At 39.4% G+C, this 288,358-nt stretch overlaps 7 protein-coding genes across 23 annotated transcripts in view; 3 read left to right on the top strand and 4 right to left on the bottom strand.

Annotated features, from left to right (window-relative positions):
* Nucleotides 1-2,904: 2,904 nt before the first annotated feature.
* Nucleotides 2,905-39,518, bottom strand: CFAP97 (cilia and flagella associated protein 97). 4 transcript variants are annotated; one of them, XM_014839511.3, is made up of 5 exons: nt 39,387-39,518; nt 30,883-31,931; nt 14,492-14,760; nt 7,164-7,314; nt 2,905-6,018 (listed from the first exon to the last, which is right to left on the bottom strand). In XM_014839511.3, exons 2-5 carry the CDS (start codon nt 31,913-31,915, stop codon nt 5,891-5,893), a joined length of 1,581 nt encoding a protein of 526 aa, XP_014694997.1. In that variant the 5' UTR covers nt 31,916-31,931; nt 39,387-39,518; the 3' UTR covers nt 2,905-5,890. The 4 variants fall into 4 exon arrangements, with proteins under 4 accessions (XP_014694997.1, XP_014694999.1, XP_014695000.1 ...); XM_014839513.3 differs by having other exon boundaries at nt 39,286-39,510; XM_014839514.3 differs by having other exon boundaries at nt 30,883-31,927; nt 39,387-39,493.
* An 11,502-nt stretch (nt 39,519-51,020) lies between these two features.
* Nucleotides 51,021-178,579, top strand: SNX25 (sorting nexin 25). Of its 5 annotated transcripts, none has more exons than XR_011498886.1 (19): nt 51,021-51,528; nt 76,220-76,304; nt 88,117-88,333; nt 93,803-93,975; nt 95,394-95,580; nt 117,498-117,568; nt 136,754-136,935; nt 142,545-142,676; nt 150,577-150,849; nt 153,077-153,192; nt 156,130-156,261; nt 158,880-159,020; nt 161,867-161,980; nt 166,507-166,671; nt 168,917-169,034; nt 172,801-172,867; nt 175,655-175,836; nt 176,620-176,720; nt 177,963-178,579. XR_011498886.1 is itself a non-coding variant. In XM_014839520.3 (19 exons), the coding sequence occupies exons 1-19, from the start codon at nt 51,169-51,171 to the stop codon at nt 178,041-178,043; spliced, it is 2,943 nt and encodes a 980-aa protein (XP_014695006.2). In that variant the 5' UTR covers nt 51,021-51,168; the 3' UTR covers nt 178,044-178,579. The 5 variants fall into 5 exon arrangements, 3 of the variants coding, with proteins under 3 accessions (XP_014695006.2, XP_044616634.2, XP_044616635.2); XR_011498885.1 differs by having other exon boundaries at nt 153,077-153,238; nt 156,096-156,261; XM_014839520.3 differs by having other exon boundaries at nt 153,077-153,238.
* A 3,417-nt stretch (nt 178,580-181,996) lies between these two features.
* Nucleotides 181,997-203,888, bottom strand: LRP2BP (LRP2 binding protein). 2 transcript variants are annotated; one of them, XM_014839525.3, is made up of 8 exons: nt 203,536-203,888; nt 202,691-202,803; nt 200,775-200,888; nt 189,806-189,948; nt 189,621-189,726; nt 188,114-188,337; nt 186,493-186,667; nt 181,997-182,193 (listed from the first exon to the last, which is right to left on the bottom strand). In XM_014839525.3, the coding sequence occupies exons 1-8, from the start codon at nt 203,747-203,749 to the stop codon at nt 182,128-182,130; spliced, it is 1,155 nt and encodes a 384-aa protein (XP_014695011.2). In that variant the 5' UTR covers nt 203,750-203,888; the 3' UTR covers nt 181,997-182,127. The 2 variants fall into 2 exon arrangements, with proteins under 2 accessions (XP_014695011.2, XP_070356191.1); XM_070500090.1 differs by lacking the exon at nt 181,997-182,193 and having other exon boundaries at nt 186,268-186,667.
* Nucleotides 203,889-216,502: 12,614 nt separating this feature from the next.
* Nucleotides 216,503-228,344, top strand: ANKRD37 (ankyrin repeat domain 37). 4 transcript variants are annotated; one of them, XM_070500093.1, is made up of 6 exons: nt 216,503-216,965; nt 217,678-217,789; nt 218,001-218,153; nt 219,030-219,121; nt 219,676-219,879; nt 227,999-228,344. In XM_070500093.1, the coding sequence occupies exons 2-6, from the start codon at nt 217,763-217,765 to the stop codon at nt 228,006-228,008; spliced, it is 486 nt and encodes a 161-aa protein (XP_070356194.1). In that variant the 5' UTR covers nt 216,503-216,965; nt 217,678-217,762; the 3' UTR covers nt 228,009-228,344. The 4 variants fall into 4 exon arrangements, with proteins under 4 accessions (XP_070356194.1, XP_070356193.1, XP_070356192.1 ...); XM_070500092.1 differs by lacking the exon at nt 227,999-228,344 and adding an exon at nt 220,124-220,349 and having other exon boundaries at nt 216,665-217,070; XM_070500091.1 differs by lacking the exon at nt 216,503-216,965 and adding an exon at nt 217,052-217,070.
* UFSP2 (UFM1 specific peptidase 2) lies at nt 220,418-242,367 on the bottom strand. 4 transcript variants are annotated; one of them, XM_070500088.1, is made up of 13 exons: nt 242,156-242,367; nt 241,430-241,525; nt 239,482-239,560; nt 236,133-236,316; nt 235,963-236,029; nt 233,343-233,500; nt 232,758-232,950; nt 231,286-231,432; nt 226,709-226,873; nt 226,405-226,529; nt 224,917-224,993; nt 223,881-224,005; nt 220,418-220,581 (listed from the first exon to the last, which is right to left on the bottom strand). In XM_070500088.1, exons 3-13 carry the CDS (start codon nt 239,543-239,545, stop codon nt 220,495-220,497), a joined length of 1,392 nt encoding a protein of 463 aa, XP_070356189.1. In that variant the 5' UTR covers nt 239,546-239,560; nt 241,430-241,525; nt 242,156-242,367; the 3' UTR covers nt 220,418-220,494. The 4 variants fall into 4 exon arrangements, with proteins under 4 accessions (XP_070356189.1, XP_070356190.1, XP_070356188.1 ...); XM_070500089.1 differs by having other exon boundaries at nt 226,709-226,828; XM_070500087.1 differs by having other exon boundaries at nt 241,430-241,608; nt 242,156-242,189.
* Nucleotides 242,287-258,286, top strand: CFAP96 (cilia and flagella associated protein 96). Of its 3 annotated transcripts, none has more exons than XM_044760467.2 (8): nt 242,287-242,360; nt 244,175-244,369; nt 244,712-244,931; nt 247,241-247,378; nt 247,487-247,562; nt 251,497-251,676; nt 254,794-254,963; nt 256,809-258,279. In XM_044760467.2, the coding sequence occupies exons 2-8, from the start codon at nt 244,270-244,272 to the stop codon at nt 256,855-256,857; spliced, it is 933 nt and encodes a 310-aa protein (XP_044616402.2). In that variant the 5' UTR covers nt 242,287-242,360; nt 244,175-244,269; the 3' UTR covers nt 256,858-258,279. The 3 variants fall into 3 exon arrangements, with proteins under 3 accessions (XP_044616402.2, XP_014695016.2, XP_014695015.2); XM_014839530.3 differs by lacking the exon at nt 242,287-242,360 and adding an exon at nt 242,510-242,646; XM_014839529.3 differs by lacking the exon at nt 242,287-242,360 and adding an exon at nt 242,536-242,674 and having other exon boundaries at nt 256,809-258,286.
* An 18,590-nt stretch (nt 258,287-276,876) lies between these two features.
* The window catches only part of CCDC110 (coiled-coil domain containing 110), a 14,671-nt gene continuing 3,189 nt past the window's right edge, over nt 276,877-288,358 (bottom strand). Inside the window, exons 3-6 of the mRNA XM_070499725.1 lie at nt 281,945-282,000; nt 281,619-281,684; nt 280,013-280,123; nt 276,877-279,150 (exon numbers count right to left, since the gene is read on the bottom strand). Of these exons, the coding sequence (XP_070355826.1) occupies nt 277,015-279,150; nt 280,013-280,123; nt 281,619-281,684; nt 281,945-282,000 (2,369 nt within the window). The 3' untranslated portion in view covers nt 276,877-277,014. The remainder of the gene's footprint in view (nt 279,151-280,012; nt 280,124-281,618; nt 281,685-281,944; nt 282,001-288,358) is intronic.

Here is a 288,358-nt window from a genome sequence, read left to right as displayed (position 1 = left end):
ATACTGAGATGTGAATTTCATATAATATTCATATGTCACAAAATATTCTTTTGATTTTAAAAAACCATTTAATAAAAACGGTAAAAGCCACAAAAAACGGGCTCTTGGGCTGCTGAGTTTGGCCCATGGGCTATAACTTGCTGACCCCTGACCTAGAGCTTCAAGTTTTTCCTACAATTTTTCATATAAACCAAAAATACAAATTAACTTTAAAATATCCTATTAGAAATATATTCTAAAGAGTCTATGGATTAAAAAGTGGAAATCACAATGGAAACTCAAAAATATTTTGAACTTAATGAAAATAAAAATACCATGTTATTAAACTGTGGAAAACAGCTAAAGTTATGCTCAGAAGAAATTTATAGCCTTCAGTGCATCTATTAGAAAAGAAGAAAGGCTGGAAATCAGTGAACCACACATCCATTTCAAGAAGTTAGAAAAATAACAGCAAATTAAACCCAAAGAATAAAGCTGGAAGTAAAGAATTAAGGTAACAGTAGAATTAGTGAAAAATAGACAATCAACAATGCCAGTGAACTGCATATCTAAGTGTGAAAGGCAAAACTGCCAGAAGATAGTGTAGCAGAGTCTTCATGCTCTTGGGTAAATGAAAATTTCATAAAATGCAACATTTAATAAAGTGCTAACCATAAAAGAAAAGACCAATAGACTGGACTAAAGTAAAACTAAGAACTTCTGTTCAGAGACACCATTAACAGTGAAAAGGTAAGCCAGACTGGGAGAAAATATTTGTAACACGACTCACACCGGGATTGTATCATATCCAGAACATACAACTGCTCCTATAAACCAACAGGAAAAAGACATTCAACCAATAGAAAAATAGGCAAAAAGCTAGAAAAGGCACTTCGATAGATACTCCAATGGCCAACAAACATGAAAAAGTGTTCAATGTGATTATCAGTCGGAGTAATGCAATTAAAATCATGAGATATCATTACATACTCACCCAAATGGTTAAACTTAAACAATGACACTAAATCTTAGTGAGGATGAGGAGCAACAGGAGCTAACACCCTTCTGCGGGAGAGTAAATTGGTACACTCACTTGGAAAACTCTGGCATTATCTGCTAAATATGTAGACTCTTTGAACCAGCAACTCCACTCCCGAGTATATGCCCAATCAAAAGGGATGCACAGGTAATCAAGACACATCTACAGACATATCAGCATTATTTGTAATAGTCAAAAACCTAGAAACCACCTCAAATGTCCATCAACCACAAAATGGATAAATAAATCACGACACAGTCATACACTAGAGTATCAGACAGAAATGAGAACGAATTACAGCTATATGCGACAACAGGGAAGAATCTCACAAACATAAATACGTTCAGCAAAAGCAGCCGGACACAAAAGAATGTATTATAATCCCATTTGGAGGACACTCAAATACAGGCCGAACTACACCATGGTGTTAAAAGTGAAGATGGTAGCGTCCTTTTGGTAGGCGAGGAGTAACGACAGGAGGGAGCCCCGGGGGACCTTGTGAGCTCGGGGGAGGCTCCAGCGCTTGATCTGGGAAGCGGTGACCCAGGGTTTGCTTTGCGACTACAGACTAGGGGAACAGTTACATTTTGTGCCCCCTTCTGTATTCCTGTAATCCTTAAACAGTTAACAACAAAATTTATGGAATGTCATCTTTTTGTGGACATAAACCTAAAAGACCACGTCCCTCTCACATTCCCCAAATACACTTTAAAATGCAATCTTCTCGAATTAATGGGGGAGTTAGGTTATTGTAGTTAGGATACACAACTGGATGGGAAACATATATTTGCTTAAATCTGGGTATTTTCTTCATGAAATACAAAGATTCTCGGAATGAAATAAAGAAAACAAAGCATACTCCAAATGTGGGAGATCAGCTGCAATCCCCAAATCCATGAAATAAATGTGATGTGTGATTTTGGTTAAGATTATCATTGTAACATACACTGTAAGCATTTGGAACCAGTTTTTAACTGTTTGTTGGTGACTACCAAAATTTTTTTGCTATCCTATCATAGCAGATGTGAAATTAGGTTCACAGGGAAAAATCCTGTCTCATTATAGTAAAAATATGTTACCTCATCAGTTCCACTTTATAAATCAGTAAAACCTTAAGAATGTCATCTAGAATAGTGCAACTTACGTGAACTTACAAAGCAGATTTTGAAATAGAGGCACAGAACATTCATTCTGTATTACGGTGACTCCAGAAACATCTCTAAGTGGATTAAAAACAGTCACCAGAATTCTAAAATCAAGTAAAATTTTCTGCTATAATGTAATCTTACTTGCCAGAGGCACTCTTTAACTCCGTAGCTGAGACCTCAAATACACTACTGCAGGAGCTATTCAGTGATTTACTCCAATGGCAGTGTAGTTATTAAACTCTCATCAAAAAATTCCAAAACTGATGTTTTAGCAGCAAGTTTGGAAAAAAGTCTTTCTTATCACTCATAATACATATAATACATATGAAACACTGATGTGGGTAGACACTTTCAAAAATATACATCTTCAAGCTATGAAAAGAGTGTCCATTGTAGCATCATAACAATTTTACAGAACAAATTCGATGATGTGGTTTAATGAGATGTTGATCAAGAACATAATTATAAGCTAACTCTTTCCCACATAAATGTCATACTTTCAAAGATATAACAAATACCCTCCTTCCAACTTCATCCTCACTAATTCTTAGTCTTGTAAGGCACATAAAAGTTATTATTCTAATTTTTAAAATGGGAACAAGGCAATGCATTTGAGAGACACACATAGGATCAACACTCAGTTACCTTTCACTCTTCTTTCTTTCTTCACTGGGCCAAGCTAGTTCTTCACGCCTAAAACACATTACAATGGACTGAGAAATTAAAAAAGGATCTTGATTTTTAAGTTTCTTACTAATCTTTATTCGTGGAAATAAAGTAGCCATTAGCATTAAGCATGTTTTCTAGGATGGTATACAATCATTTGTAGATTAAGGCTTTGGCATTTAAGATATTAAACATTTTATGAATTTAATTATTAAAATATAATAAACTTGTGTCTCCAACTTTATATTGGTCATAATACGTTTCACAGTGTGCAGTGTTTGAATCTGAAGATGAGAAGCACACAGTCATATCCATCACAATGACCTTTTTTAGAGTTTGCCTAGATATCCATTTTGGACATTTGGATTAATGGGTTGAAAACTGCATTACACTATATTTATAAGCAAACCAGAACATTTTATTTGGAGTAGTAGCTAAGAAAGCGGCTTCCAAGCAATAGGGGAAGCATGAGATTATAGCTATCCCTTAGGAAATAATTTTTATAGTTCAAAATCTTTCATAGAATCTTATTAAAAAGGAGGTAACATTAACATTTGACAGATAAGACAATAACTCTCAATAAGAATCTTGCCTAATAATTTTAGACTTCGGACTGGTGTAATTTCTAACTGCCGACATAAATCTTCAACGTGTATATATTAGGTACAAGTGAACCAAATATAAAGTAGTGCTAGATGATTCTTCACTTTTTTAGGTTCTTGAAAATGAAAATAGTATCCTTATGATTCCTTCATAAAAATGCCCTTTAAACCATAACAACTTCAAAGTATCTTGACTTATATCAGAGATTATCACACTTTCCAACTCCTATCCTTCTATTTATCATATGAAGTAATCATGACAACGGAATTGTAAATTCTGCCTTGACAAGATGAATATTGTTGCTCTTCCTGACTTTTACTTCAAGTTGAAAGCCTGTTATCAGTAACACTTAGATGAACCTCCCCTGTCAAAGTAGTAAAATCTAAAGGCACAAAATCACTATCTAAATCAAAGTACAGCTTTATCTATGGAATTATGTGTTGTATCCTGATATACGGCAGCAAAGACCATGACCATACACAATGCACTCAGAAACTAATGCCATTATGAACATTAAAGGTTTCATATATATTTTTTCCCTAACAACTTAAAAATCAATTTAAAAAACTGGCTAACTTACCATGGGGCACATGTTCAAATGCTGAGTTTTAAATTCAGCATTATTTTATCTTTCCTTCAAGATAGGTTGTTATACAAACACTAAAAGTGCAATAAGTTAAAAAACAAAACAAAACCTTGGTTTAGTGTAGCTAAAGTTTAAATATAAAGCAGAGCATTAAATGATGCAAAAACTTCTTCACCAGAACAGAGCATCAAATGACAATGAACACTATAGCATAAAAATCTCATCATCAGGTTGTGTTTACATGAATTTTTTAACCCCGCTGTTCCTGGCTTAACGTGCCCTATCCTAAATAAAACCTATTGATACAAATGAAGACCAAGAAATTGTGAATTGTGTTTATAGTAAAATGCAGTTTGGCTTTCTGCCAAAGGTGTTAAGAAAGTAAGTTCAGCATACATGTTACAGAGCTTGAATTAACCCCCAAAATAAAAAACAAATCTTCCTATTGTGGCTACAAATAAATAATTCATGTTAAAAAAGGAAAGGTTTGGCGCTTAATATAGAAACTTTCCAATACATTCTAAGGGTGTACTGAAAGGCCATTAATGAACAACAGTGAGAACTAGGACAGCGGACACAAACAGGACTGAAATATACTCTGTTGTATGAAATAAGAGCCTATAGATTGACAGAAAAATATTCTAATTTCCAAAGTCAACTATATTACATGCTATTTGCCATTGCTAATTCCATTAAGTTTACTAGGCCTTTAAAAGCAGGACCAGCAAAAATGATACTTCCAGGATTCAATCCGAAAGCCCAAACCCAAACAAAACAAGAAATGAGCTGACATTGAAAGTAGCCTCAACAAATAGGTGATTTTTTTCCTTTATCATTCATATTTTAGTTTTCTTTTTAAGCCCTTAAAACACTAGCTAGAATTTCTAAAGCTATGAGACAATGCATTTCTTTTTTATCGTCTCTCTTAATACAGTAAATAGTAAATATACCAACTTGTTAACAGCAACACTTAAAACACTGTTCTGACACAATTCAAGATCTGCTTCTTGGCTCTTCGAACTGGTGGTGCTATTTTGCTGATTCAACAAATACTAGCTTTTGCTTATGATGATCTGGTCCTTGGACAAACTCCTGACAATGCAGCAGACCGGAGCTCTAAAGCCGACCTCATTTCTCAAAGTCATTAATGGCACTTTGCCTGAACGTGTTACAAACACGAACGAGGAGCTTCTGAGCTGAACTTTCTAATGTTTAGTTTGCAATCATTTGGAATGACTGATCAAGTTTTTAAGATGTACCTCAGCGCACTTCTACAGAGGTAGTGGATACCTCTGGTGCATCACAAGGACTGCCCCCGTACGAGTTTCGCTCAATCTGCTCACCAGATCTAAATCAGCTCCACCAATAAAAATAAATTTCAAGACGTTTCATAAGAAAGTGTGACTGTCTTACATCAAGTTATGAGTCACACCACCTGAGTTCTAAAGCAAAGATAAAACCAAGTCAAATTTGGGAGCTATGCTCATGGTTTAACTCTTACAAGAAATGAAAAAAAAATCAAATGACAACTAGTTTACATCCTGGGTCCAATGTGCGGTGATACCATCACAACTGTTCTGTCAGTGGGACAGCTGAATCTATTTCTACATAGAGAAAACATATGCATACTACCATTTCTCTATTAATACACATACATCTCATATAAATACATCCTCATAGGAAACACTGATTTTACATTAAATTGTCTTTTTGAAAACAATTTTGCATTGAATTATAATAAATTACAAGTTGCTGTTGTACACCTTCAATTGCTTAAAACAGTATACAGATGTTTACACAGAGAATTATAGTAATATACAAGAGCACTTCAGTAAGAATTGGATGAACAATGTTTAAGGTAAAGAGTTTTTATAACCAAGCTGTACGGACATTAGGGGGCTTAGGTCTTAGCAACAGGCCGCTGGATGTGTCAAAAACTGGTCGCTCACTCTTACAACTGAGCCCACTGGTGGCACTGGATGTCCTGGAAGCTCCTCCTGAAAATTTATGAAGAACAAGAAATAATTTGAATTCTTTAAACTAAACACATAAATCATCATCTGATAAACTTCCTTTCCTAATTTTAAGTCCAGACTATATTCTTTTCCCTGTCTCATGAGTGTTTTTAATAGTCTAATATGATTTTCAACCAGAAATGCAGTTCAGAATCCCTGTGGAACTTCAAAATATAATAACAAACATACCCAGAGTCTACACTAGGGGATTCTGATTCAATAGTTTTGGGGTGGGAATAAATGTTTTAAACAGCTTCTCAAATGATTCAAGCGAAAAGAAAAAAAGCAAAAATCTTTGTATAACCATTTATACACCTATTCAACAAATAATTTACCACATTCAAGGCAGAATACCAAGTATGAGTTATTGGAACAAGACCTACATTAGTCACTACGCCAATGAAGTAATGCTTGGCGAATGAATGAATGGAATTAAGAGTCATTTGACTGTTTAAGACTCACACGAACACCAGGAAGCTGTGGCATTATAAGTGGTTCCAACTTTCTTTTAGTATCAGCTCCTACTTTTTATAGTTTAGAATGCATACATGACAGACTTCTGTAAAGGGAAATTCCTGGCCTTTCTATGTGTCGCGTAGCCTAGCACTAAGCGGTTACTCTATGCCTACATTCTCTGGGCTACACCACCAGCTAGGTGTGTGACTGATCCTATAACAGGCAGTAAGAGGGATTATAACTGATGACTCTACAGATTGCTAATTTGTGTTTTAGTTAGCTAATGAGGAAGATAAAGCACATATAAGGGCTGGAAGATATTACTAATAATTCTTAACCGGGTAGGGGGAATGTTTCAACAACCCGTAAACCTCATATCTATTCATTTCTTCTTTTAATAAATGTATTGAAATTCAAAGTCTCTCCATTATCTAAGAAACTATTGATATTTTCAACTGCTTCACCCTAGTTTCTTTCCTATGTTGCCATTACATGCTGTAAATGAAATCTGAAATTAAGTGAACACAAATAAAACAAAGCATAACAGTGAAAAATAACAGAATGCATTCCAGAAGTCAGCATTTTAAAACTCTTTCCTAAGAATGTAAGTTATATTTTTTAAAAAGGGTAAAAGATACCAACAAGTACAAAGTAATTGTGAATGCGCTTACTTAGTGGGCTATACTGGCCGAGGGTCGATGGCACTCGTCTTGAGGATGGTGATGAGCTGAGATAACCCATGTTGCGATGATAGTCCATCAGCTGTTCCGAGCGTTTCATCCCCACTGTTGGCTTCACAGCCTCAAGCCTTTTCAATAAAGCCTTCATTTAAAGAGAATCAATTTGAAAGTCAACATTAGATAAGTAACCATAGTTTTTAAAATGGCAAAGACAAATAAGTACTTTTTAGCACCTGAAATTCATGAAATAAAGCAGAAAAGACTTACATCACAGCTGACATACCATTTAAAAAAGTATTTCAAATAATAAACTTTTAGGAAAATCTAAGGGTTTTCTCCTTTCCTACAGCTAATTAAAACCTGTATTATTACGATTTTAACAACTGATTACAGGCACATCTCTCTTCTTTTACGTCAGGTTACAATCTTAGATACGGTGCTCTAAGTTAAAATACATTAAACTGGACTTTCTCATAGAAATGACGTAAGGGAAGGAATAATGTTAAGAGTCTAGTGTTCAACCCTGGAAATGACATGAACTTATCTAAGCTACATAAATTCAACATATGAGCACAGAGCCGCAACCTTCAACCTGGCTGCTTTCCAGCAGTGCCTCAGGGCTACCAGGACAGGGCGGGAAGGCCCAGTGGGCAGCGCCCTCAGGCTTCCCTCTCTTAATTTCTACCAGCCCAGCTGTGCTTTCTGGATTGTCTGTTTTATATACTAAATATTCAGCATAAAATTTAGTTTGAAAAAAGCCTTTTTTTGCTGTTAAGAAGTCTGAAAATGAACTACTAAAGGATATATACACCAACTAGCTGAGGCAACACAGTATCCAATATCGTGATTGTTTCTTTAATACAATTCAGTATGGCTCTAATGCGTAATGTTCCTAATTTTATTTTCTTTCTTCCCAAAGCAGAAGGTGAAAGTTTCTTTGGATTTTCACCGAGAAAGGAATATTTAAGTAGACCAAATGGATTTGGAATTGATCCATGGTTGTGTTTTATTATTTTCTTTATTGATTTAAACTTTCTCTGTGGCAAGTTGATCTTTATTTGAAAAAAAAAATGCTGTTCTGCCCTAAGAGTCACATTAAAAAATCAGCCTCATGAATTCAGTCAGAGGACAAGTTTTCTCTGTGCAACCTTTTTTCTTTCTTCCCCAGCTTAGTTTCCTTTTTATTGCAGTAAAATATACATAACCTAAAATTTACAATTTTAACCATTTGTAAGCACACAGTTCCGTGCATTTGGCACATTCACGTCATTGTGAACCATCACCACCAACTATCTCCAGAATTTTTTCTCCACCGTTTTTCTCTTATCAGTTTCGCCCCTGCCCTTCTATTCTGAGGTTCCATTATCAGTGTTCCTGAGCGATTCCAGAGAAGGGCGAGATGGCAGAACAAGTCAAAATATTCAGGGGAAGAGCCGTTTAGAAAAGGGAGAGAGGGAAGGTGTTGGAGAAATAAACTGAGCCTGGAGACAAGTGGCAGAGGTGCAGAACACACAAAGAAGCAGACAGACCAGCGGAGAGAAGCCAGCCCACTCACCACTCTTTTGGCATGAAATGCCCTCCCTCCGTTTTTAGCTATCAAAGGCTAGAAAAGAGCCAACTCCTCAGTGAAGGCTTCTCCAACTAGAGTTGGTGGTTCTCTGATATGATTTATACATGGTTCCACCTGTAAAGTCTAGGTTTTTCCATCATAACATATTGTCTTTCTCTTTTTGTAGACAGAGAAGCTGTATAATTTAGGTGGTAAAACCTCTTAAGACTCTATCTTCTCTACCTACATTTATAGCTACTATGAGCCACTGGAAGGAATAGAAGAAAAAATATAAAATACCATCCTGTCATGTAATTCATAACTTCCTGGGCAGACACTACTACTGCATGTCTGACTAAGACATTCATAACCGAGTAGGAAACTTCCTGTGTATCACACTGTCAATGGATTTTACTGGGCAGAGCAACATTCGCTGTTTTATCTGATTATCCTATTAACTACCCATTGGGCTGTGCAGGGTGGAATGGACAGGACAGAAAACTCGATAGTTTCAATTAACGACTGATTTTGCTTTTTTGCTGGCAGAAGTCTCAATTTACTTTTTATTTTTTTGCTGAGGAAGATTCGCACTGAGCTAACATCTGCTGCCAACCTTCCTCTTTTCGTATATGCGCTGCCACCACAGCATGGCCACTGACATAAGTGTGGTGTAGGTCCATGCCCAGGACCCAAACCTGGGATGCTGAAGCAGAGCGCACCACACTTAACCACTAGGCCACCAGGGCTGGCTCATCAGTATTTCTTAGATAAAATCCTAATTCCCTAAACTTATTTATTTGGTTGGATGTGTATTTTTCTCTTTTAAATTATAAGAAAATTGCAATGCTTATTCATCAGATGTAAAATACATAAATATAATTGAAATCAATTTTGAAACAATTTGACAATAAGCCAAAAAGTAAACCCATTCCATAGCCCTCATACATCACTTACCAAGTTTACAAGTAGAAACTTGGGGAAGTGAGAGAGAAATGATTTGGCTCAGCTACCCAAATCACATGGAACATGTGTGTCATATGAACATAACAAGTCAAGCAAAACCTAAGGAATGATTTCATATAGAAATTGCTCTTGCTTGTACAAACAATATCAAAAGATGAAGTACTGATTACATTATAAACCCTAAAATAAAAAGTTTGTGCATTTCAATCTAGTCAGCAATTTATAACTCCTGGGTAAAACTTAAAAATGATAGTTCAAAACATTTTACCACTTGTAATAGAGTGATAAAAAGCGAAGCTATCTAGTCAAAGACCTGGATTTAAATCTTGGCTCTGCCACTGATGGTGAGACCTTGGTCAAATGACTTAATAGGAATATTAACAATATGACCTCGAAGAGTCAGTTTTGAGTAATATGTGAGGTAATGCATATAAAGTGCTCGGAACAGTGCCTGGCATATAGTAAGGAGGTATTAAATATTACTGCTGTCATTAATATTTCTTCGTATTATTTTCTAGTTGTTTGACATGCAATAGTATTATTTTCCTAGCTAAGTTATAAATTACATGACTTCCAGTATCTTACATAGCTCATAGCAGACATTAAACAAATATCTATTTAATGAATTGAAAAATAAGAATGGTTACTTATCATCCAATTTATGGTTTACAAAATCTTAAAACGGCTACTCAAATGAGATTCTAATAATGAATCCCAAAATAGTTTGTCCAAATATTCTTTTCTATCTAGGAAGTATCATTCTTTTGGAAAGAAAATTAACCCAGCCTGAATCCTATCCATCTTCTGAGGTAGAAAGGCTGAAACAAATGAAGGAGCAAATAACATGTTACTGATTTCTGCAGCTGTCAGCAGAGGAGGGGTGCTTTATTGCTTGCGAAGTGATAAAGCAAAGACCCTGGAGGTCATTAACGAGTAACAAGCGTCCTGTGGTCAGGGGAATTCAGGACTGTTCCTCATATTGTTCTATAGCTGGAGTCACACTTAGTTATCCTTGGCCTTCTTTCTTCTGGAAGGAGAGAATAGACAAGAACCAGAGAAGAAGGAAAACCATACTGAGTGAATTATAACTTATGTCAAGATCTTAGAACAAAGGTACCGACGGATGAACACTCATGCCAGGTCTGAGGTTTGCTATGACAACACATCAGTCTCCCTTGGTCGTTTTCACATTCTATCTGGGAGCTCTAAAATTACTCCCCTAGAGCAGCAGACAAAGAACAGAAGAGGACGGGAGGATTTTATGTTTCGTTTAATATTTTTACGAATGGTCTGAATTTTCTAAACTTATACATGCAGTACTTTTATTTTAAAAATAATATTTTAACAATGCGGATGGACCTCGAGGGTATTATGTTAAGTGAAATAAGCCAGTCAGAGAAAGACGAACTCTATATGACTCCACTCATAGGTGGAAGTTAACATATTGACAAGGAGATCTGATCCGTGGTTACCAGGGAAAAGGGGGGGTTGGGGGGAGGGCACAAAGGGGGAAGAGGTGTACCCACAACATGACTAACAATAATGTACAACTGAAATCTCACAAGGTTGTAATCTATCATAACATTAATAAAAAAAAATAATAATAATATTTTAACATAGGAACTCCTAAGTATAAAGAGTGTATTCTACTTTTATTGTTTACTTATTTGTACTTCTCTGGATTTAAAATTGAATAACTACATATTTTTTTTTCTCTTAGAAAGTAAAAAAAAAAAGTAATAATAAGTTAACTCCATCTGAAGTCTAGGCTGTAATCCTGATACATTCCCTCAGGAATCTAACTTATTGCCTAATTTTGCTTCAATTACTGTTGCCTCTCCCACTTCTTTCACAGCTCAGGAAACTGCATACATTTAAAAGAAGGAAATAATCTTATTTCTTTCAGAGGGTAAAGTGAAGTATAAACTAAGTTTCCTTACTGACCCCCTCTTCTTCTGCTAAGACTATTCTCGTGCTCATAAAAATAAGATTCATATTATGTTCAAATGAGGATAAGGAGATATGACTTAAGAATATTTCAAAACTGATGAATTAAAAAATTAGTCTCCTGTTTGGAAATATTACAGTTCTAATATAATTCAGTCTATATGTAGCAAGGATGCCCTCTACTGGATAAAATTATTTTTTCTTCATTATTCCTTTATTTCGCTTCTGAATGAGACAGAAAGGTAATATTTGCTTATTGAAACAAATTACAAAGATCTCAAACTTCACCAGAAAGACAAATTAACAATATCTTTTTAAGTCTAAAGACAGGACTCAATTTTATACAACATCTTTGCTCTCCTTTTCTACCTTCTCTGCACAGAACTACTTCTTGTCTTGAAGTATGTCAGTCTAAAGAGATTCTGGATTGCTAACAAGCTAATGTAAGAGTCCTGGAACAGAACTGCTTTAGTCATCATGCTTGTTAGCTATCTGAATTGGTATCTATCACTGGAGACGGAGCAAAGGAAGGGGTACAAATCATAAAAATTATGAAGTAACAGACGCTGTTGTGCAGTACATCTGACACAGAAATAACTACAAAAGTGTGTAAATGTGTGTGTGCACATATGTAGGCAAGTGTGCTATATAGATATAATGGAATATTATTCAGCCATTAAAAAGAAATGAAGTTCTGATACAGGGAACAACATGGATGAATCTTGAAAACATGCTAAATGAAATACCAGAAACAAAATGACAAATATTGTATTATTCCACGTATATAAAATATCTAAAATACACAAATTCATAGAGACAGAAAGTAAATTAGGAGTTACCAAGGGCTGAGGAGAAGGGAAGGAATGGAGAGTAACTGTTTTATCAGTAAAAACTGAAATGAGAAAAGTTTTGGAAATAGATAATAATGATGGTTGCACAACACTGTAAATACAATTAATGCTTCTGAATTGAATACTTACAAATAGTTAAAATGGCAAATATTATGTGTTATATATATGTATATATATATATTGGGTATGTGTGTGTGAGGAAGACTTGCCCTGAGCTAACATCCATTGCCAATCCTCCACTTTTTTTTGCTTGAGGAAGATTAGCTCTGAGCTAACATCTGTGCCAATCCCCCTGTACTTTGTATGCGGGATGCCTCCACAACATGGCTGCTAAGTGGAGTAGGTCCGCAGCCAAGCTCCAAACCCGTGAACCTGGGCTGCCAAAGCAGAGTGCATGGAACTTTAACCACTCAGCCATGGGGCTGGTCCCTATGTAGTTTAAAACAACTTAAAAATTGATAATACAATATACCAGAACCCACTGAATTGTATGCTTTAAATGAATATAGTATGTGAATTATACCTCAAAAAAGCCATTAAAGAAAAAAAAAAGTAACTCCAAAGGTAGGTAACCTGGACATGATTCTGCTGCCTGCTAGTTATCTGCCCTTGAGGAAGTCCCTGTGTCCCACTCAATGTCTCATTTTTTCCCCCATGACAATAGTAACTATGTCATAAGGTTGCTATGAAGATTAAATGAACTCAAATTTATAAAATCGTATGCAATTTCTTGTTTAAATAAATAAAATAGGCTCCAGGGCCATGTGGGAGAGTGAAAACAAACAAAACAGGTAAACCCAAAGGACATACAGTAATTTCAGATTTTCATAAATCCTGAGCGACTCTTGAATACTGCTATGGGCTGCTCAGAAAGCTATCACATAGCTAACTACCACCGACCTCATTTCAACTTGCTTTGTTGTTATCTATTCCTTGCCACAGGCAGGGTAGCCCTCCTGAAGGGTTTAAGACTTTACTACTTTTTGTGGATATACCACCCCAGCTCCCCAACTCCTGGTGTTAGTGATGGCAAAAAAAAGAAATTTACAAGAGTTGTTACAAGTTCAGGTAAGTACATAGTGAAATAAGGCTATATTGGTGATGAAACACAATGATGATGAATTGTGGAAAGTGTTTTAGTAATTCAGTAACAGCTTTATAAATTATTTTAGTTCTGAATTTGTGTGCTCATTAAGCGTCTAATTTTAGTGTAAGACACTACCTGGGTTTAAAATTTTGGCTCAGCCACTTACATACTAGCTCTGTGTCCTTGGGCTAATTATTTAACCCCTCTAGGCCTCATTTATTTCATCTGTAAGATGTGTACCTACCTGAAAGAATTATTGTCAGGATTCAATAAGCTAATACTTTGAAAATACTTAGAACACTGCCTGGCATTTAGTAAGAGCTCAGTAAATATGGGCAAATACTATGAACCGAATTTTATTAAGAAATTGCTATGAATAGTTTTTAATATGAAGATTTTCAACAGTTTCCATATATATTCTTTAGAACATCAAAGTGTTACTACACAATTTTTAAAAATCAATATCTTTCATACATTTAAGTGGCAGACCATCAAAATTGACCTAAGAATGTCTTTATCCTTTAAAATAAATGATATATAAACTATTTTAGCTTTCAAGGATACAATAAAGTGAAACAGATTTAGCTAGTGACTGAATACTTCACAGAAGATATATGTATCTGACCCTTGGACACCATTTCCTGTATTACTGTAGCAATTTAATAGATCTAGTCAAATAAATAATGGAGCCTTTAGTACTTTCATTTCTATTCCTTTAAAATATGGTTTATTGGATTAAAAAAACACATACTGTAACTCTCAGACTCACAGCTCATTATGGATTTCATGCCATACATATCTATACCTACCTTTTATATAATTAAGTTTGAAAATGTGGCTGTATTTGGGTTTCCTATAAATTGGACTTACAAAACAGTAAAAATGCATTTTCTTTAATGACTAAAAAATTTCAGTCACTTACCAAATTTTCTCTTTCAATCCTTTGTTGTTCCCTCTGTCTGTTGACAGCACTATGATATAACTTAGGGGGATGACCAATCGATCTTCTAGGAATCATACTTTTGCTTCCTGGTTTTTCAGCCTGCCTCGAGAGTTCTTTCAAAAGCCTCTGATTTTCCCGATCAATCTGTCTCACCTCCTCTCTTGTGAATGAGTAGTTCTTCCTAGGTGCTACTGAAGGCTGATCAAAGTGATGTTTTTGTGGTCCTTTTTTATCTAATTGCAGAAAAGCTACAGAAATGAATACAAAAAGAAAAAATGGCTAAACAAAGTGGCACAGCAATATGATAGTACAGGCTTTAACTCTGAAAAGTGGAAACTATATTTGTTCATGAAAAGATATGTAGGAAATAACATTAATGACATCCAGACTACAATTATGTAGGAAAAAATTCAGAGGCAGCTAGAGTTCTATGCTCACGGGGTTCTTTGGCAATAAACACTATACACAAAACAACAAAACTATTTTAACAAGAAACGTACATGGCACTGCCTCTACAGCAGGTATAATTTATGAAAATGCCTTTGTCATGTCCATTTTATATTTCCCTACAGCAGCCTAATAGTAGGAGAGGTTAGAAACTTCTGGCTGAGGTTACTGATACAATACTTAATTTAGACAGTTTTTGTTAGTTGGAGGGCAAACTTCAAAAAATAAAACATTCTCAGCAATGACTGATGGAAACAATGGCTAGAAAATGGCAAAAACAAACCCAGAATATTTTTAAACTTTCAACTTAATTGGAAAATATTTTTACTACAAAAGATTTATGGTCTTAATATTGGCATTGAAACAAATACTTCTACTGTAAAAGTCAAACATTTTACTCCTGACTATACATAAGTCAAAATGAATATATTATATAAAAGGAGTTTTTAACCAAGAAAAGTATTTTGCATACCATGACTCTCAAATGAAATTTTTATCAACATGCTTAATTCTTACATTTCCATATTATAACAATTTTCAGTAAGTCACAATTATTACTAAACATTTGTTAGAAGTTCCTAAAAGTATTAAGCTTGCTGAATGTTTCGGCTTAAAAGTACAGTGCTGTTAAGGGGAAAAGGCATTTTTCACCTCCATTTAAAAATGTGACTGATGCAGAAAAACTAAATCATTTGAGCAGGGTCACAAAAACTGTAAGTCCACCTCCCTATGTCTAAACTGAAGACTATCAAAGATTATAGACACACACACACACCCACAAAAGATTAAGAGTGGCTTCTTGATAGGAAAAATGAGGAAATTAATTATTAGTAATTTTGTTGAAAACCACAGCAAGTTAATGACAAAACCTGAATGAGAGCACATTTAGAAAGATATGGATGTGCTGCACATAATTAAATTATCTTGCTTCCAAGAAGTATGCATTTTGCAGAATTTATTGGTTTCTAGATTAGCCATATAGGAAAGCCTTTAAAATTAAATTCTAAAGAGAATTAAAAGTAAGCTATTTTCCTAATGGCATTTAAGAAAAGTTTTTAAAAGTAAAATAAGGCAATAGCAAGAAAAAATAAAATAAAATAAAGGAGGAAGTTCAAATTAATTCATTTAAAAAAACTACATTCTAACTCTCCCTGATGGAAAAAGTATACATGGAATTTTTAGGTACTGATACCAGGTATTACTATTATATTTTTCTAAAGTGGCTATATACTTTAGTATGAGGCAACCTCAAATATACGATCCATTGTTTTTCCAATTAAGATCTAAAAATATTTTTAACTTGAATAAACTTTCAGAGATACAAACATATTTATACAAATATGTACATATTTAAACTCACATTTATTGCTTTTCCCTACTTTTCTTTAATGAAACAATTTTGTTCAACGCTTTACAATATTTCAATATTACATCCATCATCACTAGAGCCACTTCTCGAGCCATCTAATGCCACTTACTAGAAGAATCAGCTTTACTTTCACCTAAGCTCACTGAGATACTGACAGCATTGATAAAATTTGCATGTAATGCTATCATTGGAAATTCTATCTCAAGCCATATTAAATCCTTATTCATATAACATTAGTTCTTTTAAAAAAAAATCCATCTTGTAGGCATATTCATGATCCCTATTAAAAATAAATGATGTTTGCTATTTAGAGTTATTTTTTTTAAGTTAAAAAAAAATCCAACACTTGTAACCGAGAGGTCACAATTCAAGGAATAACAGCTAAATTTACTAAATTTCTTTGTCTTCTTCATGAGCAACCTGTCAGATGAGAAATTCTGTGACATTCTTCCCATCTCCTTCCTGTGAATCTGGGCAGACTTGTGATTGCGTGAACCAATACAATACAGCCAAAGTGTGACTTTCAAGGCTCAGCAATAAAAGGAGATGCAGCCTGTCACCACCGCCTGACTGTGTTTGCTGGAATACTTGTGCTTGGTGCTCTGGGCCACCATGGGTGTCTGACTACCTGAGGCTGCCATGCTCTGAGGAAATCAAACCACATACAGGGGCCATGTGTAGGCATTATGATCCTAGTCTTTAGTCATCCTAGGTTGTTGCTTTACACATCTAAGTTTTGCAATTTGTTATCAGAGCAATATTAACTAATACAAAATGTGGTACCAGGAACTGGGGTACTACTGCAACAAAAACCTAAAATACATAGCACTACCTTTGAAACCAGGTGGCAGGTAGAGCTGGAAGGGCCTAGAGGAGACTGTTGATGAAGAAGATGAAGTGGCAGAATTTTACCAATACTGTTGGCTGCAGTGACAAGGAAAATGGAAAAAATACCTACTGCCACTGGTAGATTTTGGCTAAGCAGATCTCCATGGAGAATGTTAAAAGTATCAATGTTTTATTTTATCCACAATAATATGACAGGATATAGAGATGAGCTAAAAAGGAACTGGTCAGTTTTCAAGCAAAATGTAGAGACAATATAAAAGAGTCAGTTGTATGAGGTTCAAAAATAAAACTACTGACTGGAATGACATCAGCATCATGGTGGAGTGAGCTCTTCCCTTAGTCTCTCCCTGCTAAGATAACAATGAAAACAACATTCATAAAACAACAGAGAACACTCACACAACACAAAAGATGTCTGAGAGATCCACATAGCCATACGTCTGAAGGTGGGGATGCTGGATGCCCCCAGGAAGCAGTGGAAGAAGGTAAGGGGATTGCCTCTCCTTCCTGTGCAGCAGTGATCCAGGGGCAGAATGGCATGGCCACTGGCATGTGACCCTGAGAGAAGAAGGGAGAGAAGGCAGCTCTCCATGGGAAGAGGTGCACTCTTGGAGTTGTCTCCCAGTCCACAGCAACACCCTACACTGAGGGGACTAAGGAATCATGAGGGTGTCCACACCAAGCCAGGCAGACAGTGAGTGCAGAATTGGGGCATGGGGTCATGCACACAAAAGAAAGTGCCTCTCCCTTCTCCACCTGGTGCACCAGCTCAGCCCAACAGCCTGAGCAGGGGATCTCCACCAGAGCACCAGTGCACATGCTTGTAAAGCAGCAGTGGCGAGTAGGCAAGCACAAACAGGCCCTGTCAGCATAGCTTCCAAAGGACAGGCACAGCTGCCAGAGATCATGGTGGGCTCAGAATACACAGCTCCTGCCCACCCCCTATGAGTGGCAGCAGGCGGAATCTGTGACCAGAGAAAAGGCACAAATCCACCCCATCAAATAGTATGAAGAGGTATATTAATACTCCAGACCAAAAGGAAAATGACAAGCACCCAGAAATCAATCCTGAAGACACAGAAATTTACAACTTAAATGAGAGAGAATTCAAAATAGTTATCATAAAAAACTCAACGAGTTACAAGAAAATTCAGAAAGACAGTTCAACAAAATCAGGAAACAAATTAATGAACAGAGGGAATTCTTCAGAAAAGAGATTGAAACTATAAAGAAAAACCAACCAGACATGTTGGAGATGAAAAACACAGTGAGATAAAGAAAAATCTGGAGTCCTTAAATAACAGAGCTGATATCATGGAGGGCAGAATTAGAAATTTAGAGGACAGAAATACAGAAATGCTTCAGATGGAGAAGGAGAGAGAGAACTAAGAATAAAAAGAAATGAAGAAATTCTCCAAGAAGTATCCGACTCAGTCAGGAAATGCAGCATAAGGACTTTACATATTCCAGAGGGAGAAGTGAAGGAGAAAGTAACAGAGAACTTGTTCAAAGAAATAATAGTTGAGAACTTCTCAAACCTGGGGAAGAAGCTGGAATTACAAGTAAAAGAAGCTAACAGAACTCCTAACTAAATCAATGTAAACAGACCTTCTCCAAGGCATACATTAGCAAAACTAGCAAAGGTCAATGACAAAGAAAGAATATTAAGGGAAGCAAGGCACAAGAAAATAACCTACAAAAGGAAACCCTATCAGGCTTTCAGCGGATTTCTCAGCAGAAACCTTACAGGCTAGGAGAGACTGGAATGATATATTCGAAATTTTGAAAGACAAAAAGTTTCAGCCAAGAACGCTCTATTCAGCGAAAACATCCTTCAGATATGATGGAGAAATAAAATCTTTCCTAGATAAACAAAAGCTGAGGGAATTCATCACCACAAGGACCCCCCCCTCGCCCCCAAGAAATGATGAAGGCAGCCCTCATACTTGAAAAAAAAAAAAAGGGTTTACAAAGCCTTGAGAGCAAAGAGATAAATAGGGAGACAAAACCAGAAAACTGCAGCTGTCTATCAGCATAGGTTATTAAACAATTATAACTTTAAAGATAAAAGGAAAGTATAAAAACTAAACCTAATCACTTCATTTTAACCACAAATTGACAAAACAGAATGAGTTGTGACAACAATAACTTAGTTGGGGAAGAGGACAGGGATGGAAACTGTTTAGACTAAGGAAATAAGAGGCTATCAGAAAATGAACTATCTCATCTATAAGATCTTTTATACAAACCTCACAGTAACCACTAAACAAAAAATCAGGACAGACACACAAATGATAAATAAAGAGAAAACTGAGAAAACCATCAAACTGAATTGGCAGTCAGAAACACATGGGACGAGAAACCAGGGAAACATAGAACAACCAGAAAACAAGTGATAAGATGGCAGCATTAAGCCCTCATATACCAAGAATCACTCTAAATGTAAATGGATTGAATTCTCCAATCAAAAGATACAGAATGGCAGGATGCATTAAAAAATAAAACCCAACCATACACTGCCTCCAGGAAATACATCTCAGCTCCAAAGACAAACACAGGCTCACAGCAAAGGGATGGAAGATGATACTCCAGGCTAATGGCAAACAAAAGAAAGCAACTTGCCATACTTCTATCAGGCAAAGCAGACTTCAAGATAAAAAAGGCAATGAGTGACAAAAAGGGGCAGTATATAATGATAAAAGGGACACTCTACCAAGAGAACATAACACTTGTAAATATATATGAATCTAAAACAGGGGCACCAAAGTACATAAAGCAACTATTAACAGACCTAAAAGCAGATATTAACAGCAACACAATCATAGTAGGGGACCTAAACACCCCACTTACATCAATGGATACATCATCCAGTCAGCAAGTCAACAAGGAAATACGGAAATAAAATGAAAAACCAGACCAGATGGATTTACTAGACATATATAGAACACTCCATCGCAAAACAGCAGAATATACATTCTTCTCAAATGCACATGCAACATTCTCAAAGACAGACCATATGTTGGGAAACAAGGCAAGCCTCAATAAATTTAAGAAGACTGAGACCAAATCAAGCATCTTTTTGGACCATAATGCTATGAAACTAGAAATCAACTACAAGAAAAAAGCTAGGAAAGGGACAAAGATGTGGAGACTAAACAACAAGGTATCAAACAACCAATGGATCATTGAAGAAATTAAAGGAGAAATCAAATATATCTGGAGACAAAAGACAACGAAAACACACCATAGCAACTCATATGGGATACAGCAAAGGGAGTTCTAAGAGGGAAAGTCACAGCAATACAGGCCCACCTTAGCAAACAAGAAAAAAGTCAAATAAGCAATCTTAAACTACATGTAACAGAACTAGAAAAAGAAGAACAAAGCCCAAAGTCAGCAGATGGAGGGAAATAACAAAAATTGGTGCAGAAATAAATGAAATTGAAATGAAAAAACAGTAGAAAGAACCAATGAAACTAAGAACTGGTTCCTTGAGAAGATAAATGAAACTGACAAACCTTTAGCCAGGCTCACTAAGAAAAAAGAGAGAAGGCTCAAATAAATAAAATTAGAAATGAAAGAGGAGAAATTGCAATAGATACGGCAGAAATAAAAGGATTATAAGAGAATACTATGAAAAACTATATGCCAACAAACTGGACAATGCAGAAGAAATGGATAAATTCTTAGACCCATACAACCTCCCAAAACTGAATCAAAAAGAAATAGAGAATATGAATCACAAGTAAAGATATTGACAAAGTAATAAAACAGCTCCCCCAAAATAAAAGTCCAGGACCAGATGGCTTCTCTGGAGAATTCTACCAAACATTCAAAGAAGATTTAATACCCATCCTTCTCAAAATATTCCAAAAAGATGAAGAAGATGGAACACTTCCTAACACATTTTACAAGGTCAACATCACCCTGATCCCAAGCCAGACAAGGACAACACAGAAGGAAAGTTACAGGCCAATATTGTTGATGAACATACATGGAAAAATCCTCAGCAAAATATCGGCAAACTGAATACAGCAATACATTAAAGGATCATACACCATGATCAAGTGGGATTTACAGCAGTGATGCAGGAGTGGTTCAACATCAAAAAATCAATCAATGTGATACACCACATTAACAAAATGAGGAATAAAAACCACACGATCATCTCAATAGATGCAGTGAAAGCATTTGACAAGATCCAACATCCATTTATGATAAAAACTCTGAATAAAACGGGTATAGAAGGAAAATACCTCAACATAATAAAGACCATATATGACAAATCCACGTCATTATTATACTCAATGAGGAAAAACTGAGAGCCATCCCTCTAAGAACAGGAACAAGACAAAGGTGCCCAGTCTCACCACTCTTATTCAACATAGTACTGGAGGTTTTGACCAGAGCAATTAGGTAAGAAAAAGAAGTAAAAATTATCCAAGTTGGCAAGGAAGAAGTAAAACTCTCATTGTTTGCAGACAACATGTTTTTACATATAGAAAACACTAAAGCATCCACTGGAAAACTATTAGAAATAATCAACAACTACAGCAGAGTTGCAGGGCACAAATCAACTTACAAAAATCAGCTGTATTTCTATACTCTAATAACTAACAGAAAGAGAACTCAAGAATATAATCCCATTTACAATCACAACAAAAAGAATAAAATATCTAGGAATAAATTTAACCAAGGAGGTGAAAGACCTATACAATGAAAAGTATAAGACATTACTGAAAGAAATCAATGATGACATAAAGAAATGGATAGATAGTCCATGCACATGGATTGGAAGAATAAACATAGTTAAAATGTCTGTACTACATCAAGCAATCTATAGATTCAACGCAATCCCAATCAGAACCCCAATGACAGGGGCCAGACTGGTGGTGTGGCAGTTAAGTTCACAGGTTCTGCTTCGGTGGCCCAGAGTTTGCTGGTTCAGATCCTGGGTGTGGACCTAGCATCACTTGGCAAGCCATGCCATGGCAGGCATCCCACATATAATTTAGAGGAAGATGGGAACAGATGTTAGCTCAGGAACAGTCTTCCTTAGCAAAAAAGAGGAGGATAGGCAGCAGATGTTAGGTGATGGCTAATCTTCCTCAAAAAAAAAAAAGAAAAGAATCCCAATGACATTCTCCACGGAAATAGAAAAAAGATTCCTAAAATTCATACGGGGCAACAAAAGACCCCAAATAGCTAAAGCAATCCTGAGAAAAAAAGAACAAAGCTGGAGGCATCACAATCACTGACTTCAAAATAAAGTAATCGAAACAGCATGGTCCTGGCACAAAAACAGACACACAGATCAATGGAACAGAATTGAAAGCCCAGAAATAAAACTACACATCTATGGACAGCTAATCTTCGACAAGGGAGCTAAGAACACACAACGGAAAAAGTAAAATCTCTTCAATAAATGCTGTTGGGAAAACGAGACAGCCACAGGCAAAAGAATGAAAGTAGACCATTAGCTTTCACCATGCACAAAAATTAACACAAAATGGATCAAAGATTTGAGGATAAGACCTGAAACCATAAAACTCCTAGAAGAAAATATAGGCAATACACTCTTTGACATCGGTCTTAGAAGGATCTTTTCAAATACTATGTCTACTTGGGCAAGGGAAACAAAAGAAAAAATAAACAAGTGGATCAAAAAGATTATTCACCATGATCAAGTGGGATTTATACCAGGGACACCAGGATGGTTCAACATCCGCAAGTCAATCAACATGATTCACTACATTAACAAAATGAGAAACAAAAACCACATGATCATCTCAATAGATGCAGAGAAAGCATTTGACAAGACCCAACATCCACTTATAAAAACTCTCAATAAAATAGGTAGAGAAGGACAGTACCTCAACATAATAAAAGCCATATATGACAAACCCACAGCCAACATCATACTCAACAGACAAAAACTGAAACCCATCCCTCTCAGAACAAGAACAAGACAAGGGTGCCCACTTTCACCACTCTTATTCAACATAGTACTGGAGGTTTTGGCCAGAGCAATTCGGCAGGAAAAAGAAATAAAAGGAATCCAAATAGGCAATGAAGAAGTAAAACTCTCGCTGTTTGCAGATGACATGATCTTATATATATAAAACCCCAAAGAATCCATAGAAAAACTATTAGAAACAATCAACAGCTACAGCAAACTTGCAGGGTATAAAATCAACATACATAAATCAGTAGCATTTCTATACACTAACAATGAACTAACAGAAAAAGATCACAAGAACTCAATCCCATTCACGATCGCAACAAAAAGAATAAAATACCTTGGGATAAATTTAACCAAGGAAGTGAAAGATCTATACAACGAAAACTGCAAGACTTTCGTGAAAGAAATTGACGATGACATAAAGAGATGGAAAGACATTCCATGTACATGGATTGGAAGAATAAACATAGTTAAAATGTCCATACTACCTAAAGCAATCTACAGATTCAATGCTATCCCAATCAGAATCCCAATGACATTCTTTACAGAAATTGAACAAGGAATCCTAAAATTCCTATGGGGCAACAAAAGACCCCGAATTGCTAAAGCAATCTTGAGAAAGAACAACAAAGCTGGAGGCGTCACAATCCCTGACTTCAAAACATACTACAAAGCTACAGTGATCAAAGCAGCATGGTACTGGTACAAAAACAGATGCACAGATCAATGGATCAGAATTGAAACCCCAGAAATAAAACCACATAGCTATGGTCAGCTAATCTTTGACAAAGGAGAGAAAGTCTCTTCAACAAATGGTGCTGAGAAAACTGGACAGCCACATGTAAAAGAATGAAAATCAACCATTCTTTTTCACCATTCACTAAAATAAACTCAAAATGGATCAAAGACCTAAAGTTAGGCCTGAAACAATAAGTCTTCTAGAAGAGAATTTCGGCAGTACACTCTTTGACATCAGCTTCAAAAGAATCTTTTTGGACACCATAACCCCTCAGATGAGGGAAACAATAGACAGAATAAACAAATGGGACTTCATCAGACTAAAGAGCTTCTTCAAGGCAAATGAAAACAGGATTGAAACAAAAAAAACAGCCCACTAATTGGGAAAAAATATTTACAAGTTATTTATCTGACAAAGGGTTAATCTCCATAATATATAAAGAACTCACACAACTCAACAATAAAAGATCAAACCACCCAATTACAAAATGGGCAGGGGACATGAACAGACATTTCTCCAAAGAAGATATACGGATGGCCAATAGACACATGAAAAGATGCTCATCATCACTAATCATCAGGGAAATGCAAATCAAAACTACACTAAGATATCACCTTACACCTGTCAGAATGGCAAAAATATCCAAAACCAAGAGTGACAAATGTTGGAGAGGCTGTGGAGAAAAAGGAACCCTCATACACTGTTGGTGGGATTGCAAACTGGTGCAGCCACTATGGAAAACAGTATGGAGATTCCTCAAAAAGTTAAAAATAGAAATACCTTATGACCCAGCCATCCCACTACTGGGTATCTATCCTAAGAACCTGAAAATCAGCAATTCCAAAAGTCCCATGCACACCTATGTTCATTGCAGCATTATTCACAATAGCCAGGTCATGGAACCAAACTAAGTGCCCAGCAACTGATGATTGGATAAAGAAGATATGGTATATATGTACAATGGAATACTACTCAGCTATAAAAAAGGACAAAGTCGTCCCATTCACAACAACATAGATAGACCTTGAGGGTATTATGTTGAGTGAAATAAGCCAGACAGAGAAAGACGAACTCTGTATGACTCCACTCATAGGTGGTGGTTAACATATGGACAAAGAGAACTGATTGGTGGTTATCAGGGGAAAGGGTGGTGGTGGGAGGGCACTAGGGGTGAGGTGGTGTACCTACAACAGGACTAATAATCATGTACAACTGTAATTTCACAAGGTTGTTAACTATCATAATCTTAATAAAAAAATAAATAAATAAAAATAAACACGTGGGCCTTCAACACACTTAACAGTTTCTGCAAGGCAAAGGAAACGAGGAACAAAACGCAAAGAAACCCAACAACTGGGAGAAAATATTTGCAAATCATACATCCGACAAGGGGTTAATCTCCAAAATACATAGAGGACTCAGACAACTCCACAACAAAAGAACAAAACAACTCGATCAAAAAAGGGGCAGAGGATATGAACAGACATTTTCCCAAAGATATAGATGGTCAATAGGCACATGAAAAGATGTTCAACATCACTAATCATTAGGGAAAGGCAAATCAAAACTAGAATGAGATATATTACACCTGTTAGAATGGCTATAATTACCCAGACAAAAAAACAACAAATGTTGGAGAGGATGTGGAGAAAAAGGAACCCTCATATACTGCTGGTGGGAATGCAAACTGGTGCAGCCACTATGGAAAACAATATGGAGATGTCTCAAAACATTAAAAATAGAAATACCATACAATCCAGCTATCCCACTGTTGGATATTTAGGCAAAGAACTTGAAATCAAGAATTCAGAGAGACTTATGCACCCCTATGTTCACTGCAGCATTATTCACAATAGCCAGGACATGGAAGCAACCCAAGTACCCATTGATTGATGAATGTATAAAGAAGATAAAAATGTGGTGTATACACACACACACACACACACACACACACACACAATGGAATACTACTCAGCCATATAAAAGGACAAAATCATCCCATTTGTAACACAGATGGACCTTGAGGCTACTATGTTAAGCGGAATAAGCCAGAGACAAAGACAAACACCGTATGATTTCACTCATATGTGGAAGACAAACACATGCACAAAGAGATCAGACCAGTGGTTACCAGAGAAGGGGATGGGTGGGGGGGCCTAAGGGGTAAAGGGGCACATTTATATGGTGACTGACAAATAATAATGTACAACTGAATTTCACAATGTTACAAAGTATTATGACCTCAATTAAAAAGCAAACAAAAACAACCTACTTCTCCTTCCTAGTCTTTCCTGGCAAAAGATTCTCAAAATACTCAAGGAGCTATAACTGAGGAAGCATACCCGAGGAGCCTCAGCTGCCTTTGGACCTGATTTAGATCCTGGATCTCGAGGTGTGGGGGATCTCAGGCAAGGGGGAATGTATTTTTGCGTTTGAGAGGAATATAAATCAATGTGTGGCCAGAGGTTGGCCTGAAGAGGTTTCAAAACACGTCCATAATTACCTGACATTCCTCCCAATAAGAGGGAGGGTATCTATGCCCCTCCTCTTAAATCTGGGAAGAAAGTGGTAACTGTTGAAACCAACAGAATAAGGAAGAAATGATGCTATGTGACTTCTGAGGCTAGGTCATAAAAGGCAGTGAGGTTTCTGCCTTGTTTCCTGGAACACTGTACTTGAGCCCTGAGCCACTGTGTCAGAAGTCCGACTACCCTGAGGCTGCCATATGTGAAGAAGCCAGGCCACATGCCAGTACTCCGCTCAGCAGTTCTGGTCTTCAAGTCATCCCAAGCCCAGACCGCCTGCCATGTGAGTAAATCAGCACTCAAGACGATTCCACACCTCAGCAGGGAAGTCATCCCTGCCTTTCAGTCTCCCAAGTGTTGGGGTAATGTGTTATGTGGCAAATAGTAACTTTAAAAAGAATACCGTGTGATAGACAAAATACCTGTGGACCAAGTGCAGCCCACAAGCAGACAATTAATGCTTGTTTGGTTTTTGGGGGGGGGGGTCTAATTGATCAATCAATCTTTATAGTGATAGGGCTTTGTCAATTTCACTGTCTAGTTCTGTTTTACTTTTATCACATATTTCAAATCAATGGCTCTTATATCTTTTTGGTTTATTTGGTCAGTTTATTAACGTAAAACACTCTTCTTTGCCCCTTTCACTGCTTTTCACATCTTCCATTTTGTATACTAATAGGACTGATACTTCTATATTCTCCTTGTTAAGCCCCACCTGGCAGGGGTTTTTCAAGCCTTTATTTTCATTCTTCTAATACTATTTTAATTACGTTTTTAGGTTGGATTTGATTTAAATTTTTTAACCCCTTGTGATATTGTCTTCTGATAAATTGAAACCATCCACTTATATTGTTTGATTTCTCTTCCTAGAATCTTTTTTTTTTTTTTTGATGAGGAAGATTGTCACTGAGCTAACATGTGTGCCCATCTTCCTCTGTTGTGTATGTGGGTCGCAGCCTCAGCATGGCTGATGAAGGCAGGTCTGCGCCTGGGATCTGAACCTGCGAATCCAGCCCACTGAAGCAGAGCACACCGAACTTAAGCACTACACCACTGGGTCAGCCCCCTTAATTTTTTTTTTTATAAATGTTTTTGGGGCCAGCCCTGTGGCACAGTGGTTAAGTTCCCACACTCTGTTTCAGCAGCCTGGGGTTCACAGGTTTGGATCCCAGGCACAGACCTACACACCACTTATCAAGCCATGCTGTGGAGGCATCCCTACAAAATAAAGGAAGACTGGCACACATGTTAGCTCAGCGACAATCTTCCTCCAGCAAAAAGAGGGAGATTGGCAACAAATGTTAGCTTAGGGCCAATCTTCCTTACTAAAAAATAAATAAGTGCTTTGTGATATCTTTTTTCCCCCCATTTTGGAAGACGGACTATGTTAAAAAAAATTTTTCTCTAACAGACTAAAAATCATATATTCTAATTCCATTCTTCTAGAAGTTATTAAACCTTTTTGTCTCAGGATTCTTTTACACACCTAGATTACTGAGGACCCCAAAATTGCTTATGTGGGTTACATCTATCATTATCATATAATTCACCTGAAAATAAAAATAAACCAATGCTATATTAACATCAAATTTTTGTAAAAAACAAAAAACATCAGTGAGAAGCGTGGCAGAATTTAACATTTTTGTAAGCCTTTTAATGCCTGCCTTAATAGAAGACAGGTGGATTCTCATAGCTGCATCAGCATTCACTGTTGTCCTGTCATTGTCATGTAGCCCCTGGAAAACTCCACCATTTACATGTGGCAGGAGAACGTCAAAAGCAAAGCATGTCTTAGTTTTCTTAGCGAAAATAGTTTTGTCTTTGAAGAGTCTCTCTAAAATCACTGAGCTTGCTCTTTTAACTCTGTTTTAAGTATCACGTTCTTCATCTATGAGCCTGGGGCCTCTCTGGTGATTTTGGCTTTTCTCCAACGTTGGGCAACACCTGGTACTGTGCTGCAGATCCCTGGAATTTCCTGCTCGCCCATCTGAACCCTGTCTGCCGCAGCTGCCAGTGAAAGGGTGAGACGTGCTGCCAGCTCTGATATGCTAGTAGCTAACCTTCTCAGTACTGGCATCCTCTTCCTTATGGAGTGTAACAGGGTCTACATCTTCCCCTTGAATAAGGCACTTTGATTCATTCTCCCGTATATGGTATCAGTTTAGCAACAAGTTCAACCAGTTTCCTTGCTTATCAATGCTTCCTCAATCCCATTTCTTTCTCTTATGTTAGTTTTTCATCTCAGAACACATCCTGTAAATGATGTATCTAATTATTTCTTACACAGTCTAGGCAGTAAAATTTGAGGTGGTGCATTTTTAAAGTGGCTCTAATTTGCCCTCTCAGATTCTTCCCAAACTGACCTAATTTTACCTATAGAAAGTATGAAACATACCTTCAAATCTAGTCATGTCAACTTCTTCACTGCTCTCCAAATATGAGATTCATGCCATAACCTAGTACCTATACTTTTGTTTACTACTCCCTTTTTTAATGCCCTCTCTGCTTATTCAACAATTTACAGCTCAAGGTCAAAGAACTAATTCCAACCACCTCCATTCAACATTTACATAGCAAAGGCAGACTTGGGGTGGGGGTAGGAAGTCCCCCAAATCAGTCACCTAATTGAGCTAAAACAGGCCGAATAGTCAGAAATTCTACTAAATTTTCAAAGTCTACTTTAAAGTCAGATGTCTAATGAAGCTAGTCTACCCTGATCTTGCCTTCTAATAGTTCCCTCAGAACTCCAGAAGTCTGAATTTAGAATGGTCCTTAGCAACCTATATCAACTACCTCATCCTACAAATGAAAAACTGCGGCACAGAATAGTTACTGCTTGTCTATGGTCAAATGGATGACATGCAGAAGCCTAAAATTTTCTGATTCCACTTCCAGAATTTTGTTCACCTCGCTACGTTAAGCATCCAAGTTCAACACTCTACCATTATTTCATGTACTTGTTTTAACAGTTTGTTTTAATCATTTGTTTTAATAGTTCTCCAGGTGACATTAATATCCTACCTGGGCTCAGAATCACTGATATTGAGTCTCTCAGGCTATAAGGAATTTGGATTTTATTTGTAATCTAAGAATGAAACTAGTAGGACTGATGTACTTGTTGTTAGGGGAAGAAGCAGAGGGGCAAGAACAGAAAATCCTCCATCCTGGAAGTTTTAAGAGATTGAATGAGCATTTATCAGCAAAGCTACATTAAGTGGAAGCTTAACCATGAGACGGTGATGGCCAAAGCCAGGAGTCTGATTGTTAAGACACACTAAACAATCAATAGGTACTGTCAGGTTGAAGGGAAAAGAAAATCTACAAAAGAGGGAACATTTGAAGTGTAAACTGCTCCAAAATAGACTTTATTAATCTATGAGTTATTCGACTAAATGGGGACTTATTTATGCCCTTATATTGCCATCGTATGTAAATTATGTAAAGATTTAGTCTTTCAATTAACATTTCAAAGACAGAGAGCCTACTTACAAAGTAAAAATGTTGTCTTCAACTGACTTAAAACCTAAACTACAAGCCCCATATTTTGACAGTTATATTAATTAATCCAAAGGAAAGTTTGAAGTTGCTTTTATTTCACCTGGAATATATTTTTCCTTTCAAACTAAATATGGATAATAATAAATTGATATAGGAATACAACAATAAAGATTATTCTAACTCAAAAATATTTATATCTTAAAGCAACTGAAATTTGAAATATATACTGTTTCATCAACTAGGTAATTTTCAAGTAATGCTCTTTTGCCTTTAATTTAAACTCTGAATACACCAGTCGCTTATTCTGAGTTCTCTCATTTGCCTGCATTCTTGCCATTTTCCCTATATGATGATGACAGGTCAGGTTATTTTAACCTTAGTGCTGTGGGAAAACATCCGGCTCCACTTCTCTCATTTATCGTATCCATCTGGTGCCTCTAGGCATTTCGATTTTATAAGGCACAAAAACAAACTCAGTGCGAAGTTGTTTCTAGTCCTCTTCGGTTAGCTTTGCAATATAAATGATATTTTTATGGTAAAATGGAGTATTTGATAAAGTCACGATAAAATCAATTATCCCAAACAATAAAACATATCTATGGCCGGCCCCATGGCCTAGTGGTTAAGTTCGCACGCTCCGCTTCAGCGGCCCAGAGTTTTACTAGTTCAGATCCTGAGCACGGACACGGACATGGCACTGCTCATCAGGCCATGCTGAGGTGGCGTCCCACATGCCACAACTAGAAGGACCCACAACTAAAATATGCAACTATGTACTGGAGGGATTTGGGGAGAAAAAGCAGCAAAAAAAAAAAGAAGATTGGCAACAGTTGTTAGCTCAGGTGCCAATCTTTAAAAAAAATAAATAAAACATATCTAATTGAAAAATCAATGCAAATTCATAGCATTTAATATTTAAGCTCAATATTTCATTAAGTTGAATATTTAAATTCAAAATACAGTTTTAAACAAGAAAATTACCTTTCAAAAGATGATTCAGGTCCATTGTGTCATGTAAGACTTTTTCTTTATATCTGTGGTCTACACTGGACTCTAACACTGAAGACTTGGAGGTGAGACTGGCCTCATGTTTTTCCTTCCCTTTTTTGGCCGATTTCAAAGATTTTGAATTATTTTTTAAGTCCTCAACATTTTCATATACTTCTTGACTCACGTTTTCTTGCCTTTTAACTTTTACTTTCTGATCATTTGACACACCCAGTTCAAAAGACTGAACAGGGCTGATGTCTGGAGTCGACAGAGGAGTTACATCTGTGACAGTATCTTCAGATTCCTCAGGGTATTCCCCGACTTTTGGGTTACGACTTGAAGGTTGTGTTCCTGTTGATTTTCTTCCTGGTTTATACTTCTGTTTTGGTGACAAGCGGGTTACACCAGATAGACGTTGCTTTAATGAGGGAGATGAATCAGATGTGCAGCTACCAGACCCTGCATCCGAACAATCTGTACCTGAACTTGAAGACGAGGAGGACAACGAGGAAGAGGAGGAAGACGAACTACTTCTGGAATGCGTTTTACTTGCGCCTTTTTTAAAGTTATTAGTTGTTTTAGCTGATTTGGACCTGACATGATGTTTTCTTCCATCGTCACTGCTCTCCTCTCCATCTGTATAGTAATCATCTTCACCTTCTTTCGCAATTTTGGGAATTCTATTTGGAACAGGCAAGTGTATTTTATGTCCTACTGCAGCATCACACAGTGTTTTTGATCTTGAAGAAGTGGCCAGTGATAAAGAATTTCTGATTTGTATATTATCATTATTAGAGTGTTCTTCCAAAGGAATTTTCTCTTTTCTTTCATTTCCTTTCTCAGTAAGATAATTTCTTTGTATTCCAAATTTCAAGTTTTCTGCATCTTCATCTATTCTCTCTTTAGGGTCATCATTTTGCTTATCAAAAACTAAGCTACTTTCACACTTCTCTGCTTCTTCAAAGTCACTGTCAAAGAAAGAATGGTCCACTTCACCTTCTGATATATCTCCAAACCGATCCATGATGGTAAAAATCTATCTGAAAAAGAGGAAAGTTTAACCATCAGACTAAAGGGTAATTTCCAAATGCTTTTCATTTTTATACAGTAATTGCATAATTTTCCCAAACTGAGAAGTTTGGTTAATATATAAAGAGAAACATGACCCAAAAAACCACAAAAACCAATAACTCAGTGAAGTGATAATGGGGCTACAGGGGTAATATCAAGTTGTACTAATGATTTGAAAAAATAAGTCTTAATAGTTCAGTTCAAAGAAAATAACAGATCATCAAGGCAGGCATATTACAAATATGGATACCAAGGCGAACCCTAAGGAAAATCTGCCTTCTGTAAATTACGTACAGTTAGAGTTCAGAACAAGAAAGGATGGTGTTAAAACCTCCTAAGATCAGCTAAGAAAGCCCAAACACACAGTATGTTAGTGGAAGCAGTTGAAGGAAGGTTGACAGACTTCCCGTGTCAGGACCTATCTTTGTCCTGTTCTCCTCCTTCACTGCAGTCAGTGGGGAAGAAGCAGGACACAACCCGTTAAAAATGAAAGTTCCCCTCTCTCTTCTTAAAGAGGAACAAAAACTGTACGGCACACATGCAGGCTGTACAGGTAGCTCAGAGTCAAACCTCTGAAAATTTAATCACCTGTGACATAACCACATACAGAGGATGACAGGGGAAGAGTCTCACTATGTTAAAGGAGTCTGGGATAAGAGATATTTCATCATAGACAAGCTACCCAAAATGGAAAAATTAAAGCATATTATTTAGACACATGGAGTTAAACATTAGAAGAAATGGATAAAAATGTTCAAAGTAGTTGCCTCGTGCACGGTGCAGGGACCTCTGTTTTAGATACAGACCTTAAATTACTAGCTGAGCTGTAAATTTATGTATGTACTACTAAGATAAAAATTAAAATTGATTTGAAAATATTTTAATACTGCATACAGCTGGAATTAAATTGGAAATGTCACTACAAAGTCGTAGCCTCTAAAAGTACTTTTCTTTCTTATTGGTGTTAGCAGCAGTGTCATACTATTACTAATAATCTTAATTCAGAGCGTGACTTCTAATGTTATTCTCCACCAAAAAAAAAAACAAGGATTCCTTGGAAGGCAGCTGATTCCATTTCTAGAGGCAAAGAAAAACAAGAAAGGCCTGGAGTATCTCATTGTTGCCAGAAAGCACAGTATTCAAATATGCCTGGGATAGTAGTAATAAAACAAAGAATCCAGTTTAAAGGGGCTTCCACTAAGGCAGACAATTTAGCACTGAAAAACAGAGAACACAAAATATACATAAAAATGAAAAAGGAATTCTGTGGCAAGTCATGAGTCCATAATGACCTTGAAAGCAGGCAAAGGAGTTATGTTAAAGGAAAGGAATATGTAAATTTCTCATAATAACATATAGTTAACAATCCAATTACATGCTCACTATACTCAAATTATGATTAATCCCATTATATCAAATCAAGCACTAAAAGATTATGTAATCTGTATCCTAAATCAGCCATGATACTCTGCAGCCTTTATTTAAATGACTCTGCGACCTACAAAAACAAGCATAGATGTGATTTTAAAATCAATCAAATTCATACATACTATTAATACTTATGTGATAAATATGATAGGTTAAAGTATGTGTGAAATACATTTTATCATTGGATAATTTTGTCTGCCTTTAAGATTTTAAAGAAGTGAAGAGATTCTGATGGATTAAACTTATGAAATTTTAACTGTCCTCAACTTTTAAATGCTTAAGGGAACCCAACTGATTAAATCAGTAAGTTTAGACTTATTAGGTTTATAAACAACAGCTTAGTGCTTAGAAAAATTTCTGTCATTAGATCTATAAGTGTGCCTTGTTGGGTGTTTGGGTACTTAAGTTTTCCTTTTTGATTTTTCTTAAGAAAATCAAATACACTACAATTGTAATTGTGCTGTCAATTAAGCAAGTTTGCAAATGGTTCACAATGTTCAGGGAAATTTAAGCTAGGTGAAAATTAAAGTACAAGTGAGTTCTGAAATTCTAACACACTATTAGATTTAAACTGAAATAAGATGTGTTAAGTAGATCTTAAAGATTTAATAAAAATTAGATTATAAAACTTAGACCTAATAAATATTAAAATACAAGAAATATTACTTCCCATAACATATGCCTTTTTTACATTTTAAAATTCAAATTGACAGAAGGGAGCCTCTTCCCCAAATCCTCAAAAAAAAAGATGTTTAATAAGGTTTTAGATGTCATATTTATCCACATTGAAATCAAAATTTACTCTTTAAGGAATTTATAAAAACTGAAACATCTCTTTTAAAGGCATTTGACAATTAATTTTCAGAACCACAAAAAAGCCATAAACCTTTCAAATCAGTTACCTTCATTTCTGGAAATTTATCCTAAGAATATAATATTAAAAAGAGGGAATGGTATTGATTACAGCATTCGTTGTAATACTGAATAAAACTTAAATAGAAAAATATTATGATTCCATCAAAATAATTATTTAAATCGGGAGTCAGCAAACTACTGTGCGTGGGCCAAATCTGGCCTGACATTTGTATCTGTAAAGAAAGTTTCACAGGCACACAGCCCCACTCATGGGTTTTGGTATCATCTCTGAGAGCTTTTTGCACTACAACTGCAGAGTTAAGAAGCTGTGACAGAGACTATACGGCCCACAAAGGCTAAAATATTGACCAACTGACCCTTTACTGAAAAAGTCTGTGGACTCCTGAGTTAGGTGACATATCACATGAAAAACATGGAATACAAAACTGTTAACCATACTGGATTAATAATACAATTTACACATTTAAACAAAAACTATAGAAAAAAAGGGCAAAATTAAGAGTTGACCTGTTAAAAGAAAAATCAACAATTCCACTGCATTTTTTTATATTTCCATTACTATTACCTAATAGTATCCATGCAATAAATTAAGCAAATAAGTGATGACTGGGAGTGTGCGCAGTGAAAAAGAATAAACTGAGTCAGACAAACCCAGGCTCAAACTTGGTTCTGCCACTTCCTGGTTGTGTGTTCCTGGGCACATGCACAAGAATGTTCATCAGAGTACTGTTTCTAATAGCAATGAGTTAGAAAAAAACTCAACGTCTAGTAAGAGGAAAATGGATACGCAAAACGTTGCATATGATATGCCATATATCAGTCAAAAAGGATGAGCTGAGATCTGCACAAATAACGTTTACTAAAAGAGCAGAATTAAATGAACAATACGATTATGTAAAACTTAAAAACATAATACCAAATTCCTCACAGTCACGAACATATAAATAAAGTTATACAGTAAACATCTAGGAGTATGAACCTATGAGAGGAGGGGAGGAATGAGGTTGGAAAGCGGGATAAAGGAGAAAAATAAAGAACCTGGGCTTTACTTAAATAGTACGATTGATCATTATCAATCCAATTCTGCCCACCTCTGAGAAAAATGAGAAATCAAAACAGTCCATGAATGGTGGATAGCTTTTATAAACAGTCATCAAATTCCAAAAAAAGTTACACTTTTTTGTAAGACAATTCACTCTTTAAGCCAAAATGCCAGGGGCTGGAATAAAAAAGCGTTGTAGTCATTGTTTTTTCCTTTCCCACTTTGTTACATGGTTAAGAATACTTTTGCGATTAAAGAAAATTTTTTAAGTTTCTTCAAATTTTAAAAACAAATGGCTTCATAGCATAGCCCAGAGCATAAATTTTCCTACTCAGTTTAAAAAAACAAATCATCCAAATCATTCCAAATTCCATCCCCAGAAAAACTTGTTCACATTTTTAAGGAAATAAAATTCCTCACATAACTAAGTCTCACTTGTGTTAGTGCTGTGCTTCTACTGCTGCTGACAGCTAAAATGTACTGAGTACTCATGTTAGTTAGCACTGTTCTAAGCACATTCTAAGTGTTAACTCATTTAATCTTTATAACAACTTTAAGAGGTTTTACCATTCCCACCGGCCGACGAGGAAAATGAGGGAGAGCAAGAACTTGCCCAAAGTCACCCAGCTGGTAGGTGGCTTTGGCCAGACTCTAAAGCAGGCAAGCTTTAAGGATCACGGTATCAACCACTGTTCTAATCTGCTTCGAAGGACAGTCCTTCCATAGGCTAGGATCTGAGATTTGGGGGTTTTTCTGACCTTTAAAACATACTGCTTCAATATCTATCATTTATTTGATGGTAAACAGTAGGCAAGTCCTCTCGTCACTGGGATTTTTAAAGGGAAACAGGACCTGTTTAGCAGTTGATTTTAGGAAGAGTTCTTTGTGAAAAAGGATGGTCTGTACAGTTAAAATTAGATACACATGTCAGCGTTTGCCACACATTTTGCTGGACTTATTTGCCATGCAGCAGTTTTCCTCTAATAAAGTAAACTGCAACAAATCTCACTGGCCCACAAATTCAATCACCCAGTAGCCTTTGGTAAATTAAGAAGTGTTAATCTAAGTAACCAGAACTTAGAACTCTGAATTAATTGTGGTTCCCCCTATCCCAATCTGAGCTTGTGACCAAACCCCCTTTCCAAAGAAAGTAGGGAATTCCAAGGCTATTTCTGGAAAGGAGAGGGACAATTCTGGAAGTCACTAAACTAGAAATGTTTCCAGCACGCCTGCTTTTTCTGTGTGGCGTATCAGAAGAACTTCTGTTAGTGACCCCCGACGAGCTTCGTGAGACCATGTAAAGTCCCTCATGCCCATGCAGGCACATAATCAACCTCTGGGCCAACAACTCTCCCTACCCTCCCAGCTCCCCAACGGTCCTGAAAGGAAAAGACTCTACCCTACACATTAGGAAGGAAGGAACCAAGGCCTAGCAAATTCAAATGACTTGGTCACTTTAAATCATTAGTTTGTGGCAAGTATGCCTCTACGACATCAAGCTTTATCAAACTTGTGAATAAAACTGAAAGATTCTGGATAAACGGAAAAGAAGCTAATACTCATACAGACTCTATTACATGCCAAGCACTGTTCTAAGCACTTATTCACTGCACAACTCATTTAATACCGGTAAAAACTCTGAAGTCAGAGATGAGGAAACTGAGGCACAGAGAGGTTAACTAACACGCTCAAGATCACACAGCTAGAAAGCAGTAGCGAGGATGTGAATCCAGGCAGCCTGGCCAGAGTCAACACTCTTAATGACGAGGCTATACTGAAACAAGCAGAGGAAAATGAGTAAGCCAAAACCTAGTGGGGAGGGATAGTCTAAAACAGCCAAATAACAGCAGCACAGATAGAGAATGGGAGAAAGTGAGAAGGGAAGGTGCACTGAGGACCCCAGGTTAAAAGCAGGTTCATCGAAAAAAGACTTGGAGCTCACAAGTGGCAAAAGCATGACTTGGAAACCAAAAGACTAGAATGTTCATCAGTCACACTGGGATAGCAATATACAGTCTATGACAACCTGCATTATATTCTGCTGGGTCAAACCACTTCTTGAACGAAGAATTTAGTTCCGGGTATTATGGCAAAGAGTCTAGAATCGAAGTCACGATAAATGGTTCACAGAACGAGGAGCTCATAGCTGGTAAAGGCAATGACTAAGCGGAAGGGTGTATTTAGATACTCGAAGGACTGTGAAAGGAAAAAAGGATTTTAGGGGCCGGCTGGTGGCACAGCAATTAAGTGCGCACATTCCACTTCAGACGCCTGAGGTTCACCAGTTCGGATCCCGGGTGCGGAAATGGCACTGCTTGGCGTGCCATGCTGTGGTAGGCGTTCCACATAGAAAGTGGAGGAAGATGGGCACGGATGTTAGCTCAGGGCCAGTCTTCCTCAAAAAAAAAAGGGAGGAAAAAGAAAAAAAGATGTTAGAGATGGTGTTTGTAGTTCCAGAGGTGGAACTCGCATCAACACATAGAGTGCATAAGAGAGCTGCTCTGAGATGAACATAAGAACTGCTCAAGAATGGAATGGGCAACTTTCTAAGATTATGAGCCATAAGTCACTAGGTAATGCTGGAGCAAAGATGAATGTCCACTTGCTGGGATGCTGCAGAGGGAATTCACGCATTAAGAGGACGTGATCTTTCCCAACCCTAATATTTTATGACAGAGGTCTAAATCCCAAAGTCTATCGGTAAGCCAAATGATTACAGATACTCCTTTGAAATCCCTGTTTTTTACAGCTAACAGTTTCCTGCCTTGCTTGTCTCCTTACCAGACTGGCAACTCCTAATATCTTGTTCATCTTTATATCCCCAGTACCTAAAGTAGGACCTGACAAATTACGCATTCAAAGAGTATTTATCCCATGAAAGAGTTTGGAGTTGAGAGACTTAAAACTGAGCCCTAGTTCTGATCTTTGCAGCTATGTAAGCAGAAAAATCACCTCCTTTTCCTTGGTAGTTTCCCACAATGGTCCCTCACCTGTCCCAACACACATCAGAATTAACTATCCTCTTATCTGTTTACATGGTTCATGCAGTCCCCAATAGCTGTAAACATCGCCTTCTTAAGTGGTCACGATTCATGAGAGATGGTCGACAGTCCAGTGCCTGGGACTTTTCAGGTTTAAATTTAGGTTCCTAATATCCAACCGATAGGGTTATTGTAAGGATTTAAACATTCCGGTGATTTAACTTGATTTACGGAAAAGTCATTCAACGATCCCGTCCACTGCGCAATCCTTTCGATAATACTCCAAGGCGAGATTCAATTTACGTTAGAGAGTCATAAAAATAAGGAGTTAATAAGACAGTAAAGATTCTCTTTACTACAACATATTGGGAAAGGGTAAAAGTTAAAAGACAGTTCATCAGACCACAGGAACCCTTGTGATGCTCAAGGAAGACAAGTATTTGCCAAAGCTGCCTGGGCACCTACCCATTCGTAAAGCTCCTGCCGAGCCAGCAACAGAAACACTAACGCTTTCACGATACATCAGGAAAACACACAAGAACCTGGCGTTTCTTAAACTGTCACTTTGCTCCGTGACACTACATTTCTGTAGTTAGACACATCATTTCGTTCAAAGAAGGTCACCGATTGGGTACCCGAAAATCTCGACCCAAAGTTAAACACCTGTTTCCCAAAACCTAGAGGCTCCGTTCACCAACCCATCGTGACCCCGCGAGGTAGCGGAAGATAAGTGACAGCCCCGCGGGGCTCAGGTTCAAGTCCGCCGAGGCGGGCGGTCCGCTGAGCCCGGATCCTGGGCGCGACCACTTCTTAAGTCAGGGCCGACCCCGACCCACGCCACCCTCGAGGGCGTCCTGAGGGCAGGCCGGGCCCTACCCACCGTACCCCACGGAACCCCAGGCCCGACGCCTTTGCTGCGGTTACACCCGCGGCCCGAGGGGCTGGCCGGGTCGGAGAGGCGGCGGAGCGAAGGGCTGGGGGCTTCCTCCTACCTACCCCGAGTTCCCGCCGCGGCCTGGGCTCCAGAGAGGGGAAACGGATGCCGAACCGAGGCGAGGAGGGGGACGGGAAGAAGGGGTCGCCCACGCGCCGCTCACCTGGGCGCCGCCCGCGGCGTCCGAGGCTCGCGCGCACGCGCCGGCGCGCTCCCGCAGCTGCGCCGCACCGGCTTCCGGAAGCGGGAGAGCGGAAAGGGAAAGGAGGCGGCAGGCGAAGAGCCGCGTTGCCGCGGAAACGGGGCGTGGCCAAACGTGCGGGAGGGGCGTGGCCAAACGCGCGGCTTCTCGCGGCTCCTCGGGAAGGGTGGGCGTCATAGAGCGCGGCCCGGCGAAGGCTAGAGAGGGTCGAGCAGTCCCGCCCGGCCGCAAGAGGTCGGACTGACGACTCAGCTCTGGGCTGGGGAGGGACGGGTGAAGAAATGAGTCGTCTGGCCCCTCAGTTGCCCCGTGCACGATCAAGATGTTGCTGCTGTTAACGGCAGTCTGGGTGCGCCTAGTTGTTATAGTGGTGTAGGGGAGGAAGACATTTCCGCTTCCCAAATGTGGGTTCGTCTGGCCGGAGAATGAATTAAACTCACATGAGACAGAATAGCAAGAGAAAATTAAACAAAGCTTTATGAGGAACCATGGCCCGGGGTCTTTCTTCCCGAAGGAAGAAAGGGCACCGGAGAAGTGGGGTGCACAGAGTGGTTATATACCCCCAAACAGGGTGTTTCACATGTGATTGAAGTGTCCCTCCCACAATAGTCACAAGATTGCCCTGTCAGCACAGGGCTTGATGGACACAGCAGGTAGTGGTCTGCTATCTTGGTGGGTGTAGCAGGAGGCAAGTCTATTGTCTTGAGCTGGGTGGTCACAGGTGAGCTCAGCAATCAGTTCCTAGCCTAAGGAAAGATGCATAATCCTTAAAGAAATGCCAGCGTTGAGAGGGGGAGGGAAGTTAGTTACAGGAGGTTACCAGACTAGCACAATAAAATGCAGATTTAAGTCCTTGCCTTTGGCATTGATTAAGAGTTTCTAGAGAGAAGGTCATCTCCTTTCTTGTTCCTGGTACAGAGAGGGAGGCACCTTTTACAGGTAGAGATTTACCTTACAAATGTAAATGTGTCCTAACAAAGGGCAAGTTCCACTCCTCAGAGCCTCCTTCCCTGTCCCAGTTTATCAAAAGCAATCAGCCTCAAATATTCCTGATGCCAAAGAGACATATCTTGGGGTGGCCAATTCCAGACCCCCACGGTGGCTAATTTAATATGGAAAGCTGCTTTAATTGTTTTGTAATTCCTTACCCAAACAGCAACGACAATAATAAAAATGGGAGTGATGTTGACGCGGGGTCGAGTCGTCGAAGGAAAGATTTCTTGGACTCTCAAGATCTGGTAGTAGTGCTCTTTTATTTAGAGTATAGTGTGGAATAGCATGGGGACAGGACCTATGGGCAGTCAGGCTACTGTGTGGGGACAGGGCCCACGGGCAGGAGGAGCCACTGCTGCCGCCCTGAGTTGAGGGTTAGGGTTAATTTTATAAGGCATGGGTATATGAGTCATCTCTTTACAAGACAAAGGAAAGAACATGAAAAAAGTTAAAATGGTATCAGTGCAGATGGGGTCTGGTCATTGGGTGATCCCATGACTTTTAGACAAGAATCAAATCGGATTAAGTAAAGGTCAGAAGCCACCACCCTAAATCAGTTACATGAGATTGCCAGACAGCAACCAACCCAAGTTCTGACCTTCCCCATTAAGAGTTTCTAGAGACAAGGTCATCTCCCTTCCTTCACAAATGCAAATGTCTCTCAAAAGGGCAAGCAAATTCCAGTCCTCGGAGCCTGCTTCTCATCTGCAGTTTTAAAATTAACCAGCCTAAAATCCTCATCAATGTGTCTTTGTGGTTGTTTATATTAGCAAAGTTCAGTTAGACAACTAGTTAGTTCCATGGGCCAGGGGCTGGTAACACATTAGAAAGTTCTCTATGACTGATAAATGAGATGGGTAGTTAAAACAAGATAAGAGAAAAATGATCTGTGTAAGAGATAGTGAATGCCACAGTTTTTCAGTTTTGAACTCACAGGCACATATAGTAGGTGTGGCAGAATAATGATGCCCAAAGGTCCACATCCTATACCCCAGAACAAGCAGTGAATGTGCTGCTTTACTTGGCAAAAGAGATTTTGCCGATGTGATTAAGGAGCTTGAGATGGGAAAATGGACCTGGATTATCCAGGTGAGCTCAGTGTAATTACAAGGGTCTTAAGAGGAGAGGCAGGAAGTTCGAAGTCAGTAATAGGAGACATGGCCAGAGAATCAAGAGATTGTAATGTGTCGACAAAAATAATCCATAACCAATCTATAAATGAAAATTTGGGTGAGTTTATTCTGAGCTGTAATCTGAGGACCATGGCCTGGGGCCTTTCTTCCAAAAGGAAGAAAGGGCACCAAAGTAGTGAGGTGTACAGAGTGGTTATATACGCCCAAGCAGGACGTTTCACATATGATTGAAATGTCCCTCCCACAATAGTCACAAGATTGCCCTGTCAGCACAGCGCTTGATGGACACAGCAGGTAGTGGGTCTGCTATCTCAGAGGACATAGCAGGAGGCAAGTCTATTGTCTTGAGCTGGGTGGTCACAGGTGAGCTCAGCAATCAGTTTCTAGCCTAAGGAAAGATGCTTAATCCTTAAAGAAATGCCAACGTTGGGAGGGGGAGGGAAGTTGCACCTTCATCTCAAGGGCCTTTGTTCTTGCCATAGGGAATGTCTAAAGCAGATATACAATGCATGCTCAACAGCCACAGTCAGGCCCTTTTGGGAAGACAAGGTCAGGCCGAATTAGGTTTATACCAAATGGCTTCCTCATACTCTCCAATATATCCTATTGCTTGACATTTTTATTTGTCAAATGTACACCTTGATGACTATAGTTAGCAATACTGTATTGTATATTTGAAAGTTGCTAAGAGAGTAGGTCTTAAAAGTTCTCATCACAAGGAAAAAAAGTGTAATTGTGAGGTGATGGATGTTAACTAAACTTGTAATCATTTCATAATATGTACACATATTGTTATGTTGTACACCTTAAACTTATATGATGTTATATGTTGATTATATCCAAATAAAACTGGAAAAAAATTTTTACTCTTAATTAAAATAAAACAGCAAGAGGTCGGAGTGACGTGAGGAAGGGACTGTGAGCCAAGGAAAGCAGGCACCTCTGGAAACTGACAAAGGGAAGAAAAGGGATTCTCTCCTGAAGCCTCCAGAAGGAATGCAGCCCTGCCAGTACCTCGATTTTAGACTTTTGGCCTCTGGAACAGTAAGAGAATAAATTTGTGTTGTTTTAAACTATTCAGTTTGTAGTAATTTGTAATAGCAGCAAACAGAAACTAATACAATAGGTACCGAATAAATATTTTTTTACATGAAAATATAAAGTTAGTAAGTATGGGTTCCATAGCCTAGGGAGGCTCACTAAGGAATTGGCTCTATTTTAGTTCTTCATAATGCATTTTGTTCTTGTTGGTTGTAACTACCAGCAAGTACAGAGAATCACTTCTCTGTTCTTTTTGTACGCAAAAAGGAAGGATTTCACTTAATTCTGCTGGGTGAAACTATACTGGCACCATTTCCCAGGGATGATTGCCTCCTCTTTGGTCCAAAGTTTATGGGGCCAGCCCAAAGCATAGTGGTTAAGTTCACATGCTTAGCTTTGGTGGCCCAGCAGCAGGTTCAGATCCTGGGTGCAGACCTACACCACTGTCAGCCATGCTGTGGTGGTGACCCACATATAAAGTGGCAGAAGATTGGCACAGACATTAGCTCAGGGCTAATCTTCCTCAGCAAAATAAAAGTTTATTGTATAGAGGAGTTGAATAGACATTTTTCCAAAGAAGGTATACAAATGGCCACTAAGCACATGAAAAGCTGCTTAACATCACTAATTATTAGAGAAATGCAAATTAAAACCACGAGATCCCACTTTGCATGCATAAGGATAGTTATAAAAATTAAACATTAAAAACAGAGGGGCAAGCCCTGTGGCCAAGTGGTTAATTTTGCACGATCTGCTTCGACAGCCCAGGGTTTAGCAAGTTTGGATCCTGGGCACAGTCCTAGCACCACTCATCAAGCCATGCTGAGGCGATGTCCCACATGGCACAACTAGAAGGACCCACAGCTAAAAATATATACAACTATGTACCTTTGGGCTTTAGGAGAAGAAGAAAAAGTAAAATCTTTAAAAAAAATTAAAAACAGAAAATAACAAAGGTTAGCAAGAATGTGGAGAGATTGAACCCTTGTGCGTTACTGGTGGAAATGGAAAATGGTACAGTCACTACAAAACTACGGCAGTTCCTCAAAATATTGAACGTAGAATTACCAAATGACCCAGCAATTTCACTTCTGGGTATGTACCCAAAAGAACTGAAAGCAGAGTCTTGAAAAGGTATTTGTACAACCATGTTTATACAGTGTTATTCATCACAGCAACAATGTGAATGTACTTATTGCCGCTGAACTGCACACCTAAACATGCTTAAAATAGGTGCCGGCCCCAGGCCGAGTGGTTAAGTTTGAGTGCCGGTTCAAATCCTCAGCATGGACCTCGCCCACTCATCAGGCCATGCTGAGACGGCGTCCCACATAGCAGAGCCAGAAGGACCTACAACTAGAATATACAACTATGTACGGGGAGGCTTTGGAGAGAAAAAGAAAAAAAAAAACGATTGGCAACAGATGTTAGCTCAGGTGCCGATCTTTTTTAAAAAAAAGATGTTAAAAATGGTTAAAATAGTAAATTTTGTGTATATTTTACCATGATAAAATATAAAAACCAAAAGAGATGATTCTATCTCAACTTTAATTTTGGCTCTTTTTCTGGCCTAAGAATGTGTAAAGTTTTGCCTTTGTCCTGGTTTTCTTTTCCTGCAAAGAGCACTTCCTCGGTCATCTATATTGAATGAATGAACCAATGAATGTGTGAACTAGATTGTAAATAAGCTACTTCAGGATGGAGATTTTATTTGCTTTGTGCCTCTTTACAGTTCTGGTCATAGAAGGTCATCAATTCATAGGTGAAGAAAGGCCCCTCCCCCAATTCACTGAATCTGGACTCTTGTCAGAAAAGATGTAAATAATATCCTCTCTCCGCATTTGGAAAATTCCTTCTCACTTATTTGTAAGCGTCTTGAAACAGAATATAAGTTTAAACATTTTTATAGAGAGCTATTAAAAGACCTTTCCATACTATCTGGCAGTTTTTCATTTATGCCAAACTTTCTTTATGATATAAGCAAGTGTACGCCCAGTGGAAAGCTTTTCTCTTTTTTAGTTGAGGAATCAAATTTTGAAGAATGATGTCTTTACTGGCTTAAAGTTTATAAACCAACTTGAAATTAAGTGCAGTTAAGTTTCATATTTTTTGAGGATCTAAAGGGGTAGTTCAAACTATCTAAATGCTATAAAAAATAGAGGAAACTGAGAGAACAAAATGACAAATTTGCAAACATGATAACATCTGAATTTTTCTTAATTCCCACAAAGCAGAATTAGTAGGTCTCTTCTTGTCACCATAGAACTTTGTAATACCTTTATTATACTGTGTATTACATTGCTTTATGCTTTTCCACCGTCTTCTTACTCCCCCACCCCAATTAGAATGTGGGCTCTTCAAGGACAGAGACCATATTTTTTTATACTTTTTGTTTATTTATTTATTTATTTTTGCTGAGGAAGATTATCTTCCCCTTTTTTTGCTTGAGGAAGATTTGCCCTGAGCTAACATCTGTGCCAATCTGCCTCTATTTTCTATGTGGGTCGCAGCTACAGCATGGCTGCCAATGAGTGGTGTAAGTCGTTCCTGGATCTGAACCTGTGAACCTGGGCCACCAGAGCAGAGCAGGCGGAACTCAACCACTGCTCCATGGGGCTAGCCTGTATACTATTTTCTAACAAAGCACCTGGCTAACGTTTTTGGACTGAATGAAAGAATGAATAGAAGTCACAAACTACCTTCCAGAAGTTTATGCTCTATTTAAAAGTCAGGCGAATGCAATTGTTATTGTGTTGGTTTTGTAAGGACATTATTTGTATAATGTAAAAAGCAGTTTTTTTTGTCCTTTGACATTACATTACCTTTAACTATTATATTTGAAGGATAGCAAATGCAGGAGAATACTATAATTTAGGTCCCACTATCAACTGACTGTGTGATTTTGGGTCAGTCATTTAACTTCCCTGAGCCTATTTCCTCGTCCGCAAAATGGGATTATAATAATTATCTTTTTGCCTTTATAGAGTTGTAGTGAGGAACATGTGTTTTAAAAAGGTCTTCCAAAAATTAAAGTTTCCATTCAAATATGAAGTACTATTTTTATTAGCTTTTTTGTCTACCCAATTATTCTAGATATATTAGTATAGAAGAATATCAGACTTATTCATTCAAATATATTTGTTAAGGGTCTACTCTGTGCCAACACCTGTTCTGGACTCTGATTAATTCTCTAATATTAATTTTTACTTTCAAGAAGTATGTTGTCTTTCCTATAGTGGATAAATGACAGAGACATTGACTTCTTTTAAGTAGCATATAAAAGCTTTCTACAATATTAAACACATAGTGTTAATCCTAAAATATTCAAAATCCTTTCCTAATTTATGTGAGTAATCAATAATTGTGCACTGCCTATTTTATATTTTACTCTGCTTGTGACAAATATCATGAAACAGCATATACATCAGTTCAAAAAGTTTTTCAGGGCCGGCCTGGTGGTGCAGCAGTTAAGCATGCACGTTCCACTTTGGCAGCCTGGGGTGCGCCGGTTCAGATCCTCGGTGCAGACATGGCACCGTTCATCAAGCCATGCTGTGGCAGGCGTCCCACATATAAAAAAGTAGAGGAAGATGGGCACGGATGTTAGCTCAGGGCTAGTCTTCCTCAGCGAAAAGAGGAGGATTGGCAGATGTTAGCTCAGGGCTGATCTTCCTCAAAAAAAACAAAACAAAACAAAAGTTTTTCAGCCCGCGTGTGTTTTGGAGGAATTAGGTAAGTACAAACACTTTATTTTCTTTCTTTATAATCTGCTGGACAATAATACGGGATATCAAAATCTAAGTGAGCTAGCTTAGAATTTTTTTTTTTTTTTTTTTTTGCTTTTCATAACTTGAAAATATTGCAATAAAATAAAGCTAAATGATATGGCTGTATTACCAAACCCTCAGCTGGCAAACGGTTGTACATTGCCTCCCTTGCTGCATCCTTACGCAGGCTCTTTTCTCTATCTCATAGGCAGATGGGAGTAGCTTATGAATAATTATCAATTCCAGGAACAAGAAAAGTGAACTTTAACATATTTTGAGTGACAAGTCACTAGATGCTACTGATTTTGGTGAGCAGCCAGAAGATCTACCAGAAACTGATTAGTGTATTCTAACAAAGTAAATTGGGTAGGTTGTTAAAGTAACAGCACTAACGAATTATGCCTCCCTATGTTTAAGCCCGTGTGTAGGCCCGTCCCTTATTTAACTCCTGGTTGGGCCATAAGATATGCTTTGGCCAATGGGAAATTAGCAAATGTAAGATGAACAAAGCTTGTACATTGCATCCCTGAGATTGTCCTGTGAAGAAGCCCAGGCTCACTTCTTGGAGGATAAGAACACAGGGAGCAGGGATGACCCATCTCAGCAGAGGCTCCATAGACCAAGTGGCTCCAGCCTATACCCCAGGAGACCACAGCTTTATTAGTGACCCCAGGCAAGACGAGCAGAACCGCCCAGCTGACCCCAGCCCGAACTGCTGACCCATAAAATCATAAGCAAATAAAATGGTTATTTGGTGGTAGTATGTTATGCAACAATAGATAATTGACACACCACGTTTCCCTGAACTTCAGGTCAAAACTTAGATAAATTAAAATTATCCCTTTTTTGGGTTCTACCTTTGTTAATTCTTTATCTTGTCACTCGCTAATTTAATTTACAGTACTTTCCTTTGTAATTCCTTTTCTCTTCGAAGATTAATACGAAGACATTTCTGCCTGAAATTTTCCCAATCTGAGTATTTTTACTTACGAATATGGAACCCCACCCAGCATAATTTATATATATACGTTCTAAAATTTTGTTCAGAGATTCATCTTCTTCTTAGAAATGCGGCTTTCACATTCTACTATTTGTTTTTAAGGTATTTTATCATTTCTTACTTTTCAAAGTTTGACCACACTTATGTCTATATCTGTATTTTCTGTAAACCACGCTCTGTTTGAAAGTTTACAAGAAAGAGAGATAGAGTGGTTAACTGATCTGTTAGGGTCTTACAGTGAATCATTAGAAGAAACTAGAAGGGTATCTAGGTCTTTTGATGCATGTTAACATCTTTACTCACAATTTTCCCCAAAGTAGTCAAGGGCAAACACTGTGTATTTCTCTCTAATCCTGTGACTACCTCCAAGATGGGACAGGGGGGTTAAGGTGAAATATGCTTAATCGTGAAGAGGAAGATGCGTTACATATTTTGACAGGGATCAGGTATTGCCTACCAATTTACACTAATATTTTAAATGTCAATTTTTGTCTCTTAATTTATTCTTATCTCTGTGAGTTAAGGCAGATGTCATTCCCATCTTACATAAGAGAATAACTAAGATAGCATTCAATTATAACCTGCCAGGATGTACTGACTATAAGGAATACAAATAAGGCATCCCTACTTAGCTTGCCCTTTAATGCTTAGACCTGGTAGGACTCAACACCGACTTGCGGGATGGAACACCTGCATCCTAATTTTACACCTGACTTAGAGCCTCTTCTCCCTCAGCACCTCCTGATCCCAGTCTCTCCCTTGGACCTCCTCACCTTACCTCACCTCTCAGTGTTCCTCAAACTTTGCACAGGATAGAGTCCCAACTACTACTTGTTAAGTAAATGCACGAAGTGTCCATGCTGACTTAGCAGCCATATGGCGTATGCTTTAAGGAAGTTTTCTGATCACAAGTGTACATTTCTCCAGATCTGCATTATTCTTGGGGACAATATACAGATGTGTTGGAAAGATCATGGTCTTATGAGTTATAGATCAGGGCTCTCAATAAAAGTCAGATCAGTTTCCGCTTTCACTGATTCATGTTAAGATCACTTAGCACTTGTTGGGGCTGGCTGAGATACCAGCTATACGTACAAAGCAACAAAACTAAACATTTTTTTTTTTAAGATTTTATTTTTTCCTTTTTCTCCCCAAAGCCCCCCAGTACATAGTTGTATATTTCTCATTGTGTGTTCTTCTAGTTGTGGTATGTGGGACGCTGCCTCAGCGTGGTTTGATGAGCAGTGCCATGTCCGCGCCCAGGATTCGAACCAACGAAACACTGGGACGCCTGCAGCGGAGCGCGCGAACTTAACCACTCGGCCACGGGGCCAGCCCCAAAACTAAACATTTTTAAGTTCATGAATTTAAATCCTGTTTTTTCTCCTCTGTAATATGGGATGACTAAATGACAAAATTTTTAGGAAGCACGATGGCATAGTGGTTAAATGCACAAGCTCTAAAGCCGGACCACATGGGGTGATAACCAAATCCTAGCTCTGATATTTATCAGCTTTGATAAATATCAAATATGTTTATCAGCTTTGATACGTTGAGCAAGTTATTTTACCTTCTGTGCTTGTTTCCTCTTGTGTGGATGGAGATAACATTATCAGGGTTGTTGTGAAGATTAAATGAAGCATCTCTACTGCTTAGAACAGTATCTGGCACACAGTCAGTGCTCAATTAGTTACCATTATTGTCAGCTATGGGTTTAAATCCGAAAATGGATATAAGGCCCTCAGCACAGAGTCCCTGGCCTGTAAATGATCAAAAGATATAGTTGTGATGGTTGGGAAGAACAAGCCACCATGCTTTACTTGAAATAATTTGGATTTGTAGGGTATACTTTGAGGAGCCCCGTGGGATGACAATTAACTATTTTTATTAAAAAAAAAAAGAAGGCAAGAACAGGAAGACAGTAACTTCCTTTGAGGTCATCACCTAGGCATGGCAGAGTCACATCTGGCATAAGGCACACATTATCTCCCTCTCTTGGACTCACAAACATGTGAGAATAAAGTGTCCCATGAATACTAATTAATATGAAAAACAACTTTTTAAAATGACAAATGTGAATACATTTATTTTTGTACAGATACATAAAATAATTCATTTCTATGCTGTTTTGTTAGAGCTAAATGTTAGGGATAATTTTTTTAGACCTCTTACTTCATCTCCTACTTGAAATCCATGCCATTCCAGGGAAATTTATTATGAAGACATGAATACACAGGTGGGCCGTGTCTTTCTATGGACACCAGCATTTCTTCTTTTGAATAATAACCTCTTGGATAATACTGTGTTTTAAAAGAAAAAATATCCACTAAATATTTTAGTTTATACTGTATGAATGTTGAATTTTTTTCTTGTTGAAATGACACAGATGATTCTTTATAGAAAAACAGTATAGTCATAGTATTTGAAAATATATTTTAATGCTTATTTTTCTTAACTGTGCTTCCTTCGAAGCAAGATATGACTCAATTTATCAGAAAACAATAGCGTTTTAAACTGTTGAAATTCTTCATGATTGCTGCATGGGTCCTGGGCTTTTGCTTTTAAATTTTTCCCGTATTCTTATCTTTATTTGTTACTGCTTCTCTCATCTACTTACTTCTCCTTCCCTTTTTTCCCCTATTCTTGATTTGCCCTCTCTACTCATCACCCCCCTTTTAAATAATCATTAATCTCTTTAGAATTCCTTTATTTATCCATTAAAGATACATCTGCTGCTTTATTGGTCCTAGCAGTAATTACCAGTATTCATCTAGCACATTGGCATCTTCTCAGCAAGCATTATCTGTATATTAATGCTGGAACCATGACAGAAGAGGAAAATACGTCTTCTAAAAATTATCAGGACCACTTTCACTCGCATGAGTAATAGCATTTGTACTGAATTGTTGGCAACGAAAATACCGGGACTTGGAGCCAAAGTGATGATGGCAGCTGTGTATACCCTCTGGCACCAGGCGGACTTCTCCGGGTCTCTCCAGACTAGAGATTGCAAGCTTCATTTACTCCTCCACTTTTGTCTGACTCCTTCCCTGAGGGGGCTGGGTAGGAGAAGGAAGGTTGTTAGGGGAACTGTGTTAAAGTGAGGATCTGAAATGGTTGCCTATTTAATCTAAGTGGCAAGTGAAAACGAGGCAGAAATCTGGGGGGCTGTAAGCACGCGAGGAGGTTACTCGTCAGTACCGAGCGAGGATTAAGGGATCACCTGAGCTCGGGAATTACCAATGCTCCTGACACCTGCAGCAAAATTTTCCATCGACAGACGGTACCCTGGGGGCGGGGCGGGGGAGCGCAGGACGGAGCAGTGTCCGCCGGGATTGGTCGCGCCCCCTCCCCGCGGGGCAGCAGCGGGGCGGACCCCGCCCCCCGCCGCGGGGGGCGGCCGGGCAGGGCGGGGCGGGGCGGCCCCGGCTGTCACTCAGCTGGCCGCGCAGGCTCTCCGCCCCACGGCTGACGCGCGCTCCGGGGCCGCCCCCGCTGCCGCTCCGCCTCGGGCTTCGCTGGCTGAAGTCACAACACGGGCCGGCTACCTGGGCGCGCCCGGCGGGCAGCTGCGGGCCGGGCGCCGGGTGGCGGCGCGGAGGGGTCGCCGAGAGGAGCCCGGCGGCGTCTGTTGGAGCCGTTCCCCCGGGGGGCCGCCGGCGAGGGCATGAGCGCGGACTGCCTCTGCCTCCGGAGCGGCGGCGGGAGCGGCGAGGGCAGGAGGCGCCGCGCGGAGGCCACCGTCCAGGGCAGCGCAGGGGCACAGCAGGGCAGGAGATGTGCCTGTCCTTAGCGGCACAGGAAGCAGCATGCACCCCGATGCCACCCACAGCAGCGGCGCCGGCCTCAGCCCTGCCCCGGGCGAGCGGCCGGAGTCCCGGGAGGACGCGGCCGCCCCGGGGGGCCCCGGCGGCGGGAGCTGGCGGGTGGCCGTGGCCGTGGCCGCACTCGCCGCCGTGTCCCTCTCCTGCCTGGGGCCCGGCTGCTGGCCGGCGGCGGGAGGCGCGGGGCTGTGCACCGTCCTGCTCAGGCTCAGCCTGTACCTGGGCTGCGCCGCCGCCGCCTTCCTGCTGGGGACCCTGTGCTCCCTCGTCTGCCGGAGCCCGCGAGCCCCGCCGCCCGACTTCGCCGCCGCCTGGAGACGGATGGCCGCCCGCCGCGGGCCGGCGGTAAGTACCGGTCTCCCTGCCGCCTCGCGCCCCCGCGGCCCACCCGCTTCCGGGGCCGGCGCCCGCTCCCGAGTCCCGGGGGTCGCCGCGTGGCCGGTCCTCCCCGGCCCCGCTCCCCGCCTCGAAGCTGGAAGCCCGAGAGACACGGGCTGGGGTTGGGCGGCCCGGCGGGTGGATGCGAGCGCTCCGTCGGCCTCCCGTGGGCGGCGGGCTCGTGGGGCCGGCCGAGATGCTCCTTAAGAGCTCTGTAGCTGCTCCTCCACCGTTCTCGGTCACAACCTTGATAGTTGAATACTCGTGCCACAGCTTCGATGTTGCTCTGCAGCTGGTGAGTGGAACGAAGGAGAACCCAGCATTCCCGATACGCAGGCGCTGCACCCTATACTGGTCCTTATATTTGGTTCTTTTCGCCGTTCTCCGTGGGAGGTAACTTTGTGACCATTTACAGATGAGGAAACTTAACTCGCGGAGGCTAAGTTGGCTTAGGTCACCCCACCCCTCTCCAATACCCAAGCCTGTGTACACTTTTTACCACGCCATCCTGAATTCCACCATGTTAAGTAATGCAGTCCCAGCTAGTTTGTGTGATTTGGAAAGGGGATGCCAAAAGTCCCTCTCCTGTAGTTTGCAACAAAAGGAAAGCTATCCCCAGTGAGATATGGGACAGTAGGGCGGAGGTTAGGGAATACTGGAAATATTCCAAATGGGCTCTTCTCTTCCTTACTGCCAAACTACTACTTTCTCTACCTCCCAGCTTCCGTCTCGTAACCCTTTAGATGAAACTTGATTCTATCGTAGCTTGACACTCACTGCTTGACTGAATGATACCATCCTTAAACTGAAATTGCCCAAGCACTTTGTAGGAAGGCAAATGGCAGTGGCTTAACTTAATGAGAATATTTGTTAGAGAGGCCATTACGCCCTGGATTTTGTGTTTGCTTATGATGTGACCTGCTACTCCTTTGTAAAAATCATCACTCTCTTCACCAAAATCACCGTTTCCTGGGTCTGTCTATTCGGAATGCAGTGCTGAGATAATGGCTGAAGAGTGTAAGTTAACGAGTCAGGTATCCCCACTCAGGCACGTTGGTCTGCAATTCAGTATATTAAGCAACAGGAACTTCTGTTTTCATAAGTAGTCTCAAAAATTAGTAATGTTTATTTCTCTTAAAAACCTCCACTTAATTGTCTTTTTTCATGTCTAATTTAGCAAGAGTTGGTGAGCAGGTGTACTTTACCTCTTGCTTTTTTCCTACCATAATAAAAAATGAGGACCCCAAGATTTTACTAGTTGGTTTATTGGTCTGTAAAAAACGTTCCAGTTCTTTAGAGTATCGTAAGAAGTTATAGTTCAGTCCGTGCGATTTATCCGGTATTTTGAGTAAGCCAGGTACTATTCTGGAAGCGGCGGTTGAATCAACAAGATGCACAAAAGTCCTGCTCTCTCGGGATTGTATTCTTCTGGGGGATCAGACAATAAGTGAGATACTTTTGCACAGTAATAAATGCTTATGAAACAAAAAAATGACTGAGAGTTAAGTGACTGAGAGTGCCTGGTAAGTGGGGAGAGGAAGTTTAGATGGTGAGGTCACGGTCAAAGCCATAGTATTGCAGTCCACGTTGGAAGCCTGGAAGTTTCATGTTGTGGGTTACCATTCTGTTCCCTGGAAAACATTCCCCAAACCGCCAAGCTCACTTGCACCCCTGGGCAGGTAAAACTTGAATTATCATTCAGAAAGGTGGTTGAGTAGAGGAATTAGAGGAAATAGTACTTTCAAGGTGACAGAACATGAAGCAGCTTACGTAATTTCTCGTATATGTTACCTGAAGATTTCAGGTAATAGAAGAGTTGAAGTACAGTCTAAGGAAAGTAGACTATTGGTCGTTCTTCTTGAACTTGGATTCTTATAATAGCCTTAAATAAGAAAACAAGTTAGGAACCTTACTTTCTAAGTTAAATGTTACTTAGAATTGAGATGTGTGTTATTTGCATAAAATTCTCTCTATATATTTTTTACAGTACTGATGCCTTTAGTTGTGCTGTATTTCCAATGTATTTGTGTGAAAGGTTTTTTTTTTTTTAAAGTTTTCTTCTTTATGAGTGGAAGCATAAGCATGTGGTATAGTATAAAATACCTGTCAGTTCCGTGGGGGTAGGGTAGGAGTTGGACCACAAGGGTCATCTAACATATGTGGAGGGGAGGCTGTTTAGTAGTGAGCCAAATGGTGCCTTTTAAAATACAGTGACTACTGCACCACAGAAATTTTGATTCAGCATGAAGAAAAGAATCCTCATTCTTCTACATTTTGGATTCTTCTAGTGTTAGCTAGACGTATCAGATAGACACTGCAACTTATCCTTCTATCTGTCCATCCTTCCTTCCTTCCTCTTTTTTTCTTTTTGGATTTACTCTCTAGAAGGAAAACGCATACGTTGTTAAAAGTAGGCAACTAGAGTAGCCTAAACTAAGAGGGAAAAGGTGTTTTTATGTCTCGGAGTGTTCAAATGCTTCTACATGCTTCACAGTGCACTTAGCAGCTACAGACTCCATGTGGTTAGGACCCATGATTGACACCTTCTGTTATCCCCTGCACCTTGTAGGAGCTCGAGAAGTGTCTGCTGAAGATAACGAAGAAGATTATGTCCATTTGTGGTCACTAACTTAGTGCTTTCCACCTCCAGTTAGAATACTAATTATTCTAGCATCTATTGGGTATTTCCTACGCACAAGGATTTTCATTTTGCTTGGGTGGGATCACTCTTGATTAAAGTAGTAAAAATAATTTTCATCTCAAGTAGAAATAATATCCAGTGGTATTTTCAGGTACTAAGGAAGCTTTTGTGTAAGGTCAGGAAGGTTGACGCTCAAGTCTTGACAGTTGATAGCTGAGTCCCACTTTAGAAAAACTCCGACTTTGTTCAGGCCAGCAGAACTGGAGCTGTGATGTTCTAGGCCTGGCCTGCTCCTGGTGTAACTCTTGTTAGTCCAGCTTTGCTGAATAGGCTGGCATAGTTGGTGATTTGGGTCTTGTGCTAAGCCAGTTAACTCACCTGGACCGAGCGCCTCAGATTCTCTAGCTGCAGTCACTCGACTGTAGCACGCGATCCAAGCAAGGCAACACAGCAAGAGAAATATGGCAAAAGGGAATCAATAGTCTAGAAAACTTAATTTCATTACTGGGTCAGTACTACAGAGTTCATCTTCTTATGGAAAAAAGGAAAATTTTTTCTGACATTTTGATGATAGGAAGGTGAGAGGGAAGAGCTTCTTTAACTGTCAATTATCTTATAGGCTATGGATTTTCTCTTTTCTTTTACACTGTAGTTTATTGGATACTGCTTGATTTACGTCCCGTAAGTTCAAAAATAAAGAAGTAATTCATTCATGAGCCTTGGAGGGCTGAAACAAGACAGTCCACAAAAGTCAGGTGCTTGGTAGTTTATGGGAAACCAACGTCCACTGCCGTGAAGAAAACGTTAGTGAAAGACTTTTCAAAGTTTAAGCAGATAGAAAAGTTCCAGAAGTTCATCAAATCTCATAAGCATTGACTGAATGTCTGCTACAAATCTGCTATTCTGATCTCCTTAGATAATTTTTTGCCTCCTTAGTTGCTGAGCACCGGTGCCAGGCACACAGTAGGTGCTCAGTAGATGGTTTTTTGCCAGAATGAATGGATTATTGTTTGAGGTGAGAACACATTTAAGTCTCCAACTGACGTTTTTAGAGTTGAAGTTTCAACCGCAGTTTCCTGGAGAAGGGTCACAGCCTTGCAATAGGTGTCACTAAGAGCTTGGATAATTGCTTTCTGGAAGTGCTTGGCGCTGTTTTTAGTGTTGGGGAGGATTCAGAGGTGAACACAATACCCGCTGTCCAAGCCCCCTCAGACTGAGTACATTGGGTTGATAGAGAGGACTGGATGGGAGGGCAGATGTTTATAGAGACAGTAAAAACATTCACACTGGCAATCCATGGCGCCAGTTGGCTTGGGCAAGACTTCTAGAATTCCTAAATGAGGTCTTTTACTAATACAAAGGTTCTTTGAGTAAAACAAACTTAATTTAGTTACTTGAAGGAAAAACAAAAGAAACAGGAATTAGGGGGCCTATATACAGCCTCTTTGTGACTTTCTTTTATTATGCTAATGTGATAAACTAAGCTTCAGTAATTTGATCATGGATAATGGCAAAATACACTTACTACCTTCAGAATATTTGTTTGCATTTTAACTAGGGGGTTTAAGTCCTGGTGGCTAGTGGGGAAAATATTTTTGAGAAAGGTGGCTTTTTGAGAATGCCTTAAAATCATAGGATCCTATCTCATTCTCACTGTGTTGTAAGGGTTGTTTTACTTTAAGTTCATACTATTCCTAATTTTTAAATGTAATTTTTTACATGGGTTATACAATCATATTTTTTTTTGAAAGAATCAAAGCATGTGAAAGAGTATACAGGGAAAAAAAAATCCCCCTTCCCTGTAGGCAACCACTATTAATAGTTTTTTCTTCCAGATATATATTTTATATATATATATAGAATCAAATAAAAATATGTATTCAAAAAGAAGTTTTCGATACCTATGATCGATCTCTTGATATATAAACAGTGATTACACATAAAAGAAAATTATTTATTTTCTGTGCTTATATTAGGAAGGAACTATTCTTTAAGGTTGGTGAGCATCAGATGACGCTGTATATGAACAGTGATAACTTCAAAATAGGAAGACAATACGTGGTTAAATGTAGACCATAAGAAATGCTCATCAGAGCCAGCACATGTGTCCTAAGGAATGAAGAAAGTATGTATCTGAATTTAACAAAACTGTCTAAAGGAAGCAATATATATTTTCATAATTTGTACAAAACCAAAACCAAATAAACCAAGCAAACTGTTTTACAGACAGAGTACATGTACCATTTGGGATTCGAGTTGCCGGTGAGTTTCTGAGATGAGTCATAGGCACTAGGATGGGAAAGTGGCTTTGGTCAGCTTGTAGAAGTACTCAACTGAGAGAGGAGAATTGGATTTTAGTGTGTAGGCGTGGCAGCTATTGACGTTTCCTGAGCACAGCCTCAGAGCTGGGCTTTAGAAAGGTTAAATGGAAATATGATCGGGATGGACTGAAGGGGAGAAATACTGTGCAGTTATAGTGATAAAAAGTGAGAGTTAATGAAGCTGTGTGAATTCAAGAGTGAGTGTGGTTTTCCTTTGATATTCATTATCGTTAGTTATCATTGCAGGTAGGTTCAAGAATCTTTTCAAGAGTGTTCTAGTCCTAAAATTCTCTTTAAACAGTGAATTCAGCCCCAAACCAAAAGGTCCCACTGTTTATTCACAAACGTGAAGACTGAAGTCTCCGTACTCGAACATTTTACTTGGAGCCTAAATTCTGGTCATTCCCAGGAGGTTTATTTCTAACTCTTTTGAATCTGAAGCTACTTTTGTTTTGGGAGCATGCTGTGATGTCACCTTACTAATTGAATGTTGCCTTCTTAAAAACGTCTTAGGATTTGTTTCCCACCCTTGTCGTTTTGGAGGTAGGGAGTGCCCTCCATTCCTTAAAATGGATGAGTCTTGTAGTCAGAATGGTGCACACAATTGTACGGAAACGATGACTCAGCAGGTTTGGTGCTGAGATTTCAGGTTTTAGAAAATGAATGGTGGCTGTGGAAGTCTGTTAGTATTAAAATGATGGCATGCAAACTTGCTTTTTTGCAAAAAAAAATTGCAACTTTGCTTTTGAAAGAAAAAAGTTTGCAAACATGGAACTTGTGTCTTTACCTTTCACTGCAAGGTCACTTTCCAAACTAGGGTTGGTTGGTTGTGTGGTGATGACAGGGTTAGATAGCAGCCCTGGGGTCCCCTGGATACCATGAGAGCCAGGGCTTCAGTTCACTTACTCATTTCTACATCCTACTTTAGTCCTGAGGTATGTGCTTATGCAGTTTCTCGAAACACAGTGGAGTTTCTGGAAAACCCAGTGGGTTTGGTTGTATTTTGGTGGGCTTCTCAGCTCAGGTGCTGCTTTGGGAGCATGGCATGTGAGGTGTGCCTGCTCTGTCCCTGGGGCTGGCCCGTGCTTACCAGTTACTCTTGGCACTGGCCAGTCCTGGTGCACTTCTCAGCCAGCCTGAGGATTCCATGTGTGAATTAGCCACGAGCTGGATGTAAAGAAAAATGACTACGATAACCCCAAGTAAAATGCCTCTGAGGCCAACTGGGTAAAGGAATGAACTGTGCGTTTTTTTTTTGTTTTTGGTGAGGAAGACTCTGCCTGAGCTAACATCTGCTGCCAATCTTCCCCCTTTTTTTTTTCCTTGAGGAAGATTAGCCCTGACATAACATCTGTGCCAATCCTCCTCTATTTTTGGTGCATGGACCACCTCCACAGTGTGGTTGGTGAGTGGAGTAGGTCTGTGCCCAGGATCCAAACGTGGGCCGCCGAAGCAGAGGGGGCAGAACTTTAACCACTTGGCCAAGGTGCCGGCCCTGAATTGTGCATTTTTAGGATAAGACGATGAACTTGTTTAGGCCACTAGGACCTATCTAATAAGCTTTCAATGTTAGTGTAGAATACACCTCTTGGAGAATTAGGTAAGTTTTTGCAAATACTCATTTCTAAAGTAACCTGAATTTCTGTAGTTCTCACCCACCTGTAAGTATGAGTTTACATTAAAAGTAGTAACTAGGGGCTGGCCCGTGGCGCAGTGGTTAAGTGCACACATTCCACTTTGCTGGTTCGGATCCCAGGTGCAGACATGCTGTGGTAGGCGTCCCACATATAAAGTAGAGGAAGATGGGCATGGATGTTAACTCAGGGTCAGCCTTCCTCAGCAAAAAGAGGAGGATTGGTGGCAGATGTTAGATCAGGGCTAATCTTCCTCAAAAAAAAAACAAACAAAAAAGAAGTAGTAACTAAAATTTTATGGGTGTTTGCCCCTGTCTGCTCATGCAGGGCCATCACCCTCCACCTCCTCATTCCTGTGAGTCCACAGGCAGGGTCTCCTGTATTTGTGAGTAAGCTCACTTAGGTTCTTCCATTCCTGGTGCCTGCAAAACATTTGAGAGGCTCCTCCGCTGTCACCACTGCCAGCCTGTGAAAAAGTGCATTTCTTGTTGGGCTGCTACTCTCTCAGTCCCCCAAAGCTGGATATCCAGGAATGCTCGGTCATTGTGTTTGTTCTGAGCCAAAGCCGTATTACGTGCTTTATAGAATCCAAGAGTGTAGCCCCTTTTCTCTCACTTGCACGTGCTTTTTAAAAATGGTTTCACTTTGTTGTAGAAGCTGGGGAACTTCTGCCCCTGGTTGCATCTCCTGTGAAGACAGCCCCTTCCCTTCTGTCTGTGGCTTCTCTCTCCACCTGGCTCCTTGCAGCCCCTGGGGTCAAGCTAGGGCTTTTTCTCTGAGCTCCAAAACTTTCTCTAGTCTCCAACTTTGAACACACAAGCCACCTCCCAAAGGCCTCTTCCCCCTGTGCAGGTCAGCCCATGCAAATATACACCTGAGGGTTGCGTACGGGCTCTGTCAACTTGATAGATGTGAAATTAACATCTTAAATATTTCAGAAATTTCAGTGCGTTTTTCCTGAGGCAGACTTGTGAATCTCTTATTTTCCCTTCTGATTTTTGTCTTGTTTTACTAAAGCTTTCTCAGCTTTTGACCCTTAGAAGCTCAAGAAGTTGGTTCATTCTCCGGATTTGAATTTTGGTCATTTTTGAGGTCTCATTTTTTTATCATCTCACTCTTAGGCGGTCTCACCCTTGAGCTGCTAGAATAACCATCTCTTCACTGAGGATTCGAAATGCATTACTCAGGCTCACGGCTCTTTTTGGGCCTCAGACTCGTTTATTCAGCTGCTTAACTTGACGTTTCCACTTGGCAATCTGAGTGGTGCTGGGAACACTAGTTCAAGTGTCCCCATCCTTCTTCCATTGTTCCTTATGCCTGTGACTAGCATCTCTGAAAGTCAAGTCCCCAGCTGGAATCCTAAGAGTCCTTCTTGACATTTCCTTCAAATCCTGTCTTTTACCTTTTTTTTTTTTTTTTTAAAGATTGGCCCTGAGCTAACATCTGTTGCCAGTCTTCTGCTCCCCAAAGCCCCCCAGTACATAGTTGTATATTCTAGTTGTAGGTCCTTCTGGTTGTGCTGTGTGGGAAGCCGCCTCAGCATGGCCTGATGAATGGTGCTAGGTCTGTGCCCAGGATCTGAACCGGCGAAACCCTGGGCCACCAAAGCGGAGCGCACGAACTTAACCACTCAGCCACGGGGCCGGCCCCCATGTCTTTTACCTTTTGAGTGTCTTGCATGCATCTGCTTTGTTCCCTGTCTCCCACCTGGTCCCAGCTACCATCGTGTCTGATCTAGGTGACTACAATGGTCTCTGGTCCAGTCACCCTGCCTCCTGGTTGGCTCCTCCTTCAGTTCATGCTTTAATAAATGCAAACCCAATCAGATCCAAACCAGCAAAACCCTGGGCCACCGAAGCAGAGTGCACAAACTTGACCACTCAGCCATGGGGCCGGCCCCCCACTTTTACTGTTTTAAAAATTAAAAGTAAAAAAATTCAGATTCAGAAAATCACACCAAATAAGCTCATTCTAGGTGTTAGAGAGGATCATTCCTATTGGTTTGGTTGTTGTTTCTTGGCCTTTTCTACAGAGAGGTCTGGAAAAAATACATATGAGATCTTTTACTGAGAAGGATCGCACCCAGAACTGACGTATGTATACTCTATATGTCGTCTTAAAGGCAAGTAACACTTATTCGGAACAGCGCTTGTAATTGCCTTTGCCATTTGCTCATCATCACCTGTATTGACATTGTTCACAGGTTCAGGGAAGTGGTTTCTGTGGCCTCAGTTTGAGTCATCTTACTCTAATCCACGGCTGTTAATACAGTGGACAGAGACATGTACTACAGCCGTCATAATGTGAATGTCATAAAGCGAACGCCTTAATAATTGTTATAGCTAAACCTAATATGTATTGCACTTACTCTATGCAGGTGCATATATGCATTACCCAATTTAATTTTTATATCTATCATATGAGTAGGGGCTGTTAATCTCATTTTACAGCTGGGAAAACTGAGGTTTAGAGAGGCTAAATAATGTGCCCAGGCTACACAGCAAGTGGAAGGACGAAAAATTAAACCCAGGTCTCTTCCTCTGGATCGTCCTATGCACTTAACCACTGTATTACCCTTTTAATGATTAAAGATTATTCTGGCCTGGTTCAGGTTTAAGAAAACTTGAGTCTTTGGGATGGTTCTAAGATCTGTTTAGGAATTAGTGTCACTTTAGAGGTCTCAGAATGAACTAAAATGATGTCACAACTGCCCCTTCTATGCTCATGACAATCATTACTAATCAAGTCAAGCTGTTTTTTTTCTTGCTGAATCTGGATGAGGCCTCAGAATCCCTTTCAACAAGACATTCCAGGCAGCCACTAAACTTTTACTAGAGTTGGCACATAATGTGAAACCCATCTGCCCTTCTGAGTAAGAACCTCATAGAAGGACAGTGATCCCTTTGGAGTCTTACAACACTTTTTCTGTGCCTGTATTACTCTGTCATTGCTATGCCGTACCATAGCAGTCAGTCATACACTCTGTTCATCTCTTCTGATAAAAATCAGAGTTTTCTAAACTCTCATCCATAAACACTTAATTCTGGGAGATGCTTTTAGGTCCCCTGCAAGAACAAAGAGGCAAGATGAGAGGCTTGGTGGTCATGTAACTTTGAAAAACTGAGTTCTTGACACTTTACTCATGTGTGTTATTATATTAACATTCTGAGAAATCCTACAGTAAAGGAACCTGTTTCAACTGTTTTTAGCTCAGGTTTTCTAAACATGAATGATCCTTGTAGCCTCCTCCTTTTTAAAATATTTATTTATTTATTTTTGATGAGGAAGATTGGTCCTGAGCTAACATCTGTGCCCATCTTCCTCTATTTTGTATGTGGGATGCTGCCACAGCATGGCTTGATGAGCAGTGTATAGGTCCACACCTGGGATCCGAATCGGTGAACCCTAGGCTGCTGCAGAGGAGCGTGTGAGCTTAACCACTATACCACTGGGCCGGCCCCTCCTCCTCCTTTTTTTTTTTTTTTAAACAATAAGGAGATTTCTCATCTTAATAATACGTAATCCAGAGGTAGGACAGGCCCAGCGGTGGGGCAGGCTCCATGTGGGAAATGTCAAGCCTCGAGCGCCATTTCTCTGTATTTTTCTTAGCTCTGCCCTCCCCATGAGTGGGGTTAACTCTCAGGCTCTTGGCCAGATGAGTGCGGCCTTCTCAGGCGCCACAGCCACACAGCATGATGTCCAGAGGAAGACAGTCCCTTTTTAGAACAAGGAGAACATTCTTAGAAATGCCTCTGGCAGTGTTCCCCTCCCATCTTACTGGCCAGGTTTGGACAGGTACCCATTCCTAATGAATTGTTGGCAAGGGGGACAGGATTTCTGTATTTAGAGAGGAAGGAAGTAGTGGAGTCAAAACAATGACCATTTCACGTCACAGCACAGGTCTTCGTGACTAGGGCTAACCTCTCGTTTTAGCCTATCTTTCGCACCTCCTGTCACTCTGCACTTCAAGGAACCTACCTGCCGTTCCTGAGTTTACCTTCGTGTGGTGGACGTGTGCGCCTGTGTGCACACATGGGAGGGCCTTTACCCCCGTTTCCACATATTCAGTTCTGCTTGTTGTTGAAGGTACACTTCAGTTACCCTTCCATCCAGTCAGGTTTACCATGCTCTTCAGTTCTGCTTAGGAAACGGTTAGGGAGGGAGAAACGGTTAGGGAGGGAAGGGAAGAGAAAGAAGAGTCTAGGGTTTGGGCTGGCGGAAGATAATGAGGTCAGTTTTGGCCATGGAGATTTTGAGATGCCTCTGGATATGTTCAGCCTGCAGGTAGGTTTGCAGGTCTACAGTTTGAGAGAGAGAGATCTGGGGGAAACAGGCAGGTGTAGTGGTGGCCAGTGTCCAGGTGGTAGATAAATCATAAGGTCAGTGAGACTGCCGAGGATAGCCTGTGTTGGTTGAAAAGCAGCGAGCCACAGGGCAGGCCATGGAGGAGGCTCCTACTGGGATGTGAGAGAAAGCATTCAGAGACGGTGAACAGGAGAGAGAAGCCGGGAGTAAATGGCCAGTAGTGTCAGGTGTTGCACAGAGACCCAGAAGGAAACCAACAAGTGTCCACCAGAATTGACATCTTGGAGGTCTTTGGAGACCCATGCCCAGAGGTGTTTGGGAGGCCAGTGTGGACGTAGGGGCAGAACAGATGTTCTTCTTAGGTGAAGAGTGAGTGGGAGGTGAGAAAGCAGAGACAGCTTGTGGACTCTCTAGAAGCTTCTCTGAGAAGCAAAGAAGAGAAGGCAACGTTTACAGGATAGTGTGGTATGTATGTTTTGGGAATTATTTGTTGTTGTCGAGGGGCAAGATTTAACCATGTTTTTGGGTAAAAGGGAAATCTTGAAAAGTAGAGAGGAAGGGCCTGAAAATCTCAGAGCCAGAGGATGACTGATGGAGCAGTGTCCAGGCAGACAGGCTCACAGCACAGGTGGAGGGCTAGCAGGCTTTACACGAGTGGGAAAGAGGAAAAAATGGGAGCACAGGGAGAGCCTCGTAAGAGGTGGGCAGGGAGTGAAGATATTTCAAGCCGGTAGCCTCAACTTCCTTGATAAGTGGGAGGCACCATTAATTGCTGATGGTGAGGAGGATGACATGTAGAGGGTAATTTTAAGGGAGGTGGTAAAAGGTTTGGAAAAAAAATTATTGGAGAGAATAACAGCGAAAACATTTATTGAGTCCTTACCAGGCCCTATCCTAAGTATGTTACAGTCTCATTCAATCCTCACAGTGACCCCATGAGATGGTTACTATTATCTCCATTTTAGGGATCAGGAAATAGTTGTAAAGAGGTTAAGTGTCTTGTCGAAGGTGACAGACGCAGTAAACGAGAGATCCAGGCTTTTTCTTTTTTTAAAGATTTTATTGTTCCTTTTTCTCCCCAAAGCCCCCTGGTACATAGTTGTATATTTTTAGTTGTGGGTCCTTCTAGTTGTGGCATGTGGGACGCCACCTCAGCATGGCCTGATGAGCGGTGCCATGTCCACGCCTAGGATCCGAACCAGCGAAACCCTGGGCCGCTGAAGCAGAGCACGAGAACTTAACCACTCGGCCATGGGGCCGGCCCCCAGGCTTTTTCTGATGCTGGAGCCAGCTCCCTTAATCTTTGAGCTCTACTGCCACACGAGGGACAGGTGGCCTAGGAAGATATGTGGGTGGATTGTTTTAGAGTTAAGGGTGGGATGTGGGGTGGAGGCTGGGAAAATGTGGTGACAGCCGTTTGTGTGGCTGTGGTGTTTTTGTAAGAGGAGTGCTCAGCTCCCGGGGTGAAGCCAAGGAGACAGGCTGTGGTGTGTGGAATGATAAGGACAGGGCACAGGAATGCTTGATGAGAGTTGCCCAGATGTCAGCCTAGCTAAGGAGGGAACTGAGGGCTTATAGAAAAGGGAAGGGTCACCGGGGTTGGAGGTCTCCTCACCGTGATGCCAAAGCATGCGGTGTGGCGGCGAGAATGGGAGGCTGGAGTGGAGTGGAGTTGAGGAGGTCAAGGCGCTCTGTGGATGGGATCTGCCCTGACGGTCCACATTGTTCATCTTCTTATTTCTCTTTGACTGAGCGAATTGCTTCTAGAACTTCTCTGGTAAAACGTCTGAGAAGAAAGATGGTATTATACATTATGAAATGGGAGAAGCTAGGGGTCGGTAGAGTGGGGGTTGCTGTCCCTTGACTCTTCTGCCCAAGGCCAGCTTTGTCATTCAGGCATGGGCACTTTTCCTGATTAAATACAGTAGAAGCGAGGTATCAGGAAATAGAGTTGTTTTTCTTCTTTAGAGGAGTATGTTTTAGCCAAGTTAAATTTCCAAGAATGGTTTATTCCTACACACAGTGTAGACCATTCCAGGAATACAAATAACTTTGGATTCAAGCACTATATTTGAAACTACCTCATTAATTTAACTAATTTTCTTTGCCTTTTAAAGTGACGAATGGTTTGTTAATATCATTGTGGAATAAAACTCTATAAAGAGTTCATGCTACCTCCTTTGTTTGTGAGAATACAAATGAAGTATTGTAATGATCATTTCAGTTAACTAAGCAAAGTCTAAGGAGGGAGTCTTTTGTGACTCTGCTCCCAATTTATGTAAAATTGATGCGGGATCGGTGAGCCGAGGAGTCGAAAGAAAGATCTCTTAGACTCTCAAGATCTGGCAGTAGTGCTCTTTTATTTAGAGAATAGTGTGGAATAGCATGGGGACAGGACCCATGGGCAGGCAGAGCTTCTGCTGCTGCCGCTTCTGCTGCCCCCGCTGGCATGGGGACAGGTCCCATGGGCAGGCAGAGCTGGTGCGTGGGGACAGGACCCACGGGCAGGCAGAGCTCCTGCTGCTGCCCTGAGTTGAGGGTTAGGGCTAATTTTATAAGGCATGGGTACGTGACTTATTTTTACTGGAAAAAAAGAAAAAGAAAAAGATGATGTAAAAAGTCATTAAATGATTTCAGTGCAGATGGGGTCTGGTTATTGTGCAGTCATATAACTTTAGATACGAATCTGGCCATATAGATCGGCATGCAGGTGAGGATGCCCCGGGCTTCTCTCCCTGGGGCGGTCCTAATTCATACCATAAAAAAAAGTCCACTGGGTCGTATAGTTTGGCATGTAGGCCAGGTCACCTTGGGCTTCTCTAGCTGGGGCAGCCTTATTCCACATCAAAATGGTTGCTATATTTTTACATAAAAATAAATCTTCCTAGTAATAGAACACTTCTCAATTTTTTGGGCGGGGTCATAATTTTTGTCATCATGACCATTTATCAGTATTTCTTAAAGTGTGGTCTAAGTGTTGCATAAATAATTTAAGAATTCTTGTTAAAAATACTGTATTCCACATGTTAGCTCAGCAACAATCTTCCTCAAGCAAAACGAGGAAGATTGGCAAGAGATGTTAGCTCAGGGCCAATCTTCCTCACCAAAACTAAATAAATAAATAAAAAAAATTAAAAAATACTGTATTCCAAAGACACACCTTAAACGTTCTGAATGAAGAATCTTGGGGGACAGGATCTCCAAATCTGCATTAGAACAAATTCCCCAAGTGATTCTTGAAAACGGGTTTAGTGTGCTTTCAAGCAGGGGGTAGGGCCTTCCTGGTGTCAGCAAGAACCAAGGAAATTCAGAGCCACATTTGATATTCACACAGATTTATGTACTTACACACACGAGTGTGCAGTTCTCCGGCCTCTCTGCTTGGAGATGGAGTGGCTGCTGCACAAAGGCTTACCTTTAATACTATGTTTCTTTTAAAAGGAGGTTTTTTTCCCTTTGAATTTCAACACTTTTATTTTAGATAGAAACAGAAGAAATAACTTTTATGATCTAGGCTGGGGCAGATAACTTTTACTCACCAGTTAGAAGGGATCTGAAAGTCAGCCTCTTTGGGTAGAGTCGTTTGAATTGTGTTTGCACTTTTATGCAACTGGTATTTTTATGGCCGTAATTCATCTCATACATCTCATTATCTTGCATGTGTGTGTTCTCTGGGCCGCGCTGCCTGGAGCTCAGCTTGTCACTGCAAGGGAACTATGGAAATAGGGATCCCAGTGAGTCAAATTACCAATGTAATATTTTTCTAACCCGGTACTAAATATTTTATCACCAGTTTTTTATTTAGAAGCCGGTTAACAAATTAATTAAGAATGGTATTATGGTATTCTAGGACAGTAATGGAGTAAAAAAAAACAACCCCCAAAACAGTGATTGCTTTCATTACTAAAGATCGCTGTGAAAAAAGCAATTCCGTGTGACTCATCTAGTTGCTGAGTTCTGTGATAGCTCTGAAGTAAGGGCAACGACTCTGGCTCTTTCGTCATTTATATTCAGTGGTTTCACTGATAACTCTAATGAAATGAAAATAATTTTTATAATAGACTTCAATACGTGTGAACTTGAGAATTCTTCTGAAACGATCTCATGGGTTGATTGTACAGTTGAATAACTTTTCTTCTGTGACCTGGGCTGGAGATTGAAATTTTCTAGAAGATACCAGAATAGGAAGAATATTAGCATTCCTCAGCACAGCCTCCGCACGGTGCTGTAGCTCGTTAGTTACTTGATTATGAGCTTCTGTCAAGAATAGATTAAGCCCCATGAGCACAGAGAAGGTAATTTATTTACCTTTGTCTCTCTGGTACCCAACTAAGTGGCAGACAGAACTGAATGAATTGATGGAAATGTCATTCATGTCATGGGAACCTGTGATTTCCCCGTATGAACTCAAAATTACATTGGAAGCCCGTGATAAAATGGTTACAGAATTTTTCTTACACCTTTTCAGGAATGCAAAAAGCTAATGTCATTTTCCAATTACCCTTCCTAAGCCAGTTTGCTTTTCTTCATTCTTTTCTTCCAGCCCTAGTATCTGTTTTAAACTTGCTAATTTAGGCAAACTGCTGTCTGCTGTCCTTTAGAGTGCATGTTATAATTTCAGTTTCCAAATCTGTGTCTAATTTGAAATATACTTAAATTTATCTTGTAATCAAGTGGAGTGTGTTTTCTAAGGATCTTCAGATTTGAGTCCTTGACATTAGAAATGAAATACGTTTTTCTTCCCAAGAGTCTAATTCTTCCAACTGAATGGAAAAACTATCCTAAGTGTATTAACCTACCTCAAAATCTACCTCTATTGATAAGCTAATAGAGATTTTTCCCTTTGTGTTAATATTCATTTTTCTTTTAGAAATCAGATTAATAACCAAGAAACATTAATAAAGGCATCTGTGGCAGTAAAATCTGAAAGCATGAAAGGTCATAATAGTAATCACTTGTAATATAACTCTAATCATTCTTTGGGAAGGAAATTAACACTGTAAAAAAATTTAGACTATGACTTTTAGAACCATTACGACAACCTATATTTGTAATTGCTTTATAATTTTTAAAGCACTTTTATATGCATTATCCTTCTTGAAATGCATAATAATCCTTTAATATAAATAGGGCAGACATTATTTAAATTGGACCAAATCTCAGAGGTGGACATGTTTATTATAATGCAGCAGGATAGTGGGAATCAAGTACAGCCCACTTTTTTGGGGGTCTTAATTGACTGCTCTTTCCACTATAATGTGATAGCATATGCTTTTGCCATAGTAATAATGGGGGGATTGTGCCCCAGCAGAAAGCATATTTGAATTTCATATTTGTTCAGAGAAAAGATCTAACTGGTTTTGTACCCCTTCATAGGATCTAGGCTCAGGATCTGTCTTAATTGATGATTGCCTTTCATTATAGAAATATAAACAGAACCTTAGGGGCCGGCCCAGTGGCGCAGTGGTTAAGTTCGCATGTTCCACTTTGGCGGCCCGGAGTTCACCAGTTCTGATCCTGGGTGTGGACATGACACTGCTTGGCAAGCCATGCTGTGGTAGGCGTCCCACATATAAAGTAGAGGAAGATGAGCACAGATGTTAGCTCAGGGCCAGTCTTCCTCAGCAAAAAGAGGAGGATTGGCAGTAGATGTTAGCTCAGGGCTAATCTTCCTCAAAAAGAAAAAAAGAAATATGAGCAGAATCTTGATTCCTACATTTGATACATGCAGGCAGGGTTGGCCTTTAGCCTGAGCACAACAGTACTTTGATAGGTGGTATGATATGCTGCAGAAGCTATGCATGATCTAATCAACTGCTCATCTCTTGCCAGGTTCATTTCATGTAAAATCCTGATAGGGCTTTTCCTTCTGGAGGTCAAGTTGGCTTTACTTTACTGCCTAAGTATCCCTCAGGGTCAAGAAGGCCCTGACCTGCCCCTGCCTCTTGTGTCTGTTACTCATTTTCCTGTCTGGAAATACCCTGCAGCATTGGACTTTCAAGGTACTTAGTTTACAGTTGGTCGAAGAGGCCAGAAAGGGATTTTTCCAGTTCACCTTTGCATCGTTGTGCTTCAGAGCATCCCCTACCCCCTGCACCCTGCACAGTGCTCTGTTCCTTCAGTTTCTTCTCAGCTGGTAGAAGACTCTCCTTGAAGCACAAGAAAATTCTTGAGGCATGCAGTCTTTTGAGTGAAATTGGAGTCCAAATCCAACTATATTTCATAGACATTTTTAGTATTTTTCACAACATTTTTGGTGGTACTACACTTAGACCAATATCATAGAAATGAAAATATTTTTTATTTAAAATAGGAAATAAAGGTAGAGACAAAGTAAATGTACGGTAATAAGAGAATAAATTATGGTATAAGTCATTCAAAATGATATATTCCAAATTTTTTATTATATAAGAGATTCTCATGATGTAATATTGAGTGCAGAAAGCCAGTTGCAGAACTGTGTGACTACTGTGACCCTGGTTCCTTTTAAAAAGTATGACAATGGGGGGCTGGCCCCGTGGCCGAGTGGTTAAGTTCGCGCGCTCCGCTGCAGGCGGCCCAGTGTTTCGTTGGTTCAAATTCTGGGCGCAGACATAGCACTGCTCATCAAACCACGCTGTGGCAGCATCCCACATACCACAACTAGAAGAACCCACAACGAAGAATATACAACTATGTACCTGGGGGCTTTGGGGAGAAAAAGGAAAAAATAAAATCTTTAAAAAAAAAAAAGTATGACAATGAAAAAAGTACCAATAATAATTTATAACGATTAATGTGTTGCTAGGCATTGTTCTAAGTACTTCATATGTATTAACTCAATTAATGCTCCTATCAAGTCTACGAGGTAGGTACTATTGTTATCTTTATTTTACAGATGAGGAAATTGAGGTACAGAAAAGTAAATTGCCCAAAGTTATATGCCAAGTGTTGGAGTCACCGACTAGGAGGAAATACACCACCATGTCAGTAGTGATTATCTCTGGATGATGGTCCTGTAGGTCGATTTAATTGTTTTTTTTTTTTAAAGATTTTATTTTTTCTTTTTTCTCCCCAAAGCCCCCCGGTACATAGTTGTATATTCTTCGTTGTGGGTTCTTCTAGTTGTGGCATGTGGGACGCTGCCTCAGTGTGGTTTGATGAGCAGTGCTATGTCCGCGCCCAGGATTCGAACCAACGAAACACTGGGCCTCCTGCAGTGGAGCGCGCAAACTTAACCACTCGGCCACGGGGCCAGCCCCAAATTCTTTACATCTATAGTATAGACTGTCTCTCTGCTCTTTATATAATTGGAAGTAGCGTTTTAAAAAGAAATTAAACCTCCAGCTCCAGTGGCTTAGTGGTTAAGGTTAGCATGCTCTCCTTCCGCAGCCTGGGTTCAGTTCCGAGGCATGAACCTACACCACTCATCTGTCAGTGACCATGCTGTGCTGGTGGCCCATATACTAAAAAGTACAGGAAGATTGGCACAGATGTTGGCTCAGAGCAAATCTTCCTCAGCCCCCAAAAATAAATAAATAAAAAATAAAAAGAAATTAAGCATGTTTGGAATCTAAAAAGCAACAATATGTAGAATATTCTTTGTATTTCAAAGAATAAGTTCTCTTTCTTATATCTAAAATAGAAATTGTACTTAAGAGGGGGGAAAAAGACACAAATACCACTACTTTCTATCAGTACAATCTCCCTAAATGGTAAACTCTCTGTATATGTGTCTGACAATTTTCTTTTATCGCTAATGAAAACAAGACCTTTTTTTAGTTCATGATTAAACATTATAAAGCACAATCCAGGAAACTGGGTTCTGATCAAGCCAGGTTTTGTTTGAATACTTAAATACTTCACCAGCAGTAGAAGTGTAACGGCACATGCACAGTGGAACATGTCCAGGAAGAGTACCCCTTCCTCTCTGTAAAGTATAGCCTCAAAGGCAAAAATATTTCAAGAACAAGATGTTCTATTATGTTGTATCCTACTCTGGTTGCTTAACTTTTCAATCCTCCTCTCTTGCTTTCATATCCACCTTTCCATAGCCTTTCCTTTAGAAAACCAACTAATCAGCCATCCAACCAACCAGCCAGCCAACCAACCAACCAATGGATTAGATGCAACTGGTTGAAAGTTGGTAGCATTTGAGTTTTATTAGCGATAATAGCTATACTTTGCTACTGTGTGTCAGGCGTTCGGCTCAGTGCTTTCTGTGAGCCAGCGGTTACGGACTAGCCACCCATGGTTTGAGTGTGGCTCACGGTTTGGCCCAAATGGTGTAAGCCCACAGTGCTTGGAATAAAATTCAGTTACTTGGGGACATCTTCTGAAATTCTTGATTTCCATTTTTCGTTGAAAAGAATTGGAACACCCAGCAGGATAGCAGTAGTAACCCCCTTAACTCATTTATATTCCTTACCAGCCTCCTGTTGTCTGTTTTTCTTTATTGGACCCCTGATATTAGTTATTTTATTTAACCTTTTGAGGTATTATAAACCTACTTTAGCTAGAGAGGGGAGTGACTGGGTCAAGGATCTACCATTAGTAAAAAGTCCGGTTGGCTTGGGAGCCCGTACTCTTTCCCTCCTGCTCTGCCACCCTCACAGCTCTATAGTATGGTTACTCAGCTTCCTTGTTGGGCATGGGTTTTTTTTGTTTTTTTTTTTTTTGCTGAGGAAGATTTACCCTGAACTAACATCTGTTGCCAGTCTTCCTCTTTTTGCTTGAGGAAGATTCGGCCTGAGCTAACATCTGTACCAATGTCCCAGTCTTTCTCTAATTTGTATGTGGCCATAGCATGGCCACTGATGAGTGGTGTAGATCGGCGCCCAGAAACTGAACTGGGCCGCTGAAGTGGAGCATGCTGAACTTAACCACTAGACCACAGGACCTGCCCCATGGGCATGACTTTTACTGCTCATGTCACAATCTTTGGTCAGGGTCTTAGTCAAATGAGACAACCTTTGAAGTTTCTTAGTCCCTTCCTCTCTTCCTGAGGAGGAATGTGCATGGTTCCTTCATTTCTTTGGTTTTGAATAAGTTATTTTTTGAGGCTGAGGCAGAATATGGTTGATTTGAAAGGAGCCATGGTTTTGAGAATAAGATAGTTTAAGAATGAGAGTATTAGTCATGGGATCCCAGTGGGTTGTCTGATGCTGAGAGTACTTTGACAGACTCAGCCATGTGACAGCTCCGTGTGGTCAGTGATGACGTTTGGGGGTTTGTGTTTGTTTTCCTAAGATAAATAACTATTTCAGTAGCTTTACAGGAAATCACACCCATCAATCCTTTAACTCTGTACAACCTTTTCTTTTTAAAATAACCCAAAGTACATTAAATTTTTTAAAAAATGTGTATGATGAAGGAGAGAGGCACTTGCTTATTTGAGTAGTCTAGGTAATAGGCATGAAACGAACGACGAGTCATGGCCTGGCTGTTCTAGCCACATCTGTGCTCCCACAGCAAGCGACACCGTAAACAATGTCATCCTTATAGACGACAGACAATGAGGTGTGTGCCTTGGCTGGATTCCACATAGCTCCTGGTTGTTCAGTTGCTGATGGTGTCAGAGTACCCCGGGGAGAGGGCGTCTTTAGCTCCCACACAAAGGTGATTTGAGTGTGTTAGGGCTGTAGACCGGAAGCTGATATTCAGGAGTAAACAGAAAGCTGAGATGTCTTTGGGAAACCATCCATTGATATGGCATCTACTTCTTGATGCCGAGGGTCTAGTTACATATATTAGAGAAAAGCTTTCAATGCTTTGCCCCGTCTTTGGAAAACATTTTTAGAATGCGTAATTATGTGTTGAGACCTCTGTTTTTCTCTTGCCAGAGAACGAGCTCACTGAGTGATGAAAAATAATCTCCACAAGTTGGTTTTAAGCTAGGTTTAAATCTTACAATGAAGACAAGCTTAATTTATTTTAATTAAATAAAAAACAAGGTGTATTTTTAGAGGATGGGGTACTAGGAAGGTTTAAGGAGTTAATAGCGTGGTGTGGATACTGAACATTTAAAATAGGAGGTGAGTGGTCAAACTACATTCGAAGTCCTAATTTCTGGATTAGGATATTGAAAGACAGTGGGAAAAGTACACACATTTTTGTTCTATCTTTCCTAGAACTGGCATTTTAGGAAAGTGATTATCAAGAAGAGGTAGGCTTTACCTGGGGAATGAGGCCTGTGCCAGTACAGATGGGGGAAGTTAGAATTTGCCTTCAAGAATAAGTCTTTGGGGAAGTACGTGCCATGCGGAGTTTCTTTTTTTCCACAAACCTATAAATAGAAGGAAGATGAAGACAATTTTAGCTAACTAGCTTTCTCCTCTTCCCTTTTCGCTTCCCTGCTTCTCCCCTCCCGTTTGCCCTCCCCTCCCCCTCCGTTCATTCCTCCCTCCCTTCCTCTCCTCGTTCCTTTCTTTCTGCACTTTGGGATAATGATTTCCATGTCTGTGTTCCGAAAGAGAGTTTGTGGTGATTAACTTATACTCCTGTAGTAATTTAGATATGAGGAAATTCTGGTTCTGTACATATTAAATCCTTGAAAAAGAAACTTCTGTGCATAGTTACCCAGTTATTTTTGGCCCATGATGTTTTCTTTCTTTCTTTTTCTTTAAATCTTCCTGTTCTCCTTACTTACAGACTCTCCATTGGGCTGTGGGGATCGGATAGGGATGAAGAACTTTTTTCTTTCTAATAAGGGCCAGTGACACTTGGGCGGTGGGGCGGGGGAAATCCAGAGGCAGACTGGAAAATCAGATTGAAAAATAACAGAGCTTTTACTTAAAGAGCCAAAATAGAAAATGTTATTCTCATAAGCTTCTTAAATTAAAGAGACCAAAGGCCTTATTCAGATGCAGTCAGTAGTGACAGACATGTCTATATATATGTATTACGTGTAAGCATGAAACAGAGAGAAGTACGCAGACGCGGCCAGAAGTAGTAGGGCCATAATTAGGGAGACAAAAAAGTAAAAAAGAATGAAACAAACAAATTTTGAAGGCAGTTGTGAAGATAGACACATAAATGCAGAATACATTTAAATATGCACGTGCCGCCTGCCAGTCGCATTTGTACCTGCTTCTCTCCCAGCCGTTACAAACAGGTTCCATTTTAAGAACCCAAATTGAGGAACTTCTCAAATAAGTGCTGTTTGGCTTTGGTTTTATCATCCGAGTAGTATTGTGTACAAAAACCACCGTACCTGTATTTGGGAAACTATACCAGACTATTTGCCAAAGGCTTTAGAAGTTGAGATTAAAATTATTTATCAATATAGCAGTCTAAAAGTATTAACTCAATTAATAAATTTTCAAAAAAACTATAAGTTGTTTAAACATCTGCCTAAGGTTCTAAAATTCACCAGAATTTTAAAATTCCTCTTGTTCCCTCATTTTTTGTCTTTCACAAAGTAAATTAAAAATTTATTTACCATAAAATATACTGACCATTTAATTTTATAGCAACCTACTCAGAGACTAGAAAATAACTTTAAAGGATTGAAAATGTATTTCTTTTATGCATTAAATGGCTTTTGTCTATAGGATTATGATTATTTAAGGTTTTTAAAAAATTATTCCCTGAGAAGGTGTTGAATGTTATGTTAATTTGCAGCATAGAGGAATTCTTTGCTTTCATGAGTGCAACACGTACATACATATCTTAAGGCTTTTATTTCGAGGAATCTTAAAACTGTGGCTTTTTGTTTGTTTTTGAAAACATCATGAACACAGATGACACTCTTGGACTTGACCCATGGATAGCGTGAAACTAAGTCATGGACTGGAAGTTCTCCACTCCCAATTGGGTGGCCCAGGGCAATGGGGTTGATGGCAGCTCTGTTGGGGTGGCCTGCCCGAGAACAAAGTGACTTCCTCATGCTTGTTTGTTGTTTGTTGGATGTGGTAATGCTAGTCAGGCACTTGTTTCCCACGCACAAAAAAGAACTGTGCATTTTTTTTTTTTAAGTGAGGAAGATTGTCACTGAGCTAACACCTGTGGCCAATCTTCCTCTTTTTTGGTTGAGAAAGATTGTTGCTGAGTTGACGTCTGTGCCAGTCTTCCTCTATTTTGTATGTGGGATGCGGCCACTGCATGGCTTGATGAGTAGTGTGTAGATCCGCACCTGGGATCTGAACCTGTGAACCCTGGTGGCGGAGGTGGCGCGTGCACGCATCTAACCACTACACCACCAGGCTGGCCCCTCTATGTTTTGTTAATACTAGTTTCTTTTTATCTGCCAAAACCGTTAAGTAGGCCCAGTTACATTATACATGCATTTGATCATTTTGGTATGTGATCCATTAAAAAAAATTTTGTCTTTAGTGTAGTCTTACTAGCCAGATAGTGGGATTTTAATTCTGTACATTCTCTCTCCTATTTTTTTTTGCCAAGCAGTATCTTTTTACAATTAACTTTTTTTTAAAAACTTGCTATTACACGGACATGTTTGGAGTTTGAAATCCTATGCCCTTGCCTAGCGAAAACCACATTTAATAGAGTGGTGTATGTGTCCCCAAACATTTTCTTATTGTGGAAAACTTTCTGTGAAGATATATCCCTAATTCCTTCTTTTTAATGGCTGCATTATATTCTAAAGTGTGCGTGTACCAGGATTTGTCTAACTCTTTGACTATTGATATACACGTGGGTTGTTTCCCAGTTTTCTGCCCTTGTGATCAATATAGCAGTGAAATTCCTGATGTATATACTTTTTTGCGTATGTGCAAGTATTTCTGTGGGCATAGTCTTAGGAGTGGGATTGCTGAACGAAAAGATAGTGCATTTAAAATTTTGATATCTGTGGCTCAGCTGCTTCCTTAAAAGCTTGTAGAAATAGACATTTCCCCCAACAATTTATGAAGATGACTATTCCACATATCCTTGCCAACGTTACATATTCTCCGTCTTTCCCCCTGCTGTGGCAGTCTGATGGTATCTCATTGCTCTGATTTGCATTTCTCTAATTAAAAAGGAAGTTGCACCTTTTTTTCTTGGTTTATCTTTTGTGATTGCCCTTTCAGTTTCTTTGCTTGGTTTTCTCTTGAGTTGTTTCTCTTAGCTCTATGTAAAATAATAGTCCTTTGTTATTTATGTTGCAGATATTGTCTCCTAGTCTGTCATTTATATTTTATAATATCTTTTGTCAAACAGGAATTTTCTCTTTTGTACAGTCACATTTGTCAGGTTTTTTTCCCTTTATAACTTTTGGATTTTGTGTCTTATTTTAGGGAGCCCCTTCGCATCCCAAGATTGTATACAGCTTCTCCCTTATTTCCTTTGAATGCTTTTTTAGTTTAGAAATATTTAGCTTTTTAATTTATTTGGAGTTATTTATTTATATGTAAAGTGTGAGGTAAGATTAACCTTTTTTCCCACATGAATATCAAATTGTCCCACCACTGTTTATTGAGTAGTCTGTTTTCTCCATTGATTTCAAATTCTTTTTTATTGTGTTCTGAATTCTCATATATAGATGCATCTGTTTTTGTACTTTCTACATTCTGTTGATTTGTTTATTCCTACACAGGCTTCATACTGTTTTGATATCTAGAAGGAAAAGAAATCTTTCTTTAATCCTTTTTTTTTTTTCAAAAATTTCTTAACTAATCTTAAATATTTATTTACTCTTCCAGAAGAACTTTATAATCTGTAAAGCAATATCTTATTGCTTGTTCAGATGGTGTTTCATGCCTTCGGTTTTATTTTTATATGTGATTTATTCATTCAGTAATCTGTATCCTTTTCTTTTTCTTTTTCTTTCATTTTAGAGTCCTGTGTATGAAAACTCACGTGAGACAGTGCAGTCTAGAAGGGTAGTCATTTCTCATAATATGGACAAAGCTCTGAAAGAAGGTAAGGATTAAATGAGAGTGAGTAATTACCATGTAATGCAGTTCATTATATTCTAAAGGGGAAATAGTAATCTCTGGCAAACTTATCTCTCCTTCTTGTATGTGTGTAGCATTAGGAATTTTTCTTCGTGAATTTTTATTTGATGACTAACTAAATACATCTATGTTTTTGTTGAGTGGACGGAATTTCAGCATTTATTAAGTAGGAATTTCCGGGTCTCGTGAACCTAGCCAGCCATGTGGAGGTAGTTCCACCATTTGAAGCAAGGATTTGTTCTCTGTTACCTAAAATAGGTATCGAGAAGTATTTTTTTCTTTTAGATGTAACTAGAGAAGGTGTGTTGCGGGTAAATACACTTGGAGTCACTCATGGACAAACCAGCGAACCAAATTAAGGGATATGGGTCAACCTTACAAAAGAGTGAAGGACAATTAGGTGAAACTTGTGCTGAGGAAGGCTGAAGGGGGCCTGTGGAGGGTGCAGTATTGTATGTCTAGAAATGGGAATAAGCGTAATGACAGATATTAAACTTTCAAAAAGAATATATTTTGATGATCAACTTAAAGTTTAAAAAGATGTTTTTAAAATAAGATTTCTAAAAACACTGGCAGTTTCAGTTATATATACAGAAAAAGAAGTCCAAGTTTTTTCAGGTTGCAAGTACGTGGTGTTAGATATGAAGTTAAGAGAGAACTGAGTATTACTTACATAAACAAGTGTGTTTTACTTGTCCTAGTTCCAGAAACCACCATATTAAAATTTGAGGATGAAGACTGTGTAAGCACAGTGACAATTGGAAATCGTGTGGATTCGGAGGATTTTAGAACTTTCGGGACTCTAAACTTTTAAAATATTTCTATTATATTAGTAGTTAAAGTCCAATCACTTTGATAAAACTTAGTGGATTTAAAATTTAACTTGTTATTCATAATCTCAAAATCATGGTTTAAAAAGTAATTCTTAACTGCTGTTATTGAGGTAAAATTTACATACTTTGAAATGCACAGATCTTAAGTGTACAATTCAGTGGCTTTCGATGTTAACCATGTAATCATCAAGCCAGTCAAAATAAAGAACATTTCCATCCTCACAGAAGGTTTGCCCCGTGTCCCCACCCTCCGTTCATCCTAATTTCTATCACTGTAGATTAGTTTTCCCTGTTCTTAAACTTCATGGAAATTGAGTCATACAGTTTATAGTCTTTTATGCTTGGCTTCTTTTGCTCAGCATAATGTTTTTGGGATTTATCCATGTTGTGTGTATTAATTCATTCTTTGTTATTACGGAGTAGTATTCCATTATACTAACATGGTTATGTCACACTATATTTTTCCTTTCTCCTTTGGGACATTGGGCTTGCTTCTGATTTTTTGAAGCACAGTGAATAAAGTTGCTATAAACAGATATTTTTGTGGGCCTATGTTTTCGTTTCTCTTCAACTAATTCCTAGGAGTAGAATAGCTGGGTCATAGGTTAGTTATGTGTTTAACTTTCTGAGAAATTGCCAAATAGTATTCCAAAGTGATTGTGTCTTTGTAGACTCCTGCCAACAATGTATGAGAGTTCCATTTGTTTTACATTATCACCAGCATTTGCTGTTGTCTGTCTTTCTATTGTAACCATTTGGATGGGTGTAAAATGGAATGTTACTGTGGCCTTAAATTGCATATCCCTGATGACTAATAGTGTTGAGCATGTTTCCATATGCTTATTGACCATTTCCAGATTCTCATTTGTGATGTGTCTGTTCAGGTCTTTTCTTTCTTTCTATTTCTTTTTTGTGAGGAAGACTGGCCTTGAGCTAATATCTGTGCCAGTCTTCCTCTATTTTTTGTGTATGTGCGTTGCTCCCACAGCATGGCTTGTTGAGCGGAGTGTAGGTCTGCACCCAGGATCTGAACCTGCAAACCCCAGGCCGCTGAAGCGGAGTGTACAAACTTAACCACTACACCACCGGGCCAGCCCCTCAAGTCTTTCCTTTTTTAACTTATTATTTAACCTGTAGTTTATTTGTAGGAGTATTTTTGAAAATATACTCTGGATTCACATCCTTTGTTAGAAATAGATATAGTGAATATTTTCTCCCAGTTTGTAAATTGCCTCTTATTTTCTTAATGTCTTAGAGCTGAAGTTTTTAGTTTTGAAGTCTAATTTACCCACCTTTTTTTCTCTCTGTTCTTTAGATGGGATAATTTTTATTCATCTGTCTTCAAGTTCACCAGCCCTTTTTTCTGTCATTTCCAATCTGTACTTAAGTGCATCTAGTGAATTTTTTATTTCAAATATTGTACTTTTCATGACTAGAATTTCTATTTGGTTCTTTTTTGCAGTTTTTGATTCCTTGCTGAGATTTCCATGTCACTTGTTATGACCACCTTTATCTTTAATTCCTTGAACATATTTATAGTAGCTGCTTTAAAGTCCCTGTAAGCTAATCCCAACATCTGGGCCATCTAGGTCTTGGTTTGTATTGATTGTTTTTTCTCTTACCTATATGTTACTTTTTTGGGGTTCTTCTCAGGTCTAGTTATTTTTGATTGTATACGGAACAAGTGGATGATACTTTCTAGACATTCTAGATTCTATTATCTTCCTCTCATGAGTGTAGGCTTTTGTTCTGGTACACAGTTTAATTTCTGACTGTCATCTTGAGGCTATTTGGTTTAATGCATTTTTTTAGGATGGGTCTATTTGGATTTTGTTCCTAGTCTAAGGTGAATCCCTCAGTCCTGGGACATAGGCTTAACTCATCTAGTTCATGATCCTTCCACAGTTTCAATGGAAAGCCATGGTCACACCTCTAACTTGGGAAGATTCTAGCTCCAAACTCTGCCTCCCTGTGATTGACAGCAGTTGAGGTATCTGCTGAGCTCTTTCAGCCTTCCAGCTGCTGCTTTCCACTGGTCTTTTTGTAGTCTTACCATGCAATTGTAGTCAGCAATGCATTTGAGAGTTTGTACTCAGGTTTTGTGGCTCCATCCTTTTTCGGTATTTCCTGTCTTTATTTCCAGCTGCTTTGGCAGTTCCTGTTTTCTGATATCTTAAGTTCAAAAACCAAACAGATGTTCAGTCTGAGTTCAAACTGCCTTGTACCTCTGAGACCACTGAGTGCCTTCAGGGGAGAGTTGTATAAACATGAATCATACCCAGTGCAAGTCCCTTCTTTCAAGGATAGATCCCCCTTCACTTGCTACCAACTTTGGTTGGTCTCCGGTGCCTTTAAATAATTCTTGAATATTTGTTCCTGATTGTTTTCTGTAGGAAGGTTAGTCTGATTTAAGCTATACTACCATCCCTGGAATTGGAACTCTTTCCTTACTGTTTTTATTATTATTTTAAATTGTGGTAAAATACACATAATGTAAAACTTACCACGTTAGTCATTTTAAATGTACAGTGCAGTAGTGGTAAGTACATTTTCACTGTTGTGCTGAGTTTCTAGAATTCTTTTCCTTTTGCAGCACTGATTATCTATACCTGTTAAACAATTGTCTCCACTCCCCACTTCCTCCAGTCCGTGGTAACCACTGTTCTACTTTGTCTGTGAATTTAACTCTAGACACCTCATGGAAGTGGAATCATAGAGTATTTGTCCATTTGTGTTTAGCTTATTTACTTAGCATAATGTCCTCAAGGTTCATCCATGTTGTAGCATGTGTCAGAATTTCCTTTCTTTTTAAGGCTGATTAATATTCTGTTTTCTGTGTATACCGCATTTTGTTTATCCGTTCATCTATCAGTGGACACTTGGGTTGCTTCCGCCTTTTGGATATTGTGAATAATGCTGCTATGTATGTAGATGTCTTGTTAATTTTCAAGATTTAGACGTTTCTCTGCACTTAGATATAACATATTTATCTAGCATGGACTTATTTGTTTCAGAAATATTTATTTAAAAAAAAAAGGATAAGGCCTGAGGCCTAGTTGACAAAAAAGAAAAACCCCATATTTTCCTCAGGCTGATTTCTGTGCAGTGATTTATTTTAAAAGGAAAATATTATCTAAAGCCTTTGTGTGAGAGCTTTAGTTAATTATACTTTGGTACTTTTTTTTTTAACCATATTCTTAATGTTTACAATTTCCCGTTCTTTATTTTAAGCAAAGTGATTACCAAGGAAGTTGAGCATTATATCATCTACAAAAGGAGAGCTATAGATTGCTATAAAGTTGCTTATTGGGAGTGAAATTATGCATTTGACAGTAGTTAAAAAAACCCCAACAAACTAAAACCAAAGTCGCCTTCTAAAAAATTTGGACATTTAATGAAGAATTGTAATCTAGAAATGCATGTTGAGAAGGCTAAGAGGTTTCATAAGCATTTAGAAAATCCATAGTGATTAAAATTTGCATCTCTGGAGTATTTTAATTTACATTTCTTAACCCTGGCACCAGTATATTTAATTGAAATTCCGAACATCATTGGCTAGCTGTAGTAGACTTGTATTGATAAAATTAGGGGTCTTGGGCTGGCCCAGTGGCATAGTGGTTAAGTTCACATGCTCTGCTTTGGTGGCCTGGGATTCGCAGGTTTGAATCCCGGCATGGACCTAGCACCGCTCATCAAGCCACGCTGTGGCAGCATCCCACATAAAAAAAGAGGAAGATTGGCACAGATGTTAGCTCAGCAACAATTGTCCTGAAGCAAAAAGAGGAAGATTAGCAACAGATGTTAGCTCAGGGCCAATTTTCCTCACAAAATAAATAAATAAATAAAAATTGAGAGTCTCTTGGTATGCTTGCAAAATTTATTAACAGGGACACTTGTTAAGGCTACAATAATGTGAACTCAGTTGATATGAAATGCTTATGAACCAATTATTTAAACATTTCCCCCTGAAGTTAAACTAGGTAACATCACTGTACCATTTTATCTTTATATATCTATTTTCCTCCTCTTAGAATGTGTAATTTAGAGACAGATTTATTCAAAGAGTTGAGTAAAATACAAGACATATGTGTATGTCTATGCATGTGCAAATGTTCATGTGTGGATTTTTTTGTTGTTACTAAAGTGTGCTTGTGTTGTAGCTCAATGTAAATTAGGATTTGTCCTGAGTCTTTAGAGATTGAATGACAAGAAAGAAAGAGGTAATATTCACAAATGTAGGGCAAAATAATACAGTTAGGCTTTCTGTGGAGCAATAAGAGTTATTAAAGCTACAAATGCTGGAGGTCGAATGGCATTACCCGGGGAAGATGATTAAGGTATATTGTTATTGTGTTTTGTTAGCCAATTTCAAATGTAAAAAAATATATTTTAGCAGTTTAGATATAGTATGAATGAGCTATATGTCTGTCTGAGAAGTCAGAACAGCCACCCTTCTATATCAGATACCTTCAAAAATTTCTCCTAAAGTTACATTTCCTGGAAAGCTGACAGGAGATAAAGAAAGAGACTTTTAAAAATCTTTTTGACTTACTAGTAAATCTCAGGCCTCTAGCCTAATTTTCATTAGGCTACCCTGAATTACCTCACTAAAGTGGACGAGAGAATTTAGTTCAGTAATTACTGAGTACATGCTGTTTGCTCAGAACTTTCAATTTAAATTCTTGAATTGAAAATACAATTCTTTGTAAAATTTCATCGTTTTTGGAGCATTGTGGGTACTGACCTCAACACTTTGTCTTGTAAGATACTATCTGAATGTCTTGGAAATACCGTTACTTTCACTACTTTTTGTGGTCTTCACAAATGCAATTAATGTTATATGTACATTTCAAAGTGAAGATATTTCTGTTAGTTTTGATTGGCTCTTAATACTTTTCTGAATTTCAGTGGTAAATGTGCCTGTAAATAAATTGTCCAGGTTATGCGAAAGGCCATAACTTCAGAACAATCATGGCAATAGAAGATATTACGAGGTCATTGTCCAAGTATAACAGAACTTTTCGTTTCTTTGGAACATGTCCTCGATAAGGTGAACCTGATGTGGTAATCTCTTTTACTGGGCCCCCTCTGTGGCCGATTCCAGAGGATGTTAGACTGTTCAAGAATTAGATGCTGACATAGAGGAAGCAGAGCTTGTCCTTGAAAGACCATGACTTCTCCCACCTCTTTAGGCCCAACTCATCTAGTTCATGACTCTTTACCCAGTGGTGTGAACTATGTGTATGTTTTTTTGTTGAATGAATGAATAGATCAATCATAAACTAATAACCCCACATCTTCCCAGAAACTGACTTTCCTTCCACACAGAAAGTAATTATTAATTGCATTTTAAAAACTTTGCAAACTGTAAAGGGCCATCTATATGAACAATGGAATTATTGTCCTTGTCGTTACCATTAGGCCAGTTCCTGGTTGAATGAGGACTGTTTCTTTGTCCCAAGAGACTCAGGTTGTGGACATTTATGGCCCATGGGGCTCTGCCTATTGAGCAGGGAAGAGTATATCTCTCAATTGCTCTGGGGAACAGGCAGAGGGGAAAAATGGCTCTCTTTCTTATACCGTTTATTTAGTTTGAGTCATTCCTCGTTCTGAAAACTTACAGATTACCTAACATCACATTGTCTAGACTGACGTGGTAGCCTTTTAACTGGTCTCCTCCATTCTAGTTTTTCCTCTACTTCGTTATCCTAAATCCTCTTTTCAGATTAATCTAACTAAAACTAAAGTTCCAATCACGTTATTCTATTCTCTGTAATCTTCAGTGATTCCCTTTTACCTACTTAGCTCTTTGAGAACAGTCTGAGAACATAGATGTATTTGAGTGATAATAGCCCCTGAGTTTTTGTTGGCTGTTGTTATGCCTTTAGATGAAAGGCTCTTTGCTTGGCAGGTAGGATGAGTGCTCCTTGCTCCTTCATATCGCATTGTGGTTCCATTACATTATTTATGCTTATTTCTTCATAAAGACCTTAAAATAATTTTATGAATGTGAATTTCTCTGTCTCCTTAAATTGACCCATATGGTTATATTTTAAAATATTTTGTTCGTATGTGTATTGCTGTAAATGAGTGTTATGTATTTATAAATCATGGCTTTATTTTGTACTTTTTACATTTGTTAAATTTTTATGATACTTAGCTTGACCAGGGGTGCTGGTGAGCTGTTGATAGAAGATATATCTGTGGCTAACAGATATTTCTGTTGCTGAGTACAGATTTTTGCCAATATCTATTTTTACGAATTTCTAACCAAAATGTATTACCAGAGGAGTATTTTAGAGCTGTATTAATTAGCATACACAATGTGGTTAGCAAATGTAATGGGACATTATGTAGATGAATATGCCCTTCACATTAATTCTTTAGCATGCTGAAAAGATTTTAAGATATTAAGTCTCTTATAATGCCTCTTAATTTCCCACTATAATTCGAAATTTTTAACAAAAGAAAAAATGCTTCCATTTTCCAGGTGTTTGGGGCTGTGGATTTCCTATTGGTTAAAAATTCTGTAACGTGAAAACTTTTAGTTTAATAAAAGAGTAAGAAAGAACTGCAAATGAACAAATTAGCGGTGTTTTGTTGGCCAGGTGGCCCTCATCATACTCTTGTCGTTTGGCATTGGGATGTCCAGAAGGATGTAAGGATATAAAGGCCTTACAGACAAGGGCCTTTGGAGGTCATGTAATCATGCCTACCATCTCAGGAAGCGATTTTTAGTATGTCGTCCTTGTCTATTCGATATCCAACTCATTTAAAAGTTTCTTATGATGGAACGTGGCACGTTCACCATCTAATGCAGCAACCCCTTGAATAGCTTTAATGTTCCTATTAATTTCCTCCTGTGCTGAGCGGAAAAAACAACTTCCTTGTGGGTTCTACCCATTGATCCCATTTGAGCCTTTTGGGGAAATTTTTAAAAGACAGCCTTTTGCACGTTTTTCCATATAAATATGTTTCAAACAAGCTGGATATCCAGTGGATAAGGAAGCTATTTCAGGTTTCTCATATTTCTTTTACTACGTGCCGTGGTTTGTTCCTCCTTTGTGCAGGACGAATGTTTGACTGGCAGGTAGGAGGCTTGACTTTGCCACCTGTTTGACTTTGAGCAAGGTACTCCACTTATTGGAGCCTCAACTTCTTGAGGGGACGAAACTCAATTACGGTGTAGGAACCATGGTGTACTTGTTGCCAGTAATTGAGGTTATAGGATTGGCCCATTCCTATTTTTGCCATAATTTCTTACATCTGGGTCAGAAACCATTTCTGCTTTCTTCTTGATGGCATAGTCCAATTAGGGATGAAATGTGGCTACTTTTTGCAAAGTCTAGAAAACGTAGCAACCATTTGTTCAAATTAATATCTGGAAGTGAGCAGAAAATAGCTGAAGGTTTTAGGAGATGATTGATTTGTTGGTTTTGCCTTTTTTCTCATGTTCACTCATTAGAGGTGTGGAGATTGATTCCACCTTACATATTGTAGAAGCCTTCTATAAATATTTATGTAATGAATTGTGAAAGGTTGAGGTGGTATCATTCTTTTCTTTTCTTTTTGTTTTTTTAAGATTGGCACCTGAGCCAACCACTGTGGCCAATCTTCCTTTTTTCTTTTTTCTCCCCAGATCCGCCCAGTACATAGTCGTATATTTTAGTTGTGGGTCCTTCTAGTTGTGGCATGTGGGATGCTGCCTCAGCATGGCCTAATGAACAGTGCCATGTCTGTGCCAGGATCCAAACTGGCGAAACCCTGGGCCGCCGAATCAGTGTACGAACTTAACCACTCGGCTGCGGTGCCAGCCCCTATTTGTTTCTTTTCAATGCCTGCCTCTCAGTCTTTGGCAAGTAATCGTTCTCAGCTATAAGGCTCAGTTATCTTAAGTATCTTATCCCCATGACTGAGGCCAATGGAATCACTTTGAGGATTTATCCAAACCTTTGTATTTGTGTCTGTGAACCAAATTATTGATGCCCTGTGTATGTTTTTGAGCTACGAGATTTAAGATGGTATTTTGTGGAAAAGCATTGGATATACTTTCTTGGTTGATGTTCTGAGACAAAAGCCATCACAGATATTACGACAAGAGTGGTGCTCCCTTTGACCTGTGGGCTTTTGCACGTGTGTGGTACCTTCACATAGAGGTGAATACGAATCCTGAGCTGGGGGTTCCATTTGTTCTCCAATTTTCTAAGAAACATGACCCCTCTCCCCCTTGATGTTCAGTGGCCAAGATGACTAAAAGGACCACCAAATCCTAGGCTAGAAAATTATTTGAGAGTATGGGTTAGTCGTTTGTACGCCTGGTATGAAGTGAATTAGGATCTCAAGTTACATTTTGTTCCTCGGGATTCCTGGAGATAAAACACTGCAGACAAGCCAAGCAGAGCAGGAGGGTAAATTATTGCTTTGAAATAAGGTATCGTCACATCTAAATTAAGCCAAATCAAGTGGTGTTTGGAAAGGGAAAGAAAAAGCTTTGAGAAATAAGCAGTGATTAAGAGAAAAACAAGCCTAGGTACCCTTGAGCTGGACCAGATGGAGAGGGAATGTGTGGCTAAACGTTCTTCTCCCTTGTGGCAATCAGCACTTAAGCCCAGGAACACTTTTATCTTTCAAAAGACCTAATGTTTTGCAAAGATCACGTTGGCTTCACTCTCTTTCTGTGGCTTTGAGTTGCCCTGTGCAACACGGTAACCACGATACTCTTGTGATTCTTGAGCACCAGAAATGTGGCTAGTCCACACTGAGATGTGCTGAAAGGGTAAAATACACAGCGGATTGTGAAGACTTAGCATGAATAAAAGGCAAAATACTTCAGAATTTTTAATATTGGTTATGTATTGAAATCAATATTTTGGATAGATCAGATGAAATATTACAATTAATGTCATGTGTTTCTTTTTCCTTTTTAATATGGCTACTAGAAACTTAAAATTACATATGTGGCTCTCATATTTCTGTTGGACTGCACTGGTCTAGAGCTGAGGTTTTCTAGTTCCAAGCATAGAATTGATCCAGAATTAAGAAAATAGAGACTAGAAATCTTCCAAGGAGGGTGGTCAGCCACGGATGCTGAGCCTGGAGTCACAGCTGACTTAGAGGATTCTTCCTCCAATGGTCGAGGTCTCATTAGGAGACAGAAACCACACGGTGATTGAACAGAGAAAGTTTAAAGAATTATTAACATGGGATTAACTACTAACAGATGAAGAGAACTCTAAAGAATGTAGGAGGAGCAGGTAATGGGAGCAACTGCTACATCTAGGGCTGAGGCAAAGCACTTTAGGAAGAGATAAATTTGGAGGAAGTGTCCTTCTTCACCCCAGACCTGAGATCCAGGCCTTGTTGGAGAGGGCACAACCTTGGCCCCATTGATGGTGGAGAACTTTGGGGAGAGTCCACAGGCTGGGGGAAGCCACCCACAGATTTATCTGGGAAGCTGCTCTCCAGGTGCTGTTGGAACTTTCTGGGGGTGAGTGCCATCCAGTGCCCAGCGTGCTACTGTCCGCTGCACATTGCACACAGGAACCAGAGCACACAGGAACCAGAAAGAGAAGCCCCTTCCTCCTGCAGTGTCCCTCTAGCATCATCTACTGTCAAAACTTAACATTATGCCAGTTGGCAAAGAAGAAATGTTTACAAGGTCCAGCTCTAGTATCATAAGGTGGAGCGAAAAAGGATGCATTTGGTGCTGAGAGGCAATAAATTGATAACTGGCATGCTCCATAAGTGTGTGGTCAGTGTGTGAGATGCTCCATTTTTTTATTTGGCACCAAGACATGCAGCTACCACACCCCAAACATTCTATTTCGATGAGAATATTTCATTTTATTTTATTGAGGTAGCATTGGTTTATAACATTTATATAGGTTTCAGGTGTACAGCATTATAATTTGACATCTGTATATACTACAGTGTGCTCACCACCAAAAGTCTAGTTTCCGTCCATCAGCATACAGTTGACCCCCTTTACCCATTTTTCTCTCCCCTTATCTCCATCCCCTCTGGTAACCACCAGTGTGTTGTCTACTTCTGTGAGTTTGTTTTTGTTCTGTTTGTTTGTTTTGTTTTTTATATTCCACATATGACTGAAATCATATGGTATTTGTCTTTCTCCATCTGACTTATTTCATTTAGCATAATACCCTCAAGGTCCATCAACATTGTCGCAAATGGCAAGATTTCATCTTTGTAATGGCTGAGTATTATTCTGTTCTATATATGTATAGCCCGTCTTCTTTATCCATTCATCTGTTGATGGGCACTTAGGTTGTTTTCATATCTTGGCTATTGTAAATAATGCGGCAGTGAACATGGAGGTGCATGGATCTTTTTGAATTAGTGTTTTTGTATTTTTTGGATAAATACCCAGAAGTGGAATAGCTGGATCATATGGTAGTTCTGTTTTTAATGTTTTGAGGATTCTCCATACTGTTTTCTATAATGGCTGCACCAAATTTACATTCCCACCAGCAGTGTGTGAGGGTTCCCTTTTCTCCACATCCTCTGCAACACTTATTTCTTGTGATTTTGATAATAGCCATTCTAATGGTGGAGGTGATACCTCATTGTGGTTTTGATTTGTATTTCCCTCATAATTAGTGACGTTGAGTATCTTTTCATGTGCCTGTTGGCCGTCTGTATGTCTTCTTTGGAAAAAATGTCTCTTCAGATCTTCTGCCCATTTTTCTATTGGGTCATTTGTTATTTTTTTTGTATGGGTTCTTTATATATTTTGCATATTATTGAGAGAATCATTCATTTTAAAAGATTTTAGGAAAGATTATGTCTTCTCTTGTTTTCTACTCTCTGTCTAGTTTAAGCAGTGAAAATGTGAAATAGCAGGTGGCCAGTTTCCAGTAGAAATGTTGTGTTGGTGCTGACTCCTTTGATCTAAATTTTACTCATTGCTTTGTTTCTTCCTGGTAGTGTTTGACTACAGTTACAGAGATTATGTTCTGTCCTGGTATGGAAGCCTCAGCAGAGATGAGGGACGGCTTTACCATCTCCTCTTGGAAGACTTTTGGGAAATTGCCAGACAGCTGCGCCACAGACTGAGCCACGTGGATGTGGTTAAAGTAGTCTGCAATGATGTTGTAAGAACTTTACTCACTCATTTCTGTGACCTGAAAGCTGCAAATGCCAGGTAATTGCTATGAACAACCTTCACCTCCTTTTTTTTTCCACGTTATTTTTCTTATTGAGTAAGGTCTAAGTCAAGACAAAACTCTAGCATATTCTTCCTCTTGCTGGCAGTTGGCTTGAAATGTAGACATCTTGAGGCAGAATAATTATAGTGTTCTTATAGAGTAGATTTTTAAAATAACCTTCTAATAGAAAACCACTTTACAGACTTGCTTAATTTGGTAAATAACTTAAACAGTGAAATGAATTTTACTGAGCCAGCACTATCCTGACCTTATTTCTAGTATTATGGGTACTTAGAAATAGAAAATTTAAATATAGTGTTTTATATTGTGAGGAATGTCAGTGAGTTTGCAATTTTTAGAAAAGTTTAATTTTTTGTTTCTTTTTGTGAGTCCTATGTGAAGGGCTCCGTTTCATCACAATATCCTGAAAATTGATTTTTAAAACTTAATAATATAATGTGTGGGCTGTAACTAGAGAAGATGTTTACAGTGTGAAGATTGCTGATATTTAGGCTTGTTAGGCCTTTGGACTGTTACATTGACAAAGTTTGTGCCTCTGAGATGACGGCCTTTGGAAGAAGAGTTCAGTGAGGCCATTTCTGCGCTCCCAACAAATTCCTGCTTTCTTTGGTTTGCTGATAGGATCTTAAATGTACGTCTTACTCTTGAGTGACTGTGAGAACGATTAATTATAGCACTTCTAACTTGTGCGTGAAAAGAAATACTGAAATGAGTAGCCTTCTCTCTGTTTGGATCTGGACTCAGGTGGGCTAGGAGCAGGGCTCCCTATAGTTAACGTGGCCTGTTCTCACTGATGTTACTACTTATTATTATTCCTCTGCTTTCAGGGAAGAGAGAAAGTATTTGAAAAATGCAGAAGGGGATGAGTAAGCGTTAGCATCAGCATCCTTATTGGGCAAGTGGCAACTCACGTTCTCTTCGAAGAAGCCCCGTCGTGTGAATTTATCAGACAGCAGGCCCTCTCCTGCCCTGGGATGTTCCTCAGTGGGACTTGGTTGCTCACTGTGGTTGTGCAGCAGCGTCTCTCTGTTCTCAGCTCTGTTGCCTCTTCCCTGCGTCATCTTCTCTCCCAGTGTCTGCCTCCCTCAGGCTTATGAGGCCAAAATCCACAGAGCCATCAAATACCTATTGTTTTCCAGTTTGCTGCTCCCAGCATTTTGCACACTTTTTAGAAACTGTGACCCATAGTAAGAAATGGAGTTTATATTGTGATCCAGTTTCATAAAACAATGCTCATTACCTGTGATAACTTTGGTATTGTTTATTCTTTAACGTTTTTTTAAAATGGTGTTTGAGACTAAATTTTACTTTGCTCCTTGTGAGTCACAACCCATGGTTTGAAAAAATTACTGTAAGGCAGTAGTTCTCAGATTTTGTGGTCTCGGGATCCCTCTGTACTCTTAAAAGTTATTGAGGACCTAAAAGAGCTTTTGTTTGTGTGGTTGTATCTCGTGGTGTGCTGGAGCCAGCTTGGACTGGTGTGCAAGAGCTGAGGATGTCCATCTCTTCCCAGCTCTGAGTTCAGTGGTATCGTTGGTGGCTTGTAGTTGGCTGTAGAGGGAGTATTTATACTGTGAAATGGGCAAATGCTACAAATCAGAGCTTTTTTTCCCTTGGAGAGCCAGGTGTTGAACATTTACCAGCTCACCACTCATATCTATCAGGATTTACCATATTAGATATTAAAACTAAGAAGTGTTTAAAGTGCAAGAATACACAGTACATTAGCCATCAGTGATATGTCATCTCACATCAGGTAGCCTCTAGGAATCTCCACTCTACTTATGAGAATGAGAGTGAAAAAGACAAATGACGTTTTTGTGTACGAATACAGTTTTGACCTCACAGACCCCCTCAAAGGGTCTTGAGGACATTTAGGAGTCTCCAGACTCCTCTTTGAAAAACTGCTGTTTATAGAGAAAGTAACTTCCAGTAAGGAGGTGTGTGAACTAATAAGGAAAGTTGGAGAAATAGGCCTCTTGGGTGACCTCCTTCAGGTCTCAGAAGCTCCGGCCTCTCCTTTCGAGTGTTCAGCAAACCTTTGGAGCACCTGCTAGTTTGCTGTGGTGTCTGTTACCTGAAGCGCACCCTCGTTCTGCCCGGCAGATCATGTCAAAGACTTGTTTGAATCTGTGGAAGCTCATTTTAAAAGAAAGCATTTCAATGATGGCCCAGTAGAGAAGAGGATTTAGAAATCAGTGTTTTTAACTCCAGTTAGAAGACTGATGGATGTAGGTTGCGGAGAAGAGCAAGTGGTTAGAGAAATCTAGTATTTTTATGATTATCTGATTTCAACATGAGAATATATTTTTCATTGAGACATTTGCCAGCTTCTGAAATTACTGCTTTTGTGGATAATATAAAGATATTATGGGTACAGAATAGGAATAATAGAAACAGAGAATTGTTATTCCATTTTAGAAACTCCTTCTCTTTGAGCTTCTAGTTTTCTTATGCCAGGGGTAGATTTATTTTACTGATATCTGGGCTATGCCTGGAAGCTCTACTTGATGATTCCTGTTAAAGGGAAAATCTACCACTGTTCTCTGGGATTATGAATATTTGAAAAAGTGCCGGTAGGTTACTGGTGTTTGCGTATAGATGATCGTGCCCCGGAGGTGAACCCTTGAGAACCAATATCTGACTGTGCATCATCTTCTACAAATCACACGCTGAGACTGGCAGACACAGAGTCTAGGTTTGATGGCTTTATCTGTGCTCGTGTGCCCCAGGTAAACAGTGTCCTCTCCTAGAAATCTCCACTGGGGTGCAGATATCTGTTGGCTACAAAATGACTTTGGCAGCCCAGGAAGCACCCAATTGAATTGGTCACTATCAGACAAGAGAATAATAAATTGCATTAATAAAAGCAACTCATCCTTGGATTGACTGTTAGGCAATTGTGTGGAGGCAGCTTTCCGGTCAGTCTGTATCTATTTCCAGGCCAACTTTCTGTTGCTGCTTTAAGCCAATCCAGATCACATGTAATTCTTGCCTCTGCTGCTGCTTCCTTTGTCCCATCTGTCTTGTTACAGCATGTTTCAGGAAAATCTAAAAATGATTGTTTTTATGCTGTTAAGTCAATAGCATCTTTAATTTTGTAGTCTCCTTCTTAACAATCTGTGCATTTTGTTTACCAGGAAAGCACCAGCATCCTGGTTAAGGGAAAACAATGTTTTTATTCATGTATTTTTCTTCTTTATCTCTGAGATACTTTTTCCTTTTCATCTTTGCAGTCTCTGATTATGGTGTAGTGTGAAGAGTCTGGCTGAGAGTCACACAGAACAGGACTTGAGAGTTTCGTATTTGTTACCTCTGTGACTTTGGACTATTCACTTAACTGTTCAGATCCTTAATATGCTCATCTATAAAATGGTGATGATGCTGTCTACTTCTCGGTGTAGATGGGGAGATTAAGTAATAATTGCACATATAACACTTACAAAAGGTTAATGTCCTATTGCTTGCTGAAGGAATGAGACCTCGGAGGTAAGTAGTAGGAATTACAGTAAAAAAACAATTGATCCACACCTAGGAAGGAGGATGCTGCCAGGACGGAGGCTACAGTCCTCCAGAAGGCTAGATGGACCTCTCTTAACCCCACAGTAGCCATGTGCCTCGTGTTCCTTTCTTCGCTTCTAAAGCAATAGTTTATGTTTATTTACTAGAGGGCACCGTAGGAATATCCCACCCAGAGCTAGGAGAAGATTCTAGCGAGCACTCGAATTTCCCTTTTACCGTAGATCAAGCTTGTTTGACCAACTCTCTGGGCTTTGACTCATTCAGGAGGTCTTCCTCTAACTCCCTTCTGGGAGGGAGAGGAGCGTGTGGAAGTCTGACGACCGGGCTCCTTTTATTAGCTGCCTTCCACTGGAACAGAGTAGGGACTGTGTGTACCTGGAGAGAGAGAGAGATTTTGATGTTATATAATGAAGCCTCTCTTGTTAAAGTGGATTTTTTTGGGGGCCAACTTCCCCCAAAATATCAACCAAATATATATTTTAAAATAAAGATTTATCCCTAAAAGTGCTTGACATGACAGATCAGCATCTAAATCTTTTTATGTTAAATATCAACTCTAGCTGACAGCATAACTAGAGTTTAAAATGATCGAAGATACTGTTTTTTTAAAAGTCCGCATATATATCCGTGTCTGTACAAAGGCTTACTCTTAAAATCTCTGTTTATGCTGTTGGCTTTGCACATCAGGATTGAATTCCTCTTGCTTGTTGTAGAAGACAATGAGGAAGTCTTTTTTTTAGTGTTCATACTCCAGAAACTGGTCTTCAGTGTCTAGTGCAAAAAAACCCCAAAACTACAGCTAGGTCCTGGGAGACACTAGTCAAGAAGGTACCAACATGCATTTATTTGTTTCATTTCCTGTGTAGCACCTAGCATGTGTTCATCCCCCATTTAGTGTTGTTTTTTTTCTTTTCAGTATTGGCCATTAGTTAGTATAAGAAGCCTATAAACTTTGCTGCTTAGCTGAAAGATACTAGAAAAATTAGCCTCCCAGTCTTTGTTGAATTGCTGTTAAGAGACTGTGGGAAAACAAGGTGTAGAAAATTCTACTTTGCACTTCTCTTCACTCAGATCCTCCAAATTCACGGTCCTAGGGTGGGGATGGGGTCATTGCTGACAGGGAATCCATGACCAGGGTTGGTAAGACTGGATGGAAGATACTTGAGTGCCTCATGGAGGGCATTTTGCCGTCCAGTTACGTAGCATCAAGTCATGGGCCCTCTCCTCATAGAAATCCCCATAGATCTTTTATCCCACGATCACCCAGTCAGGAAAGCTGGCTGGTGACCCTGTTTTATGCTGTGTTAGATTTTTTTGAAAAATGAAGCTGTAGATCACATTTAAGAAGAGACCTAGGAAACTTAAAAATCGTCTAGTTAGGGGCTGGCCCAGTAGTGTAGGGGTTAAGTTCACATGTTACACTTCGGCAGCCCAGGGTTCATGGTTCAGATTCCAGGCACAGACCTACACACCGCTCATCAAACCATGCTGTGGCAGCATCCCACATACAGAATAGAGGAAGGTTGGCAAAAGATGTTAGCTCAGGGCCAATCTTCCTCAAGCAAAAAGAGGAAGATTGGCAAAAGATGTTGGCTCAGGGCCAATCTTCCTCACCCCTCCCCCCAAAATCTTATTAAAGATATACTCATACCTTTCTGCGTTGTTGCTGTGATTTGCAAGTTATGTATAAATGTTGACTCTACTTAAGGTTTGAAATCCCAAAAGGCCATACATTTGCATTTTTCAGATTAGTCTGTGATTGAGGAAATTATTGACTATTGCCGTTGTTGAGGAGCGGGCACAGTTATTAAAACCAATGTATTTCTCATTTGAAATATTTTTTACCTAATGGTATGTAACTGAATTGTTTCCAGAAATTTCTTTCCTTCCTTTTCTCTCTCTCCGTTTGTTTATTCTTTTAGACATGAAGAACAGCCGAGGCCTTTTATGTTGCATGCATGCTTGAGGAACGCAGATGAAGAAGGAAGATTCCTACAGATGTGCTCTCGGATTCTGGTGTTTTGTCTCCTCCCCTCAAAGGATGTCCAGTCTCTCAGCTTGCGTATAATGCTTGCAGAAATTCTCACAAGAAAAGGTAGACTTTTATAAGTAACTGATATTACTAATGCAATGATAATTGTGCCAACATACTAGTTTTGCAACATACTAATGTGATAACACTTTATATGACACCTGTGCAGACCTTGTATACGATGGGACATAAGGGAATTAAAGTATTTTCAAAATATCAATTTTAAATGTCACTCAAAGAAGGCATCATTTGGGGGCTGGCCCAGTGGCCCAGTGGTTAAGTGTGCGTGTTCCACTTTGGTGGGCTGGGGTTTGCTGGTTCGGATCCCAGGTGCAACCTAGGCACGGCTTATGAAGCCATGCTGTGGCAGGCATCCCATGTATGAAAAAAAACAGAGGATGATGGGCACGGATGTTAGCTCAGGGCTGATCTTCCTCAGCAAAAAGAGGAGGATTTGCAGTGGATGTTAGCTCAGGGCTAATGTTCTTCAAAAAAAAAGGCGGCATCATTTGGCCATGCATCATAAACGTTTTTTACATAACATATTGCCGAATGCATAGTCCATTCCATTTATAAGAGATAACCAGACCTTATGCTCTCCACAGGGAAGCATCCATTTGGGATAGCTTTTGAGTTACCCAGGCCAATAATTTATGCATTAAGGAAAGAATATCTATACTCAGACTCCAATGTGCATTTACCTAAAATGCCTTTGCTTACAAGATTCATTGATAATGCCTATATGTAATTTGTGAACTTGGTATAAATGAAAAAGGAGCTGCACCACCATATAGTGTGATTACCAGAAAAAAGTATATCCAGGGAAATGCTTAGTTAGGATAAGAAACATGGAGGAAAATATGATCTAAGAGAAACTTTTCCTGTCTCAGAGTCTCAAACAAATAACGTTGCATTTGATGCGCATTGATTGAATATCTCATTATCTCAGGAGTAGCCGGCTGAGCCCATTAGCTGCTACAACCAACCACAGAGACGAGGGCAACTTTTTAGGATGAATTTATAATAGTGTCATTGACTTTAACAACTTCCCCCCTCAGGTCTGCTTTCACCAGTTGGGAGAATGTTGACTTTCTATGGACAAAACATTTTGAGCCTTATAAAAGAAATATAAGAAAAAAACTTAGTGTACTTAATTTCGATAGCTTTGTTAGCAACTTGGGTTCCAAATGACTTTCTTTGATTTTTCCTTTACATTTAACTCATCTGTTAAAACAACTGCTTGATTGTAGCCGTAGTTGGTAGCATACCCAGAGGGATGGCTGGCTGTGTGTGTGTGTATGTGTGTGTGTGAGTGTGTGTGAGAGAGAGAGAGAGAGAGAGAGAGAGAGAGAAAGAGAGAGAGTCCCCCATTTAGGTATTTTAAAAATGTTTCCCAAATGTAGTTTCAATTATATAACATAAAAACAACTACTTTAAAAGGGAATACCTTTTCAAGTGGCGCTTTCTTCTTTTTCCCACAGTCTTGAAGCCATTAGTGGAGCTGCTTAGTAATCCTGGTTACATTAACCAGATGCTACTTGCCCAGTTGGAGCACAGAGAACAGATGAATGAACATCACAAGCGAGCCTACACCTACGCTCCTTCTTATGAAGAGTTCATCAAGCTCATTAACAGCAACTCTGACGTTGAGTTCTTGAAGCAACTAAGGTATTTGGTCTTCCATTATAGCATGATAATAGCTGCTAGTTATCATCCTCTGCCTATTTAGGTTAAAAAGGAAGTCCGTAAATTTTGCTGTTCAGTGACAACTAAATTTATCCAGCTTTTCCTTTAGCAGTGGAATTAGTTTGTTCAAAGTACCATGTTTTTCATGTAATTAGGTTATAATAGATTGAAAGCTGTTCAGTTGTTAGGCGTACCTGCTTGGCTGCTCAGATGCTTGCCTTAGAAAAGCTTTGGAAGGCGATGATGTTTTTTTTAAATTATGATGGAGAACATTGTGTTGATTTTCATTTTTCTTAAAAAATGCAGAGGCCCACGATTGGGAATAAAAGGTTGTTGACTAATTGTTTTGAGAAAACGTTTTAAAATGTATCCCAGGAGTCTCTTTTATAGTGGAGTTCAATCTTCCTTACTGTACTTGAGATATTTTAGGAGTGAGTGTGTGCGTGTTGTGGGTTTATTTTTTCTTTTTCTTTTTATGGTGTATGCCTATACAGTATGATTATATAGTATTGTGTAGTTTGTGGTTTTCCAGCACTGTTTCTCTAGTAACCCTTCTGTTTTAGTGTCCCCAAACGAGAATACATGGGGAAGAGAGGAATCTCTGATCTGTCAATTGTGCTTCTGAAAACTAATTTTGGTAAATCACTGGTGGAAGAGTAAACTATTGGCTGAAAACGGGTCTTTGAACTATTTGAGGACTCGCAACTTGCCACATTTGCCTCTGAACTAGGGTTAACATTAAGGTGGGTTATGCTAATTCATCTTCTGGTCGGTCTGAATAATACACTGTCAAAGAGGCATATGTTGTAGATGGCGTTGTGTCCTCGTAAACTGCATCACGTTCTAAGTTCCCTCAAATGTATAGTGATGGGTTTAATTGTATGATTTTGTTTACAGGTAATTTCATTCTTATGGGATACAATCTCTGGAGATTTTGTTTACGCTTCTCTTTCTTTGCATAGTCTTGAATAAGCTATCTGGTACTCACTTGTAATAGATTTGTGATTATGTACGTGCAAATCTGGAAGTTCTTTTTTGATGTTTGTGACATTGGAGCTGATCGAGAACCCAAGAGCCAATATTCCAGGTTTGTTGTCTAAGGCTTACAGCTTACATCTACTCAGAGGTCATCCTTACCATGGCTTCCTTTGACTCCTTTTAAAAAAAGTGTCATTCCATAGAAACTGAAAGAGTTCACAATGACGGGACACCTTTGTTGCCTCCTCTTCTTGAAATTCTTAAAGGACGCTTACACACCAGGCTCTGATTCTAGAGATGCTGTTCAAACCTACGCTCCAGTATTCCTCTACCTGGTGCTTTTATACTTTCCCAGATGTGCTGCATCTGGTGTGACCAAGGTCACGCGATGACCACCCACTGTGGAATTACAGTTTCCTCCTAAGACATTGTTTGTGAGCACATGATACCTCATGTTGATAAATTGTGTATGCATTGAATTCCTAAGCATTTTTCTCTTGCTAAATGATAAGGTCAGACATGGACCATTTAATAACTCCAAGGGAGTTTAAGATAATAATCTAGGATCAATAGTGGCAGATACTTAAGTCAGTCGGTATTCATCCTTCTTCCAGACTTGTGAATGAGTGTTCTATTTTGTGTACCAAACAAAAGATTCCAGCACTGCACACATGGTGACATAGTTAATTGTGTAACAAAGGGTGCCAAAGACATTTTTTTTTATCAGAACTAATTATTTTGAGTGATCAACTGTTGGTACTCTAGCACCATCTGTCATTTTCTATCTGAGCGAAGTTCCTGCATTATAAGACGAATGAATCTTGGTTAAGAATTAATGGTTTATCTTCTTCCAGATGTACTTGCCAAAGGCTCAGGGCTATTTGAAATTCTGTAAATACCTTAATCTTGGCAGTTGGTCATCTAGTAGATAAAGACGTAGCTCAGCCAGAATTGGCCTTTACAAAACAAAAGCCTGGTGTCTCCTGCCTCAGGATGATTGGACCACCTGCTTTTGTCACAGTAGGAGCGTTGTGGAGTACCTTCATCTAAGTGGCCAAAGATTACACTAGAAATTCTGCTTTTACAATTTTCCCTTTTCCCTCTCATATGCAATGGAGCAAAAACAGCATGAGCACTTCAGTCTTTCTTTGACCTCACTTCCTCTTGATCTCATAAGTAGGACGACATGGAAGGATAACACGCATGGAGTCCCAGGAAGCAGGCCGTCTGTTGCGCACTGGGAGACTTAAGGGGCAGTAGAAATGCTGAACCAGAGAATGGTTTTTTTCAAAAATTGAGATATAATTCACATGCCATAAAATTCACCATTTTAAAGTGTACAATTCTCTGGTTTTTAGTATATTCAAAGGGTGTACAACCATCACCAGTAATTCCAGAATATTTTCGTCACCTTAAAAAGAAACCCTGTACCCATTAGCAGTCACTTCCCATTCCTCCCTCTCTTCCCAGCCCTTGGCAACCACTAATCTACTTTCTGTCTCTCTGAGTTTGCCTGTTCTGGATGTTGTGTATGAATGGAACCTTGCAACATGTGGCCAGTTGTGTCTGACTTCTTTCACTCAGAATAGTGTTTTCAAGGTTCATCCATGTTGTAGCATCTATGAACACCTTTTTGTTGACTGAGTAATATTCCATTATATGAATATAGCATATTTTCTTTGTCAGTTAATGGAAAATTTGGGTTGTTTGCACTTTAAATAATACCTTTTGAGTGATCATTGAGCATCTTCAGTAGTATTATCAGTGACTGTTGATAAATGAGACTAAAATGAAATGTTACAGATTCCTAACCTCTTCCTACCATCACCTCCTGTCACTATATACCTGCCACCCACAAGAAGTGATGCAGTGCAGACACCAGGAAGGGGTGTTCATTTTGTGCATCATTCCTGTGCTGTGTATTATGTTCTCTTCTGTGTCCTTCTCCTTACTCTTAGACGTTGTGTTCCCAACAAGGTGTATAGAGTCAATGGGAGGACACTTGGAGGTACTTTGGTGATTAGATAGTCACACTCTTGAAGTGCCTACTCTATTAGAAGCAAAATGAATACATTTTCAGATTTAACTCAGTTGATGTAATGCCTGAGTCCCACTGGAATGACCTAGTCTTATGACCTCGATCCCTCCATAAGCTTTTGCTTTCTCGTGTAAATCTTGGGAAATATGTTGATAACTTCCCCCAGAAGGGCTGCAAAATTCTTTTGTAACAAGGATTGTAGACTTCTGGAAAGAGTCATGTGCACTGGGCAACATCATCTATGGGTTCACAGTAATCCTGAAGAATTTAGTCTCCTCAACAAGCTTAGCAAAGAACCTTAGGAGAAAATACTGTGAAAGGCATATATACACATATACACATGATATACACATCCAGAGTTGCTTTCCTGAGGCATCTTCTGCTGGACCTGTGACTATGAGACAATTCCTCGGGCTTTGCTGTATATTAGAAGTTCAGCTAGTTCTCTGTGATATAGCACTAGTGTATCTTTTATCCATGGGGCTGTTGTCCCTATTCCTTGTATCTTAGGGACAGACCTGAGGGCTAACCTTTGTTCCCTGCTTCTTGCACAGCTCCAACTAGCAAAGCTACCAGTCCAACTGCATTGGCAGAGATTGATCTTTTTGCTGAAAGCAGTAGGTGATGTTGCCTACATTATCTTGTTACTTGGCTGCTTATTGTTTATCTGATAGAAGAATTGCTCTCTATTCAAAGGTCAGGTCTGCTTACTGTTATTGACGGGCAAAATTGCTTCCTATCTCAGACTCCTGTCTGAAGCCTCCATCGATGAGGCTTATCAGCTGCCTGGCTCTAATGGAGCTGCTTTCTTCAATCATAGTCGGAACTATTCTCTTGTTTTTCTGGAACAATTAGCATCCTCTGCTGTCTGACTTTATTGATATTTTAGGTCACTGTCTTCAAATTGCTCTTCGTAAAATTTTGAGGTAGGCTGCCTAAGGCAGGGCAGGTGTCTTATTTAAACTAAGCAGTGGTGAAACCATCCACTTTTATTTCATACATATTTGGCAGATAGATGCATATTTTCTAAAGAAAATAAAAATCTTTCAACTCTGCTAGGCTGGAATGCATGAAGAACAGACAAGAAAACCCTTGAAGGTGATATTTGTAGTTCTGTGGTAGTTTGGTTTTTTTTTCTGAGTCAGCATGAGATGCTTTCACAGTAGGATTATAGAGCTAGAAATGCTTCCTTCAACTGTACTAAATTTGTGTTTTTTAACCCTGGCCGTATATTAGAATCACTCAGGCTTAAAAAAAATTACAGTTGGATATCCCACCGTCTTTTGTAGTGACTTCTTTTTTCTTCTTTTCTGGCATCCCAGATGTCAGAGTGAGGATGTGGTGGCTGGATGGCATAATAATTAGAATTTTCTGGTAGGAGCGGTGATCAACTCTGCTGACAAAACAGGAGCCAAAAATCTGAATGTCATGTTGATGCGGGATATTAAGGGGCAGCTGAATAGGTTTCCCACTGCCAGTGTGGGTGGTGGGATGATGACCACAGTCAAGGAAGGGCAAACCCAAGTTCAGAGCATAGATGCATCCATTAGTGAACTTTGACGATTACAACGATACTGGAGAAAAGACTGTTGTTTCTTTATTTTGAAGATAAAGCAGGAGTCAAAGTAAACATTAAACAAAGGAGAAAGGGAGGGTTCTGCCCTTATAGAACCTCCTGTGAAGGAGGAGGCAGATTATGGCCCAGGAATGCATCCAGTGCTGAGTTGTGTAATTCTTCAGCGTATTTGTAAGAAGTATTCTAGTGAAAATTATTTACTTGTCCATGAAAAATACAGATGCCTAGGCTTCACTCCCAGGAATTTTTGTATAACTGGTCTGGAGTGGAACCTGGGCATCAGTGTGTTCTAAAATCTCCCCAGGTGATTATAACATGCAACTAGCATTGAGAGTCTCTTTGAAATGTAATATTCTCCCACATGCTACCAATGTGATGTCTTGGCTAGATGTCACGTCATGTCATTAGGTATGTTCTAATTCTCTGGAAACTGTTTATCGCTGTTTGGGATATAGAGTAGGTCTGTGGAGGAGAATGTTGATGAATCAGGACACCTCATCTTTCTCCCATGTTTGTTTTATTGAACAGTGGGCATTTGATCACCAGCCTTCCTGAGAGATGTGTTTAACCCAAGGTTTCACAACATTGGCAAAATTGAATTTGGGGCTGGATAATTCGTTGTCGCAGGGGTTGTTCTATTTATTGTAGAACAGCAACAGCATCCCAAGCCTGTGGCCACTGGATGCCAGTAGCACTCCCACGGCTGTGACACCCAAGATGTCTCCAGATGTTGCCGTGTGTCCTCTGGGGCTCAGAATTGCTCCTGATGAAGAGCCACTGGTTTAACCCCATGAATAGATTGGCCATATTTATACTAGTTAGAATTAGATTCAGCTGAAGATTGTAGGAGAATCGCAAAATGATGATGACTTAGCAAAGTACAGAAGGTTTTTCCCTTTCTTATATCTTTTATCTTTCCTATCTTATATCTTCTATCCTTTCCTTTCTTATATCTTCTTATAAGAAGTCTGGAGTAGGCAGTCAGGACTGGTTTGGGGCCTCCACCCTCCTCAAGGACCCAGGCTCCTCCTGGCTCACTGCTCTGCCATCCTAAGGGTGTTTTCTAGAATGCCATCCATCACTTCCTAATTCCAGGAAGCAGAATGAAGGCAGAGAAAGACGGTGGCAAAGGTCATCCACTGTCATTCAAGAGAATTTCTAGAAGCTGTTACATGACATTTCTGCTTATATTTTGTTGGTCAGAGCAATTGAGATGTAAGTAGTCTTATTCCGGGCAGCCTTTGGCTCAGTTGAAAATGGAGGATTCTGTTACTAAGGGAGAAAGAAGAATGGCTATGGAATAGGCAAATAGCAAGTTCACTACAGGACTGCGTGTTGTATAGTTACTCTGAGGCAGGAGAGCGCTACTTCCCACACCAGCTTTGTGTGGTGTCCTGGACTGGACGTTTGACAAGGTTCAAGAGACGCCAAGCAAATGCTCAAGAAGGGGAAGCTCTCTTTGTTTTTAAGGTACCATTTGTTGACTATCTAATATGTATTAAGCACAATAGCAGGTTCTTTATAATCATCTGATCCTTATAACAACTGTGTGAATTAGATACTATTGTTCTCATTGTATGGGTGAAGAAAGTAAAGTGGCTTCTCCTGGATCACATCGCTAGTAAGTGACAGAGCTGGGATGTGAATTCACTGTCTCACTTCAAATCCCACGTGTCAAGCTGGGAAACCTGCTAGCCAGGTGGGCAGAGAACAGCGGTGACACAGGGCCCCCACCTTGCGGGGTGTCCTGCAAGCACGGCCATGACTCTCCACTGTCCACGAGTCTTTGCAGGCCCTCATCCTTGCATAGAGAACAACACTGGCCGAAGTACCATCATCTGTTGTGAAGACAGTGAGAGACTGCCAGAGAAACAAGTAGTAATAAAGAAAATCAGAGCAGCCTATCACTGCCGTAATTTCATTTACCACCAATACAATCTTTAGTAGATTTTTCAGTTCTGGATTTGTTTACTTCTGACCCCTCATTTAAAGAGCAACATGGAGAATCTGAAAATAGTAGAGAGGAAATTCTAATGAATGAAAGATTTAAAGTGAAAAAGATTAAGGATTGTTAAGCTTGGAGAAGAGAAGGAAACATTTTATGTAGTACATGAGATTGATGTGGTGTTTTCTGTTTTACTAGGATAAAGCAAGAGGCAGTGGGCACAATGGATGGATGAACTTAGATCATAAATTAACAAGGGAGTGGGTTACTGAGGGAGTTTGTGAAATACTTTTTCTTTAAATATTAAGGGGATGGATTTTCACCTCTGAATTGGTTTTGGTGCATTTGCACATAAAGATAATGTCTTAAAAATATTAAAATTCTTAAAATTGCATGCTTCTCTGTAGAAGAATTTAAATTATTTGGATGTTGAGTGTTTTGAACAGTGACTCTGAAAATTTATTGTGAATCATGAACATTAAAATAGGATTACGTTAAAAAGGAACATGAAAGAAGAAATCGAGCATACCTCGTGATGAACTAACGCACCGTGTCAGAGATCAATAAGCACATATAAATTGCTGAGGAAAGGGTTCGTGTGGGTGGACAAGGAGATGAGAAATCATAAAGTGTAAAACAAGAGGAACCTGGCAAATTTTTGTGAAAAGAATAAATGAATATAAATTTAGTTTAAAGAAGCCAATTAAAATGCGAGGCTGCCTAAGAAAAATGCTCTAAAGGATCTTTCAGTTTTATGAAAAATAACAGTACGTGACTTCAGAATATAATTCCTTCTGTTGGTGTCTGGGAAATGGCAGAGGGCACAGAGGTGGGAATAAACATATCGGAGAACTCAAATTATTTTCATTTAGGAGGCAAGGTAAGTATTGGCAGCCCTGTAAAATTTGATATGAGAAGCGAGGGTTTTGGTGTAAAAAGTTTCTGGTCTCTCTGAAATTAAAGAATGTGCTTGTAACTGAGCAATGCTGGCACTGCGGGTGAGGTGTATCTGCTTTATGATTGACAGTTGGGGCCACGAGTCAGTTTGTGTAAAGCAGTTGGCCTAGGATCTGCATATTCCTAATTGATAGCTTCTACTATTGTTGTTGTTGGTATAATCATTCTCCAAGGATTGCAAAGAGATTTAATTTTATTGTGACCGCTGATCTATTACTAGTGGCCCACTGGAATGCATTGTTTCATTTGGAGGCTTGAGGAGGCCCAATAAATAGCAATGCTCCTCTCTCTGTCCTGAGATGTGAACCATCTTAGGGCCAAGGAATAAGGCAAATGAAGACCAAAATGTCAGTCTTTTTACAGATAGGTCATGGAGACTGTGGTTTATATCTGCAAGCAGTGCACTGTCTAAAACAGAGTCTCAGGATTAGACGGTCTTTCCCACCGAGCTACACTGGACCCGAGTAAGCCGCCTTGTCCCTGCTTCTCCCTCCCTCCCCAGCTCCCTGGCAGCTGCAGAGTCCACTTGCTGGCTGCCCTCGGAGGCAGAGAACACCAGCACTTACGAGGAAGGAGAACAGAAGGACTGTGCTTGACAGGCCCTCCCTCCCCTCTGTGATCAGATTAAAAAGCCCTTCCTTCTCTAGGGAGGAGAGGAGAGGCGTGAATGCGGAGTGGAGAGAGATCAGAGATGGAGCTTCTTATACTTAGAATGAATATGCAGTTGGAGGTGGGGTGAGGTGAGTGCTTTTACCCTTGGAAAAAAAAGACTGGTGCTAAGTCTTTACTTAACAGAAAAGAATTTTATGTTTCATGAGGTCTGCCAAGGGAATGGTGGTAGAAGTGATATGCTGGTAATTTTTAATAGCTGGCTTTTCAGGGGGAGGGGTGAGAAAGCCTGACTTGTAGCATTTGCTGATTTCTGTAGTGTTACTCCTACCCTGGCCAATTTAAAGTCACCAGCATGACATCACTGAATGAAGGGTTGGCACCTTTGCAGTAGCATACCATTTTATATATACAGTGTTTCCACCACACTGGTAGAATAGATGTCAATAACCTCGAGCATAGATAATAGTAAAATGACTAAAATGATTAGGACATGATAAGTTTTGAGTACTTTTACCTTTTAAAAAATTTAACGTATTTAATTGTAAGTTAAGCAATTTTAATAATAGTAGGTTTAATTCCTGAAAATTTAACAGCCAGCTCTCCTGAGTTGGCACAGCCTTGTGAGCTGGCTCCAGCGAGCACTGAGTGGTGGCCACACATACTGTGCCTTTTGATGACCCTGCACGAGACAGAAATGCAGTTTTTCTAGAGGCAAATGAGGGTCGACAACATGAGAAGTCAACCTATGGTGATCGGTCATGCATCTAAAGTAGACCCTGGCCAAGAACGTGGGCTTAAGAGTCAGTCAGAGCTGGACTTCACAGGATTTTGGCTTTGCTGCTTGCAAGCTGCCTGACCTTGGGCAAGTTATTTAAACTCTGAACCTGAGTTTTAACTGTGAAATGGAGAAACTTCTTCCTATTTCATAGGATTGTTGTGATAATTAAGTGAGATTGTGCATGTAATGCATTACCACAGTTGTCAGGACATGCTAGACTCCCAATAAGAGCTGAAAAAAATAACAATTGTCAAGAGAAGGCAACCAAATTCAAAGAGAAGGCAATCAAATCCTATGCAGCCAGCTTGCATAGGATTAACGGATGAGATGAGGCAACAAAATAATATCTTATTTCAGAAAAATGTAAGAATTGAAACATATAGCAGTGGTGCCAAACGTGTATAAGTGAACACTTTATAATGATATTAATAGCTGACATAAAAATATGAGGAACACTAGTAGAAGTAGAAATTAGATATAAATAACAGAGAGAAAAATTCTGGCTTTCTCGAGGTTAACTAAAGGACACCAGCTAGCCAGTGGGGACAGAGCTTTGGTGTCTTCTGTAACGTGTAATTTCTGTACTGGAAACAAGAAAATGAACACGTGGTAGCGTGTAGTTATTTTAGGAAGACTAAAACATATAAACAAGATGAAGAAAATAGAAATCACTGATTGCAAACAGATGAAAATGGTTAATACTTGGTATATGTATTTCCGGATTATTTTCTGTATATGTAACATGAGGTGTGTGTGTATATGCGTTTACATAAGTTCAGGACACCTCAGGCTGCTCTGGTCCAGAACTCTCTAACTGATGTGACTCATATAGGGTATAGGTGTGTGGAGATGAAGGGTTCCTCGGCCCTGGTGTGGGTAGGTGGTGGGATGGCTGGTTACCCCAGTGTTCTGTTCAAATATTATCATTTACCATGTGTGCCACGACTGGAAAAAGGTTAGACACGTGCCTTAGTCTTTCTGTGGAATCAGCTGCCTTCTGCACACTAGAAAAGTGGAAAACAGGTTTAAAGAAAACACCTTTAGAGGGAAATAGTAAACATCAGAGCAGAAATAAATGGAATTAAAACCAAAAAAACAATCAAAAGGCTCAGTGAAACTAAGAGCTGGTTCTTGAGAAGATAAAATTAGCAAACTCTTCACTAAGGAAAAAAGAGAGAAGGCTCAAATAAATAAGTTTAGGATGAAAGAGAAGAAATTACAATGGATACTGTAGAAATGCAAAGGATTATAAGAGAATACTATGAAAAACTATATGCCAACAAACTGGACAATCTAGAAGAAATGGATAAATTCTTAGACTCATACAACCTCCCAAAACTGAACCAAGAAGAAATAGAGAATCTGAATAGACCAGTCACAAGTAAAGAAATAGGAATAGTAATCAAAAACCTCCCCCAAAATAAAAGTCCACGACCAGATGGCATCTCTGGAGAATTCTGCCAAACATTCAAAGAAGATTTAGTACCTGTCCTTCTCAAAATATTCCAAAAAACTGAAGAAGATGGAACACTTCCTAACACATTTTACAAGGTCAACATCACCCTGATCCCAAAGCCAGACAAAGGCAACACAAAGAAGGAAAATTACAGACCAATATTGCTGATGAACATACATGGAAAAATCCTCAACAAAATGTTGGCAAACTGAATACAGCAATACATTAAAGGATCATACACCATGATCAAGTGAGATTTATACCAGGGACATAGGATGGTTCAGCATCCACAAATCAATCAATGTGATACACCACATTAACAAAATGAAGAATAAAAACCACATGATCATATCAATAGACGCAGTGAAAGCATTTGACAAGATCCAACATCCATTTATGGTAAAAACTATGAATAAAGTGGGTATAAAAGGAAAGTACCTAAAGGCCATATATGACAAACCCACAGCCCACATCATAGTCAATAGGGAAAAACTGAAAGCCATCCCTCTCAGAACAGGAGCAAGACAAGGGTGCCCACAGTCACCACTCTTACTCAACATTGTACTGGAGGTTTTGACCAGAGCAATTTGGCAAGAAAAAGAAATAAAAGGTATTCATATTGATAAGGAAGAAGTGAAACTCTCGCTGTTTGCAGATGACATGATTTTATATATATAGAAAATCCTAGAGAATCCACCAGAAAACTATTAGAAATAATCAGCAACTACAGCAGAGATGCAGGGTACAAAATCAACTTACAAAAATCAGTTGCATTCTATACTCTAATAATGAACTAACAGAAAGAGAACTCAAGAATACAATCCCATTTAGAATCGCAACAAAAAGAATAAAATATCTAGGAATAAATTTGACCAAGGAGGTAAAAGACCTATACAATGAAAACTGTAAGACGTCATTGAAAGAAATCAGTGCTGACGTAAAGAAATGGAAAGATATTCCATGCACATGGATTGGAAGAATAAACATAGTTAAAATGTCCATAGTACGTAAAGCAATCTACAGATTCAGTGCAATCCCAATGATAATCCAATGACTTTCTTCACAGAAATAGAACAAAGAATCCTAAAATTTGTATGGGGCAAACAGAAGACCCCAAATAGCTAAAGCAATCCTGAGAGAAAAGAACAAAGCTGGAGGCATCACAATCCCTGGCTTCAAAATATACTACAAAGCTATAGTAATCAAAACAGCATGGTATTGGCATAGAAGCAGACTCACGGATCAATGGAGCAGAATTGAAAGCCCCAAAATAAAACCACACATCTACGGACAGCAAATCTTCAACAAAGGAGCTAAGAACATGCAATGGAGAAAGTAAAATCTCTTCAATAAATGATATTGAGAAAACTGGACAGCCACATTGCAAAAGAATGAAAGTAGACCATTAGCTTTCACCATGCACAAAAGTTGACTCAAAATGGATCAAAGGCTTGAAGGGAAGATGTTGTTGCCCACAGTGGCAAAGGGCAAAGAATGACAGGTACCGCCAAGCCTACTTGGTTGTTGAAGCAATCAAAGTTTATTGATAAAGGGAAACAGAACAAGGAGCAGGGATAAAGGGGAACAACAAATTGGTATTTACAACATCCACACCACAATCAGCCGGGGAAGTCCCAATAGCTTGTATGGTGGGTAGGAGTGCCGGTTGTCTGGGTCTTAGGCAAAGCATCCTTTCCTCAGCGAGACTTCCAATTGTTCTATGGCTGTGACTCCCTTTTATCCTAAGTTTTCTCTGGGTTCTGACTCAGGGTTTCAACCATTTGGATATTTTGAGTTATTTCTTCTTGTTCCCATGGATGGGGTGTTTTTATCTTTTTTGTTCCCACGGATGGGATGTTTCTAAAGTCCTGTTAGGTGCCTGTCGGGGTGGCCAGCCCAGACAAGGAACATGACGCAGGACGTATTTTTTGGAACTGGTGCCTTGGAGTCAAGGCTGAAGTGGCCATCTTTGGCCCTGAGTCCAGACACATTCCTTTGTGTGGGGCCCAGGCCCAGTGTTCTTGGAAGGTGGGGGCGGGGGTCAATGAACTCTGTACAGATGTGAAACCATAAAACTCATACGAGAAAATATAGGAAGTATGCTTGTTGACATTCCTCTTGGATCCCTTCGAATACCATGTCTACTCGGGCAAGGGAAATAAAAGAAAAAATAAACAAATGGGACTTCCTCAGACTAAAGAGCTTCTGCAAGGCAAAGAAAACCAGGAACCAAACAAAAAGACAATCCACCAACTGGGAGAAAATATTTGCAAATCATACATCTGACAAGGGGTTAATCTCCAAAATACATAAAGAACTCATACTACTCAACAATAAAAAACCAAACAACCTGATGAAAAAATGGGCAGAGGATATGAACAGACATTTTTCCAAAGAAGATGTACAGATGGCCAAGAGGCACATGAAAAGATGTTCAACATTACTAATTATCAGGGAAATGCAAATCAAAACTACAATGAGATATCACCTTATACTTGTTAGAACGGCTATAATCACCAAGACAAAAAACAACAAATGTTGGAGAGGATGTGGAGAAAGGGGAACCTCATACACTGCTGGTGGGAGTGCAAACTGGTGCAGCCACTATGGAAAATTAAAAACTAAAGTTAAAGATAGAAATACCACATGACCCAGCTATCCCACTACTGGGTATTTATCCAAAGAACTTGAAATCAAAATTCAGCAAGACCTATGCACCCCTATATTCATTGCAGCATTATTAACAATAGCCAAGACATGGAAGCAACCTAAGTGCCCACTGACTGCTGAATGGATAAAGAAGATGTAGTATATATACACAATGGAATAGTACTCAGCCATAAAAAAGGACAAAATCATCCCATATGCAACAACATGGATGGAACTTGAGGGTATTATGTTAAGTGAAATAAGCCTGACAGAGAAAGACAAACACTGTATGATTTCAGGCATATACGGAAGATAAGGAAATACATGGATAAAAAGAAAAGATTAGTGGTTACCAGAGAGGAAGGAGATTTGGGGGGTGGGCATAAGGGGTAAAGGGGCACATATGTATGGTGACTGGTAAATAATAATGTACAACTGAAATTTCACAGTGTTATAAATTATGACCTCATTTTTAAAAAAAAAAAAAAAACAACCCCTTTAGTGGGAAGAACATGTAACTCCTCTAAAACATTAGAAATATTTGCCTTGTTTGTGCTCCAGCTCCTTGACCCTTCCTGCTGAAAACCGTTCAGCAGTCCTCGTGAAAAGATAGCTCAGAACCTTGTTATCTGCAGGAGCGCTCAGACATAAAAACTAAAATGAAATACTTGTCTTTGTTCATAATATTGGTGAAGACGAAAAATTTGATGGCACCTAGTGTTGGCAAGAGTATGGGAAAATAGCCAACCGCATGTCCTGCTGATGGGGTATAAATTATTACCTTTCTGTGACTCAATTTTCTATTATGAAAACAGATCACAAAATGTGCATTATTTTTGATACAATTATTGTTTATAAAAACTTAGCTTAATGAAATGATCATGAATGTATGGAAAGATTTCTCCAAGAATGTTTCTTGCAATTTTATTTAAAATAGAGAAAAGCTTGAAGTAACCAAAATGCCTGAGAATAAGGGTTTGGTTAAAACAAACATTTTGGTGCCTCTGTCTGGATTGCTGTGTAACAATGGTGTTGCACTAGAATATTTAATAATATTGGAAGATAGTAACTCTAAGTTGATAAATTAAAAAGGCTCTAAGTCAGTATTTGTAGCATAAATTCAGTCTCATAAAACAAAAAAGAATTATGTTTTCATAGAGAAAAAGTTATAAAGATATACCAGATGTTAATCATGGTTAACTTGGAATGTTGTGCTGTGTATATTTTCCCATTTTCTTCGATAAACATATGTTACTTTAGAGAAAGTAAAATCTGCCGGCCGTTTATCAGGCTGGGATCACAGACACTAAAGCCGGATACAAAGTTAACAGGAAACAATATTTCTTCCAAGTCTATCTAGTGGCTGCAAAATGTCATACTGATTCCTCTCTTTGAGTGACTATTGCTTTCTCCTTCACTGAGGAACTGTGCTCTCTAAACTCTCAGACTATCAGAAACTTTGCTGTTTGAAATTATATTAGTAAAAATGACACATCCTACCCTTGCCTGGAGGATTTCAATCATTTTGACAGAGACAAGCAGCCTCATTTACAATCCATACGCAGAGCTGCAGATAAGGGGTTTCTGGACTCAACATTCCATGTCTTAACTTTGTTGTTTCCAAGGACATGGAACCCTAGATCCACCCGAAACTGACCCCTTTACACAGCCCTGCATTGAGCCTGTCACAATGCTGCTTCATTTACATTTCATCTACACTCCACCTGTCCCCAGAATCTCATAGTAAGTTTACCTTTCCTTTTTTGGGGGAAGACACCCCCACAGTTCCTCCTGCTCCTTGCATTGGGCCAATAAACCTGATTTTGTTGGACTACAGTGACCCTGGTGGTCAGTGATTGGTTAAGTCAAGACACTCTTATAGTTAGGAAAAAGTAAGGCTACTTAACAATGTTTTAATATGTGTTTCACAAACACATGCACATACCATGTCCCTAAGTTGTGCATACCTAAAGAGTCAACCGCAGTGTTAAGGAACAATAATGATACTTAACACATAGTGCTGAACTCTCACTGTGGGCAGGCGCTGTTCCAGATATTTTAAAGGTGTTATCTCATTTAGTGTTCATGGCAACCCTATGAGGAAAAATACAGTTATTCTTCTTTTTACGGATGAGGACTCTTGAGCTTTAGAATTTCCAGTAATTTTCCGAGTGACACGGTGAGTGTTGAAAGCAGGCTTTGAACACAGGAGGTCGGGTGGCACAGCACACGTTCGTAACTGCTCCAATACACTTCCTGAATTGGGGGACACCTTCCGCTTAGCTAGCTGAAGTCATCGTGGCTTGCTTTCTTCCCAAACTCTTTAGCTGAAGTCCCCTTAATGAAAACATTGTCCTTAGCCTAGTACAAGTAGCCTGTGGCAACTCTGAAAACATTATTTTTAAGTTTTTAACTTTTTCTAAACATTTGTGTGTATACAGTATTCCAATCTATAATAGATCCTTGCTATTTTTAACATGAAACAGCATTTTAAACCATTTACCATATTGTCCACCTGAGACTAGGATTTGTCTGCGTTTGACTCTCCCATGACATTCCAGCACGTGCACGCCCAAGACGGCTCTAATAATAAAGCATTATTTTTTAAAAAATCTGTCTAGGTGTGCCTGATAAAATGAAGAGACTAATTTTTTTTTTCTCTGGCTCCTAAATAACTTTGAAATCAATTCTAATAGAATTCCAAGGCTGTTCTCAACAACAGCCAGTAGAAGGGCAATACATCTATAGATTTCTAAGGTGATTTTGAAGGACTGTGTGGCATTTCAAGTGAGTTTAACCTTGGTGGGAAGAGTTCATCAATACACACCTTCTCCAAGTCTTTATTTGTTTAGCTAAGTGAATAAAGATAAAGAGAGGTGAGGTGGTGACTCAGACGGGCTGGTGGCAGCTCTCTTTGTGTGATTTTTTTTTTCCCTTGTCCCTGGGAAAGGGATACTGTAGGTAGGGTCTTGCCAAGGTTGGAAAAGAGCTGAATTCTTGTCAGGCTGCTTCCTCTTAATACCTGGGTTTACATTATCATTTGGAAAAACACATACCAGCAATCTCTGCACTTTTTTCTTTTTTCTTTTTAAAGATTGGCACCTGAGCTAACAACTGTTGCCAATCTCCTTTTTTTTTCCTTCTTCTTCCCAAAGCTCCCCAGTACATAGTTGTATATTCTAGTTGTAGGTCCTTCTGGTTGTGGCATGGGGGACGCTGCCTCAGCATGGCCTGATGAGCAGTGCCATGTCCGCGCCCAGGATCCGAACCAGTGAAACCCTGAGCCACCGAAGCAGATGCATGAACTTAACCACTCGGCTACAGGCCGGCCCCAATCTCTGCACTTCTGACCAGGAGAATGTTTACAACTATAGGTCCTCCTGGTTTTTGAACCAAACTTGGCACCAGCAAGTCCATGTTCCCCTCTGGAGGAAGAAAGCCCAGAGAGTACTGGGTATCGGTATACCTGAATAGGTCCCCAGAGGACCAGGAAGCTCGTGCCATCAGGATAGCCAGCATTTGGATGTATATGCTATATGGTTTTGTTGAGAATGAAAAAGCTACTCATTTCCTACTTTACCTTTTGGTATCAAGTGAAGGTGAACTCTGCAAATTTAATAATCGCCTTCAAATGCCTGCTGTATGCAAAGCACTGCGTGAGGAGGCCTGGTGTATATAAAGATGAATTGCTTGTGGATCCTTGGATTCTTTCCCCTGCCGTCAAGTTGTTCGTAGTCCAGCGTCGGAGACCCATGTGGGTATAAATAGCTAAATATGAAGCAAGATATTAAGACCAGAAGTGGAGTGTAAAGAGCCAAAGAAGTGGATAGGAGCAAATATTTCGCCTGTGGAAGAGAGAGATCTAAGAAGTTTCAGAGAGGAAAGGCCATGAACTGAGTGTTTAAGAACAAATAGAATTCCGGCAGATAAGGGGGAGGGGTTGCATACAAGAGGGAGCAGAAACAGAGTGAAGGCTGGGAGTCAGGAAGGAGCTGGAGTGTGTTTGTTGTATTGCGTGCAGTCTGGTTTGGCAGGAAAATGGATGTGAGAGAGATATAGAAGGCAGTAAGGCTGGAAAGATTGTCTGGCATTGGCTGTGCTTATGTACTTAGAAAGGCTTTAGACGAGATAAACATTAACCTATATTGAATTTTAGGGTAGTGGGAACATGATTAAGAACATGAGCTTTAGTGTCAGGGAGTTCTGGGTTGTAATTTTGGCTTTGGTATTTAAAAGCTGTGAGACCTTGGATAGATTTCTTAATCCACCTGAGCTCCGACTTCCTCCTCTGTAACGTGGGGATAATTACGGCACATTGTTTATGAGGATTAACTGAGATCATGTGAATTGAAGTATCTAAACAGGTACCTGGTCCCTAATGAAAGAAATCTATAAATGTTAGCTAGTATTGCATTATGATTTTATGGATTCCTTTTGAAAATTTATCTCTTTACTCAGATGGTGTGTATTTTCTTCAGTGCCACTGATGACTCATTTGTTCCAGAATGTGAATCACTAAGAATATCAAAGGAAGAGATTGTTCCTGTTGTTTGTACCTGTTGTGTTACAGATGTTATGCTTATTAATTTAGCTTGTTGTCTTCGTCAGTTTGGACTGCTGTAACAAAAATACCATAGAACGGGTGGCTCCAACAACAGACATTTCTTTCTCACACTTCTGGAGGCTGGGAAGTCCAAGATCAAGGTGCCGGCAGATTCCGTGTCTGGGGAGGGCCCACTTCCTGGTTTGTAGATGGCTGTCTTCTCACTGTAACCTCACGTGGTGGACGTGGTCTCTTTTATAAGGACGTTCATCTTATTTATGAAGTTACCCCCCTCATGACCTAATCACCTCCAAAAGGCCCCACCTCCAAATACCATCACACTGGGGATTAGGCCTCAACATACATATTTTGGGGGGACACAAACCTTCATTCCATAGCACTCATTAGTATTTACTGAGGGCCTATCATATGTTTAGTGCCAAGGTAGGTCCTATAGGAGAATGCAAGACACAATCCCTTTCTTCAGAGAGGCTCATGAGCTAGTTGGAGGAAAAAAAGGTAGCATATCTTTATTATAAACAAAGCCACAGCTTTGTCTTAGGCTTAAATGTGTTACCATTTTTTAAGGAAGTGTTATGTCCTTAAAGGACCGGGCACACCATTTTCTTTGTTCCTAGCACTCTGGAAATGTGACTCTTTATAACTGCAATATACAATGGTGTGTGAATAGGTGCTACTAGAGAGCAGAAGTAATTTAGGATTTCAGAGAAGAGAAAGATTAATGTGGATTAGAGAGACTGGGGAAGATTCGAGGGAAGAAGGAGTATATGGAAGATCTAGTTAGATGGAAAAGTAGGGAGATTGTTTCCAGAAGGAATCAGCATGAGCAAAAGCTTGGAAAGTGACTCTAGTTTGGGGAGGGCAGTGTAGGAACTGGCCTGGCCTAAGTCCAGGTTTATATTGAGGAGAAAAAGAAGTTGGGTTGGGTAAGAGGGCCAGTGCCAAGTTGCAGAGGGAATGGCGGGCTGGAATGCAGGGTGACTCTTTTGGCGAGGTCACCGGAGGTGTGGAGCAAGGGAGGCATGAGATGAAAGTGGTCTTTAGGACCATGTTTTGACAGGGGTGCTCAGGATGGTTTTGATGGGAGAAAGAGCTGAAGTCAAGGAGGCAGTTAGACTGTTCAGCCATTGCAGTGACTCACGTGTGCGAAGACAGCCTGAACTGGGGTGGGGACAAAAGGAAGAACAAGAAGGGAGCTTAATTAGAGATTCTAAGGACAGATCAGTAGGGCTTTGAGACTGAAATTTACTGGTGGGGCAGATGTCTAAGATGCTAAGATTTTGAGCCTGGAAGGATAGAGGGATGATGATGTTAGTGCAGACGTGGAGAGGTAAGGAAAGCTTCCCATGCAGGAAAGAAGGTAAGTTTAGTTTGAACAGGCTGAGATAAGTAGATGGACGGTTTGGAAAAGGTTTAAAAATGACTTATAATTCTACCATTTTAATACAACTGTCTTTCATTTTCCTTTATCCCTATTTTATATTGTAGCCCTGGTTCATAAACCCACAGATTTACATATCTGCAGTCATAAATATACATGCTATTTTGCATCTTTGAATTAGTCTGTCATTAAAATATATTTTTAGGTAATCTTTGTAATTCTAAATATTGTTGGCTGAGCGCTTTCCCCTTAGTCTGATATGTCCCCAGAGCTTCCTGAGAGCAGGGACCATATTGGTGATTCCTGTGTGTCTAGAACATAGAAGAAGATTAACAGCTGTTTATTTGATGAAAGCATATTGACCACATAGATTATTCCCCTGCTTTTCTTTGTAGAAGCTGCTATGACAAGCATGTGTATATATATAGTCATATATATATATATATATATTGCTTCTATTAAATGGTTTCCTTGTGATAAGTTCTGAGATTGGAATTGCTGTATGAAAGGACATTGGTCTATTTGCAGGTCATCCAGGTGGCAATGCACAAGGAGTTTGCAGACAGGTGCTGGGGTTGAGTGAGAAGTCAGTACTTTCTACTCATAGAACCTAAGTCCAAGGTTAAATTGCAGACTTGGTTAGGGAGTGTTAGACTTTGATGGTTCCAGGTACTAGGTTTGTCTATGCTTCTTATTTACTTATTTATTTATTTTTGCTGAGGAAGATTAGCCCTGAGCTCACATCTGTGCCAATCTTCCTCCTTTTGCTTGAGGAAAATTTGCCCTGAGCTAACAATCATGCCAATCTTCCTCTATTTTGTATGTGGGTCACCGCCACAACATTGCTGCTGACAAGTGGTGTCGCTCCGTGCCTGGCAACCGAAGCTGGGCTGTGGAAGCAGAGTGTGCTGAACTTAAGCACTAGGCCACGGTGCCAGCCCCTGTGTATTCTTCTTATTGTTTCCTCAGTCATTCAGTAACTCACAGGAAAATTCATGGAAAGAGCTATTTTTGTGTTTTACCATTATTTTGAGAAATGAAGGCAGTTCCATCAGAAAACTACTGATCTTTGATGCCCTAGCGAGGTGTCCGTTTGGAGAACACTGCCTGAGTGTGTATTCAGCCTCGAGATGTCTTCTCTGTGTATGGAGTCTTCAAAGAGCTCCCTATCTTTTGGGATGGCGTTCGGCCATGAGACAGCTTGACACACAGTGACTTAAACAAGTTTGGGATTTATTTTCCTCGTCTAACAAGATATTCTGAGATAGGTTGTCTGGGGCGTTGTGATGGCTCAGTCATGTCACTGGAGACCTAAACTACTCCTGTCTTTTTACATCACCTCCTAGCCTGCAACTTTTGTCCTCATGGCTGCTGTGCCTTCATCCAACGGCATCCTAGTTCCATGCAGGAAAATTGGGGGAGGACAAGGACGAAAGCCTGAGAAGGCTTTTCTGTGGGGTCTGCCCCTTTAGAAAGCTTTCCTGGTATCCCCACCCGGACCAGCAAGTTCTGCTCATATCTCATAGACTAGAACTATATGCGATGGCCGTCCCTACCTGCTAGGGAGAAGGTTAGCATTTTTAGCTGGGTGCCTTGCTTTCCTTGATAAAACTGGTTCAGATAGTGAGGAAGGAAGAGAGAAAGGATGTTGGCAACCAGCAGCGTCTGCCACAGTCTCCAGGTGACATGCCAACAATGCTCCCAGCAGCCTGTTCTTTGAGGTGAGGAGAGGCAGGTGTCAATATTTATATTACACAAGTGAAGACATGAAAAGATGTGAATCTGTGAAGAGTCCATGAATAGCTATGACTGTGATGAATTCGTGTGTGTCATCTGGGTTTTTGTTGAAAAGCAAAAGAACGTATCTTACTTTGTGCTCTAAAAGCCAGCCAAATGTGGCGTTAAATCTTAGAATGCAGCCAAGTTTGTGTTCAGAGTAAGAATGAATGTTAAATAGCTTTATTATGGTCAGATTCTTAATCAGTCAGCGTAATTAAGGGCTAGGAAACAGGATAGATGAGTTTGGTCGATCAATACTTAGGAACCATTGAGTAGCCCTTAAGAACTTGGGTTCATGAAGCCCAACTGAATATGCTCAGAATAGCCACAACTTTAGGATTGTCCTCAGCACTGAAAGTATAAATTTTTATTTTTCCTGACTTGGAGCTGTTCTCAGTCACACATACATACACCTGGTGCTGTATTCCTGTGGTTCTCAACTCGCTCTGTGGGTTAGAATTACCTGGGAAGCTTAAACAGTATTGACGCCAGACTTCCACTGCAGATACTCTGATTATCTTCGTCTGGAATGGTCTTCTAAGTGAGAAGTAATGAGGGAAATCACTAAGACGGTGGCAGTAGGACTGGAGGGGAGAGGACATCTTTGAGAAGTAGGTAGGATAGCACCTCCAATAGAACTTCCTGCAATGATGGAAATGTTCCATTTGCACTGTACGGTATGGTCCATGAGGCACATGTGGCTATTGAGCACTTGGAATGTGGCTAGTACAATGGAGGAACTAAAATTTTAATTTAATTAATTAAAGTTGCCACATATAGCTTGTGGCCACCTTATCGGACAGTGTAGATTTAGGAGGTAGAATCAATAGGCTCGGGTTGCCGGTGGGGGAAGGGGAGGATAGTGGTGGGGGCTGAAAGAGAGGGAGGAGTTGAGCATAACCTCAAAGTTCCTATCTTCAGAGAAGGGGCAGGTGGTAATGCTTCTGGTATAGGGATTGGAGTCGGGGGAGTGAGTTCATGATTCTTACGTTAGGGTCTCAGAAATGGCTAGCACGTGCCATGGCATAGCGCCTGGCTCAATCCGTGTTGGATAATTTTAATGATCCTTGGGCGGGATTCGCAGTTCTGGTGTTATATTTGATTCGTACAAATGTAGTCTAAAAGTGTCTCTGAAAATAGTATTTTCTTCCTTTCAATCTTTTCTTTTTCTCTTTTTAAAAATCAGGTATCAAATTGTAGTGGAAATAATCCAAGCAACTACCATTAGCAGCTTTCCCCAGCTGAAGAGGCACAAGGGTAAGAACCAGTTTGTTTTCTTCAGTTCTACACTCTGAAGGGCCTGGGTCCATCCCCGCTCTTCTCTCCTGTCAGAGCTTTGGCAAGTATGAGCATTCTTCTGGCTTACATTTAAATATGTCAGATTTATTAAGATCATCGTGTAACAGCGTTAGAGAAAGTCATTATAATTTCATCCTAACAAAAACGTTCGTTTGTATTTCTTTGTTCCCTTGTAAACTTTATTCATCTGTAGGCATAGTTCTAGAAGATTAAAATCATTGGCTATATAGTGCTTCTGTTATGTTTTTAAACTAAACATGATTTCTTAATTTTTTCTCGTGTTAAAATTTAATCTTAATATTCATTAATATTTCCATCTTGAGACATAATCTTGATAGTCATTTAAATGACTCCAGTGAGTTGATGTTTCATAATTTACTTAACCTTTTCCTTTAGTTAAACATTTGTAATGTGAAGAGCTTCTTTCCTCCTTCTACTCTGGTAGATTAAAAAAAAAAAAGTTCTGTGTTTTTTTTTTTTTTTCCTGTTTGTTTCCCTCCAAATGAAGAGATTTTTTACTCAGGCATGATACTAAGGAATCTTAAGGTGTGAAGATGGCTCTCAACTTCCTTATAATTTGCCTGATGCTAGGTTATTCCCCCTCTCACATATGAAGCTGAAGGACATGTTAGTGTCTAGAGTGCACAGCAGGTCTTGATTCGTAGCTGAGAGGCAGCAAACACTTCTGTCCATGGAGATCTCCAGGCTCACTCAAGTCCCTGTCAGGGAGTAGGGGGCTAACAGAACAAGGAAGAGGCGGCCCAGAGACTTGAAATGTGCTCCCAGGTTTCTGTTTAGCACGCAGAGGCAAAAGGAAGCTTGGGCTGGGGAGGTTTATTGTCTCTGAGTCACTGGCAGAAGGCAGGAGCTTTGTAAAGAAGGAAATGAAGGTATAGATTATGAGGAGACACTAATTCTTAATCTCAGCCCAGTAAGGAACATGGTGCAAATGCGTTCATTTAGAAATGTGTACTGAACACCGGCTAGGTGATTGTGATGCGGTAGTGAGCAAGACAAAATCTCTCATTCATTGAGTCCCTAAACTAGGCTGGGAGAGAATCAGACAATAAGAGAATAGAATGTACCATATTTCAAACGGCGACATGTGCCTTGGGGAAGAACAGAGATGTGGGGGAGGCGTGTGGTAGATAATGCTGGTTCAGCTGGAGTGGAGGCTGGTTGTGCATTCAGGTCAGGTGACCTCACCCTGGTGGTCACCTGTGAACCAAGACCTGGTGACCTGAGGGTGTCTGGGGAAGGGCAGGTGCAAGACTCTGAGGCAGCAGCAGGTGGCCTGTGTGGCTGGAAAGGAGTGAGTCAGGGGAGGGAAGCCAAACGTGAGATCAGAGAGGCGGCGGGGACCCTAACAGGAGGGGCCTTTCGGGCTGCAGGGACTTTGGCTTTTGTTCTGAAGGAGGAAAGAAGTCCTCGGGGGCTTTTGAGCAAAGGGGATGTGATCTGATGAATTCCTACAAGAGCGCCGGCTCTGTTCCTCTCCGTTTTCTCAGAGTTCCCCCAGAGAAGGTGCTTCATTTCAGAGAGTCTGACAGATGTTTTAAAGAGAATAGTAGAGATGGATTTCTCGTTGCCACCATTATCTTTTCTCAGTGCTCCACCTTGTTATTTGAGTTTAGTCAGAAAAATACCTTATTTTGTGTTATTGTCTTAGTTTATTAGGGCTGCCGTAACAAAGTACCCCAGACTGAGTGGCTTCAGCAACAGAAATTTATTTCCTCACAGTTCTGGAGCCTAGAAGTTTGAGATCAAGGTGTTGGCAGAGTTGGTTCCTTTTGAGGGCAGTGATGGAGGGATCTGTTTCAGGCCTCTCTTCTTGGTTTGTAAATGGATCTCTTCTTCCTGTGTCTTTGCATCATCCTCCCTCTGTCCGCGTCTGTCTGAATTTCCTCTTCCTACAGGGCCACCAATCCCATTGGATTAGGGCTCATCCTAGTGTCCCCGTTGTAACTTAATTGCCACTCTCAAGACCCTGTCTCCAAATATGCTCATTCTGAGGTCCTAGGACTTCAATATATGAATTTTAGGGATCGGGGGAACACAGTTCAGCCCATAACAGTTATGGTACTAGACATGCTCAGTGACACTTCTTTCTTTCATGCCTCCATTTTCCATCTAGGCTGTCCTTACAACTGTCTAGGACGTTCTGGCCTCCTTCTGTTCACACAGTGGGGGAAAGGCAAATAACAGGCTGAGCTCGCTGGGGGCCTTGGAGCTCTTTTGCCTGGAGACAGAGAACATAGGAGGCTGGTTTCATTACTTCTCTGATGTCACTGGCCAGCAGTGATGATCATCTCCAACCTCTGCGTCCACATAGTTTAATACTCCAGGGGATTTTAGTCTTCCTGCTTTTTACGAAGTTAAGCTGCCAAGATTGGCCCTTTACAACGTGCTTAGGGTTTAAGTGAAAACTTAACATGAGAGTGTATGTGCATTTTATGTTATAAGGGCAAATTAACTGGCAAAATTTACTTTAAATTTGGTGTATTTGGGTTGAATTTTAATGATAACTGAAGGATTTGGTTTATTATATGTATTAGTTTCCTAGAGATGCCATAGCAAAGTACCACAGCTGGGTGTCTTCAATAAGAAAAATGTGTTCTCTCGCAGTTCTGATAGCTGGAAGTCCAAAATCAGGGTGTCTGCAGGGCCACACTCTCTCTGGACACTCTAGGGAAGAATCTCTTCCACGCCTTTCTCTTGGTTTTTGGTGTTGCCAGCACTCCTTGGCATTCTTTGGCTTGAAGACACATCACTCTAATCTCTGCCTCTTTCCTCGCATGGCGTTTTCCCTGGGTCTCTGTTTGTTTTCTTACAAGGACAAAGTCGTACTGGATTAGGGCCCGCCCTAATTAAGATGAACTCATCTGAATGCGAGTACAGCTGCACAGACCCCATTTCCAAATAGGGTCATATTCACAGGTACCAGGGTTTAGGACTTCATCATATCTGTTAGGGGACACAGTTTAACCCACAACATTATAACTGATAAGTTTAAGATGGCTCTGTAGTTCCTTTTTTGTGAAAATGCTAGGAACATTTATTTTCAGTAAGCTGTATGACCACATTAAGATTTGCTACATTAATCTCCTTTTGGGTTAATTCTGGTACCAGTAGTTGGCTTTTTCTAAATTAGTCTCTTTGAAGTCTGTAATAGGATTCGAAGTAAGAAATCTCAGCCAGAAGGGGAATAGCTGAAACCGTCTAGGTGATTTCAGTCACAGTGTGTCTTCGTGTCCAGAACAGACAAGCTCCGTGGCATCAGTGCTCTAGCAAATTGTGTGGGTCTGTATAAGAATGAAGGGAAACATAAGTGACCAAGAAAAGGTAAATTGCACTTCATCAAAAGTTAAAAACTTGTATGTGTCGTAAGAAAGTTAAAAAGACACCCCAGAGAATGGAAAAAAATATTTCCAAGTCATAAATATAATATAGAGCTTGTATCCAGAATATATAAAGAACACATACAACTCAATAATCAAAAGACAACCCAATTGAAAAATGGGCAAAGGATTTTCATAGATATTTCTCCAGAGAAGATATATAAATGGCTAATAAGCACATGAAAACATGCTGTGCATTATTAGACATTAGGGAAATGCGAATCAAAACTGATATGAGATACCACTTCACACCCACTAGAATTCTAGGCTACAATAAAAAACAGATAATAACATGTGTTGGTAAGGATGTGGAGAAATTAGAACCCTCATACATTACTAGTGGAAATGGGAAATGAAAAACAGTTTGGCGGTTCCTCAAAATGTTAAATGTAGAATTACCATGAGACCTGGAGTTTCCAATCCTAGGTATATACCTGAGAGAAGTGAAAACATGTCCGCAGAAAACTTGTGCTTGGATGTTTGTGCTAGCATTATTCATGATAGCCAAAAAGTCGAAACAACCCAAATGGCCATCAGCAAAAGGTGGTATATCCATACAATGAAATATCATTCAACAATAAAAAGGAATGAAGTATTGATAGATGCTACAACTTGGATGAACCTTGAAAACATTATGCTAACTGAAAGAAGCCAGTTAGAAAAGGCCACATATTGCATGATTTCATTTATAGGAAATGTCCAGAGTAGGCAAATCTATACAGAGAGAAAGTAGGTTATTGGTTACCTAGGGCTGTCAGGGTAGAGATGAGATGAGGTGGCATGGGGAATGAGGAGTGACTACTAATGGGTACAAGTTTTCTTTTGGGGGTGACGAAAATGTTTCTGCATTTAGATTGTGGTGATGGTTGTACAACTCTGAATGTACTGAATTGTTTGCGGTAAATGGGTAAAATTTATAGTATGTGAATTATAGTTCGATAAAGCTGTTGAAAAAAAAAAGAAGGTGGAGACTGAAAATTCAGTTTGTGGCAAAGCCAGCTTAAGCGAGTGGCTCGTGGCTGCCTTACTGGACAATGCAGGAGGTAATTGGGGATTTCTAGGAGTCTTTAGTACTTATTCAGTGATTAAATTAAACAGCATGTTCAAGTGTCTAGCTTGGTTTCTGGCATGGACCTATTTAGTACCTTTGAACTCGAGTAATAAGTCAAGTCTTAAGTTCTTTGATCAAACCTATTTCACTTTTTAAGTTTTATTCCAAATTCCAATTGGATAGTCCTGGTTTATTTGGTTTGGCTCCGAGCCAGAGTCTCTTCCGTTCTTAAAGTCTAGGACTCTGCTTCTCGTGGATGCAAAACTAGCTTGAAATAACCTTACAGGCTTAGAGTTGGGGAGAAGTGGTTTCCATGCCAGGGTGACTTCACGTTAGGCTCCAGGGTTCTGATTCGTTTGGCTTACGTGAACGTCCAATTAGACTAGCACCTGGAGGCTTTACTTGGGCCCCGAAAGGTCCTTCCTTTAGGGATCAGGTGTGTAGGCACGTTGTGGCCCTAACAGATTTGGAGAAACAACATAATGCGCAATCACATATGGAAAATGGAAATAAAAGTTGAAAGCGTTGATTAGTTGAAATCTTTAAAAACAGTTTTTGGAGTATTCCATCTAGGAGGGTGATGCAGTGTCTAGGAATGCAGTACAGTAGTCCAGGACCTGGATAATGGGCGTGGAAAGGAAGGGATTGATAAGGAAGATGATGAAGGAAAAACAGCCTCCGTGGTGGCTGCTCAGATACGGGTATGGATCAGGTGATGAGATTATAGGGCTGGTACAGCCTGCTGTCTAGAGAAGTTAAATTAGGCTGAGATCATAACTTCTGGTGGCTGCTGTTTCTGGTATGTCCCATTGCTTCAGGTTGGTGAGATGAGGTTTGGAGTATAGAAGAAAAAGTGCGAGAGCAGGAGTTGGGGGACCTTGGTCCGAGTGAGGCTCTCCTGCCAGCTTCCTAAGAAACCTGTGCAAGTCCTTTTATTTCTCTAGGACTCAGTGTTTTCAGTCTTTAGATTGAGTGGTCTAGGTGATTGTAAAGAGTTTCTCAGTATAGACACTGGAAGAGTCAGAGAATGTATAAAGGGGCTGGTTTAGGGATGAGAGTGCTCACTGGTCTTGGGCATTCTGTATTTGGGATGACAAGAGGATAGAAAAGTGCCCATTTGGCATTTCTTTTTTCTTTTTTTTTTGAGGAAGATTAGCCCTGAGCTAACTACTGCCAGTCCTCCTCTTTTTTGCTGAGGAAGCCTGGCCCTGAGCTGACATCCATGCCCATCTTCCTCTACTTTTTTTTATATATGGGACGCCTACCACAGCATGGCGTGCCAAGCAGTGCCATGTCTGCACCCGGGATTCGGACCGGTGAACACTGGGCCACCAAGAAGCGGAATGTGCAACCTTAACCGCTGTGCCACTGGGCCAGCCCCCCATTTGGCATTTCTAACTGGGATGCATGCTGTGGAGAGAGAGCAACCTTGAAGAGAAATATTTGGAAGTTACCAGTAGAGAGATATTAGTTGACAGTCTGCTATTTCTGCCATCTCCAAGTCCAGTATCTTTGAAAAGCTAGTGCTGTGTTCCGCATTATTAGAGGGGAACAATGTATTAACAGTCTGAAGTGACTTCCTTAATTCATAATACCATCTGCTCTCACCTCGCAGTTCATATGTAGGTGGTTTCAATTTTAAATAACTAGGTCTTTATAATTTAAGTGCAGATACATTTTTATCATGAAGGAAGATCAAGTTTAGCATTCCCAGTTTTCCTTAACTTTTTCTTTTAAGTGAATATTCAGCAACATATTGGACATTATAGGAAGCAGTTCTTGTTTTCTCTGTGACCTTTGGAGTTTTGATGTGTGGCTGTCAGAAGGTTACTGTATAAACTGGTTATAGAGAGCTACTGTAGCTCATTCTTTCTCAAATTGGTCTTTTATTTATTTCCAAACAAATGTATGGGCTTTTTTCTTCCTAGTAAAAGTCATTAAGGTAAGTTCGGTTTTTAGTAGTAAAAGGCTTCCCCGAATATAATCGTTGAGTTGTTTTTGGAGATCTTTGTGTTTTAGAGACAGTGTGATCTAGTGAAAATGCCATCAGGCAGAGAATCAGGGAAAAGCATGTGTATGTTAACCTCATGCCACAAGCCCCTCCTGTCTGTGCTGCTTTCCTTAAACCTGGGAAATTGTGTGTCTCAGTGTGACCGTGTAGTGATGCCCCCGGTTGTGTGTGCACTTGTAAGCAGTTTCATTTCCAATGTTGTTTCTCATTTTCACATTCTCTTTGTGAGTGGGGAACTGAAGAAGATTAAAAAAAGGATGAACAGATGGAAGATCCTAAGACTTTTTAGGATTCAGCCTGGAGATTAGAACTTTATTCATGAATGTAGCGTATATATGCTGTAAATATAATATTGTTCCTGCATATAAAGATGTTTATGGCAAGTCTTTTTCAATCGTAATCGTTGATGATTAAGAAATGATATGCAATTGTGAAAATACTTTGAGGATTTAAAGGAAAAATGCCATATAACAAATTGGGAGAAATTACCTGACTGGGTTACCCTCTGAAACCTTAAGGAATTAACTAGCTAACTCTGCATTGCCTTTTCTCAGGATGACAGAGGCAGGCCTGAGGACCTCTTTGCTCTGTATATTCAGGAAGTTCAAAATAAGGCTTCTGAGGCTTAACAAACTCCAGCAAATCCACATAAAACTCTGTATGTGTTTTAGTTTCACAGTAAATTAATTTATCTTAAGTGGGGAACAAACTACTCTCCTTAACAAGGTAGAAATTTCAGTCTGGTTCTTTTCTTGATGGCTTTTGTCTTGTGGAATTTTGGTCTTTTTAAGAAACAAGGTATCAGGGCTAGCCCAATGGTATAGCAGTTAAGTTTGCTTGTTCCACTTGGGTTGCCCAGATTTCGTGAGTTTGGATCCTGGGCACGGACCTATACATTGCTCATCAAACCATGCTGTGGCGGCATCCCACATAAAATAGAGGAAGATTGGCACAGATGTTAGCTCAGGAACAATCTTTCTCAAGCAAAAAGAAGAAGACTGGCAATAGATGTTAGCTCAGGGCCAATCTTCCTCACCAAAAAAAAAAATATTATATGATTTTAAAGTCTTTACAGTGTCTCACCTGCTTTAACTGCTGATGCAATTCTAGGGAAAGTAAATGATATCACACAAATATAAAAAAATTTTTGAGAGTGTCTAACTCAGATCCTTTTCCTGTGGGTAAGAAAAATTGCATCAGGTATAATTAGGCAAAGAGGTTCTTAGAGCAAGCTTATACATCCTGAACAATTTGGAACAATTAGTCTCAGAAGTTTTAGTTTGCTTGGAAGCTTTTCTTGCCTCTGACCTTGTTTTATCATTCATCCTGGCCAAGTATATTGACTGAGGCCTGAGTTTTACCCCCTGGTAACATCAAGTGCTTGTTGGTCCTGGAGTTTGGGAAGTTCAGCAAATCCAGCTAGCGGATTTCAGTGAACTTTTTTCAGTCTTCATCTCCTTTGACCGTCGGCAGTATTTCACATTGTTGACGGTTCGTGTCTTCCTGAACCCTCACCTGCCCTGGCTAACGCTCTGTCTCACTCTAGTTGTTTGTTTGTTTTTTGCTTGCTTATTCTTCTCTATTCAGCTTCTAAATGCTGGTGTTCCTCAACATTTGTTCCTAATGCTCTTACTGTTTTATACCTGTGTTGTCCAATATAGTAACCAATAGCCATATGTGGCTATTTAAATTCAAATTAATTAATAAAAATTTTAAATGTAGTTCCTCGCTCATACCAGCAACATCTCAAGTGCTCAGTATCCGTATGTGGCTGCCGTACTGGACAGCACAGAATGAACATTTCCATCATCGTGCAAGTGCTTTTGGGTAGCCCTGCTCTCTACTCTTTCCTGGGTTAGTCTTATCTTTCCCTTATCTGTGTGCTGATGACTCTCCAAATTTCTACCTACAGAACCTCTAGGCTGTGCTTTTCTGCTTACCTACTGCTTACTCAGCATTTTTATTTGGATATCTCAAAGGCACCTCCAAATGAAAATGTGCAAATCAAAGCCCCACATGAGTGGTCATCTTCTGTAGTTTCTTGTCTCCGTGAATGGCATCACACCCATTCATGTAAGTCGGAAACCTAGGAGTCGTCCTTGGTCGTTCCTTCTCTGTCGTGCACTAGATCTACTGCATTAGCATCAGCCGGGTTGGCCTCCTGAGTATGTCTCAGCTCTGTTCTCTTCCTCCACTCCACCATCTTCCACCACTAGTCGCTCTTGAACTATGGCAATAGCGTCTTAATTGTTCTCCTTGTATCCACTCCCGCCCCTGTTTAATATATTTCTCATACCGAAGCCATAAGGATTTAAAAAAAAAATACAGATTTTATCATGTTGTCTCCATGCTTCAAACCTCTTCAGTGTCTTCCCATTGTTCTTAGAATGAAAACTCCTTGCCATGGGGCCTTCAGAGTCCTGCTTGACCTGGCCCCCGTCTCTGTGTTCAGCCTCATCTCCTGCCATTCCACTCCCTCTCTCGGTACTCCAGCCACACTAACTGCTCTCGTTCCTCAACACACCCTGATTCCTCCTGCCTCATATTCTTTGCACATTGGGTTTCTTTTTCTTAGGATGCTACTCTGCCCTCAGTATTACTCTGCCTAGGTAACTCCTCCTTACCCTTGATATTTTATCTCTAGGGTATCCTTCTTCTCTGATGACAACCTCCCCTGATCCTGGGTAGATATGAGAGCTTGTGAGTTCTTAGGACCCCTCCTGTCAGTAGAGAATGTATACTGGAGGATATCTTAATCACCAGAAGTAGGTCTTTAGTCATTCAACAAACATTTTTTCAGTGCCATTATGTGTGAGGTACAGCTATGCAAGGATGAAACTGTCTGTGACCTTGAGGAGATCATGATCTGAAGAGGAGACAGATAGACACACGTGTAAAATTGCAGTGCAGCTTGATAAATGCAGTGAGGTTGCTTGTTCAGGATTCCGTAGTGGCACAGAGGTGTGGAGCAGTCAGCTCTACCTGGAACAGAGGTGAAGAAAGGCTTTCCCTTCCGAGTACCAGGGTTGAGTCAGAAAGATTGAGTGGCTCTCCTTCCCTTCAGGGCTTGTCAGGTGGGTGTGGGTAGATGACCACCTGTGCATAGACGAAGAAGACAGTTGTGAAACAGCCTCAGTGTATGAGTTATATCAAGTGACGTACTGTGCTGGAGATTGGCACTTAGTCAAAAGATGAGGCTTGATAGGAAGACGGGACCTATCCTAAGGGGTCTTGTAAGCTATCCTAAGACATTTGGACTTAATCCTGTAGAGCGGTGGTTCTCAATCTATAGTGTGTGTCAGAATCACCCGGAGGGCTTGTTAGAATGCAGATTTCCAGGCCCCACCCCACAGTTTCTGATTCTGTGGATCTGGAGTGGGCCCTGAGTTTGCATTACTCACAGGTTCCCCAGTGATGCTGATGCTACTTAGCCAGGAGCCACCCTTTGAGAACCATTGCTGTGGATGATCCAGACCACTGATGTCTCCATGCGTTTTAGTACCTAACTCTCTAGCTTTTTATTTACAATCAGAACAGCCAGAGTAGTTGAGAAATGGTCCATTAAAATAAGCTGGCTGCTATGGTCTGAATGTTTGTGTCCCCCCAAAATTCTTATGTTGAAATCCTAACACCCAAGCATGATGATATTAGGAGGTGGGGCCTTGGGAAGGTGCCTAAGTCCCGGGGATGGGGCCCTCATGAATGGGATTAGTGACTTACAAATGAGGCTGCAGAGGCATCCCAGCCTCTTCTACTGTGTGAGGACACAGCAACAAGAGGACCGTCTGCAGCCCGGAGGAGGGCCTTCCCTAGAGACCGACCATGCTGGCGCCCGCATTTTGGATTTCCAGTCTCCAGAACTGTGAGAAATAAATTTCTGTTGTTTCTAGCCACCCAGTCTGTGGTATTTGGTTATAGCCGCTTGAATAAACTGAGATACTGGCCAAGTATAGGAATTCTAGTAGTAATGGGACGTGTGCTAAATTGTCCCTGCAGTTTGATGTGAATAAACCCAGTTTTTCAGCTCCTTTTAAAGCCATCTTTTCTGCTGTTCTGCATCCTGAAATGTTGTCAGGAATAGTTAAGGTGATTTAAGAGTAATATTGATTCAGCTGACCACAATGAAGGACATGACATTGATTTGAGTTTGCCAGGAATTGCTGTATGTAAATAGTACATACTTGGGAGTGATGCACTCATAGTATAGGTTAGGAGAGTTTGGGAAAATTGTGCATGTTATTTTCCTTAGAGTATAAGTAAAAAGTTGTGGAATTGACTCTATAAAGTAGAACTGTAGGAGAACTTCAGAATGTGTCCAATATGTACACACACGTGCACGCACACACACAGTTACTTGCTGATAAGAACCATAATGACTTCTAGTAGGAATTATTTCCTTAAAGATGGTATGTAGCTTCTTTGTCTAACTTTGGATTTAAAGGTGTCCCTGCCTGAAAGAAGGGAACTAGTCTGTAGACTCCAGAGGACTTCTCAGAGTCCTTTCTAATGCTTTGATGTGATCTGATTTTCCAGCATTGCAGTAATTTGACGCAGGTGATTGCTAATTTATGAATCACCTAAACTGACAAAACATGCCAGGCCATTGCTAAGGGGCCTTTGCCAGGGTTTCTCTCCGCCCAGCCTTCATACTGTGAGCACTGAAGCCTCAGTGCCAGCCTCCTGCCCAGCTGCCACCCAGCCTCTGCCTTGAGGGACTAAGGGCTCAGGGCACTTCCATTACACTCTCTCTAGTCTCATCATTTTATGTCCAAGGCTACCCCCTCTTCTCTCCCCCAGGAAAACATTGGTCATCATATATTCTGACCCCTGCATTTATACAAATAAAGTTCAGCTCTAGAGACGTTAAACACTGTACCCGGCGTGACTAGAACTAGCTAGTCACAGACAAATCCAGAATTTGAACCCAAGTCGCCTCATTTTCAGTCCTGGACTCTTCTTGCTACACTACTCAGTCACATAGGTAGATGTTATGAGAGTCATGCAGAACACTTAGAAATTGCACTGGCCAGACCTGTGTCCTGAGTGTGTGTCTTCGTATCTGTTCAGCTCATAGTTCTAACTCGGGAGCAGGGTTCTCCTAGTAATATAATGTGTGGATTTAGTTGCTATGACATTATTACTTTAAAAATGTATTACAGGTTGGGGCTGGCCCCGTGGCTGAGTGGTTAAGTTCGCGCGCTCCGCTGCAGGCGGCCCGGTGTTTCGTTGGTTCAAATCCTGGGCGCGGACATGGCACTGCTCGTCAGACCACGCTGAGGCGGCGTCCCACATACCACAACTAGAAGAACCCACAACGAAGAATACACAACTATGTACCGGGGGGCTTTGGGGAGAAAAAGGAAAAAATAAAATCTTTAAAAAAAAAAAAAATGTATTACAGGCATGGTAGAGGGCCTTAAGCCAAAGGAAGTGCTAAAAGTTTCAGCACTTGAGGCATTTAAAGGAAGGAACTAAAAGGTTTGCTGTGGGCGCACCTGACTGGGCTGTGCACGGGCTGGGAGGGTCTGTAGTCGTTCCCATTAGGACGTGAGTGGTTCCGCCATCAACTCCTGTGATGATTTCTATTTATTCCTTAAATATTCTTTCTATGAACGTGGAGGGACACTTCAGACTGTGAAATCTCAGGTATTTGGTTTGATACGGGAATCTCATTTATTATTAAAAAAAAAAAAGAACATACCGGCCTCAAGTTGAAGAGTAAGGTAAATATTTTTTTAGTTGCTGGGCAGCTTTTGAGGTGATTTTCAGATAATTTTCAGGAATTTAGTGGTGATTAGTCACTTCTGAGAATTGCTGTCAGTCTCTTGTCAAGAAGTCAAGCACCATTTCTCGTTCTGAAACTTGACTAGTCCCTAAGTACATATGTACCTGTTTGTTGAACCCTCCTTGCTAGGGAGTTTGTGAAAACTTCTATTTAAATGTACAAGACAGACTCAAAGCCTCGTTAGTCTGTCAGTGTGGGTTCAGGTTGAGGGATGGAGGCGTGGCATTTCCCAGGGAAGAGCTCCCTTAATTCCTTACCTCGAGTCCCTGAGGGACGCAGGAAGACTGAGGGACGCAGGAAGACGTGTGCATCCTGAGGGGGAGACCACGTGCTGGGGAGTTGGAGGATGGGGACGAATGTGCAGCCTTGTCTCCTTCTCTGTCCCAGAGCTTGGACCTCTACATTAGCACTTCTCACTGGGTTGGGATGGTGGGTGTACATTTTGTCCCCCAGGGGACAGGGGACATTTGGCGATGTCTGCAGACATTTTTGGTTGTCACATCTGGGGAAGGAATGCTACTGGCATCTAGTGGTAGAGTCCAGGGCTGCTGCTAAACATCCCGTAAGACACAGAACAGCCCCCACAGCAAAGTTTTATCCAGCCCACCATGTCAGTAGTACCGAGGTTGGGAAACCCTGCTCTGTGTTATCCGTTGAATTCCTCGATCCACCTGCTGAGCGTGCTGCCGTTGGGATGTGCCTTGAAATTTGACGGCATGTTATGACAAAAGAAAAGTCCTTTGCTATTGATATTTATTAATGCCTGAAACTATAGTGATGTCATTACAATCCATTTGTACTTGTGCCGTTTCTGGTCATTAGTTTGCACTGTAAGTGACTTCACTCTCCTTTGCCTCATTAGAAATAGTACCTGCCAATTGTCCCCTGGTGTTTTGGTTTTACTGCAGGTCCCTTCACTTGGTTAGGGAGGAACCGTAGCCTGCAGAGGTTTATAGCAAAAAGCAATTCTATGATGTTGTTTGTAGGTCTACTGTAATGTCTTTGTAGCCAAAAGGGTTCATCGACTATCTAATCTAAATACCTTTTTCAGCAAATGAACCCATTTCCGTTGGTTCTGACCTCAGTAGAATCTAGACTGTTTAGGAGGAAAAATAGTAAATGTTTACAATTAATTGCTTTAGAATATTATGTCACTTATGTGTTCATCTTGGCACCAGTTCAAAGAGCCACTGCCATCCAGTGTCTCCCCTGCCACTGTTTGTCATCTTGGACCTCTTTTTTTTAAGCTAGATTAAACATGGTGTGATTAGCCCAGTTTTTAACAATGCACGGGGTCACCTAAGGCTCTCCAGAGAAACAGCCATGTGAATCTGGCTTGAGCTGGGCCACAGTGTGTCATCGCACACCCGCGTGCCTGTACTTTTCTTGATCTGAACATTTCTTGACTGAATGGGTTTTCAGGTCACAAAGAAGTGTATTCATCTGCGTGGCTGGATTTACAAGGATTTTTGCACAGCCGACGCACAGGCTGCATGAGCACCATGTTAGTCGTTTAGCTCTGAACGTGCCGTTAGTTTTCTGAAGCAGAAATAAGCAGAATTGTCTAAGCAACAAGCTGCTGTTGGATTTGTCAGCAACAAGCTTTGTGATCAGACAATGGCATTGTATTGCCCTTTAACAAACACCACGTACTCACGTGAGCTGGGAACATCCAAGCAGAACACGAGGACATTTTTCCCAGCCCCACAGCTGGGTTTTAGGGGAAGGTTTATTCTCTCTTCCTCCCCTTTGGAATTTACGTCTAGTTTTTGTCCTTTTAGAAAGACTTTTAAGCTTTCTTAGGAGAAGAATTTGGGTGTTGATAAGTGTGTGTCAGTTTCTTCCTATGTCTCTTTCTCTATTAGCCTGTTTTAACCCAAAATTAAGATTGCAGTCTAGGTTTATTTTATGAGAGGTGGCTTTTTGTCCCTCGATTTTAGGGTAATTTAAATGTTGTGCACAAAATTTAGAGTTTAAGGATATATGTTCGAAAAATATTTTTCTGAAAAATTAGCCATTCTGAGCGTGTATCTTTTTAGGTATGCACACACAGCTTCCTAGTTTGCAATAGACTAATTTGGGGGCAGACTACATTTACCTTTATTTTCTCACTAAGGGGGCTCTGAAGTACTGTTTTTTCTCTTGAGATGAATGCTGAGCTAGTAAGTTCCTTGGTCAGGGCCTCCCCGTCAGCCAAGCATAGGACAAGTCGAGAAACCATTGTGGAAGTCAATGAAAATATCTCCACAGCACACATATGGAAAAACATCCTATGGTATCTGGCAGACCCCCTTGAACAAGACCATCCTATTGACCTGAAGGCTGCCTGTGATCCCTCTGTGATAAATAGTGGAAAAAGCTGCTTCTGAAAGAGAAAATCTTTTGTGGTACCTGTCTGTGTTTTTTAAATTAATTTGTTCAGCCTGCCTAGGTACTATTTTAAGCATTTGCACAAATTGGCTGAGTGAGATATGAGAGAGGTGACAGTGATCCTAGGGTGTTAGGGGTCTCTGATGCGATGTGTGAAACGTTACTTAGACTCCAGTTTGAGGGGCGCCAAGAAACAAAACACAGACCCTCTTCTTTTATTATTGGTACTTCCATTCTAAGCCAAGCATCTTATGACTCACCTCCGGAAAGTGTTTTGGACCTGCCTAGGAATATTTACATTTATCTGGCAGTCATCTAGGCCCTGAACATTGCCTAACACAGTCTTACCGTGTTTTCCTGAAGTGAGCTTGCTCTTCTGTATTCCACAGTGGGTTTCACTTTCTGCAAGCCTCTGACCACTCACCCTTTTTACCCACCTCCCTGTGAGCAGATAACTTCACTCACTACTTCGAGAAAACAGAATCCCTATGAAGGGAACTGCTCCAGCTTCCAGCCACCAGTCTCCAAACTCGCTTGTATCTATATCCATCTCTTCTGCCGTCCCTGTTACTACAGTGCAGGAGATGGCCTTCTCCACAGCCAGTCTCCTCACCTGTCTTCTGGATTCCTTGCCTCGTCTATCACCTCTCTCTCTCTCAACTGGTTCCTTCTCATCAGCATTAAAACCAGCTCATTTCTCTCCCATTTAAAAAAAAAAAGCCTTCTCTCAACCCCAACCCCTGCCTTAAGATTGTGTGTGCAAAGGAGATGCTCAGTGCTTAGTCATTTTTAAAAATTAACTTTAAGTTTTTTTGCTTTTACTTTGTATAGGGTCAACTTAAGGGAAAAAACCCACTGTAAAGGTTTTTAAATTAAATTTTAGAAAGTTCTTGCTAAGACCACATAGCTCATAAGTGGCAGAGCCAGAATTCTAAGATTTTATTTTTTTTCCTTTTTCTCCCCAAAGCCCCCGGTACATAGTTGTATATTCTTTCGTTGTGGGTCCTTCTAGTTGTGGCATGTGGGACGCTGCCTCAGCGTGGCTTGATGAGCAGTGCCATGTCCACGCCCAGGATTCGAACCAACGAAACACTGGGCCGCTTGCAGTGGAGCGCGTTAACTTAACCACTTGGCCACGGGGCCAGCCCCAGAGCCAGAATTCTAATCTAACCCTGACCCCAGACTTCTATGGAAAACTCTTCACTGGGTTTGACCTGGAGGTCACTCGTGATCTTGGCAACGACAGATTTAGTGCAGGGGAGGGATAGAAACCATTCTGGAGTAAGTTAGAGAGTGGGAGGTGAGGGCACTCACCCTGTTTCTCACCTTCACAGCCAAAGTTCTAGAAAGAGCACAATACCTGGTATAATAGTAAGCACTCAGCAGAATGTCAGTGGTATTATTCTTGACCTCTCGGTAATATTTGACACAACTCATTCAGCCATTCAACAAATAATTAATGAGTTCCTGCTGTGTTGCCAGGCACTGTTGTAGGTGCTGGAGATACAGCAGTGTATAAAAAAACAAAATGCCGACCTTCATGAGGATGTACTTACAGGAGAATTAAGTGGGATATCCAGTATGGCAGTATGCACTCCAGAGTGGGTAAGGCAGAAAGGGAGAAAAGTCATGTTGTTGTAGGGAGGGGGTTGCAGTTAGAAATAGGGTGGCCAGGGAGGTCTTCCCTGAAACCTGAAGGGGGTGAGGAACCAAGCCATGCAGATATACGGGGGATGAAAGGGCTGGTCTGAGAAATCAAGTATAAAAGCCCTGAGCAGGAGCTTCTCAGTGTGTTCAAGAAGCTAGTCACCAAAGATTGCGTAGTGTAAGATGTGATTTACGTGAAATGTCCAGAATAGGCAAATCCATAGAGACAGCCCTATAAAAACGCCCGTGGCTGAGAAGTTGGGGGGGTGACGGCTAATGGGTACATGGTTTCTCTTTGGGGTGATGCAAGTGTTCTAAAGGTGATTGTGGTGGTGGTTGCACAACTCTCTAAATGTACTAAAAGCAGTTAAATCGTACGTTTTAAACAGGTGAATGGAACGGTCTATGAACTATATCTCACTAAAGCTGTTATTTTAAAAAGACAAGAAAAGAAACATTGAGGAGACCAGTGAGGCTGGCGTGGTCAGTAGGAGGGGATGAGGTGAGAGAGGGGACGCTGAGGCCAGAGTGCATACGGCCCCGTGTGAGAGCTTTGGCTTTTGCTGTGGGTGAACTGGGGGTGCGTTGGAGGTGTTTGGGTAGAGGAATGACATGGTCTGACTCAGGTTTTGGTAGGATTGCCTTGGCTGCTATCTAGAGATGAAGACTGAAGGGGAGGCAGAGGTGAAAGCATGGTGACCAGTTAGGAGGCTGTCGCAGTGAAATAGATGAGAGGTACCGCTTCTCCCCTTTTGCTGAAATCCTCTCTCTTTCGGCTTCTCGGTAACCCGCACTCTCTCCTTCACACTCTCCCTGTCGGCTTCTCTTCTTCTCTCTGACCGTTAAATGTAGGGTTTATTTAGATTATGTCCTGGGATCATTTTATTTCTTCCTGAGTTGTGTCACCTACTCCCATGACTTAAGTTACCATGCAAGAGCTGAACACTTCTGAACTCCACACCTTGTGTCTCTCCTTAGATAGCTCAGATGCCCTCAAACTCAATTTGCCCTTTGCTGCATAACAAACCACCCTAAAACGTAGTGTGTTAAACAACAGTCATTTCTTTGGCCCATGAAGCTGCTGTTTGGGCAGAGTGTGGCAGGGATGACATCCCTGCTTGACTGGGCTGGACATTTCACTTTCAAGATGGCGTATGCACATGGTACCAAGTTGGTGCTGGCTGTGGGCTGAGATCTCAGCTAGCGTTGTGATCTGGGAGCCTCTCCTTGTGATGTCTCCATAGACTGATGGTTGAGGCTTCCTCAAAGTGCAGAAACCTCATGGCTGTTGTATGACTTATGAGGCAGCTCAGGCGTCAAGTCAATGGTTTTTTATGATCTAGTCTTGGAATTCATAGCATCACCCCCTCCATAATCACAAACCTCCCCAGGTTCCAGGAAAGGAACCCTACTTCTCAGAGGGAGATTGTCAAAGTGACATCATAAAAAGAGCATATGAGATGGGAGATATTATTGCGGCCATCTTTGACAATATCATCTGCCACATGGTCCAAAATTGAACTTATGATCTTTCATAAGCCTGATTTTTCTCTCATGTTCCCTGATTCAATAATTGGTGCCACCATCTCCATGGCTGCTCATGGCAGAAACTTGGGAGCCATCTTGGATACCTGTGTTTTCATTACATTCCTCAGCAACATGTCCTCTACGCTGTCCAGTCAGTCACTGGATCCTATTAGTTGGCTTTCTTTCTTTCCTTTTTTTTTTGTGAGGAGGATTGGTGCTGAGCTAACATCTGTGACCATCTTCCTCAATTTTGTATGTGGAATGCCTCCACAGCATTGGCTTGATGAGCAGTCTGTAGGTCTGCACCCAGGATCCGAACCAGCAAACCCAGGGCCACTGAAGCGGAGTATGCGAACTTAACCACGGCATCACTGGGCCAGCCCCTCTCTTTCTCAATCATCCTGAAATCCTTGTAGTCCTCTCTTCTACCATTGCCGTGACCCTATTTTAGGCCATCATCTCCCTCTTCAGTTACTGCAATGATCTTCCAACTGGTTTCTCTACTTGCAGTCTTTCACCTTACAACTATTGTTTATCCTGGTGCCTGCGTAATCTTTAAAAATATAGATCCATGGCTGGCATACTCTTAAAACCCACTAAAACCTTCTCAGTGCTCTTGAGCTAAAGACCAAAGTTCTTTCTTTGGACTAAGAGACATCTTCTGGCTTCTGACTACTCCAGATTCATTCTGGATCCCTCTTTACTGCTTTTGTGTCTGCTATACTGGCTTTCTTTCACTTCCTCCAAAGCTCTGCTCTCTGTCCGCCACACTCCCCTCCTTATTCATTTTGTTTGAATGTAATTTCCTCCGGGAAACCTGGGTTAGAATCTCCTGTTAAGCAGTTCAGTGGTGCCTACACTTTCTCTTTATAGCCCATCTTACACTTGTAATTGCTCATGCTACCTTTGGATTTCTTCCTTGCCGGACTCAGGTTCCATGAGATCAAACAGTTGGTCTTGATCCCAAGTGCATAGCCAGTGCCTGACACCTATCAAGCACTCAATCCATGCTTATAAATGACCATGCATACATATACATACATATAAAGATATTAAAAACATACATAAGCACATCGATTTGTGAGTATACATATACAGAGGAGTTTTTTTTATGTTTTACACTTAGTAAGATTTATCAGAGGTATATTTAGAAATTATATTAAGAAATTGGTATTTCCATGTGAGAGTATGTGTGTTTAGCATGAATTCTATTCTGTTCTATTCTATTCTTTAGTTTAGGACCCACTGTTGTTCAGAGTGTACCACATCAGACACTAATCTGGTTCAGCGTTGTTGTGTTCCCTCTCTTGCACCTTGTCCTCTGACTGGGTACTGTCCATCCATCCCATTCAAGGTAAAGAAACTGCTGCAATGAAGGCTGATCTCCTGAGGGCCAGGAACATGAAAAGGTACATTAACCAGCTGACTGTGGCAAAGAAGCAGTGTGAGAAGAGAATCAGAACCCTGGGAGGCCCTGCCTATGACCAGCAAGACGATGGGGCCTTGGATGAGGGGGAAGGGCCTCAAAGCCAGAAGGTAGAGCTCTGGAGTTTCTTGGTTTGACCATTTCATGTCTGTTATGAACACTGATGTAATCACATATACAGTCTTTTAACTTTTTGATGTTTAACTTAAGACATATGTTGCAGAACATAGACTCATGTGTTTGTTTTTATGAGTCAAAGAGCTATATTTCTTGGAGTCCTGACTTCTGTGACTGGTAATAGGTAGGTTGGTAGGCATGGGGTGTGTGTATGTATGTGCTCACATGCCTGAGTGTATTTTCCCATCCCCCTTTTGCCCTCCCACAATCCCAGATGAGCATATTTATATTTTCAAAGGCCCAATCCAGTTACCCATTACCAATTGGATGGAATAACCACCTGTGGAGTAGAAGGTGCCTTATAAGTTATTTTACTTAGCGCTCAGCACAGTGCTATGAGATATGTACTTGATATCCCCGTTTTACAGGTGAAGAAACAGTCAGTTTAAGTAAATTAGTGAAGGCCACGTAGATAAGAAGAGGCAGAACTAGATAAACACTTGAATCTAGTCGATTCACAAATCTAAGTGCTCCCTCCCCAAACCATAATGTGTCACGGACTGCTTTTGTCCAACAAAAGTTTGCGCCGCCTCACACCGAGTCCTCAAATCATGGAGCTTAGGAAAGTGCTTTCTAGCCTTTCCTCGGTACTGGCCCTGATTCTCAAGGACCAAGCTTGTCTCCCAAGACCTAGTGCATGCTAAGATTGCAGGAAACGGCCACAGTGCTCCCCGAGGAGCTGGGCTATATCACTTGCGAACAGGACTTTGAGGCAAACTCCAAACTCCTCTTGTGTAAGGTGGCATTGGGCCACAGAGAAGCGAACAGCAGTATAATTTAGCTCTGGCGACAGCCTCTAACTTAGCCTATTCCGGTTTTTAGTTTCTTGATCTTTTCCTGTTCAACTCTCAGTTTGAATTCAGATGCTTATCTGTGGCTTTCTCCTTCTTCCTTATTCCAGTGATAAACTTTTACCTTTTCACGTGCTCCTGGCCCAGTCTGTGTTTGAGCCTCTTCAGGAAAGTTTATGCTCTAACTTGGACCAATTCTAGCCCAAGCCAGAGTTCTCCTGCAGCATCTTGCACAAGTGGCACAAATGTAACCCTGAGCACCTCTGGTTTAATAGAGGAGTCCCCTAACTGCTGGATTTCTGTTTATTTTGCTCGTAACAAATACACCTTTCTGTGATTTTTGACTTTGTGGTCCAAAGTGAAAACTTCACCTTTTGGCAAAGATCAGAGAGAGTGGATTTGGCAGGTTGAATACTGTCACTCTTCCTCCTCCTCCTCAGCTGTCTTAAATAAATGTCTAGCCGCATTTATCGTAGATGAGGTCCTCTTCCTGTGTTTAATGCTTATATTAGAGAAGAAGAAAGGTCTAAAATCACTCATCTCCCATTTTAAGCTACAAATTAAAAGTAAAATAACTAGAAGGAAGGAAATAATATAACAGAAATCAATGAAATAGAGAGCAGAAAAACAATAGAGAAAAATCAACAAGACCAAAAGGCAGTTCTTTGATAAGATCAATAGTATTTATACTCTCTAGATAGACTGACCAGGAAAAGAAGAGAGAAAACACAAATTACTAGTATTAGGAATGAGTGAGGGGACATCATTATAGCTCCTATGTGCGTTAAAAGGATAACAAAGGAATATTATGAACAACTTTAAGCCAATAAATTTCACAATTCAAATGAAATAGACAAATTCCTTTGAAAACGTAAATTATCAAAACGGTCTCAAAAAGAAATAGAAAATCTGAGTGTAGCCTAAATGTATTAAAGTAAACGAATTTGTAGTTTAAAACTTTCCTATAAAGAAAACTCCAGGCTCAGATCATTTCGCTGGTGAATTCTATTAAACATTTAAGGCAGAGGTAATATCAATTTTAACCACACACTTTCGAAGAATGGAAGAGAAGGGAACTCTTCAAGTCATCATGGGAAGCCAGCATAACTCTGATACCAAACCAGAGAAAAACATTATCAGAGAAGAAAACTACTGACCAATATTCTTCATGACCTTAAACAGAAAATTCCTGAAGAAAACATTAGCAGATCAACTCCAGCAATCTATAAATAGAAAAATGACTCGATATATGTTCTCTTGGTGGTGGGTCCTTAGTATAAACATTGTGTACATCATTGATCTCCAATGCTGTTGTCAAGGCTTGATGGAATATTTTTTAAACAGCTTTATTAAGGTATAATGACATAAAATACACTGCACATATTTAAAGTGTGCAGTTTGATAAGTTTTGACGTATGTATATACTCATGAAACGTTCACTACAGTCAAGATAGGAAACATGTCCATCACCCACAAAAGTTTCTTCATGCCCCTTTGTAATCTCTCCACCCTAGTTGAGACTCACTGATCTAATCCTTTAATTCACGTTTACTCATCTAGAAAGCAGCCTCTTAACTACCCTGATTTTTGGCACCTGTCGTTATCTTTTTTTTTTTTAGCCAAAATCCTGATTCAGGCTCTTACTGATTAGTTTTTGTTGTTGTCTGTTGTGATTCAATAAGTCTCACAACAGCCTGTAAAGTAGGTGGTGCTATCCCCATTCTACAGGTGAAGAAACTGAGGCTCAGGGTGGTGGAGTGACAGAGCTCATAGGACTAGAAAGTAGCAGAGCTAGAATTCAAACCTAGCTATGTCTAACTCCAAGGCCTGAACAATTTTAACTGCTTGGTGTTACCTTCCTATCTTGCTTTTCATCCCAATATGAAAAAAGAAAAAATCTATTGCATTTTTTTTTTTTTCAAGATAGCAACCCCCTCCTCCAAAATGGCCTCACAATGGAAAGATGGAAGGAGGAGTTTAAGAAAAAATAAAGGGAAAAGAGGAAATGAAAATATATAGGGTTTGGAAATTAGTGATAGCAAATGTCTGACCTCTAGGATCAGTTTTCATACCAATTTGTATTTGATCCGCAAGGCCAATCCCAAACGAACATTAGGGAGTATAGCCCAGGACTCTGAACTTGAATGTGGAAAGGTTCCCTGACTCTGTTTCTGCAGGAGTTCTTATGGAGCTTCTCTGTACTCCATTTGTAAAATAGAGATAATTGGACATTACCCTATATGGTATGGTAACTGATAAGGCACTTAAAAGGATAAGTACCACACTTGGCATTAATTATAAGGGAGTATGTTTAGTGATGAGATCGACGTAAGAGAAATCCAGTTGCGATCTCTCCTTTTAGGATAGAACGTCATTCCCAAGATCCTAATCCTACATATTCTCATTACTGTGCTGTAGATATTCTCATGAGTATATTGTGGGTATTTTCCAACTAGAGAATCCTGGCCGAGGTCACTCTTGGTAGCATGTTGGGTGCTTCAAGAGAACATTTCTAGGCCCTGGTACTTTTGAGTGTTTAGTGGATATATTTCCTGGAGAAGGGTTAACCAGCTGGTTAACAGGTAATCCACACAAAACTAAGTTTATAAAATACGTGTTGTGAAACTGGATCCAGTGGGATTGGGAGATAGTGAAAAAGGAGTAAATAAAAATCCCTGAAAGGGAATAAAGAATGATCTGCCTTCGTAGGCTGCCCTCTAGCCTGAAATACTCTATGGGCTTTAGCACACATATCATCTACCAGGACCCATTTTTGTCTCCTACTTGGAGACCATTGATTTTGGTAACACCCTTCCCAGAATTACCAGAGGTCTCAGGACAGAAAAGAAAGAAAATGTAGCAGAAATAAATTAAAGCAAGAGTACAGTGTTTGCTCTGTAGAAACCCTTAGTAAATGTTAATTATCATATTGTCTATATATTTTTTTTAAAAAATCATTATTTTAGCAGTAGTGTCAACTTTGACCTATTCGGCCTTCTCTTTTCTTCCACACAGCAATGTCAGAATTAGAGATCAATTAATCTCAAATTAATTGAGATTGAGTTAATCTCAAATAAACGAATTTGACTCCGAAATGTGCTGTCTACTCAGCCTCTTCACCCAGAGCCACACCATTAGTGTAGGTGTTACACAGTGAAATGCTCACGCAGGCTTCAAGAAAAGGAAAAATGAATAGAGAACTTGGTTAATTTAAACCAGCCAAGGTATGAGATATAGCAGATGCTTAATTAGACTTGAGATATATTTACTGTCATTTATTTGTATATATTTGCACTTATCGAAGTGAACATAGAGTGTTCATTAGATACAATAAAAGAATCTAAAAAGGGTTAATATTTCATAAGATATTTTGGACTTGATTTTGTAAATACATGAATTTGTATCTAACTTGGAATTCATTAAAATCCGTGAAATTATGCTGGGAAGACTTCCATAGAATTCGTTGAATGTCCTTCCTGCTCAGCTCCTCTCTATGTTAAAAATGGATAGCTCTCTGGGTGATCTGTCGTCTCTGGCCAAAGTTGATGTGGGTTCCTTCAAGCCTCTTTGGAGCATATGCAGTTAGGATTTGTACTTCAAGATGCTTCGCTAGTAGGGTTTGCATAAAGATACAAGCGATGATCTCCCTAAGTTAGTAAACTAACTAAATACTAATGGTCTGAAATGTTCATAGAAACTCATTATTAATGATCTGTAGCAAGGGATGGCCATCCTCTTTAATTAGTCACCAGAAGTTGTTAGAAAAATGCCTGCCCCCTTTGCCCACAAAACAGATTGAGAGCTTACTGTCAGTGACAGAAGAGTTTAATGTACCTGATCATATGCGCTTGAGTTTAGAAAGATCTTATGGGTAACATCTCTGAGAATTTTCCAACTGCCACAATATTTATTTTAAGAATCTTGAAATATGTTTTCTTTTAATTGCATTTGAGTTATACTTAGATGTCATTTTTTATTACTAATTAAGAATTAAGGATATGGGACTTAAATTCCTTCTAAATTAATTTGAGGCATTTCTCCTAATTAATTGAGTTACGAATTATTCTGAAGGTCATCTGCTCTCTCATATCACGGCAGCCCGTGCTCAAGATTGTTCCCACTGTCTCTTTAGATGGTGGTTTTTCTTTTTCTGTAAGCATTCAAAATAGTAAACAAAGGAGTAATTTTGGTGCATCCACACAATGGAATGTTATGGACCAATTAAAATGGCTTAAAAAGATTTTTTTAAGGAATGTCGTATTGTCAACAGAAGGACAAGATATAAAATCATTTTTAGATTTCCTCAGCTTCATCATAATAGGATGGAAAGCAAAAATGCCAAATTCCTGGACTCCAGCTTCGTGATCTTCTACACATTTCTCTTCAGTTTTTCTATTATTGGCACCTATTACTTTTAGCAATACATCCCATAAGGCAGGAATTTTTATCTGTTCCATTTCCTAGAAATGTATGTGTTTGATACAGAGTAGATGCCAAATAAATTCTTTTGCTGAATGAGTGAACAATGAATAGAAAATTGGTATTTATTGAATATGTGCATGTTGAATATTCAATAAATTTTATTCCATTTAAAATTTAGGAAGGTGAGAGAATTGCTATATTATGTTGACTATGACCTTAAAAAAGGAGGCATTTTTTTCCTGAATATAGAAATTAATACATTGGAAGTTAAAGCAAACTGATTTTTAAAATTTGATTTTTAAAACCTTTTTCTTAAATTCCCTTACTAGATTCTTCAATTTGAAGATATCTTGGCCAATAATTTCTACCGAGATCACTTTCGAATGTACATGGAAAGGATGGACAAGAGAGCTCTGATTGGTTTCTGGGAGGCTGTGGAATATTTAAAGAGTGCTAACAAGGTAGTATATGTGGGCTCAAAGGACTATTAATCACTAGCTGGTGAAAACTTGCATGTTAGGCAGTGTATCTGTCTTTCTCAATGAAGCTGTAAGATAAGTATATATTAGAAGAAGATTTTAAACCAAATATAATATTGACATTATGTTCTAGCCCATAATGGTAAATAAAATTAGATTTTTTTGTAAAAGGTGCTTTTGAATGTATAGTCAAGGGAAAGAATGATTGATACACGTACCAAAAGATTGAATTTAGTTTCAGGTAGTTATCTTTTAACACATGATAAAAAGGCATATAGATATCCACATTGCTATTATAATAAATTTGGTCTTGTCACCTACACCTTAACCTTGTAACCTTGTTGTTTTTAATTTGTAATGTGCCTATTTTACAGTACTGTTTTCCTTTTATGTCATTAAATTTGATTAAGGAATACAAAAAACAGTTTTGGTTACAGATACCTCTTACAGTGAGAAACCCAATGGTAAGCATTGTGTTTTGCACTTGGCAAGTTCTCAGTATATATTTAAGAATTAAATTAAAGAATGTGAAATATAAATGTATATGTATAGAAATATCCATAACAATACTTATATATAATACATATATTTTGAGAGGCTTATTAAAATAACCACAAAGCTTTGTGTACAGTGAATTACTCATTTGCACTTCCTATGAGTGCAGCTAGAACTGAATACTAACTTAAAATAGATCGTAAATCACAAACTACATGGTTAAGGCACTAAATCCAGTCTCGTAGTATTTTTAAATCTTAGGAGTGCCTTTGTTTGTTAATTTGTTTTTTAAAGATTGGCACCTGAGCTAACAACTGTTGCAAATCTTCTTTTGGTTTTAATTCTTCTCCCCAAAGCCCCCCAGTACATAGTTTGTAGATTCTAGCTGTGAGTGCCTCTGGTTGTCCTATGTGGGATGCTGCCTCAGCATGGCCTGATGAGCGGTGCCATATCCGCGCCTAGCATCAAAACCAGGGAAAACCCTGGGCCGCCGAAGTAGAGCTCGTGAACTTGACCACTCAGCCACGGGACCGGCCCTTCTTTGTTAATTTATAAGCCAGTTTTACTCAGTATTGTATTTGCCAACTTTATTACACATTTTGTTTACCAGACTTGACTCCCAACTTGACTTTGGGTTGCTCTCAAAGGAATATTGTAAGGGGCAATTTAAAGAATTTTCCTAAACTACTATACAATTTGAAAAATTTCAATGGAGTAAGAGCATACAGCTTCCTCAAATAGCAGTATTTTGACCCAGAAACACTGATTTGGATGTAAAAGTTTTGGGATGCATGGTAAATTCGTATTTATTAAGTTGACTTCATTTTTTACTACTGTTGAAGACTTTCCATAACATTCCTAGAGTTAATGAGATGTCTTCAGAGGAAATGAAAAGACTATGTTAATCAGAAAAGATGTTTGCATTTCTGAAGTAGGCTGGTGATGACCTCAGTGTAATGTTTAATACTAAGCTGTCTAATATAAGCTTAATTACAATGTAATGAGTTGTCATCCTGAAGAATATTTTTCTTGTTTTCTTAAATTACATAATTATTATATTGACTTTTTTCTGGAATGAGAAACCGCACTTCCAATTATTTATATTAGATAAAAAAAGTCAAGGTTAGTTCTTGGTGGGCGGAGCAAAATGGCGGGGTGAGCTGACCCGGGATTCTCTCCCCTCCAAAATGCAACAAAAGATTGGAAGAACTGAATTTCAGAGAATAAACATAATGCCAGCTCGTTAGAGACCTACAATACCAAGAAGGCGGAGATCATAACCTTGCTTACACCCTCGGAGGCACTGGAATGGTAGGAGAGAACATCGCTCCCTCCCCTGGAGTCTGCGATTGCTGTGGCGCGGGTCGGGAAGGAGCGGGGGAGGGGCCGCGCGAACGGGGGATCATCCAAGACTCCTGCCGCTGATTCAGTGGAGACCTGCTGACGGGGGGAAAGCTTCCGTCCACGGGGACCCTATAAATCAAGGGCTTTGGGAGACCAGAGAACAGAACTGATCTGAACCCAGACCGGCACGTGTGAGTAACAGCCCCTCCCCCCTAACAAAGCCAGTGGGCGCAGCCATCTTGCCCCAAGGCAGAGAGCTAACACGCCGCTCTCGACCCCCATCTAGTGGCGACAGGCTGTAACTGCAACTGAATTCTACCACCATGAGAAAAAACCGCTCCTCTACCATCCAGCAATTTATAAAAACCCCAGACCAGAAGGAAAACAATAAAAACACAGAATTAAGTCCTGAGGACTTGGAATTAGGTAAACTAAGTGATAATGAATTCAGAGCAGCTATAATCAAAAAACTCAATGAGGTAGAGAGAAAGAGAAACAAGCCGAGTTGTGGAGTTACTTCACAAAAGAGATTGAAATCATAAAGAAGAATCAAACAGAATTACTTGAGATGAAAAACACAATGGACCAGATAAAACAGAATATGGATTCCCTGAATGCCCGTGTAGACAACCTAGAGGAGCAAATCAGCATAATCGAGGACAGACAGGCTGAATGGTGCCAGACAGAGGAAGAAAGAGAACTAAGAATTTAAAAAAATGAGGAAAATCTCCGAGAGATAATGGATTCAATGAGGAGTAAGAACATAAGGATCATAGGAATTCCCGAGAATATGGAAAAGGAAAATGGAGCAGAAAGTGTGCTTAACGAAATTATTGAAGAGAACTTCCCAAATCTAGGGATCAACGGAGAAATGTGTGTAGAGGAGGGTTTTAGATCTCCTAGATTTGTCAATGTAAAAAGACCCACCACAAGGCACATAATAGTAAAGTTGGCAAATAGGAATGATAAGGAAAGAATATTCAGGGAAGTAAGAAAAAAAAAGAGAATAACCTATAAAGGAGCCCCTATCAGACTGTCAGTGGATTTCTCTACAGAAACCCTACAAGCTAGGAGAGAATGGAGTGATATATTCAAAGCTTTAAAGGATAAAAACCTTCAGCCAAGAATACTCTATCCAGCAAGAATTTCCTTCAGATATGAGGGAGAAATTAAATCTTTTCCAGACAAACAAAAGTTAAGGGAATTTGTAACTAAAAGCCCTCCATTACAAGAAATCCTCAAGAAGGCTCTCATACTTGAAAAAAGAAAAAAGGGAGAAAGGGGACACAAGCCACAGACTAGGGAGACCGATGGATAGAACCAGAACAGGATAGCAAATATTCAACTATAGCATTAGGGTAAAAATAAGGAAACTACCAAAACAAGGATGATCTTAGCACTCTAACTACAAATTAATAAGACGAGTTGGAATAAAAAATGAAAATATTTAGGAGGGGAAAAGCAAAGGGTCTAAATCAGTATTGGTCGAGTAAGTAAGAGACCACCAGAGAATAGACTATATTATACACGAGATTCTAAATACAAACGTCAAGGTAGACACTAAAATAAAGTACAGAACAGAGTCACAAATCATAGATAAGGAAAAATCTAAGAAACCCAGCATAAGAAATTGCAGTATTAAATGGGTAGTCTAAAGCACACAGGAAAAGAAACATGGGAAAACAAGATAATGAGCGACAGATTGACAGCATTAAGTCCACATGCATCAATAATCACTCTCAATGTGAATGGATTGAACTCTCCAATAAAAAGACACAGTGGCAAAATGGATTAAAGAACAAGATCCAACAATTTGTTGCCTCCAGGAAACACACCTCAGCCCCAAGGACAAACACAGACTCAGGGTGAAGGGGTGGAGGACAATACTTGAAGCAAATAGCAAGGAAAAAAGGCAGGTGTTGCAATTCTCATATCAGACCAAGTGGATTTCAAAATAAGACAGGTAAAGAGAGACACAGAGGGACAATATATAATGATCAAAGGGACACTTCATCAAGAAGAAATAACGCTTATAAATATCTGTGCACCCAACACAGGAGCACCAAGATTCATAAAGCAACTATTAACAGACCTAAAGGAAGATGTTAAAAACAACACAATAATAGTAGGGAACCTCAACACCCTACTCACATCGATGGACAGATCGTCCAGACAGAAAATCAACAAGGAAATAGTGGAGCTGAATGAAAAACTAAAACAATTGGACTTAATAGACATATATAGATCACTCCACCCTGAAGGAGCTGAATACACATTCTTCTCAAGTGCACATGGAACATTCTCTAGGATAGACCATATGTTGGGAAACAAGGCAAGCCTCTACAAATTTAAAAAAATTGAAATAATAACAAGCATCTTCTCAGATCATAGTGCTATAAGGCTAGAAATTAATTACAAGAAAAAAGCTGAGAAAGGCACAAAGATGTGGAGACTAAACAACACACTACTGAACAAGCAATGGATCATTGAAGAAATTAAAGAAGAAATAAAAAAATACCTGGAAACAAATGAAAATGATAGCATGCCATACCAACTCATATGGGATACAGCAAAAGCTGTATTAAGAGGAAAATTCATCGCAATACAGACACATCTTAACAAACAAGAAAAATCCCAAATAAGCAACCTTAAAGCACACCTAACTGAACTAGAGAAAAAAGAACAAATGAAGCCCAAAGTCAGCAGAAGGAGAGAAATAATAAAAATCAGAGCAGAAATAAATACTATTGAAACGAAAAAGGCAGTAGAAAGGATCAATGAGACAAAGAGCTGGTTTTTTGAGAACATAAATAAAATTGACAAACCACTAGCCAGACTTACAAAGAAAAAAAGGGAGAGAGCTCAAATAAACAAAATCAGAAATGAACGAGGAGAAATAACAACAGACTCTGCAGAAATACAACAGATTATAAGAGAATACTACAAAAAACTGTATGCCAACAGAATGGATAACCTAGAGGAAATGGATAAATTCTTGGACTCCTACAATCTCCCAAAGCTCACTCAAGAAGAGGCAGACAATTTGAACAGACCAATCACAAGGAAAGAGATTGAAACAGCAATCAAAAACATCCCAAAGAATAAAACCCCAGGACCAGATGGCTTTCCTGGGGAATTCTACCAAACTTTCCCATCTCCCCTAATTTTTTGGAATAGCTTGAAAAGGATAGGTATTAAATCCTCTCTGAAAGAGATGGAACACTTCCTAACACATTCTACGAGACCAACATCACGCTGATAGCAAAACCTGACAAGGACACCATGAAAAAAGAGAACTACAGGCCAATATCACTGATGAACATAGATGCAAAAATTCTAAACAAAATTTTGGCAACCAGAATTCAGCAATTCATCAAAAGAATCATACATCAGGATCAGGTGGGATTCATACCAGGGACACAGGGATGGTTCAACATCCGCAAATCAATCAACGTGATACACCACATCAACAAACTGAGGAACAAAAACCACATGATCATCTCAATAGATGCAGAGAAGGCATTTGACAAGATCCAACAGCCATTTATGATAAAAACTCTGAACAAAATGGGCATAGAAGGAAACTACCTCAACATAATAAAGGCCATATACAACAAACCCATAGCCAACATCATACTCAGTGGGCAAAAACTGAACCCCATCCCCCTGAAAACAGGAACGAGACAAGGATGCTCTCTATCACCACTCTTATTTAACATAGTACTGGAGGTCCTGGCCAGAGCAATCAGGCAAGAAAAAGGAATAAAAGGAATCCAAATAGGGAGGGAAGAAGTGAAACTCTCGCTGTTTGCAGACGACATGATCTTACATATAGAAAACCCCAAAGAATCCATTGGAAAACTGTTAGAAGTAATCAACAACTACAGCAAAGTTGCAGGGTATAAAATCAATTTGCATAAATCAGTAGCATTTCTATACTCCAGTAATGAACCAACAGAAAAAGAACTCAAGAATACAATACCATTCACAATCGCAACAAAAAGAATAAAATACCTTGGGGTAAATTTAACTAAGGAAGTGAAGGACCTATATAATGAAAATTACAAGGCCTTTCTGAGAGAATTGGATGACGACATAAGGAGATGGAAAGACATTCCATGTACATGGATTGGAAGAAAAACATAGTTAAAATGTCCATTCTACCTAAAGCAATCTACAGATTCAACGCCATCCCAATCAGAATCCTAATGACATTCTTTACAGAATTAGAACAAAGAATCCTAAAATTCATATGGGGCAACAAAAGACCCCGAATTGCTAAAGCAATCCTGAGAAAAAAGAACAAAACGGGAGGCATCACAATCCCTGACTTCAAAACATACTACAAAGCTACAGTAATCAAAACAGCATGGTACTGGTACAAAAACAGGTGCACAGATCAATGGAACAGAATTGAAAGCCCAGAAATAAAACCACACATCTATGGACAGCTTATCTTTGACAAAGGAGCTGAGGGCATACAATGGAGAAAAGAAAGTCTCTTCAACAAATGGTGCTGGGAAAACTGGAAAGCCACATGTAAAAGAATGAAAATCAACCATTCTTTTTCACCATTCACCGAAATAAACTCAAAATGGATTAAAGACCTAAAGATGAGACCTGAAACCATAAGGCTCCTGGAAGAAAACGTAGGCAGTACACTCTTTGACATCAGTATTAAAAGGATCTTTTCGGACACCATGCCTTCTCAGAGAAGGGAAACAATAGAAAGAATAAACAAATGGGACTTCATCAGATTAAAGAGCTTCTTCAAGGCAAATGAAAACAGGATTGAAACAAAAAAACAACCCACTAACTGGGAAAAAATATTTGCAAGTCATATATCTGACAAAGGCTTAATATCCTTAATATATAAAGAAATCTCGCAACTCAACCACAAAACATCAAACAACCCAATCAAAAAATGGGCTGGAGACATGAACAGACATTTCTCCAAAGAAGATATACTGATGGCCAATAGGCACATGAAAAGATGCTCATCATCGCTGATCATCAGGGAAATGCAAATCAAAACTACACTAAGATATCACCTTACACCCGTTAGAATGACAAAAATATCTAAAACTAATAGCAACAAATGTTGGAGAGGTTGCGGAGAAAAAGGAACCCTCATACACTGCTGGTGGGAATGCAAACTGGTGCAGCCACTATGGAAAACAGTATGGAGATTCCTCAAAAAACTAAAAATAGAACTACCATACGATCCAGCCATCCCACTACTGGGTATTTATCCAAAGAGCCTGAAGTCAGCAATCCCAAAAGTCCTGTGCACCCCAATGTTTATTGCAGCACTGTTTACAATAGCCAAGACATGGAAGCAACCTAAGTGCCCATCAGCAGACGAATGGATAAAGAAGATGTGGTACATATATACAATGGAATACGACTCAGCTGCAAAACAGAACAAAATCATTCCATTTGCAATAACATGGATGGACCTTGAGAGAATTATGTTAAGTGAAATAAGCCAGCGAGAGAAAGATAATCTGTGCATGACTCCACTCATATGAGGAATTTAAAACTATGGACCAAGAACAGTTTAGTGGATACCAGGGGAAAGGTGGGGTGGGGGGTGGGCACAAAGGGTGAAGTGGTGCACCTACAACATGACTGACAAACATTAATGTACAATTGAAATTTCACAAGATTGTACCTATCAATAACTCAATAAAAAAAAGTCAAATTGAATTTAGCTGATAAATTGTATCCCTCTGGAATTGAGATTTATGAGAAGGAATCCATTGCAATGGGAGAACTGTTTTCATTCTTATTTTTTTCCTTCCAGCGTTTAAAAGAAATTACATTTGTTAGCTGTTCAACACAAAGTGTTCACTTTAAGGAACCAGTTGTTTTTTCCAGGTCTAACACTTACCCCTTGGCCCTGAATGTGCACACAAGCCAAAGCCCCACATTGTAAATGTCTTCCTTCCAGCTGTGGAATGCAGAGAATTCAGAAGAAAATAAGTGTTCTCAGAGATGCTATTTCTTACCTTCCTTTTTCTTCATCTTTCTGTCTTTTCAGAATGAAATCCCACAATTAGTTGGTGAAATTTACCAGAATTTCTTTGTGGAGAGCAAAGAAATATCAGTGGAAAAATCACTTTACAAAGAAATCCAGCAGTGTCTTGTAGGAAATAAAGGCATTGAGGTATTCTGCAAGATCCAGGGAGATGTTTATGAGACCCTAAAGGATAGGTATTACCCTTCATTTATTGTCAGTGACCTGTATGAGAAATTGATGATAAAAGAGGAAGAAAAACATGCCTCCCAGTTGGTTTCCAACAAAGATGAAATGGTGAGTCACGTTTAACTTCTGCCCCTTCAGTGGACAAGCTGTGAATACGTTAGGTGGGCGCGTATCGTATAAGCCAAATTTGATGTGCACTCACATCTTTTAATGTGCAGGACTTTAAGTAGAAGCTGAAGTTGAATTGCCTTGTTGCTTCTTGTGTTATGCACTTCTTCCTTTGTCCTTCTGACCCACGGGCTGCTACCTCCCAGCACTGAGTCAGAGACGTCCCTGCACTGTCTGCCTGAGACACACGCCGAGGTTGACTCCTGAAAAGTGAGGGCAGAAAGTCTGGGGGACGTTTGTGGCTTAGGCCAGTTAAGAGAATCAGTAGAACTGTAGTCTAGCCAAGAATAGACGAAGGATGGGGAAAAAATGAGCAGAGCAAGAGAATGTCGGGGAGATACAGGAAGTATTTGGGGATTTAAAAAAGTCACATGAAATTAAGATGCTCTTAAGGAAACCTCGCTCAGCCTTACCTTAAGTCTGATTTTCTTTTAGTGTCTAGATCATTTTGGATAGTCCCAGGTGCCATCTCTCATTTACTATTAATGACTTATACGAGTTTTAGGGTTTGTGAAGGTACAAAGAAAAACAAAGTGTTTTATAATCACCTTACGTAGAGAGACTATAATTTATCTCAGATTCTTTCTTTCTGTCCAATGCACTGTATCTCAAGCCCTGAGGAATCAGGTGCTCGCTCTTGCTGGTATTAGAAGCCAGCATCTGTGAACTGTTGTTAAAGTCATTCATTTAGACTTTTTTTTCTTCAAGTTTTATTACTCGGTTCTTTACATTTTCAGTGTATAAAACGACTAAACTGATTGGTCCAAAATTCATTGCATGTTATTTTTAAGATAGGTTAGTTTGTTTTAACTGTTATTTCTCTACCTCAAAAATTAGAAAGGCTAATATGCTAATGCTGCAAAAGAGGTTATCCAAATTAATAAAAAGATCAGTACCCAAGAGGTAAATTGAAAGAGGACTTGACCTGACAGTTGATGTGAAAGGTAACAGTAAACAAACATGAGAGAATGTCCCACCTCCCCTAGGAATCAGAGGGGAATGTGTATTACTGACCATTTGAGAGCGACTACTCTTAGTTCCAATTTATCCTGAGAAAATAACTAAAATGTAGAAAAAAAGTTTATGCCCATTGGAGGACGTTTTAGTATATCTGAGGTCTGAAAAATGCAGAATCAGCTTGGAATGTGCCTCAGTGTATTATTAGTTCATAGAATACTGTGCAGCCATAAAAATTATAATTTTGAAGACTATACTACCCTCAAAATACTCAGCATTGTGTATTATATGAAAAAGGCAGAAAACTCATTGGAATGTATACAAGGTATAGAGTCGTAATATGTATAGTCATGGACAAGGATTAGAACATAAAAAATGGAAAACAGATTGGCTTTCTATGATTAATACTTTATTTTTCTTTGAAAAAAATTTATTTTGCTGTTTATTACAATTAATAAAAGTTAGAAGAAAAAAGTCTGAAAGAAAAGTAAAGAGTAAACAAAGCAGAGGCCAGTTGTCAGGAGTTCTTTTCAGGGCTCTTTGTGCCGTGGCTGCTGCGGAATCTAATCCATATGCTGGTTGTTGGTAATCTATTGGGGTTTTTTCAAGCTATATGGTTCTTTATGAATCTTAAGTCACTTTCAAATGCTATCCATTTTACTTGTAAGATAATCTACCTACTGATTTGTAAAATACGTCTTTAAGAGGACTGAGCAAAGTGTATACTGAAAATACTTTTACTAGTGGGACTTTGGAAATTTTATTTGAAAGAGACTTGCATGAGCTTTTCATAATAATCTTAGAAGACCTAAAGGAAGCCAGGTCCGGTGTCTTTGTCAAAGATGAGGCACAGAACATTCTGAGTTATTGGGAAGATAACTCAGCTGCCTTCCCTTGTCCTGTATAGATTCCCCTGGGTGTACCATTTGGGAAATATGATAAGGAATTTTTCCTCTTTCGTTAGGCTATTAATGTTTCTTTTTTCCTGCAATTCTGAATACCGGTTACTTTGGTTCCAGATACTTTGATTTTTCACTTTGCTGAGAAAAAGGAATCTACTTCTAGGCTTTCTACTATAGATTCTTTCCTCAGTGGAATCTAGTATTTTGAAACAGTATATTATAATGATCTAGAACCTCTATAATAGATAATAATTATTGAGTAGTCCATCGTTACAAAATACGGCAGTTCATGTGACTTTTTCCGCCAGGGCCTGGGAGGTGAGGCTGGTGAGGAGGCCGTAGAAGGCACCAGTCAGATCAATGAACAAGCCAGTTTTGCTGTAAACAAACTACGAGAACTAAATGAGAAACTTGAATACAAAAGGCAAGCTCTAAATTCTATTCAAAATGCACCAAAACCTGACAAGAAGGTAACTCTTTCACTTTTAAGGTTGTCCTTAAAAGTTCCCATTTCTCTAATTTGAGAAATAGTAGTTTTCAGTTTCTGTTGAGAAATGTCACCGTTTCTTTAAAAAGAATTTTAACTGTGAGTAGGTTCCGTGGTTGTGTTTTTGCTTCTAGTATATATAGAATTAGAAAAGCACTTGTTTTTAACCTTCTGTGGCTCGTGATTCTTTCTGGTCATCAGCTACGAGTTACTCTGGGTTCTTTTCTTTGGTTTGCGTACATTATAACCGGGGTGCGGGACAGAGCTTTTCCGTTGTGCCAAAGTCGTTTCTGGAAGTGAGTTAACCACTCAAGGACAATCTTTAAAAATTTTGTCTTCTTTCAAATGCTGCGAGTGCAATTTAAGAGAACCTCACAGGGTCATGCAAGCAGTAAATTTTTTGCTGGAAGCCAACAGAATTGGAAAGTTTAAAAATGTAAACAGCATCTCACTAATTGGCGTTTCTCAAACCCAAGAGGCAGTGTGGCTTTTTGCTTTGCGTTTATGCTTCCCTGCGGTCCAACAAGAAGGCTTCCCTAACGTCGATGTGGCTGAAGCTCTTTGCTCTGTCAAGTTGATCCCCTCTGGCACTTTCTGAATGTGTGTTCAGAAACACAGTGAGGAGTAAATGCAGGACACTGTGCTGGTCACTGTGAAGAGTTGATGAAATAGAGTCTAACACCTGCCCTTAGGGAGCACCCATGCCGGTTGTGGAACCAAAATGTACTCACATGAAAATGAGGCAGATGGTCGCGGCCCTTCTGATGATAAATGCAGGACCACGACCTAGCAGGGAGTGAAAGGAAGGAAAGGGTCTTTGTGTAGACTAAATGCTCAGGAGACGTTCGGCGTAAAGCTACTGTCTCAAACTGCAGAGTTACAGAGAAACCTGAAGGTTTTCTCATAAAGGAGATCCAAGGAGATAGTGAGCAAAGCACTTAAAAATAAATTTTTTTTTAATTGTAGTAAAATGTACACAACATAAAATTTACCATTTTAACCATTTTTAAGTGTACAATTCAGTGGCATTAAGTACATTCACAGTGTTGTGTAGCCATCAACACCACCCACCTCCAGAACTCATTTCATCTTGCAAGACTGAAACTCAATACCCATTAAAGAGTAACTTCCCATTCCGCCCGCCCCACCCCCACCACCCCCCAGCCCTGGCAGCCTTCATTCTACTTTTTGTTTCATATGAATTTAACTACTCTAAATACCTCGTATGAGTGGAATCATACAGTATTTGTCCTTTTGTGACTGGCTTATTTCACTAGCATAACGTCTTGAAGGTTCATCCGTATGGTAGCGTGTGTCAGAATTTCATTCCTTTTTAAGGCTAATTCCGTTGCATGTGCATACAACATTTTGTTTATCCATCCATCCTGATGGGCACTTGTTTTGCTTCCACATTGTGGCTGTTGTGAATGAATAACGCTGTCATGAACATGGGTGTACGAATGTCTCTTCAAGAGCCTGCTTTCAATTCTTTAGGGTATATGCAGAGAAGTGGAATTGCTGGTCATATGCTAATTCTGTTTTTAGTTTTTTAAGGAATTTCCATACTGTGTTTCACAGCAGCTGCACCATGTTACCTCCTCTCCAGCAGTGCATGAGAGTTCCAGTTTCTCTGTATCCTCAACAACATTTGTCATTTTCTGTTTTTTGATAGTAGGCAACCTAGTGGGTGTGAGTTGGTATCTCGTGTGGTTTTGATTCTCATTTCCCTAATGATTGGTGATATTGAGCATCTTTTCATGTGTTTCTTGGCCATTGGTGTATCTTCTTTTAGAGATGTCTGTTCAAGTCCTTTGCTCATTTTTAATTAGGTGGTTTGTTGTTGAGTTTTAGAAGTTCTTAACTGTTCTGGATATTAATCTCCTGTAAGATATGTGATTTGCAAATATTTTCTCCCATTCTGTGGGGTGCCTTTTTAATGTGTTGATAGTGTTCTTTGCACAATAGTTTTTAATTTTTATGAAGTCCAATTTGCCTATGTTTTCAACTTGCCTATGTCTTTGGTGTCATAGCCAAGAAATTACTGCCAGTCCCATGTCATTCAGCTTCCCCTCTATGTTTTCTTCAAAGAATTTTATAGTTTTTGCTCCTATATTTAGGTCTTTGATCCATTTTGAGTTAATTGTTGTATCTGGTATTAAGGGTCCATCTTCATTGTTTTGCATGTGGGTATCCAGTTTTCTCAGCACCATTTGTTGAAAAGACTGTCCTTTTCCAAATATTGATGGTCTTGGCACTCTTGTCAAAAATCATTTGACCATATATGCAATGGTTTATTTCTTGGTTCTCTATTCTATTCCATTGGTCTCTATGTCTGTCTTTATGCCATGGTATACTGTTTTCATTAGTGTAGTTCTGCAGTAAGTTTTGAGATGAGGAAGTGTGAGTCCTCCAGATTTGTTCTTTTTCAAACGGTTTTGGCTGTTCAGTTTCCCTTGAAATTCCGTGTGAATTTTAGGATGGATTTTTTCTATTTATGCAAAAAAGTCATTGGGATTTTGATAGGGATTGTATTGAATCTATAGATTGCCTTGGGTAGCATTAACATCTTAGCAATATTTAGTCTTCCAATCCATGAAGATGGGATGTCTTTCCATGTATGTCTTCTTTAATTTCTTCAATATTTTGTAGTTTTCATTGTAGAAGTCTTTCACCTCCTTGCTTAAGTTAATTCTTAAGTATTTTTTATGCTATTATAAATGGAATCATTTTCTTAATTTCCTTTTTGGGTTGTCCATTGTTAATGTATAGACACACAGCTGATTTTTGTGTGTTAATTTTGTTTCCCGCTACTTTGCTGCCTTGTGTGGCATTTTAAATAGTTTCATAACTCCCAGGATGTTTTCCCTGAGGCAGATTGTTTCCAAGTTGAAGGAGGAAATAATTCTAATAGAGAAAGAACGCACAGACCTGCAACTGCACATGGCAAGAACGGATTGGTGGTGTGAAAACCTCGGCATGTGGAAAGCTTCCATCACTAGTGGAGAGGTAGGTTTGACTGCTTTTCTTCTCAATTTTAACAGTTCGACTTTATAAGGCAAGATTTTGTCCTGGAGAATTAAGGTCAAGGATAGAAAACTTACATTTGTTTTTCAGACTGCATCTCTCTTACCTGCCTCCCCCATATTTTCACTCTGGTTCACCCATGACTGGGAGCTTTCTAGGTTGCCTGGTATAGATGTTATCTCACTCCACTTCAGACAGAAAGCTGTCCTTGTTCCCTGGAATTGTAAGCAACTTTCAGATCGGAACAATTAAATGTCCTTGAATTACCAATTTATTTTTCCATTGAGGGTTGAAATAAGATGGAAAGCACTACTTGAAATTTGGAGATGAAAATTAAAAATGTAAGTGGTGTTTCTGATCGTTCCATCCTGCCAACTTCATTTGCTCAAGAGTTGGTAGCTCCGAGATCTTTAATAATGAATATTTTTTCCTTTGAATTAGAAAATATTTTGCTGTTCTCTGAGGAATATGGAGTAATAGTGTTCAGAATATTCTGCATCCCTTTTCTTTTGTCTGTAAAAATAATTTCATTGAAAGGAAGGATGCTTATAGGCTTTTGCTTGGTTAGCGTGAACGACGCCTTCCTTCCCGCCTGCCATGTGGAAACCTCGAGATAAAAGACGGGTCCACCATATGGTACACTAATAACAAGATCCCGAGCGAGGTAGGGTTCATGTTTTGCCGTATCGTTGTTTCAAAAGGCTTGTCAGATACTCCTTAGATTTGCAAGGGCCTGTCTTTGTTCATCCCTGCCTTTCCCATCAACCCAGTAGCTTGACGCTTAACTCAGGGGAGGGTTTAAAATTCAGTCATAAATTCACTTTTAGATTAGATAGTGAGACAAAGTACGTTCTCCATGAGAGAACGTTCTCATGAGAACTCCATGCGTGTCTCCTGAAAGCACACACATCACACGAGAGCTGAAGCAAGCACCCTCATGTGTCTTTGGCACTTGTTGTCATTCCCCCTAAGGTAAGCTGCAGGGCAATGTGCCTACTCTGAGGGGAGGCGGAAGGCAGGGGTCAGGGAGGGTTGCATTCAGCCTTGGCGTACCACACAGAAGCTCTTGATAGTGGTGGATGGAGTTATCTTTAGGTTGGAAGTCTAGGAAGCGGGTAGGCTCAGGTGTATGTAACGTCAGAAGGTCGTAGAGGAGGGAAAGAACACACATTCTGTCGCCTCTTTGGTTTTGCCTGGAGCTGCTCTGACATTTCAGTTTATTAAAATTATCTTCTAAAGGCAAACACTGAGGGAGAGCAGGAGGAAAAACCCTCACAAGGCACCTTGCCTGGTAATCAGTTGTTACTCAGAGCTTGCCTCTGGCACCTTCGTCACTGAAAAGGTGATGGAAATGGACACAGAGGGCTCACCTGACTGCCACAGTTCACGAAGCAGTCACACGGGAATGTGTGGAAGGTGTGTTTCCATCGTGCCACACCCTCCTGAGTTCTGATACTGGTGACCCCTTTACTACATGTGTGATCCTCAGACAGTCCAGTGACCCTGTCTCGGCCTCCACTTCACCCAACCTTACAGATGGATAATAGTCCTGCCTCACAGGACTCACTGTGTGCCCAGTAAGTCTTGTGTCTCTTTCCTCTGCCTTTCTTATTGACTCTTTCTCTCTAATTGGATTTATGATACTACTTCAAGCCTTAAATTCAATGCATTTTCTTTTTGTTTCTTCTCTTGTGTATGTTAAGAATAATACCGGCCTATTCTGAATTGTGATGGGGTGTGTGTGTATGTGTTGATGAATTATCTAAGTTGAGAGGGAGAGGAAATTGTTTCCTGATGTAAAATTTCATGAAAATAGAAATCGTGGTTTGTTGAATCTTGAAATTAAACTGAGGAGGCCCTCATCCTTTTCTGAGAGGTTTTGGTGTATCTCACACCTGTTTACTTGCTGTTAATTGGTTTTTTGAGGAAACAACAGTTAGCATGTTAAGTTTGCTATGCTAGTTTTCTTTTGCTGTATAACGAATTACCACAAGTTTCATGGCTTAAAACAATACTCATTTATTAGCTCACAATTCTGTAGATCAAAAGTCCAGCACTTATGACTGGGTTCTCTGTTCACCGTATCACAAGGCTGAAATCAAGATGTTCGCCAGATGGAGTTCTTGTCTAGAGACTGGGGAAAAATCCACTTCCAGGTGCATTCAGGTTATTGGCAGAATTCACTTCCTTTTGGTTGTGGAACTGAGGTCTCTGTTCTCTTGCTGACGGCTGGGGGTTGTTCTTAAAAGTACCCTCAGATCCTTTCCAGATGATCTTCTTCATCTTTAAGCTACCACAACACATCAAGTCCTCCTTGTGCTTCCAGACTTTCTGACTTGCTCTTCTGCTGCTAGCCAGAGAAATCTCTCTGCTCTAAAGCGCTCGTGTGGTGAGGTTAGGCCCACCCAGATCATCTCCCTAGGTTAAGGTCAACTGTACCATATAACACAAGCTAATAGTCGAAATAGCATCCATGATATTCACAGTCCCGGGGATTATGCAGGGTGTGAACATCAGGGAGAGGGAGATCTTGGGGACATTAAAAATCTTGCCTGCCACATCTCACCATGGTTGATGTTTTTGTTTTTTTTTCCCCCAAGGTTACAGAAGAGAATGGTGAGCAAATGCCTTGTTACTTTGTCCTGGTGAGCTTACAAGAAGTTGGAGGAGTGGAGACCAAGAACTGGACAGTCCCCAGAAGGCTCAGTGAGTTTCAGAATTTACACCGGAAACTTAGTGAGGTATGAACGCTCGTGAACACAAGATTCGGAATTACCGAGCAAGAAGAGATTTAAGAGCTCATTTCAATTTTTACGCATAAGAAAACTGTTTAATTTTTCTCCTTTGCTGTTGATACTGGCAGAGTGGCATTTTCAGCCTGACATTTAGAAATCTGCTCATGGATCCTACTGTCTAGTCTAGTCTAAATCCTCAGGACAGATAATGGTCTGGTCTCTGCTGTGGATTGCCACAGAAGCCCAGAGCTAGAGGAAAGCTAGGGATCGTCTAGGGCCAGTGGTTTCGAAGCTGCCGGTTGTGACCCATTAGTGCGTAGTGAAATCAGTTATGGGTTGCAGCAGTAGAAAGAGAATAGAATGTATTGGATTTCATCACGAAAATTAAAGGACTCAACACAGTGTCATGGTTGAAAGCACAGAGTCTGGAGCCAGACTGTTCAGGTTTAGATCCTGGCTTGAGTTCTCATGAGCTGTCTGACCTGGGACTTGTCACTCTGTCTTTCTGTGTCTTTTTTTCTCATCAATGAAATGCAGATATTGATAGCACCTCCCACACCTATCTCACGGAGTTGTGCGAATTAAGAGAATAAGTGCATACAGAGCATTTAGTAGAATGTGTGGCACGTAATAAACATTATTGTGTTGTTGTTATTATTAGAAGTAGTAACGAACATTGTTTCATAAAACTTTCAGTTTTATAGGTGAGGGTATGTTATGTACATAGATACAGATATGTGCATATGTGTGTGGGTTGCAGTGTAATGTATTTCCTACTGTGAGTTTAGTTAAAAATGTTGGAAAGCCACTAATCTAGGTCAATTCTTTTATTTGCTAGGTGAGGGAAACTGATCCCAGAGAATTTAATTGACTTATTATAGGATGTATACATAGTGGCCAAACCAGGATTAGAATCCAGGTCATCTTACTTTCAATTCATTATTCTTCCACTTTCTTCGGGAATTGCATCTTCCTAACTCTCCTCCTATGGGAGGTAATTGCTTTCCCCCCCAGCAATTAAAAAAATTCTTCAGTCATTTCCATTTTCGTTTGGGTCCATGTTTCTCTTGCTCAGAGTGAACGGATGCTGGTAAACCCTATGGTCACCTCTCAGACCCCTCTTTTGCAAATGAAATATGTCTGTTTCCTTTCACCTTTTCTGTTAGGGTGATTTTTTTTTTTTTTAACCCTTTTAATCACTAGCTTCTGAACACTATTACTTCTTCAACTGCTTTTAAAACCAATGGTGGCCAAAGCTGAAGGTCATACTACAACGTTTCTCAAATGGACTATGGTCACCCTAGCAGTGTGGAAAGCAAATATTTATCTTAATTTAAGAATAAATTTTCCCCAAAATTATTGCGTAAAATTAACACTGCAGGAAAATGCATGAGTTGCTCTGTGATAAACCATTGTGAAGCCAAAGGTTAGTATCAATGTAGTTGCTGTTAAAAACAGAAGGAAAAGGAATTTAGGGGGGATTTTGAAATAAAATATATGTTGAAAATAAAATGTACTTCGAAAATCAAAAACCATGACACTCAAGTGGTAGAGGAAACACACCTTATAAACTTCCATGTCCTTTCGTCTCATTGTCACCTTTCCTCATCTGTGGCCTAATGGATGGGTTCTTCTCTTACCCTTGCTGTTTCCTATCGTGTGAATTTTCATTTTCTGAAAGAACCCTTCATGTTAACAGCTGTGACAGGAAGCACCTTTTCAGGTCCCTGGTGATTTTAATCTTCCCTTCCAGCTCTCACTGGCTGTTGCAGTTCTCTAAAATTTCACCCTGCATTTGAACCGTAATTAAAAATCCTTCTTGGGCAGATGTCATTGTACTCGTGCTTTAGTGGCTGTGTAGGAAAGGCCAGTTTTTCCGTTTCCACCACCCGAAGCATTTACATGAACTTGTCACAAGTGACTTGTGACATACTGTCCCTCGCTATGGCCAGGCTGGCGGGGCCTACTGTGACCGTGATGATGGCAACAGGAGTAAAAGCTGTGGCAGGCAGACTCTGTGCTCACTTACTCGTCAATGCCAGTTGATTTCATTAAGCATTTTCAGATGGCCCCAGTGCCTTACTGATGGCCAGGGTTTGGCAGTGAGGGCAGAGTGTGGAGCTTTTGGAACCCACTGCCCTGTTAGTGTCTGAGGGGCAGACGGGCAGAGTCCTGTGGGAATTGGCATTAAGAACACAGACTTTATGGTCAGGTGGATCTGGGTTTCAATCCTGATCCTCGATCGTCTCATATGTAACATAGGAATGATGATAATTCCCAATGCTTTGGGCTGTTACGCATGCCAAGCTTCTAGCAGTGTCTGGCAGAATGTAGGACTTAATCTACAACGGGAAGTCTGCTACTATTTATTAGTATATTTTATTATTATTAATATATTTACATTTTGCAGTTTGACATTGAAAGGCAGTATTAAAGGTACAAACCAAATGATTCTCTTTCCATTGTCTTCTTTTGTCAACTTTGATAGCTTTTTACAGAGATGTTGTAAACAAAACGCCTTTTAATAGAAAACCTTCTTCCTGTGAGCCAGGTGTCTATACCTAACATGTTGTGCTACACACATGTTGTGCAAATCCATCTTCCCAGCCTGGCTTCAGGATTTCCCGGCTTCCAGGCATTCATGGGTGTAGGGATGAGCTTGAGCTTTTTTTGTCCCATTCCTCCAGATTCCTCGAGCCTCATTAGAACAGGTAGGTTTCCAAGGTCTGAAATCTCAGAGGAATGAGTACAAGAAGAAGATACTTGGTTTGTTCCAGTTAAAATTCTCAAATCTTTTTTTAAGATTAAAATGTAATTTCAAGATACTAACATTTAATTTTCTTCCCCTCCAGTGTTTCCCTTCTTTAAAAAAAGTCCAGTTGCCTTCTCTGAGCAAGCTGCCTTTCAAATCTATAGATCAAAAGTTTATGGAAAAGTCAAAGAACCAATTAAACAAGTTTTTACAGGTGAGTGAGTGACAAGTTTTGGATATGAGAGGAGTCGTTAGTTATTTTGGGTTAAACAGTCATCATTCTAAGAGCTTGCTTGTTTGCTTCCTATTCTCACAGGCCAGGCCAAATCCTCAAAATATCTTTGATCTTTTTTTTTGTTTTGGGTAATTGAAGTATACCATACATACAGAAAATGCAGATGATACGTGTACAGCTTTCTCCATTTTCACAAACCGAACACGCCCTTGTAACTGGCACCCAGCCCAAGACACAGAACATTGCCAGCCCCTCCAGCTTCCTTCCATCACTGCTCTCCCCGAGAGGGAACCGCGGTGCTAGCTTCTCACAGCACAGATAGCGACATTGTCCTTGAGCTTCATATAAATGGAATCATACATCGTGCACTCCTTTGCATCTGACTTCTTTCACTCAGCATCATATTCATGAGATTCTCCCTCGTGAGTGCAGTTTTCATTGTAGATCATCCGTTTTCATTGTTTAGGTTTTTTCTTGCATGAGTACATAGATTCCAGTCCTTCCATTGTTGAGCATTTGGGTAGTTTCCAGTTTGAGGCAATTAGGAAGAGAGCCTCTATAAACTTCTTGTGCTTGCCTTTTGGTGACTCTGTGTTGGGTAATACCTAGGGATTTGGGTTTTCCAGTTTTTCACAGTGGTGGTGGCACTTTTTACACTCTCACCAGCAGCGTGTAATGGTTCTAATTGTTTCTAATTGTTCTTCATCCTCACCAGCGCTCAGCCATTCTGGTGGGCGTGTCCTGGTAGCTCATTGTGGTTTTAATTTGCATCTCCCTGATGACTAATGAAGTTGAGCACCAGTCATACTGTGAACTGGCCAGTTGGATAGTTTATTTTATGACGTTAAAGTCGTCTTCTTTGTCTACTTCTCAATCCCGTTGTCTGTCTTTCCCGTGTTGCTCTGTAGGAGTCTACGTGTGTTCTGGATTTGAGCCTTGTTAGACCATGTGTTGCAAATATCTTCTCCTTTTCTGTGCATTGCCTTCTCACTCTCTCAATGATTTCTCTTAATGAACAGAAGTTCTCAATTTTAATTTAGTCCAATTTATCAATTTATGCCTTTTGTGCTTGTTAAGAAATCTTTTCCTACTCCGGGGTCCTAAAGATATTCTCTGAATTTCCTCTAGACCCTTTGTTTTCCTTCAGTCTGTTTTTAGAGAATAAGGCTGTCCCCAGTGTTTTGTTTTTTTTTTTCTTTTGAGGAAGATCAGCCCTGTGCTAACATTTGCTGCCAATCCTCCTCTTTTTTGCTGAGGAGGACTGGCCCTGAGCTATCATCCATGCCCAACTTCCTCTACTTTATATGTGGGGCGCCCGCCACAGCATGGCCTGACAAGCAGTGTGTAGGTCCACACCCGGGATCCAAACCGGCGAACCCTGGGCCACCAAAGTGGAACGTGCGCACTTAACCGCTGTGTCACCGGGCCAGCTGCCCCAGTTTTTCCTTAGCTGGGCTCTCTATATTCAGAGTATAGTTAAGTTACTCAAACCGTGGATCCCAAGGCCCTTATAATTCTCAGAGACATGGAACTTTGCCTTCTAAGACACTTTTTGCCTCTACAGTAGTAACTAGAAGTCCTGAGATTTTAAATAATGGATGTTGCCAAATTCTTAGTAAAAGCTATGTTAAAACATAATCATTGAATCAGAAGGATGGATCATAGTTAAAATAGATACATTTAAGCCAGAGTTGCCTTGAAAGTGTTAATCTCTTTCTCTCATATATTCATCTTTCTCTTTCTCCCTCTCTCTCTTTATATGTATCTGTGTGTATATAAGCATATGTATGTATGTGTAAACATATATGTGTGTAAATAAATATACATATATATATCTGGAAATAAAATAACTGCACCTTAGACAAATTTTCTGAGTTTAATTATGGCAGGGCAGGGGTAGAGAATCATTAATGTTCAGATGCTCTTATTGGAGAGTATTTAAACCTGAAATACTACCATTTTGTTGCTGATTCAGAATGTCTAGGAAATATTAAACCCACTCAAGGATGGTACCTGATTAAATTGTTCAGATGAGTTAAAGATCCTTTTTGTGAAATGAATGTGTATTATTCAGAATCCAGGATTGGTAAGCCCCGGGACGTATAGCTTTGGAACCTCCCAGCTGACTCTTCGGTTTCCCTCCAGCCTCTGTGGTTGGGGAGGGTCTCAGTTTGCTTGGTCTTCCCAGCCCTGCAGCCGCCTTTCCTGACATGCTGCAGAGACTGCCCTTGTTCCTGCACTTTCTGGGATGCGGAGAGGGGTCCTCTGTGCCCTTAGTGGACTGTTGGTGAGGCACACGGTTTAGTGAGTGCTGCCATTGCACCAAGAGAAGCGTGCACTCTGGCGCACTGCCGATGGGTGGTGTGGGCCTGGCTGAGGGCAGGAATAAGCTGCAGCTAAGCCAGATGACACAGTGGCCATTTATCTTTTAATCAAGAGGATCTTAAGTCAGAAAATACTGGTTTAAATAGCTTTTCATTTCCTCAAAGACTTTATTTGAAAATGCTAACTAACTGTTCAGTATTTTTAGGTGGGTTACACAGCAGACTATATTATCCCCCCAACCACAAACAGGAAAAGCAAGATGCAGAAAGTTTCGTCTGAAAGGCAGATATTATTAGGTCCACAGAACCTCCCAGAAAAAGGAATTCCACTGAGTGTATGTTTACTTGGATGTTCATATATGACATGTGGTTCCCTCTGGAAGCATACTAATAATACAGATATTTAATAATCTGGCTAATCATTCTTGGCCATGCCATCATTTATATCTTACTTCATTCCTGCATGCCATCTTCTTGGATCCTCACATACACATACCACCTACTCCAGCGAGTTCCCCACTTCTGGCTCTCTCCCACTTCTGGGTGTGCACGTGGTGTGCACTCTTCTCAGGATGCTTTGCACCTTCCTCCATCATCCACTGAACACTCATCTTAGGTCTTCATAGAATAGAATAACGCGCTTGAAGAGTTTGCAGGGAAGGAGTTGGGAATGGGATTCCATTCTCAGAGTTTAAAGACTATAAAATCCCACTGATGCCTTGCCCTACAGACATAATCTTTGAGAACATTTCTGACTTTTCACACATATTTAATTTGGTTATTTTCCTTCATCATGGAATATAACCTAGGCCAAAGACTTAACACCCTTAATCATTTCCTTATTTATATTGATTGTATTAAGGTTAGTTATCATTTCCTACTATTTTATAGAATAATGTTGGAATGTAGATTAGCTAAAGGAAATCAAGTTGGGGGAGACTGTCTCACTCATCCTAATCTACCCTCACACACAACTGAACATTACTACTCTCAACAAGGAATAAAGGCCTGTTTATTGGGCTCAGGGGCCAGGGAAGGCAGTAGTGACCCCACCTGCCCATCCACCTTAATCTCCTTCCCCCCATGTAAGGTAGAACCTGTCCATCTTCAGGCCAATCTTCTGCAGGATACGTGAAGCTACAGCCGCTGGAAAGCTGGTGGAGCCGCTTGGCTGCCCCGGCCCCAGTGTGGCAGCATTGGGCGTGCTCAGAGGTGCTTATCCTAGGGAAGGCCATAGGGTTTATCAGATGTCAACCTTTGTCTGAACAGATATAATGTGAACAGCATGGCCCAGCTCCTCTGGGACTAGAACTTAACCTCTTCCACCACCCCAGTTTCTTCATCAGACGCACAGTCTGCTCCCCAGTGTTCCGTCTCCCCCAAGGGGGTTACACCTTATTTCCCACTGTTTTATTTATTCCTACTCCTGTATCTTTTAATAGTAGACATTTAAACCTTCTTGTGGTCACATTGTTAATTTTACTGTCTTACTGTAGCCCTTGCTTATACATAAACAGACTTGATTTGTATCCTCTTTTCCTCTCTCCTAAGGCCAGATAAGTACATAAAGAACTTGAGGAAATTTCCAGGGGAAGGGCCAGTAGAAAAAGTAAGGTAATTACACAAACAAGCACGGCTTGGAAGATGGCCGCACAGTGAAATAAAACTATTGCCTGGCAGGCAGGGCCACCATGTGACAACTCAAAGTTCTTTTTTCAGCTGTTGCATGAAGTCTGAACATAGCCATAAGGGGTGGATTAGGCGTATCCTTGTGTAATGTGCAAGTACGTAAGTTGTTCAGACACAAATGAGGGAAAGTTAAGTTGACTTTCAAAGGCAGTGGTCCCAGGATCTGTAAGCTGTGTGCAAAGGGAGAGTTTTGTGTTGCACTGAGCAGTGCAAACTGGAGTGAGTTCTCTTGTCTGCACAGTATCTCCCACAAGCAGAATGGTTAGGACACTCCTGTTAACCTAGAGAGGATCGCTTGCCACTCGGATCATTGAGAACTGATCTAATGTGTTTTCTTTCATGGGGAAAGGGAAGTGGTTTTAGGTTCAGAATTATGATGTAAGTAAATCCCCCAATGCAGTCAATTCTGCCTTGTCTGTCTCCACTTGTGGTAGCTTCTCGCAACACGGATATATTCCTGTATAGGAGTGATTAATCCTCTTCCTTCCACAGAATCTGCTTTCGGATGAAAGACTGTGTCAGAGTGAAGCACTTTATGCCTTTTTGAGCCCTTCTCCTGACTACCTCAAGGTTATTGATGTGCAGGGGAAAAAACCCACTTTTTCATTGTCCTCATTTTTGGAGAGACTTCCTCGTGACTTCTTCTCCCATCAAGAGGTGAGCTGTCTAAAAGTTGTACCATGTTGGTAGCATGTTTAAATGAATGTCTTTTTGAAGGCTGTTTGAATAACAGTTATTTGTTGAAAGCTTGCTGCTAATCGGGAGAAAACAAATTCATCCATGTTCAGTTATGATCACTGTTGTATTTGGGGACACCTGCGTGTGCTCCCCTACAAGCCACTCGGAAGAATTAAGATACAGAAATGAAAAGATTGGGGCTGGCTCAGTGGTGTAGTGGTTAAGTTCGCATACTCCACTTTGGTGGCCTGGGGTTGACTGGTTCAGATCCTGGGTGCACGCCTAGCCCTGCTCATCGAGCCATGCTGTGGCAGCATCCCAAATAGAAGAACTAGAAGGACTTATAACTAGGATGTACAACTATGCACTGGGGCTTTGGGGAGAAAACAGAAAAAGAGGAAGATTGGCAACAGATGTTAGCTCAGGGCCAATCTTCCTCAAAAAAAATGGAGGAGGGGAAGCTATTTAACCAGTGATAAAACACAGACATCAATTTAAAAAAAAGGAAATGAAAAGATTAATGACAAAAGGTGGGTAAGGGAAACGTGGATGGGAAGTTCTATAGGACTTCTTCCACTAAAAGTGGATAGCCAGTCTTTGGGGATGAGACTGTCATTATGGAGGAGTTGGAGCTAAGACTGAAGGTTTGGGAGAGGAAGGTGTGTTTGCAGAACAGTCAGCAGGTCACTGGACTCGAGGGGCCGGGTTCTATATTGGGTTAATGGAAGATGAGGCAAAGAGGAGGAGGAGGGGGGCAAGGTCATGCTGGGCTGAGGAGTATAGACTTTATTCTCAGGGAATGGAAAGCCATGGAATATTTTGAAGCAAGATGAATTTAACGGAGATAATGTATGGGTAAAGGAAAGAATAGAGACTGCAGACGTTTGGGATCTTATATTCTGGACCTCAGGCTTCCCCTCAGACTAAGCTCCTAACTTATATTTAGGCCACCAAAGCCCCTTGTTTGACTCTCCAGCAAATTGCACAAGGCCACTTCCAGAATTTGGCATCTCCTTAGTTCATTGCCAAATGCCACTGCCTCTTCACCGGGATTGCTTTAATGAGTTTGGACAGAGGACCTGATGCTGGAAAGGAGCCTGCTGTTTTACTGCCTTCTGAGCTAGGAGGAGAAGTCAGTGTGTACTATAGAGCATACCCACACCAGGGTTCAGATCTGTGCGTAAACACGCTTCCCTCCCAAACATCTCTCCCTCTTCTTTCCTTCATGGCTGTGCATGTAACGTCTGGCTCTGCTTGGCCAGCTTACCTCCATTACCTCCCGTTTATTCCTGAACCCCTTGGAATTTGTGTTATGGCCAGTCCCTCCATGAATTATTCTCTGAAGGTGGTGCCAGTGGCCAAATCTGGTGGCTTCCTCTCTGTCTTCACCTTCTGCAGCCTCTTTGCAGCATTTCATGTTGCTGGACTTCTTGTAAAGCTGTGAAGTTTAAGGGAACTCCTCTTGTCTCTGTGACTTCTCAGTCCTTTCCTCTGCTCATCCTGTCCCCCCAGAGTCCTGTCATTAGTCCTCTGCTTGGTCCCACAACTTCGGCCTCTCTACCTGTCTACCTCGCTGCAGACAGTAGAATGAACTTTCCCAGCTGCCCTTCCACTGCCGTGTTTATCCCTCTGACGGCACTTCATCTGCTTATAGAAACAGCTATGTGCATATGTGTCAGTCTCCCCAGAGAGCTATGGGCCACTGAAAGTCTGGGTCCATGTCACATGCACTTGCACTAGCCTGGCGCCTGGCGTATAATGGGTTTTGAACTGAAACTTGCCGATAATGCAGATCAGAAAATGAGGCATGCTGAAGTACAGAATAAAAGCTTGCATCAGAGCTTTAAAAATAACTAAATTACTTTAAAATATACATGTTTAAAAAAGAACAGTGAATTCAGAATCATCCAACTTTAAAAACTCAAAATGGTGAGAAAACTATTTTGTTCTCTGCTAACTCACTCCTGATTCATACAGTGGCAGAGGTTTTCAAAATGATTTTAAACCTTGAATAAGGCTTTAGGATCAAGCTTTTCCCTGAGGTTAGATACATTTGGCCCTCTTTCTTGAAAATACATTAATTTCTGCATGTAGGAAAGTGGAAGGGTTATGTAAGGTTGAAATATGAGTACATGGTTTGGAATTTACACTTGAAAAAGGACAATAACTTTACCAACTTTCTTGCATAAATGATCTGCTTCCTATGACTTTTCTGTGCCCCCAGGAGGAGACAGAGGAGGACAGTGACCTCTCAGATTATGGTGATGATATGGATGGAAGGAAGGACGCCTTGGCTGAGCCATGTTTCATGTTGATTGGGGAGATTTTTGAACTTCGCGGAAGTAAGCAAGCCTCTTTGTTATTACTTAGTGGTATTTGCTGGGTAAGTGGTGCACACACATATTTAATATCCCTTTATTCCTGAATCAAACGTGAATTTCCATTCATTCATTCAGGAAATACGTTTAAGAGCCCACCAGATACCATGGTAGGAGCCGAGGATACAACCTTAAGACAAAATCATCTGTGTGCTTATGGAACTTAGAGACCCAAGGCACCCTGCACCGCGTTCCTCTGAATGCAGGAAGACAGAGTGCTTTGAATTTCTTTTTATGTGACTTAGCATAGCCGCATTGCTTTACCACCAAAAGGTATACAAAAAATAATTTTGCAGAGCAGAGGAAGAGCCCTGTTGCTGAAGGTGAGGTTGTGGTGCTGTTAAGATAGGATTATGGCCGGGGATGCAGGAGTGCCTTACCCCAACTTTTCAACTACCTTTCTTCCCATAGAGGAGTGTTGTCAGTGGAGGGGTGGGGGGATTTTGCCCCCAGGAGACATTTGGCCATGTCTGGAAACATTTTTGCTTGTCACAGCTTGGGGGATGGTGCTACTGGCATCTTGTGGGTGAAGGCCAGGGATGCTGCCAGACACCCAGCAGTGCACAGGACAGCACCTCACAGCAAAGAGTTATCTTGCCCAGAATGACAGTAGTGCTGAGGTTGAGAAGTCCTACCCTAGTAGTTCTTGAGAGAGATGTACTTAGAAGAAACAAGAGCAAAAAGGAGATCAAAATACTGTACCTGTTAAGACCCGCACAAGTCTTCCCCAAAGCGGTACTTTGGTGTGAGGTCAAATTGTACTGCTTGGCTCAGTCTTGAGTCCCATATAGGACTCACACCTTCCACAGGCCCCCAACACTCTACATCGTGAGACCAATATACCAGAGTCTCAGTACTAGGTAGAGGTGTGGCAGGTACCTAAAGGCACATCTAACCCCCTAGCAGAGGAAGCAAATGAGAGGAGCAAAGGTTTGCAAGGCACTGCCAGCAACTGGTAGAATGTTGCCCTGTGAGCGTCCTGGGTTCCACTCAGATTAGCATCTCTTCCCTTGGGATGAAGAAGGTAGGCTGGGAGTTGGTCCTTTATAGGAAATGGGGCTGTGCATCCCTTCTTATTTATATATCCATTAACATGTCACCTGCAGAATTAGTAACAGATGAAAAAACTTCAAGTACTATTATAAACTTGAGCATGTCTTATAAGGTCTTTTAATCCTCAGTATCAGCTACAATGTCTGATCCATAGTAGATGATCAATAAAATGCCTGGATGGATGCACTGATGAATGAATAGACAGGAAAATTTTAAATGCTAAAATTAATTATCTTTGGTCATTGAACTTTTTCTTCCCCTAAGCTAAAATAATATATAATATCAATCAGCAAACATTTGGGGAGCATATGTTTTAGATAAAACCCTGTAGGGGAAACAAAAATATATCAGATGCAGATTCCTCCTTCACTGAATTTACAACATAAGAGTTTCAAAGATGTAATTCACATCAAGCAGTACACACAATTAAATTCTAAACTACAGGCAGAGATTTATATATAAGGATGTTCATTTTAGCATAATTTCAATAATGAAAAGTTGGAACTAACCTAAACTTCAGATGGGGGATAAATTATGTAAAAAATACCCATATGATGGAATATCATCCAAATATTAAAGATCCTTTCAGATGAAAAAGCTATGGCTGTGCCATATTTTAGACAGTTGAAGATATATGCTGATGTTTAATGTGGTTCAATGGAGGCAGAAAAACTAGTCCTCAGGATGCATACTAATGTTTAACTTGGTTCTGTGGGCAGGAAATTAGTACTCCACCCAAAGTCCAACTCTTCCTCGTTGAAGTCTGGCCCATTAAATCGTGAAGCCTGCCAATTTCGCATAAAGTTGGTAAAAATAAGGAAGCACCATCTCAGCCTTTTGTCAGTGTATTCTTTGCGATACAAAGAGCTTGAGACGTGCAGATGCGTCAGAGCCAGTCAGGGCAGGAGTAGGGCTCCAAATCCCGTCTTTGCAGCGTGCACGTCCTCCCTCATATCCCTGCTCAGAAGCATGTTTGGTTGTGCTAGTGACATTTCAGAGGGGAAGAAATAGAGCATAGTTTATAATGAAATGTGATGTATTTGCCATCAGCAAAATCCTAGTGTTGCTGCAGCTGCCTCTGCGGCTTTGAGCGAATGAGTCTCTGGAGTAATGGGGCTGTTTCTTATGGGGGTGGGGACGGGGAAGGGTAGGAAAAAGCATAGAGTAAGGGCGAAGCACCGATGGGAGAGGACTGTAGCAGAGCCATTTTTGGTTCCTGGTCTGGTTTAGTATCCAAAATGGGACCAGTAATACAGCCTTTTTAAAAATTTATAAGTAGTCACTTGGCTGCCGGGCATTCTTCCTAGAGTTGCACGTGCCCTCAGACCCTCTGAGGGGGAGCTTCCTCTCCTGTCCTAGAAAGGCAGAGTGAAGTTATTGACACTGACAGACATGCTCCCTTCAGCCTGAACACCAGCCCCAAATGAACACGTCTGCCTGCTGACGGCGTGCTCTGAATCCCATCAAAAATTTACGACACGTTTGAGGCGTTGTTCTGATTCCAAGACTTGACTCTTACTTGAAGGATTAACACTACTTTAACGGGACATTTAGATGCATTTAAAACGTTAAAAAAGACCAAAGAATGTTTTAAAGTCAAGTACCGAGACTGTGTTCATTGTTGATGTCTGTCTGTGTGTCTTCCCTGTAGAGAGCTGTTTGTGAATTTGCTCCTTTTAGATTTTCTTACTGGTGCAGGAGCCCTGAACTCTTACCTCCATTATAGCAAACTTTGAGTTCCTCATTTCCTCATGGGTCAGTAGCAAATAAACATTTTATTGAAAGGAGGTAAATATATAAATGGGAAATTTGGTTTAGGTTCTAATTTGTGGACCTGAAATATCTTCACAGCGTTTCTTTGCCTTCTTTTGATTTATATTCATAGTCTATACTTGCAAAAATCTGTCTCCGTGTTAATAATAAAAGTTTAGATCTGTGGAACCCTTCGCAGTGCTCTTTCGCACTAAATAGTGACAAGACCCTCAGAGCAAAAAAAAAGGCACATTAATACTGCCTTTTTCCAGATGAGGAAACTGAGGCTCAGAGAAAGTGATTGTGCCCAGCTGCTCTGGAGAGTGGCCCAGAAGAGTGCTCAATTCACGTCACACTCAGGATCCTGGCTCTTCGCAGTTTACCTTTCTTCCCCTAAAGGCATAAAACATAGAAGAGTACGAGATGATCTACAAACTACTGTTCACATGGGAGCAGCTAGACCCATCAATTCATTAATATTTCAAAATATTTGTCAACATCTCACTACAGGTGTTTCTCATTCAGAGCAGTGTGTTAGAAAATTGGGTTCAACAAGCCAGATAGAAATCTGAAATGGGAATTGTACTGTCTGTTAGTGAAAAACAGATATGTTCTCAGTAGCTCAGGGACATATGAAGTAAAGTATTATTTCCACTTGCTAGCTCAGCTGTTGTTTAGGCATTGAAAAGCTATAAAAACTCTTAGGTTTCATCTTAGCAATTGCTAAGGAGAAAATGAAAGCTTAGAGGAATTTTCCTGCGCAGAAGTTTGCTAACTTGGACCCAAATTCTGCAGATATGATAGCCCTGACTTGGTCTCAGGCCTCTGATTGAGTTAAGTGGTAAGATTTATGCTTTGTGCAGCTATGAACATGTCATAATTGTGATGTCCTGTGATAATACTTTTCCTCTTATTTATATTTTAGTGTTTAAATGGGTGAGAAGAACATTAATTGCTCTTGTTCAGGTCACTTTTGGAAGAACCATCAACAAGTGAGTTGCCTGAAATTCATATTTGAATTTATGCCCTTGGCGTTTGCCTTAATGTGACATCTCCTTGTGGTGTAGTAGCCAGTGAGCTCTCTAAGTAAAGGTATTTTATATTCTCTTACTTCTGATATGATTCTAGGATTGGATAAGGAAGCAGATTTCTGAAAGAACTTCTCCCACAGAATGCTTGGTGAACTAGATGATAAGAGCTTGAACCACCTCTGTCATCTGGCTGACAGGGGTCACGAGATTCTGTTCTGTAAAGTTGTCTCTTGATCATGATGACCGGTTTGAGTTTCTTGGGTACAATGTTTCTATGTCAGATGGTGGGAAGCACTTTAAGGCTTAGACTGTCAGCCACAATGAAAGTAGGATGAGCATCAAATGACAGATATTTCTTTGGCGGAAAATGCAAACCATATATTTTTTTAGAGTTGAGGTAATGAAATAGTAATTCCTCTTGTTAGTTAATATCTGAGTATCCCTCAGGGGCATGTGTATCATATAACAATATTAGAAGCCATATGTACATTCTAAACTATATTACATTATCGAAATACATAAAAGTTCAACTATATACCCAGTATTCTTCAAGAGATCAACATTATGATATTCCTGCACAATAAAAATGTGAATCACCTGCTAAAAATGAGGGAAAGAATCACTTGTTGATACAGCAAAATATGTCTTAACATGAAATTATCACCTTTTTCTGAGTGAAAGATTTAGTTGTCAAACATATGTACAAGATTAATATGATATAGTTTAATCATATAAATCTTATCAATTTTGATGGGAACATAAAGAACATACTATCTTTTTATTCATTTACAAATAGACTGTATTTTCCTTATGGTCATAAACGAAAGTTTACTTCTATTTCTAAGGTTTTTTTAAAAAATGGTGTTAGTGGCTTGTTTTGTTGACTTAGTATCATAGGCTTTTATTTTGATCAGAAAAATGGCCAGTTTAACTTACAGTTTCAGTTTAAGGCAAACTTCTTAACCTTAGTATTGACAAGGCCTTGGATAAAGAAACTGCCAAAATGGTCCTGTTTTTCTCAGCACTCCACACTCGCTTATTTATTTTCCTTTTCAGGTTCAGCAAATCACGCATACTTTTCTTGCTCCTATTTGTGATATTGGCCCTTAATTATAAAATGAGCAGCTGTGGTTTGTGTGTGGTGAATACATTTGGCAGTTATTTTCCTGGGGCTGGAGGAGGGGCATTACGTAGAGAATTTTCAGGCTGTTCATTTCAACAGGCTTCTGATCAGGTAGAGACATTATGGAGCACCTGGCCCTTTGCTATTTTTGCCTTTAGCAGATGATGACACATCATAAAATTAAGCAGCAGCACAATATGTGCCTCTTGCCTTGTACCAACTATAATTTCACATACCAGAATCGCTTCAAAAGCTTCCTACGGTTTTGGCTAATAGAAAGTCAGGCCTAAATTAATAGAAAATGCTTAGGTGATGGCCTTTGGTAAGAGTCACTTACCTAATCTAAGTTGCAAATGGAAATTTTCTTAATTTCTTCATGGAGTGCCAGGGAGTAACTCAAAGCAAGAGTACAGAAAAAACAAGACGTCCACATTTTTATGTAGATTTTTCTTGGGCAGGTCGGCAGGTTCTCTCTTAAAAGCAGAAGTCCCATTAAATCAGTACAATTATTTTATTTGGTCTAGAGAGGAATTGCGCAGTTCTAAGCAACACAGGGAAGTATCCTAGGAGACATGCAGTTACAAACAGAATTAGCATAGTTTTGACTCACAGGAAAGTTTAGACTTCAATAGTGACTGATTTCTGTGTGCAAAGTACTCGGCTTAAAACATCGATTTCAGATACCATTTCTGAAAACCGTACGTTGTCCCTTTAAAAATCTGGTTGGCAAGTCAGGTTCTTAAAGAGCTTTTTGATTTATTATTCATGAATTGAGTTTGAAATTTCAGGTCTTTCTGGCACTAAGAGTCTAAGATGATTCTTTTCCCCTTTCAGCAGAGATTTTGGGCTCTTTGAACGTGTTTACTTGTGTCTTGACAGCGGAAATCCTGTAATTGGTTAGAATTTGACTAATGACTAATGAAATAGTGTAGTGTGGAAGACTTGAGTAACCAGATAAAAGCCATTTATTTATAATTGTGCAAGTCAGATGTCTGCCCAATTTTTCATGCCATGGAAATGTGAAATGAGAGAGCAGTGTATCGTTGAGAGTCCTTCACTTTATGGTGAAAGGAGCTCCCTGTTTTCCCATGCCCATGAGCGTGTGAGGGGTCTACCCTGGGTCGGAACACTGCCCAGCGCTATCTGCCATAGCAGCACCAAGAGACAGCTAGCGAAAAAGCTTGGTTCTTCCCCAAGACTTCAGGAGCTCAGGGGGCTTTTCCAGACCACTTTCAACAGTCTTTAAATGGATTTATGTTTTCAGTTTATACCTCTTCATGGAGAAATTAGTATATTAAGTACTGTGCATGGTTAAGCATGGTTGCAAGCTTCAAGCACATCAGCCGTCCCCTCTCAGTTCCCGTTTTGCAGATTGAAAGATGCGCATGGGAACCTTTGGAGAAGTCAGTACCCGTGAGACTGTGAGCTCCAGGAATGCATGGTCATCCAGTCTTAGCAAATAAAAAATGACTTGCAGAGCCAGAGTTTAAAAATCCAATTTCTGGTTTATTCATCAAACATTTAGATCAGGCTGTATCTTAACCTACCCATTGATAAATGCCTTTTGAGAATAGAGCATAAAATTTTTAAAAAACCTCATCCAAGAAATATTTTTCTCTTAAAAGACAAATCCGGGACACAGTGAACTGGATTTTCAGTGAGCAAATGTTGGTTTACTACATCAGTGTTTTCCGGGATGCTTTTTGGCCGAATGGGAGATTGGCACCACCGACCACAATCAGAAGCAAAGAACAAAGTCAGGAAACAAAACAGAGAGCCCAGCAGAAACTGCTCGAAAACATTCCAGGTGAGGCCTGGGTTCCGATCCTGCAAAGCACAGAGATCAAAAGGCAGCGTTAACCTTATTAAGGCATCTTTCATTTATATCCCTCAGGAAACATTATTTACAATGAAAAAAATGAGCACTGTTTTTTTTTTCTTTGAAATCGTATCTTGTCCTTTGCTAAGAAATTATACTGAGAATCTTAATAAGAACAATCCTGGTTATAATACTTTCTTTTAACTAGAAAGATGTTTTAAAACAGATAAAATTTGTGCTTTGAAAATCCTGCTAAGGAACACTATTTTGAGCCTTAATTTTTTTTTTTTTTAAAGATTTTATTTTTTTCCTTTTTCTCCCCTAAGCCCCCCGGTACATAGTTGTATATTCGTCGTTGTGGGTCCTTCTAGATGTGGCATGTGGGACGCTGCCTCAGTGTGGTTTGATGAGCAGTGCCATGTCCGCGCCCAGGATTCAAACCAACGAAACACTGGGCCGCCTGCAGCAGAGCGCGCGAACTTAATCACTCAGCCACGGGGCCAGCCCCATTGAGGCTTAATTTTTAATTGGGTAGTGCTGTGTTAAAATTGTAGTTTGTAAAAATGCCTTGCATTTGAAAATGGCTTGCCTTGAAAAATTGTAAATAAACTTATTTTCTCTTTAAACATTTGAAAGAGCTGATCATTCATGTTCCTCATGGCTCGGTGCTGATATCGATTGTGTATGTATCATGGAATAGCTCCTTCACTGACTATCTGTCCATAGTGCACTTTATCAATAACAGCATGGAATATAAACTTCATTTTTCAGATGCGCTTCAGAGCCTTGTTGGACAGCAAAATGCTCGTCATGGTATAATAAAAATATTCAATGCACTGCAAGAAACCAGAGCCAATAAGCATCTGATATACGTGAGTAATTTACAGCCTACCAGAGGGTTAACTGTTTCTCCAGTTGTACATTTCTGTCCCCATATCAGGGTAGATTTTAATTCTTTTTTTTTTTCTTTGCATCATTCAACATGATGTATTTTTTGACATCATCGGATTGTCTTTCATATGTTAGCGGAAGATAACACTTTGGAATTTCAAAGCACTAATCAATGCATGGAATTCTTCCTCGCTCCCGAGTTTTGAACTAATTGAGAGATTCGGGGAGATGAAAAGTAAAATATCAGCTTTATTGCTAAGAAAGCATTTGAAGAATGAGTTGTAGGAATGTCCAGATAACCTCCCAAATATCCTGAACATATCCTTCCTAAAATCCTGCCTGCTCCTCAGGAGTTAAATACTGTCCTGCCAAGTTTACCCATATGGGGAGCCTGTACCTGGATGCATCCTGACTTAGGCAGGAAGAGAACAGGGTGAGAACTCAGGAGTAGCTGAGGCCCCTGGTTTCCCCCTTATGAGAACTGAGAAAGGCTGAAACCCCAGGTGGCACACACTGGGCAACTACTTCCTTTGGAAAGAGGAGAAGAGATTTGATATTTTCCCTACTGCCTACATTTTCACTGTCATTTGGGTCATTAACCTGGTTAACAAGAGTATAGTACTAGAAGCATTATCATCATTCACTTTATGGTGGAATTTGTATATGATTTAAACAAATACATGAGTAAAAGCAATGATAGCTAACCAGACACAAAAAAGCAGCAACCATAAAGAAAATGTTACAAACTGAGCTACGTTAAAATAAAGAAATCTTTTAATTAATACATTAGATTTTAATTCTTTATGTTCTTAATCATTCTTATTACTTGTAACTCTGAGCTCATTTTCTCAGCTTCATTTTTGTTTGTGTGTTCAATTTGGGTTAAAAAACAAAGAAAAGAAAAAAGTACCCCCAGTGGATGAAGCATGTTCCTTCTCTCATACTAGTTGTCTCCCTTCACTCGATTGGTTTTCTTATTTCAGCAAAGCAAACTGTTTCCCAGTCATCTGATTATGCTTAGCAATATCAAATATCGTTGATGGTTTGATAATGCTTAACAGACATGAAATAAGTATTAATTTCATTTGAGAGTAACTTGTTCACTGAGAATAATCTCAGACCTAAAATTAGACTTTTCTCTTAGACGTGGATATTTATTTTGAGTTAAACCCTTAGAGAAAAAAAACACACTTTCCCCTTTTTCTTCTTCTTTTTTGGCTCAGGTACTGATGGAACTGCTGCTAATTGAATTGTGTCCTGAGCTGAGAACTCATTTAGATCAACTTAAAGCTGGTCAAGTTTGAGACTGCACAAATAAACACCAGAGAAATGTCTGTGTAATAATAGACATGAAACATTTTCCTCTTTTCCGCAGAGGGCTAGACCGAGAACCATATTGATTTTTATTTTAGCTCCCTCCCTCTAGTTTTATGTGAAGTAAGCAGAATTAGGGGAGGAAATGATGCTGTCGTAGGCAACAGAAAAAAAACCACTTCTGTTAAGTATTGATTTTTATTTTAATAATAATATAAATACTTTAAAGTTCAACATGCTGATTGAAATACACATGTTAATATGTGATAAGAACCTAGGAAATATTTTAAATATTTATGAAAACGGTTTTGTTTTAAAATGAAGAACTATGAATATTGTACAGTTAATTTCCTCACTGAGGATTCTGAACATTCCTGTATTATTTCGTGTGTACTGAAGAACATTGTCGTGCAATGCTTTGTGTGAGGTTATCGTGAAAATTTTATTGTCTTTATTTTTACCAAAGATTTCCCATAGTTTGAAGCATTTGAAGCAATAAAATATAAAAATGAATCATAGAGCTCTATGATGTTTAAGATGCTTCTCTCTCAAAAAAAGAAGGGGTCGAAAGACTTCAGGCAATTCAAATATTTATCAGATGCCTTTTTTGGAGAACACACTGTGTTGTAAGTACTTCTTCAAGGAGGTATAGAGTTTGCTGCCTTACTCCAGACAAAGAATGAATATGTGAAAAATAGGAGTTTTATTTTTTTAAATTTTTCTTTGAGGAAGATTAGCCCTGAGCTAACATCTGCTGCCAATCCTCTTCTTTTTGTTGAGGAAGACTGGCCCTGAGCTAACATCTGTGCCCATCCTCCTCTATTTTATATGTGGGACGCCTGCCACAGCATGGCTTGACAAGCGGTGTGCAGGTCTGCACCCGGGATCTGAACCAGTGAACCCCTGGCTGCCAAAGTGGAGCATGCGAAGTTAACCACTACACCACCAGGCTGGCCCCCCCCCACAAAATGGGATTTTTAGAGTGAATTAGAAGAACCAAATTAGTGCTTGAAATGATGCATGGGGGTGGGGTGTGAGCTGAGCTTTGAAGGATGGGCAGGAATGAGACATGGAAAAAGAAAGGGGAGGGAAGTTACTTTGGGGAGTTTAGGGACCAGAGTCTATCATTACATCTTGTGGACCAGTAGGGGCATTGGGTGAGATCCAGGGCACAGATGTTTTGTTTTGTTGTAATAGTGGGCCATGGGTGCGTCACTTAAACTTCTTGAGTTTCACCATCTGTTATACAGCAACAATAAAACACTTTCCCTCCCTAACCCTCAGGAATACTGAAAGCAAAACAATTAATAGGCAGAAGTTCAGTCTGAAACCCATGAAAGAAAAACACTATACATATTAAAGTGGTGTTTATTATATCATTGATAAGTCATACCTGCCAAGTTCTTGATATGAAACATAAGTTCTGAAAGACAAATGATTAAAAATTAGTAAGCCAAGTTTTATCTTTGGGATTCTTTTAATTATAGCTCTTTGATCCTTTTTTCAAACCAGAGTGATATTTAACACTTGAGAAGAAACACAAAGTTGGCCGTCTATGTGGATAAGCATTGTCCATCGTAGGGGTGTAGAAAAGACATTCAGAGGAGAGAAGCAGTGGGAAGTCACTGAGCCCCGGCAGCTCATCATAACACAGTTCCTGGAAATGTCCATCTGATACATAATTAAACTACAGCTGTTAAGTTTATACTGGAAATGAGAAAAATAACTATTTTGACTCCTCAATGTTTCTTTAAGATAAATTCTCACTTTTTCATGGGACATCACCTATCAGGAATCTTACAGAAGTTTTGATTTTTTTTTTTTTTTAAATTAATGATCTGGAATCTTCAACTCTCTTGAGTCAGTGACTGGCTCCCTCTCAGGTCGAGGTGGACGCCGTGGTCTGTGGCAGTGGTAGTTGCAGGGGCTCACCTGTGCCAGGAGCACCAGCTTTGTGGTAATGACAGTGAAGTGAAATTTTAAATCCTCTGTTGGATTCACGGAAGACTTTTAAGCATAGCACATTACCACGTGTCACATGTCAAATTCCTGCATTTAGCATTTCTCAGACCTGTATGTTAATGACAGTTAAAAAAGTGGTCTTTACTTTGGGATGAAGAAAGATAGCAGATCTATTAAATGTGCGATGAAAGTCAACATGCACTGCCTTATTACATTCCCGTGAAAGGCTTAAGGAACTGGATGATGTATGGAGACGAGGATACTGGCTGAGAATTTACATCTTCAGATGATTGAAGGAATGTTTATGGATGGTATTAACAAGAGCAAAGTGAGTGGGCTTATTATTGTAGAAAGAGATTTGTTAGGTATTATGAAGTCTTGTAACGGGCTTGAGATATTGAAACGTCTCTTTCCTGGGGAAGAATAGAGAGTCTTCAGTACAGATTTTAAAGGAAAAGGGCTGGTCTTCAGGGGTGGCTTAAGTTTATCCTTTTTAAGAGATTTGGGGAGAAGTATATGACCATTTGAGGGTATCTCACAGACCTGAGTCCATTGAAATTTCTTCCCTCTGTGTAAAGACAAAATGAAGTTCAAATTGAGGCTGGCCTGGTGGTGTAGTGGTTTAGTTTGCTCACTCTGCTTGGGTGGCCCAGGGTTCATGGGTTCGGATCCTGGGCACGGATCTAGCATCACTCGTCAAGCCACACTGTGCCGGCATCCCGCATAAGATAGAGGAAGATTGGCAGAGATGTTAGCTCAGTGACAATCTTCCTCAAGCAAAAAGAGGAGTATCGGCAACAGATGTTAGCTCAGGGCCAATCTTCCTCACACACATGCACACACACAAAGTTCAAATAATTTAGACAAACCAGAACGTGAAACAAGAGCAAGTAATTTTCTGCTGTACAGTACTTCTTTGGCGACTGGCACCTACATATTAATTGCATTGTCCCACTAAGATGAGGTCTTGTTTAAATCCACTTTTGGAAAGGATGGTTGTGGTTTATAAAATAAAGCCACATCAGTTTAATATATTTACAAAGAAGGTATGGTTAAGGTATCGTTAATTCAATATATTTGTTTCACAGATGTAAATCGCTATACATCTTCCTAATATGGATCCTGCCATATTTACTGTCACCTTTTGCCTTCACAGATGTCACTGATAGAAGGAAAGCCTCTTGCTAATTTTTTTAACAATATTTAGTTATAGTTCTTATATTGATAGACGATTTATTGAGATTTTTTCACATTTTATCTTGCTTTGAAATAAACCAAAGGTTTTTCAAATGTGGAAAATGAGTTGAAGCACAAAGGAATGTCTTGCTTTAATTGATTATCTTATCAGGAATATAGCCGTTATTTTACTCATTAAATTAAGATCGTTAAGGCAAGATATGGGGGGCAAGATTCTAAACAATTTCTTAAACCCACTTTTTCTGAAGTTTATAGTAAAGTAGCCAAATTTTATAAGAGTGTCTTTCAGGAATACCAGACGTTCCAAAAGCCTTAATGCAGTGCTAGCTTTCACAGCCTCGGGAGGACAAACGCCGCACGGACTCGAAAAAAACGTTATCTGAAAGTTTCTTCACATTTCTTTCTTTTTCTTAGTTTTGTGAATTTTGAATTTAAAATTTTTAAATGACAAACAATAAACTAAAATTAAAAATTTACTATCCAAAATTCATAACAGTAAAGATCAAAGAAATTTTAAAAATTAAACTTTTAAATGGTGTTTTTTATAAGTTTGTAGCATTTATACTTCTGAAGTTACTGAAACTAAGACTATACTAAGTCTTCTGGGATACTTTGTATTTAAAGAAAGGAAAAGATATTTGCTGTATGGACTGGTTTCAGTATTGAAGTGGTCTTGGCCGGTCTAGGCTAAGAGCTGGATCTTTGAAGACACTTCTGACAGGTCTTGATCCTGTAGCTAGGCTTTAAGTTGCAAAATTATAGGATACAGATTCAAGAATGAAGGTATTGTGTCATCAGTAAAACACCCAGGATAACATCACTTGGAATGCAGAAAATAATCAAACATAGCTACTATAAAAATACCCACCTTTTAAGGTGTTAGGATGGACGATCTTTGTTGCAATGCATTATGGTCTAAATTCTTTGACGAATAACTAAAGAGTGAAGTTCATCTGCCAGTGCAGGATTCAGACGACAGGCCTTAAAAGCAAAGATAAAGAATCAGTTATTTAGATATATTTTGAATTGTTGGGTCTTTGTTTTTAAAAAATTTTCGGTTTGTTTTTAAGAATAGCAAAGTACAATGAATTTCAAGGGGATTTCTTAATTAAGATGCATTGCTATTCTGATTCCTTAATAAGGGAAGTTCAGATGAGCCTGTGCAAAAAAGGTCATACTAAAAATAGCCATGCTATTATCATTTGAAAAAGAGAAAATTTTATCAGTGCCAAGAATGAAGGGAATTTATGCACTGATGATAGCATTCTATGTTATGAATTATTAAAATAAGTAACATGGAAAGCATTAACATTTATCCTCAAACTTATTATTATATGAATAGCAGCATCTACAATAATCATATTTTAAAATATATAGTTTTGGGGCTGGCCCGGTGGCACAGCAGTTAAGTGTGCACATTCCACTTTGGGGGCCCGGGGTTTGCCGGTTCGGATCCCAGGTGCGGACATGGCGCCGCTTGGCAAGCCATGCTGTGGTAGGCGTCCCATGTATAAAGTAGAGGAAGATGGGCACGGATGTTAACTCAGGCCAGTCTTCCTCAGCAAAAAAAGAGGAGGATTGGCACCAGTTAGCTCAGGGCTAATCTTCCTCAAAAAGAAAAAAGAAACAAAAGAAAAAATATAGTTTTATTATGACTAAAGTAAATAGTGATAAGTAGTAGTGCCTAATTTCATAGAATGTCAAGAATTCAGAAGACACATTACTGGTTATCTCCTCCAAACCTAATTCCATGCAGAAATTGTCCCGTCAGTACCCATGACAATTGGTCACTAGATGTTTGCATGGTTGCTTCTAGGGGCAAGAAGTTACTGTCTTGTGGGAAAAACTTGTTTTTGTTTATTTTCTTTCCGACAAGTTGTATTAGAAGCTGCTTCTTTGTATTAAGCTAAAATTTGCCTCCATGTACTCTAGAATCATTGGAGGGTCCTAGGAGAATGTATAAGGCTGGCTTCATGGAGACCCTGAGAGGCAGAGTCATTGGGAGTCACCCAGCCTGACGGTGGCAGAGCTGAGAGCAGGCATGGGTCTCCTGACTCAGCCCACCATCTCTTCAGCATCACTCACTGCCATCTAAAGCTAGAATTCTCCCTCCCCGACAGCTCCTTTTCTGTGTATAGCCTTTCAGTCTGTGAAGACCACTGTCAGGACCCCCTCGTCTCCTTTTGTCTCTGAATAAAATGCTCAGTTTCTGTTTTGACTGGATTCCAAACCCTTCACTGGCTTGTTAGCTCTGAATTTTCTCCATTTTAAAAGTATCTCCCATAAAATACAATGGCCAAAAATCCAGTGGGGCTGTTATCTCCCACCATATGGAAAATAGTTCTAAGATTGTAACCTGCTTGTTTTGCTATTTTATTTAGGATGAACATATGCCACATTTCAGGATATCTTTGACCCAGAGTTTTCTCTGCTTATATTTATTTAAAAGGATACTAAAGATAGCATAGAATCTGAAAATGATGTGGTTTGGAAATCGGTATGAGAGAGAGAACGTTTAAATTTTAAAAAGTTAAAGACAACTATTATTCATACTAATAGAATGGTGGAGTGGTAAGTGTCTCAAAGGTCCGTTGTATTTGTGTACTTTGTTCCTGTATTAGTGTGTTAATATCGGCTTGATGCTCTGGAAATTTTAATTTGAAACAATAATTTAGGGTTCCCAAACTTGCCTGCACGTTGGAATGCCCTGAGGAGCGTCAGCAGATGTGCTGTGTCCCACCTCCTGGGTGTGATTTAATTGTTCTGAAAGAGGGCCTGGACTGTGGAATTTTTAAAAGATCCCCAGGTAATTTTAATATGCAGCCAGTTTGGGAATCGCTGCTGTAATATCAGATTCAGGCAAGGGACTTGAAAAATTGTTCCTTGCCTTCTTCCCCTGCTCCAGCTGAACAATTTGCTTTCCAGCACTCCACGAATTGCTTTATAAATGTGATGATGATATAATTCTAATTTGGACTTCATGGATGTCATGGCCCTAAGGCATGCGTAGTTTTTTTTTTTTTTCTTTTTTAAAAATTCACTTGCATTGGGGCTGGCCCCGTGGCCGAGTGGTTAAGTTCATGCGCTCCACTTTGGCGGTCCAGGGTTCGGATCCTGGGCACGGAGATGGCACCGCTCATTAGGTCATGTTGAGGCAGCGTCCCACATGCCACAACTAGAAGGACCCACAATTAAAGAAAATATACAGCTATGTACTGGGAGGGATTTGGGGAGGAAAAAAAATTCACTTTTAGTTACTGTTCATAATGATTCCCCCCTCCCCATCCCCTCCTCACTTTTAAAAATTAAATTTTTTTTTTAAATTTCAGGTGTACATAATTCTATTTCTATTTCTGTGTAGATTACATCCTGTTCACCACCCAGAGACTAATTACCATCCATCACCAGACATATATGCCTAATCACCCCTTTGCCCTCCTCCCTCCCTCTTTCCCCTCTGGTAATCAGCACTCCAATCTCTGTCTCTATGTGATTGTTTGTTATTGTTTTTATCTTCTATTTATGAGTGAGATCATATGGTATTTGACTTTCTCCCCCTGACTTATTTTGCTGAACATAATACCCTCAAGGTCCATCCATGTTGTCACAAATGGCCAGATTTCATCATTTTTTATGGCTGAGTAGTATTCCATCATCTATATATTACCACATCTTCTTTATCTATTCTTCCTTTGATGGGCACCTAGCTTGCTTCCAAGTCTTGGCTATTGTGAGAAATGCCGTGATGAACATAGGGGTGCATGTATCTTTAAGTAGTGTGTTTTCATGTTCTTTGGGTAAATACCCAGCAGTGGAATAGCTGGATCATATGGTAGTTGTATTCTTAATTTTTTGAGGAATCTCCATACTGTTTTCCATAGTGGCTGCACCAGTTTACACTCCCACCAGCCGTGTATGAGGGTTCTCTTTTCTCCACATCCTCTCCAATACTTATTATTTCCTGTCTTGTTAATTATAGCCATTCTTTTCTTTTTTTAAAACAAGTATGCTTTTTGGTGAGGAAGATTGGCCCTGAGCTAACATCTGTTGCCAATCCTACTCTTTTTTTTTTTCCTCCCCAAAGCCCCAGTACATAGTTGTATATCCTAGTTGTAGGTGATTCTAGATTCTCTACGTGGGATGTAGCCACAGCATGGCTTGAGCAGCATGTAGGTCCGCGCCCAGGATCTAGACCAGTGAACCCCTGGCCGCTGAACCAGAGCGCACGAACCAACCACTTGGCCACGGGACCAGCCCCAATTACAGCCCTTCTGATGGGAGTGAGGTGATATCTCATGGTAATTTTGATTTGCATTTCCCTGATAGTGATGTTGAACATCTTTTCATGTGCCTGTTGTCCATCTGTATATCTTCTTTGGAGGAATGTCTATTCAGATCTTCTGCCCATTTTTCAATTGGGTCGTTAGTTTTTTGGGTGTTGAGATGTATGAGTTCTTTGTATATTTTGGATATTAACCACTTACCAGATAGATGCTTTGCAAATATCTTCTCCCAATTGTTAGGTTGTCTTTTTGTTTTGTTGATGGTTTCCTTTGCTGTGCAAAGCTTTTTAGTTTGATGTAGTCCCATTTGTTTATTTTTTTTATTGTTTCCCTTGCCCGGTCAGACATGGTACTTGAAAATATGCTGCTTAAGACCAGTGTCGAAGAGTGTACTGCCTATGTTTTCTTCTAGAAGTTTCAGGTCTTACATTCAAGTCTTTAATCCATTTTGAGTTAATTTTTGTATATGGTGCCTCCAACATTTGCTTGATTTTAGATGTGAAATGCATTTGGGATCTAAATAAATTGATCACATGGATTAAAACAGGAAAAGCTTATTTTAACTGATTACCTCAAACTCATGAATATTCCTCCTAAGCGTGGTAGATGTCGTGCATAGGAAACTTTTCAAAAAACTACTTTTCATTCAAGTACTAGAATGAGGATAGAGGTTCACACTTGTTCTGGGTGAGAGAAGTCCTGAATATTCTGGCTTTAAGGTCTTGGTGTGCTGGGCCTTAGGCTGCTGATAATAGCAGAGTTAGAGAATAATTTGCATCAAAATAGGACTTTTATCATCTGAGCTTAATTATGCTAATAAGAACCTGACAGAATTGTCTGTAAACAGTCTGCATGTCTGACACTCTCTGTGGACAGAGGTTATCTGCACAATAATTAACTAGGAAAAAACACTAAGCCATAAAGATGTCCAAGTCTCAACTAAAAGCCCAGAAATTTCTACTGGAGTCAATTTGTATTTGTTCTCAGGCTTACTCACTTTAGAATAATACTGTTTAGCTGTTGCTTCATCCTTTGTGATACCCAAGCCAAGCTGAAGACAGCGTGCGTGGTAGAAGGACGCCATGGCCATGCCTCTGTTGATGAATTCCGGGAGACAGTCCGTGACCTTGGCTATCATGGGGATGTCATGAACCTCATCGTAGTCGGCAATCCTGTTATGATGTGAAATTGTGGAATTAAAAAGGACATCAGTTATGGTTTACATATGTACAAACCACATGTCCAGAAATTGTGCTTGTGCCCAAAGTGATTTCCCTGGTTCTGCCTGTTAAGGACTAAGCTGTTTGTTGTGCGTTGATGGGTAAATATAACACAGTCAGTGAATACTGGGTGGGGAGGGACCACTGGGGCGGCTGCTCTGCAGCTTCCCTGTGATTAAACTCGTCAGGCTTAAGGACCACTAGAAAACAAAAGAAAAGTTCCTTTTTTCTTGTAATATTAATATTTTAATATCACTTTGCAGGTTTAAACAGTAGGGGAAAAAAGCATTTTCTGTTTCTTTGGATCATTCATTTAAACGATGACCTTAAATTTGTACTTTTGTCACATAGGACCAGAAAACACATTAAGAAACTTGCACATTTATCTTTGTTAAAAAATGGGCAATAAAAAGAAGTCATCCTTTATAACTCGGACACCAATAATAATAATAATAATAATAACCAATAATAATTCACCAATACGGAGAATTGCATAAAAATGAATCTAGTCAACTCCATGTCAACCGTAATATTATGGGGAATAGGAATGTGGGCAAGGATGGAAAGTTGCAAAGATTTTAAGAACAATTTCAAGTCTTGGTTTTAACCAGGTGGGTGCGCGGAGATGTGGAACACTGGAGATCACACTTGAAGCAGCCTGCTGCCTGGAAGCCAGCATGTTGAGGAGCGAGGAGTAGCAGCTGCCTCATCCTCCACTGTGGGGCTGCCTCCCGCTGTGGGCTCTGCCAGAGGGCGATACTGGGGGGGAATACATCAGCATGGTCTTACGGCCACTAGAGGACATCCAGGTCTGGTATGTTTCTCCTGGTATGTTGCTTTTGTACATTACAGGTAAATGCATGAGCTCAGAGAACAGAAATTTCCGTATAGTTTATAAGATGTTAGTGTTGGCATCTTTTCACCATTATTCTCACTTTACAGTCTTCATCAAGCTCTATTGCCATTGTGCAGTTATAAAACCGATGGCTGAGGAGTGTAGGAAGAAATTCAGACTTACTTAATAAACATCTCTGATGTGCCAAGCTAAGTCCTTTATATACACTATGTTTATAGTCCTGCAGTAGGAGTATTTTCTTCTTATAAATAAAGCAATTGATGCCCCTAAAAGTTAAGAAACTTGCTCAAAATCACTCAGCTGGTACACAGAGTTAATAGCACTGAAATGCTGAAGACTAATGGCATAGAATTATACCATCCAGTATGGCAGCCACTAGCTACATGCGCTACATGAAATTTAAAAGTTCAGTCCTCAGTTGCACTAGCTGCAAATGATGCTCAAGAGCCGTCATTTACACTATTGCGGCAAGTTCGATGAACACATCTGGCATAGAACATCTAGTAAGAGTTTTTGTAAATACTTGCATCCAGCTTATTCACCTTTTGGAAAATGCAACACACTTTGTGAAAAATTTCATCTTATAGTAATACTCCACAAGATTCCCTTGAGCGTAGACATTTCCACGTTCCGCTGCCTCCCGTAAGCAGTGCAGGGCAGCTTCAGTGTCCTGGCGGATGCCTTGTCCATAAAAGTACATGAGCCCAAGTGCACCCTGGGACTCCAGATTCCCATTGCCACACGCTTCTGAATGCCAATAAAATGCCTAAAGGAAGCACAGTTTCATCTTTTTATTCACAAAGTGAAATTAGAATACTGGAAAGACAAAATCTCTAATTATAAGGTAGCACTATTAATTCATCTCTAGGAAATAGTTCTAGCCCCTCAAAGGTATTTCAGGTTAGCACCAAGTTCACGTACCTAAAAAAGAGAGTGCTAAGGTGAGTGTGTTGCACGGTGCAGGTGAGGTCAGTCTAGAAGTTCAGGTCTCAGGAGGTTCAGATTTTTCAGAGGAAGGGTCAAGAAGGTAGGAAAGAGGAACTGAGCATCTGAAAGGCTTTGAGGCACACCTGCAATGAGGCACAGCGCAGGGAGCGGGGGGAAGGGCAGCTACTGATGCTGAGAGACAGTCAGAGCTCCAAGTGTATCTCAGAGACAGCAGCTGTCGAGATCAAAGGCAGTCAAGGATAAGAGCTGCGTGTAGTCTCGAGCACACTGGCTCAATACTCAGCCACTAGGAATCTGAATTCATTCAAAAAGTTAGTCCCAAGTGGCTGCTCAGCCGAGGGGGGTCCCAGTGGTTCTGTCCTCTTACAAGTTTGCCCTTAACGCCTCTTACAATTAGGACTTGGCCCCACATTTCCTTCTCCCTGTAACTTGGAAAATGTTTCCATCATTGATAGTTAAAGAGATTGTATTTCTGAAAAAGTCTTAAATGGATTTAATTTTTAATTCTTAGTATATTTTACTAGTATCATTTGTTACTTCCTCAAATATTAATTTATTCACACTTAAAAGGATTTAAGCTTTAATTTCAGGACTCTCCCTCTTCTTTTAGCTTTTATTACCAAAATAATATTTTATATGTGTTGCTCCCCCCCCCCCCCCCCCACACACACACACACTTCAGGAAGATTAGCCTTGAGCTAACATCGGTACCCATCTTCCTCTATTTTGTATATGAGATGCTGCCACAGCATGGTTTGATGAGTGGTGCCCAGGATCCAAACCTGTGAACCCTGGGCTGCTGAAATAGAGCATGTGAACTTAACCACTATGCCACTGGGCCAGCCCCACGTGTGGCTTTTTGTAGCATACAAAATGTTCTCATGTCCAAGATCTCCTTTGGTAGAGGTGGGGAAGGTAGCATTCATAGATGAGTAAAGGGTAAAATGAGCTTTGAGATCCAAAAATGTAAATTTCCTTTACATTTTAAAGAAATGTAAGAGATTGAAAATTACACACTTACTCCTCACAACCCACCTTTCAAAAAAGAAATAGTGAAACAAATATTAATCTAAATATAGTGCTAGGATTAAAAAATGTTACCTTTTCTAATTCTTTAGGCTCTTTTGTTGAATAATACAATCCTAGGATACTTTGAGCCTTCACACTAGCTTTTGGATTTCCATTGTCTGCGGCAAAAAGCCACAGTCTAAAAGAGAAAGATAAAGCAAGTTATTCTTAGTTTCAGCATCTGGTTAAAACAGAATCTTGTTCTCGCGTAAGATTACCTTTCCGCATCCTCCTCTGATCGTTTGACGCCTTTTCCTTCATAATACGCTCTTCCAAGGTTGTAAGCTGCTGCAAATTGTAAGTGTCTTGCTTTGGGACATGGAGAATCAACAATTTTCTTCATATATTCCACTCCTTTTTCCTTCCACAAAGGAAAAGAACAGAGAAAAAACTCTAGTTTTTAGTTTTACTTAAACTAAATTCTTTCTCCCAATAATGTTGTAAGGTGTTCAGCCTCTGACATGTAGAATGTCACGAATCTATGCCTAAGTGTGGTGGTTGTCCTGGAGTCTGCAGGGCTGGAAATAAGGAAGGAAGGAAGGAGGTACAAGTTCATCTTCTGAGCAGGCGTTCCCAGGAGCCCTGGGATATAGGGCATCTCCCTCATCTTATACCTTCCAGACTTGTGTTACGTCTCAATGTGGTTTCGTTTTTTTCTCTCCTTCCTCCCACCTTATAACCCTTATTCTGAATCAGCACAGTTCTTAGAAATGTATCAAAGTACAAGAAGAGCTGGTAACTTCTTGCCCATTTATAATTCTAACAGTACCCTTGAAAGCCCCAAACAAATTCTATCTTCTCTCTTTAAGCACTTTCACTAAGTGTGCTCAGTGATTTACATCCAATATACTAATCTTCATATGACATCTGCACTGTCACAAAGTGTGGAAAGAAAAAACGGTCAACCAGCAAACAGTACACCAAAAATAAAGGCAGATGGAAGACTTTTTTTTTTGGTAAGGAAAATTGTTCCTGAGCTAACATCTGTGCCAGTCTTCCTCTACCTTGTATATGGGGTGCCACCACAGCATGGCTTGATGTAGATCCATGCCGGGGATCCGAACCCACAAACCCTGGGCTGCTGAAGCAGAGCACACAAACTTAACCACTCCATTACTGGGCCAGCCCCTGAAGACATTTTTTGATAATCAGAATCGGAGGTAATTCATCACCTGCAGACCTGAGCTATAAGAAAGGCCCTTTAAAGGAAGTTCTTCAGGTTGAAAGAAAAAGGAAGATGGTGCCAGATGGCAACTCAGATTGATAGGAAGGAATGAAAAGCCCCAGAAGTAGTAAATATGTAACAAATATAAAAGGATACACATCCATGTATATAGTGCCTGTGTGTGGATATTTTTCCCTCTTAATTAATCCTATATTGATCTTAAATTGTATGTAAATACATGTACCATGACAAATAGTACTAAAGCTTGGAGGTGGGTGGGTAAATGAAATCATACTTCTGCAAGGTTCCTATATTTTACCTGAAATAATTCAACATTAACTCTGTAAATTATGATAAGCTAAAAATGCATATTGTAATCTCTAGATCAACCATGAAGACAAAAGCAAAAATCTATAGCTAGAAAATTAATAAAATGGTAATCAAGCTATCCCATCACCATTTCCCACAGGTTTGAAATAGTAATTTTATGATATACTAATACCCATATATCCATGTGGGTCTGCTTCTGGGGTCCCATTTTGTTTTTCTGATTTATTTGTCTATTCATGAACAAAATCCCACATTGCTTTAAGTACTACAGATTTATTTTTGGATTTTCAGTAGTGTAAGCCCCCTCCTTGTCTTTCTTTAAATAGCCTGACTATTGCAAATAGGCTCTTTCCTATGAATTTTTAGAATCAGCTTGGCAATTGCCATAAAAAATCTTGTAGGAAATTTGATGCTGATTGCATTTAATGTATAAAGTTGAATCTGGGGAGTGATTAGAGGTAAGATGTAAAAATAGTGTCTCTGGAAAACAGAAGCACTGACAAATGAGGGGCGGTACTATTGCCTAATGAGTCCGTGGATGATGAATTCCATAAATCAAATCTCCTACAGTCTGCCACTAAATTCATTCGAATGATTATTGCCTTATGCTAAAGGAAGTGTGAAAAACCTTTTTAGAATTCTGACTGTGAGATGGGGAAAGAAAAGCTAAAACAGATGAACTTGTCCTCACCACAATTTTATCTCAGCCCCAAATTGGTGCTTTATCCACTTTTTTCCAATGCTATTTCCAAAGTCCATTTGTAGCTTTCCCAAATGTTGAGGCCCATGTATGATTATCATCACAGTAGGATAATAATGACATTTGAAGTCCCCTGAAGAAAATAGACATTTCAAGTCTACCACACAAAGCAAATATGGTTCCACCAGACTCAACCAAATTAGCATCAAGAACCACTTGGTAAATTAATGAAAGAAGTGATAAAATTTTAAAAATTTGATCTTGGCCCCTTTACTTGGGTAGTTGTGTGATCAAGGTGACAATATAATTCTAAGGAAGAAGGCACCTACAGATGCTGTCTTCTTTTTGCTCATCGGGCCTCCATGTGTATTACATTCAGTCCATTCTATTTGGAGTTGCCTTATGCCAACCCATTGACTCTACCAATTTTCCTGGTCTCTCTACTCCACGTTCTTACTTCCCGCATTTCATTCTACTCACCTCTCAGCAGAATTTGAGACACATGATCACTCCCTCCTCCTTGAAACAATTTCATCATTTGACTTCCAGATGACCACACGCTCCTGGTTTTCCTCACCTTCCCTGGCTGCTCCTTCTCATTCTTCTTTGCTGGCTACTCCTTTCCTTTTGACCATTAGATATTGGAGGACTCCCAGTCTCTGTCCTCCGCCTTTTTCTCTCTGTTCACTCATTCAGCAATCTTATCCATTCTGGTGCCATAACTATCACTGCTCCACAGATAGCTCCCCACTTCTTTCTCAGTCCTGATTGCATCACTGAGCTGCAGACACTTCCCTTGACATCTCTACTTAGGTGTCTCATCAGATACATCAAACGCAAGATTCAAACAAACTTAAGTTTTCCTCCCTTACCCTAACCTGCTCCTCCTTCAGTCATCTCATTTTTATTAAATGGCAGCATCGTCCACTCAAGCCAAAAAGTAGGACCCATCCTTGATTCTTCCCCTTGTCCCAGTCCTTCACCCAATCCATCAGAAAGTCGTGTATCCTCTTATAAGCATATCCCAAATCTGTCTACTTTTCTCTATTTCCGCTAATATAACTGTATTGAAGCTGCTCTTTTATCTGAACCACTGCAATGGCTTCCTGAGTGGACTGCCTGCTTCTGCTCTTGCCTTCATTCAATCCATTTTCCAAGCCACAAACAAAATGATTTTTTTTAAATGCAAATTGTATTAATTTCACTCCCTTGTAGTGTCTACACTGCAATCCAAATACAATCCAAACCGTTGGCCGTAGTTTACCCCTGTCTCACTGGTTTGACTATACTCCAGCCATATTCTTCTTCTTTCTGTTCCTCAGGCGTTAGCACTGGTTATTTCCTCTGCCTGGAATGTGATTCCCCTCGACCTGTACATGGTTGCTGCTTCTTGTTGCTCAGTTCTTAGTTCAAATGTCAGATAAAATGATGGAATGACACAGGGAGGAAAACTGTAATCCTAGAGCCAAAGTCTTCATATTAATGTTAAGGAATGCTCAGTGACCAGGAAATTGAGAGAACTAGGAAAGCAATGTGTTGGTATGAACTTCAAAGTAAGTACTGTGTGCCTTGGGCGGAGGACAGATAATAGTTGGAAAGTGAATTGGGGAATGAAAATAATGCCGGCTCTTCCGCTGAACGCCACAGTAGACTGCAATGTTGGAAGGAGAGCTCTCAACTAAAGAGGGCTGCTTGTGGGACAGCCAAATTTCTGATAAGGCAAAGAAGTGAAGGAAGTAGTCTGAGAAAAGGTTGAGGATTGGGGGGACTTTATTTGCCAGCTGGAAAGTTTAGGAGGGAGGGCAGCAGTGAGAGAGGGAGAGGAAACACAAAGCAATATGGAGTCAAGAATACGCGAGAAAACAGATGATTAGAGAGGCAGGCATCTTGTGTGGTGGCCAAGGATGAAAGAGCTCTGAGGCTTGGTGAGACCAAGTGAAGTCAAGGTTCCAAATGGAACTCTAGTGTCAAGTTCAGATATAGTCACAGTGGGTTGGCCTCATGATGCCTGGTGAAGCCCCCACTGTTGGCAGCAATCAGGCAGAGACAGCAAACTTGGGGCTTGGGTGACGGTTTGGAATGGCACTTATTGGCTTGGAAACTAAAGAAATTACCAAGGAAATGTTACTTTATATGGCCTCTTGGTGGTCTACTAGCTGGCTGTCCATGGGAACAGTCCACGTTAGGCCCCTTTCTTTTGATCTTCAACATGGAAGTCTTTGGAAGTTTCTAAAGATGGATAGGACATGATCAGATCTGTATTTTGGAAAGATGGCTTTGGTGGCAGTAAGAATGATGAATTTGGGACAAGAGCAGAAGTTAGAGGATGTGCTTTTGCTATACCCCAGGTAAGGGGGCTCTGTGAGCCTAAACTAAAACAGAGGGAGTGGCAATCAAGGGCTGGAGACATATTTGAAAGATATTCAGGAGACAATACTAGTAGGGAAATGTGAGCAGTGGAAAATATTTTTTCTTTTTTTTAATTGAATTATAATTGACATAAAATACTATATTAATTTTAGGTATACAGTGGAAAATATTTTGTTTCTGCTTGTGAAAGGACTATCTCTAGTTTGGGTTCTTAACTTTAAACGGCTACTCCTAAATTTTCAGGAAACATATTTCCTAGTACTGTTTTTTTAAAAAGGTTTTTATTATGAATAAGTATTGTTTTATGAAATGCCTTTTCAGTACATACTGAAACCATGATATGGTTCCTTTTATTCAAGTTATTAAAGTGGTATATTATATCCATAGATTTCCTTATGTTGAATTATTAAATTTCTGGGCTAAATCTTATTTGGTTATTACATTTTATTTTTTTAATATATTTTGTTTATAACAAAGGCAAATATTTTATCTTAACAGCTGCCACCATAATTTTTCTTAGAGAGAGATGATCTTTCTCTAGGAAAGTTCTTTGAAAAAGCCCCTTGGGGGATATCTTGATAACAGTGTTGTCAGCAAGGGGCTACAAGGTCAATCAATAAACATTGCTTAGTGGCTACTGTGGGTGTGATGCTGTTCTAAGTTCCTGAGGGATTCAGCAATGAAGAGAGAGATAAAACCCCCTAATTTTGTGGAGCTTATATTCCACTTAGGGAGAAAAATTAAACAGGTAACAAATAACTCAGGTGATCATTAAGTGTGTGAAGAAAATGAAGGGGGCTATTTTGATAATATGGCCACAGAAAACCTCTCAGGGGAAGTACCATTTGAGCAAAGACCTGAGTAAAAGGAAGGCAAATGAAGAGTTGACTAAACTACTTTGTGTGAGAAAATGGGATACGCTTATTTTTGCATCATAAAAGGAGAGAGTAGAGGGAAAAGACACAGAAAGGGGAAAGGGTGTTAGCTCAGGGCCAGTCTTCCTCAGCAAAAAGAGGAAGATTGGCAGTAGTTAGCTCAGGGCTCATCTTCCTCAAAAAAAAAAAGCGGGGGAGAAGGAGGAGTTGGAAGAGTACTCGGCAAGTTTGTGACGAATCATGTGAGGTAGTGCAGCCAGTGAGAAGTCCTCAATGGAGGGCAATAGAAATGACTGATAAAGTTGCTCACCATGTGGGGTCTAGTGTGGTCTTCTCTGAGACCCCTACATTTAGCAGAAGCAATGCTACAAGCAAAAATCCTTGTTTTATGAGATCATCAAGGAGAATAGGCTGTGACCTATGTAGGGCAGAGATAAAGGAACAGCCACAGAGATGGAGAGTAGAGAGTTAGAAATTTGGCAAGAAGAGGAAAAGCACAGGTGATCGTGAGATCATAAGCCACCCAAAGATATTTGGGTTAATTTTGAAGCTCTTTGACAACCCACGAAATTGGTTTCATAAGGGAAAACTGTATACATTTTATTTAAATCTTAAGAAATGAATAGAGTTTTCACATACAACTTATTTTTTTTGGGGGGGGTGAGGGTTTATTGTGATTTTCTTTGTGCTTACACATACATACATAGTAAAAATGTTCAAATTTCGTAACTCAATCAAGGAGTCTTAACATTTCATGTTAAGAATTTTATTGTGTGGATGCTTCATAGTTTATAAAATTTACCTATCATATAGTGAAAATTATCTAACATATACAGAAATTAAAATTGAATTTAATTAATATTTTTGTCAATTTGTTTTTTTAGCACATTATGTAGTTTGATGTTGTGATATTTGGCTCATATAGGCTCTGTATTGTTATGTTTTTCATATTGAACAGAGCTTATTACTAAATAATTGTCACTTCTCGTTAAGTTTCAATGTGTGTTTCTATGCATACTTTCTTAACATCTTTGTTGAGACATTTAAAAATTTTTTCTATGTCATTTTCTGAAGTAAAGTACATATTTACTCTGTTTTAACAGGAGAATTTAGACAATTTACATTTGTCTCATGGTTGCACTAATTATGAGTTTCCTTGAGTTTTTTTTTTTACTTTTTATCTAAAAATTTTCAAGCATGCAGGAAAGTAGAAAAAATACAATAAAAATTTGTATAACTACCATATGGATTTTCAGTAATAATATTTTGCTATATTTGGTTCATCTGGGTTTTTTTCTGACTTGTTTTAAGTTATCTGCAGATATGTAAATATTGATACAGTTCATCCCTAAATATTTCAGTATACTCTGCAAAAGCAGTAGTTCTGCATAAGTACCATAGAAGTGTCACTTCTAATAAAGGTGATATTATGGAAAAAAAGAAAGGTGAGGGAAAGAAGTGATCTAGATTAAAAGAAATTTGCAGACATTACAGTTGAATGCAGTAGGTGGTCTCTGTCTGGATCCTGGCTTGAAAGAGAATTTTGGGACAAATTGGGAATTTTGAATATAAACTGGGTATTAAATGGTATTAGGGAATAATTGTTAATTTTGGTAAATGTCTTCAATGTTCATTTTACTTTTTAAAAGTAAAATTTTTAAAGATTTGTTTTCACGATTTTCAGTTGTGTTACGTTACAGTTTGTCCCCAATCTTCTCATATTTGATTGACGAAATGTGTTTTCTTAACTTTTTGAGACTAGAGTTCAATTGTCATCTAAATTCCTATTGCATTTCTTCTGGTCAGGCCCTGTCAGAAATTAAATACTTCTTTATGGCTTTATGCTTTACTTTATTTTTGTGCAGAAAATATTTTCCACTGATCCCAAATTGCTTTGGGGGATTTATTATTTCTTCAGTAAATTTAAATTGTTGATTTTTTCCCTGTTTTTGCAATTCTTTCTGGTTATATTGTGGATATTTTAAAGATTTTTAAAGGGTATAGTTGTGAATATTATCCTACTATTATTACCATTTTCCAAGGACCTATTTCTATATTCCATGTTAAATAATCCTATAATTTGTGTGATGGTATAGCCATGAAACCATTTAAATGTAAATAGGGGACCATTGAGTTAGAAAGCACAAATAACTATAAAACCAATATTTCAAAAACAATTCTCAGAGAGAGAGACCTGGGAGGTCTCATGGCAAACGTGTCTTGGTAATGAACATGCTCTGGTTTCAGCTTATTTCATGAAAAAATACCTGCATCCCTCATAATATCTTTCTTGGTCCCCCTCTACCCATCTAATTCCCAATTAATTTTGGCAGCCCACTAACTGTAATCTCTCATTATAATAAAGCTAGATAAATACTAACGAAGCAAGTAGCATGGTGATAAAGTAAATATCTGAAAAAGTGTTGAGACTTTTTTGGCAATTTTTTTTAAAAACCACATTAAGTTTTTTAATGACTTAAGATTGATATAAAAATAAGAGACTCCTAAAAATCTAGCAGGCCAAGCAAACCAACTGAATAAAATAATTATGATACTTTCAGTTTCATCTGCATTTGTAGGCAAAACAAACATGGAGATTCTGAATCACTTGAGACCGATTTTTTTTTTTTTTGCCTGAGATTTAAATGTCAGAGTAAATCAGTGAAATAATAAGCATAGTAATCTTACAGCCTTTAACTATTCATCTTACTTGTGATTAATCTTGTTTTAAAATATTTTCTAGAATGGATTTTAATACTGTCCCCTAAAATGTGCTTTACTATTTGAAGATCATAAAAGATTCATAAAATTAGTATATTAATTTACATTTATGACTTTAATTATTTAGTATATATCATAAGATATAATGGTCAGAGACATTAGATGGCACCTGCCTCAAAGACTGTGGTTAAATGGATGTACAATTGGTATTAAAATTACTGTTCTAGTCCAGGTTTCTATATATAAGACTTTCAAGCGCCTAGCTGCCAATTTATATACAGCACAGTTAAGGGGTAATAGTTGCAAGATTATTTCAGTCAGTATACTAAAATGTGCAAAGACAGCTGAGGAATCTAGGCCACTGAAGGAGTTTCCCAGCTTTGCTCCTGTCCTTCCCTCTGTGTAAATGTCATTCCTTCCTTTATGTGCTGTTCTTATGTTATCTGATTCAGCTGGTGTCAGCTGCTCTGTGAAAACTCCTGTGACCACACCTTTGTGTCTGGCACATGTGTCTATTTCAATCCAGGACACTTATAGTCTTTCTCAGACTCCAAATTCCTTTTCCTATTTTTCTGTGCTTCTCCAGCATCTAAGGACTGTTTCTGACTCATAAATGTTTGTGGAATGAAAGAGTGAGTGAATAATACAGAGAATCCAAGTAAACCACAGTCAGAAAGGTCACAGAGTAAGCACATACCTCATGGGTTATATAGGAGGTGCTCACAGTGCTAAAAATAGAAATGGCTTTTCCAGCTGCTTTTGCGTCCTTCGAGGCAGTTCCAGGGAGGGCTGCAATCCCTGTGAATGGTACTATGCACAAAGAAACTCCACTGCCTTCAACAGGAGGATGTGTGTGTGTGTTTAGACTTGTAGAACTAGAGGTGGAATCAGACAGCAAGATGCATATTAAACAGCGAGGGAGACAGGCAGTTGGCTCTATGGGTCTCAGCATGAGGTTCTGGTATGAAGACGTCAATCTGGGAGTCTTTTAAAAGTATAGGTAATGTTAGTCGTGGGACCAGATAAGCTTTACTCAAGGAGAGAGGGGGCCATGGAGGCAGAAGGGGCTGAGGCCTAGGTTCTGACACACTTCAAGATTTAGAAGAGAAGCATCTAGAACAGGGGACTGAGGAATGGCTGTGAAGAGGCCAACAGAGAGAACTGTATTACAAACACATTGAAGATGGTAAGAAGAGGTGTGTCAAGTATGAGAAAGAATCAGATGAAACAAAGATACCCTAGACACTGAGAGAGGAGGGTGTTTCATGGAGCGCGTGGTCAACTGTGTTAAATTTGCAGCAAGTAAGGGCAATGTAGTCATGGATTCCACGTCACTAAACTTTTAACAGGTAAAGCTATGAATAGGTTAAAATAAAGTATCTTGTGTTTAATGCAAACATTAAGTTTTTAAATCGTTCATTCATTTCATCATAGGATGCTATGGTTATAAAAGAGTAAAAATTAAGAATTTTAGGAATTAAACGTATAGTCCCCATCTGTTAGCTTTATACAAGAGAAAGTCAGGGGAAAAAACACTGGATGCTTACTACATGTGCCTGTGTTAGGTATTTTTATGTGTTGTCGTTCAGTCTCATTAACAACTATGCGAGTAAGGTTAATGGGCTTTATTTTGTAAGCTGACTCCAGTGGATTGAATTGGCAGTGTATCCTTAAAGCTTTGTATTGACAAGAATTCTGAGGCTCTGTCTGGACTCAGCTAGAAAGGGGACCATGATCAATTATTAAGGTCTGCCATAGCCAAGGGAGTGGGGAAAATGGTAGATGTTCAGAAATAGTAAGTAATTTTCCCAAGATCATACTCTTAATAAGTGGTGAAACCAAGATTTGAAAGCTTGTGAGCTTTTCACATTTTGGAATTTTTTTTTTTTTTTTTAAAGATTTTATTTTTTCCTTTTTCTCCCCAAAGCCCCCCAGTACATAGTTGTATATTCTTCGTTGTGGTCCTTCTAGTTGTGGCATGTGGGACGCTGCCTCAGTGTGGTTTCATGAGCAGTGCCATGTCCGCGCCCAGGATTCGAACCAACGAAACACTGGGCCGCCTGCAGCGGAGCGCGCGAACTTAACCACTCGGCCATGGGGCCAGCCCCACATTTTGGAATTTTTAATAGACCATAATGGATAGGACACCTTTGCTAGTGAACACAGAGAAATGAATTTCTAAATATCTTTGAAAATTTTAAAAATAAATTCCCAATTTTTATTTGATAATGTATGAAATTTCTTTGTAAGATGAGGTCAAAAATAAGAATTAAAAAATAAAAATCATAAAGAATAGAGAACTATAATATTGATCCCTAAATTTCATAGTTTATTCTTTTATCTTCAAACATGTCAAAATAAATGAGGCCTAGAAATATTATTGATATACACTAGATTATTATTATTAAAATGATAATGCAGATTATATTTATTGACAAGGAAGAACATTCAGAATACATTGCTAGGTGAAAGAAAAGATATTATAACACAGTATATATAGTATGGTCCTATATTGAAAAAGTGTATGTGTGTGTGTGTGTCTATTTGTGTATATATATGTATTGTGTATATATATACAAATACACATACATATAATTTATATACTATATATATATACAAATACACACATATATAATTTTTTTGCATAGGGTGACACATGAAAGAATATACTTTAAAATAATAATGTTTATATTTGTTAGTAGAATTTGGAGTGACCCTGTTTTTGCTTATTTTCTAACTTTTCTCCATGTTCATGTAGCTTTGGAATAACTTTTAAAAATAAAGGAAAACATTTTAAAATAGAAATGTTATTGACAGCTAATGGTAGCAAGGAGGGGGGGCAAAAAAAAATTTTGTTTTGCACATAATGTGAAAATGACTACTGCTATCCTTTAAAATGCTAAAAGTTTAGATATTATTGAAATATAAGGATAGAAATATATTATTAAAACATAAATAATTTTAATTGTGTCAAAGAATCCGTGAACGGTGAAATCTTAAGCATGGTGAAGAAAACAATCACTTACAGCGTCTGGAGTCGTCCCCAGCCCATCATAATACATTACTCCTAGCTGGTAAGTTGCTTGATGATCCTTTTCCTTGATTTCTTCGAACTGTTCTAAAGCTTCTTCATACCATCCCTATGAGCCCCCAGGAAATATTGAATTATTTTATTATTACCTTAAAGTAATCCCAAATATTTAATTCCCATCTAAATCTGAGCTGGTAGCACCACATAGAACAACAAAAGACAGCAACACATCTATAGAATTTGCAAGTAAGTTATTAACAACAGTCAACACACTATGAAATCAATTAAATAGACCTAAAAATGGCCGCTGAGGGAAGTGACGAGGAGGAGTCTGGGGGAGATTCTGTTTGGCTTTGACTCTGACTCTTGGCTGTTGCGAATCTGCTTTCAAAATGCTAGCCTAGCTCTCTGCTCAGTCCAGCCTGCCACATCACCTGCCACTCTCGGAGTCTGAGAAACTTCAGAGCTGGGGCTAAGGTCTCAGAGAAAATATGAATATCAGGATATCCACTATTATTAGATATCCACTATTATTATGGCTCATGTCTTCCAGTTTTGCAGTTTTCCAGCTAGGGAGAAGACATGGAAAAACATGTCTAAATTATCTTTCACCCATACTTCCTAAAAAGACCTACATATTATGTGTCATTGATTTAAGGCTCAGCAGTTAGATGATCGGATAACAAATATGCTAAGGTATAAGGGACTAACATAGGGCTTGTAGCTTAATCCACCATGGAAAATGCCGTAAAGAATGAGTCATTTGTAATGGTGGAAAGAGAGTCTCTTACTGAATCGGAAGGTCATTACTAGGAAGAGCAGGCCAGAGGAAAACAGCTTTTGGAAAACACAAACAATTGAATTTCTCTTTTCATAAACTATAACTAATCTACAAATTGATAAAATTAATAAAAACTCACTAAAACACTAAAAATATTTATTTTAAAGAACACATAACAATGAGTAAAAGACTACGTTGTTAAGACTCATTCTTTCTGACTAATGTTTGGCGTAGATGTGAGAGTGCTGGAAAAGTTAGAATATTCTATACAGAGGAAGACAAAGTCCTTTTAGTTTTCATGATTTTAAATACCATATACGTGCTGGAAAATCTTAAATATATACCTTCAACCCAGACTTCTCCTTTGACATCTAGGTCAAGAAGCAATACAACCTTATCTGAACCTATGCCCAAAGCTGAGAGTTCATTCCCGTAACCATTCTGCTGTGCTGTCCCAGTGATGGGTGCCTGATGAGTCCTCAACAAATATTTGTTGCCAGAATGAATGAAGGAGCCATCAAAAGATTAGAGAGTTAGCGGGGTGTAGGTGAATAGATGCCCAAATAGTCAGTGGATGGTGAGGGTCTGGGGACAGGGTGGTCCCTTTTCACCTCTTCCCCTGGGGTTCACTGAAGACTCGAGGCTACGTTACTGAAGTTGGAGTGATGGTTCGCACGGTTCCTCCTAGACCTACCTCACAGGTGCCTCAGTACAACATGGAGAAGAGGACAGCTCCCTCCTCATTCTACAGAGGAACATGTAAAACTACCTTTAAGTACTAGATAAGAATCAAGGTCTGCAATTGTTATTAATATGACAATATTTTATAAATGATATTCAATATTTTGGGCAAAAATATAAAAAGTAGACTTTTAATTTATAGTATAAAATGAATTTTGTACCAAAATGACTCCTATAAATGACATCATTAGAATGACTTTTATGGAGCAAGGTCAGGTATCTCCTTAAGCTGCTGCCAGTGTATCATACTTAAAGCCACACCCACAATATATGGAAAGTGACAGAATTTCCCTGATATAACACTGTAAGCAACTCTACAGGAAATTTTGCTATGAGGATCCAACAACAGCATTATGGGAAATGAAAACAAAGAAACAAAAACATTATACCTCTTCAAAATATAGTTGACCTCGTAGGAAATATGCCATAGCGTCCCCTCTTCTTATTCTTTCCTTCAAGAGTTGCAATGCTCTATCCACCAAATTAGCATGGCTGTAATGATCTGATTAAAGAAAGGAAAAGAATTCCATCTTCAACCGTATGATGTGAGTTTTCTCTCTTGAAGTAATAAACTATATAGAATTCATCTGACACTGTTAATACCAGTTCCCTTCCTAGTTCTTCCTAAAACTGGCCTCCTTTGCTCAAGGAAAAAAGTATTACCTAAAAAAAAAGAGGAAAAACAGAAAAAAAAACCCAACCCGTTATCACAATACCTAAAATCGTGCTTGTATAATCAAGGAATATTTATTGAATGGCATTCAAACTAATGCTGTTCACCACCAGGCAGAGTTCTAGCAATGGAGTCTGTGTGCAAGGCTCTCCTGTGAGTGAGTGAAATTCTTAATCTGAGCCTTAATTAGAACTACTCTAACCAAATGAGCTAACCATCCCCAATTTAATTTTTTTAATTCTATAGAAAAAAATGGTATCTTTAAATGCCAGTTTCAAGTAAAACATGGCATTGTTCTCTTAATAGAAGTGACATCTGGCTTCTCTTTTCCAGAAGGGTGTCCTAAAGTCCTGAGAGTAGAGTCAGGATCTAATTATGAGACTGCTCCCTGATACTTTGCTACCAAGTAAGTTAGGTAGCAATTTCACAGATTCTTAGAGAAAAGTTAGATAGGACTGTGAAGTTCACCACTTCTTTGAAGCAGTAAGATTCATACTGCTTGTCTCTTTTGCTCTGGGGTACGAAATTAACTGTTAGTGAAAGTACTGTCAGAATTTGTACCAGTCTTTTCCTTTCTCCACTGGAAGAATTTTGGGTTCTTAGCAGCATACTGGGACAGGGAGGTATAAAAGGGGTTCTTGGGCAAGTTTTCACTGGTCAGCTTCATCCTGTTTCCACAAGGTGTATTCTGTAAACAAGAATGAAAAATAAGATGGTAGAAATATCTTCCTCCAGAAAAATGCAAAAAGAGACTCCATTCCCACGTGGCAGTCATTAGAAAAAGCAACCTCCCCGCATTGCCTAGGGATAGGACACCAAACCGTCAGCTCTGGGATATGAATGTTATTTCTTAGGAAACCAGGACCCTCCATAGCTATTTGAAGCACAGCCATCCTCCATGGCTGTTTCCACAGCGTTGGGATTAGTGATGAGAGCTGTTGGCAGGTCCTCTCTGGCGATGAGATCCCATGCTGCAATGGGTCGTGTTACCTAGCCACAGCTGGTAGCACTAGTAGGAACTGGTGACACTGCCCATAGATACGGTTCCTGTGCACAAGTACCTTCCTGCTGCCTTGTAACTGATGCTCATCAGACTAATCCATTTCAAATTAAAGCATGTGTCTATTTTACCTGGGAATACACTTTATTTTAGCTGTGTTGTTCAGTTTTATCTTCCCATCTGTATTGGATTGCCATGTTATAAGATGGATCACAGTTGAATGGAAAATCAGAGCCTTCATATAAAATGTGGAGGCCACCTCATTTGGGATGAAGGAGTCCAGGTTGGCCTAGGCTGAGGGTAGTGAGACAGCAAACTCAGTTGTTGCTATGCGTTTTTGTTTACTCCTTGGCATTCTACTGTTACAGGGCCTTTCACCAATCAGGAACCAACTTCCAGCAAAGGTTCCTGATTGGTGGTGAAGAGAAGAACTCAAGAGACCTTTAGTGTGATTGGGAAGCTGCATTTATACAATTAGATGATACTAATTTGGACAGTAAATTGTTTCATTAATGAGAATGAAGTGTAGAAAAGGGAGATAATTCAGTATATTAGGGGAAAAAAACCACTGAAGTATCTGATTTTTGGAAGTCATTTAATCTTTTTAAGATAGTCAATTGCCTTATCTGCAGTTTGGACTATACTTAGTTTGAACTAGAGGATTTCAAAATGTCTGTCCTAGATATGTAAAATTCTTCGTTTATATGATTCCCAAAATCTTATGGTTGCTTTAGTGAATATAAAAGTTTCCAGTGAGCTTTCGGGCGAAGCATGTTACGTAAAGTATTTAGAAGTAAAGCAATCCAAACAGGATGATGTAGATAGCACGATCAGTTGACTCAGAAACTGGCTAGAGAAGTGTTTATTTCACTGAAGACATTAACCCAGTGTGCTGCTGTATCCGAAAAGGCTAAGGAAAAACTTGCCATATTCAGGAAGGTCATTGGGAATGAAAAAATCGGAAAACAATACCTTCTTTAAACTCTAGTTGCATTCTCTGCTTACAATGCTGCACATGGTTTTTGTTGCTGTGGCTTAAAAGACTTGAAGAAAGTCTAGAAAACGAAGACTTATTGAGCTTTTACTAAATGCCAGATATTTTCTTTGTTCTAAGCGCTTTACAGGCACTAACTCCTACAAAACTTTATGAAATGGGGGCTATTATGGGGCTCATTTAACGTATAAGGAAACTGAGTCACAGTGAGGAAGTGAAGTAACTTGCCTCAGGTCACAGGGCTAGGAGGTCGTCCCGCTGGGATGGCCCTAGCACCTGTGCACTTCATCATTATTCTCCACTGTTCTCCAAAAAGCAAAGCTAATGTGATTTTCTTAAATAGCAGGAATCCTATAAGAGGCTAAAACAAAATGTAGTACTTTCTAATTTCAGAAAATGAGAACTAAGAGAACATTTTAAAAAGCAAGAGTGTGTCTTTATTTCTGCCAAATCTTGGGATTAGATATGGAATCATCATTTGAAACGTGACAATTGTTTGCATAACAGGCAGTGAATTTAGAAAATTCTATAATAGAAATTAATTGATATAAAATCTGAAAGAAATCTACGCTTTTAAAGGGAAGGACAGGAGTCGTGGGCATTGATGCTGCCCCTTCTAGAGGCTCTTTACTAGCTAGTGTGCCATCTGCAGCTGCTGTGAGTGTTTATTGCACAAGATTGTGCAACATCACCAATATCTAATTCCGGAACATTTTCATCACTCCCATAGAAACCCTGTAGACATTAGCAGTCACTCCCCCTTCTTTCCTTCCCTTCAGCTCCTGACAATCACTAACCTACTTTCTGTCTCTATGGATTTCCTATTCTGGATATTCCATATAGATGGAAGCATACAATATGTGGCCTTTTGTGTCTGGCTTCTTTCACTTAGCATAACGTTTATAAGGTTCATGCATGTTTTCGTATGTATCGGTATGGCATTCCTTTTAATGGCTGAATAATATTTCATTATATGAATACACCACATTAAAAAAAATCTGTTCATCATTTGAAAGACATTTGGGTTGTTTCCAGCTTTTGGTGATGATGAATAATGCTGGTAGTTTTCACGTACTAGTGTTTTTGTGGACATATGTTTTCAGTTCTCTTGGGTATATGCCCAGGAGTGGAATTGCTGGGTCATGTGGTAATTCTGTGTTTAAGATTTTGAGAAATTGCCAAACCGTTTTTCAAAGTGGCTGTACCATTGTACCTTCCCATCAGCAATGCACAAGGGTTCCACGTCCTCACCAACACCCATCTTGTTGTTCTTTTTAACTTTTTTTTTTTTGAGGAAGATTAGCCCTGAGCTAACATCCTTGCCCATCTTCCTCTGCTTTATATATGTGGGATGCCTGCCACAACGTGGCTTGATAAGTGCTGCATAGTCCTCACCTGGGCTCTGAACCGGGAACCCCGGGCTGCCGAAGCAGAATGTGCGATCTTAAGCACTGGGCCACCCGGCCAGCCCCTTGTTCATCTTTATGATAATAGCCATCCTAGTGGATGTGAAATGATATCTCATGGTTTTGATTTGCATTTCCTTAATGAAAAATGATGTTGAGCATCTCTTCATGTGCTTATTGGCCATTTGGGTTTTTTTTCCTTTGGAGAAATGGCTATTCAAATCCTTTGCCTATCTTGTAGTTGGGTTATGTGTCTTTTTATTGTTGAGTTTTAAGAGTTCTCTATATATTCTGACTACTAGAGTCTTATCAGGTATATAGTTTGCAAATGTTTTCTCCCATTCTGTAGAGTCCTTTCACTTTCTTGATAGTTTCTTTGACCTCTCCATTTTTTTATTTTGATGAAGTCCATTTTTTAAAAAAATATTCTCAAATGTTTTATTCTGAGTTGTTTCTTTTTTAAAAAACACTTTGTTGAGGTGTGATTGAAAAGCTGTACATAATTAATGTATACAACTTGATGAGGTTGGAGATAAATATACACCCATGAAACCATCACCACATACCTTTCGGCCAAATGTCAGGCTTATTTGGAGAAATGTCCATTCAGGTCCTTTGCCCATTTTTTAATTGGGTTCTTTCTTTCTTTTGCTATTGTGTTATAGGAACTGAAGTTCAACTTTTCTATTTTTCCTTTTCTTGTTTGTGCTTTAGGTGTTGTGTCTAAGAAAACCATTGCCTAATCCAAAGTCACAAAGATTTACCTCTGTTTTCTTCTAAGAGTTTTATAGTTTTAGCTCTTACATTTAGGTCTTTGGTCCATTTTGAGTTATTTTTTGTATACAGTGTGAGAGAGGGGTCCAAATGAATTATTCTGCGTGCAGATACCCAGTTGTCCCAGCACCATTTGTTGAAAAGACGATTATCCCTCCATCACTGTTGTACTTTTAACTGGGTAGTTCTGTTTTGAAGTGTGTGTATTAAATCTTTTACAGGCAACTTTGGCCTTTAAACTTGTGTTGTGAACAATCTAATTGTATTTAAAGAAAAAACTTATTTAGAGATACTTAAAAATGAATTTCTACTTTAAGTGTTAAACCAAATGTATTAAATTAAAGGAAACTTTAAGAAAGTTTTAGAAAGGAAACTTCTAGTGATAAATACAAAGGAGTTTGTATTTACAACTTCTATTTGTGTATTGTCTGTGACAGGTAAAATAGGTAACTATTTAGATTAAATTTGCAGGTATTTTAATAGTACAACTAACATGTTAAAAAATCATTTTAATTTTAGGCATAATTTTTTTAGGTAAAGGTGGCCTTTATATACTGAAATAGAGAGTATCTACCATTATGCACAGACCTCATCAAGCAAAAAGTGGTTTCATTTCATTTGGGAACTTGGCTTCAGAAATGAGAAAGAACGTGGGGGACTAGACTTTCCTCACCCTCCTTCTCTGGTAAAAGATTACAGATGATGTTAAATGGATAATATTGGTCAACGGGCACAAATCTGACTATCAAATGTGGTCAGTAAGGTATCAGGAGATCTGGTGAGCACCTGGGAGAGGAGGCAGGCTATGGGGGCTGCGGAGAACACACCTGAGCCTCAGCCATGCTAGAGGTGCGGCTCGTCTCCGATATGAACAGCCTGCACGTAAACAAGCTGAAAGGTACACTTAGACAAAGAGAGACAAAGTGAAAAAAGATCTAGTGAGATAGTAGCTGGGCTCAAGACGGCGAGGAGCAGAAGGAAGGCTTGTATGAAAAGTTGCCACAATGGAAAGTGACTAAGCCCTGCCGTCCTTGGTGAAACTGGAGGAAAGGCCTAATGCTGGGAGCACACAGAGCCTTCCGGTGGAGGGGCCTGCATGGCCTGGAGACATGCAAAACGACATCCTCTTGTTAGCTCCAAGGCAAATGGAAATAGAAAGATCTGAGAATCATGCATTGGGCTGCTTCAACAAATCACAGATATTAAAAAAAAAATTCCTCCAACCACATCCAAACAGCCTGTTTGGATTTTGGCAAAACCACCTTCCATCCTTGGAGGATCTTTGGAGCTTTTGCACCAGGGTATCCCAGAAGAAAGTGCCTTTTGCTTCTCTCTGTGTTGATCATACACTCAACACAGTATGCACATCTGGGCTGGCTTGATATTTTATTCACATAAAAATTTGGATGTTTGCACAAAAACCTCCTAAATAATAATTCTTACTAAATTATCCCTCCTTTTTTACTTTTTTACATGCAAATATAAACCTTTGGCATGTGATACAATTCTCTAAAAATGTTTGTAAATTTTTTATGGAATAGCTAAAGGTAATTTAAATGTAAAACTGCTGCAAAATGAGTTTAAGTATGTTAGTGTCTTTTATGGGTTGTTCTCGCGTACCTGTGCAGAGAAGAGTTAGCAAAGCTGGCCTGAGGCTGCCATCTTGGGAACGGCATGCTGGCAAGGTTGGTCCTTGGCTGGCTTCTGGGAAGTTGACATTTAAGCTGTCCCCACCTGATAAGACTAGAGCTTAGATTGTGTGTACAAACAATGTGATGTGTGCTGAATACCTGCTTTCCTCTGGGAAATCTGTATTTTAGTAGTTGCCAGGCAGAGGAAACCAACATGACCAGTATCCAATAAAAACATTGGATGCTCAGTCTGTAATGGGCTTCCTTTGGCAGAAACATCGCACACATGTTCCTGCATTCTTCACTCCTGGAGAAAGGAGCACACTGGTGTGTTTCTTCTTGGAAGAGAAAGAACGATAAGCCTGTGCACAGATTTCTCCAGACTCCACCTGTGTCTTTTCTGCTTGCTGATCTTGTCGTGTATCCTTTCGCTGCAGTGAACTTAGCCATGAGGACAACTATATGCTGAGTCCTAGTCCTGACACAGTACCCTTGACTATGTTGTAAAAATACAAGTCTACACGTTCCATGTAACTTTTGGCCAAGTTTCTGTTATTTTTTATTATTAATATAATCATATTTGCTGATGTTTCTAATTGGCCCCTTTGGCACTTTTATTGGTTGGCCTAATCCAATACTGAAATAACGAATAACTATTTAAAGTTCTTCTAAAACTGAGGTTCAACACTGAAGTTCCTGACATAATGAACAAAGTTACTGGTGCTCATGAAAATAGGGTTAAATCAGCATCCTGGGCAGAAGTGCAAAGGCCTGTGTTTATTGTTCCTTTCGTTACTGTTGTCTAATAGTAGTGAAAAAAAAAGTAGTGTTCATACATTAACCAGAAGCATAATCTCTACATATATGATGGAAACTTAGGAAAGAATATTATAATTATTGCTGAGATCTCAAAAGACAATACTGAATCAGGCAGTGGCTTTCTATTTTTTCTTTCTTGATTTTTTTCCCTTCCAGCTAGGTCTGTTTGTTTATTTAAAACAAAAGTGCTTTTCCCCATGCACTTCCTTTTGGGTGTGGTAAATTTACAATGTCATGCTGTGAAAGGAGAAAAAAGAAGTACAAGAAAAGACAGGCTGTCTCTCACTGCCCAAGAAACTGTGGGGGGCACTGGATGGGACCGCCTAGTTGTTTTTTATTTCATTTTTCTCCAACTTAGCATGTATTCTGTAAGCAAATAAAATAGGCTCGGAAACCCTGATTTGTTCAAAATCTTAATGCCAGTACGTGGGATTTGCCTGCCTCGTCTGTCCTGTTCCCACTGTGTGGAAATGTTCTTTTGCCCAGTTTGGGCTACCAGGACCTTTCCTGTGGGGATTCACTCAACATCCAAAGAGAAATGAATATGAGTGTTATTGAGTGACTGTATATTTATTTTCTGGATTTACAGAAGCTTATTTGTACAGAAGAGCTGATGCTTTTGTACTTACAATCACACTCTGGAATGATTTACTTCTAGGGGCCAGGGAGTAAAATACTTGAGTAAATGCTTCAATTGCTCATCACTCTCAAATTGTGGTGACATTTGGGAAAAGAAACAGAATCAGAAGAGGAAGTGACAAAAATCTGTAACAACACAAATTTAAGTTGACCTCCTGTCCTAATGACTATGAAAGCCACACCAAACAGAAAAACTGGGTTAACCTTTTATTTTTTTTAATTTCTAAAATTTTTAATTTTTTTTTAAGGCAACCTTTTTTTGGTGAGGAAGATTGGCCCTGAACTAACATCTGTTGCCAATCTTCCTATTTTTTTTTTCTCCCCAAAGCTCCACGACACAGTTGTATATCCTAGTTGTAAGTCAGTCTAGTTCTTCTGTGTCCGATGCCGCCACAGCATGGCTTGATGTGCGATGTGTAGGTCCACGCCCAGGATCTGAACCAGTGAACCCCAGATGGCTGAAGTGGAGTGTGCGAACACTATGCCACTGAGCTGGTCCTGAACTTTTATGAAATAATCATAGGCAGACCCACAAGGCTGCTTGTTTCTACTCCATGTTCTTAGACAACTTATAGGTAACAGACAGTAATGTCATCGCACACCCATTTCTCAGTTCCATTAGGTAAGAGAGAAGATTTCATTAAATCCTAAATATCACTATTGATCTAGGTAACTTCTGTGCTTAATGACACTTTCACAAGGAACTCTCAAAGTATTTTGGTAACTCAGTTCTTAAAAAAGATTAAGCATGTAAGAAATTTATATTATCAATTGTAGCTGCATAAGATAAGTGGATAGTAATGATTTATTAAATGATTGGGGAAACTGTCAAAGTTTTGAAATTCAGTGTTTTATTAAAAAAATGCACATTATTTAAAGTAGCTGGAAAATATAGAATATCAGATATATGTTTGAGTAGAACTTAACATCATACATTACACTGTTATTCATTTGTTTTAATTATTATTTTATTAGTAAAATCAACATTTTCTCTCTATTTTTTCTCCTCTTGGGGACAAAGATTAATTTGAGTAGGATGGTAACAAATTTTGGCAAACTTGAGTTACCATAAGAAGGTGAGTTTCAACTTTCTACACTAGATAAATTATATGTCAAATCTATCAAGTAGCTATGGCCTACAGAAAGAAGCAGAATGCATGCGTTTCCTGAAGGTACACTATCTATCCAGCTACTGTCCTTATATTCCTTAAAGAAAGAAATAGGTTGCACAATAGATGCACTGGGAGCTCTCTTATCTGGTATTACTGGGACTTATAGTCGGTCAGTTAAAAAAGAATCAGTGGAAATTAATAAGAGTATAGAAACATACCATATGCATTTTACCTTAAAACATGTAAATATATAGTTATTTCCCAAGCTCTTCAGGTGGGATCGGAAGCTATTTCTTTAAACAGAGGTTGAACGTGAGAGTTTAGAGTTGTCTTTCTTGCATAAACCATATGCATACAAATTTCAGACTACGTTTCTTTAAAATGGAGTATGAATTTAAAAATGAAACAGTCTGAGTGTGGAACTCTCTCTCCCCATCTTTCACAGTTGGGTCATCCTTGCCTACTTTGAAAGCATTTTTCTTAGCGACTTGAGGATTTTGAAAGCATTTGATTTAGTTTTGTTAAAAATTACAGCTCTCACTTCTCACTCATATTTCACCAGTTATATAATATTTAATTATATTACATATTATAATAATCCTTATAGGTGTGGGAAAAAATTCAAACTGATGTAAGCCCAAGTAAGCGAGCATTCTAGAGAACAGCCTGACAAGACCTCCCAGTGGTCAGTGCAATGGGGAATATGTTTTACAGAGGAACTGAGTTTACTGGTTAATCAGAACAAAAAGTTAAGTAGGGATTGGTTGTGAGAACTTTGTGAGATTTTTTGTTCCTTGTCTGATTAAAACTAGCTTCAGGGGCCGGCCCAGTGGCCCAGTGGTTAAGTTCACACGTTCCGCTTTGGCGGCCTAGGGTTCAAGGGTTTGGATCCCGGGTGTGGACATGGCACCACTTGGCAAGCCATGCTGTGGTAGGCGTCCCACATATAAAGCAGAGGAAGATGGGCACGGATGTTAGCTCAGGGCCAGTCTTCCTTAGCAAAAAGAGGAGGATTGGTGGCAGATGTTAGCTCAGGGGTAATCTTTCTCAAAAAAAAAAGAAAACTAGCTTCATACTGGTTTAGGCATATTCTGTCATTAATGTATTTGGAAACAGGGCTTTCTTAAAAGGGAAACTAAATATTCGAACAAACAAAAACTTTCATAGCTATGGTCTACAGAAACAAATATAATACATAGTGGTTTAATTTTAAGTTGCCTCAAGTTCTCTTTTTTAAAATAAATTTTACATTTTAGAATAACTTGAGATTTATAGGAAAATTGCAAAGATAGTACAGAGAATTCCTTCACCCAGTTTCCCCTGTTGTTAACATTACATTATTTTGGTATATTAGTCACAACCAAGAAACCAAAGTTGGTGCATTACCATTACCTGAACCCTACACTGTATCCGGATTTCACTAGTTTTTCCACTAATGTCCTCTTTCTGTTCCAGGATCCCACCCAGGTCACCACACGACCTTTAGTCATCCTGTCTCCTTAGCTACCTCTGGTCTGTGACAGTTTCTCAGGTTTTCCTTGTTTTCAGACCTTGACAGCTGTGAGGAGTCCTGGCCAGAAATCCTGTGGAAGGTCCCCCGATCTGGGTTTATCTGATGATTTGCTCATGGATGGACTTGGGTGGTGGGCTTCAGGGAAGAATATCACAGAGGTGAAGCCCCCTTCTCACCACGTCTTATCGGAGGGCATGCTATCAACACGATCTGTCACTGATGATAACAGTTACCTGGCCCAGGGAGTGTGTGACAGGTTTCTCCACTGTAAAGTTACCTTTGTTTCCCCCTTCCCAGACTCTACTCTTTGGAAGCAAGTCATTATGGGTAGCCCACACTCAAGAGGGCAGGGTGGGCTGAGGTTAAGCTCCACTTCCTGGAGAGGGGAGTATCTAACACGTGTTTGGAATTCTTTTGTAAGGAAAAGCCTTTTCTCTCTCATTTATTTATTCAATCATTTATATCAGTATGGACTCATGGAAATCTATTTTATAGAATTATAATCCAACGTTGTTGGGCCATTGGGAACTCTTTTAGGTTCACTGCTCTGTCCCTTTCACATGCACCCATCCTTTTGTTTTTGGAGCATTTCCCTACTTTCTGGCACTAAAGATGCTCCAGGCTCATCGTGTATTTTCCCTGCCTCAGCCCTAGAATCAGCAATTTCTCCAGGAGCCCGGGTTTCTGCTATTGGAGGATGGTATTAAAAACCAAGATTGAGAGCTGGGTGTGTTCATTGCTACCGAGGTGTCACCGTTTCTAGGCCTCTCACAGCAGGCAGAGCTAGATGTATGCACTCTATCCCATGTATTCACCAAGATATGACTATTTCTGTATGTATCCATCTGTGTCTATGTTAAGCTATCAGCTCATATGATGTCTTTGATGAATCCAGTACCATATGCTCATTCTAGCCTTCTCTACTTGTTTATAACTTCCCTTTCCAATAATGAGAAACCCAGGTAACCTCATCTAAAAGTTTAACTTTAAGGACTAACTTTCCATCCTTTTTCCTACTTCATTCAATTTTATAAATTCATCATCTGTAATTTCTACAACATTGCACCGAAAGGAAGACATGACCAGGAGAGGAAATGAGAAAACAAACACCCTCCAAGTTTTCCAAGATTTTTTCAAAACAGTGAGGAAGTAGACACTTAAATATATGTTACCGTTGAGACTATTGGAGCCCTTGAGACTAGAGGCTCTTAGGAATTAAATGTCATTAAAAGAGGATGAATATACTTAACCTATCACCTATCCATCCCTCCATCCACCTACCCACCTATCATGAATCATCTATTTTTTTGTGCCACAATATCCTGGTGCAGCAGCTGTTTAGAATAACTATACAATTTATCACCTTTCCCAAGAAGTCTGAGTAATCAAGGCTGGAAGAGTTTAGGTATGAAGCAGCAAGAAGAATTTCTTTTTGGGAAATCCTTTTGCTTTTACAATCATACTGGGATCGTGGATTTCCTGACTGCCAATGCCAGTGAGGGCCAGAATTATATTTGATTAAGTCCTTTTTCAATCTGTAGATGTTTAAAAAACCTGTTTAAAACCAAAGACCATTTATTGAAATTCCAGATCTGGCTATCACCTTGTCTTTAAAACATTTTCTTATTTGGAGTGATACATCATCTTCATTGTATGAGCTATAGAAATATAGTTGCCATACATCATTATTAATAATTAATAAAAACAGTTACTATTAAGGCTCAGTGGAATCTGGTCAACATTAATATAAGGTGGACACCTGACTGGCAATTAACAATTGAGACATCATATTCAGATATGTTTGAATATTACTTGAATATATTTTGCAGTTATGACATTCTCAAGAGATTTATGTAATATACGTGAAACCAAGCCAACTTTTGAGATTTCTAGTTTTACTTTATATTCCTTCACTTGCTTTCGAGCCAGAGTTTTCTATGGGATTACTAAATGTATAAAATTTAAGTGTCCTATAATAGTGATAAATGGGGATTAGTAGGTATTCCCAATTACTCCTCCTTTCAATGCTATGCATTTGGAGAATGTTTTCCAGTCATCTTTATGGTCAATAAAGGCAAATGGGAAATAGATGCAATTAGCCTCTCTATTGGTTCCACCAAATACTTTTATTTAATAATTTTCACCGATTGGCATATATTCATTCATTTATTCAAGAGGAACTCCTCAAGTTGAAGGCACTGGGCTAAGCACTGTGGAAGATTCACATCTAGAAACAAGGCTACATTAACGGTCATCGTTAAATGAAAGCTGTTTTTCTATGGATTGTAATAACTTTCTGTAAGGAATTTATCTTGCTTTAAAGAAGCCAATCTTAGTAGCTTTGAATCTACCAAAGATGACGAGAATTCTTTAAAATAGATGTGATAGGAATGCAGGTTCTGGAGTCAAGTTGCCTGAGTTCCAGCTCCACCCTTTAAGACTATGACCTCAGACAAGTTACTGAACCTCTCAGAGCCTCAGTTTCCTGTAAAATGGAGAAGATAAAAATACCTATCTGTATTAATCTTGGGAAATAGTAAGTGCTCAATTAATGTCAATTTATAGTAAATTGGAATAGACGTTAATGGTTACTTCACATAATTTCTCATTTGTAAATCTTTGTCTTTAACTTTATTTCCCATCACCGTGTATGTATCAGTACTGCAACCAGACTGAAACACACAGTGCTCTCAACACTGGGAGCTACCTTACACTTCCTAGAAATACTCTTCCCTTCCTGGACTAACCAGCAAACTCTTACCCTTCAAGACTCAGTCCATACCATCTTTCATTTTAGTCACTTAGTCATCATCCAACTTTTGTTTTTAAATGCTTATTCTGAAAGGCGTCCTCCTGGAAACACTTCTACCAGCAACGTAACCGTAAGTAGAATTAGCACTGCTTAGAAGAGGGCCTGTGGAACATGCATCTCAGACCATCTTCCTCTTTGGAAAACTGATCTTGTTACATGTTCAGTAAAAACTTGTTACTTGCCAGTAAGCCACTGTCCCCCAAATGTATTTATTCTGTGTATTTTTGCCCTCCCTCAGCTTTCCTCAGTTTTTAGAAGGCTTTTAGGGCCGTTACTTTAAAAGTAAACCAGATAACTAGCTGAGACATACAGAATTTTTTGGAAACATGGTGTGCAGTGATTAAAGGGAGAAGAGCTTTAACAACTTCTCCCAAAATTCCTGTTCCTTGGGAAATTTCCACATGTAACAAAGTCAACAATAATTACCAGACTTAATGCATGCTGAAGAGAATTTTGTTTTAAAGAAAAAAGGATGTAACATGGAGACACATTCATCACACAAGTATCCCATCGCATATGTTAACTGCAATACAAATGTTCCTTCTCTGATAATACCCGTATTAGTTAGGAGTTCCTGAAAATGAACCTCTGGGCAAACCTGAAGCTTAATTCTATGCTTTAAAAGGGAGCGCTTACCTATTGATAAACAGACAAAAGGGAACTTGGCAATATGGACACGTGTTCTCACGTACGTCCGACATTCTTTAAATATCAAAAAGGTATTGTGAATAGTTTAAATATAAAAAAAACAACACAAGCACAATAAGCTTGTCCTCTAAAAGCATAATGATAAGCATATCTTTTTCAGTCTGCTCTCAAGGGTATCCTTAGATAGAAGGAGAACCACTGAAGATTTTAGGGAAAAAGACACATGGCCGGAGCTTTACTTTTTAGCTAATTTGAAAAAGTGTTTAGGAAAAGACAGTCGAGAGATTATATATGCGGTCAACGGCTACGATCTGAAGTCAGGAAGCCTGATTCTAAAGTTTCAGAGAAAGGAAGCACTCCAGCTACACCGGAGAGACGCCCGGACCCTCGCCCCCCGCCCTGCCGGTCCCCCGCGCAGCTCGGAGGTGCAGTCAGCCGGAGGAGCCCGGAGGTGGCAGACGTGCCGGGCCGGGGTCCTTCCTCCACGCCAGAGGCGAGGGAGAGCCCACGTGTCCCCGTCCCCTGCGCCCCCCAGGCTCAGCGAGCTCAAGATTGACAGCTGGGACGCTCGACGCTTCCCGAGGCGACAAACCCGGGAGTGCTCTACTCTTCTCTCCAGAAGGGGACACGTGACCACAGCTGGGTGACTTTACAGGACTCCCCGATGTGGGCACGGCAGCATTTTAACCTCGGAAGGGCTGCTTAGAGACATTCTTTAATTTCGGGGGTCGGTGTGGCCGGCACCGCGGTAAAAGCTAGCCCCTCGGTTCCCACTCCCCGCCCCCGCCCCCACCCCCGCCCCCACCCCCACCCCCAGCTCTCGCTCTCTCCCGACAGGGGCCGAGCCCGGGGCGACCCTAAAGGATTCTCATTCCTTCCTCCGTAGCCGGGGGCGGGGGCGGGGCGGCTTCCACAGGGGGCGGTGCGGGAGGGCTCCCTCGTTTCCTGGTGACGTGCGTGCTAGCAGAAACCAGAACCTTCGCCCGCGACTCCCGCGTCTCCGTGGGGACAAAAGGGCTGGGCACGGCGGGGCGCGACGTGCCAAACGCAGCGCACCCTATGGCGGCCGCACAACCCCCGCGGCCCCCGTCCTCCCCTGCGCACGCGCACTGGGGCTCCGCCCCGAGGTGGGCGGGCCCGGCGCCTCCCCGGCTGGCCAATCGGCTGGCGGGCCCGCGCCGCCTCTCCCCGCCCGCCTAGCCGGGTCCCCGGGTGCACGTGCTGCTTGTTTGTGTACGTGCGGCGGCCGCGGGGCGGGGAGAGGGCGGGCCGCCGGGGGTTAGGCGGCTGGGGCGCGGCGGCGAGGGCGGGCCCGCTGCGCCGGGTGATCTTTAAATTCTTGACCACTTGGGCAGCGGGTGCACTCTTACCTGCCGGTCTGCAGCGAGCGCGCGCCGCCCTGCACGCCCGAGGAAGCCTGTCCTCTGCTTCAGGCGGGAAATGCAGTTGCTGGATTGCAACCCGGAGGTGAGACTCGGGCCCTTTTTGTCCCGCAGGCTTAAGCTTCCAGGTGTTTGTCTGCTCGGAAGCCCTAGCGAGGGGGACTGACCCCTGGGCGCCGCCGAATCAAGCTGCTTCGGAGGTGGAAGGTTTTGGAGTGGGGAGCGATTTTCAACTGCGGGAGGGTGGAGGATCGGACGGAGGCGAGAGGGATGCTGGAGCTGTTCTCCTCCCGCAGGTGGATAGTCTGAGGCATCTGCTGGAGGCCGGGGCCTCGGTCAACGCGCCCCCGGATCCCTGCGAGCAGTCGCCTGTCCACTTGGCCGCCGGGGGCGGCCTCGCTTGCTTTCTTCTCTGGCAACTGCAAGCGGGCGCTGACCTCAACCAACAGGTAACTAGGTAACTGATTGTTGCTGTGTGCAGTGCTCCCCTCCACCCCAAAGCCGCACAGACATCTCCGAGACGCCCAAAGAGTCAGTTGTTTCAGTTGTTAGAAACATGTCTACGGCAGCGGTGTGCAATAGAAATATAATGCGAGACACGGATGTAATTAAAAATTTTCTAGTGGCCACGTTAATGAAGTAAAACAAAACGTGAAATTAATTTTATAATTTAACCCAGTTTATCGAAAATATCATTTCAGTGTGTAATCAATATAAAACATTACTGATGGATGTTCTGCATTTTCTTTCCGTGTGTCTACTCAGTCTGCTGTGTGTTTTACATTTATAGCATCTTTTGATTCAGACATTTCAGATGCTCGTTAGCCTTAGGTACGGCTACTGGCTACTAAACTGGACAGCATACTCAGGGCTGCAGTTTATTTCAGAAGGAACAACTGCTACATTACCAAATTAAAAGTCTCAGTGTAGCAACTGAAACAGTATTTGTGAGGCATGCGTACAACCGTTATAGTTACCTACAGAACTTGCTTTTGGTAGTCTGCGTCTTCCCTTGGATATTAAAGTATGGTGAATTATAAATTGTAAATTTTTTTACCTCTATAGAACCCTATTTTGCTTTTATTCACTTAAATTTTAATATATGTGGCTGTGCTGTACATGTTTTTGTTAATGAAACCTTCGTGTTTAATAGAACACCAAGTGAACTTTCTGACAAAAACCTGAATTGACAAATTCAGTCCGGTACAACACAGTTCTAACTGGCTTCCTCATGTAGCTTCCTCCCTAGTAATGAGACTTCACCCACCAACTTCCACAATCAGGAGTTTTGGGATTAGACTAAAATGTGCTGTCTTCTTTCTAAGGATGTGTTTGGAGAAGCTCCCCTACACAAGGCAGCAAAGGTTGGAAGCCTGGAATGCCTTAGTCTGCTTGTAGCAAGTGATGCTCAAATCGAGTAAGTATAAAATCGCTGGCTTCAAATTTTATATTTTCTTGGATTAAACTAATCAGAGTCCTGAAGCTTAATTACATGTACTTTTAAGAATGATGCTTACCTAATTGATAATTTAGTTATCATTTAAATGTTAACTTAGGTTGTTAATGATATCTGATACTATTGAATCTGAATAAGTAAAAAATGGATCCTCAGCAGTCCAGAGGTGCAGCTGTGTTCATCTGTCATGGCAGTATTGCATCTTAGTTTTGGTTTAGGAAATCCATCCTATAAAAGTTCTCATTGACTTCCTTTGGGTACTTATTCGTTGTATTGAACACAGAATACTCTTTCATTCCCTCCAAAATGGAATGTCCACTCTGCTGGACTCTGTGCTAGCCAGTGAGGATACACTAGTGAGCAAGAATGGAATTTCTCTATGCTTCCTTTGCCTCTTCTATTGTGAAACCAACATTTGTATGAGGCCAAAGCTCCTTTGTTAGGAAGATAATAAAAAAAAAAAAGGCTAAACAATTGTCAGTTTTTATTTAACTTACTTTTTTCCTTTAATTCAGCCTATGTAATAAGAATGGGCAAACAGCTGAAGATCTCGCTTGGTCATGTGGATTTCCAGAATGTGCCAAATTTCTTACAACAATTAAATGTATGCAGACAATCAAATCAAGCGAACAGTCCAGTAGAGATCATTGTGTTCCAGTGCTCAGACAGAAACGAAGTTTTGGAAGTGTAGAAAATACGAATGGGAAAAGGAAGTGTTGGTAAGTAACTCATGGTTTCTTTTTTCTTCCTCCTTCCAATGTACTTAGTACAGAATTCATTGTTTCATTTAAATATTGGCAGTCTTATTTCTAGTCTCTCTTTCCATTTTCATTCACACATTTTAAGAGTGGTTACAGTGACTCCTACTAGATTCTAGAAACCAAAAATTATCCTGCATGGCGGAAGGTTGGGGAGAAAACTTTTTTAAAAAGTTTTTAACGTTACCGTGTTTTTTAACAACAGATGTCATGTTGGTTATGAAGAGGTCAGAAGAAGGCCCTCCCTTGGTGCAGGTCTGCTGCTCAGCTACAAGCTAGGACTTTTGGCTCACTAACGTGTGTCCTTCTAAGAAGGAGGAAAACTTTCTTCTAAGTGAAGATCACATTTCACAATACATGTATTTACATGCCTATAATATTTTGGCTGTGCATACTTTGTCTTTTAAATTATTAAAGGAATATCTAAAGAATTCTTTGTGCAGTATTTACAATCTTTGAAAACATATCGTAGTTTAAACCATCAAACTAGACTCAGGAATTAATTTGAAATTAAACTTTTTCTTTATTAACAAATTTATAATACAACTTTATTACAGTCTCTGAGTCCAAGATATTTTAAATGATATTTGGTCGCTGGGGAAGACATAAGTTATAGTAAGCATCCTTGTTCCAAAAGTCTGGGCCCTTCCATCCACACCAGCCCTAGATTGGGAAAAGGGAAAGCAAAGTTACAGGACTACGTGATCAAAATTGTGACATTTTACAATCCTGCTCTGTCAGCAGGATCTTGAAATAAGGCTCTACATACCCATATAATTCAAAGATTTGAATTCCTATAAAGCATAGAAAAGTATCTTATTTGGGTCCATTTCAGAGAGAATTTAAAAAAATTTTAATTCTATAGTATTTAATTACAGAAATTATAAAAAAGAGAAAGCTTCCTTATGGTAATTGTTCCCCCAAATACCACATTTTATTGATTCTAAGATGTACAGCTTTACAGTTCCGGCAGCCGAGGGCATGTGAGAGTTTAACTGGCTGTCTGTTTCTCTTAGTCCACAGCCGTAATATGCACTGTGCAGTGGCGTCTTAGCTACGAGGAAACAGGGCAGTAAGAAACCGGAGCGCTGCCCCTTGTGTTGCAATCTATGCCCTTGATTTTCCTCAGCCTGGAATCATTCCCTTTTCCATTCCTCATATCAGTAGTAACCCTTTTCCCCAGCACAAAATTACTTTCAAATAAAATCTTATGTGAATATAAAAATTTATCACATTTCTTGTAGGGCCATTGATTTCTTTTCAAGGCCCAGCCAGCGACTCGGGTGTGTGACATCGTTCTGAAGTGAAATGCTCTCTTTGTGAAATACCTGTGAGGAGGCTGGCCAGGACTCTGGAAATACCACCGAGTGGCCTTCTTCCTGGCCCTAGCTAACTGGGAAGAAACTGCTGGGGATTCTCGCAGGGACCTCGAGTCAGAGTTCCCAGTCCCTACAGAAGATAGTGTGTTGGCTGTTTTCACTGTGGAGGTGGGAGGGTTGAGAAGAGATGCTCTTTCATTTTTTCATTTTCCTTTTTCTAATTGCAAAAATAAGATACACATTGTAAAAATTCAAAGGGGATGGAAGTAAAACATAAAATAAATCCTGCACCAGTCCCACTCCCCCGCCCCCAGGTAACCACCGTTAAGTTTGGTTTATGGTCTTTGAGACCTGTCTCTATAGATAAATAAGCTGCTTTTTAGTATCTAATTTTTTCAGCAAAACTTTCTCTAATAAATTTAATGTTCTAAAATCTGTTTTCTTAAATAGAAAAAAAGGCTTATATTATCTCTCTCTTAATCTCTGTGTGATCCTTTCACACGGGTAGGCCTTCTCCAGGTAACTAGACTCAATTGTTTTTAAGAGAAGTGGGTAGAGAGGGCACCAAAGCCAGAGACTGATGGCAGTAGATGGGGGCCACGCTGCCTGCCTTTGAGGTGAGTGCCTGGGACCTCCCCACGGAGGTAAAGAGAGGCCAGGCGGAGGCAGAACTCTCCATGGCCCCTGCCATAGACTGAATGTTTGTGTCCCTCCAAAATTCGTATGTTGAAGCCTGGTCCCCAATGTCATGGTATTTGGAGCTGGGGCCTTTGGGGGGGTGACAAGGTTGTGAGGGTGGAGCCCTCGTGAATGGGATTAGTGTCCTCATTAAAGAGGCCCCAGAAAGCTCCTTCATCCCTTCCACCATGTGAAGAAGTGAAAAAGACTGCCCTCTGGGACCCAGGCCGTGGATCCTGGATTTCCCAGCCTCCAGGACTGTGAGAGGTGAATTTCTGTTGTGTAGCCACCCAGCATATGGTACTCTGTTACAGCAGCCCTGGTGGGCTAAGTCAGCACCCTAGATTCTTGAGTCAAGTGAGGGTCAACAGTCCTACTGATGGCCAGGCCTTGGCTTCGTGGTTTCTTACGTGTGCTCATAGAGCAAAGGGTTTTATGTAGTTGCAAAGTTCTACAGAAATATAACTAGCAAAGGAGAGCGCAGTTCTCAGAGAAAGTCACCCGGAACTATGCCTTACTCTAGCTAATTGCTCCAGAAAACCCCCTCTAGATAATTCCATCTAGTGCAAAGTCCCAAAAGCAAGCCAGAAAGAAAGAATTTTATTATCTCTATCTTGCCTCTAATTAAAATAATTAAGGCTTGCTTCTGTGCCTGGCTCAGATGATGACCCTTCTGGAGTTAGCTCCTGCCCACCCCTCCAGCCACACCTCTTCACCAGCTCCAGTGCTGTGAAAACTCCCATAGTGCCTGGCTTTTCTTTCCCTGGCTCTCAGTGGTCCCCCTACAGGATCAGCCTTGTAAACTCCACCTTAGCTGCCATATGTTTCCTTGGGGTCCTTTCCACACGCTCCTTCTCTGTCCTACACTAGACTGACAGCTCCTTCAAGATCTTTTTTAACGCCCTAGTGCTTAGGACAGTGGATGGCACATATGAGGCACTTAGTGCATGCTGACTGAATGAGCACTTTGCTACAGAAGGAGAGTAAATATTGTTCCTATTTTCAGTAAGATAACAGGTGCCAGCCAAAAACGTTTCATAGAGTAAAAAGTCCAAATGCCTTGAAAGAGAAAAGCAAGGAGAAAAACACCTGAAATTTTAAGAACACGTTTATAACCTGTTCGTATTCACAGATACTCTTATCATTAGCAAAAGACTTTACTAACCTGGGGCTATAAGAGAGTGCTGCTACACACACATTCAAGCACTTTACGTCCTAAAACATCTCATCCTTAGGACTTTAGTAACCTAACGTAGTTACATTCTTTTCAACCTGTGAAAACATCTCACCAGTGAATGTCAGCGTTAAACCAGCCAATTCCCCAGGAATGCTGCTTTTAAAAAAGTGACCTAATTAAACCATAACTTCAAAGTTCAGAGTAACCTTTTTATTGGTACTAATGATATTGACGTAAGTAATAACAGGATAAAAATGAAAGATAGTGGGTAACAGGATATGTTGTCATTATGACTATTTAATAATTATGATTAAATTTATACCTCCTTTAGCTGATATTATAAGCATAACAAATGTCTCAAATTCAAATCCTTTATAGAATGAGATTAAGTTCTATGTAAACAAGTTAAAAGTGGTCTAGCCTCCATAATGTCCAGCATACTGCACAGCTCTTTTTGGTTCATTCTAAAATTATAAAGGGTTATATATTCCTCTCTCGTATTCCAAGGCATTGGTAAACCTCCATACATTTGTTTGTGCAAAGCTGTAAAATCTCGAAAGGAATAGATTCCTTTGTGTTCCACTGTTAAGTTCAATAACTGAGGAAGTCTTCTGTTCCCTCTTTTCCTCCCTACCCAGAGAGAGTCCTCAGCCCAGCCTTAGAAACCTCCTGGGAGTGAGGAGCCCCGCCTCGGTTTCTAATCTGTCTTTCCGTTAACAGCCAGTTTGCTATCCTTTGGTTCTGGGCTCTTTGCCTTGTATCTAAATTCGTGTTAAACAGACACTTACCTTTTCCAAGATAACTTGCAAATCTTCAGCGCCTGTATAATGCGGATCTAAAATCAGAAACTTTATCTGCCCTGTAATCTCATTCCACGCAACTCCTAGTATCGTGTGGGCCAAAACTCCTCCTCCTACAGAAAGGAAGTACCAAATATGAGAGGGCCCACAGTAACCTCAACTTCCCGTTCAACTTCAATTTCACAAGACTACTTTCCTATTGACTGATCTAACACAGCATTAAAAGTGACTAGCCTACATTATAAAAGACCACAAACAATGTCAAATATACTCTGAAAAGATAAAATTACATCTTTAAGATAGAAAAGATACAATCCTATCTATGACCATATGAGGTCTATATTCCACTGCCCTATCCATGGAATGACCTAATCTGGATTTAGAAAGGGCCACAGGGGGTCTAAACTCCTCCCCGCAGGGTACCATCACTGTGCTGTGGCACTCTGCTCTGCGTGCCTCCAGGGGCACAGTGCACCCCCTCCTTCGTTCCTTCAGATATCCTGCTGAAATCTGCCTGCCTGCCTGCCTGCCTTACACTCCAGTCTCAGCTTGCCTTCTGTCATCAGAGGACAAGTCTCATTCCTCACAGAATCGAGCATCTTTAGATTAGTTAATATCTAGAGCAGTTAATCCAATCCTCTTATTTTACAAATAAAGCCCAGAGAGGTTAAGCAGTTTGCATAATGTCACACAGCCGGCCAAGTTAGGGACAGACACATGACTTATGATGCTCAGTTGAGTGATTGTCGCCTCTTTTCCTTACTGCTCTCAACTCTTTAAATATTCGAACAGTTTATTTCTCTTCTTAGCCTTTACTTCTGGTTACTATAATCATTTTTTTGTAATTTTCCTCCTGCCTTGGAAATTTTAAAATAAATATCCAGAGGTCATATGAATGGTATAAAAGCTAGTTCTAAAATATTTAAAAATGACTGATTTTATGTGACATTAAGCATTTACATTAACGACAAGTCTACATGCCCTCCACTCCACCCAGAGAACACAGGACGGCCCAAGCTCTTACCGATCATCACTGGGGTCCCTTCGCTCTGGAAATGGTTGGCCAGCTCCCGCCCTTGAGAGGCCATTTCAGAGCCTTGGCTGGCAAAGAAACCATTTTCTATCAGAAGGACTATTGCTAACAATAGGGTCAAATAATGAGCTTGGGAACCAATGTTTTCTACCTTGTTTGGTTATTGAAAAAAACACAGTATAAATATAAATCAAATTAAGTGGTAGGGAACTGACTGAGAGGGCAATTTAAAGCAACACAACCCTGTAAATACTGAAGGTCGCTAAACGTGCTAGGAAAGAAGCACGAAGACCTGCGGTCTCCACTTCTGGAACTGCACAAAGGAGGCCGTGGATCTCTAACATGAGACTGAAAGTGGCCACCCGGATGCCCAGGGGGCTCTGCTGGGTGGGCTGATTGTCAGAAGAATGAGTGTTAAGTCCTGGGCTCTTGTCTGCTGGCCATCAGACTCGGGGTCCGTAGTTCCTCCTTTCAGTTGGGACCAATACCCGCCCGTCTACATAAGAAAGATTCCAGCAGTAAAAGACGATGTCCATGAAGCCAGTGTGAAAACCGCAAAATGTTTTCAAGTACAACGCATTATCTCTGGGGAATTTTCAATGTCCTGTGCAATTTATACTTTTGGAAAGATGGATAGATGAAGGATGAAGGGAGATATTTTTTTAGAATGGAGGTGCCACATGGTGCTAAACCTTAGCTCTTGCTTAGTAAGGAATGTACAAATAATGTTTAATGTGCCAGAACTTTCACTTTTTAGTCACCATATGCTTCACTACTTAATCTGTCATTTATCTGTTCGCACTGACCTCCACAGCCAATCCAAACTGCAATTGTGAAATCAGCTGTATTAAAGCATTTGGACACATAAAGATAACATCACTGTATTTATCAGGGTGGTTGTAACAGAAAATGAATTTGAAACACCAGCTCATAAATAAGGAGCAAGCTAGTTATGGTCATAGAAATCAATCTAATTCATATTTGCTCACATTTTGATGTTGGAATCATGGTTAAATGCTATTGGAAAAGATGAAATGAATATATTATTCAAACACATTATTAGCTTATTAACATCTCACAAATAAAAAGAGCAGGAGGTAGATGAAAAGGTCAGTCATAGATCAACAATTGCTTTTCTCCTTTCAAGACTTTGTAAAGACTTGGGCATAAAAAGCTTGATTTTCTATAACTCCACTCAAAGTTGACATACTTCCAAGTTTTTCTCTTCTAGGCTAAAATTAGGTCTAGGCCACACAAGTATGTATCACAAAGTTCACTCACAAACCCAAAAGTCTTCTAAAAAATAACCAAAAAAATTTAGGATTAAAAAAATGAGATTTATAAAGCAGTGACGCAACATGGAGGAAGAGGAAGGAGTGAAAACAAATGTGGGGAAAAGATAAATAATTTTACTCTTATTTTAATAAAATGACAAACTTGCTTTGAAATGCTTTCTCTAGTTTCCTAAAGTGTCCTTACCTGACAAACAGTATTTTTGAAGTTACCCCAATCAATTGGTTCAGCACCAGCTGTACCTCAATCGATCCGATCCACTGCCGAGATCCGACAAATGTCGCTGGTTTGTCCCCCGCATCAACTAGAGCCTGTATGTGTTTAAAAATACCACAAAATCCATATGCAAGACAAACATTAAAAGTTACATTGAGGGCTTTTCCCTGATTACCAGTATAATTTTTTCTTTCAAAACAGAACTAAGTCTGTGCCTATGAGGTAATAATTATTAAAGGTATATTAAGGGCTAATGAAACGGCATGCTCTGTACCTGCTGAATTTCTCTGTGTGTTGGAATGGATCTCTCCGTGTAGCCCTGGTGTCTGAACCAAGAGCAGATAGTCTGCAGAGATCGATAAGCACAGCCCCAGCCACTGTCGTCCATCCGACCCTGCATGTAATGATGATAACCATATATGCCCTGGACCACATAAACCTGTGTAAAGAGAAGACTATAGTACGTTATTGACTTAAGATGGAGGCACAGATTCTACACATATACTCAAGTCAAGTTAACTGCTCTCAGAGCTAGAACGTTAATTTAGCTCCTTATGAAAATGCCTTCAGAGAACTACAGCTGAACAGTATACCCTATTAGCATTTCATTAAATGTTTGAAGTCCTTACCAAAGGCTATAAGGCCTGGCAAGTCCTGCCTTCCGGCCTCCTCTCCAGCTTCATCTCCTACCACTTTCCCGTTGCTCGCTCTGCTTGAGGTTCAGAAGTGCCAGGGGCGGTCTGATCTCAGAGCCTTAGGTTCTCTCTGCGTGGAACACTCTCACTTCCCTCGGGTCTCTATTCAAATGTCAGAGGCCTTCCCTGGCCATCCACCCTAAGAATGGCATACTCCCTCACTACCCACCCCCTGCCCTGACTGTCACTCTCTATCTTGCTTTATTATTTTTTTTATTTTTCAAAGCACTTAACACTACTTACACATTACTTATTATTACTTTTTAAATATCTGCCCCCCACTAATATGTGTGCTCGGTAGCATGTACTGTGTCTTATTTATTTCTGAGCGCAAGCTTTTACAATGGGCCGGCTAACATTAATAATCAATAAATGTTTGCTGAATAAATGAATGAATGAAGGAAGTAATAAAGAAATGAACAAACGAAGGGTCCATTTAATGGGACATATGACAAATGTTTCTGCAATTCTGTAAACCTGCCATGATTACAGCCCAGGTGTGCTACTTAAAGATCCTTAAAGAAGGGCCAACATCATACACATTCTTTCCTGTAGTATAATGTTAAGAGTATACACATCTTTTTTGACAAACTGGTATTATTATTTTTAAAAAATGAGGTTAAGAAGAGTCATGAACAAATACCCAACAATTAGAGAATATATACTCTTGTCAAGCACACATATAAAATTTATAACTAGACCATTGTGGTAGGCTGAAAAATGGTCCCCAAAGGCTATCTACATCCAAAACCCTGGAACCCGTGGATGTTACCTTATATGGTTCAGAAAAAAAAAAAGAAAAAAGGGGGTCTTTGCCGATGTGATTCAATTAAGCATCTTAAGATGAACGATTTTCCTGGACTCTCCAGGTGGCCCTGAATGCAACCACAAGTATCCTGATAAGAGAGGGGAATTTGAGACAGAAGAGAAGGCAACGCCCTTGCGGAGGCAGAGACAGGAGCCAAGGAACACAGGCCAAGGAACACGCGCCGCCAGAGGCTGGAAGAGGCAAGGAAGGGACTCTCCCTAAGAGCCTTGGGAGGGAGCGTGGCCCTGCCGACACCTTGACTTCAGCCCAGTGGTCTGATTTCAGACTGTGGCCTCCAGAACCGTGAGAGAATACATTTTTGTAATTTTAAGCCCACCAAATTTGTGGTGGTTGTAGCATCCATAGGAAATGAATATAAGTCTCAATAAATTTCAGAGTCTGGATCACAGAGAAATTGTTTCTGACCAGTAGGCAAAAGAGACAGAAATCAGTATGTATATGAATGAATGAATGAATGAATAAATAAATTTTAATATATTTGGACATTAAAAAATACTTCTAAATAACACATGGATTAAAGAAAAATCATAATAGAAATGTAAAGATACTTAGAAGTGAATAAAACTAAAATACTTCAAATTAAAACCTCTGAAAGCAGTACTTTGCTTGAAATTTAAAACCTTAAATTAGAAAATAAAAAAGATTAACAATAACATAAGTATATCCAACTTAAGAAGTTAGAAGAAAAACAAGTCAAAGAAAGTAAAAAAGTAAAAATTAATGAAGTAGAATACAAAAGTTACAATAGAGAGGGGTCAACAAAGCCAAAAGTTAAAAAAAAAAAAGGGGGAAGCTATAAAAATGATATGAAGAATGAACAAGAAAACATTTCTACAACTACAGTGGAGATTAAAACCTAGGTAAATATATAACCTAAAATGAAAAAGTCCTGTAACCATTAACAAAATTAAATCTGTTATTAAAAATCTTCCCACAAAGAAAATGCTAACCCCAGATTGTTACATAGGAGAGTTGTAACAAATGATCAAGGAAAGATCATGTCAATCTTATATAAACTCCTCTAGGAAATTTAAACAAGAGGGAATACTCCCAAGTCTTTCAATGAGCCAGCCTACTACTGACACAAAAACAAAATAAGAAAAGTATGAGAAAAGAAAATTATAAGCCAGTATCATTCATGAACACATATGCAAAAATCTTAAAATATTAACAAACTAAATCCAGCAGAGAATAAAAAATAATAATGATTCATAACCGAACTAGGCTTATCCCATGAATGCAGATCTATTCCTGTTTGGAGATTTGTGCTGAAGTATTTAGGGGTGTAAATAGCATGATGTCTGCAATTTTCTTTGACATGGCTCAAGGGGAAAAGAGAGGAGAAATGAAGCAAATCTAGCAAAACGCTGACAATTGCTGCACATATCTAACAAGAGACATGTACAGGAATGTTCATCTCAGGGCTGTCTAAATAGCAAAATACCTGGGAAAAATCATACAAAGGCATATTATACTGCAATAAAGATAACTACAGTTAGACACAATACCATGGATAAATCTTAAATACAGAATATTGAGGGAAAAGGTGAGTTATTGAAGACCACATACAGAATGACACCATTTTTATAAAACTCAAAATCAAGCAACACTAAAAGCTACATTGTTGAGGGAATATATGTACATATGGTGAAACAATTAAGAAAAGGAAGTGAACGATGAACATAAAACTCAGTCTAACAGCTCCCCTTGGGGTGTGGGGGAGGCAAGAGTGGATGAGGAAGGAACACACAGGCAGACCGGTATCGTTCTACTTACACTGAGTGGGGAGCTCTCCAGTATTCATTTCCTTACTACGCTTCATAATTCACATATATGTTATAGGTACATATCAAATATTACAAATATTTAAAAAATACATAAATGCTTCTTCCATCTCTGTAATAGAGATAACGAACCCATTTCATTGTCAAAAATCAATCAACCTGTATTCAGTACTTCTGAGTGTCCAGGCACTTTTTAAGGAATTATTAAGAATTAAAAACAAATATAAGAAATAAGAGCTACCCTACAAGAGTTCCAAATAGAGTCTAGGAGAGAAAACATTTATGTAATAATCTACTAGAAAACCATCAAGAGTTACACTGTTTGTTAGAGACTCTAAGTTTTTTATTTCCATTCTGATTCTATGACTGTGACAGAGCAAGATTTTTAACCAGGAATAGATCTCTCAAGATTTCCTCCCATATAAGCAAACTAAGCGATACCATTTAACATCACTGAGAAGGTGACTAAAGACTCATTGGCGTCCATGTGATGGTGAGCGCCCAGCCAGGGCCTGTACATGGGAAGCTGGTGTGCCCGCAGCTCTTGCAGATGGAACTGGGGTCCCGCATGCACTGTGATGGCTGCAACCAGAGTGGGCTCCTACCTCCTCCAGAGTAGACTCTATATCATATACTCATTTCTAATTCTTAAAATCTCCTTACAAAGCACCTGGAGACTCGGCAGGTCCTCAAGAAATGCCATGAAAAGATGGACAATCACGTTTCCTCTCTGGGGAATTTGAATTGAGAGGTGTGGATTGAATCAGGCAGTGAGGAGCTGGGAATGAAGCTGGAGAGATGCATCCAACGGGCAGCTATGAGGAAGAGCAGGAAAAGTTATAGACAAGCTGAAACAAGGAGGAAATGGAAGATGTGAGGCTGAGAAAGGACAGAAGAGGGACAGGCCAGTTAGGATCGAAAGCATACACACAGGAAGCAGCAGCAGTGCCATCGAGGAGTCGGTGCAGGCCTGAGACTGAGGCAGCTGCCACTCCCAGGGCTGCTTTGTTCGTTCTAAGAGGCTGAGCTGTCCAAGTCTTCCTATTCTCGGATGCCGTGAGACCCTTTCCTCCTGGCCTGCGTGCATCCTTAAAGGGACCCTTCCCCACACTCCACCAAGCCCTCTTACTGGAGCCACCTTGAGCAAGGATCCACCCCTGGCAACTGGCTACATGCTGCACAGGACACATGCTGTTGTACCTTGTTAGACTTCTGCTACAGCGTGTTCTGGGTAGAATATGCCCTTAATCAGCATGATTTCTCAGGTTGAGAATGAAAAAAAAATGGGACAAGCCTTTAAAGAAAATAGGGAATGTAATTTAGTAAGAGCAATGTGGTACACTCTCTCTATTCTTAACCTTTTGAGACCATTGTGAATTACTGCTCCATTAAGCAATGATTATGAAAAGAAACGGGTGGTAAGTCATGTTTTAGGGATGACAGACATTATGAATTAATCCTTACAACTTCCACCGGGTATAAACAAAACACAACTCATGACATTAATGATCAGTTGATTCCCATAAGTAATTATTAAACTCACCATACCAGTCTCTATGTTAGGTGGATTGAGGTAAACATGTGGGTTTCTAATGTAACCATCTTTGTAGGGTTCGTCTGGAAAGTGATAAGCATTAGACCTTCTGAAATAAGGTCTGTCATGAGGCAGATTGAAGAGATCATGTAACTCCTAAATAAAATGAGAATTAATAGAAAAGAGACAAAAGTTAAATGATTTAGATTCCTAGTCAATAAATAAACTCAAAATACAGAGACAAAACAGAAAATTAACTATATATTGGTGATAAAATTATCAAACACACCTATGATTTAATTTACTAAGGCCAAAGAGGGTGAGATTAAACTAAAACCAAATCAGATTTATTTTTGTTTATCTATACATATGGATAGAAACTGGAAGGCAACATAGAAAAATGAAAATAATTTGTTAGAGTGAGAGAACTGAGATAATTGAAAATTATTTATTATAACAGTCTGTTAAAGTACATCCAGGCTAAAGACTGGTTTTGAAACAGCCTTGTCCACAAGTAAATTATAATTAATGATATAACTATATCAAAGTATTCTGAAAAACCATGCTTAGAGTACTTAACAAATATAAGGGGTAAAGATTAAATTACAGAGCAGAAATTGGTGGTAGGAAACCAGCCAATGTGACATCAAAATAAAAATGCACATACATGTTTAAAATGCAAACTATTCCCAATTATATGAAAATCCATAACAGTTACTTCGAAAAGTCTGACATTTGTTTTCGGATCTCCCATGTATTCTAGCAGTGTGAACGGGATCGTCAGCTCTGCAGCTGCTGCCTCTGCACATCAGTTAGTCTGGCACTTGGAGAGAGGTACAGAGGGTTACAGTACTACACCTCTTCTCAGGGACAGAGACCAGGAAGATGCTCCCAGGGCAGAATCTGACAGCTGCCAGGCAAGGCCACACGTCAAAAGCACGCACTCCAAAACCAGTCATTTTGCCAATAAATCTCATTTCTTTGAATGCTGATCATGTTTTCTTCAAAAATGTCTCTAATAAAACCCAAATAACCCTGGGAGGTGGGGGATGGAGTATTACTATAAATTCTAATTAGAATGAGCATAAATCCTAATTTTCCTTCCCTAACTGTAAACTTGTCTCTTTCACAAATCTGGAGGTAATGGAAGGGGAAAGGAATTGCTAACACTCATCAGCTGCTTTAGGCATGTAAGCATCTTTTCATTTTTATATTTCATGATGGAAAAATTTCAGAGAACATATTAATCACTGTGAGCATATGAAATTAAAATGTTCCATATGGTTTAGCATAATACTTTTTCATTAGTAATACTTGAAAAAAGAAGTTATATGAGAACAGAAATTACATAATATGTAAAACAGTCTGTTTCCATACTTTTATATTAAATTACAAAATAATTTACATTATTAGAAATATATAATTAAATATGAAATGAATGATAGTCCTATTTGTTCTAAGAGTAAATGAATTCGTTTTACCTTTCTATAGGCCTGCAGCTGACCATCTGGAATTCCTGATGGATATGAAATTGTTACAAGATTTTTTTCCCCTGGTAATAAAAAGTGCAATGGTTCAGGGACCACAATAGATGTTCCTTTCATATATTTCAAAATGCACTTTTCCATATCAGTTAGTTGATTATGAATTGCATCAACTAGAAGTTTACGAACTCTGTGGAGGGAAATATGTGAGTGCATTAACAAAAGTTATAGTGGGTATGAGAAATCAAAGTGTAGACTTGATATATCCCAAATGTAATAAAAACAACTTGATTGGACCAGGTTTATTTAAGGAAGTCTAAATTATGCAAAGTTAAATAAACTGTTTATTTCCTCTGTGTACATTAGGAGAAAACCCTATAGGTTTTTCATACTGCCCTACTTCCTCCAAACAAACATTTAATTTCTAGATGACTCTTAGTTTAACAATAAACAAGGAGTAAATCCTAGTAAAACCAACAACAACAACCCTGGATATACCTGTACGATATTTAAAAATGGGCTGTGATTACGTTGGGGAGGAGACCTCATTTAAATGTGGCACTAGTATTACAAAATACTTACTTTCCCCACGTTTCTTCTGGAGCGACAGATAGAACTGCATCGACGGGTAAAGTCATACTAACATAGTGGTGTCCTGCGCGTTCTCTTTCAATGATGGGGGTTACGGCTGCCAGAGACGTTGACATTTCCAGCATAAGATCTATATTTACTATTTGATGCTATAAAGATAAACAGTAATAGTCAACTTATAGCACACTGGATGCTAAATATAAGAGGTAAGTAAAAGGACTTTTTAAGGACCATATAAAGCCATATTATGGTACATTGTTTAAAAGCATAAATCTTATTTAAAAAAAATTCTTCTCCGCTTGAAAATAATCTGAAGAGAGGTGGAGAGTTGTGGGGAGTGAAGATGAAATCTGACTGACCATGTATTGATAACATTAAAACTGGTATAGGTTCACCAGGGTTCATTATATTATTGTCTCTACTTTTGTATAGACTTAAATTAAAAAAAGAAATCAGATGAACAAGATACAATAACCACACACCAAAGGAACCTTTAACCATATATTATGACTATATACCCCTGGTCTAAAGACATCAAGAACTATAAACAAATACGGAACTCTGTTAGGAGGTTTGATTTTGACAGTGGTATGGAACAACAACTCTGAAAATACCTCCTGTATACTGAATGAATTTAGCAAAATACTGAGGATACTGGAAGCCAGGTTTCTCCCTGGGAAAAGGTTAGGAATTGTGTGAGACTCACCCAGAACTGGAGGTATAGTTTACACAGATAAATATGAATGTATGTGTTATATATGTGTGTGTGTATGAATAGTATGTACATACAGATGTGGAGAAATGGCTGATTCCTGAGCAGGAATAGGAAAGTCCATAACGTGCCTGGAAGAAAGTAGGAAGCACTCAAAAATACAGTGTCAAAAGGACACTGGAGCCCACTTGAAGGACTTTCTATTGGCCAAACTTTGGAAAATGTAAGCACCAAAATAGCTAACGATAATAACAGACTGTAAATCATCGCATAAAGTATGAACCCATGCTACCATGCGGATATAAACATACAAAGGAAAGAGGAAAAGCTCCTCCTCATAATACAGTCATGTAGAAGGAGAGGAGAGACTCAGAAAAATCGCCACTTTGCACCCTTCAGATTCATGTTGATTGCGGCAAACTTCGTCAATTGATGCTAGAAGTGGTGGGTAAAAATTGGATGAGGAATAGGAAATATACACATTGTCTCAAACTATCTTCCCACAAGATACTTACTAATTACGAGGGAAAAAATAGTACCCTCACAGTGGACAAAACTGGTGGGTAGCACCTTAAGTGATAAAAGTGACCATCACCAATACGAGGAACTAACTGACAGCACGCGCCTCTCTAATACGATGTGCTGTGGAGAAGGACACGACACTTCCTCTGCGGTGTTCCTACCAATGACCCACGACCTGAATCCAATCACGAGGAAGCCTGAAACAGACCCACACTGAGGGACGTGCTACAAAATAACTGAGCTGTCCTCCTCAAAATGTCAGGCTCCAACTACTGGTAATTCTCAAATTATTATCTGCAGCCCATGATTTTTTTGTACACTCCACATTTGTAGATGTCACAGCTCACGTGGCTACCTCACTGGTGTCTCAAATATAGTATGACCAAAACTGACCTCATGTCTTCCCATCTTCCATCTTTATCCAAGCAAGAAACTGGTCAACCCACATCCGGTTGTTTCCAAGCATCTTCCACTTTATCCCCTGACTCTGTCTTGTATCCTTTCCCTCCTCTCTAGTACCGTGGCTGCTGGTTTAGTGAGGCTTCTCCTGAGGTCCCTGCCCATCTCTCCACCCTCACGTCCAGCCTATCTTCCCAGCCTGGAAAATCACCACAGTCGTACTAATTTTGTACAACTTCCTGCCTTGCAAAAGTAGCTCTATTTTTTATCTCCAGTATCTGGCAAAGTTTGTGGCACATGGCAGGCAGGTACTCAGTAGTATTGGTTCAGAAATTTCAACAGAATCAGAACAGTGCGAAGAAAAGTAAATAATTTCTTATTTCATATCTCACACAGCCTATACGTCACTGTCATGTTTGAGATTGATTTCTTTTTATTTATTTTTAAATAATCTGTAAACGTACTGAACCTGTTTTATTTTTGTGGGAGCAAAGAAAGCATCTAGAAAATCCTTTTAAGATATGTATTATAATGGGACAAAAGTTATCTATGTAAAACAGAGATATAACCTCTGGCAAGCCATTTGATCTTTCTGGACCTCAATAATCTGATCTGTAAAAAATAAGAAAGTTAAGAGGCCAGCCTGGTGGCATAGCAGTTAAGTTCGCACACTCCACTTCGGCGGCTCTGGGTTTGCTGGTTTGGATCCCAGGTGTGGACCTACACACCACTTATCAAGCCATGTTGTGGCAGGCATCCCACATACAAAGTAGAGGAAGATGGGCACGGATGTTAGCTCAGGGCCAATCTTCCTGAGCAAAAAGCGAAGGATTGACGGTGGATGTTAGCTCAGGGCTAATTTTCTTCAAAAAAAAAAAAAAGAAAGAAAGTTGGACTGAATAATCTGTAAGATCTCACTTGACTCCAAATTCAAGGATTTAAAATGTTTCCCACTAAGAAGACAGGTGAGCTGCTTACCAGATCTGGTAACTTTTTGTCTTTCTTCCTCATGAATTTTCGTTTTGTATCTTCTTCTTGTTCAACTCTAAATTTTTAACACACAAAGATGTTTATACTATAAAACAACTATGTATACACTATGAAATGACATTCTAAAAACACTTCTAGCAATCTTGAAACATACTCACTGAATAAAGCGCAGTATGTTCTTACAGGCAGAGCTCTCAGTCAGTTCTCCCGGGATGGTGTTGATGTCGCTGTTAGGCCATATATACACTGAGCTGTGGCAAATTCTGAACACAAGTGCATTTGAGGAAAGTTTGGTTGACAGGTCACTCAACACATGTTTTAGTGCTTTCTTGATAAAAATTTCTAAATTAAAAGAATATAAATAGAAGTTAATAATAAAAATTTTAAACTTTTCTACACGAATGCTTCCACACACACAAAAGTAAAGCAGAGTAAAACTGACTCCCAAATATCCATTTCCCAGATTCAATAATTCTAAAAAATTTTTTGCCTTTCTTTTTTTAAAAAATTGGGATAAAATTCACAGACTATAAAATTCAGATTTTTGGGGCTGAGCTGTGGCCGAGTGGTTAAGTTCATGCGCTCTGGTTCGGTGGCCCAGGGTTTCACTGGCTGGGATCCTGGGCATGGACATGGCACTGCTCATCAGGCCATGCTGAGGTGGCATCCCACATAGCACAACCAGAGGCACTCACAACTAGAATATACAACCATGTACTAGGGGGCTTTGGGGAGAAGAAGAAGAAGTAAAAAAAAGATTGGTAACAGATGTTAGCTCAGGTGCCAATCTTTAAAAAAAAAAAGTCAGATTTTTAACATGTACAGTTCAGCTGCTTTGATTATATTCACAAGGTTTTACAATCATCATGAATTCTAGAACATTTTCACCACCCCAAAAGAAACCCTGTACCTATCAGTGGTTACTCCCCATTCCCCCTACACCTACCTACGGCAATAACTAATCTACTTTTTGTCTCTATAATAGACTCGGCTATTCTGGACCCTTCATATAAATGCAATCACACATTATATGGCCTTTTGTGTCTGGCTTCTTTCACTCAGCATAATATTTCAAGATTCATCCATGTTATGAATTCATCCACAGCATGAATCAGTACTTCATTCCTTTTCATGGCTGAATAACATTCCATGGTATGGATGTAACACATTTTGTTTAGCCATTCATAAGTTGATACACATTTGGGTTGTTTCCACTTACTGGCTATCATGAACATGCTGCTATGAACATTTGTGCACATTACTGTGTGGACATATGTTTTCAGTTCTCTTAGCCGATCCCCTAGGAGTAGCATTGCTGGGTCACAGGGTAACTCTATGTTTAACTTTTCGAGGAACTGCCAAAAACTGTTTTCCAAAGCAGCTGGACTATTTTATATTCCCACCAGGAGCGTATGAGGATTCCACTTAGTTTCAAAATACCGTATTAAATTATAGCAATTAAACTGTAGAATGAAATATAAATTTCTCTGTAGTTCTTTTTCTCCTTGGACTATACCCCACTAAGACTATACAACTACAGCTCTGTGTTCTACAGTCACAGGGGTCTTTTTCTCTGTGTGATACGTCATCAACCTGCTATTTCTCTGACTTCATTTTCAGCGATTCCCTTTTAATTTAACAGAATTTTTGAATATGTAAAACATTTTTATGGTTCCAAAGTCAAAACTACATAAGAAGATGTATTTGAAGAAGAAGACTTTAACTACTTGTCCTAGCTTTATACTCTTAAATCTAAACTGATTTAACCTTGTGGTTCAAATACTTATTTAACTATCACATTGATGTCTCGAAAAATAAATACCTTGGTTGTGGTAGAGAAAAGATTACTTATAATAAAACAGATTTTAGAACATCTTGATACATTTCAGAAAGCTGAATTTAAAGATTTTCAGCTGCACTACAAAAGACAAACATAATTCCTGGATTACCTTCTGTTTATCCCTGAAGGACCATGAGGAAAAGTTTATCTAAAAAACTGTGATGTCTTTACACTTAAGCACCTCGTTTCTCTGTATTTTCTTGTTAATGATTCCCTTCACTGAGTGTTGGGAAGTTTGTTACAGGAGGAAGAATACAATCAAGTCAGAAGACAAGCTCGAGTGTATTAATTAGGTGAAAACTATCTGCAGTACTAGTTTACATTTGATATCACACCATTACATCTATCGATTAGTGGATTCATTACACTGTGCATTAAGTTCATAGCAAAGTACATCTTCAATTTCTATTAAGTTGTGAAATGTAAGGCTTTATCCACGTAAGTAACATATTAGGGAACACCCACCCTTTACTGACAAGATAGGCCTGAAAATGAGTTTGATGTAGTCCTTGTAAAATGGTTCTCATCTTGATGGCACGGTAGAATCACCTAGAAAGCTTACTGATGCCTGGCTCTCTGTCCCAGAGACTGACTTTCATTGGTCTGGGAGTGCGGATTGGAAGGTGGATCAAGATTGAGAACAATATTTTAATCTGAAGGGATGGATCAGAAAGAACATTCTGCATTCTCTCCCTTCCTATTTCCACAGGGCCAGTAAACAACGGCCAGCGGGTGATTTCCTTCAAGGAACTTTGGCACTTTTCATGATTGATTTCATTTATTATCAAGGTGTTAACTATCATCCTTCAGAGATATTAAAATTCTCCAATCCTGACCACTCTCCCCTCAGTTTCAGACTCAAAATTACCAAATGCCTGTTGGGAATTTGTGCTTGATATACTCTGGCATCTCAAGTGAAACAAATCTCAAATACAACTCCACATCTTCCTCCTCTGATATTCTTGTTTGTTTGTTTGTTTTGTTTTTGGTGAGCAAGATTGGCCCTGAGCTAACATCTGTGCCAATCTTCCTCCATTTTGCATGTGGGATTGCCACCACAGCAAGGCTTGACGAGTGGTGTGTAGGTCTGCGCCTAAGATCTGAACCCACGACCCCTGGGCCACTGAAGCAGAGTGCACAAACTTAACCACCGTGCCACCAGGCCAACCCCTCCTCTGCTACTCTTTACCTCAGTTGTGGCAGCAGCCCAAGTCAGAAACAGGAAGATGCCCTAGAATTTGCTTTACACAAACCCTGCTGTGTTTTCTCCCACAGAGTCCAAACCGAGGTAACATTCAAGAGAGTTGCTCTGGAGCCTCAGGGTTACGTACAGTTGCAAGTCTGCAATGGACAAACCTGGATGTGTCATTTACTTTGTGCTCATTGCGGATATTTACATTATTGTGACAATTTTCTGCGAGAGGGCAGTAAAGTTTCTTAAGGAAGGGGACATCTTTTTCTCATTTGCACAGAGGAGCCCCAGGGGCCAGTGGTGGTGCTGGAACACAGAGTCTAAGTTTAAATCCAATTTATATAACTCACTAACTATATGATCTTAGTTTAATTATCTTCTCTCTCAATCTGTTTCATTTGCAAAATGGAGAGGATCTTGGTATATTTCAGCATCAATTTTATAATAAAAAAGGAGAGCTTTTTGGCAGACCTACCATTAGCAGTAGCCAGCTGAAAAGCCAGATCGAGGCCTCCTCTTACTCTGAAGAGTATATCCATAGTCTCTGAAATCACCTAAGACAAAGAAAAGCAAAATTCCATTGTAAAACAAGACAAACTCACCGGCGTATAAATTAGAATCTAACTGAGTTTAGGTTAAGGCCTTAATTAACCTTGACTCTTCAAATTATTTCAAGAGTTAACTCCTTGTTTTATGGAGAAAAACAAAACAAATACCCTAAATTCTAAATCAGGGACTCTCGACCTTTGTTCCACATTAAAATACTGATACCTGGGCTGCACTGCCCGAGATCCTGATTAATTGGCGTGAGGAGGATCTAGGCACAGGGATGTTTAAAAGGGTCCCAGGCCCCTGCTCGCTATGCTAGTGATTCTAACGGGAAAAGGGTGAGGGCCACCGCTCTAAGACAATATTTTTAATTATAGTCTTAACAACGGGTTTAACAATGACACGAGAACATCAATGGTAAAGAACTACTTGAAGAATGGGACATTACGTTAAACCCAATATGATAACACTTGGTGGTGGAGACAATGAGGGGAAACTAATACACCACTAATGGTGGGAGTATGAACTGTAGAATTTCTCAGAGGGCAATGTGACAATAAGAATCAAAAGTCTTATATTCACATTCTTGGCCTAGTGATTCTGAATTTAGAAATTTAGTCTAAGGAAATCTGCAAAACATACCAAGATCCAGGAATAAGAATGTTAACCTAAATGTCAATAACAAGAGATTGGTTAAATAGTTATGAATATTATACAGCCATGAAAAATCATCCTTTAGAAGAATAGTTAACGGCATATGAAAATGCTTGCAACTTATAAAGGGAAAAAAGCACTTGTAAAATGGAACCTAATAGCAATTCTTAATTTGGGTCCATATGCTGAATTTCAGGTAGGTGATGTGACAAATGACATGGGTCATTTTGCTATAGGGGTGGGGAGGGGAGGAAACAGGAAGGGAATCTCTGGGAAGAGGTTTCAAAGATTTCATCAGATTCTGAAAATATATCCCAACAGGATGAAGAACCACACTACACAGTAAGAATCTGATTTTGAAATAAATGAATAAGTACTAACATTTAAGGAGTTCTTAAAATGTAAAAGGGACTGTGCTAAATGAGTGGACATAAATTAACTCTGATCCTCAGAACATTATGAAGTAGGTACCATTACTATTTTTCTGACTTACAAATCCTTTGTCACATTTTTTTAAGGGTGACTGCTTTTGCCCTAATTCTATTTCTGGGAATTTATTCTAAGGAAGTAATCAAGAAAGTTCAGGACACATTTAGTTTCAATGTCGTCCACTTATCATCCTGTTGTTCATCATAGCAAAAAAAAAAAAAATTGGAAACCACCGAAATAGCTATCAATAAGAAGCTGGTTAAACAAAGAACGATACTACCATAAAATAGACTATGCACCCATATGAATAAAAAATATTTAATGACAATGAAAGATACTGAAGAAGATAAAAGACAGGAAAGAGTAAATTTAACTGTTAATTCCTGTATGATTTTGCATCATTTAATCACTCCAGTCTTTTGTACTCTTCTGTAAAATTGGAAAAATATACAACTTCAAAGGTTGTTGTGAAGATTCCATAAAAGATCATATGTGAAAGCACTAGAATCTCCCTAGACTTTGGAATTGAGATTCTCTCTGAAGAAATAACATTTAAGCTGAGCTCTGAAGGGTAAGTAGGTATGAGTAGGAATGATCCCAAAGGAACGATGAGGGTGCAGGTGGAAGAGCCCATCCAGGCAGGGGCACAGATTGGTGAAGGCTGCTTCAAAGCCCCCTTAAGAGACTAGCGCACATGGTTAGATCTGACGGTGACAATGACAAGGATGGAAAGAGTAGAGAGAGTGACAAGTCATGGCCGTTTAGAAGTAGAGTCCATAAGACTTGCTTACTCAGAGTTGAGAAGAGGGAGATGTCAAGGATGACTTCCCAGGTTTTGGCATGCACAGCAGGGTGGATGGTGGTGCCATTTACTGACATGGAGATCACTGGAGGAAGAGCAGGTGCGGGACGAAGGGAGGTGGAAATGATGAGTCAGTTTTGAACCTTCTGAGTCCGAAGAACCTATCAGCTATCCAGGTGGAGGTACAGTTAGTAAATATGTGAATCTGGAGCTCAAAATAAAGGCCCAAGCTGGAGATACAAACCTGAGAGAAAGATTAGTGTGCAAAGAAAAGTATCCCTGAAGAACAACCCATGTAAGACAGGGATCGGAGGACCTGGCTGAGCAATTACACAGGAGGGAAACCAGGGCAGTGTGACATCACGGGGGCCAAGGGAATGGAGTATTTGATGAAAGTTACTTATATCTTTCCTAGGTCCAATCTTCATCAAAACTTTCAAAAACGCCGAATAATCCCTCGTTCTCAAAATGCATTCACAAGGAGGCCCGGAGCGGATCAAACGCGGCCGAGATGGTGGGCTCAGGTTGTGCGGGGCAGTTTCATCGGGCCCTAGCGGGATCGGGCCGAGGATAAGGCGGCCCAGCCCACGGAGGGACAGCTGCCGCCGTGGGCCCCGCAGGACCAGTTCCTTTCAAAGGCTGAGGAGCTGTACTCCTGGCGGCTACTGAAGCCCGAGGGGACACGCGGGGGTCGGTGGCGAGCAGAGGTACTCACCATGTCTGCGACGTGGCGATGACTGACGCGCTGACGTCCGCTCCCGGCCTCAGGAAGCTGGCCCGGAAGTGGCGTCATCGAGGGGGCGGGGCATGGGAAGAGAGACTACAACTCCCAACATGCCCCGCCGCGTACGTCATGGGGCGTACCACACTACATCTCCTCTCGATGGGTAACGGGGCGGGAAGCAGAAGACTGATTTTCGGTAAATTCTATTGGTTGAGTCACTCGTATCCTACGGAGCCTCGTAAATCCGTCTGTGTGGTCCTCGATGCGGACTGGAACTCTCCATGTATCCTGCGTAGAGTACTTGGAATGGATTCTCCCGTACCCCAGGCGACGCGCCACAATAAACACGGGCGGTGCGCGGGCCGTGCAGAGGCGTCTCGTGGCGGCGCCCCGCGCGGAATCGTGGCACGAGCGTGACTCGTAGGTCCCGTGGCTGCTTCAGCTGAGTTCATCCGGACTGGCCGTGGGACCCTCTGATCTCGGTAGTCGGGCTGGGTGCCCTTCTGAGAGGTGATTTGGTCCTCTTGTTCGCCAGGTGGCGCTTTAGATACCTGCCTACTCCGATCCTCCGTTTCCCTAATGGGAAATCCTTTGCCCCGTCACCTCAGCCGAAGTTTTCTGCCCCTCCATCACCGCCCACGGCGCTTTATCCGTGCCTTTCAAGGGAACTTGCCATCTTGTGTTGTCCTTAATTCCATTCTTGTCTACTAGATTGTAAGCTCTCTGGGGGTAGGATCGATGCCTTTTAAGGTCTCAGTTTTCCTAGCTTCTACCAGCGAGCTTTACCCAGAGGAGGGGTTTGCAAAGTATCTGTTAAATATATGAATGAATGATTTTGCAAAGGTTGCTCAAGAAAAGTTAAGTAGTGGAAAAATTCAAAGCAAGAACTTCTGTTCTTTCTTTTCTTGCATCCTTCCCTCTGTCTGTGGCTCGCTTGGTTGTGTGCCAGACGCTGCGCAAACACTGGGAATACTGTGGTGAGGAAGAACCCAACTCATACCACGGTTCCGGCCTTCCTGCAGCCGACAGTTTAGTGGGGGAAACAGCTCTTAATTAAAGGATCTCTGCACGGTGAATGTAAAATGATAACCCATTCAATAACCATGATGAGGGCTTAGAAGGAGAGGTACATGCCGCTATGATAGAGGGAATTAACCAAGTGATGGATGAGCTAAACAATCCGAAGGATTAGTGTTAATTGGGGGAACAAGAGAGGTTGGCACAGTGAAGTACCAGCTTAAAGTGAAACAGCATGTGCCATGGTCCTGTGGCTGGAGAGAGCCCCATCTGAGAACAGGAAGAACACAAATGGGGCCCATGTGCCAGGGTGGGGATCCCTATGGTGACAGATGAGGGAGATAGCGGGCCTTGTGAGCCATTTAAAGGATTTGAGCCCCTGTAGCAGCACAGGAAGCCTTTGTGGTTGGGCAGTAGGGATGGACACAAATCGAAGTAGTTCGCCCCAACAGACTGGTGTTTGGTTTTAAGACATCCCTTGATCAGAAGAAGAGGTAGGATGGGGAAAAGGGGTTGTATTTCCTTATGCTTTAAGTTAAATAGAATCTTCACTTGCCCCTTTGATCGTATGTATTAGCAATGATTCATGCTCAGATGAGCCACAGTTCTAAGTAGGCAAGCGTGTTTCGTGGTGTTGAAACAGCTTGCTCGAAATTTAAGGGAAAAGATTCTTACCTTGGCTTATAAACTGGGAAGCACAAGCCAATGGTTGTTTTTTTCACTAGTGCACACAGCAGATGAATGGCAATGCAACAGATGCTGTCATACACATTTCTGTGTAATTTATGGATACTTCCCCTGGACAGTCAAGAGCAGGGTTCGAGGTGATAATTTTAAGTCCCATTATTCTCCTCCAGCCCCACACAGTAGATTCTTTCCCCACATGCTTTGGGACTGTTGTTTTATAGTGAATGTTAACTGAATGTTAGACTGAAAGTAATTTGGACTGAAATTTAGTAATCATTTTTTTTTCCCTAAACTTTTCCCCTGTAGTTTTCAACACAAAGTAGGGTTTTGCTATAAAAGCAGTAGCCCTAAGGAATCTTTTGAAGTTACCACTATAGAGAACACCACCACAAATAGCAACGATGCCTGCAGAAGGAGGGAAAACCGATATGGAGAGGATTGGCCTCTTCAGTGAGATGGAATATGTTACTGTTGGGGATAAATATGTGTCATCATTTAATAGTAAGTATATTTGGTTTTCTTAACAGCCTAATAGTGGATATTTTCTATATGAAATTTTGGATTTAATATTTAAGTTAAATGATATTTTTCAATGGTCCATATTTTAAAGTGTTAGTTGTAAAGTTGAATAAACTTGTGAAATTTCCATAGAGTTAAGAGAGAACTTAATTTGATAAGAGCAAGGAGCTCATTTCATTGGGCTATCCTGCCTTCATATATTCTCGTCAGAGGTAATTTTACTTTTTTCCAAAGGCGCATGGCCGTTTTCTCCCTCAGTTATTTTTCATATTCTTTAACTACTAGTGAGCTCAAAGTCATGATATTCCTGCTTTACTTTTAAAGGACCCTTTAATGAGGCTGCAAGCAAAAACAGACAGATGCTGCCTGGGGGATCCAAGGAAATGTCAAATCTCCAGGCAGGTTATTTTGATCCCCATTTTGTAAGAATTTTTGAAGGCGAAGGCTATGTAAATCTGAATCAAGTGAGGAGACGGCGTATGATGGAAGAAGCCAAAAAAAATCTAAGCAAAGCCTTTCTCCCTAGCAGTGGAGAAAAAAAGCCGTAAGTGTTTGGGAGAAAAATCTGAAATACATGTCTTGCACCTTTCTCTCCTCTAGCCTAAATTAAGTGTTTGTTTTCTCATAGGACTGACTAATGTACGACTCATTTTTTAAAGTCTGATTCTTAGGTTAAGTTTGTCTTACGTAGAGATGGTTATATTGAATGGTTTAAGTTGACAGCTAATTTTCATTAAGTAGATTCTCATTATCACATTAAATTTTTGATTATCTATGCCACTGTTCTCTATCAGTTTATAGAGAATTTTATAATAAAAGCCAACTAAATAATGAAAATAAATTTGTTTGGAAACCTTAGAATAGTCAGATGAGGGAAAAAATTTCTTTATCTGTGCCCTTGACTATTTTTTTCTGCTTTTTAAAAACTTTTAAATAGTATGAATAAAAAATTAGGAGTCTTATTTTTGATAAAGAAGATAATTTATCAAAGATATGTTATTTAAAAATCATTGTGAAGATACACGCATGGGGTTTAACAATATTTTAGTTGTGACAGTTGTCACCTCAAGGTTCTTTTTTTTCTTACCTTTAAATCATTAAACAAATAAAACTGGATAGTCTATATCATATTATAAAGCTGAGCTTTATAAGCCATGCTCAATAACGTTGACTCAATTTAGAATTTATGATAGATGAGGATTGGTCGAAGGCTAATTTTGTGCTTATTTGTGGTATTTTCTTGAGCTCAGTAAAGGTGCATTCTTCTAAGTCAAAATTGCTAAGTTTTTATTAAGAGTGGGGAGTTTCTTATCTGTTATTATAGTTTAATAGTTTTTAACCTTTTCACACTTTGGATAGGTTTGAATTATTTATTATTATTACTTTTTCTTGGGCCTCTTCATTTTATTCTTTGATTTAAATTCAAATGTGCATTTTTGATTCACTACTTCATTTCTTTTTCATCTAATGTATGAATTTTACCCTTTAAATAACTTTTTCCTATTTTTGAGTTTCCTCCCCCTTGATGAACTTTGACCTCTTATGGTAATAATTGGGAATTGTTGCCTTGATACATTAGTTTATAATACGCTTTTATTCATTTGTCAGCCAAGAAATAATAACAGTTTTAGAATTAGAGTAGTTTTTCTTTCTTTTTAAAGCTCACAGATGTGTGAAAAACATCTTTAATTTTGTGGGATATAGAAAGCATTTCCAAAAAGAGAGATTGGTGGTATAAATAACCAGCCCTCATATTGGTACTTCTTCGACACCAAATTTTGGAACCGTAGGCGTTTAATAAATTCTAAATGTACTGATTCTTAATGCTTGCATAAAATCACGTTCTAGTTAGATTATGCCTGTGCATAACTGTCCTTTTCTCTGCTGTGTCCTTGCCTTATTTCCTTACTGTATTTTAGAATTTATGACATATGTTTATAAATAGCGATTAATGAAAATGAATGTCTTCTCTTAATGGAACCTTTATTTGTAGGCCAGAAATAAAAAGTAATCAATGTTGATGTGTTTCTAGTTTTTGAAATTTTTAATTCAAATGTATAAACAGTGTCATTTTGATAATAATAAGGTTTCATTTGTCTTGTAGACCATTTTCTGATTACTAAATCTTATTTACTTCAATGATAACTTAGAAATTAGAGACTATGACTTACTAACATTAGTCATCCTTTTTATCGTGAAAATTTTAAAGGAAGCATTTGTTACAAGTGCTAGATGATAAATAGTTTAATGATGAAATATATATTGTGGGTTCGGAAAATTTAAAAATTTAAAATTGTAGAAAAACTATTTGATTAATATTTTTCGATAGTGAAGAAATAAATATAAACCCAAAAGAAGAAAATCGGCACCAAAATTCCATGAGATACACTTTGCCATCAGCAGTGGAAACAATACTTTTACATACGTGTTTTGAAAGTATAGTTTCTAGTGAGTGCATAGTCAGAAGAAATCAGCCATTTATTAGCCAACTTGCCATAAAGTGTCAAGAAATTCATCTAAAACCACAAAAGGGTCTACTTATTGTTATAGTTAACTGAATTCATGGAAACTATTCTAACTTTACAGAGATGATGAAGTTTTGTTATGTGGAAGATTTAAAATAAGCATAAAAAATTAAAAACTTACTATCTCAAAGTTTGTGACTTTGAAAACTGGGGGAAGTTAGATTAAAAACTTACAAAAATTGTTTTTTCTTTTCTCGTCAAAGTTAAGCAAATCAATTCCATTGCATATGTTTTGCTCCTTTTTCAATCATTTTTAATAAATTGTGGCAAAATATATATAACGTGAAGTTTGCCATTTTAACCTGCTCCTTTTACTACTGTATTTAAGATGTGGATTAGGAAGCTACTATGGGACAATAGGAGGTCCAGTCCCATTCTTCAGTGCACAGTCAAAACCCCGGGAAAAATATGTGGTACCTGGAAAGAATTTATACACAAGCCCAGGCAAGAAAGGAACTGGATATGGGTAAGATATTTTTAATACTTTCATATAATTTGTTTTGAACTTAAAAAAATAAGATCAAATTTGACGTTTCAGAACCTGAGGTCACCATTACTTGTTTTCCTTCCTTAGCTATGCGAATATTACCATAGGTAAACAGTTTTCACACTCTGCTGATTTCTACGATGCACCGAGACTGAATTATAAGGTAAAATAATGTATTTTAACATTTTTCAACCTTTCTCTTATTTAGCTGACTTAGAGAATTCACTTGTGGTCTAATTATGTTTTGTTTTGTTGTATCTACTTATATTACTGGGGCAATGGCAGACTGATGTTTATGAATTGTGATAATTTTACCTTTTTCATCTTAGATTTCCACATCAGGCTGTAGATCTTCTCAGCTCTTCCTATGATGAACTTTTATCTGCTCTGCAGTTGACCACATCTATCTTACATCTCTCTGAACTAGCTATGAGACTTCTCTTAACTTGGCACGGTCAACTTTGTGCTATTTTAAGTAAAAGAGTCATATCCTCACCCTTAGCCACATTCCCACCACACCCTAGTAACTTCTGCCTAAGAAAGTGGAGGTGGTAGTACTTTTGGGCTGATCAAGAAGCCGCTATGCTGAGTGAATGGAATGGAGGAGTGATGGGGAGAAGGGAGAAAGTGGAGAGTGGAGAATGGATGAATACCCACAGAAGAGAGAGAAAAAGGTTGTGAAAAAACTACTCACTTTATTAAATGGCAGAAATAAAAACTGAAATGTACCAGCATATGCCTCTTACACTCACTTTATACAATATTTGACTTATAATGAAACCTATTCACTTTATAGGGAATGCCTGCATGTGAATGAATAGAGAAACCATTATAAATTTTGGAACAATATCAACATAATTTAATAATATCAACATAAAGAAAGCTGATGATAATGAAAAGTCAAGTTTGTTTGGACTTTAAGCGACAGAAATTAAATGGCAACCGTTTTACTAGTTCTTTTCGTTTTTGTGTTTTTAGGCATGCAGTCTTCAACAGTTTTGCCATGGTGGTTTTAAGTGGCAGTAGGGCTGTGAGGTAAAAGGATAGTGGCTAATTTTGCAAATGAGTGTGTCCAAAGCCAGGAAAAGTTTTCTATTAAATTGGGCAGACATGTTGGTCATTTGAAAATAAGCATCTCTGTTTCTTTCTCTTTTTTTTTTTGAGGAAGATTAGCCCTGAGCTAACATCTGCCGCCAATCCTCCTCTTTTTGCTGAGGAAGACTGGCCCTGAGCTAACATCTGTGCCCATCTTCCTCTACTTTATACGTGGGATGCCTACCACAGCATGGCTTGCCAAGCAGTGCCATGTCCACACCCAGGATCTGAACCGGTGAACCCTGAGCCGCCGAAGCGGAATGTGCACTCGTAACTGCTGTGCCACGGGGCCGGCCCCAGCATCTCTGTTTCTATGTATAGAATATTCAGTTTATGTAAAATTATTTATAAACAACTTTTCGTCTGTAGGGATAATAATAATATATAAGTACATACAAGGCAACTTTATCAATGGCTCAGTAATTAGTCTTTCATCCTAAACTTTATAAGATACTTTCCTCTCCTTACAGTAAAGCTCTTGTGTTCTTATTTTCAGAACTTCTTATTCATGAGCCAGAAAGTTTATGTCCCTGGATTTCTTAGAATTAATTCTTAAAATAATTTTTAAAAATGTATCTTTGCTTTTAGAATTTTAAAGAGATTACTCCACTGTATATTTGCTTGACTTGTTTCTGACAAGAAATCTGCTGTCATGCTTGTTTTTGTTGTTCTATATGTACTGTCTTTTTCTCTGGCTACTTTAAAGATTTTCTTTGTCACTCATCTGAGCAATTTGATTCTGATGTGGCTTGGTGTTGTTTTCCTCATGCTTCTTGTGCTTGAGGTTTATTAAACTTCTTGGATCTGTGGGTTTATAGTTTTCATCAAGTTTGCAGTATTTTCAGCTATTATTTCTTCAGATATTTTTTCTGTGCCTCCCTCTTTCTCCTCTCCTTCAGAGACTCCAATTACTTGTGCCTTGGGTCCCTTGATAATGTTCCATAATGTACCAATGCTCTGTTCACTTTCGTTTTTTTCATTCTTTTTTTTCCTTTTCTGTATTTCATTTTGAGTAGTTTCTATTGCTGTATCTTCAAAGTCACCACCCTATTCTTCTGCAATGTCTAACTGCTCTTAATGTCACCCTGTGTATTTTTAATCTCACACACTGTGGTTTTGCTCTCTAGAAGTTCGATTTGAGTGTTTTTTATATCTTCTGTGTCTCTACTTAACTTTATGAGCATATAGAAGATGGTTTAATTACTGTTTTAATGTCCTTCTCTGCTAATTCTAACAGCTGTGTCAGTTCTTGGTTGATTTTGAACAATGGAGTTTTCCGCTCAGGATGGGTCATATTTTCCTACTTCTTTGCATTACTGGTAATTTTTGATTGGATGTCAGGCATTGTGAATTTTGTCTTGTTGAGTGCTGTATATTTTTGTATCCTTATAAATATTCTTGGGCTTTGTTGTGAGATGCAGTTAAAGTATTTGGAAATGGTTTGATTTTTTCATGTCTTGCTTTTAAGGTTTGGTAGGTGGGGCAGGAGCAATGCTCAATTCAGGGCTAATTACTCCCCACTACTGAGGAAGACCAGTCTTTTCTGTGTCCTCAACCCCTTATCCTGGGAATCAGGTTTTCTAGCACAGCTCTGGAATCAGCACTCCGTGACAGCTGGACACTGTTACCTCTAATCTTTTTGGGGGTTTCTTTTCTTGGCTTTGCATACTTTCCTCACATATATGTGCCAATCACTGCTCAACTGAATACTCTAGGACAGGGGTTGGTAGAACAAATACAGTGTTTTAGTAAAAGGTGACCATACTCTAGTAAGAGGTGATCCTTAAGCACTGTCTTGTGATAACCTGCCTCTGAATCACCCGGGGTGACTGTTAAAACCACAGATTAATGGGCCTTACAGCAGATCGATAAGATAAAAAATCTCGGAGGGAAGGAGCCTGATAATTTGTAAATGAAATAATCAAGTGATTTCTGTGAAAATTAGAATTTGAGAAACACTGCCCCAAAGGATAAAGGAATAGTTAAATTATCAGTACCATTGTGGTGTGGAAGAGGGGGAGGAGATCACCAAGAAGGCGTGAAATTCCTATAGGCTGCAGGAAGGAAGAGGACAAGCAAAAGCAAGAGAAAAATCCAAAAAGGGGGAACGTTTCTGAAAGTGTTAGTACAGCATTCTTCGTAATGAAAAGGTATCTTCCCTGCATTGACTATCTATTTAAATTTCATTTACCAGACGTTTTCAGTTGTTGGTTGAATGATGAAATATCAGATTTCATATTTTTAAAAAGTGAAAAAATGCATCAATATTTTTGTAGATGTCTTTTTGAATGGATAACTCATAATTTAAATTTTTTTCTACATTATCAACAGCAATTTTTATACTTAGTGTTGTCCCATAGAGAAGATTGCAATATGGGAGGGGAAAAAATGACTTCTGTTTTGCTTGAATACTAGGTAGTTAGTAATGTTGTAATATAAGAATGATATATTGTATAAAAAGTAAGTATTCCTTATTCTTGGAAGTAAAAACTGACATTTATTGAGAGCCTACCATATGCCAGGTACTTTGTACACATGGTCTCCTTTAATCTTTACAACAGATTTAAGGGGTGGGGGAGGGGAGATATCCTCATTTACAGTTAAAGAAAATGTGACACTAAAAGGGTAAGTAAATTTCCCAGAGTCCCTAAGAAATGCTAAAAAGCAGGAAGGAGTTAGGGTTTGAACTAGAGACCAGTCTTTTTCAAATTATATCACCTCACTCAGATAGTTAATATAGACGTGTTCAGATAATAATAGATCTCTATATTTCAAATAAATTTATATCCCAAATGAACAATCATAGTTGTGCCTGTTCATAAGCAAGCATATCTTTTGTCTCATAAAAACAGACCATAACAAAGGAATGTTTAAAAAAGTGAACCCAGCAATGTATATTTAAAAACCTACATGCTTATATTAAAATTTAAAAGAAGATTTGACTCTGTTACTTCCAATTTGAGTAATTTATGCTCTATAATTTCAAACTCTTAAATTTGCAGAAAGAGAATGAAAAACACCATGCTTTACTTAAAGGGACACCTTTCAAGTTAAATCTTTACCCAAGGGAATATTTTGATTCCAATCCTTATTTGTCTGAGAAGCCTTTACCGCCGCTTAAAAAAGCAGAGAAGAGAGAAGTACTTGCAAGCCCCTTTAAACCCTGCTCTCCTGGAAAAAAGGTAAGTTAAAAATTGTAGAATGAAGAAATGGTAAGCATTATAAAGAAATGTTGCCTCTTGCTGTCAAATTATTTTATTACCCATGGAAATAATAAACTTCTATTTGTATTCACGCCAAGAATCATGAAACGCATTTTTACAAAATTATGAGAAGTCACAAAGCATGGCTAGAGTGGGGAGTAATGAAGCTCTTGTAATGAAGTGATTGCTAATCACTTTGAATGTATTTGAATTGACAACGTATTTTCTAAGTGCCCCTCTAGATCTTAGGGACAGTTTTTCTCAAAACTATAAAAAGCCTGACCATCTTTTAGTTTTTGAAATGGTGATTAAAATGAACTATGTTTCTCTGCTGAAATTTAGGTGTGAATATAAATTAAAATGCTTCTTATAGTTTATAAACCTTAGCTTATACTTAATTTTTTCCTCTGTGAATTGCCTGTTCATTTCCCCTGTGGATTTTCTATTAGGGTATTTATCTTTTTCATATTGATTTGTAAGATCTTTTTGTATATTAAGGATATTGTTCTTTTGTCATTTGTCTTGAAAATGATTTTTCTAATCTATTGCATCTTTGACGTTGCTTGTAATATTTTGTGCTATTCAGAAACTTAATAATTTGATGTAGTCAGATTTATCAATCCTTTGTGCTGAGTTTGATGCCGTTCTCAGAATGACTTTACCACCCATATTAGAAAAATATACACTCTTGATTTCTTCTATTAGTCTTATCCTTTTGCATCTTCATCTGAAATATATTTTGATATGAAGAGTGAGGTAAGGGTTCAGCTTTTATCTTTTTCAAAATCCAGTTTTTAGGGCAGGAGGATTTTTTTTTTTAATTTTGGAAAGTTAATTTTTTTGTTTATTTATTTATTTTAATTGCCATAAGGATTGTTTTTTAGGGCAGTTTTTTGGGGGGAATGTGTTCTGTGTCTTGATTGTGGTTGTGGTTCAAGGGTATAAACATCTTTCAGAACTCATAGAGCTGTAAACTTTAAATGGGTACAGTTTATTGTACGTGAATTAAACTTCAATAAAACTCATTATTTAAAAAGCCAGTTGTTCCTAATCTCACTGATAAAGTAATTTTTAACACCACTGCTTTGAAATGTCACCTTTATCAAATAAAAATTCCCATTTTTGAGGGTTTTTTTTCTTCTGGATTTCCATTCTGTTTGACCAATGTTTGTTTATTTCTGTCAGTACCAAACGGCTTTTAATTACTATTAATATTGGGTGGTCTAATCTCTTCTTGTTATTCTTTAAAAGTGTTGTATTGGCTGTTCTCCCATATTTATTCTCTGGAACTTTGGGATTATTTTGTAAAGTTCTGGCAAAAAACAAGACCTTTTGTATGTTGTCGTAAAGTTAAATCTTTAGATTTTTGGATGTATTAGCATATTCATAATTTGAATCTCCTGATCTGATCTAGAAGTAAACTACTTATAAAATTTTTATTTCCCTTATAGAATTTTATATTTGACTTCACATAAGTTTATATATCTTATATTTATTCCTACTTATTTTAAGGCTCTGGTCAGTAGTTTTTTCCCCTATATATTTCCCCTCACATAATTTGTCTTTATAAAAACATTTGATTTTTTAAAATAACTGGCCACTTCATTAAACTTTCTTATGTTCTAATGGGTGTTCTGTTGTTTCTGTTTGGGTTTTCGGATATATGATTATCTGCAAATAATTTTGCTCCCTTCTTTCCAATTTCTTGCAATAATTTTAAGTGTGACTGGTCTATACTTTTTTTGTTGTTGTATGCTTTGTTCTATTTTGGTGTAAATAGATACTAGCATCTTCAAATAATCAGGGAGATTTCCTCCTTTTTTAATGATCTGTAACAGTTTAAATAGCACCAGAAATACTTGTTTCTTGAAGGCTTGAAAGAATTCTCATAGGAAATGTTCTGGGCTTAATTTCTTGCATGGTGCCTATTTGTTTTCTGTAGGTTTTCTATCTCTAAGTCAATTTTGACATTTATATTTCCTTTGAAAATTTTTCATTTCATTCAGGTTTTCAAATTTATTAACGTGGTGGTTTACAAAAATATTATTTTATGTTTTTTGGTGTTCCATATATGTATAGGTTCTCTCCACTCCATTCTCATTCTTAATTATAATATAGATTTATCTATTTATTTTTTAAGGTATAATCTGATGGGTTAGTTTATTTATCATATGTATTTTTCTGTTTTTAATTCATCGATTTTGTTTTTACATTTATTAATGAATTTATTTTACTTTGCTTCAGTTTCCGTATTCTTTGTTGCTCTTCAAGAAAATTCATGTGTCCTCAATCTGGAAAACTTGAAAAATTAACAACCATATCTTTCAAATGAATTAAATTTTCATGTATGTTTGGCTTAGATGCTCTAAGAGAAAGGATGCCTAATTAAATGGATTATTATGATTTTGTAGTTTTCTTGGTGACTATGTATAATATAAAGATTAAAATCGTGGTAAATCAATTGAAAAGTCAAAGCAAATATTTGTCTATTTTGTGTACATGTAAAAAAAATATTTTAATTGACTACTTTTAATAGACTACAAGAAAAGTTGAAAGTAGAGTAGATCCTATCTTCCTCTCATCTTTTTCTCTGTGCTATTCCTTCTTTTCAGTATCTTCACCATCACTGACTGATGCTTAGTAAACTCATGTTATGCCAGGCTCTCTGTTGGACAAACTTCACCCTTGGCCTCTTCTCCATCCTCTGGTTCTGAGCCCTAACTCCTTTCTCTATCAAAATATATGTGACCCCTAGGTCTCATTCTCTCAGTAATAGGCTCACCGTCTAACTAGGTAATACCAGGTCTGATAAACTCTCACTAAAATATTAATGCTTGGCAATAGTCTAGAATATTACCTTCCTATAAACATTTGCATTTTAATAGAGAACTTCTGGAATTACAGTGTGCTGACCCCGTAACATTGGTGGTAGGGATACTCTTTGCTGGTATTTGAATTAAACAGTATGGACAACTTTCTTTAAATGTAAAACTAACTTTATAGACAATACACAAATATTTCTGAACTTCATCAAAATCTAATTTTGTTGGAAGCATTTTACAAAACCACATTAAATTGTCTCATTTTTATTTATAGGCTGGTGGAATGAAGGCAGGAACATTTGACCCTTACCCTTCACATTCTGCTGACCCTTATATGGTTAAATCGACAAACCAGATTTCCAGCAAAGATGTTAAGATTTTCCACCCACCAGGCGGACCAAAAAGCAGACCGATTGAAAGTATAATGACTTTGAATGTCAAAAGGTAGTAATATGTTACATTTAGCCCATATACCATGAAAAATTGTTCTCAACTTTTAGATTTCTTCGACATAATCTTTTATTTGTACATACTTTTAGAAATGACAAATGTGGGTGACTTTAGAAATCTCAGCTCCATCTGTATTTCTGCTTTCCACTGTAGAAGTTCTTTTCCAGCTTCTGAAATTCCCAATTGAAAAAGCTTAATTTAACTGTACCGAACTGTTCTGTCCATAATTTTTTAAGCACCGTATTATGAGTTGTTTGAGATTATTTAGATATTTATAGTTCAATTAGCAGTACGTGTTAACATTGTCTGTTTCTCAAAGGGAGTTTTTGACCCTTGTTAAATGATTATGTCTGTGTGGGCTCCAGACTCTCAGTAATTGTGAGGAATCCTAATGACACGTTAAGATTTCTATCCTTCACTTTGAAATAATCTTCTATGAAAACAGGAAATATTTTGGTTAATTAAAAACACTATTCACATCACTTGATAATACTTTGAAGAAAAGTATATTATTAAGGTATTTTAAAAGTTCAATTTTTTTTTTTTTAAAGATTTTATTTTTTCCTTTTTCTCCCCAAAGCCCCCCGGTACATAGTTGTGTATTCTTCGTTGTGGGTCCTTCTAGTTGTGGCATGTGGGACGCTGCCTCAGCATGGTCTGATGAACAGTGCCATGTCCGCGCCCAGGATTCGAACCAACGAAACACTGGGCCGCCTGCTGCGGAGTGCGCGAACTTAACCACTCGGCCACGGGGCCAGCCCCTTAAAAGTTCAATTTTACCCAGTTTTTGAGCACTCTCTAAGTTGAAATGAAGTTCTTAAGAGGTCAGGATGTAAATTAGAGAAGGACACTCCATCATTCTTTTTGCATGTGTGCGCGAAAGACTGTAAATAAGTAGAATTTATTTGATTACCTTTCTATCTATTCATTGAAAAAGTTTTAATGCCAATTAAACTAATTTACATATTTCTAACTTCGGTGTGATCATACAGTGGGTTAGGTAAAGGACACCAAATTCACGTTCTTTTCTTTTATAAAATCAGTAGTACATCTTTATCACTTGTGGACAGTGATTATAATACCAACATTATTATTATATCACAGAAGTAAGATTGCCCTTCATTATTTATGTAATTTACTGTTGTCTACAGGAATAATATTATGTGTGGGCAGTTGCTAGAGTATTGGACTGGAAACAGCAAGATGTGGAGCCTTTTTTCCATGTCCTTTGACCTTTCATCCTTTGGCAAGCCACCTGTCAGTACTGTGCCCAAGTGTATCTATACATATAACAGAATGGGCAGTAAAATTAGAATTTTCCTCACCACCCTCGACCTCAAATAGATGGAATTTTTTTTGGCGGGTGGTGCCTTCAGGCTTTCTGTGTGTTCTTTTCTATCCAGAGAACAGACCTGAGAAAGTCCTGTACTGCCCAGCATATGTGTTTGGAGCAGAGAAAAGAAAAGAGTAACTGATTGCTTTTTTGAAAAATCAGAAGTTTTATCTTTTGTTTAGTAATTTTGAGTTTATTGAAGTCTCTTTCTTTTCACATTACCACAAATATTATCCTAAATCAAGTTTCAGCTTCTTTTACCCTAATTTTAAAACTAATGAACTTCCCTGGATGGTAGTATTTAAATTTGGTCCTATAAACCAATTTTTCCTTCTTCAATTACATTTTGAAAATATATCTGCCGTGTATAAAGTAAAGCTTTTTAATTTGGTGAGAAAATTTGGTTTTTAATTGTTAGTTTTTTATTGCAAAACATTTTTACAAGAATGTGCAGATGTATTACCTGTACCTATAAAATTAAATGTGCATTTATTTTCCAATTTTAGGGCACTAAATATGAAGAACTACAAGACTGCTTCAGTACAGTCCTATTAGCATCTGGAAGACACATAGCTTGCTAGAGCCTGACTCTCAGTCATTCGTTATCAAGTGCTGATTATTTGAAAAAATACAAGATGTTGTGGACCAGATAGCTCAAGCATCAAAAGAAAGTTAAGCCTGCAACTATAATACTCTTTCTTGTTTCAGTACTGTTACTTAATGAATAAATAGAATTTGTTAATAATTTAACATATGATTTGATCTCCATTTAGATCTGTGTTTCTGAGAAGAATACAATGTTTAGAAATTTTATAAAATCTTGAAGTGTATTCTCTTGTTAGAAAGCTTTTACTCCTAATGTTCAAAAGTGCAGGGCTGGAGAACAGGGGTGGAGCTGGGGGCTAAAAGGGTAGAAAGTGCACAGCAAATTCTTAACTTGCTGTTTCTTCTTGCAAGTATTTGAAAATTGGATTGAGAGCTATCCAAGTGTCATAGCCTGTTAAAGCATTCTTAACATCCAAGATAAATTTGGATCCATTCGTGCTGCGTAGATTCATGTAGCCACACATTAGTGAGGCAAATGTCTCAGCTTATGTGGTATCCTGCCTTCTATTTATGGCCTCTGTAAAATGGCACATCAGCCAGTGGCAGCCCCAGGATGAGTTGGGGGGAAGGGAGAATGGGGAATGCACTTTTAGTTCAGCATCTTCTAAAAGATTCCAGTTTCAAGGCGGATGCAGTTTGTCTCTGGGGTCCTCTCATGCTCCTCTGTAGCTGCCTCTCCTGGAGCACGTCCGTCGGTCTTACCCTCTTGTACCCAAGTTCTCTCTTCTTCACTTGCCCTACCACTTTAAAAATATCAGTTCTTAAAAGATATGATTTAAATCCATTACTGTAATTCATAGTGAAGTCTCTGTCCATAGTCCTCTTTCAGTCAGGTGGGCGTACTGGTGGCATTTAAAAAGGGAAATTTACAATATTAACATAATTTATTAGGGAAGTTATTTTTGATCCTTGGTGCTTTCTTTCTTTCTTTTTTTAATGATTGGCACCTGGGCTAACATCTGTTGCCAGTCTTTTTGTTTTTCTCTTCTCCCCAAAGCCCCCCAGTACATAGTTGTATATTCTACTTGTAGGTCCTTCTGGTTGTGCTATGTGGGACACTGCCTCAGCCATGTCCACACCCAGGATCCCAACCAGTGAAGCCCTGGGCCACCGAAGTGGAGCGTGCGAACTTAACCACTCGGCCACAGGGCCGGCCCCTCCATGAGCTTTCTTAGTACTTATCCGTCTGTTTTTCTAGGCTTCTCAGAGCTGAAATCAGAATGTTTAGAGGCTGCAGTACCCTTCTTTTGGCCTCATTTTTTTTTCAATGGGGGAAACTATGTAAATCTAGATATACATCTGGCTTTTAAAGGGATTGCAAATGGTACAGAGAACTTTTACTATTGTCAAATATATATATTTTTAATTTTCTTGCCTGATAACTCTTTACTTTTTTCTAAAAGAATATTTAAAATTTTTATTTTCTATCCAAAGGACAGTGTGGAATGAATATCTTCAAGACACTATCAAAGGTATAATGTGCCTCAAAGGGGAAGACATTTGTCTTCAGAATAGGAGTGGTTTCACCAGGTGCACACAACAAGAAAACTCATATGGTTATATGTTGATAAATGTTACCAAAAAGACTTAATAAGTATATGCATTCTTTTGAGGTAAAAGGCTTATGTTTTCAGATTTTTATTAAGACCTAAGTAATTGCTCATTTTTACCTGTGCCTTTTATTAGCTGTAATTAATTTTAATTATTGTGCCTGTCCTAGCAATGCACACTTCATATGATATTCATAGATGGGAATCCTCAGGTAATGCCTTATGGAGGGTGTAGGAAGTGCTATGACAATTGATAGAACTTATCTAGCGTTTACATAAATGCGTTGTATCAGTTTACAGAAAAGCAAATGCAGAAACCAGTAATAGGAATAGTGAAGCATGTAGGAAAGTTAAGATTTTTGAAATGATCAGTAATGGAGGAACACATACACACTTGATTTGAGGGGTGCAAACTATTTATGATGTCTGTTGATTGTTTTCTTACAACTATTTTCTCTTCTTTTAATTTTGAAAAGACAGCAATACAACAATAGGTAGTTTCCTATGAAAACAACTTTTTCCCCCAGACTCGGACATGAAGAGTTGAGTTAATGGACGCTGGGATCCTATCTCTTGACAACTCAGGCATCTAGTTATCTGCTGTCTTGTTATCATGGTTGTATGACTTGAGTAGTTTCCTGCGTTCTCCATCAGTGAATAATGGAAGAAATAAGCTTGCTTAGCAGCCATTCATTTCTGCTACATAACATCCAACCATGTCTATTTAAGGCTCAAAACTGAAACAAAGATTGGGCCTGTTAACCCGACCATGTAAGAAAGGCTTAATTTTAAGAGAGACTTCGATCAACAGGAAGCTCCAATAGGAACTGGAGAGAAAGTTAAGCAGTAGCATATCATATGTTTGGAAATGAATGTTCTTCTGTTTCTTCGGAGACTGCCTGCTCCTTTTGTATCTTAATGTTGTGGAACGTGCATTAAGAATAATAAGCCAGGCTTAACCCATGACTAGCTGTGTAAATTGGAACAAATCACTTAAGCTCTTGAGACCCTTTCCTCATCTGCCTTCTCCATCTGGAAGAATGGTCACGAAGACCAAACTTAAAATATTTCTTAAGTTGTAAAAAATTATATATAAACCCTTAAAAGCCTAGATCAATCATTACCCATCAAATAATTGGTTGTAAATAAGGTTTCAGATAATTTGTTAATTTGAATTTTCATCAACTATAACAGAATATTTCATTATGGTATTTTGTTTACGATGTCACAAATCAATTAATAGCTAATACTTATAAAGTGCTCAGTGTGTCCCAGGTATCATTCCACGTGCTTTACATATTAATGTGTTTATATCTACTAATCACTTAATCTTCATTTAACAGATGAAGAAATGGAGGCAGAGAAGGGTTAAATGACTTGTCCAACAATGGCAAAACCAGGCAGTTCTGACTGCTTTCAACCACCAATTATTACATTGTGTTCCCAGGCCACTTGCCCACTTTTCCACAGAAATAATGATCCTTCTTAAGTAACTTAATTTCATTATTCATTCTGCAGCCTTTATCAGAATTAGAGAGCACAGCAAGGTAGAAGTCACTTACCTGTAGGAAATCAAGTATAGAGCACAAATTAGTTGACAAGAAAAAAAACTGGGAAAGCTTCCCAATTTATTCCTCCCTACACCTTCTCAAGGGGCACAGGTTAGAAGCCCATGGGAGACAGGTAGAGAAACATATTATTTCCAAATTTATATATATTTCCAAAAATCTTCATGAACAATATGGACTCATTACACTTCAGTCAGGAAGGGATCTAAATATCATCTTGTCTAAACTCCTTGATAATTTTTGACAAGGGAGCCATGAACATACAATGGAGAAAGGAAAGTCTTTTCAATAAATGGTGTTGGGAAAACTGAACAGCCACATGCAAAAGAATGAAAGTAGAGCATTATCTTACACCATACAAAAATCAACTCAAAACTGATTAAAGACTTGAATATAAGACCCGAAACCATGAAACTTCTAGAAGAAAACCTAGGCAGTATGCTCTTTGACATTGGTCTTAGCTGCATATTTTCAAGTACCTTGTCTGACCGGGCAAGGGAAACAATAGAAAAAATAAACAAATGGGACTACATCAAACTAAAAAGCATCTGCCCAGCAAAGGAAACCATCAACAAAATGAAAAGACGACCTAACAATTGGGAGGAGATATTTTCTAACCATATAAGTGATAAGGGGTTAATATCCAAAATATACAAAGAACTCATACATCTCAACAACAAAAAAACTAACAACCCAATTTAAAAATGGGTGAAAGATCTGAACAGACTTTTCTCCAAAGAAGATATACAGATGGCCAACAGGCACGTGAAAAGATGTTCAACATCATTAACTATCGGGGAAATGAAAATCAAAACTAAAATGAAATATCACCTCATTCCCATCAGAATGGCTATAATTAACAAGACAGGTAACAAGTGTTGGAGAGGATGTGGAGAGAAGGGAACTCTCATACATTGCTGGTGGGAGTGCAAACTGGTGCAGCCACTTTGGAAAACAGTATGGAGCTTCCTCAAAAAATTGAGAATAGAACTGCCGTATGATCCAGCTATTCCACTGCTGGGTTATTTATCCAAAGAACATGAAAACACGAATGCATAAACATACATGCCCCCCTATGTTCATTGCAGCGTTATTCACAATAGTCAAGACTTGGAAGCAACCTAGGTGCCCATCAAAGGACGAATGGATAAAGATGTGGTATATATACACAATGGAATACTACTCAGCCATAAAAAATGATGAAATCTGGCCATTTGTGACAACATGGATGGACCTTGAGGGTATTATGCTAAGCAAAGTAAGACAGAGGGAGAAAGTCAAATACCATATAATCTCACTCGTAAGTAGAAGATAAAAACAATGACAAACAAACAGATAGCAACAGAGATTGGATTGGTGGTTACCAGAGGGGGAGGGAGGAGGGAGAAGGAAGGAAAGGGAGATTAGTCACATGTGTGTGGTGGTGGAGGGTAATTAGTCTTTGGGTGCTGTTCATGATGTAATCTACACAGAAATCAAAATATAATGATGTACACCTGAAATTTATATAATGCTATATACCAATGTTACACAATAAAAGCACTATAATAAAATGTAGGAGTCACCCAAACAATAAACTCCTTGATGCTTAAAACTCTTCACAATATTCCTACCAAATGAATGTCCAACCTGTGCCTGACACTCTCTAGTGTGATGGCAGCCTTTTCATTTGGCATTTATTTAACAAATACTGATGCCTACTGGGAGAAGAGCCAAGATGGCGCCGTGAGTAGTCCTCTTTGTCTCTCGCCCTTCGAGTCTACAATTATTTGGACACTTATCGCTTGACAAAGGATATCCAGACAGCATCTCAGGACGTCTGAGACACCCACGCGACTATACATCGGAAGGCGGATGGACTTTCCTCCGGGAGGATGTGGAAATAGGTGAAAACTCTCCGACCCCGACGGGCAGCCTAGTACCCGCAAGCGGCTTTCTTCCAACGGACGCCCCCAGAGGATCCACACACATCTAGGGCAGGAGCGAGAACACAACAGAGGAGCGACGGTGGAAACAGGTGACCAGAACCCTACCTAAACCCCCTGCAATTACTCCTAAACGCAGAGGGAAACTTTGGAGTTGCACACCTGAGCCCGCGGGGAGAGTCTCTCCCCGCCATTGGCGGGGAGACCCAGCCTGGTGCTCGGGGCGCCCGGAGGGTCCCAGAGAGAGACACGGAGGGCACGGAGATCTCCCAGCTGCCGTTGCCCGCCCCGTGGGACTAGGGATTGCCGGAGATCTCAGAGAGGACCGGGGCCGGGGGAATTTTCAAAGGCTGGTCCTGCGACCCGGAGGGGAAGCGCCGGAGCTCCGCCCGGGCAGCAGACAAAACTCTCTGTCTGCCGTTAGCAGAGGGGCCACGCTGAGCATTCACGGCTCCGGGAGAGGCCCGGAGAGAATCCCAGAGGGAGGGGCAACCCCCAGCTGCCGTTGCCCACCCCGTGAGGCTAGGGATTGCCGGAGATCTCAGAGAGGACTGGGGCTGGAGAGAGTTCCAGAGACCCAGCTTAGTAGCCTAGGGGGAAACCCTACAGGCTCACAGCAGCCTTAGGGAAAGCCTCTGCACAGCACCAGTAGAAGGCACCCAGCCGCCAGCCACAAGGCTGGAAGACCCCAGGGCAAAAGCAGCATAGCTAGGTGTACTAACCACAGACTGTAGAAGATGCCAATAGCTCTCCTGCGACCCATAGAGGACAAGTGAGATTTGGTGGGTGCCGACAGCAACGGAGCGACAAATATAAGTGATCCCACCCCTGGCCGCTGGAAAAGCCCATAACACCGTTGCAGACCCCAAGGAGAGAGCACATCTAGGTGGGCTGCAACAGTAGGCACCTGCAGCCTGAAGCCCCCCTGTGACGGCCCCCACGGGAGAGGAGGGAATCCAAAGGGCCACTGTGGCTACGAAGAGGGGCCCAGGCCCAGTTAGCAACTACGGACAGGGTTCCTGGTTGGTGAAATATAAACAGCTGCTCCTCCCACCGCAGCAGCTGAAACAAGTGAAAGGAGCAACTAAACTCTATCTCCATGCGGAGGCACAAATCAACAACATCAAGCAATATGAAAAAATACATTAAATCTCCAGAACAGAAAGAAAGCAACAAATACACAGAAAACAATCCCAAAGAAAATGAGATATATAACCTAAATGACGATGACTTCAAAACAGCCATCATTAAGATTCTCAATGAGTTAAGAGAGAATTCTGACCGACAACTCAACGAGTTCAGGAGCTATGTCACAAAAGAGTTTGATACGATAAAGAAGAACCAAACAGAAATATTGGAAATGAAGAACACAATAGAGGAGATTAAGAAAAATCTAGATGCTCTGAACAGTAGGGCCGATAATATGGAGGAAAGAATTAGCAATTTGGAAGATGGCAATATAGAATTGTTGCAGGCAGAGGAGGAGAGAGAAGCAAGACTTAAAAGAAATGAAGAAACTCTCCGAGAATTATCAGACACAATTAGGAGATGCAACGTAAGGATTATAGGTATACCAGAGGGAGAAGAGAAGGAGAAAGGGGCAGAAAACCTATTCAAAGAAATAATGGCTGAGAACTTCCCAAATCTGGTGAGGGAGATGGATCTTCAGGTGACAGAAGCCAATAGATCTCCAAACTTTATCAATGCAAGAAGACCAACTCCACGGCATATAGTAGTGAAGCTAGCAAAAGTCAACGACAAGGAGAAAATATTAAGGACAGCCAGGCAAAAGAAACTAACCTACAAAGGAACCCCCATCAGGCTATCAGCAGATTTCTCAGCAGAAACTTTACAGGCTAGAAGAGAGTGGAATGATATATTCAAAAATCTGAAGGACAAAAATCTACAGCCGAGAATTCTCTACCCAGCGAAAATATCCTTCAAATACGATGGAGAAATAAAAACTTTCCCAGATAAACAAAAATTAAGGGAGTTCATTGCCACAAAACCTCCTCTTCAGGAAATCCTCAGGAAAACCCTCATTCCTGAAAAATCCAAAAAAGGAAAGGGGCTACAAAACCAAGAGCAGAGGAGATAAGTAGAAGGACAACAACAGAGAGTAGCAGCTCTACATCAGAACAGATTAAACCATGGGACGAGAAACAAAGGAAACTGAAGAAAACCGGAAAACAAGACACAAAATGGGAGTGGTAGGCCCCCACGTCTCAATAATCACTCTCAATGTAAATGGATTGAACTCCCCAATCAAAAGACACAGAGTGGCAGGATGGATCAAAGAACAAGATCCAACAATATGCTGCCTCCAGGAAACACACCTCAGCCCCAAAGACAAACACAGACTCAGAGTGAAGGGATGGAGAACAATACTCCAAGCTAATAATGAACAAAAGAAAGCAGGTGTCGCTATACTAATATCAGACAAGGTAGATTTCAAAGCAAAACAGATAAAGAAAGATAAAGAGGGACAGTATATAATGATAAAAGGGACTCTCCACCAAGAAGACATAACACTTATAAATATATACGCACCCAACACAGGAGCACCAAAATTTGTAAAGAAACTCTTAATAGAACTAAAAGAAGACATCAACAACAATACAATAATAGTAGGGGACCTCAACACACCATTAACACCAATGGACAGAACATCCAGACAGAAAATCAACAAGGAAATAATAGAATTAAATGAAAAATTAGACCAGATGGACTTAATAGATATATATAGAACACTTCATCCAAAAACAGCAGGTTACACATTCTTCTCAAGTGCACATGGAACATTCTCAAGGATTGACCATATTTTGGGAACCAAAGCAAACATCAATAAATACAAGAGAGTTGAAATAATATCAAGCATCTTTTCTGATCATAACGCTATTAAACTAGAAATCAACTACAAGAAAAAAGCAGAGAAAGGTGCAAAAATGTGGAGACTAAACAACACGCTTCTCAACAAACAATGGATCATTGAAGAAATTAAAGAAGAAATCAAATATTATCTGGAGACAAATGAAAATGAGAACACGACATACCAAATCATTTGGGATGCAGCAAAAGCAGTCCTAAGAGGGAAATTCATCGCAATACAGGCTCACCTCACTAAACAAGAAAAAGCTCACGTAAGCAACCTCAAACGACACCTAACGGAACTAGAAAAAGAAGAACAAACAAAGCCCAGAGTCAGTAGAAGGAGGGAAATAATAAAAATAAGAGCAGAAATAAACGATATTGAAACAAAAAAGACAATAGAAAGGATCAATGAAACAAAGAGTTGGTTCTTCGAAAGAATTAACAAAATTGACAAACCCCTAGCCAGACTCACCAAGAAAAGAAGAGAGAAAGCGCAAATTAATAAAATCAGGAATGACAGAGGAGAAATCACAACAGATACCAATGAAATACAAGAGATCATAAGAGAATACTATGAAAAACTATATGCCAACAAATTGAACAACTTGGAAGAAATGGACAAATTCCTAGACTCCTACAATCTCCTCAAACTGAATCAGGAAGAAATGGAGAATCTGAATAGACCAATCACAAGTAAGGAAATAGAAACGGTAATCAAAAACCTCCCCAAAAACAAGAGTCCAGGACCAGACGGCTTCTCTGGAGAATTCTACCAAACATTCAAAGAAGACTTAATACCTATTCTCCTCAAACTGTTCCAGAAAATTGAGAAAGATGGAGAACTCCCTAACACATTCTATGAAGCCAACATCACTCTGATCCCCAAACCTGACAAGGACAACACAAAGAAGGAGAACTACAGGCCGATATCACTGATGAACATAGATGCAAAAATCCTCAACAAAATTTTGGCAAACCGATTACAGCAATACATCAAAAAGATTATACACCATGATCAAGTGGGATTTATACCAGGGACACAGGGATGGTTCAACATCCGCAAGTCAATCAACGTGATACACTACATCAACAAAATGAAAAACAAAAACCACATGATCATCTCAATAGACGCAGAGAAAGCATTCGACAAGATCCAACACCCATTTATGATAAAAACCCTCAGTAAAATGGGTATAGAAGGAAAGTACCTCAACATAATAAAGGCCATATATGATAGACCCACAGCCAACATCATACTCAATGGACAAAAGCTGAAAGCCATCCCTCTGAGGACAGGAACAAGACAAGGGTGCCCACTTTCACCACTCCTATTCAACATAGTACTGGAGGTGCTGGCCAGAGCAATTCGGCAGGAAAAAAAAAATAAAAGGAATCCAAATAGGTAACGAAGAAGTAAAACTCGCGTTGTTTGCAGACGACATGATCTTATACATAGAAAACCCCAAAGAATCCACAGAAAAACTATTAGAAATAATCAACAACTACAGCAAAGTAGCAGGGTATAAAATTAACGTGCATAAATCAGTAGCATTTCTATACACTAACAATAAACTAACAGAAAAAGAACTCAAGAACTCTATCCCATTCACAATCGCAACGAAAAGAATAAAATACCTTGGGATAAACTTAACCAAGGAAGTGAAGGATCTATACAATGAAAACTACAAGACTTTCTTGAAAGAAATAGGCGATGACATAAAGAGATGGAAAAACATTCCTTGCACATGGATTGGAAGAATAAACATAGTTAAAATGTCCATACTACCTAAAGCAATATACAGATTCAATGCTATCCCAATCAGAATCCCAAGAACATTCTTCACAGAAATTGAACAAACAATCCTAAAATTCATATGGGGGAACAAAAGACCACGAATTGCTAAAGCAATCCTGAGCAAGAAAAACAAAGCCGGCGGAATCACAATCCCCGATTTCAAAACATACTACAAAGCTACAGTGATCAAAACAGCATGGTACTGGTACAAAAACAGGTCCACAGATCAATGGAACAGAATTGAAAGCCCAGAGATAAAACCACACATCTATGGACAGCTAATCTTCGACAAAGGAGCAGAGGGCCTACAATGGAGAAAAGAAAGTCTCTTCAACAAATGGTGCTGGGAAAACTGGACAGCCACATGCAAAAGATTGAAAATCGACCATTCTTTTTCACCACACACCAAAATAAACTCAAAATGGATCAAAGACCTAAAGATTAGGCCTGAGACAATAAGTCTTTTGGAAGAGAATATAGGCAGTACACTCTTTGACATCAGTTTCAAAAGAATCTTTTCGGACACTGTAACTCCTCAGTTGAGGGAAACAATAGAAAGAATAAACAAATGGGACTTCATCAGAATAAAGAGCTTCTTCAAGGCAAGGGAAAACAGAATTGAAACAAAAAAACAGCTCACTAATTGGGAAAAAATATTTACAAGCCACTTATCCAACAAAGGGTTAATCTCCATAATATACAAAGAACTCACACTGCTTAACAACAAAAAAACAAACAACCTGATCAAAAAATGGGCAGAGGACATGAACAGACATTTCTCAAAAGAAGATATGAATATGGCCAATAGACACATGAAAAGATGTTCATCATCGCTAATCATCAGGGAAATGCAAATCAAAACTACACTAAGATATCACCTTACCCCCGTTAGATTGGCAAAAACATCCAAAACCAAGAACGACAAATGTTGGAGAGGTTGTGGAGAAAGAGGAACCCTCATACACTGTTGGTGGGAATGCAAACTGGTACAGCCACTATGGAAAACAGTATGGAGATTTCTCAAAAAGTTAAAAATAGAAATACCCTATGACCCAGCCATCCCATTACTGGGTATCTATCCTAAGAACCTGATATCAGATATCTCAAGAGTCCGTTGCACCCCTATGTTCATCGCAGCATTATTTACAATAGCCAAGACGTGGAACCAGCCTACATGCCCAGAAACTGATGATTGGATAAAGAAGATGTGGTATATATACACAATGGAATACTACTCAGCCATAAAAAAAGACGAAATTGGCCCATTCACAACAATGTGGATGGACCTCGAGGGCATTATGTTAAGCGAAATAAGTCAGTCAGAGAAAGACGAACTCTATATGACTCCACTCATAGGTGGAAATTAGTATATTGAGAAGGAGATCTGATCGGTGGTTACCAGGGAAAAGGGGGGGTGGGGGGAGGGTACGGAGGGGGAAGTGGTGTACCCACAACATGACTAACAAAAATGTACAACTGAAATTTCACAAGCTTGTAATCCATCATAACATTAATAAAAAAAAAACCTGGATACAAGAATGCTCACGGGAGATGATTTAAACAAGAATATGGAGACAACCTAAACATCCAACCCTGGGGAGAGGTTAAATCAAGTATGGTAATCCATACCACAGAAGAGCACAATATAACCTGTAATATATATGAAATGAAATGGAAAGATTCCCAAAATGTGCAATTTTAGAGGAAAAACAATCACAGAACAAAATATTCCAAACTATCTTTAAAAAAATAAAAGCCCATATGTGTTTATAAATGCACAGAAAAATGCCTGGAAGAACACAAATAAAACTTCTATTTAGAGAGAAGAGCGGAATGGATGGGATAAAGGGACACTCATTTTTCACTCTAGCTAAGTGTGTAGTTTGATTTTTCCCCCAACACAAACATTAATTACTTTTATAATTTTAAAAATGAAAAACATAATGTGTGTGACATGTGGCATGTAACTAGCTGATAAAGCAATGTGCTAAGTAAAACAGATCCAATGGCTTTTCTAAAGTCACAGCCTAAGCTAACAGGTGTTTAATAAAGACTACTGCTAAACAAACAAAAAAAAAAAATACTGATGCCTACTATGTTTCAGTCAAGGTTCTGGGCACTAGGATTCAGCGGTAAGCCAAAGACAAGATCTCTGCCTTACCTTTATTTCAGAAGACAGATAATAACATCAGGCAAAGACAAGTGCTCTGAAGACAGCAGTGCAGGGTGAGGAGATAGAGACTGATGGGGGTGTGTTGGAACTACTTTTTAAAGGATGGTTAGAGAAAGACTCTCTGAGGAAGTGGCATTTCAGAGAGACCTGAATGAAAGGAGGGAGTGGGTAGTTGTTCCAGGCAAAAGGAATAGTAAGTGCAAAGACCTTGAGGCAAGCGTGACCTTAGAGTTTGTGGAATGACAAACAAGCCCAGTGTGGCTACAGCAAACTGAGAGAGGTAGAGGAGGTTGGGAGACTAGAGAAATGCACAGGAGCTAAATCCTGAGGGTCTGTAGGTCATAGTAAGGACTTTGGGTTTTGTTTTGAGTGTTACGAGAAGCCATTGAAAGTTTTGGGGACGGGCATGCCATGTTGATGATTTACATCTAACGAGATCCCTTTGGTAGACATTTGTAGTAGGGTAAGAGTGGAAGCAGGATGGCCACTGTGATAGAAAAGATTCGGTGGTGGGTTAGACCAGGGGGACAGCAGTGTAATCTTTGGACAACAGTTTGGAAAATGTTTCTTACATAGAATTGAAATCTGCCTCCTTAAAGATTTTGCTCATTAGTCCTTGTTCTACTAAGAGACAAACAGGAAAAAGCTAATGCTTCTACCCAGGATGCCTCTTCCCATATTTGAAGGTAACTTTTATTTTTCTGAGTGTTTATTTCTTCTGATGTGTCTTTCCGTTCCTTCACCAATCAGTCCTTTCTTACAACATGATAATGTGGCTCCTTTCAAAAGGATGAGGCGTAGGTTGAATGTGCTATTTCTCGGATGGTCTGATCATCCCAGACTACATAAGAACTATCATTTCCCTTTTTCAATATATAATATGCATATTAATGCAATCTAAGATCTCCACAGACTCTTTGCAGTCAATCTTACTTCTATATTTTCACTTATTATCTGTGAGCCATATCTTCAGCTTAAAACATTATCCTGAATCAGATTTATAACTGCCTACTAGACATCTTTTCTCTCTTTTTAAAAAAATATTGCCTGGATAGCTCAAATATAATGCATCCAAAATGGAGTCTATCATTTTTACTTCATAAATTAGCGTCTCATTCATTATTCTCTCTCGCTTCTATGGAAGGAAATGGCACATCCAAATACCAAGTACCATAAAGCAAGACTTGGAATTATTCAGAAACGGTCCCTCTTTACCATCAAATCCACTGCTTCGTTAACTTAAAAACCCTATAGTGGATCCCATTGTCCTAAGATAAAGGGAAATTCCGTACGAGGGTTAAAAGGCTCTTCAAGACTTTGCTGCCTTTTCTTGCTTCCACTTCATTTCTTACTATTCTCCCTCGCTCTTCTCATTCCTCCCAGAGTAGATTTATTTCACTTTTTTAGATGAGACACACGCTGTCCCTTGCCTGGGAGGGATTTATCCATTTTCCCTAGCTTGGAACCTCTCCTGCCATGCATCATCTTCTTACTTTACTGACTCCAATGTGTAGACTATCAGATCTCTTCTAAAACCTCCTTCCTTAAGGAAGGCCTTCCTGATCTTTGAGATGAGGTTAGCTCTCCCTGTTATGTATTCAAGTAGCACCCTCTAAAGTCACATTTATAATATTTATTAATGCCATATCCTCTCTGAGATTGTAAGTACCATAAGGCCATGTCTATTTTGTTTATGGCTGGTGGAACCTAGCACAGTGCTTGACACATTGTGTGGGCACTCAGTAAATATTTGTTGATTGAATGAATGAAATGTACTATGGTGGCCACATTCAGTAATCTTTCACCTTGAACTATTTGTAATTCCTTGAAAGTGTCATGTTTCAAGCTATTATGATGGTTCCTATGCTGTTTTCCTTTCCTGGAATACTCTATGCCTTTCATTGTCTTGTTAACTTTCCAATTATTACTCAAAACTGAGGTACATAATACATAATAAAAACCAAAGTTAAAGAATTAATCAGGTGGAAAACTTATAGGCTTACATGCTTATGTTAATGTTTGAAAAAGATTGAAGATAAAATGACACAATTCAATTAGATAGAAAAACAGCAAAGCAAAAGAAAAGTACATCTGAAAAACTTAGAATTGGTTTTTTGAAAAGCCCACCTACAAAATAGAGAAGAGAGAGAATACAAGCTATATTATGAGTAAGAAATAGATTTAATCACAGATATGAAGGCAGTAAAACATGTACAATCCTATGTGAAATGCATTTGAAAATAAAATCCCTACAGAATTAAGAATAATAAAACTTGATAGCTAATGCTAAATTTTATTTTGAAGACAAATAACAAAATATTACTATGAAAATGTGAAAGAGGATATTTGTTCTAACCATAAATATACTACGAAGCTATTTATACCATAATCAAAACACTAATATATTAGGGGCTTCTGATTACAACTGGCAGGCAGAACACACTTATTTGCTGGCTCTCCTTCTCTAACCCTAATAACAGGATAGTAAAATAATGAGCTAAAGATTTAGCTAAATATTGCTGAATACTAAATATTCAGAAACATGATATAAGGACACCATCAGAGGATAAGCAGTTTCACAAAATTCCATAGACAAAAAGAAGTAAGAATAGAGCTAAAGATATTTCATTAAAATTGTGTTTAAGAAACACTTCTTCAGTCAATTTCTTTTTTTCTCCTACCTCCTCCCCATCCGCAGTGCTTTCCCAGCTCAGGCAACCCAGAATTTTACCTGCAGGTAAAAACCCAAAACATCCTGCCTCTAAACGTTTGGAAGAGCTCCTGAGGAGAAGTGGGGCTACAAGAGTAAGGTTCTTCCTCTGGCATTATTATTCTAGTAATAATACTTGTATTGGTCCTTATTTTGGAGACCTCTGGAGCCTAAAGAGTGGCTCTCTACTTATTCACCTTAAGGTGAAGAATGGCTTCACAATCAGGCAGCTTTACTACAGTTTGGGGAGATTCAGTGGGAAAACATACCTACATATACCAGCTACTTAGAAAAATCACTGCTGTGTTCTGTCCATTCATAGGGCTTAACTTTCCAAACTTCCCAAACTTGACTACTCTAAATTGGATTCTGGCCAAGATAGAGTAACAGGGACCGGATTTATCCTCCTTCCTTAAACAATTAGAAACTCTACAAAACATATGCCACAACTCTTTTTAACATTGGACACATGCAGTGCAGGACTGTGATCCATGAGGAAAAGGAAACAATTGAGGTGAACCCCGCAATTGCTTTTTGTCTAGAGGCAGTTTCTGGACTGGAGAGGATGGAGGGGAGTCTCAGAGTACGGTGGCCTTGCTGAATTGAAACAAAAATTGGAACCCAAGGAGTCTAAAGTGGCTGGAATTTGTGGGGTAGAGTTCTAAGAGGGGAAAGAGCTACACAGGAAAAGAGTTCAGAATTCTGCATAGGAGTCCCCTTACCTCTGCTGACTACTAAGACATGCAAGCATCAAGTTAAATTCCAGGAGGCAGGGAAAAGAACAACTGGGGGCCTGTCAGCGAACAGGTTCCCACAGCTCACAGAGGGCCAGAAATCATTTGAGGCTGGGAAGTTCCCATCAGCCAGTGGAGAGTTGTCAATTTCTCAGGGCATTCAGTGGAGATTCTAGAGGATCTAGATTAGACTAAAGGTTACACTAGACCCATCCTAAAAAAAGTTTAAAGGCAAGCCTCAAAAGGATTAAATTAAAACAGAAGTAATGTAACACCTAACACAACCAATCCCAACAATCTGTAAAGGAAAACAACAAAATCCGGACAATCAACAATGTAAAATTCACAATGTCCATCTTCCAATAAAAAACTACCAGAAGCAAGAAAATGTGACCCATAACCAGGAGAAAAATCAGTGAATAGAAACAAATCCAAAAATGGTAGAGAAGATGGAATTAGCAAACAAGGATGTTAAAATAGCTTCTATAACTGTGTTAATGTATGTAAAGGAAAATATGAACACAATGAGGAGAGAAATGAAAGTTATAAACAAGAACCAAATGGGAAACCTAGAGATGAAAAACAAAACATCTGAAATGGAAAACTTTAGTAAATGGGAAAAATAGCAAATTTATCATCGCAAAAGAGAAAGACTAGTAAACTTTTGAAGATATATTAATAGAAAGTATCCAAAGTGAAATAGAGATAAAAGACAAACAAAAATGAACAGAACACCAGTGAGCTCTAGCACAATATTAAATGGTCTAACATATGTGTAATCGAGTCTCAGAAAGGCACAGAGAGACAAAGATTTGAAGAAATAATGGCTGAAATTTTCCAAATATGATGAAAATTATAAATCCCAGATGCCCTAGGAAACACAAGCAGGATAAACACAAAGAAAATGCACACCAAGACACATCATAATAAAATTACAGAAAACCAGTGATAAAGAGAAGAATCTTAATGTTGGTCAGAGAAAAAAAGACACACTATATACAAGAATTCTTATCAGAAACCAGGCAAGTCAGAAAACAATGAATGACATCTTCCAAGTGCAGAAAGAAACTGCCAACTCAGAATTCCATATTCGTTGAAAAATATTTTCAAAAAGTTAAGGTAAAATAAAGACCTTTTTTTTTTTGGTGAGGAAGATTGTCCCTGAGCTAACATCTGTGCCAATCCTCCTCTATTTTGTATGTGGGATGCTGCCATAGCATGGCTTGATGAGTGGTATTAAGGTCTGTGCCCGGGATCCGAACCCTGGGCCTCCAAAGCAGAGCATGTGAACTTAACCACTATGCCACCGGCCCAGCCCCAAGACTTTTTGAGAAAAAGAAAAGCTGAGACCTGCATTACAAGAAATGTTAAGGGAAGTTTTCAAGCAGAATAAAAATTGTATCAGATGGAAGCTTGGATCTACTCAAAGGATGCTGGAAATCATAAACGTGTAGTTAAATATGAAATACTTTTTTCCTCATGGTTTAATTTCTTTAAAGAGGCAGAAATAATTTACTATTTATAGTAAAAATATGAAATTTGTGTTATGGGGTTTATAACATATATAAAGGTAAAGGCTAAACAATAATAGCATAAAGAATGAGAAGAAGGAAATAGAAATACGTTATTGTAAGATTCTTCCATTGTATATGAACTGATATAATATTATTTGGAGCAGGTCTGTGGTAAGGCAAAGATCTATATTACAACTCTAGAGAACCTTTGAAAAGTAAACAAAGAGGGATATCTAATAAGGCAAAACAGAGAGAAAATGGAATCCTAAATACTTAATCCAAAAGAAGGTAGGAAAAGAAATAAAAGGAACAAAATAGGTGGCACAAATGGAAATCAAATAGATGGATGCTAGTTAATTACTTTAAACCATATTTATAATTACATTAAATATAAATAGCTAAACACTTCTCTTTAAAGGCATAGATGGTCAGACTTTATAACAAGAAAGTGCTATCTATATGCTTCCTAAAACAAACCCACTTTAAATGCAAAGACAGAGATAGGTTAAAAGTAAAAGGATGCACATTGTCTTTTTAGTTACCTTGTTTTATATTGTCAATGTTTTTAACACAAATATTCTATTTTGTAACTATAATTCTCTCAATTCTTTAATCCTAGTTCTGTATTTAAGTGGATACAGTGCTCATCATTAGTCCTTTTCTCAATACTTGAATTCTTTGTTTGATTTCAGGATTTAGTCATCAATTTTTCATGGTATATATTTATTCTTTGACTATTAAAATTGTTTCCTAGTGATTCACCATTACAAAGAAAAGTAAAAAGATGCAGAAACATGTACTATGCAAACAGTCTTCTAAGGACAACTGGGGGATCTATATTAATATCAATCAAAGGCTTTACAGAATATCACTAGGGACAGAGAGGGTCATTTCATATTAATAAAGGGATCAATTCACCAACGGGACATAATAGTGCTAAAAGTGCACACATAAGAGAGCTTTAAAACAGAAGAAACAAAAACTGATAGAATGGGCACACCGACTTCTCTATTCCTGTATCAGTAACTGTTAGAACAAGTAGACAGAAGATCAGTCAGGATACAGAACACTTGATCAACACTGTCAACCACATTACTTAATTGACATTTATGAACACTCCACCCAACAATGGCAGAATATACATTTTCTTCAAGTTCACATGAAACATTAACCAAGGCAGACTATAGGCTGATCATTAAAACAAGTCCCAATAAATTTAAAAAGATAAATTGTATAGAGTGTGTTTTCTGATCACCATAGATTTAAATTAGAAATCAGTAACAATATCTGAAAATCTCCAAATATTTGGAAATTAAGCAACATTTCTAAATACTCCATTAGGCCAAGGAATAAATCACAAGAGAAAGAGAAAATATTTTGAACTAAGTGAAATTGGAAAAATATCAGACTTTATGCGATGCAGCTAAAGCAGTGCTTTGAAGGAAAGTTGTAGCTGCAAATATAGATAGTAGAGAAAAATAAAGGTTCCAAACCAATGATCTGATTTTCTACCTTTAGGAACTAGAGACTAGAGAAAGAGCAACTTAAACCCAAAAGAAGAAGAAGGAAGGAAATTTTTAAAACAAGAACAGAAATCACTGGATTAAAAAATAGAAAAATCAGCAGGGAAAAATCAATAAAACAAAAAGCTTTTTGAAAAAAGATATAAAATTGACTAAACTCTAGCAAGACTGATAAAAAAAAGAAGAAACCCCAAATTACCAATGTCAGAAATTAAAGATGCAATGTCACCACAGGTCCTCTGAATATTAAAAAGATAAGGAATATTATGAACAACTTTATGCCAGTAATTTGAGAACTTACAAGAAATGTATAAATTCCTCAGAACATACAAGTGATCAAAACTAAGTCAAGAAGAAATAGAAAAATATAGATAGTTTTATATCTGTTAATGAAATTGATTTTTGCAATGTAAAACCTTCTCCTTTAGAAAAATCCAGGCCCTCTGGTCAATTCTATTATATATTTCAGGAAGTGATAATGTCAATAACACCAATCCAACACTAATCCTTTCAGAAAATAGAGGAGAAGGGATCACTTCTGAACACATTTTATGAGGCCAGATTTTTCCTGATGCTAAAACCAGATAAAGACATTAAAAGAAAATTATAATATAGAGATCAATATCCTTCTGAACATAGAAGCAGAAATCCAACAAATATGATCAAATTGAACCCAGCAGTATATATTAAAAGGATAATACATGACCTAGTGGAGTTTATTCCGGGAATGCAAAGTTAGTATAATGTTTCAAAATTAATCAATGTAATTACCATATTACCAGATTCAAGGGGAAAAAAAGCACATGATCACCTCAATAAATGCAGAAAATGCATTTGACAAAATTCAATGTTTATTTATACAGCAAGCAATCTTGGAAGCTAGAGATAATGTCCCCTCAGGAGCAAGAGCAGGTATGCCAACTGTCCTGTATAATAAAGGTAATGTTTCCATCTAGGGCAAAAGGCAGGCATGCTTACTGTGCTTATAAAGATTTGGGTTCCCTAAGCTCAGAGTTCTTTCCTTTAATATAACCCACTGTGTGGCCCTCTTCATGTTGCCCATAGGAATTGGCATGGAGAACTGATACAAAAATGCTAATACTCTGGCTGTTGCTATTGCTTTGAGTAACAAACTGTCTTTTATCTCTGATCCAGAAGTCTCATGTCTTCCACTAGAACCCGTGAAACTTTGTCAGGCTAACATATTAACTTACAAGTTAGGTAAAATCTGAGACTTTTCACAGTTCTTGACAATAAAAAAATATACACTTAATTCCAACATCTAATTTAAAAAGGTAATTGTAATCATATGTTAAAGTGATCTTAAAATTATTTTGTGGGAAAAAAGTACTTAGACAAAGGATTTTGAAACATTGATTTTAGAAATTTATTTACATATCTTGGATGGAAGTAGTTGATACAGTTTACTTGGAATTCCTGGAAGAAAAGAAGAAACTTTTTAAGGTGGGAGTGGTAAGGAAACTTCAGAAAGATGATAATTTAAAAAAAAAAACAACTCTGCTCCCTACTAAAGTTGCTTTGTGCATATACAATGTATAGCAGTAACATAAAATAACAACATGAATTTTATCAAAAGAACAAAATCCCTAAGTAATTCCACTATATAACAAATTGGATACAAATCTTACAAAACTAAATAATATGCATCTTAAAAAGTTTCCTTCTTATTACTGTTGTCTGGCTAGTGCCCAGTAGGCTAAAAGGATCTTAAACACATCTGCACTAATCCACCACAACGTACATACCTTTCAAATCAGGAGCTAAAGGTCTACTCTTGGGACTGGAGGTGTCTTCACGAGTATCATAGTTGTCAAAATGGAATTTCTCTCTTCTCGAAATGTAACCCATTTTTGCTAGGTCACCATGCTGACTACACATTTTTTCACTTAGATTTAAATAATCTCTTTGAAGATTCCGCATCTCAAATTCGAGGGTATCCCTTTCATTTTCTATACTTCTTACATAGTTTTCTAAAAGTACTTTGTCTTCTGTGAGTCTACTGATGCTGTTCTCAAAATTTACATTTTCTTGACTATGTTTTTTTAGTTCTTCTTTTAGAATCTGATTATCTGTTTTAATTTCCATTACCATTTTTGATAACATTTCGCATTCATTGCTCATTTCTGACAAGCTGTTCTTATAAATACTTGCTTCTGATTTTGCATTTTGTATTTCTTTCAGAAAATTCTCTTCTGCAGTAGAGTGGTAAGTTTGAATATTCTCAATTTCTCTTTCCATCTTTTGTCTAGCAGCAGTACATTCTTGTAATGTTGTTTCAAGATTAAATTTTTCATTTTTAACTGTTTCTATTATTTGAAGAAGTGTCTCTTGTTCAGTTTTTGCCAATCTTTCTTTCTCTTTCAGTTGCATTATCTCTAGCTTGTTTTCTTTCAGTTCATTTTCAAGTGAGCTTTTTTCTTTTAAAAGCTGGTATGTTTTTTCCTCTAACATTTCCTTTTCATCTTGTATCAACAGAATATTTGTTTTCATTGATTCCATTTCTATACTCAATCGACTGTTTTCTTCATTGACAATGGCCATATCATTTTGAGTTTTGTGTTCCTTACTTTTCAGTTGATCTAGAGTTTCTATCATTTGTTGTTTCTCCAAAGAAAGTTGACTATTTTTTTCCTCTAGAGTTTTATTATGTCCTTGGAGAGCATTGTATTTACTAATTATTTTTTTCAATTCTTTAAGACATTCTTTACCATTTTCTTCTGTTTTAACTAGCTTGGACTGAATAGTGTTCTTTTCTTCAACCAAATTCTTAAGTTGCTTTTCATGTATTTCAATTTTCTGTATCAGAGATTGTGTGGTAAAGACTAGCGGTTTTATTTTGGTCTTAAGGGTTAGATTTTCATTCTCCAGTTCCGTTACTTTTTTCTGTATCTGTATAGATTCTTTTAGGTAATTCTGTAAGTACTGAATTTTTGCAACACACTGCTCAGTGACAGAATTGACTTTGGGTGTTCTCTCATTTTCAAATACTATTGATCCGTGTTTTACTACAAATGGTTGCCTTTCTTTGTTTTTCATTTCATTTGTTGGGTCAAAAAATGACAGTGTATGTCTTGGAACTCTGGAATGGAATTTTAAATCTGTAATATTCTTGCCAGTGAGGGGAATTTCCTTGTTGTTTTTCTCATTCCTTTTTCCCCTGTGTATTTCACTCTTAGATAATTTTTTACATTTCCTACAAAAGTTCACATGGAATTTTGACGCTGTTCCCCTGAGTGGGAGTAATTTGTTTAGTAATGCCTCTAATTCTGAAATTCTCTTTGATTTTATATCTTCATTTAAGTTACTTTCTATATTTTCTTCCTTAATAAAGTAAATTTTTTCCTTGTGAGTGGGGGACAGGTCATATTTACCATTAGTTGGAACATTTGCATCAGTTTTTAAAGTTTGAAGTTGATTCGTAAGTGCTAGTTCCCTATCATGTGATTTTTGAAGCTCCTCCTTCATTTGTTTGATAGAAAGGCAAATATCATCTAAATTTTCACAAAATCCATGCTTGAGAAAAGGCATAGTGATTTTGGATTTATCCAGAATCACCGTATCAGTTTGAGACATCATATTTTGAGGTGCATTAGGTAGAAAACTATAAAGGTTATTATAATTCTTCAACTTGTCAGAATCTTCTGAAGGGCTCATAATTATGTTTGGAGCTGAATTATCTGTTGAGGTTTTCAAAGTTAATATGTCCTTGAAATGTATCTGGGATGGAGTATTTATACCTTGAGAGAGACTATTAATGCTATCGCTACTGGATTTTTCTTCCATTGAATGAAGAGTCCTGGAATCCTCAAAATGATGAATTTTCTCCATAGAAAGGATTTCTTCTTGATTCTCTATAGGCTAGTAACAATAAAAAGCGTGCTATAAATGTACTACCATTTGCCACATAACCAGCAAATTAAGATAATTTTTTGTGGAAGATTAATTTTTACAATCAAAATGAACATTTTATCCATTTCCACAGCAAAGAAGCCTAATGAGTATAATTCATTTTTTCCCAGAAAATCTAACAAGTTATTTCGAGATCTGTAACTCTGGTCTTCACAATTTGCTTAGAAATTGCACTTATTTCCTCGGGGGGTGAGATACATGGGCCAACCCCTCAGTTTCAGAAAGATAAGTTTAGCATCCCTCAAGAGACCTCAAAGATAGGTGGTCTCTTAGATCCCTCAAATGGAATAGGTCAAATAGAATAGGTCAGATGGCCAAATGGCATAGGTCAATGGTCAAATGGAATGTAACAGAGCAAATGGAAGTTCAAGGAAAATGAGTCTTTCCACTTCTAGGCTATTCATCAACCTTAGCTTACATTCATAGTTTCAGAGGATTCTAGGGCTGTAGCTATCCTGGAAATGTGAGTTCTAATGAGTGTAGGCACAGGTCTAGGTCAATCCTAAAAGTAGAAAAACTCCTAAGTGGACAGAGAGATCATCAAAACTGCCTTGTGTTTCAATTTACTTGGGAATCTTTAGGTATCTGGACAAAGTCAGATGCCCCTCGCACACTCCTAAGAGAAATGGGACAGTTGCAGAAGTACGGAAGTAAACCCACATCTTTTAGGGTTTTTACATCAGGAATTTCCTTATTTTCATCTCTGACAGTCCAGTTGCCGTGTGAAGAATACAAAGGTGTCGGTAAACTAGTTGCAGTAACATTTTTGAAGTACCTAAATATAAAAATGATTTTGTACAGAATAACATACCACAGCCTTTTCAATGTGTGGGCTGAATACCAGATTTTTTTCTGAGTTCGGTTGTGGGTTTTCTACTTCAATAATACTTTTGTTCAGTATTTCACTGATTTCAGACTGTACCTTTAAAAGATAAATTGAGAATGTTAGAATTTGATTTCAGATTTATAAACTTATGAATGTATAGGAATAACAGATATTATAATTAAAAGATACCTTTAAATTTCCTGCACATAAAAATTCTTTCCCATAATATAAAATATAAATTAAATTTATTGTACTCTCTATCATTAAAGGAATATTTAAGAAAATCATGCCTTTATTATATGATTATAAAATCAGAAAAACAATTTAGGAAAACAAGAGTTTATGAACTATCTTCAAATAATTTTAGATGTTTGACTTTTACATTGTTGAGTAGACCAGAGACCTTTGATCTCTGACATCAGAATGGACCGTATTCTAGAATACACCCTCAGGAGTTTATCCTCTCATTTCCCTGTAGTTGCTTTTATTTTCTTATTCTGAAAGATTCGTCCTGAGCTAACATCTGTTGCCAAGCTTCCTCTTTTTTGTTTTCCTCCCCAAAGCCCCAGTGCATGGTTGTATATTCTAGTTGTAAGTCCTTCTAGTTCTTCTCTGTGAGCTGCTGCCACAGCAAGGCAACTGACAGACCCGTGGTGTGGTTCCACAGCCAGGAAATGAACCCAGGCCGCCGAAGTGATGAGAGCACTGAACTTGAACCACTAGGTCATCAGGGCTGGCTCTCCCCACAGTGCCTTTAGTACAAGACTATTGGGATGAAGTTTATATCGGGCCTTCAGTGAATATGTGTTGTGTTATGCATCCCCAATATCCATACCCTGTCCTCCTGGTAACACTACCTGTTATTTCTTCTGGATAGAAAGTCCCTGTGCCTTTGGATGTGTGATACTGATCCCACATCTAGCTCCAGAGGTGGGCAGGTGACTCAGAGCTAACCAGTCAGAACACTGCCTCACTCTGGACAGTGGCTGGTTCAAACACTGCGTGTGACCCGGTCTGGGGCAGTCAGAATCAGGCCAAGACCCTTAGGATAAGCTGGTAGGAGAGAAGAGCATGCTCTCTTCTCCATCTGACTGGAATCTAGAAGGAGAAAGGCCTGGAACTTCAAGCAGACCTGTTGCCACCACATGGAGACTGAGAACCCATTACTGTGGAAAGTGGAACCAGGGTAAAGAGTGAGCCTGGTCCCTTGATGATATGAGTCCCAATCAGATGGATTAAGCCATCCCCAAGTGAACTATCCCTAGCATTTTCAGGTACCTGAGCTAATAAAGTTGTTTGAGTTAGATTTTATATCACTTATAATGAGAGTCCCTTTTTGTAGACTATATATAGGTAGCACTTTAAGCATATGTTTTAAAAATCAGTGAGCGCTGTTTCTTTTCGGCTCATATCCAAATACAAGTATAACAGAATATAGTTTCCTCCAAACAAATTTTGAGCCTAGAATATGTTGCAGCTTCTATTTTATTATATTCTATATCAACCAATTGGCTAGTGATCATCAGTTTAGAAATGTGGGATGATATCTTCAGTTTGGATATTTCCTATGTATGGATTAAAAGGAACATACCATGCTAACATTCTGCAAAGTCTGTATTCGGAGAGCCTGAAATGACTCCAATTGATGCTGAAGGGCCTATAACAAAATTAAACAATGCATGGGGTTGAATATTGCTTCAAAAACTTGAATTGTTATGATTTTTTTAACATCCCCAAAAGTTGCCTATTACAAGAAAGGATCACATGAGGTTACTCACATTCTTAGTCATTTTTGCTAACCAATGCATTTTAATTAACATTTTAATGAAAAACCCATATGCATTTATGAAGTACTTATTCTGAGAAAGATCAGCCTCTACACAGGTTTTCGGAGACAACACCATGAAATATACTCACTTTCAATGCTGACCGTGGTTGGATTTGATTTTCTGATTCTGACGCGCAGCCATATTCTAAAAAGCAAAATTGAATGACCGTGTGATTTAATTCTTAAGGTTTCTTTTTTAACAACTGTAATGGAAAGCAGGCCCCTAACTTTCCTGGATAGTGAGTCAGAGAGATAATGAAAATTTTGATGTCCACATTAGGAAGAACCTGATGCCAGTCACATAATAAGTTTAAGAAATAGTTCTCACTTGACTTCAGATTGAGTCAATCTGAAGATTGAGATTGTAATAGTGGTTTTATTTTTACAATAAACAACTTGTAACATTAAGTTTTGAACTCTCAAAAACTCAAATATCGTTGTTTCTGAGATATAAACTACATCTTTTTGGTAATAAAACTAATAATCCTCATGTTATAGGAGACCCTTGGCAAAGTACTATATAGGCTTCAGTGTCTATGAAATGGCTATGTGATATTTTTCCTCCTTATCGTTGAAAATAAGTAGGATTAACAGAGCAGAATTTTGTCATGCTTTTACGCAAAGTGCTGTAAAGATTCATGTGTTCCTTCCTAAAAAATAGATTATAGATCTGAAACAGTGGAAAGACTATATAATGTTTGCAAATTGCCTGACAAACATCCCTCTTTTCCCAAATGTTAGGCTACTTGCTTTGTAAATTTTTATTAAAGAATTAAAAAAACTTTAAGTGTCTTGAATGGTATGATATGATAGAATGTTCCTGTAGGCTGACAATTTCTGCTGTAAGAGAAGGTGTTATTTTTGGTGAGGAAGCTTGTCCCTGAGCTAACATCGGTGGCAACCTCCCTCTATTTTGTATGTGGGACGCCATCACAGCATGGCTTGATGAGTGGCATATAGGTCCGCATCCAGGATCTGATCCCGGGAACCCTGGGCTGCCAAAGCAGAGCACGTGCACTTAATGACTATGCCACCTGCCCGGCCTAAGAAGTTTTCAAAGAGGTCAGCACATCTTCTCCTTTGGAATGACAGTCTGCCAGCTGTTACAGAAGCTGGGTGCAAAGTATAGCACTCCCCTTCCGCCATCTGGCCCTCATCACTGAGGGAGCAATTTTGGTTCAGAGCCCAGAATCGTTTGCCTCATTGAAGATTACCATCTTCATCAGAGGGCAAGGAGGACAACGAGTCCATCTGGATATTGTCAGCTTTGCATCTTACTGGGAATAAAATGGTAGTGCGAAATGTTCATCTCAGAGAGAGAAAAAGGAGCTCAAGTGAGGTCTGGCCCAGTGCAGCCAGGCCTCCCAAAGTTTTCCAGACTCTAAAATAGCCTCTTGTAATGAAGTCAAAAAGGTCAAAATGCAAATGGAAAAGAATATATCACCTAGAATCCCACCATCCAGGACTAACTGTTGTGCATTTTAGGTCCCCACCCTTCAGTCAGCTCTCTATGCATATATGTGGAAAAACAGAAGGGATTTTCGAGCAGGGGGATCATATTATACACAGTACTTTTAAATAAATATTACCAGATTTACATTTACTTTAACAGAATAAGGCAAACTGCAAATAGTCCAAGTTATCACTAGTATTAAGATTTTTTTTGCACTACCTGAGAGATTATTTTCTATGAGATCCCTCTCAACTAATGAGAATATATCATGAAAAGGATTAAGAGATTGGAATTTTTATGTTTTTTAATAACATACTTTTCTGTTGTATTCAGTGTTGATTTACTCCCAGCCAAGAAAGGGAGAAAATTAGCATTATACTTCCAATCACATTTACTCTCCACTTTTCATGCTATTTGCTAGTTATATTATTTTCACACTGTGAAGTTTTATGATGTTTACATTTTGTTCTGTAACCATAATTCCCACTAAGCTATTAAAATCTGAAGATGGGATATTATTATCATAAATATTTGCAGACTTCAACTTTATTCTTCATGGATTTACTATTCAAAATTCCATCTCCTTCCTGTACCTGTAACAAAACTTTCCCTTTTCTGCACAGATTTCCTTTGTATCATTAGGATTTGAAAGTTCAAGGCTAAATACAGGATTCCTTTGTCTAAAACCGAGGAAGAAATATGAGGCCAAAAGAAATCTAGAGACTTAAGGGATATAGCAAATAAAAGACTTTAAAGAAAGAACATGGGATTTACATACTGCTTCTACATATATTTCCCTCCCTCCATCTCTTCCTCTTTTTTTTTTTTTGCTGGAAGAGATTCACCCTGAGCTAACATCTATTGCCAATCTCCCTCTTTTTTTTTTCCCTTCTCCCCAAAGTCTCAGTACATAGTTGTATATTCTAGTGGTAGGTTCTTCTATGTGAGTCACTGCCACAGCATGGCTACTGACAGATATGTGGTGTGGTTCTGCACCGGGAACCGAACCCAGGCCACCAAAGCAGAGTGCACCAAACTTTAACCACTAGGCCATCAGGGCTGGCTCTCTCTTCTTCCTTTTCTGACCACAGTATGATTTCAGTTACCATGTTGCTTCTTTTCATATACTCATGTGCAACCAGAGCAACTCTCCTCAGAATTTCTATTTTCTTTTGACATCCTTCCGTTAGTCCCTTGGGTCTAGCTCTTTGAGATACACTTTCAGGGCCAGTGTATTTTCCTATCCGTTTTTCTATAGCTTAAAAATTAAGTGATGGGTCTGGGAGAGGAAAGATCATTTGGAGCTGTGTGAAGCCTCTGTTGGAGGATGTGATCTCTGCTGTTGTGTTGTTCCCTAAGACTTTTGTTAGAAATCTAGAGGGAGATGTATCCCACTACCTTAGGGAAATATTTTCTTAATTGGGATTATTCCTTCAGTTCAGGATGGAGTCCCAGAACTCGGATGGCCACATATGACTGTGCAGGTTGTTCCCTGCACCAGGGCTCCTGGGCAGAAGGATATGTGTGGGATGAAATCCATTACCATGCTCTGCTCCACTCAGCTAGCCGGCACCCTGTGTGGGTTTGCATCCGCCTGGAGTCGAGTGTACCTTCTTTAATCCACACAGATGCACCCCATGGGCTAGTGGCAGCCCTGGCTAGACCCCTCCTTCCTCTGAGTGAAGAAAGCTCCTGTGGACCAGCCTCTGGGTTTACCCATCTGTTCTAGCAGCTGCTGCTCTCTACTCACCCAAACTGCAGTCAGTAGAGAGAAGGATACAGGTGTTTCCTCTGTCTTTTCTGTATTTAGCTTTGCCATGGGGGAGGGGCATCAATGAGTATTTGCAGGATTTTGACTTGCTTTATTGCTTCTGAAAGTCAGAGGCAGAGTTAGGAGCCAGGCTGTAGTTTGCCTTGCCAGAATCTTCTCTTTTTATCTTTGGCCTCCACTTTCCAATTTTATGTCCTGAGGGGCTGCCCCCTCCCTTCTTCAGGTGCTTCTGGTGAAGTTTTTACTGGTTTTCTAGCATTTTTTTGTTCATTTCATTTGGTACTGGGTCGGCGGGGGGTGTGGGGGGGGGGGGGTCTGGGACCTTCCTTGGCTCTAAAATCTCTACCTGAAAGTCTAGAGTTGTTTCTATAAGTTCATGATTTAGCCTTAAATAATGTTTCATATTTTAGTGATTCATTGCTTCAACAACCTCATTCATTCAAATTTCGAGTGTCCACTATGTGGTGTGCCCTGTTGTAGGTACTACAGACACAGCATTGACAAAGATGCCTGAGGCTCGTGCCCCCCCCGGGGCCTACCCCCTCAAGGAGTAGACAGAAAAATAAGAACAAACAAAGAAATAAACCAACAAGACACTTTCAAATAGCGATAAAGAAAACAAAGAAAATAGGTGAATGTGACAGTGAGGGAGGATGGGAACGGCATTGGAAAGGGTGGTTAGGAAAGGCCTCTCTCACTATTTGAGGCTTTAGCCGGGACTCCTCCATGCTAAGAAGGGGCTGGCGATGTGAACATCTGTAGGAAGAGACTCGAAGTGGAGGCAACAGCAAGGTTCTGAAGCAGAGCGAGTTATCTGTGTTTGCAGAACATAAAGCAAGCCCAAATGGGGCCGCTGGGTGGCCGAGTGGTTAAAGTTTGTGTTCTCCTCTTTGGCAGCCCAGGGTTTCACCAGTTGGGATCCTGGGTGCGGTCATGGCACCACTCATCAAGCCATGTTGGGGCAGTGACCCACATGCCACAATTAGAAGAACCCACAACTAGAATCTACAACTATGTGCTGGGGCCTTTGGGTAGAAGAAGAAGAAGAAGAAAGAAGATTGGCGACAGATGTTAGCTCAGGGCCAACCTAAAAAAAAATAGCCAATATGGCGGCAGCTCAATGAGCAGATGGGAGCACAGCATGATAAGAGGTCAGAGGGGGAGACGGGCTAGATTATGTAGGGTCTTGCAGGCCAAGCTGAGGGGTTTGGCTTTTACATTAAGTAAAGTGGGAAGCTTTGGAGGGTTTTAATCATGACAATGATTTGATATGACTAGAACGTTAACAGGTCACTCTACTGCATGGTAACGGATTATAAGGTAGCAATTGCAGACTATTGCAACAATCCAAGTGAGAGATGAAAGTATCTGGACTAGGACGGCCGTGGGAGAGATGGAGAAAAATAGGTGGATTCAGAATATGTTTTGGAGATAAAGCCAGCAGCACTGCCAGAAGATTAGATGTGGCCAGACGAAAGGACTAAGGATGACTCCTAGGCTTTTGGTGAGAGCAGTTGGATGAATGATGATGCCATTTACTGACATGGAAAAGAATGGTGTAGGAACATATTTTAGGGAAAACTCTTTCAGATATGTTAAAGTCAAGATTTCTGTTAGACATCAAAGTGGAGATGTCAACAGGCAGTGGGATATTCCAGTCTCTGGCTGAGGGGCGTGGTTATGAACATTGTATTGAGCCATATGGACATCACTGCTGGCCTAGACAAGGGCTGTTTCTGGGCAGTGATGGGCACAGAAGCCCAGATGAAGTGGCTTGAGAGGAGAACAGAATGTGAAGATTTGTGGGCACTAAGTATTGGCAACTCTCCCGTTTTACTGTGGAAGGGAACAGGGTGCCTGGTAGAATAGGGTGCGTGTTGGAAGAGATGTGAAGGTTAAGAACGAATTTTTTTTAACCATGGGAGATTCTATCATGCCTGCTTGCTGCTGCAGTCGTAGAGTAGAAGGGAGAAGAGGAATAATTCTGGAGAGTCTGGAAGGCTGACTGCAGAAGCTGAGTGCTTGAGGATTCCAGGAGAGAGAGGATCCGGAGGAAATGAGCTTTGACTGGGCAGGGACAATCCTTCCATTGAAACGGGGGGAAGGTAGAGAGTATGGGGACCCAGGCAGGTGGGTTAGCAAATCTGGAGGCTGAGGGTGAGGGAATTTGGGTTTGATTGCTTCTATTTTTTTCATATAGTGTGAGATCATGTTACAAGTTGACAGGTCATGTCGAGAGGTGGCGGAGATTTGAGGAGACAAGAAGAGGGAAATAGTTATCTTGGAGAAGCTTTGAAAGCGCACTTGCTGGAAGATAAAGGAAGTTTTCCAAATAGCACTGAGATCCATGGGATGACTGAGAAGTGAGTGTTTTTCTCCAGCAATGTTCAGACGATTCCGTGAAGACAGACAGCAGGCAGAGAGTTGAATTTATCTATTTTAAAAGCTATTAAAATAACTTTTTGTTTTTATGAGTTTCAGAGACACTGGCTGTTACTTATTCCCAAAGGAAAGATAATTTAAAAATTCAGCAATATTTAAGAACCACATAGAATTATGTGATTCTAGAATTGGAAAGGAAATTATCAAAGAATCACAGGAGAAAGAACACAATCCCTCGTCACATTTATTAAGACCCTGTGAAACGTACAACACTGGGGGGTCCCTAGACCCCTGGATGTGGTCCAGGTCCTGAAGAAGCTTATACTCTATTGGGAATGCAAGAAATATTATTCATATTATAGTCAACTTCAATTCTCTGGCTGTTTCATATTTAAGTGTCAGAAGTGAAAACCAAGATAGTTATGAGTGGGATGACTTTTGAGCTAATTAAGGTAAAGATATGGGGGATTTATTCTGAAATCTGCAGAAGATTATGTCATGTTCAACATATACAGAAAGTATCAAGTGCATGTTTGTGGCCAGCAGACCAACGAGAACAAATGAGTTTTAAAAACGCAGCAGGGTAATGATTTTATGTAGTACATCAGCCACTCTGTAGTCAAGGCTTTATAGTTCTCAGGCTCAAAGACTGAGTTTTGCTGTGACAAGTGAAATTCATCCCTAGAAGTAACTGTGGGGCGGGGCACTATCCGCACCGGGCACTGTCGTGGAAGCCACGGAGCCAGGCCGCCTGGGTTTGAATCCTGGCTTTGCCACACTTTCTCTGTGAGGGATAACTCTAGGCAGTGTCTAGTTGGTAGGTAAAGCTGTTAGCATAGTGCGTGGCACATAGTAAATGCTCCAGAAAATTTAATCATTACTGTAGCGGCAAAGGTA

Source organism: Equus asinus, chromosome 27 (assembly GCF_041296235.1).
Source record: "Equus asinus isolate D_3611 breed Donkey chromosome 27, EquAss-T2T_v2, whole genome shotgun sequence".
Taxonomy (NCBI): Eukaryota; Metazoa; Chordata; class Mammalia; order Perissodactyla; family Equidae; genus Equus; species Equus asinus.
Note: the sequence above shows the minus strand (reverse complement) of the source record. Positions and strands in the feature narration are given on the sequence as shown.

Bases quoted from the DNA above. Each gene is read 5' to 3' on its own strand.
- CFAP97 (XM_014839511.3), bottom strand. From the start codon at position 31,915: ATGGATCGGTTTGGAGATATATCAGAAGGTGAAGTGGACCATTCTTTC. The intron at 7,315-14,491 runs GTAAGTGACTGA...CTTTAAATGAAG, and splicing joins GGATTGAAAGAGAAAATTTG to GCTTTATTGAAAAGGCTTGA. The intron at 6,019-7,163 runs GTAAGCGCATTC...ATAAATTTTCAG, and splicing joins CGGCCAGTATAGCCCACTAA to GAGGAGCTTCCAGGACATCC.
- SNX25 (XM_014839520.3), top strand. From the start codon at position 51,169: ATGCACCCCGATGCCACCCACAGCAGCGGCGCCGGCCTCAGCCCTGCC. The intron at 95,581-117,497 runs GTATTTGGTCTT...TTTAAAAATCAG, and splicing joins GAGTTCTTGAAGCAACTAAG to GTATCAAATTGTAGTGGAAA. The intron at 156,262-158,879 runs GTAGGTTTGACT...TTTTCCCCCAAG, and splicing joins CTTCCATCACTAGTGGAGAG to GTTACAGAAGAGAATGGTGA.
- LRP2BP (XM_070500090.1), bottom strand. From the start codon at position 203,749: ATGACTGCCACGTGGGAATGGAGTCTCTTTTTGCATTTTTCTGGAGGA. The intron at 202,804-203,535 runs GTACAAATTCTG...TTCTTTAATCAG, and splicing joins GTGGAGAAAGGAAAAGACTG to ATCATTACAGCCATGCTAAT. The intron at 189,727-189,805 runs GTAATCTTACGC...TTTCTCTTTTAG, and splicing joins TCAGAGGAGGATGCGGAAAG to ACTGTGGCTTTTTGCCGCAG.
- ANKRD37 (XM_070500093.1), top strand. From the start codon at position 217,763: ATGCAGTTGCTGGATTGCAACCCGGAG. The intron at 218,154-219,029 runs GTAACTAGGTAA...CTTCTTTCTAAG, and splicing joins GCGCTGACCTCAACCAACAG to GATGTGTTTGGAGAAGCTCC. The intron at 219,122-219,675 runs GTAAGTATAAAA...CCTTTAATTCAG, and splicing joins GCAAGTGATGCTCAAATCGA to CCTATGTAATAAGAATGGGC.
- UFSP2 (XM_070500086.1), bottom strand. From the start codon at position 242,233: ATGACGCCACTTCCGGGCCAGCTTCCTGAGGCCGGGAGCGGACGTCAG. The intron at 233,501-235,962 runs GTAAGCAGCTCA...TTATCTTTATAG, and splicing joins ACAAAAAGTTACCAGATCTG to CATCAAATAGTAAATATAGA. The intron at 232,951-233,342 runs GTAAGTATTTTG...TTCCCTCCACAG, and splicing joins CCAGAAGAAACGTGGGGAAA to AGTTCGTAAACTTCTAGTTG.
- CFAP96 (XM_014839529.3), top strand. From the start codon at position 244,270: ATGCCTGCAGAAGGAGGGAAAACCGATATGGAGAGGATTGGCCTCTTC. The intron at 244,932-247,240 runs GTAAGTGTTTGG...ACTGTATTTAAG, and splicing joins AGCAGTGGAGAAAAAAAGCC to ATGTGGATTAGGAAGCTACT. The intron at 254,964-256,808 runs GTAGTAATATGT...TTCCAATTTTAG, and splicing joins ATGACTTTGAATGTCAAAAG to GGCACTAAATATGAAGAACT.